The following is a 243,511-nucleotide window of genomic DNA, read 5'->3' on the forward strand; positions in this document are numbered from 1 at the left end:
TACTCTTACAATAATAACTCTCTCTTTCTCTTCTTTACTTAATAACTCTTTTACTTTACACATTAACTCTTCTCTTCTCTTTACACACCAATTTTATACTCTTACACATTCACTCTTTCTTTTACACAATTACACTTTATACTCTTTTACATTATTCTCTTCTTCTTTACACATTAACTTTATACTTTCTTTATATTACACTTTACTTTATACTCTTTACACTCTTACTCTTATTACTCTCTTTCTTACTTACACCTTTATATTCTCATCTCTTTATCTTCTTTACATTAATTACTTTATACTTTTCTCTTATAACACTTACATTAATTCTTAACACCACTTTCTTTTACATTAATTCCACTTTATACTCTTATTACAATCTACTTTATACTCTTTTACACATTAACTTTATTCTTATTACATTAATACTTTCTCTTCTTTAACTTATTTACTTTTACACACAACTTTATACTCTTTACACACCACTTTATACTCTTTATAACATAACTTTTCTTTCTTTTACATTAATCTTTATATACTTTTATTATCACTCTTTATATTCTTTTTACATTAACTTTTATATTTCTTACACATTAACTTTATACTCTCTTTACATTAATAACTCTTTATACTCTCTTTTACACAACACTTTATACTCTCTTACACACTTCTATACTAACATTTACATACCTTTATACTATCTTTATTAATTTTACACAACTTCTTTCTCTTTACAATAACTACTTTCTCTCTTTACACACCCACTTTATACTCTTATACACACAACTTCTTCTTCTTTACACATAATAACTTTATACTTTTTTTATTAATTTCCTTTATACTCTTACACATAACTTATACTCTTTTACACATAACTTTATACTTTACATTAATAACTTTATACTTTTATTAATAACACTTTATACTTTCTTACACACTTCTATACTCTTATTATCACTCTTTATATCTCTTTACACACCACTCTTTATACTCTTATTACATAACTCTCTTTCTTCTCTTTACATTAATAACTTTATACTCTTATACATAATCACTTTATACTCTTTTTATAATAACTTTCTTATCTTTTTACACATCTTCTTTATACTTCTCTTACATTACACACAACTTATACTCTTACATTAATAACTTTATACTCTTTAACTCTTCTACACACTTTATACTCTTACATTATAATCTTTATTCTTTTTCTTATACTTTACACACCACTTTATACTCTTACACAACTCTTTCTTTCTCTTTACATTAATAACTTATACTCTTTACATAATCACTTTATACTCTTTACACACTTTCTTATACTCTTACACACCTTCTTTATACTCTTTACACACAACTTTATACTCTTTACACACCAACTTTATACTCTTTACACATAACTTCTTTCTACTTTTACACAACTCTTTATATTCTTTATTACACATAACTTTATACTCTTATAACTTAACTTCTAACTCTTTTCTCTTTACTCTTTTACACAACTTTATACTCTTTACATAATTAACTTTATACTCTTCTTACACACCTTTCTTATACTCTCTTTACATAACTCTTTATTCTCTTTTAACATAATCTTTATATACACTTTTATACACACCTCTTTTATTATTTTATAATAACTTTATACTTTTACACACACTTATCCTTTATACTTTACATTAATAACTTTATACTCTTTTTTACACACCACTTACTATTCTTTATTATTAACTTTATACTCTTTATATTCTTACACACTTTTTATATTAATTACTATACTTCTTACACATATACTTTATTACATTACACACTTTATACTCTTATTACACACCTTTCTTATATCTTTTACATTACACACTTCTCTTTATACTCTCTTTACACACCACTCTCTCTTCTCTTTACACAATAATTAACTTTATACTCTTTATTATTAATAACTTTATACTCTTTTCACACCACTTTATACTCTTTATTATTAACTCTTATACTCTTTTTACACTTTATCTTTACACCACTTATATACTTTTTATTACATAATTATCTATTCTTTTTACTTTCTCTTATAATTACTCTTTATACTCTTTTACACACCACTTTATACTCTCTTTACTTCTTTCTTCTTTACACTTTATACTTCTTATTAATAACTTTATACTTTTTTACACAACTTTCCTTTACACACAATCCTCACTTTATACAACTTTATACTTTACACTCACTTTATACTTTTACACACTTTTATACTTTACACACTCTTTATACTCTTACAACTCTCTTTAACTTTTATTAACTCTTATACTTTACACTTTATACTCTATACTCTTTACACACTTCTTCTCTTATACTCTTTACAACTCTCTTATCTTTTTTACACATTAACTTTCTTATCTTTACACACAACTTTATACTCTTTACACACAACTTTATATTCTTACATATTATTACTTCTTCTTTACATTAACTTTCTCTTATCTTTATAATAATAACTTTATACTCTTTTATACACAACTTTATATTCTTTACACATAACTTTATACTTTACACACCACTTTTATACTCTTACACACTTAACTTTATATACTCTTTTATTACATTCTTTATACTCTCTTTACACACTACTTTATACTTCTTACACACACTTTATACTTTATTCTCTTTTTTTATATAATAACTTTATACCTCTTTTTACATTACACAACTTTATACTCTTTTATACTCTCTCTTTTACACATTACTCTTTCTTTACATAACTTCTTCTTTACACACCTCTTTATACTCTTTACACATTCCTCTTTATAATTTTATACTTTATACTTCTTTATTAATAACTTATACTTTACACAGCACTTTATACTTTACACACCACTATATTTTCTTTTACACATTAACTTTATACTTTACATTACACACTTTCTTTTCTTTACATTACACAACTTTATACTTCTTACACATTAATAACTTTATATTATTTACATTACTTTTTATACTCTTTACATCACCTTTTATATTCTTTACATTAATAACTTCTTTCTCTTTACACACCACACTTATACTCTTACATCAATAACTCTTTCTTCTTCTTTTACAATTCACTTTATACTCTTACACTAATTCACTCTTCTTTCTTTCTTTAATATTAACTTTATACTTTACATTACACCACTTCTCTTCTTTACACAATAACTTTATACTTTTACATTAATTCATTTTATACTTTTACATTACTTCTATACTCTTTACACACCTCTTTTTTATACTCTTTACATTAACTTCTCTTCTTTCTCTTTACATTAATTCACTTTATACTTTACATTAATAACTCTTATCTTTTTTACACCACTTTATAATTTTACATAATAATTCACTCTCTTCTTTTACAATACATAACTTTATACTCTTACACATAATAACTTCTTTCTCTTTACACACCACTTTATACTCTTTACACACCACTTTATACTCTTTAAACACTTCTTTATACTCTTTACACACCTCTTTATACTCTTTACACACCTCTTTATACTCTTTACATTAATAACTTTATACTCTTTACATTAACAACTTCTTTCTCTTTACACACATAACTTTATACTCTTTTACATTACTTCTTTATACTTCTTATACACCTTCTTTATACTTCTTTTACACACATAACTTTATAATTTTTTACACATTACTCTTCACTTTATACTCTTTACACACCACTTTATATTCTTACTTACACACTCACTTAATTCTTTCTTTACATTAATTCACTTTATTCTTATTACTCTCTTTATACTCTTTACACACCACTTTATATTCTTTACACACCACTCACTTTATACTTTTACATTAATAATTCACCTCTTTATACTCCTTACATTAATTCACTCTCTCTTCTTTTTACATTAACTTTATACTCTTTATTACTACAACTTTATATTCTCTTTACACCTCCTTTATACTCTTTACACACCACTTTTATTCTTTACATTATTCTCTTTATACTCTTTACATCACCACTTTTATATAATTTTACACACAACTTTATACTCTTTACATAATAACTTTATACTCTTTTACTACACAACTTTATACTCTTTTACACACCTCTTTATAATTCTCTTTATAATAATAACTTTATACTCTTTATAATAATAACTTTATACTCTTTACACACCTCTTTATATTCTTTACACACCTCTTTATATTCTCTTTACACACAACTTTATACTCTTTATATTAATAACTCTTTATACTCTTTACACACCTCTTTATACTCTTTACACACCTCTTTATATTCTTATACACAACTTTATACTCTTTACACACCACTTTATACTCTTTACACACCACTTTATACTCTTTACACACCTCTTTATATTCTTTATACACAACTTTATACTCTTTATACACAACTTTATACTCTTTACACACCTCTTTATACTTTTATATAATAACTTTATACTCTTTATACACAACTTTATACTCTTTACACACCACTTTATACTCTTTACACACCACTTTATACTCTTTACACACCACTTTATACTCTTTACACACACCTTTATACTCTTTACACACAACTTTATACTCTTTACACACAACTTTATACTCTTTACACACCACTTTATACTCTTTACACACCTCTTTATACTCTTTATACAATAACTTTATACTCTTTACACACCTCTTTATATTCTTTACACACCTCTTTATATTCTTATACACAACTTTATACTCTTTATACACAACTTTATACTCTTTACACACCTCTTTATACTCTTTATACACAACTTTATACTCTTTATACACAACTTTATACTCTTTACACACCACTTTATACTCTTTACACACCACTTTATACTCTTTACACACCACTTTATATTCTTTACACACCACTTTATACTCTTTACACACCTCTTTATATTCTTTACACACCACTTTATACTCTTTAAACACTTCTTTATACTCTTTACATACCTCTTTATACTCTTTACACACCTCTTTATACTCTTTACACACCACTCTCTTCTCTTTACACACAACTTTATACTCTTTACACACCTCTTTATACTCTTTACACACCTCTTTATACTCTTTACACACCACTTTATACTCTTTACACACTACTTTATACTCTTTACACACCACTTTATACTCTTTACACATTCACTTCTCTCTTCTCTTTACACACAACTTTATACTCTTTACACACAACTTTATACTCTTTACACACCTCTTTATACTCTTTACACACCTCTTTATACTCTTTAGTGATAGTTAGTAATAATCTACAGTGATAGTCAGTAAAAATCTACAGTGTTAGTTAGTAATACTCTACAGTGATAGTTAGTAATAATCTACAGTGATAGTCAGTAATAATCTACAGTGATAGTTAGTAATAATCTACAGTGATAGTTAGTAATAATCTTCAGTGATAGTCAGTAATAATCTTCAGTGATAGTTAGGAATAATCTACAGTGATAGTCAGTAATAATCTACAGTGATAGTCAGTAATAATCTACAGTGATAGTTAGTAATAATCTACAGTGATAGTTAGTAATAATCTACAGTGATAGTCAGTAATAATCTACAGTGATAGTTAGTAATATACTACAGTGATAGTTAGTAATAATCTACAGTGATAGTTAGTAATAATCTACAGTGATAGTTAGTAATAATCTACAGTGATAGTCAGTAATAATCTACAGTGATAGTTAGTAATAATCTACAGTGATAGTCAGTAATAATCTACAGTGATAGTTAGTAATAATCTACAGTGATAGTCAGTAATAATCTACAGTGATAGTTAGTAATAATCTTCAGTGATAGTCAGTAATAATCTTCAGTGATAGTTAGTAATAATCTACAGTGATAGTGAGTAATAATCTACAGTGATAGTCAGTAATAATCTACAGTGATAGTTAGTAATAATCTACAGTGATAGTCAGTAATAATCTACAGTGATAGTCAGTAATAATCTACAGTGATAGTTAGTAATAATCTACAGTGATAGTTAGTAATAATCTTCAGTGATAGTTAGTAATAATCTTCAGTGATAGTTAGTAATAATCTACAGTGATAGTTAGTAATAATCTACAGTGATAGTCAGTAATAATCTACAGTGATAGTTAGTAATAATCTACAGTGATAGTTAATAATAATCTACAGTGATAGTTAGTAATAATCTACAGTGATAGTTAGTAATAATCTACAGTGATAGATAGTAATAATCTACAGTGATAGTTAGTAATAATCTACAGTGATAGTTAGTAATAATCTACAGTGATAGTTAGTAATAATCTACAGTGAGTAATAATCTACAGTGATAGTCAGTAATAATCTACAGTGATAGTCAGTAATAATCTACAGTGATAGTTAGTAATAATCTACAGTGATAGTTAGTAATAATCTACAGTGATAGTCAGTAATAATCTACAGTGATAGTTAGTAATAATCTACAGTGATAGTTAGTAATAATCTACAGTGATAGTTAGTAATAATCTACAGTGATAGTTAGTAATAATCTACAGTGATAGTTAGTAATAATCTACAGTGATAGTTAGTAATAATCTACAGTGATAGTTAGTAATAATCTACAGTGATAGTTAGTAATAATCTACAGTGATAGTCAGTAATAATCTACAGTGATAGTCAGTAATAATCTACAGTGATAGTTAGTAATAATCTACAGTGATAGTTAGTAATAATCTACAGTGATAGTTAGTAATAATCTACAGTGATAGTTAGTAATAATCTACAGTGATAGTGATAGTAGTAATAATCTACAGTGATAGTTAGTAATAATCTACAGTGATAGTCAGTAATAATCTACAGTGATAGTTAGTAATAATCTACAGTGATAGTACAGTGATAGTTAGTAATAATCTACAGTGATAGTCAGTAATAATCTACAGTGATAGTTAGTAATAATCTACAGTGATAGTTAGTAATAATCTACAGTGATATAGTAATAATCTACAGTGATAGTTAGTAATAATCTACAGTGATAGTTAGTAATAATCTACAGTGATATAGTAATAATCTACAGTGATAAGTAATAATCTACAGTGATAGTTAGTAATAATCTACAGTGATAGTCAGTAATAATCTACAGTGATAGTTAGTAATAATCTACAGTGATAGTCAGTAATAATCTACAGTGATAGTTAGTAATAATCTACAGTGATAGTTAGTAATAATCTACAGTGATAGTTAGTAATAATCTACAGTGATAGTTAGTAATAATCTACAGTGATAGTTAGTAATAATCTACAGTGATAGTTAGTAATAATCTACAGTGATAGTTAGTAATAATCTACAGTGATAGTCAGTAATAATCTACAGTGATAGTTAGTAATAATCTACAGTGATAGTTAGTAATAATCTACAGTGATAGTTAGTAATAATCTACAGTGATAGTTAGTAATAATCTACAGTGATAGTCAGTAATAATCTACAGTGATAGTTAGTAATAATCTACAGTGATAGTTAGTAATAATCTACAGTGATAGTTAGTAATAATCTACAGTGATAGTCAGTAATAATCTACAGTGATAGTTAGTAATAATCTACAGTGATAGTTAGTAATAATCTACAGTGATAGTTAGTAATAATCTACAGTGATAGTTAGTAATAATCTACAGTGATAGTTAGTAATAATCTACAGTGATAGTTAGTAATAATCTACAGTGATAGTTAGTAATAATCTACAGTGATAGTTAGTAATAATCTACAGTGATAGTTAGTAATAATCTACAGTGATAGTTAGTAATAATCTACAGTGATAGTTAGTAATAATCTACAGTGATAGTCAGTAATAATCTACAGTGATAGTTAGTAATAATCTACAGTGATAGTTAGTAATAATCTACAGTGATAGTTAGTAATAATCTACAGTGATAGTTAGTAATAATCTACAGTGATAGTTAGTAATAATCTACAGTGATAGTTAGTAATAATCTACAGTGATAGTTAGTAATAATCTACAGTGATAGTTAGTAATAATCTACAGTGATAGTTAGTAATAATCTACAGTGATAGTTAGTAATAATCTACAGTGATAGTTAGTAATAATCTACAGTGATAGTTAGTAATAATCTACAGTGATAGTTAGTAATAATCTACAGTGATAGTTAGTAATAATCTACAGTGATAGTTAGTAATAATCTACAGTGATAGTCAGTAATAATCTACAGTGATAGTTAGTAATAATCTACAGTGATAGTTAGTAATAATCTACAGTGATAGTTAGTAATAATCTACAGTGATAGTTAGTAATAATCTACAGTGATAGTTAGTAATAATCTACAGTGATAGTTAGTAATAATCTACAGTGATAGTCAGTAATAATCTACAGTGATAGTTAGTAATAATCTACAGTGATAGTTAGTAATAATCTACAGTGATAGTTAGTAATAATCTACAGTGATAGTTAGTAATAATCTACAGTGATAGTTAGTAATAGTCTACAGTGATAGTTAGTAATAATCTACAGTGATAGTTAGTAATAATCTACAGTGATAGTTAGTAATAATCTACAGTGATAGTTAGTAATAATCTACAGTGATAGTAGTAATAATCTACAGTGATAGTTAGTAATAATCTACAGTGATAGTTAGTAATAATCTACAGTGATAGTTAGTAATAATCTACAGTGATAGTTAGTACAATAATCTACAGTGATAGTTAGTAATAATCTACAGTGATAGTTAGTAATAATCTACAGTGATAGTTAGTAATAATCTACAGTGATAGTTAGTAATAATCTACAGTGATAGTTAGTAATAATCTACAGTGATAGTCAGTAATAATCTACAGTGATAGTTAGTAATAATCTACAGTGATAGTTAGTAATAATCTACAGTGATAGTTAGTAATAATCTACAGTGATAGTTAGTAATAATCTACAGTGATAGTTAGTAATAATCTACAGTGATAGTTAGTAATAATCTACAGTGATAGTTAGTAATAATCTACAGTGATAGTTAGTAATAATCTACAGTGATAGTTAGTAATAATCTACAGTGATAGTTAGTAATAATCTACAGTGATAGTCAGTAATAATCTACAGTGATAGTCAGTAATAATCTACAGTGATAGTTAGTAATAATCTACAGTGATAGTTAGTAATAATCTACAGTGATAGTTAGTAATAATCTACAGTGATAGTTAGTAATAATCTACAGTGATAGTTAGTAATAATCTACAGTGATAGTTAGTAATAATCTACAGTGATAGTTAGTAATAATCTACAGTGATAGTTAGTAATAATCTACAGTGATAGTTAGTAATAATCTACAGTGATAGTTAGTAATAATCTACAGTGATAGTTAGTAATAATCTACAGTGATAGTTAGTAATAATCTACAGTGATAGTTAGTAATAATCTACAGTGATAGTTAGTAATAATCTACAGTGATAGTTAGTAATAATCTACAGTGATAGTTAGTAATAATCTACAGTGATAGTTAGTAATAATCTACAGTGATAGTTAGTAATAATCTACAGTGATAGTTAGTAATAATCTACAGTGATAGTTAGTAATAATCTACAGTGATAGTCAGTAATAATCTACAGTGATAGTTAGTAATAATCTACAGTGATAGTTAGTAATAATCTACAGTGATAGTTAGTAATAATCTACAGTGATAGTTAGTAATAATCTACAGTGATAGTTAGTAATAATCTACAGTGATAGTTAGTAATAATCTACAGTGATAGTTAGTAATAATCTACAGTGATAGTTAGTAATAATCTACAGTGATAGTTAGTAATAATCTACAGTGATAGTTAGTAATAATCTACAGTGATAGTTAGTAATAATCTACAGTGATAGTTAGTAATAATCTACAGTGATAGTTAGTAATAATCTACAGTGATAGTTAGTAATAATCTACAGTGATAGTTAGTAATAATCTACAGTGATAGTTAGTAATAATCTACAGTGATAGTTAGTAATAATCTACAGTGATAGTTAGTAATAATCTACAGTGATAGTTAGTAATAATCTACAGTGATAGTTAGTAATAATCTACAGTGATAGTTAGTAATAATCTACAGTGATAGTTAGTAATAATCTACAGTGATAGTTAGTAATAATCTACAGTGATAGTTAGTAATAATCTACAGTGATAGTTAGTAATAATCTACAGTGATAGTTAGTAATAATCTACAGTGATAGTTAGTAATAATCTACAGTGATAGTTAGTAATAATCTACAGTGATAGTCAGTAATAATCTACAGTGATAGTTAGTAATAATCTACAGTGATAGTTAGTAATAATCTACAGTGATAGTTAGTAATAATCTACAGTGATAGTTAGTAATAATCTACAGTGATAGTTAGTAATAATCTACAGTGATAGTTAGTAATAATCTACAGTGATAGTTAGTAATAATCTACAGTGATAGTTAGTAATAATCTACAGTGATAGTTAGTAATAATCTACAGTGATAGTTAGTAATAATCTACAGTGATAGTCAGTAATAATCTACAGTGATAGTTAGTAATAATCTACAGTGATAGTTAGTAATAATCTACAGTGATAGTTAGTAATAATCTACAGTGATAGTTAGTAATAATCTACAGTGATAGTTAGTAATAATCTACAGTGATAGTCAGTAATAATCTACAGTGATAGTTAGTAATAATCTACAGTGATAGTTAGTAATAATCTACAGTGATAGTTAGTAATAATCTACAGTGATAGTTAGTAATAATCTACAGTGATAGTTAGTAATAATCTACAGTGATAGTTAGTAATAATCTACAGTGATAGTTAGTAATAATCTACAGTGATAGTTAGTAATAATCTACAGTGATAGTTAGTAATAATCTACAGTGATAGTTAGTAATAATCTACAGTGATAGTTAGTAATAATCTACAGTGATAGTCAGTAATAATCTACAGTGATAGTTAGTAATAATCTACAGTGATAGTCAGTAATAATCTACAGTGATAGTTAGTAATAATCTACAGTGATAGTTAGTAATAATCTACAGTGATAGTTAGTAATAATCTACAGTGATAGTTAGTAATAATCTACAGTGATAGTTAGTAATAATCTACAGTGATAGTTAGTAATAATCTACAGTGATAGTTAGTAATAATCTACAGTGATAGTTAGTAATAATCTACAGTGATAGTTAGTAATAATCTACAGTGATAGTTAGTAATAATCTACAGTGATAGTTAGTAATAATCTACAGTGATAGTTAGTAATAATCTACAGTGATAGTTAGTAATAATCTACAGTGATAGTTAGTAATAATCTACAGTGATAGTTAGTAATAATCTACAGTGATAGTTAGTAATAATCTACAGTGATAGTTAGTAATAATCTACAGTGATAGTTAGTAATAATCTACAGTGATAGTTAGTAATAATCTACAGTGATAGTTAGTAATAATCTACAGTGATAGTTAGTAATAATCTACAGTGATAGTTAGTAATAATCTACAGTGATAGTTAGTAATAATCTACAGTGATAGTTAGTAATAATCTACAGTGATAGTTAGTAATAATCTACAGTGATAGTTAGTAATAATCTACAGTGATAGTTAGTAATAATCTACAGTGATAGTTAGTAATAATCTACAGTGATAGTTAGTAATAATCTACAGTGATAGTTAGTAATAATCTACAGTGATAGTTAGTAATAATCTACAGTGATAGTTAGTAATAATCTACAGTGATAGTTAGTAATAATCTACAGTGATAGTTAGTAATAATCTACAGTGATAGTTAGTAATAATCTACAGTGATAGTTAGTAATAATCTACAGTGATAGTTAGTAATAATCTACAGTGATAGTTAGTAATAATCTACAGTGATAGTTAGTAATAATCTACAGTGATAGTTAGTAATAATCTACAGTGATAGTTAGTAATAATCTACAGTGATAGTTAGTAATAATCTACAGTGATAGTTAGTAATAATCTACAGTGATAGTTAGTAATAATCTACAGTGATAGTTAGTAATAATCTACAGTGATAGTCAGTAATAATCTACAGTGATAGTTAGTAATAATCTACAGTGATAGTTAGTAATAATCTACAGTGATAGTTAGTAATAATCTACAGTGATAGTTAGTAATAATCTACAGTGATAGTTAGTAATAATCTACAGTGATAGTTAGTAATAATCTACAGTGATAGTTAGTAATAATCTACAGTGATAGTTAGTAATAATCTACAGTGATAGTTAGTAATAATCTACAGTGATAGTTAGTAATAATCTACAGTGATAGTTAGTAATAATCTACAGTGATAGTTAGTAATAATCTACAGTGATAGTTAGTAATAATCTACAGTGATAGTTAGTAATAATCTACAGTGATAGTTAGTAATAATCTACAGTGATAGTTAGTAATAATCTACAGTGATAGTTAGTAATAATCTACAGTGATAGTTAGTAATAATCTACAGTGATAGTTAGTAATAATCTACAGTGATAGTTAGTAATAATCTACAGTGATAGTTAGTAATAATCTACAGTGATAGTTAGTAATAATCTACAGTGATAGTTAGTAATAATCTACAGTGATAGTTAGTAATAATCTACAGTGATAGTTAGTAATAATCTACAGTGATAGTTAGTAATAATCTACAGTGATAGTTAGTAATAATCTACAGTGATAGTTAGTAATAATCTACAGTGATAGTTAGTAATAATCTACAGTGATAGTTAGTAATAATCTACAGTGATAGTTAGTAATAATCTACAGTGATAGTTAGTAATAATCTACAGTGATAGTTAGTAATAATCTACAGTGATAGTTAGTAATAATCTACAGTGATAGTTAGTAATAATCTACAGTGATAGTTAGTAATAATCTACAGTGATAGTTAGTAATAATCTACAGTGATAGTTAGTAATAATCTACAGTGATAGTTAGTAATAATCTACAGTGATAGTTAGTAATAATCTACAGTGATAGTCAGTAATAATCTACAGTGATAGTTAGTAATAATCTACAGTGATAGTTAGTAATAATCTACAGTGATAGTTAGTAATAATCTACAGTGATAGTTAGTAATAATCTACAGTGATAGTTAGTAATAATCTACAGTGATAGTTAGTAATAATCTACAGTGATAGTTAGTAATAATCTACAGTGATAGTTAGTAATAATCTACAGTGATAGTTAGTAATAATCTACAGTGATAGTTAGTAATAATCTACAGTGATAGTTAGTAATAATCTACAGTGATAGTTAGTAATAATCTACAGTGATAGTTAGTAATAATCTACAGTGATAGTTAGTAATAATCTACAGTGATAGTTAGTAATAATCTACAGTGATAGTTAGTAATAATCTACAGTGATAGTTAGTAATAATCTACAGTGATAGTTAGTAATAATCTACAGTGATAGTCAGTAATAATCTACAGTGATAGTTAGTAATAATCTACAGTGATAGTTAGTAATAATCTACAGTGATAGTTAGTAATAATCTACAGTGATAGTTAGTAATAATCTACAGTGATAGTTAGTAATAATCTACAGTGATAGTTAGTAATAATCTACAGTGATAGTTAGTAATAATCTACAGTGATAGTTAGTAATAATCTACAGTGATAGTTAGTAATAATCTACAGTGATAGTTAGTAATAATCTACAGTGATAGTTAGTAATAATCTACAGTGATAGTTAGTAATAATCTACAGTGATAGTTAGTAATAATCTACAGTGATAGTTAGTAATAATCTACAGTGATAGTTAGTAATAATCTACAGTGATAGTTAGTAATAATCTACAGTGATAGTTAGTAATAATCTACAGTGATAGTTAGTAATAATCTACAGTGATAGTTAGTAATAATCTACAGTGATAGTTAGTAATAATCTACAGTGATAGTTAGTAATAATCTACAGTGATAGTTAGTAATAATCTACAGTGATAGTTAGTAATAATCTACAGTGATAGTCAGTAATAATCTACAGTGATAGTTAGTAATAATCTACAGTGATAGTTAGTAATAATCTACAGTGATAGTTAGTAATAATCTACAGTGATAGTTAGTAATAATCTACAGTGATAGTTAGTAATAATCTACAGTGATAGTTAGTAATAATCTACAGTGATAGTTAGTAATAATCTACAGTGATAGTTAGTAATAATCTACAGTGATAGTTAGTAATAATCTACAGTGATAGTTAGTAATAATCTACAGTGATAGTTAGTAATAATCTACAGTGATAGTTAGTAATAATCTACAGTGATAGTTAGTAATAATCTACAGTGATAGTTAGTAATAATCTACAGTGATAGTTAGTAATAATCTACAGTGATAGTTAGTAATAATCTACAGTGATAGTTAGTAATAATCTACAGTGATAGTTAGTAATAATCTACAGTGATAGTTAGTAATAATCTACAGTGATAGTTAGTAATAATCTACAGTGATAGTTAGTAATAATCTACAGTGATAGTTAGTAATAATCTACAGTGATAGTTAGTAATAATCTACAGTGATAGTTAGTAATAATCTACAGTGATAGTTAGTAATAATCTACAGTGATAGTTAGTAATAATCTACAGTGATAGTTAGTAATAATCTACAGTGATAGTTAGTAATAATCTACAGTGATAGTTAGTAATAATCTACAGTGATAGTCAGTAATAATCTACAGTGATAGTTAGTAATAATCTACAGTGATAGTTAGTAATAATCTACAGTGATAGTTAGTAATAATCTACAGTGATAGTTAGTAATAATCTACAGTGATAGTTAGTAATAATCTACAGTGATAGTTAGTAATAATCTACAGTGATAGTCAGTAATAATCTACAGTGATAGTTAGTAATAATCTACAGTGATAGTTAGTAATAATCTACAGTGATAGTTAGTAATAATCTACAGTGATAGTTAGTAATAATCTACAGTGATAGTTAGTAATAATCTACAGTGATAGTTAGTAATAATCTACAGTGATAGTTAGTAATAATCTACAGTGATAGTTAGTAATAATCTACAGTGATAGTTAGTAATAATCTACAGTGATAGTTAGTAATAATCTACAGTGATAGTCAGTAATAATCTACAGTGATAGTTAGTAATAATCTACAGTGATAGTTAGTAATAATCTACAGTGATAGTTAGTAATAATCTACAGTGATAGTTAGTAATAATCTACAGTGATAGTTAGTAATAATCTACAGTGATAGTTAGTAATAATCTACAGTGATAGTTAGTAATAATCTACAGTGATAGTTAGTAATAATCTACAGTGATAGTTAGTAATAATCTACAGTGATAGTTAGTAATAATCTACAGTGATAGTTAGTAATAATCTACAGTGATAGTTAGTAATAATCTACAGTGATAGTTAGTAATAATCTACAGTGATAGTTAGTAATAATCTACAGTGATAGTTAGTAATAATCTACAGTGATAGTTAGTAATAATCTACAGTGATAGTTAGTAATAATCTACAGTGATAGTTAGTAATAATCTACAGTGATAGTTAGTAATAATCTACAGTGATAGTTAGTAATAATCTACAGTGATAGTTAGTAATAATCTACAGTGATAGTTAGTAATAATCTACAGTGATAGTTAGTAATAATCTACAGTGATAGTTAGTAATAATCTACAGTGATAGTCAGTAATAATCTACAGTGATAGTTAGTAATAATCTACAGTGATAGTTAGTAATAATCTACAGTGATAGTTAGTAATAATCTACAGTGATAGTTAGTAATAATCTACAGTGATAGTTAGTAATAATCTACAGTGATAGTTAGTAATAATCTACAGTGATAGTTAGTAATAATCTACAGTGATAGTTAGTAATAATCTACAGTGATAGTTAGTAATAATCTACAGTGATAGTAGTAATAATCTACAGTGATAGTTAGTAATAATCTACAGTGATAGTTAGTAATAATCTACAGTGATAGTTAGTAATAATCTACAGTGATAGTTAGTAATAATCTACAGTGATAGTTAGTAATAATCTACAGTGATAGTTAGTAATAATCTACAGTGATAGTTAGTAATAATCTACAGTATAGTTAGTAATAATCTACAGTGATAGTTAGTAATAATCTACAGTGATAGTTAGTAATAATCTACAGTGATAGTTAGTAATAATCTACAGTGATAGTTAGTAATAATCTACAGTGATAGTTAGTAATAATCTACAGTGATAGTTAGTAATAATCTACAGTGATAGTTAGTAATAATCTACAGTGATAGTTAGTAATAATCTACAGTGATAGTGATAGTAATAATCTACAGTGATAGTTAGTAATAATCTACAGTGATAGTCAGTAATAATCTACAGTGATAGTTAGTAATAATCTACAGTGATAGTTAGTAATAATCTACAGTGATAGTTAGTAATAATCTACAGTGATAGTTAGTAATAATCTACAGTGATAGTTAGTAATAATCTACAGTGATAGTTAGTAATAATCTACAGTGATAGTTAGTAATAATCTACAGTGATAGTTAGTAATAATCTACAGTGATAGTTAGTAATAATCTACAGTGATAGTTAGTAATAATCTACAGTGATAGTTAGTAATAATCTACAGTGATAGTTAGTAATAATCTACAGTGATAGTTAGTAATAATCTACAGTGATAGTTAGTAATAAGTGATACAGTAATCTACAGTGATAGTAATAATCTACAGTGATAGTTAGTAATAATCTACAGTGATAGTTAGTAATAATCTACAGTGATAGTTAGTAATAATCTACAGTGATAGTTAGTAATAATCTACAGTGATAGTTAGTAATAATCTACAGTGATAGTTAGTAATAATCTACAGTGATAGTTAGTAATAATCTACAGTGATAGTTAGTAATAATCTACAGTGATAGTTAGTAATAATCTACAGTGATAGTTAGTAATAATCTACAGTGATAGTTAGTAATAATCTACAGTGATAGTTAGTAATAATCTACAGTGATAGTTAGTAATAATCTACAGTGATAGTTAGTAATAATCTACAGTGATAGTTAGTAATAATCTACAGTGATAGTTAGTAATAATCTACAGTGATAGTTAGTAATAATCTACAGTGATAGTTAGTAATAATCTACAGTGATAGTTAGTAATAATCTACAGTGATAGTTAGTAATAATCTACAGTGATAGTTAGTAATAATCTACAGTGATAGTTAGTAATAATCTACAGTGATAGTTAGTAATAATCTACAGTGATAGTTAGTAATAATCTACAGTGATAGTTAGTAATAATCTACAGTGATAGTTAGTAATAATCTACAGTGATAGTTAGTAATAATCTACAGTGATAGTTAGTAATAATCTACAGTGATAGTTAGTAATAATCTACAGTGATAGTTAGTAATAATCTACAGTGATAGTTAGTAATAATCTACAGTGATAGTTAGTAATAATCTACAGTGATAGTTAGTAATAATCTACAGTGATAGTTAGTAATAATCTACAGTGATAGTCAGTAATAATCTACAGTGATAGTTAGTAATAATCTACAGTGATAGTTAGTAATAATCTACAGTGATAGTTAGTAATAATCTACAGTGATAGTTAGTAATAATCTACAGTGATAGTTAGTAATAATCTACAGTGATAGTTAGTAATAATCTACAGTGATAGTTAGTAATAATCTACAGTGATAGTGATAGTAATAATCTACAGTGATAGTTAGTAATAATCTACACAGTGAGTAATAAGTAATAATCTACAGTGATAGTTAGTAATAATCTACAGTGATAGTTAGTAATAATCTACAGTGATAGTTAGTAATAATCTACAGTGATAGTTAGTAATAATCTACAGTGATAGTTAGTAATAATCTACAGTGATAGTTAGTAATAATCTACAGTGATAGTCAGTAATAATCTACAGTGATAGTAGTAGTAATAATCTACAGTGATAGTTAGTAATAATCTACAGTGATAGTTAGTAATAATCTACAGTGATAGTTAGTAATAATCTACAGTGATAGTTAGTAATAATCTACAGTGATAGTTAGTAATAATCAGTGATAGTTAGTAATAATCTAGTAAGTAATAATCTACAGTGATAGTTAGTAATAATCTACAGTGATAGTTAGTAATAATCTACAGTGATAGTTAGTAATAATCTACAGTGATAGTTAGTAATAATCTACAGTGATAGTTAGTAATAATCTACAGTGATAGTTAGTAATAATCTACAGTGATAGTCAGTAATAATCTACAGTGATAGTTAGTAATAATCTACAGTGATAGTTAGTAATAATCTACAGTGATAGTTAGTAATAATCTACAGTGATAGTTAGTAATAATCTACAGTGATAGTTAGTAATAATCTACAGTGATAGTTAGTAATAATCTACAGTGATAGTTAGTAATAATCTACAGTGATAGTTAGTAATAATCTACAGTGATAGTTAGTAATAATCTACAGTGATAGTTAGTAATAATCTACAGTGATAGTTAGTAATAATCTACAGTGATAGTTAGTAATAATCTACAGTGATAGTTAGTAATAATCTACAGTGATAGTTAGTAATAATCTACAGTGATAGTTAGTAATAATCTACAGTGATAGTTAGTAATAATCTACAGTGATAGTTAGTAATAATCTACAGTGATAGTTAGTAATAATCTACAGTGATAGTTAGTAATAATCTACAGTGATAGTTAGTAATAATCTACAGTGATAGTTAGTAATAATCTACAGTGATAGTTAGTAATAATCTACAGTGATAGTTAGTAATAATCTACAGTGATAGTTAGTAATAATCTACAGTGATAGTTAGTAATAATCTACAGTGATAGTTAGTAATAATCTACAGTGATAGTTAGTAATAATCTACAGTGATAGTTAGTAATAATCTACAGTGATAGTTAGTAATAATCTACAGTGATAGTTAGTAATAATCTACAGTGATAGTGATAGTCAGTAATAATCTACAGTGATAGTTAGTAATAATCTACAGTGATAGTTAGTAATAATCTACAGTGATAGTTAGTAATAATCTACAGTGATAGTTAGTAATAATCTACAGTGATAGTTAGTAATAATCTACAGTGATAGTTAGTAATAATCTACAGTGATAGTTAGTAATAATCTACAGTGATAGTTAGTAATAATCTACAGTGATAGTTAGTAATAATCTACAGTGATAGTTAGTAATAATCTACAGTGATAGTCAGTAATAATCTACAGTGATAGTTAGTAATAATCTACAGTGATAGTTAGTAATAATCTACAGTGATAGTTAGTAATAATCTACAGTGATAGTTAGTAATAATCTACAGTGATAGTTAGTAATAATCTACAGTGATAGTTAGTAATAATCTACAGTGATAGTTAGTAATAATCTACAGTGATAGTTAGTAATAATCTACAGTGATAGTTAGTAATAATCTACAGTGATAGTTAGTAATAATCTACAGTGATAGTTAGTAATAATCTACAGTGATAGTCAGTAATAATCTACAGTGATAGTTAGTAATAATCTACAGTGATAGTTAGTAATAATCTACAGTGATAGTTAGTAATAATCTACAGTGATAGTTAGTAATAATCTACAGTGATAGTTAGTAATAATCTACAGTGATAGTTAGTAATAATCTACAGTGATAGTTAGTAATAATCTACAGTGATAGTTAGTAATAATCTAGTGATATAATCTACAGTGATAGTTAGTAATAATCTACAGTGATAGTTAGTAATAATCTACAGTGATAGTTAGTAATAATCTACAGTGATAGTTAGTAATAATCTACAGTGATAGTTAGTAATAATCTACAGTGATAGTTAGTAATAATCTACAGTGATAGTTAGTAATAATCTACAGTGATAGTTAGTAATAATCTACAGTGATAGTTAGTAATAATCTACAGTGATAGTTAGTAATAATCTACAGTGATAGTTAGTAATAATCTACAGTGATAGTTAGTAATAATCTACAGTGATAGTTAGTAATAATCTACAGTGATAGTTAGTAATAATCTACAGTGATAGTTAGTAATAATCTACAGTGATAGTTAGTAATAATCTACAGTGATAGTTAGTAATAATCTACAGTGATAGTTAGTAATAATCTACAGTGATAGTTAGTAATAATCTACAGTGATAGTTAGTAATAATCTACAGTGATAGTTAGTAATAATCTACAGTGATAGTTAGTAATAATCTACAGTGATAGTTAGTAATAATCTACAGTGATAGTTAGTAATAATCTACAGTGATAGTCAGTAATAATCTACAGTGATAGTTAGTAATAATCTACAGTGATAGTTAGTAATAATCTACAGTGATAGTTAGTAATAATCTACAGTGATAGTTAGTAATAATCTACAGTGATAGTTAGTAATAATCTACAGTGATAGTTAGTAATAATCTACAGTGATAGTTAGTAATAATCTACAGTGATAGTTAGTAATAATCTACAGTGATAGTTAGTAATAATCTACAGTGATAGTTAGTAATAATCTACAGTGATAGTTAGTAATAATCTACAGTGATAGTCAGTAATAATCTACAGTGATAGTTAGTAATAATCTACAGTGATAGTTAGTAATAATCTACAGTGATAGTTAGTAATAATCTACAGTGATAGTACAGTGAGTAATAATCTACAGTGATAGTTAGTAATAATCTACAGTGATAGTTAGTAATAATCTACAGTGATAGTTAGTAATAATCTACAGTGATAGTTAGTAATAATCTACAGTGATAGTTAGTAATAATCTACAGTGATAGTCAGTAATAATCTACAGTGATAGTTAGTAATAATCTACAGTGATAGTTAGTAATAATCTACAGTGATAGTTAGTAATAATCTACAGTGATAGTTAGTAATAATCTACAGTGATAGTTAGTAATAATCTACAGTGATAGTTAGTAATAATCTACAGTGATAGTTAGTAATAATCTACAGTGATAGTTAGTAATAATCTACAGTGATAGTTAGTAATAATCTACAGTGATAGTTAGTAATAATCTACAGTGATAGTTAGTAATAATCTACAGTGATAGTTAGTAATAATCTACAGTGATAGTTAGTAATAATCTACAGTGATAGTTAGTAATAATCTACAGTGATAGTTAGTAATAATCTACAGTGATAGTTAGTAATAATCTACAGTGATAGTTAGTAATAATCTACAGTGATAGTTAGTAATAATCTACAGTGATAGTTAGTAATAATCTACAGTGATAGTTAGTAATAATCTACAGTGATAGTTAGTAATAATCTACAGTGATAGTTAGTAATAATCTACAGTGATAGTTAGTAATAATCTACAGTGATAGTTAGTAATAATCTACAGTGATAGTCAGTAATAATCTACAGTGATAGTTAGTAATAATCTACAGTGATAGTTAGTAATAATCTACAGTGATAGTTAGTAATAATCTACAGTGATAGTTAGTAATAATCTACAGTGATAGTTAGTAATAATCTACAGTGATAGTTAGTAATAATCTACAGTGATAGTTAGTAATAATCTACAGTGATAGTTAGTAATAATCTACAGTGATAGTTAGTAATAATCTACAGTGATAGTAATAATTAGTAATAATCTACAGTGATAGTTAGTAATAATCTACAGTGATAGTTAGTAATAATCTACAGTGATAGTTAGTAATAATCTACAGTGATAGTTAGTAATAATCTACAGTGATAGTTAGTAATAATCTACAGTGATAGTTAGTAATAATCTACAGTGATAGTTAGTAATAATCTACAGTGATAGTTAGTAATAATCTACAGTGATAGTTAGTAATAATCTACAGTGATAGTTAGTAATAATCTACAGTGATAGTTAGTAATAATCTACAGTGATAGTTAGTAATAATCTACAGTGATAGTTAGTAATAATCTACAGTGATAGTTAGTAATAATCTACAGTGATAGTCAGTAATAATCTACAGTGATAGTTAGTAATAATCTACAGTGATAGTTAGTAATAATCTACAGTGATAGTTAGTAATAATCTACAGTGATAGTTAGTAATAATCTACAGTGATAGTTAGTAATAATCTACAGTGATAGTTAGTAATAATCTACAGTGATAGTTAGTAATAATCTACAGTGATAGTTAGTAATAATCTACAGTGATAGTTAGTAATAATCTACAGTGATAGTTAGTAATAATCTACAGTGATAGTTAGTAATAATCTACAGTGATAGTTAGTAATAATCTACAGTGATAGTTAGTAATAATCTACAGTGATAGTAATAATCTACAGTGATATAATAATAACAGTGATAGTTAGTAATAATCTACAGTGATAGTTAGTAATAATCTACAGTGATAGTTAGTAATAATCTACAGTGATAGTCAGTAATAATCTACAGTGATAGTTAGTAATAATCTACAGTGATAGTTAGTAATAATCTACAGTGATAGTTAGTAATAATCTACAGTGATAGTTAGTAATAATCTACAGTGATAGTTAGTAATAATCTACAGTGATAGTTAGTAATAATCTACAGTGATAGTTAGTAATAATCTACAGTGATAGTTAGTAATAATCTACAGTGATATAGTAATAATCTACAGTGATAGTTAGTAATAATCTACAGTGATAGTTAGTAATAATCTACAGTGATAGTTAGTAATAATCTACAGTGATAGTTAGTAATAATCTACAGTGATAGTTAGTAATAATCTACAGTGATAGTTAGTAATAATCTACAGTGATAGTTAGTAATAATCTACAGTGATAGTTAGTAATAATCTACAGTGATAGTTAGTAATAATCTACAGTGATAGTTAGTAATAATCTACAGTGATAGTTAGTAATAATCTACAGTGATAGTTAGTAATAATCTACAGTGATAGTTAGTAATAATCTACAGTGATAGTTAGTAATAATCTACAGTGATAGTTAGTAATAATCTACAGTGATAGTTAGTAATAATCTACAGTGATAGTTAGTAATAATCTACAGTGATAGTTAGTAATAATCTACAGTGATAGTTAGTAATAATCTACAGTGATAGTTAGTAATAATCTACAGTGATAGTTAGTAATAATCTACAGTGATAGTTAGTAATAATCTACAGTGATAGTTAGTAATAATCTACAGTGATAGTTAGTAATAATCTACAGTGATAGTTAGTAATAATCTACAGTGATAGTTAGTAATAATCTACAGTGATAGTTAGTAATAATCTACAGTGATAGTTAGTAATAATCTACAGTGATAGTTAGTAATAATCTACAGTGATAGTTAGTAATAATCTACAGTGATAGTTAGTAATAATCTACAGTGATAGTTAGTAATAATCTACAGTGATAGTTAGTAATAATCTACAGTGATAGTTAGTAATAATCTACAGTGATAGTTAGTAATAATCTACAGTGATAGTTAGTAATAATCTACAGTGATAGTTAGTAATAATCTACAGTGATAGTTAGTAATAATCTACAGTGATAGTTAGTAATAATCTACAGTGATAGTTAGTAATAATCTACAGTGATAGTTAGTAATAATCTACAGTGATAGTTAGTAATAATCTACAGTGATAATCTACAGTGATAGTTAGTAATAATCTACAGTGATAGTTAGTAATAATCTACAGTGATAGTTAGTAATAATCTACAGTGATAGTTAGTAATAATCTACAGTGATAGTTAGTAATAATCTACAGTGATAGTAGTAATAATCTACAGTGATAGTTAGTAATAATCTACAGTGATAGTTAGTAATAATCTACAGTGATAGTTAGTAATAATCTACAGTGATAGTCAGTAATAATCTACAGTGATAGTTAGTAATAATCTACAGTGGTAGTTAGTAATAATCTACAGTGATAGTTAGTAATAATCTACAGTGATAGTTAGTAATAATCTACAGTGATAGTTAGTAATAATCTACAGTGATAGTTAGTAATAATCTACAGTGATAGTTAGTAATAATCTACAGTGATAGTTAGTAATAATCTACAGTGATAGTTAGTAATAATCTACAGTGGTAGTGAGTAATAATCTACAGTGATAGTTAGTAATAATCTACAGTGATAGTCAGTAATAATCTACAGTGAGTTAGTAATAATCTACAGTGATAGTAATAATCTTCAGTGATAGTTAGTAATAATCTACAGTGATAGTTAGTAATAATCTACAGTGATAGTTAGTAATAATCTACAGTGATAGTTAGTAATAATCTACAGTGATAGTTAGTAATAATCTACAGTGATAGTTAGTAATAATCTACAGTGATAGTTAGTAATAATCTACAGTGATAGTTAGTAATAATCTACAGTGATAGTTAGTAATAATCTACAGTGATAGTTAGTAATAATCTACAGTGATAGTTAGTAATAATCTACAGTGATAGTTAGTAATAATCTACAGTGATAGTTAGTAATAATCTACAGTGATAGTTAGTAATAATCTACAGTGATAGTTAGTAATAATCTACAGTGATAGTTAGTAATAATCTACAGTGATAGTTAGTAATAATCTACAGTGATAGTAGTAATAATCTACAGTGATAGTTAGTAATAATCTACAGTGATAGTTAGTAATAATCTACAGTGATAGTTAGTAATAATCTACAGTGATAGTTAGTAATAATCTACAGTGATAGTTAGTAATAATCTACAGTGATAGTTAGTAATAATCTACAGTGATAGTTAGTAATAATCTACAGTGATAGTTAGTAATAATCTACAGTGATAGTTAGTAATAATCTACAGTGATAGTTAGTAATAATCTACAGTGATAGTTAGTAATAATCTACAGTGATAGTTAGTAATAATCTACAGTGATAGTTAGTAATAATCTACAGTGATAGTTAGTAATAATCTACAGTGATAGTTAGTAATAATCTACAGTGATAGTTAGTAATAATCTACAGTGATAGTTAGTAATAATCTACAGTGATAGTTAGTAATAATCTACAGTGATAGTTAGTAATAATCTACAGTGATAGTTAGTAATAATCTACAGTGATAGTTAGTAATAAGTAATAATCTACAGTAATATCTACAGTGATAGTCAGTAATAATCTACAGTGATAGTTAGTAATAATCTACAGTGATAGTTAGTAATAATCTACAGTGATAGTTAGTAATAATCTACAGTGATAGTTAGTAATAATCTACAGTGATAGTTAGTAATAATCTACAGTGATAGTTAGTAATAATCTACAGTGATAGTTAGTAATAATCTACAGTGATAGTTAGTAATAATCTACAGTGATAGTTAGTAATAATCTACAGTGATAGTTAGTAATAATCTACAGTGATAGTCAGTAATAATCTACAGTGATAGTTAGTAATAATCTACAGTGATAGTTAGTAATAATCTACAGTGATAGTTAGTAATAATCTACAGTGATAGTTAGTAATAATCTACAGTGATAGTTAGTAATAATCTACAGTGATAGTTAGTAATAATCTACAGTGATAGTTAGTAATAATCTACAGTGATAGTTAGTAATAATCTACAGTGATAGTTAGTAATAATCTACAGTGATAGTTAGTAATAATCTACAGTGATAGTTAGTAATAATCTACAGTGATAGTTAGTAATAATCTACAGTGATAGTTAGTAATAATCTACAGTGATAGTTAGTAATAATCTACAGTGATAGTTAGTAATAATCTACAGTGATAGTTAGTAATAATCTACAGTGATAGTTAGTAATAATCTACAGTGATAGTTAGTAATAATCTACAGTGATAGTTAGTAATAATCTACAGTGATAGTTAGTAATAATCTACAGTGATAGTTAGTAATAATCTACAGTGATAGTTAGTAATAATCTACAGTGATAGTTAGTAATAATCTACAGTGATAGTTAGTAATAATCTACAGTGATAGTTAGTAATAATCTACAGTGATAGTTAGTAATAATCTACAGTGATAGTTAGTAATAATCTACAGTGATAGTTAGTAATAATCTACAGTGATAGTTAGTAATAATCTACAGTGATAGTTAGTAATAATCTACAGTGATAGTTAGTAATAATCTACAGTGATAGTTAGTAATAATCTACAGTGATAGTTAGTAATAATCTACAGTGATAGTTAGTAATAATCTACAGTGATAGTTAGTAATAATCTACAGTGATAGTTAGTAATAATCTACAGTGATAGTTAGTAATAATCTACAGTGATAGTTAGTAATAATCTACAGTGATAGTTAGTAATAATCTACAGTGATAGTTAGTAATAATCTACAGTGATAGTCAGTAATAATCTACAGTGATAGTCAGTAATAATCTACAGTGATAGTTAGTAATAATCTACAGTGATAGTTAGTAATAATCTACAGTGATAGTTAGTAATAATCTACAGTGATAGTTAGTAATAATCTACAGTGATAGTCAGTAATAATCTACAGTGATAGTTAGTAATAATCTACAGTGATAGTTAGTAATAATCTACAGTGATAGTTAGTAATAATCTACAGTGATAGTTAGTAATAATCTACAGTGATAGTTAGTAATAATCTACAGTGATAGTTAGTAATAATCTACAGTGATAGTTAGTAATAATCTACAGTGATAGTTAGTAATAATCTACAGTGATAGTTAGTAATAATCTACAGTGATAGTTAGTAATAATCTACAGTGATAGTTAGTAATAATCTACAGTGATAGTTAGTAATAATCTACAGTGATAGTTAGTAATAATCTACAGTGATAGTTAGTAATAATCTACAGTGATAGTTAGTAATAATCTACAGTGATAGTTAGTAATAATCTACAGTGATAGTTAGTAATAATCTACAGTGATAGTTAGTAATAATCTACAGTGATAGTTAGTAATAATCTACAGTGATAGTTAGTAATAATCTACAGTGATAGTTAGTAATAATCTACAGTGATAGATAGTAGTAATAATCTACAGTGATAGTTAGTAATAATCTACAGTGATAGTTAGTAATAATCTACAGTGATAGTTAGTAATAATCTACAGTGATAGTTAGTAATAATCTACAGTGATAGTTAGTAATAATCTACAGTGATAGTTAGTAATAATCTACAGTGATAGTTAGTAATAATCTACAGTGATAGTTAGTAATAATCTACAGTGATAGTTAGTAATAATCTACAGTGATAGTTAGTAATAATCTACAGTGATAGTCAGTAATAATCTACAGTGATAGTTAGTAATAATCTACAGTGATAGTTAGTAATAATCTACAGTGATAGTTAGTAATAATCTACAGTGATAGTTAGTAATAATCTACAGTGATATAGTAATAATCTACAGTGATAGTTAGTAATAATCTACAGTGATAGTTAGTAATAATCTACAGTGATAGTTAGACAGTGATAGTTAGTAATAATCTACAGTGATAGTTAGTAATAATCTACAGTGATAGTTAGTAATAATCTACAGTGATAGTTAGTAATAATCTACAGTGATAGTTAGTAATAATCTACAGTGATAGTTAGTAATAATCTACAGTGATAGTTAGTACAGTGATAGTTAGTAATAATCTACAGTGATAGTTAGTAATAATCTACAGTGATAGTTAGTAATAATCTACAGTGATAGTTAGTAATAATCTACAGTGATAGTTAGTAATAATCTACAGTGATAGTTAGTAATAATCTACAGTGATAGTTAGTAATAATCTACAGTGATAGTTAGTAATAATCTACAGTGATAAGTAATCTCTACAGTGATAGTTAGTAATAATCTACAGTGATAGTTAGTAATAATCTACAGTGATAGTTAGTAATAATCTACAGTGATAGTTAGTAATAATCTACAGTGATAGTTAGTAATAATCTACAGTGATAGTTAGTAATAATCTACAGTGATAGTTAGTAATAATCTACAGTGATAGTTAGTAATAATCTACAGTGATAGTTAGTAATAATCTACAGTGATAGTTAGTAATAATCTACAGTGATAGTTAGTAATAATCTACAGTGATAGTTAGTAATAATCTACAGTGATAGTCAGTAATACTCTACAGTGATAGTTAGTAATAATCTACAGTGATAGTTAGTAATAATCTACAGTGATAGTTAGTAATAATCTACAGTGATAGTTAGTAATAATCTACAGTGATAGTCAGTAATAATCTACAGTGATAGTTAGTAATAATCTACAGTGATAGTTAGTAATAATCTACAGTGATAGTTAGTAATAATCTACAGTGATAGTTAGTAATAATCTACAGTGATAGTACAGTGATAGTAATAATCTACAGTGATAGTTAGTAATAATCTACAGTGATAGTTAGTAATAATCTACAGTGATAGTTAGTAATAATCTACAGTGATAGTTAGTAATAATCTACAGTGATAGTTAGTAATAATCTACAGTGATAGTTAGTAATAATCTACAGTGATAGTTAGTAATAATCTACAGTGATAGTTAGTAATAATCTACAGTGATAGTTAGTAATAATCTACAGTGATAGTTAGTAATAATCTACAGTGATAGTTAGTAATAATCTACAGTGATAGTTAGTAATAATCTACAGTGATAGTTAGTAATAATCTTCAGTGATAGTTAGTAATAATCTACAGTGATAGTTAGTAATAATCTTCAGTGATAGTTAGTAATAATCTACAGTGATAGTTAGTAATAATCTACAGTGATAGTTAGTAATAATCTACAGTGATAGTTAGTAATAATCTTCAGTGATAGTTAGTAATAATCTACAGTGATAGTTAGTAATAATCTACAGTGATAGTTAGTAATAATCTACAGTGATAGTTAGTAATAATCTACAGTGATAGTTAGTAATAATCTACAGTGATAGTTAGTAATAATCTACAGTGATAGTTAGTAATAATCTTCAGTGATAGTTAGTAATAATCTACAGTGATAGTTAGTAATAATCTACAGTGATAGTTAGTAATAATCTACAGTGATAGTTAGTAATAATCTACAGTGATAGTTAGTAATAATCTACAGTGATAGTTAGTAATAATCTACAGTGATAGTTAGTAATAATCTACAGTGATAGTTAGTAATAATCTACAGTGATAGTTAGTAATAATCTACAGTGATAGTTAGTAATAATCTACAGTGATAGTTAGTAATAATCTACAGTGATAGTTAGTAATAATCTTCAGTGATAGTTAGTAATAATCTACAGTGATAGTTAGTAATAATCTACAGTGATAGTTAGTAATAATCTACAGTGATAGTTAGTAATAATCTACAGTGATAGTCAGTAATAATCTACAGTGATAGTTAGTAATAATCTACAGTGATAGTTAGTAATAATCTACAGTGATAGTTAGTAATAATCTACAGTGATAGTTAGTAATAATCTACAGTGATAGTTAGTAATAATCTACAGTGATAGTTAGTAATAATCTACAGTGATAGTTAGTAATAATCTTCAGTGATAGTTAGTAATAATCTACAGTGATAGTTAGTAATAATCTACAGTGATAGTTAGTAATAATCTACAGTGATAGTTAGTAATAATCTACAGTGATAGTTAGTAATAATCTACAGTGATAGTTAGTAATAATCTACAGTGATAGTTAGTAATAATCTACAGTGATAGTTAGTAATAATCTACAGTGATAGTCAGTAATAATCTACAGTGATAGTTAGTAATAATCTACAGTGATAGTTAGTAATAATCTACAGTGATAGTCAGTAATAATCTACAGTGATAGTTAGTAATAATCTACAGTGATAGTTAGTAATAATCTACAGTGATAGTTAGTAATAATCTACAGTGATAGTTAGTAATAATCTACAGTGATAGTTAGTAATAATCTACAGTGATAGTTAGTAATAATCTACAGTGATAGTTAGTAATAATCTACAGTGATAGTTAGTAATAATCTACAGTGATAGTTAGTAATAATCTACAGTGATAGTTAGTAATAATCTTCAGTGATAGTTAGTAATAATCTTCAGTGATAGTTAGTAATAATCTACAGTGATAGTTAGTAATAATCTACAGTGATAGTTAGTAATAATCTACAGTGATAGTTAGTAATAATCTACAGTGATAGTTAGTAATAATCTACAGTGATAGTCAGTAATAATCTTCAGTGATAGTTAGTAATAATCTACAGTGATAGTTAGTAATAATCTACAGTGATAGTTAGTAATAATCTACAGTGATAGTTAGTAATAATCTACAGTGATAGTTAGTAATAATCTTCAGTGATAGTTAGTAATAATCTACAGTGATAGTTAGTAATAATCTTCAGTGATAGTCAGTAATAATCTACAGTGATAGTTAGTAATAATCTTCAGTGATAGTTAGTAATAATCTACAGTGATAGTTAGTAATAATCTTCAGTGATAGTTAGTAATAATCTTCAGTGATAGTTAGTAATAATCTTCAGTGATAGTTAGTAATAATCTACAGTGATACTTAGTAATAATGTTCAGTGATAGTAAGTAATAATCTACAGTGATAGTTAGTAATAATCTTCAGTGATAGTTAGTAATAATCTACAGTGATAGTTAGTAATAATCTTCAGTGATAGTTAGTAATAATCTTCAGTGATAGTTAGTAATAATCTACAGTGATACTTAGTAATAATCTTCAGTGATAGTAAGTAATAATCTACAGTGATAGTTAGTAATAATCTTCAGTGATAGTTAGTAATAATCTTCAGTGATAGTCAGTAATAATCTTCAGTGATAGTTAGTAATAATCTTCAGTGATAGTTAGTAATAATCTACAGTGATAGTTAGTAATAATCTTCAGTGATAGTTAGTAATAATCTACAGTGATAGTTAGTAATAATCTTCAGTGATAGTTAGTAATAATCTACAGTGATAGTTAGTAATAATCTTCAGTGATAGTTAGTAATAATCTTCAGTGATAGTTAGTAATAATCTACAGTGATAGTCAGTAATAATCTACAGTGATAGTTAGTAATAATCTTCAGTGATAGTTAGTAATAATCTACAGTGATAGTTAGTAATAATCTACAGTGATAGTTAGTAATAATCTACAGTGATAGTCAGTAATAATCTACAGTGATAGTTAGTAATAATCTACAGTGATAGTTAGTAATAATCTACAGTGATAGTTAGTAATAATCTACAGTGATAGTTAGTAATAATCTTCAGTGATAGTTAGTAATAATCTTCAGTGATAGTTAGTAATAATCTTCAGTGATAGTTAGTAATAATCTACAGTGATAGTTAGTAATAATCTTCAGTGATAGTTAGTAATAATCTACAGTGATAGTTAGTAATAATCTACAGTGATAGTTAGTAATAATCTACAGTGATAGTTAGTAATAATCTACAGTGATAGTCAGTAATAATCTACAGTGATAGTTAGTAATAATCTACAGTGATAGATAGTAATAATCTACAGTGATAGTTAGTAATAATCTACAGTGATAGTTAGTAATAATCTTCAGTGATAGTTAGTAATAATCTTCAGTGATAGTTAGTAATAATCTACAGTGATAGTTAGTAATAATCTACAGTGATAGTTAGTAATAATCTACAGTGATAGTTAGTAATAATCTACAGTGGTAGTCAGTAATAATCTTCAGTGATAGTTAGTAATAATCTTCAGTGATAGTTAGTAATAATCTACAGTGATACTTAGTAATAATCTTCAGTGATAGTAAGTAATAATCTACAGTGATAGTTAGTAATAATCTTCAGTGATAGTTAGTAATAATCTTCAGTGATAGTCAGTAATAATCTTCAGTGATAGTTAGGAATAATCTATAGTGGTAGTTAGTAATAATCTACAGTGATAGTTAGTAATAATCTACAGTGATAGTTAGTAATAATCTTCAGTGATAGTTAGTAATAATCTACAGTGATAGTTAGTAATAATCTTCAGTGATAGTTAGTAATAATCTACAGTGATACTTAGTAATAATCTTCAGTGATAGTAAGTAATAATCTACAGTGATAGTTAGTAATAATCTACAGTGATAGTCAGTAATAATCTTCAGTGATAGTTAGTAATAATCTACAGTGATAGATAGTAATAATCTACAGTGATAGTTAGTAATAATCTACAGTGATAGTCAGTAATAATCTACAGTGATAGTTAGTAATAATCTACAGTGGTAGTTAGTAATAATTTACAGTGATAGTCATTAATAATCTACAGTGATAGTCAGTAATAATCTTCAGTGATAGTTAGTAATAATCTACAGTGATAGATAGTAATAATCTACAGTGATAGTTACTAATAATCTACAGTGATTGTCAGTAATAATCTACAGTGATAGTTAGTAATAATCTACAGTGATATTCAGTAATAATCTACAGTGATAGTTAGTAATAATCTACAGTGATATTCAGTAATAATCTTCAGTGATAGTTAGTAATAATCTTCAGGGATAGTTAGTAATAATCTTCAGTGATAGTTAGTAATAATCTTCAGTGATAGTTAGTAATAATCTACAGTGATAGTTAGTAATAATCTACAGTGATAGTTAGTAATAATCTACAGTGATAGTTAGTAATAATCTTCATGATAGTTAGTAATAATCTTCAGTGATAGGTTATTTACAAAAACTGTATTAACGAAGAATTTACACACCTCTACAGAAAAGCCTCTACACACCTAATATATCAGCAGAAACTGAAAACACAACATATGAAGGAAAAAAAATGTTTCAACTCAGATAACACTACTACACTGTTATGACAAAACTACACTGTTATAACAATACTACACTGTTATAACAATACTACACTGTTATAACAACACTACACTGTTATAACAATACTAATCTTTCAGAACTATACTACACTGTTATCACAATACTAACATTTTAGAACAATACTACACCGTTATAACAATACTACACTATTATAACAACACTACACCGTTATAACAATGCTAACCTTTCAGAACAATACTACATTGTTATCACAATACTAACATTTTAAAACAATACTACACCGTTATAACAACACTACACTGTTATAACAATACTACACCATTATAACAACACTATTCTGTTATAACAATACCACACTGTTATAAAAACACTACACTGTTATAACAATACTACACTGTTATAACAATCTTACACCGTTATAACAATACTAACCTTTCAGAACAATACTACACTGTTATCACAATACTAACATTTTAGAACAATACTACACTGTTATCACAATACTAACATTTTAGAACAATACTACACTGTTATAACAACACTACACCGTTATAACAATACTACACTGTTATAACAACACTACACCGTTATAACAATACTACACTGTTATAATAATACTAATCTTTCAGTACAATACTACACCGTTATAACAATACTATTATAACAACACAACACCGTTATAACAATACTTTACTGTTATAACAACACTACAACGTTATAGCAATACTAACCTTTTAGAACAATACTACAACGTTATAACAACACTACACCATTATAACAACACTACATTGTTTTAACAATACTTTACTGTTATAACAACACTACCCCGTTATAACAATACTTTACTATTATAACAACACTACACCGTTATAACAATACTTTATAGTTATAACAACACTACATTGTTATAATAATACTAACCTTTCAGTACAATACTACACCGTTATAACAACTCTACACCGTTATAACAATACTTTACTATTATAACAACACAACATCGTTATAACAATACTTTACTGTTATAACAATACTTTACTATTATAACAACACTACCCCGTTATAACAATACTACACTGTTATCACAATACTAACGTTTTAGAACAATACTACACCGTTATAACAACACTACACCGTTTAACAACACTAGATTGTTATAATAATACTAACCTTTCAGTACAATACTACCTCGTTATAACAACTCTACACCGTTATAACAATACTTTACTATTATAACAACACAACATCGTTATAACAATACTTTACTATTATAACAACACAACACCATTATAACAATACTTTACTGTTATAACAACACTACACCGTTATAACAATACTACACTATTATCACAATACTAACGTTTTAGAACAATACTACACCGTTATAACAACACTACACCGTTATAACAATACTACACTGTTATCACAATACTAACGTTTTAGAACAATACTACACCGTTATAACAACACTACACCATTATAACAACACTACATTGTTATAACAATACTAACCTTTCAGTACAATACTACACTGTTATAACAATACTAACTTTTGAGAACAATACTACACCGTTATAACAATACTTTACTGTTATAACAATACTACCCCGTTATAACAATACTTTACTATTATAACAACACCACACCGTTATAACAATACTACACTGTTATCACAATACTAACGTTTTAGAACAATACTACACCGTTATAACAACACTACATTGTTATAATAATACTAATCTTTCAGTACAATACTACACCGTTATAACAACTCTATACCGTTATAACAACTCTATACCGTTATAACAACTCTACACCGTTATAAAAATACTTTACTATTATAACAACACAACACCGTTATAACAATACTTTACTATTATAACAACACAACATCGTTATAACAATACTTTACTATTATAACAACACAACACCGTTACAACAATACTTTACTGTTATAACAACACTACATTGTTATAATAATACAAACCTTTCAGTACAATACTACACCGTTATAACAACTCTACACCGTTATAACAATACTTTACTATTATAACAACACAACATCGTTATAACAATACTTTACTGTTATAACAACACTACACCGTTATAACAGCACAACATTGTTATAATAATACTAACCTTTCAGTACAATACTACACCGTTATAACAACTCTACACCGTTATAACAATACTTTACTATTATAACAACACAACACCGTTATAACAATACTTTACTGTTATAACAACACTACACCGTTATAGCAATACTAACCTTTTAGAACAATACTACAACGTTATAACAACACTACACCGTTATAACAATACTACATTGTTATAATAATGCTAACCTTTCAGTACAATACTACACCGTTATAACAACTCTACACCGTTATAACAATACTACACTGTTATCACAATACTAACGTTTTAGAACAATACTACACCGTTATAACAACACTACACCGTTATAACAATACTACACTGTTATCACAATACTAACGTTTTAGAACAATACTACACCGTTATAACAACACTACACCGTTATAACAACACTACATTGTTATAATACTAACCTTTCAGTACAATACTACACCGTTATAACAATACTATACTGTTATAACAATACTAACTTTACAGAACAATACTACACTGTTATCACAAACACTGTACGGTTCTCCAGCTTTGAACAACACTAAAGTCAGTTTATAATAACATGACTTTTCGGGCGATAGTTTTCTTATTGCTTTCCCGGATGAGCTCCGGGTTTTAACGAAAGGCCTCGTCGGCAGCGACGTGCAGTTAAACAGGTGTGCGTCAGGATAAGTTTGTTTGTTTGTTTTTGAATTTCACACAAAGCTACTCGAGGGCTATCTGTGCTAGCCGTCCCTAATTTAGCAGTGTAAGACTAGATGGAAGGCAGCTAGTCATCACCACCCATCGCCAACTCCTGGGCTACTCTTTTACCAACGAATAGTGGCATTGACCGTCACATTATAACGCCCCCACGGCTGAAAGGGTGAGCATGTTTGGCGCGACGGGGATGCGAACCCGAGACCCTCAGATTACTAGCCATGCTGGGCCGCGTTAAGATAATATTACGATATTCTTGTATGGTAAATGTAGTGTAGAACAAGAGAAATGAATATAAAGTAAATAGTTTATCGTTTTAACTCGGACGTAATATTATAAAAACTTCTCTATGATATGTGAAGGGCCTGATATGACCAGATGATGAAGACGCTCTACTCGTAATTTGAGGATCTTGGATCCGTATCTCCGACACAACAAACATGCTCGCCTTTCAGACATGGAAGCGTGATAATGTGACGGTCAATGACACTATTCGTTAGTAAGAGAGTAGCCCGAGAGTTGGCGGTGGGTGGTGATGACTAGCTGACTTTCCTCTTGTCTTACATTGCTAAAGTAGAAACGGCTAGCGTAGATAGCCCTCGTGTAGCTTTGCGCGAATTTAAAGAACAAAAATGTTCCATTCACTCCAAAGATGCACGCTCTTTCAGCCATAGGGGCGATATAATGTGGCGGTCAGTCCTACTATTCTTTGGAAAAAGAGTAGCCCAGAAGTTGGCGGTGGCTGGTGATAACTAGCTTCTTTCCCTCTAGTCTTACACTGCTAAATAAGGGACAGCTGGCGCAGATAGCTCTCGTGTAGCTTTGCGCGAAATTTAAAAACAACTAAAAGATACGTGAGTGTAGTAATGAACTCTTTAAATTGTTGTTTACGTCACTATCATAATAAACAAGTTTTCAAAACAATAAATAAAATAAACTGTTGAACGAACTCATATTATGGCAAAATGTCTTTTTATAGTTCACCAAGTTATTTAAATATTTATTTACTATTTGTAAACGTTGAAAGGTATCGAAAACCATAATGTTTTAATTTAAATTTTACACTAAACTGAAAGTTTCCATCAGGTATATGTGTATACATGGACTTAGATTTGTAAATATTACAAATAAGTAGTCCTCATTCATTATCGTTAGAACAATCAATAAGCGGAAACAGCTGTTAGATAGCTGACTAACAACAAAACTGAAGCTGTAGGGGTCGCTCTTGTCGCTGACTGAACCTTCCAGTTGCTCGTGCGTAATTACTATTTACTATTTACAGTTGCAGTTTTTAATATTTAAATTTTCTTAAAATTTCTCTACCTTTGGTTCATTATCATGTCGTTTTTTAAAAGGTTAATCAGTTGCTGTATAGAAAATACAAAGCTATGCAATAAACTATATTCGAAACTAGAATTTCAGCGTAGTAAGCCTACAGACTTCATGACACATTTTGCTTATTCATCAGATTTGATTAATCGAATATTTAGGCTACAAGAGATACTCTCAAAGCTATTTTAAGTATTTCTAAAGCATATGAATTATATTTTATAATATTTATATCAAACGCTTTGTTCTTTGGTTTTGGTTTTCGAAGATGAGGTATCACATCCAAACGTCGCGGAAACGACTGTTAATCTGTATATTTAGTACCGAGTTAATATCTTTCTGGTATTTTTTGCACATGTCACTCGAACAACCAGTGACCCCTATTGAAAGGAAACAGCCGAGTAATATTGTCATTAAAGCTTTATTTCGGAAAGCCCGACATCGTCCAAGAATCTTTTGGAAACATTGAACAAAGTACCATTATTAAACGTTACGTAGTCGACCCCCGTTAACACTTATTGTCTTTGGATATGTAGTGGCTCATTAGTGAAAAGCTATTGTGGAAGGTTGGTATGCGGGGTGTAATTTCAGCCTTTAAACGAAAGGTGGCTGATTCAGAGAGATAAAAGTACGGCTGGTATCGATGCGATAAATTAATCTTTATCTGAGTCGAAGTAATACGGTAGTCTTTATGTTCTAAGCCTTCTTTACTTCTATCAACTCTCCTCCAAATCACGCGCCAACAGTAATATTAGACGTATAAAAACAATCAAAGATACCGTTATGATAAAGAGGAAAAACATCATCTATTTCAGGAAATCCTAATGACAAAGAGGGTTAGTTTTATCCGGAATATTTCTATATTTTCCAGAGAGAGATTAACTCACTTGACTTTTCCGGAAACAAAAAATCTGGTTTCCGCTTATCTTCATCCCCTTCCTTACCCCAGAACATTAACTAGTGTCAGATCAATTACCCGGATGTGATAACAACGTGTTTTAACGTCGTAACTACAAAGTAAATGCGTGCACAGAGTCGATTAGGACTAATTATACCTAGATTTCATGTAAACAGTAACACGGCCTATCCTCATAATATTTGAAGGCTTTAGAACTGTAGAATTCTGGGCTGGATTCTGGGTTTTTAGTATCCGAAATACATTATTGCTTTTAAACAATAGAAATTGTTACAATTGTAAAATACTGAATAGCAATGTACAATAATCCATTTCTACTGAACAGATGTTTCACAATATACAATAATTCATTCCTACTGAAGAGATGTTTCACAATATACAATAATTCATTCCTACTGAAGAGATGTTTCACAATATACAATAATTCATTCCTACTGAACAGATGCTTCACAATATACAATAATTCATTCCTTCTGAACAGATGTTTCACAATATACAATAATTCATTCCTACTGAACAGATGTTTCACAATATACAATAATTCATTCCTACTGAACAGATGTTTCACAATATACAATAATTCATTCCTTCTGAACAGATGTTTCACAATATACAATAATTCATTCCTACAGAACAGGTGTTTCACAATATACAATAATCCATTTCTACAGAACAAATGTTTCACAATGTACAATAATCTATTCCTATGAACAGATGTTTCACAATATACAATAATTCCTTCCTACAGAACAGATGTTTCACAATATACAATAATTCATTCCTACTGAACAGATGTTTCACAATATACAATAATTCCTTCCTACAGAACAGATGTTTCACAATATACAATAATTCATTCCTACTGAACAGATGTTTCACAATATACAATAATTCATTCCTACTGAACAGATGCTTCACAATATACAATAATTCATTCCTTCTGAACAGATGTTTCACAATATACAATAATTCATTCCTACAGAACAGGTGTTTCACAATATACAATAATCCATTTCTACAGAACAAATGTTTCACAATGTACAATAATCTATTCCTATGAACAGATGTTTCACAATATACAATAATTCCTTCCTACAGAACAGATGTTTCACAATATACAATAATTCATTCCTACTGAACAGATGTTTCACAATATACAATAATTCATTCCTACTGAACAGATGCTTCACAATATACAATAATTCATTCCTTCTGAACAGATGTTTCACAATATACAATAATTCATTCCTACAGAACAGGTGTTTCACAATATACAATAATCCATTTCTACAGAACAAATGTTTCACAATGTACAATAATCTATTCCTATGAACAGATGTTTCACAATATACAATAATTCCTTCCTACAGAACAGATGTTTCACAATATACAATAATTCATTCCTACTGAACAGATGTTTCACAATATACAATAATTCCTTCCTACAGAACAGATGTTTCACAATATACAATAATTCATTCCTACTGAACAGATGTTTCACAATATACAATAATTCATTCCTACAGAACAGGTGTTTCACAATATACAATATACCATTAACCGATTTTTTAAAATAAATTATATTTTTCTCTATATATCTTATAGTTACGCATGTGGCTTTTTATTGATACTTGTGTTACAAACCTTGTAACTACGTAACTAACCATGTCTTTGAATGTATATATAAATCACTGTAAGAACCGTTGAAATGTTAAAATAATTATACAAGCACACCTAGATCAACAGTACTATCAACAACAAAGAAACAACAATAAATCCCACTGCTGCGAAAATAACCAACATTTTGAAAAAAAAAAACTTATAACAAAACACAACATTCCGGTAAACACCAAATTTATTCAAAAACCAGGTACAAAACTAAAGTCTATAATATGTAAAAACTACACTGACAAACACAACAGAAATATAATTTATAAAATACAATGCAACAACTGCCACGACTTCTCGGTTGGATAAACAAGCAGAAAAATAGAAACTAGATTCAAAGAACAGAATAAAAAAAAACGTCTTCACATGTGTTTGAACACTGCAAATCAAATAAACACAAAATAACCATAGAAAACACTCAGATATTAATTAAGTAGGGAAACAAATATAAACAAACACAAAATCAAAGAAGCCCAACTTATATAGCAACTAAAACCAAAATTAAACCAATATAAAGGAACATCTTTTATATCTATACTAATATATAACCTGACCTATAACTACTACGCCCCCTACAATCGCGTACCCGTTTACACTTTCGTCTCTAGGTCATGTGTCTGGGAATGGTCAGTTGGAAACTCTCTCTTTGTCAAATTGAAGATGACCTAAGAAGGTCTAAACGTTGTTTTTTCTTTATTAATAAAAGTGTTAATACCCGTACCAGCCGTCTGAGATATATATCTAAGTCATTTTAAAACATTGCGTTTTATGATGGAAGTTACGCTGTAGGGCCACTGTAAGTATGTATGGTCATCAGGTAGCTTCCATCATGTTCTAAACCTGTCATGTTTCAAGCATACCCCTTCTTCCCTGTGACTTTCCGTAATCCAGCTAATATAAGAGAAAGAAAGACTTCGATTGCCCATTTCGACAGCTTAACATCACAAAACGTCCTGGTCTACGCGTTCGGCGGTTTGTTTACTGTCTCATTGAAGAAGTCGCAAATACTCGTTTTAATTCCTGGCTGCTTGGGGCATTTAACGGTTGAATTAATGTGTTCTGAAAACAGGTTGTGTCACTCTTAAGGATTGATATCTTTATTAACTGTGTTCAGGGGAGTAGATTTTTTACACCCGATGGGAGGGAGATGATTTTTATAACCACTTATGTGGACTGGTCAACTTGCAACTTGGTAATTTCTGATTACGTGAATCTGAAAGCTATAAACATCCAGTCACAGAGAAATCTTGTTTTCACGATACTTCAAAATTTCCATGTAGGTTTGTATAAGTGAGGTGTTGTGAACAGTTTTCAAAATGTTAATAGAATAAAGACAAATGTGTCACAAATTACCTGCCACATAAATTTATTCCTGCACACTGCACATTATAAAAGATGGCCATTATACTTGACAAGGTTAATAATAACTTTCATTGCATGAATTACGTTTTCAAATATTAATAAAATTAGTAATTACCCTTGATAAGTTTATATCTACTGAAAAACTGTTCATGTTGTTTGATAAAAATAATTAAAATGTCTTTGCGAACTCTTGAAAATTACACATCAATACAATGTAGCACATAATTATTCATACTTTTCATTGAAGTAAGATTCATTTAGTCCTCTAGTCTACATGTTCCCAAACGTAGACCTCCTTTGTGATGATCTGTTTATGAATTCTTTCATAAGCTCTTCTATATTTATCTTGTCGACCTCATCTTTGTGAGTGTGACAAACTGCCACGTGGTTGAGGCGGCACTGAGACATAGTTGACCTTAACCACGTCTTCAACCGTCTTAATGCAGAAAAGCTGCGTTCACATTCGCAGCTGGATACTGGACATACAAGCAAAATTTTCATGAGAAGAAACACTTCACTAAACATCTGCTGGCTTGTTTCATGCATTTTACACTAAGCATCCTTCGCACCTTTCAGAGATACTGCTTTTGTTGTTCCTTTGAACATGAGCAACTGAAACTCGAGCCGTTGTGCAGAGATTTCTGGATAGAAGTTTATAACCGAGTTGTCAATCTTGCCAGATCTGATCATGTTCTCAAATGTCAGATATTGCCTCAAGTCATTGTTGTCTGCATTGAATCTAGTGATCAGATGTTCTATGACTGTGTCCACAAATTCAAAATATTGGCTTCTGTAGTAATCTCTAGCTGTTGCAAAATGGTGTGCTGAGCCATCACCTGTGATCCTTCTGGGGGGGGTCTGCGAATGCGTGGTAGTTCAATAGGCACCAGATCTTGGGAAGTTACATTTTTCTCAGCTTCATCAAATATCTTGTTGTAGTTTTCCTCTGTTCGCAGTACTCACAATTTCTCAACTGTCATTGCAGATACTTCAATCATGCCAGATACTGTCGCTGATTTTGCTTGGAATGCACGGTTTAGTTCCTCTAATGCAGCTAATGGATGCTGAGCCATCAACAATTCTAAAACTGTCTTTCCTTTGTCAAATCTGTCCAGCAGACCTCGTGCTTTCACTGCTACATCTGATTTTTCATTTAATAATTCAGGCAAAGAATCAACAATGCCACTGTAGTAATCATTAGCACGTGTAATTGCAGATAGGCGGCACAACCAGCGTGTTGGACACAGTGGGCGGATGTATTTAACTGGACCATTATGGCTGTCTGAAGATACAATATTTTCAAAGATCGTCTTGTGTTTTCCTAACCTCTGAAGCAAGACACCAAGTTCATGTACACACTGGATAGAATCTCAAACACATTCACAAGCTTCAACTGCATGTTGCATTATTAAATTAGCCTTGTGTGCTCCGCAGTGAAAAAACAAAGCTGATGGTTACTTATCTTTTATTTTTGCCTGGCATCTACTGTACGCACCACTCTCGTTCTCGGCTCCATCATAAGTTTGTGCTCTTAATCCTGACAGTGGTAAATTGAGTCTAGTCAGTACATCAAGTATAGTCGAGGATATAGTTTTACCAGTTGTATTGGAAACAATGTACAAACTAAGAAATGTGGTTTTCTTTGACAAGTAGGCCGTCAACTCAGGATCGTCCTCTTCCAGGAGCTTTATTAACTGCAGGAAGTTCCCCTCCGTATCAGTATGTCCACGTAATGCTAAACCTTGACGCAGTAAGAAAGGTAAACTTCTGAATATTTTGGCCTAACTTCTTTTGCATTTTTCCTGCTGCTTCTTTTTTCCATCATGTAGCTGGACAGTCACTGGAGTTACATCAAGTGAACCTTCTGGAGATATAGCGAATCTGTGCTGAGAGGAGGATTGGTGTTCGTTGAATTTCTGTTTTGCCTTTTTCCAGTTGCAAAAACCGGTGGATATGAAGGTATACTCCACTGGCCTCTCCAATTTCCTTGTAAAAAGGCCTCTATTTTCCACCTTGACACAATGAAAACATATGACTTTTTGAGTCTGGTTGTCGAAGTGCAGCCATGGGAACTCATCAAACCACTTGTCCTGGAAGTTGATATTTTGAGATTTTGCTTTCTGTCGTGGTATTAGTTGTGCGTCTGAATGATATAGCTGTCCACATTGTATCTGTAAAGTGTCAGATTTTTCATTACTGCACAAACTTGTTTCACAACTATCTGGTGATTCATGATGTGCAATAGTTGCACAAGCATTGTCAGACTCGTCCTCTGATGAACATGGTATTTCCTCTGTATAACAAGTTTCTATTCCTTTGCTTGAGGTTGTTGGATTATCTACATTGTCACTTGTAGTACTAGTAACTGGCTTGTAGAATTGTCTAATATCGGAAAGTTTCAGACGCTTGCTTGTCATAATTGGCATCTGTTTCTCAGATGACTCAACAGGCTAAAATACAGTCTTTATTGAAAACTCTAACGTACAACGAACGAAGGTAGAACAGAATGGAAGTACTAGTGAAGAAGTACTGGGTAGGTTAAATCATAATCTCGTTCTCCAAAGGTGAACGAAAAAATAACCAGGGGCGGTCAGAAACTATTGTTTCTCTTCACCCCGCACGAGGCAAGAATAAATTAGCCAACTGATCACCAAGATAATTAAGTGAATTGGAGTGGCTTGTTGGTTGTAAATCAAGAGCAGTGGTCACTAATGACCTTGAAGTTGACTGATTTGTGTATCTGAGTGACGAGCGTCAGGAAACAGCTGAGAAACAGGCCGGCGAGCCGGAGAGAAAACGAAGAACCAAGAGGAAAGGTTCAGCACAACATTTACAAGCGTCCGAAGAATTACGTGGTGTGATTTCAGTCAAAGTGAAGTGACTCTAATTAACTGGACTTTAAACACATAAAATTTAGGAACTAATGTGATGGACCTCTTTTCAGGGCTGGGATCCTATGAAACGGAAATTTAGCTGTGGGGGGGAAACGGGGAATGCCCCGTGATTACCGAACCGACTGACCACCTGGACAATGCTGGGACAATAATGTGTGCTAGTTACAACACAAGTAATTGCAAGTTTCTCGAAAAATACTTAAACAATCACAAATATATTATATTACTGTTAAAGCTCATCAAACACGTTGTGATATAATGTCTATAAGCACGTTTATTAAATAAAAACACCTAAACAAAAACTATCAATACAATTCAAGTAGAGGCTTCAGGCCGTTGAAATCGCTCCTTTTGTGTTCTAATTATACAAGAAAATACAATATTTTTACTATCTATAATAAGAGAATATATTGTTCTTTACCATAAAGCACCAGAACTTTATTAGAAGGAGGTGATAATCTGAAATTTCATGGATTAATGAGGGACACAAACAGAGGTCTAATGAGTCCTGTTGTAAAATCGAGGCTCAGACTAAAGGGAGCGGAGGGGAGTGATGTAGGGCGCGTCTGGATCCGAGCGGCCCGAACCTGTCGTTAACTGTACACTAAACGTACACTATGGTCAGTGGATTCGGCAGCTAAGGAGAGTAAGGCGTTCGATAATAAAACCGGTTAGACATGCATAAGAACAAATGGTGTAGGAAAACCGCACAATATACACATAAGATTGATGCAGCTACAAATGGCCTGCCAGATCTAGATCACAGGAGTTTACACTTGGGAGTAATATTTTCAAATTTCATGCTCTGTTCAATCTGTTGTGATGAAAATTTTACTTAATCTTACACTACGTACAAGACGTAGGTAGATTCTGTGATAGTGCTTGCAAGCCTTGCATGTATACTTAGGTCTACTGACTGATACTTACGAACTATCGCTTAGATCGAAAAGCTTAGAAGCACGCCTATATTAAAGATGAGCATTTCAGCTACTGAAAAAGCCTACATCTAGGCCTAATTATGTAATTCGATTGGTAAGAACACGAGAATCACAAGAACACACAATTTGTAGGCCTGTGATGCAATAGTAGTTTAAAAATGGTTTTAAAAGATCTGATGCATTTTATATGAACCATAATATTAAAAAAAACAGAACGTAGTGTTTACTTAATTGATACTAACTTGTAGTTAAAGATAACTACTCGGCATGTTAAAACAGGACGTAGTGTTTAATTAATTGATACTAACTTGTAGTTAAAGATAACTACTCGGCATGTTAAAACAGAACGTAGTGTTTAATTAATTGATACTAACTAGTAGTTAAAGATAACCCCTGGCATGTTAAAACAGAACGTAGTGTTTAATTAATTGACGCTAACTTGTTATTATATATTTAAATTATATTGTATGGATGAAAGTTTTGTTATTTAAAAATATTCCGTATCTTTCATCTGTTTGAATGTTTGTTCTGCTCTCGTGGTTACTACGCTGGATTAGCAATCTACGGGTCCCAAGTTTGAATCCGTTACCGAACATGCTTCTACCGTCAGTTATGGAAGCGTTGTGATTTGACGTCAATCCCACTTTTCGTTGGTGAAGGAGTATCTGAAGAGTGGGCGGATGGTGATAACTAGTACTTGTCTTACCTCTTCCAAATCACTTTTAAATTAGGGACGACAAGTGTAGGTAGCCCTAAAGTAGGCTTACGGAAAATAGAAATAAGATATTTTTATTCTTAAATTCAAAGCCACACAATGAGCTATTTCTGCTCTGCCCACCAATGTTGTTCATACCCAGAATTTCGAGTTATAAACCTTCTGATTTATCATTGTGTCGTTGGTGGGCTTTGAGTTTTTCACTTTCCTGAGGATTAGGCAAATACATTGTCAACAGACAACTGAGAATAGCTCATATATCTTTCTTAATGCATAACAGCTAGTTAATCCCAGAGCTAATTAATTATATTTAGCCCTTGCGAAGTAATATGTAAAAGAAATACTATCAAACCTAAAAGAAGACAAAAAACCAGACACAAAACTGAGGTCTGTACTACGTAAAAACTACACTGACAAACACCACACCAACATTATTTATAAAATACAATGTGATAACTGCCACGACTTCTATATTGGAGAAACAAGTGGATAAATGTAAACCAGATTCAAAGAACACAAAAAACACCTTCACTTGTTGTTGAAGACTGCAAATCAAATAAACACAACATAAACATAGAACCACCCAGATAATAAGTAGAGAAACAAATATTAACAAACGCAAAATCAAAGAAGCCCTACTTATACAGCAACTAAATCCAAAATTAAACCAATATAATAAAACACCTTTACACCTATACTAATTAATAATCTAACATCTAACTGCAACGCCCCCTACAATCCGGTACCCGTTTATACTCTCATCTCTATGACATGTGTCCGTCAAGGGTCACATTCAAACTCTCTCTTTCTTAACCTGAAGATGACCTAGGAAGGTCTCTGTTTATCAGTAAAAGTGTTACTACCCATACCATCCGTGATGACCTAGGAAGGTCTCTGTTTATCAGTAAAAGTGTTACTACCCATACCATCCGTTCTGAGATACATTTTTATTTCAAGTGGGTTTCTCGTCATGACGAGAAACATTCCCTGTTATCGAGAATATTGTAGATTAAAAATGGTGCATACAGGATTTTGTTTATCTGACAGTTTTGTAATTAACTCTAACCACAAGTTGTCTGCGTTTACCACACTTTTCGTTTCATCAAAATAAAACTCCCAGAACGTTTAGAAACTGTAAACGAATCTCGTTAGTGTCATCTGTTTTTCGTAGAAACAAGCGCCATCTTGAGGAGTGAATATGGTGAAATAGATTTAAATATATGAAGTCTCCTGTTGTTATGTGGCTTCTGAGGAAACCTTATTTATGTTTAGATATCTCTCTCTATAATAGCATAGAACTGTATGGAAAACGTAGTGTTTTCATAGGTCTTTCAAATAACTTGTACTCCTATAATAAACCATGTTTTTCCACAATGTTGCTATATGCTCTCACACCATATTAACGAAACTTGACAACGTTAAATGCAGGATGGAATTGTTTAAAGATTGAAGACAGGTTTTGAAAGACAGACATTTTAATATGTGTGTTTCTCAGGTTAGAGAATAAAGGTACTGTAATTGATAGACAGGTTTTGAAAGACAGACATTTTTAATATGTGTGTTTCTCAGGTTAGAGAATAAAGGTACTGTAATTGAAGACAGGTTTTGAAAGGCAGACATTTTTAATATGTGTGTCTCTCAGGTTAGAGAATAAAGGTACTGTAATTGATAGACAGGTTTTGAAAAGCAGACATTTTTAATATGTGTGTTTCTCAGGTTAGAGAATAAAGGTACTGTAATTGAAGACAGGTTTTGAAAGGCAGACATTTTTAATATGTGTGTTTCTCAGGTTAGAGAATAAAGGTACTGTAATTGAAGACAGGTTTTGAAAGGCAGACATTTTTAATATGTGTGTTTCTCAGGCTAAAGAATAAAGGTACTGTAATTGAAGACAGGTTTTGAAAGACAGACAGACATTTTAATATGTGTGTTTCTCAGGTTAGAGAATAAAGGTACTGTAATTGAAAACAGGTTTTGAAAGGCAGACATTTTTAATATGTGTGTTTCTCAGGTTAGAGAATAAAGGTACTGTAATTGAAGACAGGTTTTGAAAGGCAGACATTTTTAATATGTGTGTTTCTCAGGTTAGAGAATAAAGGTACTGTAATTGAAGACAGGTTTTGAAAGACAGACATTTTAAATGTGTGTGTTTCTCAGGTTAGAGAATAAAGGTACTGTAATTGAAGACAGGTTTTGAAAGGCAGACATTTTTAATATGTGTGTTTCTCAGGTTAGAGAATAAAGGTACTGTAATTGATAGACAGGTTTTGAAAGGCAGACATTTTTAATATGTGTGTTTCTCAGGCTAGAGAATAAAGATACTGTAATTGAAGACAGGTTTTTAAAGGCAGACATTTTTAATATGTGTGTTTCTCAGGCTAGAGAATAAAGGTACTGTAATTGAAGACAGGTTTTGAAAGGCAGACATTTTTAATATGTGTGTTTCTCAGGCTAGAGAATAAAGGTACTGTAATTGAAGACAGGTTTTGAAAGACAGACATTTTTAATATGTGTGTTTCTCAGGTTAGAGAATAAAGGTACTGTAATTGAAGACAGGTTTTGAAAGGCAGACATTTTTAATATGTGTGTTTCTCAGGTTAGAGAATAAAGGTACTGTAATTGAAGACAGGTTTTGAAAGACAGACATTTTTAATATGTGTGTTTCTCAGGTTAGAGAATAAAGGTACTGTAATTGAAGCTTTCAACGAAAATATTGTTAGGCTAATGGTCACTCTTCAACTGCGAAAATTTTATTGGGTTAAGTGTCATTCTTGGATTGTCCAAAGAAGGCTTAAGTGTTTATAACATTAGAGCTCGAGGATCCATCCCGGACGGAAACAGCGCAGACAGCTTGTTGTGCAACTTTGTGCTAAAGCGTTGTTACATTATAAGAAATATTTTTATAAATATCCTAGGCTTATGGATCTCCTTTAAAACTGTTACTAAGATAACGCTGTTGTTATTGTTGAAATTAACGACTGAAAATTTAATTATTGAAACAAATGAAATATTAGACTTAATTAATAGAAATAGCTGGTGGTTGAAACAACAAAAAAAAACAATTTAATTAAAGTCGTTGTTAGTTTACAATAATTACGAACAGGAACAAGAAATTTACAAACAACAATTTAACTGCAGAACGCTGTAGTCTAATTACACTGTGCAACACTAAAAAAGGTACAAGATATCTGTGGCCATTTTTATATGCAAAATGACATGAGAAATCCATTTCTGGCCTTCTTTTTGTTGAATTAGGCATGGTTTTTTGCAGAATTGTCACTGTATACCCTTTTTGTCATTATTATTAAATAAAATTCTCTACCGCATTGTAAAATGGTTTTCAACCCAGGGCTAGAGACCAATCTTAGTAACACCTACAATGTGATATGATAAATAGCACAGTACAGTTTAAAATCGTATTTTCTGGTTTATTATTGTGTGCTTATATTTAATTGAGTTTATCACTTAATACTTTATACGTCAAAGCTTGTGTTTAATGGGTTTTTTTTCAGATCTTATTTGTTTTCAACAATGAGTGCAAGACAGTGCAAAAATGATCCAAACAGATTCTGTTACATATGTGGGGAATTAACTTTTGCTAAAGAAAAGCGCAGCATTACACGTCATATCAAGAAAATGTACAAGGCGTACTTCGTTTGTGACTTAGGAGACCAGGACAAGTCATGGGCTCCTCATGTGTGTTGCCTTACATGTGTGAAGACATTGAGTGCCTGGTATGCAGGAAAAAATGTTCACATGAAGTTTGGTGTGCCAATGATTTGGCGTGAGCAGAAAGATCACTCTAATGATTGCTATTTCTGTCAGCAAGACTTTACAGGCTGTACTACAGCAAAGAAAAAGAAACACATTGTTTACCCAAATTTGCAATCAGCAATGCGCCCAGTAGAGCACTCAGAGAATTTACCTGCGCCCAAACCTCCAGATCAAGAAATGCAGAGTTCCAGCAGTGCAGCTGAACATTCCAGTGGTGAATATGTGGAGCCCAATCATCCAGAAAGCGAGAATAAACCTCATTTTCTCAAGTGGCTCTAAATGGCTTGTGCAGGGTTCTCTATTTAACCAAAGACAAAAGTGAGTTTCTGGCATCAAGGCTTCAAGAACGTACTCTTCTTGAGAAAGGAGTGAGATAACACTGTATAGGAAACGTACAGAGGATCTGCTTGGATTATTCACCATGAAGGATGACGTATGCTTTTGTAATGACATCACTGAAATTTTTGAGCAACTGGAAATACCATATGATAACACCAACTGGCGACTTTGCATAGATGCATCCAAGGACAGCATCAAAGCTGTTCTGCTACACAATGGTAACACTCTGCCTTCTGTTCCCATAGCTTATAGCACAACCATGAAAGAATCATATGAAAATCTGAAAGCAATTCTAACAAGCATACAGTATGATGACCATAACTGGCATATTTGTGCAGATTTCAAGGTTGTGGTCACGGTTACTGGCCTTCAGCTTGGCTATACTAAATTTTGCTGCTTCCTGTGCTTATGGAGCTCCAGAGCAAGAACTGAACATTATGTACGCAAGGATTGGCCGATCCGAGATGAAATTGAGCAAGAAAAACACAATATCATGCACAAACCACTTGTGAAAAGTGATAGAATTCTTTTACCACCTTTGCATATTAAACTTGGTTTGTTTAAGCAATTTGTGAAAGCCTTGGACAAGGAATCCTCCACATTTGCATATCTTGCAGAGAAGTTCCCTTCCCTGAGTCAAGCTAAAATTAAAGAAGGTATCTTCATAGGTCCCTAAATTCGAAAAATAGTACTTGATGAAACCTTCATCACACATCTCAAGAGAAAAGAGAAGCTTGCCTTTGAGTCATTCAAGAAAGTTTGTGATAACTTCCTGGGGAACCATCGTTCAGAAGACTATGTGCAAGTTGTGAATGATCTGCTGAGTCATTATCATGATATTAGATGTAACATGTCTCTAAAAGATCATGTGCTTCACTCTCATTTGGATTTTTTTGCGGAAAATCTTGGTGATGTGAGTGATGAACATGGCGAGAGATTCCATCAGGATATTTCAGTGATTTAAAGGAAGATGGAACCCTGGCATGTTGGCAGACTACTGCTGGGGTATAGAAAAAGAAGATCACACTCCACACAAGAAGAACAAAAGTTGTTTAAACTGACAGGTGTGTGTTTTTAATTCATAACCAATAAATGTTTTGTTATACCAACTAAATTTTTGTTTTGTTTTTTGTAACTTTCAGTATTTGCAATGTTATGTTCAATACGCGATATTTTGCAGATGGTTCATGGTACAGGAAAACGGTGCCTAATCTGGAGGAATAAAGGTCAGATTCAGAATCAGGACAAATTTTTGACCCAGAAACAAGTCTTACTTAACTTGTACTTTTTTTGAAATTTGTTGCACAGTGTTATCATATAGTCTATGCTTTATATTATTTATTAATAAGAATTGAAATATGTGACATGTTTAATTGACAATTGTGTTTCTTTTTGTTAAGTTCAAAGCTGCTCAATGGACTTTCTTTACTGAATTCACCACAAGAATCGAAAGCTGTGTTTTGCATTATAAGCCTACAGAGTTTCCTCTGACTACTGATGGTGAGGATGGGTGAGCTTTACTTCATAAAAAATTTGTCGGACTCATTTTACGAAGGTGTACAAACTGTTATTTGTTTGTTAACAGGTAATGTTACCTGTTTCACTCGTGTTCCTTATTTAACCATCTAACCTGTATCTATTGTTCCTTATTTAACCACCCAACCTATATCTCTTGTTTCTGTACCAAAGATCTGCAATATTCTTGGTATGAGTGGTACTAAAGATCTGGAATATTCTTGGTATGAGTGGTCCTAAATATCTTGAATATCCTTGGTATGAGTGGTACTAAAGATCTGGAATATTCTTGGCATGAGTGGTACTAAAGATCTGGAATATTCTTGGTAGGAGTGGTACTAAAGATCTGGAATATTCTTGGTATGAGTGGTACTAAAGATCTTGAATATCCTTGGTATGAGTGGTACTAAAGATCTGGAATATTCTTGAAATGAGTGGTATTAAAGATCTGGAATATTCTTGGCATGAGTGGTATTAAAGATCTGGAATATTTTTGGCATGAGTGGTACTAAAGATCTGGAATATTCTTGGCATGAATGGTATTAAAGATCTGAAATATTCTTGGCATGAGTGGTACTAAATATCTTGAATATTCTTGGCATGAGTGGTACTAAAGATCTGGAATATTCTTGGTATGAGTGGTACTAAAGATCTGGAATATTCTTGGTATGAGTGGTACTAAAGATCTGGAATATTCTTGGCATGAGTGGTACTAAAGATCTTCAATATTCTTGGTATGAGTGGTACTAAAGATGTGGAATATTCTTGGTATGAGTGGTACTAAATATCTTGAATATTCTTGGTATGAGTGGTACAAAAGTTCTTGAATATTTTTGGTATGAGTGGTACTTAATATCTGGAATATTCTTGGTATGAGTGGTACTAAAGATCTGGAATGTTCTTGGCATGAGTGGTACTAAAGATCTTGAATATTCTTGGTATGAGTGGTACTAAATATTTGGAATATTCTTGGTATGAGTGGTACTAAAGATGTGGAATATTCTGGGTATGAGTGGTACTAAAGATCTGGAATATTCTTGGTATGAGTGGTACTAAATATCTTGAATATTCTTGGTATGAGTGGTACTAAAGATCCGGAATATTCTTTGCATGAGTGGTATTAAAGATCTGAAATAGTCTTGGTATGAGTGGTACTAAAGATCTTGAATATTCTTGGCTTGAGTGGTACTAAAGATCTGGAATATTCTTGGTAGGAGTGGTACTAAAGATCTGGAATATTCTTGGTATGAGTGATATTAAATATCTTGAATATCCTTGGTATGAGTGGTACTAAATATCTTGAATATCCTTTGTATGAGTGGTACTAAAGATCTGGAATATTTTTGGCATGAGTGGTACTAAAGATTTGGAATATTCTTGGTATGAGTGGTACTAAAGATCTGGAATATTCTTGGTAGGAGTGGTACTAAAGATTTGGAATATTCTTGGTATGAGTGGTACTAAATATCTGGAATATTCTTGGTATGAGTGGTACTAAAGATCTGGAATATTCTTGGTATGAGTGGTACTAAAGATCTTGAATATTCTTGGTATGAGTGGTACTAAAGATCTGGAATATTCTTGGCATGAGTGGTACTAAAGATATTGAATATTCTTGGTATGAGTGGTACTAAAGATTTGGAATATTCTTGGCATGAGTGGTACTAAAGATATTGAATATTCTTGGCATGAGTGGTACTAAATATCTTGAATATTCTTTGTATGAGTGGTACTAAAGATCTGGAATATTTTTGGCATGAGTGGTACTAAAGATCTGGAATATTCTTGGTAGGAGTGGTACTAAAGATTTGGAATATTCTTGGTACGAGTGGTACTAAATATCTGGAATATTCTTGGTATGAGTGGTACTAAAGATCTTGAATATTCTTGGTATGAGTGGTACTAAAGATCTTGAATATTCTTGGTATGAGTGGTACTAAATATCTGGAATATTTTCTTCAGAAGATCAAAATGGAATCATCTTCATAGGAGTTCTTTTGTGAGAAAACAAAGTATTTGACAAATCAGGTTGGAAAGCAGCAAACCCGCCTTTTGTAACGATATGTGATCAAACGTCAAGAAAAAACACACTAAACTAGACTTTGAAATATCAATACTTCTCCAGTTGTCTTTGCTTCACGTGGAGCACAGTCTCGGATTGCTTTCGGAAAACGCTGGTCGTTACAAGTTTTCTCAGATATTCTAGTAGCACGTTTGTTGAGGATTTTTATATATCCGTGAAAACATAAAACGCTCGTTGAACAGTCTTTCGAACAAGTACTGAAACATTTTTTGTGAAGCCTGAAACCTTTGTATATTGTTCTTTTTATGTTCACATTGTTTGAAGGAGAAACTAGAGTTACTAAACCAGAAACAGAATCAAAAGATTTGGTTCTATTACCTTACACGCTAAGGAAACACAAGAACTTTCTCTAAAGTTCTACACTATTTATTAACTAAGATACAAAAAAATACGTGACGTTAAACACAAAGAAGAAGTTTCATTAGAAGAACAATCCTAGTTCAGAACAGGTCTTGAAGCATGTGCATTTTAAAAACACAACACGTTGTAATATGTTTTAAGTGTGAAACCGGCAATATGTTTGCATAATGAGTTAATGAAATACCAGTAACAAGGTATTTTGTGTGGACGTTAAGGGTTACCATAGTTAGCACGTGCAACAGGGTTTCCACCTGACGGTCATCTAGTTAATTATTCATCATCAATAATAAATGTATGAAATATTGTCTGTCGTATTTCAGTTTACAGTCCCAATAGTATAGCCATTTCAATATGGTTAAAGACACAAAACCACCGTTACAAGAGGTCAAACACCAGGTCATGCAGACTGTTTAGAATAACCAGTGGTTCCAATATTGTTATTTACTGTCTGGAATAATTGCGGAAACCAGTACTATTATATACTCTTCAAAAAAAAAAGAAACGCAAAAGGCAAAATATGAGACAAATTGTTAACAAGTTTATTCCGGGTAGTTCTGTATGACATGTGTGAAACATTGCACATTCACTGCTGAACATCCAAAGTCTGCAAAGGCGAAGTCCACGCTCACTGGTTGAAGTTTAACGTCACTCAACGTCAATAACGAGTATGCCCACCGTGAGCATCAATAACTGCTTGGCACCTCCTGCCCATGGAAACGATGAGATGACGAATCACACACTGTGGAATGGCTGTCCACTCAGCCTGCAAAGTGCTGCAAGCTGAGGTAGAGTCTGCGGTTGAGGTTGTCGCCGTCGCAGACGTCGGTCCAACTCGTCCCAAAGATGTTCGATGGGGTTTAAATCTGGTGATCTGAAGGGCCAGGGAAGAACGTTGATGTTGTGGTGTCTCAAGAAGACAGTGGTGAGTCGGGCTGTGTGAGGACGGACGTTGTCATGTTGAAAATCGTCGTTGACGTTCACCATGATTGGTTGCACATGGGGCCTAAGAATCTCGTTGACGGTTGCATACGGTCTAATCGGAAATCCTACGCAGCCCTGGTATGGTTGAGGCAGTAGACGTCGCAGTGGTGGTCCTATCCTGAAGGTGACGTAACCGGATGTTGCGATCTTGTGCGGGCGTGGTCACACGAGGTCTGCCAGATCGTGGACGGTCACGAGTTGATCCATGTTGTTGGTGACGATTCCATAGCCTTGTGATGGTGCTTGGGTGGACATACACAGCTCTGGCAACATCTGATCGAGATTCGCCTGCTTCCAAGCGACCAATGGCGTTGTTGCGTTGTGCTTCAGTCAGTCTTGGCGTAACTGTATTGCGTGTTGGTGGCTTAACACTGAGCTATGGAAACCGAGAAAAAAATAAGGTAGCCAATCAAACAAATCACATAGAACTAAAACTAATTCACAAAATTATACTTTAAAATAAACATAACGTATAATAACTGTATTTATAATTGTGTACAGTTATTAGTGTTAGCGTATCACACGATTGAAACAAAGAATCTCACAAAAACGAAGTGCAGACGCCACACTTAAGAGAAAAGTAAGTAAAAGGTTTTTATAGTGACCTATGAAACGAATTGCAGTTAGATTATTGCAAAGTAAAGTAAATGTAAAGTTGTGATGAAGACAAACTTATCTGAGTATGCAGAAACGTCTGAATTCCTGTTCATAAATTTATAAACATATGGTTTCAAATGAGCTGCGCATGCCTGTCAGTAATCCAGACTCTTCGGCCTTTGTAACGATATGAAATTTTGTGGTGTTTATTGGGAAAATTGCGAAAAGAATTCTAGAAAATTCCAAGCGTGTTATTTATACAAATACATGTCTGAAATAATCACTGGTTTGCAATAGTCTCTGTCTCAAATATTGTTATGTACTCTCTAAGAAACACAATCGCCACTTGTTACATGTCAAAGGCCAAGTTTAAAATCAAATTAAAATTCAAAATTTAGTATCATATATCAGTTAATGTTTTGATATGAAATTGAATATTAAAAACCTCTAAATTTCGATTTTTACGTTTTATGTGGTATGTTTGGGATGTCCAAATACAACGTTTATTGTTTCTTGGTTAAACGAAACAAACAAATTCATATATATGTAGAAACGGCTGGTTTGGGTTGAGAAAATATTATGTAGAGGAAGGAAACAACGTTTCGACGGTCATCGTCAGGTTCACAATGAAAGAAAGAGGTAACTGACCGATAGCTGACCATATTTAATTTGCTTTATTATACATAATGCCTCAAATTCTTTCCAACCACTGGTTGGTTCACACAGTGTGTAATGATATTTGAAATATGAAATATTTCCAACCAGTTGTTAAAACCACATGGTCAAACCTCGGATTTTAGCCTTGTAAATCCATAACTTTTGCACGGAGCCCCCGGAAAACGTGAGAAATGTGTTTATTTATTTGTTGTGCAGCATAATGTTGCACCATGGGTAATCTACGCAGTGCCAACCTTTAATATCGAAATATGATTCTTATCCACGTGACTCTTCAAACTTTTCACTGAACCAATGGGAGGCGGGCATTAAAAAAAAATAAAACAGCTTTGTTGGAAGGACTGCTCCTGAACCATCATAATTACATGGCTTTACTGGAAGGACTGCTCCTGAAACATCATAATTACATGGTTTTACTGGAAGGACTGCTCCTGAAACATCATAATTACATGATTTTACTGGAAGGACTGCTCCTGAAACATCATAATTACATGGCTTTACTGGAAGGACTGCTTATGAAACATCATAATAACATGGTTTAACTGGAAGGACTGCTTATGAAACATCATAATTACATGGTTTTACTGGAAGGACTGCTCCTGAAACATCATAATTACATGGTTTTACTGGAAGGACTGCTCCTGAACCATCATAATTACATGGCTTTACTGAAAGGACTCCTTATGAAACATCATAATTACATGGTTTTACTGGAAGGACTGCTCCTGAAACATCATAATTACATGGTTTAACTGGAAGGACTGCTTATGAAACATCATAATTACATGGTTTAACTGGAAGAACTGCTCCTGAAACATCATAATTACATGGTTTTACTGGAAGGACTGCTTATGAAACATCATAATTACATGGTTTTACTGGAAGGACTGCTTATGAAACATCATAATTACATGGTTTAACTGGAAGGACTGCTTATGAAACATCATAATTACATGGTTTAACTGGAAGAACTGCTCCTGAAACATCATAATAACATGGTTAAACTGGAAGGACTGCTTATGAAACATCATAATTACATGGTTTTACTGGAAGGACTGCTAATGAAACACCATAATTACATGGTTTACTGTTAGGGCTATTTTTGAATCAAAGCTACTTACAATTTACCATATAGTTACTGCGTACTGTATTTCTGCATGCTTAAATTGACAAAACAATTGAAAATGGCCTGGAATCGCCAGGTGATTAGGACACTCTACTAGTAGTCTGATGGTCGCTGGTTCGCATGCCCGTCAAACCAAACATGCTCGCCCTTTCAGCCATCGGAGCGTTATATTGTAACAGTCAATCTCACTATTCGTTGGTAAGAGAGCAGTTGGCGGTGGGTGGTGATGACTAGCTGTCTTCCCTCTTGTCTTACACTACTAAATTAGGGACGGCTAGCACAGATAGTCCTCGTGTAGCCTTGCGCGAAACTAAAAACTGTTAAACAGGTTTGCATAAACATCACTTTTTTAACAGTTTTATTTATTTCAATCCATTTGAAAGAGAGAAGTGTCAGATCCACAAGAGTTTCAGTTTTGTGTTTTTGATTAAACAAGTAACTGGACTTAATGAATAATTATAATCCATACTTTATTTATTGGGTAATTTTATAGCTACCACAAACCCTTTCTATTACATTAACCTTTTTGATTTTAATTTACATAGCAATTAGAAATCGCTTGGCAGACACTTTCAAAGTAACTTTATCAGTATATTACTCGCTGCAATATTTCCCGCGTTAAGTGTGTCACAATGACATCCGGGTGAGCGGAGTCACGTGCGGTAGTTTACGAACTCTAGCCTTTGGCGCTTGTTTCTTACTGGTGTTCGTTTTAGGATAAAAACAGGGATTAGTTTATACTTTTAGAGATGAGGATTACGTGAGAAACGTGCAGAAAGAGTTAATGTCATGACATCTTGGCCTTCGATAAATAATCTCGTGTATTTATTCGGAATTCTAATCGACTTTGTCAAACAAAGAGCTTTTCCATGTTAAGAGAGAGATGTATTTGAAGAAATGTTTTAAGAGTTAGATTTAAAAGCACACTGAAATGTGATTCGTTCTGCTCCGTGCTTCAGATTCCGTAAGGTGGCAGCACCTATGATTTATATAGTCTGTGGATCAAAACTACTTACGTTGTTTATTTCAGATAAACAGCAGATCGAATTAACTACACACATGTTGTGTTTTTAATTTTCAACATTGGTTTCCACTTTTCTTCATGACGGTTTACCTTATAAGGTAAGACTTGTCATACTCTACTAGGATACCAAACTAACATAATCGGACTTGTGGACCTCCAATACCTACACTTTCTTGTGGTTAGATTTGCAGTTGTTTCTTTTAAAATCAAACACACAACTACAAAATGGTGGCCCGGCATGGCCAAGCGTGTTACGGCGTGCGACTCGTTATCTGAGGGTCGCGGGTTCGCATCCCCTTCGTGCCAAACATGCTCGCCCTTTCAGCCGTGGGGGCGTTATAAAGTAACGGTCAATCCCACTATTCGTTGGTAAAAAAGTAGCCCAAGAGTTGGCGGTTGGTGATGATGACTAGCTGCCTTCCCTCTAATCTTACACTGCTAAATTAGGGACGGCTAGCGCAGATAGCCCTCGTTCAGCTTTGTGCGAAATTCCAAAAACAAAACAAACAAAACGGACTATCTGTGACCTACAACCACGAGAATCGAAATCCAGTTTTTAGCGTTGTCAGAACGTCAACGTAACGTTGCGCCACTAGAGCACGCGTTGTAAATAGAAATACAATGAGAAAACCCACTTTCACCGTTCAGACATGGAACACTCTTACTTATGTTTCTATCAATGATGGCAGTTTGGACGACTGAAATATAACCAGAGGGGTGGTCGAAACTTATTGATTCATTTAATAATAAGTGGCACCTAAAGTTTCAGAGTTTTGGTTGATCGGAGTTTTGATATTGGTCGAACTACCGGGGTTACCTTCAGATATCCGAAGAAGCTAAAAGAAGATATGCAGTTGTAGTAGTTTACACTGTAATAACTAATACATTTCACAATACAGTTGTAGTAGTTTACACTGTAATAACTAACACATTTCACAATACAGTTGTAGGAGTATAGACTGCAATAACTAATACATTTCACAATACAGTTGTAGTAGTTTACACTGTAATAACTAATACATTTCATAATACAGTTGTAGTAGTTTACACTGTAATAACTAATACATTTCACAATACAGTTGTAGTAGTTTACACTGTAATAACTAACACATTTCACAATACAGTTGTAGTAGTTTACACTGTAATAACTAACACATTTCACAATACAGTTGTAGTAGTTTACACTGTAATAACTAACACATTTCACAATACAGTTGTAGTAGTTTACACTGTAATAACTAATACATTTCACAATACAGTTGTAGTAGTTTACACTGTAATAACTAACACATTTCACAATACAGTTGTAGTAGTTTACACTGTAATAACTAACACATTTCACAATACAGTTGTAGTAGTTTACACTGTATAACTAATACATTTCACAATACAGTTGTAGTAGTTTACACTGTAATAACTAACACATTTCACAATACAGTTGTAGTAGTTTACAGTGTAATAACTAATACATTTCACAATACAGTTGTAGTAGTTTACACTGTAATAACTAATACATTTCACAATACAGTTGTAGTACTTTACACTGTAATAACTAATACATTTCACAATACAGTTGTAGTACTTTACACTGTAATAACTAACACATTTCACAATACAGTTGTAGTAGTTTACACTGTATAACTAATACATTTCACAATACAGTTGTAGTAGTTTACACTGTAATAACTAACACATTTCACAATACAGTTGTAGTAGTTTACACTGTAATAACTAACACATTTCACAATACAGTTGTAGTACTTTACACTGTAATAACTAATACATTTCACAATACAGTTGTAGTAGTTTACACTGTAATAACTAATACATTTCACAATACAGTTGTAGTAGTTTACACTGTAATAACTAACACATTTCACAATACAGTTGTAGTAGTTTACACTGTAATAACTAACACATTTCACAATACAGTTGTAGTAGTTTACACTGTAATAACTAACACATTTCATAATACAGTTGTAGTAGTTTACACTGTAATAACTAATACATTTCACAATACAGTTGTAGTAGTTTACACTGTAATAACTAACACATTTCACAATACAGTTGTAGTAGTTTACACTGTAATAACTAACACATTTCACAATACAGTTGTAGTACTTTACACTGTAATAACTAATACATTTCACAATACAGTTGTAGTAGTTTACACTGTAATAACTAACACATTTCACAATACAGTTGTAGTAGTTTACACTGTAATAACTAACACATTTCATAATACAGTTGTAGTAGTTTACACTGTAATAACTAATACATTTCATAATACAGTTGTAGTAGTTTACACTGTAATAACTAATACATTTCACAATACAGTTGTAGTAGTTTACACTGTAATAACTAACACATTTCACAATACAGTTGTAGTAGTTTACACTGTAATAACTAATACATTTCACAATACAGTTGTAGTAGTTTACACTGTAATAACTAACACATTTCACAATACAGTTGTAGTAGTTTACACTGTATAACTAATACATTTCACAATACAGTTGTAGTAGTTTACACTGTAATAACTAACACATTTCACAATACAGTTGTAGTAGTTTACAGTGTAATAACTAATACATTTCACAATACAGTTGTAGTAGTTTACACTGTAATAACTAATACATTTCACAATACAGTTGTAGTACTTTACACTGTAATAACTAATACATTTCACAATACAGTTGTAGTAGTTTACACTGTAATAACTAACACATTTCACAATACAGTTGTAGTAGTTTACACTGTATAACTAATACATTTCACAATACAGTTGTAGTAGTTTACACTGTAATAACTAACACATTTCACAATACAGTTGTAGTAGTTTACACTGTAATAACTAACACATTTCACAATACAGTTGTAGTACTTTACACTGTAATAACTAATACATTTCACAATACAGTTGTAGTAGTTTACACTGTAATAACTAATACATTTCACAATACAGTTGTAGTAGTTTACACTGTAATAACTAACACATTTCACAATACAGTTGTAGTAGTTTACACTGTAATAACTAACACATTTCACAATACAGTTGTAGTAGTTTACACTGTAATAACTAACACATTTCATAATACAGTTGTAGTAGTTTACACTGTAATAACTAATACATTTCACAATACAGTTGTAGTAGTTTACACTGTAATAACTAACACATTTCACAATACAGTTGTAGTAGTTTACACTGTAATAACTAACACATTTCACAATACAGTTGTAGTACTTTACACTGTAATAACTAATACATTTCACAATACAGTTGTAGTAGTTTACACTGTAATAACTAACACATTTCACAATACAGTTGTAGTAGTTTACACTGTAATAACTAACACATTTCATAATACAGTTGTAGTAGTTTACACTGTAATAACTAATACATTTCATAATACAGTTGTAGTAGTTTACACTGTAATAACTAATACATTTCACAATACAGTTGTAGTAGTTTACACTGTAATAACTAACACATTTCACAATACAGTTGTAGTAGTTTACATTGTAATAACTAATACATTTCACAATACAGTTGTAGTAGTTTACACTGTAATAACTAACACATTTCACAATACAGTTGTAGTAGTTTACACTGTAATTTACAGAGACGTACGATACTGGTTTGTCTTATAATTTGACATGTGAATTATTTATCAATATTTACAGAGACGTACGATACTGGTTTGTCTTAAAATTTGACATGTGAATTATTTATCAATATTTAGAGAGACGTACGATACTGGTTTGTCTTAAAATTTGACATGTGAATTATTTATCAATATTTAGAGAGACGTACGATACTGGTTTGTCTCAAAATTTGACATGTGAATTATTTATCAATATTTAGAGAGACGTACGATACTGGTTTGTCTCAAAATTTGACATGTGAATTATTTATCAATATTTAGAGAGACGTACGATACTGGTTTGTCTCAAAATTTGACATGTGAATTATTTATCAATATTTAGAGAGACGTACGATACTGGTTTGTCTCAAAATTTGACATGTGAATTATTTATCAATATTTACAGAGACGTACGATACTGGTTTGTCTCAAAATTTGACATGTGAATTATTTATCAATATTTAGAGAGACGTACGATACTGGTTTGTCTCAAAATTTGACATGTGAATTATTTATCAATATTTAGAGAGACGTACGATACTGGTTTGTCTCAAAATTTGACATGTGAATTATTTATCAATATTTACAGAGACGTACGATACTGGTTTGTCTTAAACTTTGACATGTGAATTATTTATCAATATTTACAGAGACGTACGATACTGGTTTGTCTTAAACTTTGACATGTGAATTATTTATCAATATTTACAGAGTCGTACGATACTGGTTTGTCTTAAACTTTGACATGTGAATTATTTATCAATATTTAGAAAGACGTACGATACTGGTTTGTCTCAAAATTTGACATGTGAATTATTTATCAATATTTACAGAGACGTACGATACTGGTTTGTCTTAAACTTTGACGTGTGAATTATTTATCAATATTTACATAGACGTACGACACTGGTTTGTCTTCAAATTTGACGTGTGAATTATTTATCCACTAAATCAATTTTACTGAACTTGTTTGATAGTTCTGATTACCACAGAACAGTAGAAAGTAGAACACCTTTTAACCATCACTCGTGCACTGTCGTAGGAGTTGGTTTGTCCATTACTGCGTTTCACAGCCGAGACTCAGTGTTGTAACTAACAAATTAGATTTGCAGTTCAGACACTGTATTGTGATGTAATTAGATAATTAGATATACAGCTGACACAATGGGTCGTGGTGCGATTAGCTAATTAGATATACAGCCTACACAATGTGTTGTGATGCGATTAGATAATTAGATATACAGCTGACACAATGTGTCGTGGTGCGATTAGCTAATTAGATATACAGCCTACACAATGTGTCGTGGTGCGATTAGATAATTAGATATACAGCTGACACAATGTGTCGTGGTGCGATTAACTAATTAGATATACAGCTGACACAATGTATTGTGATGCGATTAGCTTACTAGATATACAGCTGACACACTGTATTGTGATGCGATTAGCTAATTAGATATTCTGCTGACACAATTTGTTGTGATGTAATTAACGTATTAGATATACAGCTGACAAAATGATTTGTGATGCGATTAGATAATTAGATATACAACTGACACAATGTGTCGTGATGCGATTAGATAATTAGATATACACCTGACACAATGTGTCGTGATGCGATTAACTAATTAGATATTCTGCTGACACAATTTGTTGTGATGTAATTAACGTATTAGATATACAGCTGACACAGTATTTGTGATGTGATTAAATATTTAACTTTACAACCAAGATAATGTGTTGGGATGTGAAGACCGTCACCAGGGGTGCTTCGATAGTCCGTATCTTAAATTGATGTTCTAAACATCAGGGCGTATCTGGATCGAAATACCAGGGTTGATCATCTATCCATTATACGTTATGTCGCGTTTCGAAAGCTGGTTACCGAACAGTATTATCTGGTGCCTTTACGTCATAATACATTTGCTTTTGTTCTCCAAAATACTATACGACTCTCTCTCGAGCACGTGGAGCTGGTAGATGTGCGCAGGCGCTCCAATAACTTGCACAATCGTCTTACATTCTTCCTTGATAGGTGAGTTTCAGTTGCTGTGAGGGAAGCGAGATTGGACGTTCCATCCATGTCGTAGTTTGGTGAATGAATTAAACACTTTAAATAATAGGTTGAATTCCGCAACGGAATGACGTACAGAAACGTATCCCGGGAAGCACAACGTTTCTGGCTACTTCTTACAGGTAAAGTGTTCCAGTCTTTTCGCTAAGTCTTCCTGCATTTAAAAATTGTGATTAAAAAATCCTTAATCTCGAATAAACTAGCTTATCTCACTTATCACCGGCACACTTAGCAAATAGCTTATCTAAAGATGTTTGTATACAGTCATATGATGTGATAAGGTTACAGTATAGACTCATTCTGAGGTGACTTCAATATGATAGTTCTTCACTATGCTAGAGTACAGTGTCCTAAAAACATTGGATATTTTTGGCTGTTTACTATGTTAATGTAAAGTGTCATAGAAACATTGGATGTTTTTGGCTTTTAACATCTTAATGTACATGGTCAAAGAAAGATTGGATATTTTTGGCTATTGATTATGTCAGTGTACACTGTCATAGAAACGTCAGGTATATTTGGCTATTTATTATGTCAGTGTTCTAAAAACATTGGTTATATTTTAGCACAATGGTTTTAGCACAATGGTTTGGTAGATTACGTTCCTCTGTAATGTTTGTAACAATACACTGTTCACGTTAACATTTCTTTCTGTTTTAACCAACTTTTTAGTTCAAAAGTATTGTAAGAATTCTTGTATGAAAATAGTAACACTCGAGAAATTATGTTCATCCTTTCATTTCTAATAAAAATAAGATAAATTCTCATCAAATATTTGTTACACGTGTGTTTAAAGTGGAATTATAAGTAACATGTGAGTTTATAGAAGTGTTGAGAATTTTGTGCTGAGTTGTAAACAACACTTTTTATTGAAGTGTTGAGTGTTATGTATTGTAAATAACTCATGCATTTATTGTTTGGTGTGACAGGGATTTCGAATTGAGTGCTTTGACCACCTGGCCATTAGCCGATTGTGTACATTCGTGCATTACAACAAACAAGTAAAATCTGATATATTGCCTTCACACTGATCAAATACAGATATCTTTGGTTTGAATTAAACCTCTGATCTCACCTTTGAGAATGGCATAAAACAGTAAGCACCTGTGCAATGCTAGTTAGACAAAAAAATAACTTCTTTATACTTTTATGGAATAACATTTGAAGTCGTGCTTTGTGACTTATTATAATGTAATTCGTGGTTGACTCAGTATCACAGCTCGTGTTGTTAAGGTTTTTATATTGTTTGTTTTATGTATCAGATTGATTCTATCACAAACTGTGATATATATCTTCACTGGACTCATATTTGTTTCGAGATCTTTGTAAAGCTGCTAAGATATGCGATCAGGTTTAACAACAAAACGTAGTACTCTGTTGTTTCGTTCTGACGTTTCATTCTCTAGCTCATTACTCCGTTTGAAACGTCAGTTAATCTTGTATAATTGAGTGACCTTAGTAGCCGCAGCGAAAAACGAAACATTTAAATAAATGATTAATGAAGAAGTCGCTGATTGTTAAGATATTTTCATCTTTGTAGTTAGAATATCGAGCTATTTTGCACCAGAGTTAATCCGATGTATCCCTCCACTACTCAATCGCTTGCACTTATCCCTAAACAACTGACAAACTAGTGCAGCATCGCGTTTGTAACTCTATTTCAAGCCCGTTACTCAAACATTCCTTCTTTCCATGCTTGGGCCCGGCATGGCCAAGCGTGTTAAGGCGTGCGACTCGTAATCCGAGGGTCGCGGGTTCGCATTCCCGTCGCGCCAAACATGCTCGCCATTTCAACCGTGGGGGCGTTATAATGTGACGATCAATCCCACTATTCGTTGGTAAAAGAGTAGCCCAAGAGTTGGCGGTGGGTGGTGATGACTAGCTGCCTTCCCTCTAGTCTTACACTGTTAAATTAGGGACGGCTAGCACAGATAGCCCTCGAGTAGCTTTGTGCGAAATTCCAAGACAAACAAACAAACAAACTTTCCATGCTGTTCTGGGCAAAAGAGTTATTTTAAAAATCATGTTTAGTCTTTCACAAAGATTCTCAATTCTCAATACAATATCCAGACAGAACAATAACCGGTCTGTCATGCCATCTGGAGTAAGAGGAACAGATGGGGATATTCGTTTCGCGATGCTAAGGGTAAAATGTCTTGGATCGTTGTAATACGAACTACTGCGAATGTACTTGTAAAGAATGTCTTCAAGATCCAAAGTTACAGACTAGAAAGCGATCAGATACGACTTTAATTCTAATCACAAACGATGCCAACCAGCGGTCCTTTGGGTATCCTCAAACGACTCGACGGGTGGCTTCCTGGAAACAAAAGTATTTGGGTTCCGGGGTTTACGAAGTTAAAACCTAGACATATTGTATCATCCATTAAACACATTTGGCCCAAAAGTGATGATGATTCTGTAACTAAGATATTACATTGTCATGCAATAAATCCGTTCACCATTGTTGTTGTTATTTGGATTGGTAACCCATGGTAACCCTATAAACTGTATTTGAATTATTGTAGTTTAAATAGTCTTGGTCAAATTAACGTAATTAAGCTCACGTTCAATTCTAGTGATAAAATCACACAGAGCTGAGTTAAGCTCTGATTAACAGAATTGGTAGAATATGCTGGTGATGATATAACTGATAGATTATCCACGTGATAAGCTAAGATTACTGATAGAACTTATAGATTATTCAGATGATAAATTAAGGTAAGTGATAGGTTACTATAGTGATAGTGGTAATATATCACTATAGTGTGGTTGTGGCTCGCTAGCTTGTACATTGCCACTGTCTTTACTATAATTACTGTGTGTCTCTTGTTGTGGTCGTGGCTCGCTAGATGGTACATTGCCACAGTCTTTACTATAATTACTGTGTGACTCTTGTTGTGGTTGTGGCACGCTAGATGGTACATAGCCACAGTCTTTACAATAATTACCGTGTGACTCTTGTTGTGATTGTGGTTCACTAGATGGTACATTGCTAAAACCTTTACTATAATTACTGTGTGGCAATTGTTGTGGTTGTGACTCACTTGATGGTACATTGCCACAGTCTTTACCATAATAACTGTGTAACTCTTGTTGTGCTTGTGGCTCGCAAGATGGTACATTGCCACTGTCTTTACTATAATTACTGTGTGACTCTTGTTGTGGTTGTGGCTCGCTAGATGGTACATTGCCACAGTCTTTACTATAATTACTGTGTGATTCTTGTTGTGGTTGTGGCTCGCTAGATGGTACATTGCCACAGTCTTTACAATTACTTTGTGACTCTTGTTGTGGTTGTGGCTCTCTAGCGAGTCACAGCCACAACAAGAGTCACACAGTAATTATAGTAAAGACAGTGGCAATGTTTAATTCACTTTTGATGATTTTCTGATTACTTTAGTTCTTGGAGGAGCCTTCTGTTTGATGTCAAGAAGAGGTCCTAAATTTTTAGAAGAACCTGGAGGACTCTTACAATTCTGGAATAGTTCCGGTGCTGTCGTCCGATGCTCAGCAGAGGGAAGACCCCAGCCCACTGTTCACTGGGAGACTAGTAGTGGGTCCTCCATCAAAGAAAGTAAGTTGATTCAGACAAGGTCTGATGGAACTCTTCATTTCCTTGCGTTTCCTGCGGAAGACTACCAACCTGACGTCCATTCTGGTTCTTTTAGATGTGTAGCTACCAATCCATCTGGATCGATTAAAAGCACGGACGTCCGAGTGAGAGCAGGTGGGGCGAATTATATGTTAGTTGTTAATGTAAGATATAAGTGTCTTTGGTTAGCTTAAGTTATCTTATAGTTTTATACATAGTCATAGACTTAAAAGCATTTAAGTAAACTCGGAACAAACCCCACTCCCAAAACTTAGATAGCCTAGTTTGCGTGGAAATTTAAACAATGATTTCCTTAAGATTAAATTAGACAAGAAACTTTATCCGTATAATGATGCTGAAAGTTCACTATCATCATGTCTCCACCCTGAACAAAAACATCTGCATGAAAGCTTTCTAATAAAACTTGGAATTCACATCCGGAAATACATTACCATGTTGGTTATCAAAGTAAAAACACCAGTTATCTAATTCAAAATAACGAATGTTTTCTATCAGTAAATTTTAAGTCAATGATATTGGGACACTTTACCGCACCTGTGTAAATGTTTCACCATATCTCTCACCATACTAAACTATGATCTGTATTCATGTTTCATCATATCTCTCACCATCCTAAACCATGGCATGTATCCATGTTTCATCATATCTCTCACCATACTAAACTATGATCTGTATTCATGTTTCATCATATCTCTCACCATACTAAACTATGATCTGTATTCATGTTTCACCATATCTCTCACCATACTAAACTATGATCTGTATTAATGTTTCATCACATCTCTCACCATACTAAACTATGATCTGTATCCATGTTTCATCATATCTCTCACCATACTAAACTATGATCTGTATTCATGTTTCACCATATCTCTCACCATACTAAACTATGATCTGTATCCATGTTTCATCATATCTCTCACCATACTAAACTATGATCTGTATTCATGTTTCACCATATCTCTCACCATACTAAACTATGATCTGTATTAATGTTTCATCACATCTCTCACCATACTAAACTATGATCTGTATTCATGTTTCACCATATCTCTCACCATACTAAACTATGATCTGTATCCATGTTTCACCATATCTCTCACCATACTAAACTATGATCTGTATCCATGTTTCACCATATCTCTCACCATACTAAACTATGATCTGTATTAATGTTTCACCATATCTCTCACCATACTAAACTATGATCTGTGTAAATGTTTCACCATATCTCTCACCATACTAAACTATGATCTGTATTCATGTTTCATCACATCTCTCACCATACTAAACCATGATCTGTATTCATGTTTCACCATACTAAACTATGATCTGTATCCATGTTTCACCATACTAAACTATGATCTGTATCCATGTTTCACCATATCTCTCACCATACTAAACTATGATCTGTATTCATGTTTCACCATATCTCTCACCATACTAAACTATGATCTGTATTAATGTTTCATCATATCTCTCACCATACTAAACTATGATCTGTATTAATGTTTCACCATATCTCTCACCATACTAAACTATGATCTGTGTAAATGTTTCACCATATCTCTCACCATACTAAACTATGATCTGTATTAATGTTTCACCATATCTCTCACCATACTAAACTATGATCTGTGTAAATGTTTCACCATATCTCTCACCATACTAAACTATGATCTGTATTCATGTTTCATCACATCTCTCACCATACTAAACTATGATCTGTATTCATGTTTCACCATACTAAACTATGATCTGTATCCATGTTTCACCATATCTCTCACCATACTAAACTATGATCTGTATCCATGTTTCATCATATCTCTCACCATACTAAACTATGATCTGTATTAATGTTTCACCATATCTCTCACCATACTAAACTATGATCTGTGTAAATGTTTCACCATATCTCTCACCATACTAAACTATGATCTGTATTCATGTTTCATCACATCTCTCACCATACTAAACCATGATCTGTATCCATGTTTCACCATACTAAACTATGATCTGTATCCATGTTTTACCATATCTCTCACCATACTAAACTATGATCTGTATCCATGTTTCACCATATCTCTCCCCATACTAAACTATGATCTGTATCCATGTTTAATCATATCTCTCACCATACTAAACTATGATCTGTATTCATGTTTCATCATATCTCTCACCATACTAAACTATGATCTGTATTCATGTTTCACCATATCTCTCACCATACTAAACTATGATCTGTATCCATGTTTCATCATATCTCTCACCATACTAAACTATGATCTGTATTCATGTTTCATCACATCTCTCACCATACTAAACTATGATCTGTATTCATGTTTCATCACATCTCTCACCATACTAAACTATGATCTGTATTCATGTTTCATCACATCTCTCACCATACTAAACTATGATCTGTATTCATGTTTCACCATATCTCTCACCATACTAAACTATGATCTGTATTAATGTTTCACCATATCTCTCACCATACTAAACTGTTGCTAGAACTGTATCTTTTGACTTTCTATTTCATGCTGTACTTGTGTTTACAATATCGTTTACCAGTCACACCTACTCACTTACACACATCATGTATTTATCATAACCTTCAGTTACACCTACTCACTTACACACATTATGTATTTATCATAACCTTACACGTACTCACTTACACACATCATGTTATCATAACCTAGTTCACCTACTCACTTACACATCATGTATTTATCATAACCTTCAGTTACACCTACTTACTTACACACATCATAACCTTCAGTTACACCTACTCACTTTACACACATCATGTATTTATCATAACCTTCAGTTGTATTTATCATAACCTTCAGTTACACCTACTCACACACATCATGTATTTATCATAACCTTCAGTTACACCTACATGTATTTATCATAACCTTCAGTTACACCTACATCATGTATTTTACACACAGTATGTATTTATCATAACCTTCAGTTACACCTACTCACTTACACACATCATGTATTTATCATAACCTTCAGTTACACCTACTAACCTTCAGTTACACCTACATCATGTATTTATCATAACCTTCAGTTACACCTACTCACATCATGTATTTATCATGTATTTATCATAACCTTCAGTTATCATAACCTTCAGTTACACCTACTCACTTAGACACATCATGTATCTATCATAACCTTCAGTTACACCTACTCACTTACACACATCATGTATTTATCATAATCTTCAGTTACACCTACTCACTTACACACATCATGTATTTATCATAACCTTCAGTTACACCTACTCACTTACACACATCATGTATTTATCATAACCTTCAGTTACACCTTCTCACTTACACATCATGTATTTATCATAACCTTCAGTTACACCTACTCACTTACACACATCATGTATTTATCATAACCTTCAGTTACACCTACTCACTTACACACATCATGTATTTATCATAACCTTCAGTTTTATACACACAGTATGTATTTAAGCTACACCCTTCATGTATTTATCATAACCTTCAGTTACTCACTTACATACATCATGTATTTTTACCTTCATAACCTTCAGTTACACATCATGTATTTATTTTACTTCAGTTACACACATCATGTATTTATCATAACCTTCAGTTACACCTACTCACTTACACACATCATGTATTTATCATAACCTTCAGTTACACCTACTCACTTACACACATCATGTATTTATCATAACCTTCAGTTACACCTACTCACTTACACACAGTATGTATTTATCATAACCTTCAGCTACACCTACTCACTTACACACATCATGTATTTATCATAACCTTCAGTTACACCTACTCACTTACATACATCATGTATTTATCATAACCTTCAGTTACACCAACTCACTTACACACATCATGTATTTATTTTAACCTTCAGTTACACCAACTCACTTACACACATCATGTGTTTATCATAACCTTCAGTTACACCTACTCACTTACACACATCATGTATTTATTTTAACCTTTCTACTATCTGTTTACTGATACTTCACACTTGTAGATCAGTCTGTTATGTTTACTCGTGATAAAGTGTTCTTTGACAGACCTATGCATTTCAATACAAAGTCAGTTGAATTTAACAGTATTGCGTTTCACTAAAGCCATCACTTAAACCAAGAGTCTTGCCCATGATAAGAAACTGTAATAAGAAATGATACCAGACATTTTGTTACCGATGTAAAGGACTTTATTGTATCGGTGTCGTTTTCATTAGTTTTTAACCGTTTGTTTATAGAGTTGCCTTTAATGTGTTTATATTTATTTCAGTCTTTTAATTTAATTTCGAGGATGGAACAGCCGAGATGAGTCAATACATCTCTTTCAATCAGTTGTGTGGGTCAATACATCTCGTGTTGTTTCAATCAGTTGTATGGGTCAATACATCTCGTGTTGTTTCAATCAGTTGTATGGGTCAATACATCTCTTTCAATCAGTTGTATGAGTCAATACATCTCTTTCAATCAGTTGTATGGGTCAATACATCTCTTTCAATCAGTTGTGTGGGTCAATACATCTCATGTAGTTTCAATCAGTTGAGTGGGTCAATACATCTCATGTTGTTTCAATCAGTTGTGTGGGTCAATACACCTCATGTCGTTTCAATCAGTTGTATGGGTCAATACATCTCATGTTGTTTCAATCAGTTGTGTGGGTCAATACACCTTATGTCGTTTCAATCAGTTGTATGGGTCAATACATCTCATGTAGTTTCAATCAGTTGAGTGGGTCAATACATCTCATGTTGTTTCAATCAGTTGTATGGGTCAATACATCTCATGTTGTTTCAATCAGTTGAGTGGGTCAATACATCTCATGTTGTTTCAATCAGTTGTTGGGTCAATACACCTCATGTCGTTTCAATCAGTTGTATGGGTCAATACATCTCATGTTGTTTCAATCAGTTGTATGGGTCAATACATCTCATGTCGTTTCAATCACTTGTATGGGTCAATACATCTCATGTTGTTTCAATCAGTTGTATGGGTCAATACATCTCATGTCGTTTCAATCAGTTGTATGGGTCAATACATCTCATGTTGTTTCAATCAGTTGTATGGGTCAATACATCTCATGTCGTTTCAATCACTTGTATGGGTCAATACATCTCATGTTGTTTCAATCAGTTGTATGGGTCAATACATCTCATGTTGTTTCAATTCGTTGTGTGGGTCAATACATCTCATGTTGTTTCAATCAGTTGTATGGGTCAATACATCTCATGTTGTTTCAATCCGTTGCATGGGTCAATACATCTCATGTTGTTTCAAACCGTTGTATGGGTCAATACATCTCATGTTGTTTCAAACTGTTGTATGGGTCAATACATCTCATGTTGTTTCAATCCGTTGTATGGGTCAATACATGTCATGGTGTTTCAAACTGTTGTATGGGTCAATACATCTCATGTTGTTTCAAACCGTTGAATGGGTCAATACATCTCATGTTGTTTCAAACTGTTGTATGGGTCAATACATGTCATGGTGTTTCAAACTGTTGTATGGGTCAATACATGTCATGGTGTTTCAAACTGTTGTATGGGTCATGTTGTTTCAAACTGTTGTATGGGTCAATACATCTCATGTTGTTTCAAACTGTTGTATGGGTCAATACATCTCATGTTGTTTCAAACTGTTGTATGGGTCAATACATCTCATGTTGTTTCAAACTGTTGTATGGGTCAATACATCTCATGTTGTTTCAAACTGTTGCATGGGTCAATACATCTCATGTTGTTTCAAACCGTTGTGTTATGTTGTACTTTTAACTCAACTGCAACTCCGTCCACAATGTTTTGTTTTTTCCTTGATACATAATTTAATAACAGTTACAGTGAACAAAAATTGTTTTTAAAAGTTTTGCTTCCTTAAAAGTTTTTGCTGATTGTGACAGGTACCTGGTGGGTATGCACAAATATAGTTTTGGTTTTGCTTCATCACCTAGAAACTCTGTGAAATAGACAGTTAACTGTTTATCAGCAATAACGTATTTAATTGCGTTTATGTTTCAAATACGCTATTATGTTCAACATAATTAAAAGTGTTTTTCTCCTGATTTTCGTTTGTATTCAATGTCCCGTGCATCAGGTTGCAGTGTCTAACAGTAGTCAGCAAGCATTGACGAATTCCAGTTGTCCTGATATCGTTTTTCCATTGTAGCAAAACTGAAGGTTTCAATGAAACGGTACGTGATGGGCAAATTTGTTTATGATTTTCGTGATCAGCAGCCAAAAAATCAATAAAGAACACCCAACAGTGTTCAAGAAGCAAAAACTTTGTTGTGCAGATTATATGCAATTAGTATGATGTTCTTCCGCTAGGTGTTGGTGTTTATTTATTTCTGACCGTTCGACAATGGTTTATCAGATCAGGCATGTTTTAAGTAATAGAAACGTTGTTTAGGTATGGCAATAATTTTGTTTCTTTTGTCAATAACCTTAGACTTTGTGACAGAAACAGAATGCTGATTAATGTCACGTGACACAGCGACAAACAGAAACAATGGTAACAACGGATCCCTGATTAATGTCACGTGACACGAGGCACACCAAATATGGTGGTAGCAAGAGATCCTTCAATACGTTCACGTTACACAAGGGAATGTAAACACACATTTCAAAAGTAAGAACAAAACTTGTAATAGGGGAAGAAATCTACACGTAAAGCACGTATTTTCTGAGGGAAGATTGTTTGATTGATTGATTGATTGATTGAGTGTTTTATGGCACAAAGCAGCGAGGCTATCTGCGCCAGACATTCGGTAAAAATGTAAAAAATAAATAAATAAATAAATGTAGTAATAGACATAAATGGAAATGAAGGTAAAACAAAAAAGTATGAAACCAATGTTGACACCTAGTCTACAATGTTAAGATAGAAGGCACAGTATAAGAAGTTGTAAGGTATTTACTCTAGCAAAAAGGTAATGATCATAACACGCCAGGAAGACTATCAGGTAAGTTCAAGAACCACCCTCAGTCACCTGAAGTTGGTCTTTCCAGTCCTGGTTCCGGGTTATGTGTCATAGCAACCAGTATCAAAATATAAAAGAATAAATGTTTTAAAAGACACTCCGCAAAATCATAATAATGAGTAGCCAAATGTCCAGTAAAAAGATAAAAATCAAGTAATTCTGAGGGAAGAGGGTTATGAGATGGGTGGGTTAAACAAGAGTTAAGATATTAGTAGTTATTACGTGGAACACGTGCTTTATAATGAAACAGTTTTTGATGACGAAGGTGTTGCTTTAAAATGTCTTTTAATAACATTATTATAATGATAAAACATCAAGAATTAACTGGGAGATTGAGGTTTCTGATACAAGTGTTGATACAATAATATACACTATCAACAAGAGATGTCACCTTTCTCCGGTCTTCCCTTAAATTATTGTTTGTATTTGAATTTTGCGGAAATCTACACGAGAGCTATCTGCACTAGCTGTTTCTAATTTAGCAGTGAACGACTAGAGGGAAGGCAGCTAGTCATCACCAACCACCGCCAACTCTTGGGCTACTCTTTTACTAACGAATAGTGGGATTGACAGTCACATTATAACGCCACCACGACTGAAATGGCGAGCATGTTTGTGCGACACTCAGATTACGAGTCGAACGTCTTAACCCATCTGGCCATGCCGGGCCGATCACTGGTCTTACAATTCTTTCCTTCTTTCAGAGTCTAAATGATATCTAGAATAAATTATTAGTAGTTATCGACGGTTTCTAATGGAATCCAAATTACACACTGCGTGTGTCTTTCATCCAGACATTCTGGAGTGAATCAAAAAGATACAAATGTAAAAAATATATAGGAGGCATTGAGGAAAAATAGAGAAACACATAGAAGCCAGTGAGAAAATATACAGTACGTCTAGATACATAGATAATCCGGGAAAAATAGAATAACACGTAAACGTACCTTCAAATTCATGTGCACCTCAAGAGTCCAGTATAATTCCGTAAGTTATTCTTAAGTTCAATGCATCCATTAAGGATATATTCCCTATACACTCAGATGTTTAGTGAATTGTGTGTGTGTGTTTTCTAATAGCAAAGCCACATTGGGTAGTCTGCTGAGCCCACTGAGAGGAATCGAACCGCTGATTTTAGCGTTGTAAATCTGAAGACATACTGCTGTACTAGCGAAGAGTTTAATGAATTTCAAAATGATTGTTTGGTTGAAGTTAAGGACAAAGTAACACCATAGGTTATAACCGTGCTCTGCCCACCACAGGTATCGAAACCTGGATTCTAGCGTGTTATGTCTCAGACATTCCGCTGTACCAATGTGGAAGGGGATTTCGAAATGTATATATATATATATTTCTTACCGCTGTTCGCTGATGTAGATTTATTTAGTATCAGGCCTTATAACTGTACAATTTAACAAACGACAAACTGAATGAAATGGTATGTTTCATATCTCTAGTTAGCCTCTTAAAATTAATTTGTAACACGCGCGTTTTATAAGCAAAGAAACAATTCACCCTCTAGCAAATCTGTTCTCCCGAGAAATTTATGGAAAGTTTTTATTTCACTGTTTGTTATAACTGAATCGAAACTTCTCCCATTTGTTGTGTTTAGAGTGTCTCACAAGCAAGTTTTACTTGGTTATTAGAACCTCACCCACGGACTGTAGTGTAGGATCTTTGGAATATATTTCATTTTCAGCAAGTAATTGACACGTTGTAGATCAACGTATTTCATGTTAAATATTTTTCTTGTTATCTGTGTTTTTTGTTTGGCTTATGTTGCATTTGGGAAGAACTGAAACCGAAAGAAATACAACCAATTATATTACTCAAGCCGGAGGACCAAGATACCTTTAACGTAAGAAAGCTGGGAATGGGGAGGAAGATGGAATCTCTTAAACAGTAATCTTATTTTTAAAACTCTGAACGTTCTGTGTCAGTTGTTATGTTTTGTTCAATATTCATAAGGAATGTCACCCAGCTTTCGAATAATAACAAATTTCTATTTAGAATTTTGTCCTCTTTTCAAAGGACTTCTAAATTTACTTGCTCATAAAATAACCATATTTCTCGACACTTCAAAGAGCAATAGGCAACGTTTTCTTTTTAAGTCTTGTTTGGAAGAAATAACAAACGACTCACTTTGTGGTAGAGCGTGTATCATTATGTGCAATGTGCGACGTCGTGAAAGATAAATCAGCTTAGCTTTTGTGTTTTTCCAAACTTGGAAGTATATTTTCCAAGAAGATAAACCTTTTCTCCTTCTTGTGCTCCCAAAGATAAAAATAAAAAAAATTATTCGATTCAATGATTAATGATTTGCGTCGAACGAACGTGACTGTGTCAATAAAACGATCATACCCGAGGGTTGTATTAGGTTTCCTCACTTCAACTGGGTTTGATTTATTTTTGCTAGAAGAATGTAGGAACCACCCAGTCTGAAGAGCAGGTACACACCCTAAGCAGACCGATCGATTGAAGTTTGTTATGAGTAAATATGTATCATATTTCCTCTGAACCTGACCAAACAAATTAACTCATGTTCAATTTGAGCCTGACCAACCAAATGATTTCATGTTCTGTTTAAACCTGACCAAACAAATTAACTCATGTTCAATTTGAGCCTGACCAACCAAATGATTTCATGTTCTGTTTAAACCTGACCAAACAAATTAACTCATGTTCAATTTGAGCCTGACCAACCAAATGATTTCATGTTTTGTTTAAACCTGACCAAACAAATTAACTCATGTTCAATTTGAGCCTGACCAACCAAATGATTTCATGTTCTGTTTAAACCTGACCAAACAAATTAACTCATGTTCAATTTGAGCCTGACCAATCAAATGATTTCATGTTCTGTTTAAACCTAACCAAACAAATTATCTCTGGTTCCATTTGAGCTTGACCAAAAAACGATCCCATGTTCTGTTTGTTTCTTTTTTGTATAGTAAAGCCACATCGGACTATCTGCTGAGCCCACCTAGGAGAATCGAACCCCTGATTCTAGACTTGTAAATCTGTAAACTTACCGCTGTACTGGCGTGGGGCCTCATGTTCTATTTAAACCTGACCAAACAAATTAACTCATGTTCTATTTAAACCTGACCAAACAAATTAACTCATTTTCTATCTCAACCCAACTATCCAAATTATCTCATATTCAATTTGCACTTGATCAACCAATTGATCTCAAGTTGTATTTAAACCTGACCAATCAAATAATCTCATGTTCTATTTGAACCTGACCAATCAAATGATGTTATGTCCTATTTAGACCTAACCAAACTAATAAACTCATATTATAATTAAACCTGACCAAACAAATTATTTCAAGTTCTATTTTGACATAACCAAACGATATCATGTTCCAAGCTTCCAGATTAACTTGTAAGTAGACTTTAGTTGTTTTATTACACGTAAAGATCAGAAAGTAATTGTACTAGACGCAGTAAACTCTCAAACTAATATAACATATAAATAAACATATATATATATATAAATAAAGAGATTTTAAGAAAGGTGTTACTGTGTTTACTGTAACTATACATATTCTTTCTACAATATACTCAGTGAAACGTAAGAGACTCCAATTCGTTCAATCCTCAAGTTGATATAAAGTTAAAATAAATAGATCAGAGAAAGAATAAACCGATTAAAACGAAATATTTCTAACAGTTTGTTTGACAATAGAAGTCATGTTGATCTGGAATAGCCACGTCATTTAAAAAATATTCAACTTTTGGCTCAACATTCAACATATCAAATAAACAACTACCATGAGTTGAAGAAAATGATGGCATAGAGAAGTGTCCCAGATTTACATTTTGAGTTGGATATAACACTAATCAGAGACAAGTGTCCTAGACTTACATCTTCAGTTGGATGTAACAATAATCATAGACAAATGTCCTAGACTTACATCTTCAGTTGGATGTAACAGTAATCATAGACACGTGTTCCAGACTTACATTTTCAGTTGGATGTAACAATAAACATAGAGAAGAGTCCAAGACCTACATCATGAGTTGAAAGCAATGATGATCGTAGACAAGTGTCGGAGACTTACAAAATTAGTTGGATGTAGCAATAATTATAGACAACTGTCCCAGACTTAATATTTGATTTCAATGAAACAGTAATCATAGACAAGTGTCCCTGACTTACGTATCGAGTTGGATGTAACAATAAACACAGACAAGAGTCCCAGATTTACGTTTTGAGTTGGATGTAACAACAATCATAGACAAGTGTCCCAGACTTACATCATGAGTTGGAAGCAACGATAATCAAAGACAAGTGTCCCAGATTTGTATTTTGAGTTGGATGTAACAATAATCATCGACAAGTGTCCCAGATTTACATTTTGAGTTGGGGCAATGATGATAATAGACAAGTATCCAAGACTTCCATTTTGAGTTGGATTTAACAATAAACATAGACAGTGTCCCAGACCTACGTTTTGAGTTGGATGTAACAATAATCATAGAGAAATGTCCTAGACTTCCATTTTCAGTTGGATTTAACAATAAACATAGACAGTGTCCCAGACCTACGTTTTGAGTTGGATGTAACAATAATCATAGAGAAATGTCCTAGACTTCCATTTTCAGTTGGATGTAATAATAATGATAGACATGTGTCCCAGACTTACATCTTGAGTTGGATGTAACAATAATCATAGCCCCCCGCTGGTACAGCGGTATGTCTCCGGATTTACAACGCTAAAATCAGGGGTTCGATTCCCCTCGGTGGGCTGAGCAGATAGCCACTTGTGGCTTTGCTATAAGAAAACACACACAAACAATAATCATAGACAAGCGTCCCAGACGTACATTTTTAGTTAGATGTAACAATAAAGAGACAAGTATCACAGACCTACATCATGAGCTGAAAGCTATGATGATCATAAGCAAATGTCATAGACTTACAATTTGAGTTGGATGTAACAGCATTCATAGAAAAGTGGCTCAGACCAATGTTTTGAGTTTGATGTAACAATAACCATAGACAAATGTCCTAGACTTCCATTTTCAGTTGGATGTAACAATAATGACAGACATGTGTCCCAGAGTTACATTTCCGTTTGTATGAAACAATAATGATAAACAAGTGCCCCAGACGTACAATTTAAGTTGGATGTAGCAATAATCACAGACAAATGTCCCAAACCTGCATCATGAGTTGGAGGCGACCATGATCATAGACAAGTGTCCCAGACTTATATTTTGAGTTAGATATAACAATAAACATAGACAAGTGTCCCAGATTTACGTTTTGACTTAAATATAACAATAAACATTGACAAGTGTTCCAGATTTACGTTTTAAGTTAGATATAACAATAAACATTGACAAGTGTTCCAGACCTACATCATGGGTTGAAAGCAATTTTCATCATAGACAAATGTCCCAGACTTAAACTATGAGTTCGATGTATCAATACTCATAGACAAGTGTCCCAAAACTACATCATTAGTTGTAGGCAATGATGATCATAGACAAGTGTTACAGACATACACTATTTAAGTTGGGTAAAACAATAATTAGAGAAAGGTGTCCTTGACTTACATTTTGAGTTGATGTAACAATAAACATAGACAAGTGTCCGTGACTTACATTTTGAGTTAGATATAACAATAAACATAGACAAGTGTCCCAGATTTACGTTTTGACTTAGATATAACAATAAACATTGACAAGTGTTCCAGATTTACGTTTTAAGTTAGATACAACAATAAACATTGACAAGTGTTCCAGACCTACATCATGGGTTGAAAGCAATTTTCATCATAGACAAATGTCCCAGACTTAAACTATGAGTTCGATGTATCAATACTCATAGACAAGTGTCCCAAAACTACATCATTAGTTGTAGGCAATGATGATCATAGACAAGTGTTACAGACATACACTATTTAAGTTGGGTAAAACAATAATTAGAGAAAGGTGTCCTTGACTTACATTTTGAGTTGATGTAACAATAAACATAGACAAGTGTCCGTGACTTACATTTTGAGTTAGATATAACAATAAACATAGACAAGTGTCCCAGATTTACGTTTAGAGTTGGATGTAACAATAAACATAGACAAGTGTCCCAGATTTACGTTTTGACTTAGATATAACAATAAACATTGACAAGTGTTCCAGATTTACGTTTTAAGTTAGATATAACAATAAACATTGACAAGTGTTCCAGACCTACATCATGGGTTGAAAGCAATTTTCATCATAGACAAATGTCCCAGACTTAAACTATGAGTTCGATGTATCAATACTCATAGACAAGTGTCCCAAAACTACATCATTAGTTGTAGGCAATGATGATCATAGACAAGTGTTACAGACATACACTATTTAAGTTGGGTAAAACAATAATTAGAGAAAGGTGTCCTTGACTTACATTTTGAGTTGATGTAACAATAAACATAGACGAGTGTCCCAGACTTACATTTTGAGTTAGATATAACAATAAACATAGACAAGTGTCCCAGATTTACGTTTAGAGTTGGATGTAACAATAAACATAGACAAGTGTCCCAGATTTACGTTTTGACTTAGATATAACAATAAACATTGACAAGTGTTCCAGATTTACGTTTTAAGTTAGATATAACAATAAACATTGACAAGTGTTCCAGACCTACATCATGGGTTGAAAGCAATTTTCATCATAGACAAATGTCCCAGACTTAAACTATGAGTTCGATGTATCAATACTCATAGACAAGTGTCCCAAAACTACATCATTAGTTGTAGGCAATGATGATCATAGACAAGTGTTACAGACATACACTATTTAAGTTGGGTAAAACAATAATTAGAGAAAGGTGTCCTTGACTTACATTTTGAGTTGATGTAACAATAAACATAGACGAGTGTCCCAGACTTACATTTTGAGTTGGATGTGACAGTAAATATAGACAAATGTCCCAGACCTACGTTTTGAGTTGGATGTAACAATAATCATTGACAAGTGTCCCAGTTTTAAATTATGTGTTGGATGTAATAATACTCATAAACAAGTGTCCCAGAACTACATAATTAATTATAGTCAATGATGATCATAGACAAGTGTCTCAGACTTACACTGTGAGTTGGATGTAACAATAAACATAGACACGTGTCCCTGATCTATACGTGTTTCTGACTTATAGATGCGGCAATGATGAACAATTATACCTTGTTAATTAAAAATAATCGTATAATAATAAACGGCTAACTAACTGCACGTATAAGTTTGAACAGCAAACTGCAGTTTAGACACGTACCACTCCTTACAGGCAGGTTGGTAATATGGAAGTTGTCCTAATGACATTATTTTTGTTACGTGTCATTGATTTTGGTTTTGTTAAATCACAAACATGTATCTATTTTCCTTCAAATAAATATAATGTTCTATTAAGTAAAAATATTAAAACTCAATGTATTACTAAACGCTCAAAAGGTGAACTCCACATGACGGATGTGGTGTGTTTAAAATATAATATAAATTTACCATCTTTTACCCAAAAGGTCTTTAAGGGACCGTATAAGGAGTGTTGTGTGTAAATAATGAAGGTTATGCTATTGTATTATGAGAAAAATAAGTTACAATAATCACAATCATGTGGGTCTCACGAAAATAATTGTCAGAACAACAAACAGGTTATATAGTTTGTATTCCTAACAATAATACACTCGCTATGAATTCTGGGACGGAATGAGACGCGTAGTTTGCAATATGGTTGACATATTGTAGTTGGAACACTGTTATATAGCTTTATATATGCTGAGAGTCGAGGAAATCTCAGGTTCCATACCATAAAACTGTTATTTTAAATTTTTCTTTCGGCGACCAAGTATAAAAAATAGATAATTTGATTGATTCCTCCAAGATCGATATAAGTAGATTGATAAAAGATTAGCCCTAACTGTCATGTGATAAAACAGTATACCAATGAAGAACCATGTGTGCCTTTCATGTCTTGTCGCACGAGTTCCTTCGTTCAGCACTTTCTGAGAATGAATTAAAGTTATCTTCTGTTTCTACAGATAAAGTCTTATTTAACCCCCGAGTGGAATCATTAAAAGACCCAGACACAAGTAACAATAGGCCTATTGTCCTTGGTCACGTTCATGTTGCTTTAAAAAAAATCACAAACGTTTTTTTGCCCTAAAGCAGACGCTCCAAGTCTCCTCAAATAACAACTAATCCGAGTATACATCTTTCTGTTTAGAGTAAGTTCTACAAATGCACGCAGTTTTCTATACCTTTAAAAGATTGAACTATCTTTCTTAAAAGTGATTTCAAACAGTTTCAACAACACAATTTCAAAGGTCATTCACGTGAAAGAAGTCTGTGTTCATCCCACTCAACGGAGATAATGACATTCATTGTTTATCAATCTAACATGTGATAAAGTTGTCAAGTTCAATACGTCTCTCTTTACTGTATCGGCATCTTCTTTGTTATTTATAATTAATGATGTCTACGACTTTCACACTGTTTACATAACTAGCACCTCTGTTGTCCACGATTTTTACGCCATTTAAAATAACTAGCATCCCTGTTGTCCACTGTTTTCATAACAAGCACCAATGGCATTAACACACTTTCTGTCCATTTATTGATCTGGTAAAGGACAGCGGACACGTCTGGCCATCCGCAGGTATTGAATTTAATGTAAGATAAACACAAGATATGTAAGAAAACACGCCGTCGGCTCCTGACAAACAGATATATTTATATATTTATCTATAAATAAAGAATTCCACTTTCACTCTCCCTTTCCAGAGTTATTCCATCAACAGAGTTTTGAATACCAATCAATCTTTATTGTTGTTATTCAGTTGTTTGTTTCAAAGAAGTTATTAATTTTATTTACGAGACAGATCCTCACGTACAAAGATTACATATTTTGGAAGTAAAAGGCACAGAAAAAATAGCATAATTTACAAAGCCACGAACAAACTGCAGAACAAAATATCTGAAGTAAATAAACATGGTTTAAAACCAGAATATATTTCAAGTGAAATTATCAAACAGAAGTAACACCTCCTAAAGTTGAAATTCTGTTTTAATAAAATGAAAATAACATAAAACACTGACACTATAACATAAAATACTGATATTATAGCATAAAACACTGATACTATAACATGAAACACTGATACTACAACATAAAACACTGATACTATAACATACAACATTCATACTCTAACATAAATCACTGATATTATAACACGAAACACCGATACTATAACATGAAACACTGATACTATAACATGAAACATTGATACTATAACATCAAACACTGATACTATAACATGAAACACTGATACTATAACATAAATCACAAATATTATAACATAAACCACTGATACTATAACATAGAACACTGATACTATAACATAAAACACTGATACTATAACATAAACCACTGATACCATAACATAGAACACTGATACTATAACATAAAACACTGATACCATAACATGAAACACTGATACCATAACATGAAACACTGATACCATAACATGAAACACTGATATTATAACATAAACCACTGATACTATAACATAGGACACTGATACTATAACATAAAACACTGATACTATAACATGAAACACTGATATTATCACATGAAACACTGATATTATAACATAAACCACTGATACTATAACATGAAACACTGATATCATAACATGAGACACTGATATTATAACATAAACCACTGATACTATAACATAGAACACTGATACTACAACATAGAACACTGATACTATAACATAAACCACTGATACTATAACATGCAACATTGATACTATAACATAGAACACTGATACTATAACATGAAACACTGATATTATAACATAAACCACTGATACTATAACATGAAACACTGATATCATAACATGAGACACTGATATTATAACATAAACCACTGATACTATAACATAGAACACTGATACTACAACATAGAACACTGATACTATAACATAAACCACTGATACTATAACATGCAACATTGATACTATAACATAGAACACTGATACTATAACATAGAACACTGATATCATAGCATAAAACACTGATATTATAACATAAATCACTAATATTATAACATAAACCACTAATACTATAACATAGAACACTGATACTATAACATGAAACACTGATATTATAACAAACCACTGATACTATAACATACGACATTGATACTATAACATAAACCACTGATACTATAACATGAAGCACTGATACTATAACATAAACCACTGATACTATAACATGAAACATTGATACTATAACATAAAACACTGATACCATAACATGAAACACTGATACTATAACATGAAACATTGATACTATAACATAAAACACTGATATTATAACATAGAACACTGATATTATAACATAGAACACTGATACTATAACATAGAACACTGATATTACATAAAACACTGATACTCTAATATAGAACACTGATTCTCTTACATAGAACACTGATACTCTAACATAAAATACTGATACTTCAATATATAACACTAACATTAGAACGCTAATACTCTGACATAAATACGGATACTCTAACATAAAACACTGATCTCTAACATGGAAGACTGATACTGTACCAGAGACATTGATAGTGTAACATGAAACACTAATACTCTAAGATAAAACACAGATTATCTAATATAAAACACTGATACTTTAACATTAAAATAAATTGGATATTTGTCTTTCTGTTCTTGTCCACTAGCTTGTTTGGATTCTGTTAATTAACGTCCAGAGATGATTGTCCTTATTCTGTTTATTACTGTCCACTGGTAGTAAAAACAACATCAGTAAATACTCAATACTCGTTTGGATTCTGTTAATTAACGTCCAGAGATGATTGTCCTTAATCTGTTTATTACTGTCCACTGATAGTAAAAACAACATCAGTAAATACTCAATACTCGTTTGGATTCTGTTAATTAACGTCCAGGAATGATTGTCCTTAATCTGTTTATTTCTGTCCACTGGTAGTAAAAACAACATCAGTAAATACTCAATTTTAAATATCCAGTTCTTATTAGAAATATTCTACTTTTAATCTGGTTTTAAAACGTTTGTCCTTTTGGCGAGTCCCTAGGTCGAACAACGAGAAGTCTAAATACTTACAATGCTAAAATCCATAGCTCGTTTATCCGCGGTGGACACACCTGATAGTCCAAAGTGGTTTTACGCATATAAACAATTCTTATAAGATCGTTGGTATGTACTGGTGATAAAATATATTTGTAGTTCTCACTGCTCAGAAAATGTTTGTCCTTTATATGTCCGTTAGTGTCCACTGAAATAATAAAATAAAAGAAAGATTCCTTTGATTCATATGTAGGGTTTAGTGGTGATGAATAAAAATTATTTATTTAGAATCTCTTCGTTACTAATCATTTGTAATAAAAATGATGTCTTTAATTTGTTTGTTATCGCCATCTGGTGGGTCGTACAAACATTGTGATACGTAATGAATAAATGTATCTAGCCTGTTTGTTTGTTTTTGAATTTCGCGCAAAGCTACTCAAGGTCTATCTGCGCTAGCCGCCCCTAATTTAGCAGCGTAAGACTAGAGGGAAGGCAGCTAGTCATCATCACCCACCGCCAACTCTTTGGCTACTTTTTTGCCACCGAATAGTGGGATTGACCGTCACTTTATAACGCCCCCACGGTTGATATGGCGACCCTGTTTCGTGTGACGGGATTCGAACCTGCGACTCTCGGATTACAAGTCGAGTGTCTTATCCACCTGGCCATGCCGAGCCGATGTCTCTAGCTGTAGCCTTGTACGAATATCCGAAAGAAACAAAAACTATAGACATTTTCAACCCTTACAATGTATTTCATATCATTTTATATTAAAAATGTTCCAGTGTTATTTCTAACCATAAGAATACATAATATTAGTTTGTAGGTTTGCACGTGCGGTAACGTCACTAGGCGGTTAGTAAAACATTTACTTATTTATACTACTCGGGGAACGATATTAAAGTTTGTTTGTTTTGAATTTCGCACAAAGCTACATGAGGGCTATCTGCGCTAGCCGTTCCTAATTTAGCAGTGTAAGACTAGAAGGAAAGCAGGTAGTCTTCACCACCCGCCGTCAACTCTTGGGCTACTTTTACCAATTGACCGCACATTATAACGCACCTACGGCTTAAAGGGCGAGCATGTTTGGTGCGACCGGAATTCGAACCCGCAACCGTCGGATTACGAGTCGAACGCCTTAACATACTTGGCCATGCCGGGCACGATGTTATAGAAGGGTTTCTGAAGTTATTTTGTAGATTAGTAAACAAATTTCTGTTTTGATTAATTTAAAATTGCATTAGCATAATTCTGAATTGTGATTGGTCCCTTGTTTCAGAGTAAAGATAGACAAGTAGGAATCTAGCCCCGGATTTCAGTGTAGGAAATCCGCAAACTTAGTGTTTATTCAATGGTGGGGCTAATTACAAGCAGAAAACTATCGAATAAGGGATTATATAATCCGAGCATATTTATTGTACTTAGAAAAGCAGGTAAGTTTAGCAGGGACAGGGACAATTATCTGTCGTAAGAATATGCCCGAAGGAAAAATAAAATAATTTTTCGAAAACTTATTTCAAAACAGAACGAACGGTGTTTTGTTGGGACATTCTGGGCTGGTTAAGTTTCACCATTTGACTTGTTCAATGAAAAAACAAAATAACCACTTTTACGATACCGCTTTCTTCAGAAACCTAGCTTTCTGGTAAAAAAGATTAATTTGAAAAGAAAATGAGTGAAACCGATAACTGTTGGCGTAGTAGCCCAGTCAGAGTCTTTGTAGATGAAAGCATTTCTCTAGGCCTAGTCCGTTCATCAGTGCCAGAATCTTCATTCGCTGAGAAAGATCCATCACCCTTATCTGACGTCAGTAGAGCTACGCTGAACTTACTACACGTGATGTACGTTAGTTCTGTTAAGGCTTAAGTGATCGTTAAGTGTCACGTGACTCCAGTCGTTTTTCCATCCGACACCTGAGGCTGGTTGAGAAAGGAGAACCCAACCTATTACACCTCATCTGCCAAAGGCGTAATCTCAGTAGAGGTTCTGAGGCTTAAAAACCCACATTTATGATGTCAAAAAAAATATTTATCCGATTTCACTGTTATCAAAATAAATAATCCACAAACAGTTTTGATACTTTGGATCTTAAATTACTGAAAGTTAAATTAACTAAATGTTTAGTTACAACAAAATTCACTTTACAGGCGTGGGTAGTAATAGTAATGTACTAATAACACATGAATAACACTGAAACTACAGTGACATAACACATAACTGAAACTGGAGTTTTGTTTTGTTTTTATTCATCGCGACTGTGCCTGGATCGAATCGGGGGGAGGTGGTCATTAGGTGAACATTAGGTATCATTAGGTAAACATTAGATGGTCATTAGGTGGACACTAGGTGATCATTAGGTAAACATTAGATGATCATTAGGTGAACATTAGGTGGTCATTAGGTAAACATCAGATGGCCAATAGGTGAACATTAGGTGGTCATTAGGTGAACATTGTTCAAGTAATTTAGGGCAGAACCAAGGCGAGAAATTGAAATAACCAGGTGGTTATGCAGCTTGATTCGCAATATGAGGTTCGCTGGTTCGAATTCACGTCTCACCAAACATGATGGTCCTTTTAAATATGGTGTCGTTATAATCAGTCGTAATATTCGTTGATAAAAGAGTAGTCCAAGAGATGGAGGTGGGTGATGATAACTAGCTGCACTCTTAAATTAGGAACGGCTGGTGTAGCTTTGCGCAATATTAAAAACAAAGAAACAAACAGACAGTACCGAATCACAATCAATCACATCAGGTTAATAGGAACTGGATCAGAACGCTTACTACTGATAGACAGAAATAAATGTTGACTTGCCTTTGTGTTTCCCGATAGAAATATGCTTAACATGACAAGAAAAAGACCTTGTGGCAAGAATGTGACACAATATCAGTATAAGTCCATTGTATAAGATGTGTCACCGTTATCTGACACAATATCAGTATAAGTCCATTGTATAAGATGTGTCACCATTATCTGACACAATATCAGTATAAGTCCATTGCATAAGATGTGTCACCATTATCTGACACAATATCAATATAAGTCCATTGTATAAGATGTGTCACCATTATCTGCACATTATCAGTATAAGTCCATTGTATAAGATGTGTCACCATTATCTGACACAATATCAGTATAAGTCCATTGTATAAGATGTGTCACCATTATCTGACACAATATCAGTATGAGTCCATTGTATAAGATGTGTCACCATTATCTGACACAATATCAGTATAAGTCCATTGTATAAGATGTGTCACCATTATCTGCACATTATCAGTATAAGTCCATTGTATAAGATGTGTCACCATTATCTGACACAATATCAGTATAAGTCCATTGTATAAGATGTGTCACCATTATCTGACACAATATCAGTATGAGTCCATTGTATAAGATGTGTCAACATATCTGACACAATATCAGCATAAGTGCATTGTATAAGATGTGTCACCATTATCTGCACAATATCAGCATAAGTCCATTGTATAAGATGTGTCACCATTATCTGCACAATATCAGTATAAGTCCATTGTATAAGATGTGTCACCATTATCTGCACAATATCAGTATAAGTCCATTGTATAAGATGTGTCACCATTATCTGACACAATATCAGTATAAGTCCATTGTATAAGATGTGTCACCATTATCTGACACAATATCAGTATGAGTCCATTGTATAAGATGTGTCACCATTATCTGACACAATATCAGTATAAGTCCATTGTATAAGATGTGTCACCATTATCTGACACAATATCAGTATAAGTCCATTGTATAAGATGTGTCACCATTATCTGCACAATATCAGTATAAGTCCATTGTATAAGATGTGTCACCATTATCTGCACAATATCAGTATAAGTCCATTGTATAAGATGTGTCACCATTATCTGACACAATATCAGCACAAGTCCATTGTAAAAGATGTGTCACCATTATTTGGCACAATATCAGTATAAGTCCATTGTAAAAGATGTGTCACCATTATCTGACACAATATCAGTATAAGTCCATTGTATAAGATATGTCAACATATCTGACACAATATCAGCATAAGTGCATTGTATAAGATGTGTCACCATTATCTGCACAATATCAGTATAAGTCCATTGTATAAGATGTGTCACCATTATCTGCACAATATCAGCATAAGTCCATTGTATAAGATGTGTCACCATTATCTGCACAATATCAGTATAAGTCCATTGTATGAGATGTGTCACCATTATCTGACACAATATCAGTATAAGTCCATTGTATAAGATGTGTCACCATTATCTGATACAATATCAGCATAAGTCCATTGTATAAGATGTGTCACCATTATCTGACACAATATCAGTATAAGTCCATTGTAAAAGATGTGTCACCATTATCTGCGCGATATCAGTATAAGTCCATTGTATAAGATGTGTCACCATTATCTGACACAATATCAGTATAAGTCCATTGTATAAGATGTGTTACCATTATCTGCACAATATCAGTATAAGTCCATTGTAAAAGATGTGTCACCATTATCTGCGCGATATCAGTATAAGTCTATTGTATCAGATGTGTCACCATTATCTGACACAATATCAGTATAAGTCCATTGTATAAGATGTGTCACCATTATCTGCGCGATATCAGTATAAGTCCATTGTATCAGATGTGTCACCATTATCTGACACAATATCAGTATAAGTCCATTGTATACATTGTGTCACCATTATCTGACACAATATCAGTATAAGTCCATTGTATGAAATGTGTCACTATTATCCTTGCTTCCGAAAAATCGATTCCAGCCAGGGGAACAGTTAAACCTGTGATTACATGGTATTTGATGAACATGTATGGTTGATACTAGTAATATAAGTGTCTTCTACTGACAACAGTTGAACCTGTCATTATATGGTATTTGATGAACACGTATGGTTGATACTAGTAATGTAAGTGTCTTCTACTGACAACAGTTAAACCTGTCATTATATGGTATTTGATGAACACGTATGGTTGATACTAGTAATGTAAGTGTCTTCTACTGACAACAGTTAAACCTGTCATTATATGGTATTTGATGAACACGTATGGTTGATACTAGTAATGTAAGTGTCTTCTACTGACAACAGTTAAACCTGTCATTATATGGTATTTGATGAACACGTATGGTTGATACTAGTAATGTAAGTGTCTTCTACTGACAACAGTTAAACCTGTCATTATATGGTATTTGATGAACACGTATGGTTGATACTAGTAATGTAAGTGTCTTCTACAGACAACAGTTAAACCTGTCATTATATGGTATTTGTTGAACATGTATGGTTTATAACAGTAATTTATTTCGCTTCGTTACTAAATAGAGAAGTTGGTAAAGCAAGCTAAATATGAAATTCAAACTATCAATCAGTTACCACTTGTCACCTGAGACATACCACATTTCACCACCAAAGTGAAAGAACTGGTGCCTTTTGCAGTGTGTTGAACCCTTTGTGTGATTGATTTGTAAGTTTCATGTTAGATTACACAGTTTAACCATTATTCATATTGAATTATCTAAATATACCTGCTTTAATACAAGTTATGTGAATAGTAATGGGAGGAAGTTTTTAATCAAAAAATAAATCAAACATAATCAACTTTAACATCAGTTATGTAAACACTACAGTGAAGTAATACATTGAAACAAAATAACAAATCATTCATGAAAACTTTAACAAAAGTTATGTAAATACCACAGTGCACGAATAAATTGAACCAAAATAAGAAATCAAAGAACTATATCTTTATTGTTTTATTAACACCTGTAGTGTGTTGGTGACGTAATTACATAGAACTATGGGGACATTAAGACCTCTACTGTATGGGTGTTGTAAATACACAGAACTATCTGGGTAATAATATCTGTACCGTGTGGGTGATGTAAATACCTAAAATTATCTGGGTATTAACACCTGTACTGTATGGGTAATGTAAATACCTAAAATTATCTGGGTATTAACACCTGTACTGTGTGGGAAATGTAAATACCTAAAATTATCTGGATATTAACACCTGTACTGTGTTAATTTTCCAAATCTATTCATCACGTGCGTTTTATCACATTTACGTTTGTTATACATGATACTTTATTGTGAACCTTTATACACACTGAATATTTATATTATCAAATACTGTATCATTTTTATATGATAATAAAACATCTCAAGAATTGAATATCTGTCAATTGTCACCTGACCCAGTTTAATTTGAATTGTAAAGTTTTATTATGTTTCCAGCCTCTTTGTTTGTTAAGAACGTACGACTTATTTCATGTTATTATTATATAAAAATATAGATGAAGAAAAAGAATGTTTTACTATTCTACGTTTGTACGAATAATAAGATGTTTGTCCAGCAACAGTGTGTTTTATTCATCATTTTTGTAACGGAAGTTTTTCTTCCAAGTGTAGATCGATGCACTGTTCCGTGTGTGGATATTTTTAAAGCACCTCTAACATTGTCTGAACCTTGAAAAGAAAAACCCCAGTACCGGAATATGATACGACAGGCCCTTCCTTCCCTCCCCTTTAAACATGAAGCATATTGTAGCACATAGTTCCTAGCTTGTCTGATTTTTATTCTTTTTTTTTGGTATTGTTTGAAAGAGCATTCTACTTTCTTCGTTGATTGGATATCGATTTTCTAAGACAACTCTCTTATGACATGGAAAGAGTCATACACGAGCATCTACGTAGTTTTTGTTGTGGTTCGGTTTGTAGATAATAGTGAACTAGCCATAAGTGAAACAGATGGATGGATATATCGTGCATTTTGAATGGCAGAGAAAAACACAAAAACGTAACGGAAAACAGCACACGAGATGTTTATATCTTCTCCAGTGTTCAGAGTGAGGAACGTTTTGTATATATAACAAAGTAAGATATTCATATCCTACGTTGTTAATCACGAACTTCTATGTGAAACATACACTGTGTTACGATAATAGCGAATGACTTGCGTTTGAAACAAAGGTAAAAATAATCGAATCATAAGGTTACTATTTTTATCAATTATTGAAAATGCATTTTTAAACAGTATTAGGAAATCCTCAAAACAATTCCCTATGACACAGTATTATCAAATCCTCAAAACAATTCCCTATGACACAGTATTATCAAATCCTCAAAACAATTCCCTATGACACAGTATTAGGAAATCCTCAAAACAATTCCCTATGACACAGTATTATCAAATCCTCAAAACAATTCCCTATGACACAGTATTAGGAAATCCTCAAAACAATTCCCTATGACACAGTATTATCAAATCCTCAAAACAATTCCCTATGACACAGTATTATCAAATCCTCAAAACAATTCCCTATGACACAGTATTAGGAAATCCTCAAAACAATTCCCTATGACACAGTATTATCAAATCCTCAAAACAATTCCCTATGACACAGTATTAGGAAATCCTCAAAACAATTCCCTATGACACAGTATTATCAAATCCTCAAAACAATTCCCTATGACACAGTATTATCAAATCCTCAAAACAATTCCCTATGACACAGTATTATCAAATCCTCAAAACAATTCCCTATGACACAGTATTAGGAAATCCTCAAAACAATTCTCTATGACACAGTATTATCAAATCCTCAAAACAATTCCCTATGACACAGTATTATCAAATCCTCAAAACAATTCCCTATGACACAGTATTATCAAATCCTCAAAACAATTCCCTATGACACAGTATTAGGAAATCCTCAAAACAATTCCCTATGACACAGTATTATCAAATCCTCAAACAATTCCCTATGACACAGTATTATCAAATCCTCAAAACAATTCCCTATGACACAGTATTATCAAATCCTCAAAACAATTCCCTATGACACAGTATTATCAAATCCTCAAAACAATTCCCTATGACACAGTATTAGGAAATCCTCAAAACAATTCCCTATGACACAGTATTATCAAATCCTCAAAACAATTCCCTATGACACAGTATTAGGAAATCCTCAAAACAATTCCCTATGACACAGTATTATCAAATCCTCAAAACAATTCCCTATGACACAGTATTATCAAATCCTCAAAACAATTCCCTATGACACAGTATTAGGAAATCCTCAAAACAATTCCCTATGACACAGTATTATCAAATCCTCAAAACAATTCCCTATGACACAGTATTAGGAAATCCTCAAAACAATTCTCTATGACACAGTATTATCAAATCCTCAAAACAATTCCCTATGACACAGTATTATCAAATCCTCAAAACAATTCCCTATGACACAGTATTATCAAATCCTCAAAACAATTCCCTATGACACAGTATTAGGAAATCCTCAAAACAATTCCCTATGACACAGTATTATCAAATCCTCAAAACAATTCCCTATGACACAGTATTATCAAATCCTCAAAACAATTCCCTATGACACAGTATTATCAAATCCTCAAAACAATTCCCTATGACACAGTATTAGGAAATCCTCAAGAAAAGACCCTTTGAGTCAATGCTAACAAATGCTATATTCTTACATGTCAACACGTTGCTACTTGCAAAGGGAAAATTTATCGCAATTTTGTCTCATTCTTTCTCTTTTGGTAAGGTTTCAGTTTCTGTTTCATGAAGGTGCTGATATATAGTCATATATATGTGTTTCACATTAGCAATGACATGATATTTTTATGTGTTGTTACGTTTTCTAACGTAGACTTAATATATATTTTTATAATAAAGATAGCCCTGACAAACAAACAACAATTATGTCTTAACAGAAATTGATATTATATTCCATCAATAGAGGGCGAGAGATGAGTTAGTACTCTTAGAAAGAATGGAATTGATATTACAATCATTTATTTGATGGATGATGTAAACAGTGATAATATAATAATTTATTTCAAATATGTTACAATTACCATAGTTACCTATAATTTGTCACATAGGTACTAGTTACCACGCTTAACTCTCACTTTTGACATGACAACCAGTTATTTACCACCGTAGTTAACTCTTACCTGTCACGCGGCTACCAGTAACTTACTGTTGTTAACTCTCATCTGTCACATGACTACTAGTGTCTCACCACAGTGATTATCTCTCACTTGTCACATGACCACCAGTAACTTACCACAATGGTTAACTCTCATTTGTCACATGAGAACTATTGGCTTACCATCTTTATTGACTCTAACTCGTCACACGACTACCAGTAAGTTACCACAATGATTAACTCTAACTCGTCACTTGACTGCAAGTAACTTACCACAATGATTAACTATAACTCGTTGCATGACTACCAGTGACTTATCACAATGGTTAACTCTAACTCGTTACATGACTACAAGTAACTTACCACAATGATTAACTATAACTCGTCACATGACTACAAGTAACTTACCACAATGATTAATTATAACTCTTCACATGACTACCAGTGATTTACCAAAATGGTTGAAAAAACAGAAATTGAAAAGCACTAAAACAGAATATGTTACATAAACATTGTTTTGTTGAAATACTTGTTATACGTGTTAAATTTAATAACGATAAATACGTGTTATTTGTATCTACTGTACAGGTAATTTTATTCTAAATATGGTTAAGTCTAAAATGTTTAGTTATATGAGAACTGAGCAGCGGTCTGTTTTAATATAAACACTCTTACAGTAAAACAGGAGTTTCAAACACTTTATTCCTACAACATCCGGGTAACTTGAACAAAAGTCGTACGCAGAAATAGAACATGGACAGAAGTAGCATGCTTTAAATCTGGATCGGTGGCAGAAGTCCAGAAAGCGTCATGCGTGTGTGTTTTCTTATAGTAAATCTACAGCAGGCTATCTGCTGAGTCCATCGAAGGGAATCAAACCCCTGATTTTAGCTTGGTAAATCAGTAGACTTACCGCTGTACCAGCAGGGTACAACTAAACTATGAAGAAGTTGTTTATGTAACTGTTTTGTGTTATTTTAAGTTATAAAAAAGTATTGTTCTAAACTGTATAAGTGCATAACTTAGCGTGGAAAATATGTTTGTATCATAACTGTAGCACAAAACTGTGTAGAGTGATATCTGCGCATGTCCGTTCCTAGTTTTATAATAAATAGATTCGTCTTTAGGCAGGTAGTCAATAAATACATTACCCAATCCCATGTCGTGTGTTACACTGACACGTTGTGCACAGACAGAGAAACAGAAGAAGTGTTGTAGATGAAAACTGGTTAATTCAGAGAAGAATTCCGGTGTGACATTGATAAATATATCAGAACCAAAATCAGTCTAACTATGAGCATAAACATTACTTTCATTTTTCATATTTGTAGAGGTTATAATGCTTTGTTTCATCAGTTGGGTTCCCTCACTGTTAACGATATTTTCGGCCATAATCCCAATAATAGTTCACGAGATTTAACCAGTTTACGAGATTTAGATTATTAGTAAATCTGTATACTAACAAACAATACAAGGTACCTGACATAATAGAAATATAATATTCTATAGTTTAAAGTGATTAAAAATACGTTAAAAATAATAACAAATACTGTTCATGGAAACAACATTAAACGAACCAAAGAGTATAATACACAAACACTATCAGACAAAGACATATAGCTAAGTGGATGAGTGCATGATTCCACTTTTTATTTCTTTTTTCAGTTGTGTTTAAGCCTTATGACGCCGTCGTATATGACCAGCACGTTATGCTTGGAAACGCAGCAAAACTCGAATGTCACGTGCCTACCCACGTGCTAGACTACATACGGGTGACTTCGTGGATCAAAAATGATGGGCGACGCATATCACCTTCAAACACAGATGGTAAGTTGAAGAAATTGTAAGTACATATCAAAACGTCAAATTGTATCTGCTTCCAATAGCTGGTCTGGTAACAAGGGTTAATTCTTTACGTCTTATAATTGCAATGTTTGCTTATTGTCAGCACTGATTTGTCGTACGAATTTTCTAAGTTCAACAACATAGAAACCATTATGGCCAATTATATGTTCCACCAAATTAAAATAGTCATCAAACCCTCCACAACACGATGGTTCTAGATAACAGTGGATTACCTCTGGATTGACAGTTTTAAGGACTTTTTCACATGTAACAGAGAAAACATAAAATATTGTTTAAAACTAAAGAATACATTGATACGTTATTTTACAGATGTTTGTATATTTCCATGGGAACAAAGCCAGTGTGTTTTCAGCGAACTGTATTAAAATAGTTCCATCAAAAAGAGTAAAGTTCAAGAAGCTGTTATGTCAATCTGCAACATGTCATGTGGTACTGCTATGTCAATCTTCAACATGTCATGTGGTACTGCTATGTCAATCTGCAACATGTCATGTGGTGCTGTTATGTCAATCTTCAACATGTCATGTGGTGCTGTTATGTCAATCTTCAACATGTCATGTGGCGCTGTTATGTCAATCTTCAATATGTCATGTGGCGCTGTTATGTCAATCTGCAACATGCCATGTGGTACTGCTATGTCAATCTGCAACATGTCATGTGGTACTGCTATGTCAATCTTCAACATGTCATGTGGTGCTGTTATGTCAACCTATGGATGTCATGTGGTACTGCTATGCCAATCTTCAACATGTCATGTGGTACTGCTATGTCAATCTGCAACATGTCATGTGGTGCTGTTATGTCAATCTTCAACATGTCATGTGGTGCTGTTATGTCAATCTTTAATATGTCATGTGGCGCTGTTATGTCAATCTGCAACATGTCATGTGGTACTGCTATGTCAATCTGCAACATGTCATGTGGTACTGCTATGTCAATCTTCAACATGTCATGTGGTGCTGTTATGTCAATCTATGGGATGTCATGTGGTACTGCTATGTCAATCTTCAACATGTCATGTGGTGCTGTTATATCAATCTATGGGATGTCATGTGGTGCTGCTATGTCAATCTGCAACATGTCATGTGGTGCTGTTATGTCAATCTGTGGGATGTCATGTGGTACTGCTATGTCAATCTTCAACATGTCATGTGGTGCTGTTATGTCAATCTGCAACATGTCATGTGGTGCTGTTATGACAATCTACGGGATGTCATGTGGTGGTGTTATGTCAGTCTACATGATGTCATGTGGTGCTGTTATGACAATCTACGGGATGTCATGTGGTGCTGTTATGTCAATCTGTGGGATGTCATGTGGTACTGCTATGTCAATCTTCAACATGTCATGTGGTGCTGTTATGTCAATCTGCAACATGCCATGTGGTGCTGTTATGTCAATATGCAACATGTCATGTGGTGCTGCTATGTCAATCTGCGGCATGTCTTATAGTGCTGTTATGTCAATGTAATAGATGTCATGTGGTGCTTCTATGTCAATCTATGGGATGTCATCTGATGCTGTTATGTCAGTCTACGGGATGTCATGTGGTGCTGTTGTGTCAATGTAATGGATGTCATGTGGTGCTGTTATGTCAATCTACGGGATGTCATGTGGTGCTGTTATGTCAATCTACGTGATGTCATGTGGTGCTGTTTGACAATCTACGGGATGTCATGTGATGCTGTTATGTCAGTCTACGTGATGTCATGTGGTGCTTTTATGACAATCTATGGGATATCATGTGGTGCTGTTGTGTCAATGTAATGGATGTCATGATTTTTTATACATTTCTTCGAGAAAATGAAGAAATCTTTACTACGAATAAATCTAAATAATCTAAGTTATCCGTACCAGGCTGGAACGTTAGGTTTAGAAATAAGTTTTCTAAAAAAACCCACATTCTCTCTTCAGTTATCCGTGAAGCATACATTAAGTCATTAGTTTTCCGTGAAATATACATTAAGTTATCAGTTCTCCGTGAAACATACATTAACTCATTAGTTCTCCGTGAAACATACATTAAGTTATCAGTTCTCCGTGAAACATACATTAACTCATTAGTTCTCCGTGAAACATACATTAACTCATTAGTTCTCCGTGAAACATACATTAAGTCACCAGTTCTCCGTGAAACATACATTAACTCATTAGTTCTCCGTGAAACATACATTAAGTCACCAGTTCTCCGTGAAACATACATTCAACCATCAGTTATTCCTGAGAGCTACTTTCAATCATCAGTACTTCCTGACAACTACTTTCAATCATCAGTTCTTCCTGAGAACTACATTCAATCATCAGTACTTCCTGACAGCTACATTCAATCATCAGTACTTCCTGACAGCTACTTTCAATCATCAGTTCTTCCTGACAGCTACTTTCAATCATCAGTTCTTCATGAAAACTACATTCAATCATCAGTTCTTCCTGACAGCTACTTTCAATCATCAGTTCTTCCTGACAGCTACTTTCAATCATCAGTACTTCCTGACAACTACTTTCAATCATCAGTTCTTCCTGAGAACTACATTCAATCATCAATACTTCCTGACAGCTACATTCAATTATCAGTACTTCCTGACAGCTACTTTCAATCATCAGTTTCTTCTGACAACTACATTCAATCATCAGTTCTTCCTGACAACTACATTCAATCATCAGTTCTTTCTGATAACTACATTCAATCATCAGTTTCTTCTGACAACTACATTCAATCATCAGTTCTTCCTGACAACTACATTCAATCATCAGTTCTTCCTGACAACTACTTTCAATCATCAGTTCTTCCTGAGAACTACATTCAATCATCAGTTCTTCCTGAGAACTACATTCAATCATCAATACTTCCTGACAGCTACATTCAATCATCAGTACTTCTTGACAGCTACTTTTAATCATCAGTTCTTCCTGACAGCTACTTTCTATCATCAGTTTCTTCTGACAACTACATTCAATCATCAGTTCTTCCTGACAACTACATTCAATCATCAGTTCTTTCTGATAACTACATTCAATCGTCAGTTTCTTCTGACAACTACATTCAATCATCAGTTCCTCCTGACAACTACATTCAATCATCAGTTCCTCCTGACAACTACATTCAATCATCAGTTCTTCCTGACAACTACATTCAATCATCAGTACTTCCTGAGAACTACATTCAATCATCAGTTCTTCCTGACAGCTACTTTCAATCATCAGTTCTTCCTGACAGCTATTTTCAATCATCAATTCCCTCCGCTGCCCTAGCGGTATGTCTGAGGACGTAAAACGCTTCAAATCGAGTTTCGATACCAGTTGTGGGAATATCTCTGATAGATCACTGTGTAGCATTGTGCTTAACTTCCAACCAATAAACAAACTTCTTATCTTATTTGTTCATACATTTACACAGAATAATTACGGAGTGTATTTTTAATACAAAATATTTTAATTTATTTACTGAAACTGTAAGATAAGCATAAAATTTATTTTAATAAGATTGTTATTTATCTACTGAAATGTTTTTTTTTGTTTTTTTTTTATCCTGTTCACAATTTTCTCATTAATGATAGTTTTTTTGTTTTTGAAATATATAGGAGACAAGTATCTGATATTACCGAGAGAGGGCCTGTTGATACGTAATGTCACGAGCCGAGATTCCGATGATTCTTACCTGTGTGAGATTTTCAATCGTCTGACGGGAGAAACCAAGCTGAGCACAAAAGCGGGAAAATTATTTGTAACAGGTTTGTTAGACTTACTGTTCCTTCCTAATGCATCGCCATTACTAATTCTTTTGTCAAATTTCTCACGGCACTTAAATTTGTTGCAGTTACAAGTACATGACGTTTTTTTTAAATGAAAATTTAATATAATAAGCCTGAATTAGCAGAGATCTGTGTTAAGCCTCGCCATATTAACAGAATACTGATACGTGTTACTGATACCGTGCAGCAATTAGTTAAACTTTACAGAGCCGACTTGAGGAATGAAACCAAGTTTACAGAATTACACTAATTACACTCGAGGTAAAAACAACTGTTTTATTCAGAACCGAAGTTTTGGTTTCTGTCTTACTCGAAAGCTACAGTGTCATAAACCCGATAACACACGCACACAGTAATTAAAAACTGACTTAATAAATAGTAACGTCTGGCGTTATCGCACGCGCGTTAAAGTGAATTAGAATAACTAATGAAAAAAACAAACAAAACTTAAGCTATCTAACTTAGTATCAACCAAGAATTATTTAAGATTTATAACACTACAAACTTTGAATTTACGATCAAGGAAAGTATTACGTACAACGGTGTGTAATTCGAAAGTGACCGACAATAATAGAATCTTTATAATCGAGATTCATGGAGTGTTCCTTAAAACGTTATGAGCAGGACTACCGGTTTCACCAAGATGTATAACATTACACTGGTTACATGTACAGGTCGATCGGTTTCACCAATGTATTTATTATCACACTACTGGATGACCTGATTTACCGATTTTAATCGCACCAAGCAAATGTAATCGATGACCGGTTTCACCGATGTATTCATCATTACACTGGGTACATGTACTGTACAACAGGTTTCACCACAAGAAAACAAACGTTATATTTACGAATAGGATGAAGAAACTTGGTAAATGCATGTCAGTAGGATGATCCAGTTTTATAAACTCTACTAACCCTAATCCAAAACTCTACCACTGAACGTGATTATTTATGTAAACTAAACGGACTTTCAAGAATAAGCAGCGCCCCCTTGCGATCAGAACGGTAAGCACTTCAATAATGGAAGAATTTTGAGGAGAGAAAATTTTACATCTAAACATCATAGTGACACTAGTTCTTGCTGGAAACATTTAACATCCAATAACCAGAGTTAATGCAATATTTTTTCGATATTTAGAAATATCGATTATTTCAAGGACAATTAAATTATTAAAAATTGTTGTAAATTTTGTTCGCCGGACATAATGCGTTATCTGCCATACGATTTGACGCCGTTTGTTTGTTTTTCGACATACAATCTGAATTAATTATGTATCTTAATTTTCTATAGATCCACACGACTCCATGCCACCGACTATATCTAGCTTCAGGTCCAGTGTGCATGGTTCTCAAGGTGACATGGTTACGTTACCGTGTGTAGCTCAAGGGAAACCTCCACCCCAGTACCACTGGTACAGGGAACACCATGGATTACGATCTTTCATTCGATCTGGTTACCTGGTTCTTCAAACAGGTATTATAGTGATACAACAGGCGCGTGTAGAAGATAGTGGAACCTATGTATGTGTTGCAAATAACAGTTTGGGAGCCGTGGAAAGCACGACAGAACTGTTCATAACCGGTGAATAAGTTTTATATACAGAACTACATAGATTAAGTATGAATTAAAATGTTTTTTGGTATCCAGTAAATTTTACACTTCACTAAATATAAGTTAGTAAGTTTCAGAAACGATAATAAGTTTTAATATTGTCGTGCGTTGTAAGGAGCAAAAAATAGCAAATAAAAAGTAGAGGACATAACCAGTGATTACGAAAAAACCCACTTGCAGAGAAAAATATGTATGTAAAACGGTTGGTATGAGAAGAGAAAACTATGCAGAGGAGCGAACTATGTATTGACCTTCTTCGGTCATCGTCAGGTTCACAAAGAAAGAAAGACGTAATTGACCGATAGCTGACTACACGTTTGAAGGGGGCTGTGTAATTGAGTCTTGGAATGTGAAGGACGTGTTTAGATGTTTGATTATATTTATTAATATAGGTATAAAGGTGTTTTTTTGTATTGGTTTATTTTTGGCTTGAGTTGTTGTATAAGTAAGGCTTCTTTAATTTTGTGTTTCTTTATGTTTGTTTCTTTATTTAGTATTTGAGTGTTTTCTATGGTTATGTTGTGTTTATTTGACTTGCAGTGTTTCAAAACGTTGGAAGGTATTTTGTGTGTGCTCTTTGAATCTGGTTTCCATTTTTCCACTTGTTTCTCCAATATAGCACTCGTGGCAGTTATCACATTGTATTTTATTTATAATGTTGGTGTGGTGTTTGTCAGTGTAGTTTTTACAGAGCATAGACCTTAGTTTTGTGCCTGGTTTTTTAATAAATTTGATATTAACTGGAATGTCATATTTTGTTACTAGTTTTTGCCAAATGTTAGTTATTTTTCTGCTGATGTCGGGAATATATGGTATGCAGCAGTATATGGTTTTGTGATTTTTTGATTCGTGATATATATTTACTTTTGTTGGTTGATTTTGCTTTCTGTCTAGATGTGTGCGTATAGTGTTTTATATGGTTTGTGGAGGAAACTTATTGATGTTGATGAAGTATTGTCTTATTTTGTCTACTTCATCGTTAATTTTATCTGGTGAGCATAGTTTTATGGCTGTGTTTATTTGGTTTCTTAGTATGTTGAGTTTTTGTTTTGTTTCATGTGCTAAGTCCCAAGGAATGTATAGTCCAGTATGGGTGATTTTTCGGTGGACTTCTGTTTTGAATTGTGTGACGGTTTTTGTAATTTTGAGGTTAAGAAATGATATTTGATTGCTTTCTTCCTGTTCACATGTGAAGTTAATGTTGGGATGTATAGAGTTAATGTGATTGAAAAAATTCAGTATGTGTTCTGTAGATGTGAATCCCGCAATTGTGTCGTCTACTTATCTGTACCAGTATAATGGTGGATGTAATGCTGTGTTAATTGCTTGTGTTTCAACTTGTGTCATAAAAGTATTGGCTAGAACTGGTGATACTGGGTTGCCCATGCTTAGGCCATTTGTTTGTATATAGTTGTGGTTGTTGAACATGATGTTTGTCTTTATCGTGGTGAATTCTATGACGGTTGCTAATTGGTTGCTGGGTATGTCTATAGTTGGGTCAGGGTCTCGGATATAGAGTTCTAAGGCTATCTTGCAGGCTTCAGTGGTTGGAACTTCTGTAAAGAGGGATATAACATCGAAACTGGCCATTAAGGCTTTATGATTAAGTTGATTAAGATTAGACTTGAAATTAAAAGAGTCTTTGATGAATGAGCTGGCTGATGTTACATATTTGGAGAATGCCCATGCTATGTATTTACCAAGATTGTAATTAAACGATTCATATGTGGACATTATTGGTCGTAATGGACAATCTGGTTTATGAGGTTTGGGGATGCCGTATATTTGCGGTGTGCGTGAGTCGGTTTTACGTAGGTAGGAATAAAGTGTTTGTGAAATTGTGTTGGCTTTTTTCATTTGTAGTAGTAATTTGTTTAGTTGCGTCTCGTGTGTCTTTGTTGGATTTGTGTGTGTTGGTTTAAATTTGTTCGTGTCTGATAGAATGTTCTTCATTTTTTTGATGTATTCATTCGTGTTCATTATGACTACAGCGTTACCTTTATACTCTATACATCCCAACATCAACTTCACATGTGAACAGGAAGGAAGTAATCAAATATCATTTCTTAACCTCAAAATTACAAGAACCGACACAGAATTTAAAACAGAAATCCACCGAAAAATAACCCATACTGGAATATACATTCCTTGGGACTCGGCACATTAAACAAAACAAAAACTCAACATACTAAGAAACCAAATAAACACAGCCATAAAACTATGCTCACCAGATAAAATTAACGATGAAGTAGACAAAATAAGACAATACTTCATCAACATCAATAAGTTTCCTCCACAAACCGTAGAAAACATTATACGTACACACCTAGACAGAAAGCAAAATCAACCAACAAAAGGAAATATATCTCGCGATTTAAAAAATCACGAAACCATATACTGCTGTATACCATATATTCCTGACATCAGCAGAAAAATAACCAACATTTGGCAAAAACTAGTAACAAAATATGACATTCCAGTTAATACCAAATTTATTCAAAAACCAGGCACAAAACAGGTCTATACTATGTAAAAACTACACTGACAAACACCACACCAACATTATTTATAAAATACAATGTGATAACTGCCGCGACTTCTATATTGGAGAAACAAGTAGAAAAATGGAAACCAGATTCAAAGAACATAAAAAGTCACCTTCACACGTTTTCGAACACTGCAAGTCAAATAAACACAACATAACCATAGAAAACACTCAAATACTAAATAAAGAAACAAACATAAACAAACGCAAAATTAAAGAAGCCTTACTTATACAACAACTTAAACCCAAAATAAACCAATATAAAGGAACGCCTTTATACCTATATTAATATAATAAAATAAATAAAATTATTGAAACATCTAATACCGCCCTCTACATTTCGACACACAGTTACACAACCCCTTTCAAACATGTGGTCAGCTTCCGGGCAGTTACCTTTTTCTTTGTGAACCTGACGATGACCGAAGAAGGTCAAAACGTTGTTCGTTCTTCTATGTAAAAAATATTTTCTCAACCCAAACGAGCCGTTTTTGCATATAAATAATGTATCGTGTTTTATGTTGGGTGAATAAGGGTTAAATAATGTATCGTGTTTTATGTTGGGAGAATAAGGGTTAAATAATGTATCGTGTTTTATGTTGGGAGAATAAGGGTTAAATAATGTATCGTGTTTTATGTTGGGAGAATAAAGGTTAAATAATGTATCGTGTTTTATGTTGGGTGAATAAAGGTTAAATAATGTATCGTGTTTTATGTTGGGAGAATAAAGGTTAATTAATGTATCGTGTTTTATGTTGGGAGAATAAAGGTTAAATAATGTATCGTGTTTTATGTTGGGAGAATAAAGGTTAAGTAACATATCGTTTTATTCCAAGTTGTTAATAATAAAATGTAATTAAAATATCCTGTTTCATGTTCACAAACAGCACGTCACAATATTAACTTTTCTTTGTGAAGAAGAAACAAGAGTCACATAAAAATCCTCTAATTATGTTTTCATAAGTACTGATCTGGGAGTAAAATACAGATAAAACTCACTGGGTAAATTTACTTGTCAGAGAAAAGTGTGAAATAATGTGTAATTTGAGTGAACGTGGTTTAAAGTACCAATAATGAGGCAATCATAACTTGTGTGTTAAATACATGAATAGGTAATAGCTCCTGAGATTCTATTGTTGATAGTTGGAATATAAGTATATCAGTAGTCGTGATGTTATTTGATGGTTTGTTTTTGAATTTCGCGCAAAGGCTACACGAGGGCTATCTGCGCTGTCATTTGATTTTATATATATTTATATATTCCTTTGTTTTTCTTTATCTTCTTGGCCCGGCATGGCCAGGTGGTTAAGGTACTCGACTCATAATTCGCAGGTCGCGAGTTTGAATCCCCGTCACACCAAATATGCTCACCCTTTCACCTGTGGGGGTGTTATAATGTAACAGTCAATCCCACTATTGGTTGGTAAAAGAGTAGCCCAAGAGTTAGCGGTGGGTGGTGATGACTAACTGCCTTTGTTTTAGTCTTACACTGCTAAATTAGGGACAGCTAGCGCAGATAACCCTCGTCTAGCTTTGCGCGAAATTCAAAATAAATAAATAAATAAACCTTTATCATCTTGGTACTGTACACATACAGCGCTATCTAGTGTCGAGTGCCTAGGTTATATCGTCTAGAGAGTATAAAATATGAATTATATTATTAAAGAATAGTATTGTTGTAATATTAAACTTAACAGAAATATTATACTTTTACATTTTCTAAACATTGTAAATATTTTGTGGTAAATTTCTACATATTAACTTGGATTATTTGTTTTATTAGTACTTTAACTATTTAGTTTAAAAAGCTCTTGTTAGATGTTGTGGTTGTAACTAGTTTTTAAGATTCCAAAACACATGAAATTTGTTATTGTTTCTATTCTCTTAAAATAAAAACCAGAAACACGACTTCAGTGAATTCGTGTAAGAGGGTATTTCATCTAAAATTTATGCCCGGCTTGGCCAGGTGGGTTAAGGCGTTCGACTCGTAATCCGATGGTCGCGGGTTCAAATCTCCGTCGCACCAAACATGCTCGCCTTTTCAGCAGTGGGATTGTTATAATGTGACGTTTTAAAAGAATAGCCCAATAGTTGGCGGTGGGTGGTGATGACTAGCTGCCTTCCCTGTATTTTTACACTGCTAAATTAGGGACGGCTAGCGCAGATAGCCCTCGTGTAGCTTTGCGCGAAATTAAAAAAAAAATTAAAACCTAAGGTTTAAACCTGGCGTTTCTTCAAGTTCGATTTCATACATTGAAAACTTACTACAAGAAATATTCCGTGTTATCCGCCTACTAGTTGTTTTCAATCTTCCTGTCTTTTGCATGGAAATCAATAGTAGACAGGAAATATTTCCAGTAACTATCGATCAAACAAAGTGTCCAGCAATAGCACTTATAGTCACGCGACTTACACATAAAGTTTCTTAAAGAAAAGCGAAATGTTGCTGTCGTTCAAAGCGAACATATTATATGACAGAGAGATACCTAATGAAGATAAGTTTGGACAGCTTTTGTAGAAAACATTCAGGCCAAATTTGATATTCCTGTTCTGCAGAACACAAATATGATTTGGAAAAATAATTGGATTAAGATCGATTGATTTAGTTTTTGTAAGTCCTGTAGAAAAACATGTTCGAAGCTCGGCTCGTTCCAATGTATTCACGATTATGTGTTTTACAGTTAAATATTCAAAATGTAATTTTTTACAATGCTTTTAGTGGATCGTATCTTATATTTGCGTGTTTCGTGATTATTCTGTCGAGCCTACATGTCTAGTGTTTTACAGTTTTACGTTCCATGGATACCCGGTTAATTATTACCAAATGTTGTTTTACAATCTAGATTTGTAAGTAACTGACTAATAATGAAATGTCTCTTTACAGACTAAATATGTACTTGGTTAATTATAAATAAATCAGATTTAACAATTTATATATGTACTTGATTAATTATAATTTACATTATTTGATTACAATTAAATGTTATTTTACAATCAAGAGATTTACTTACTTTATTATAATATAATTATTATAAATTAACTGGGATATATGTTCCCTGGAGGGAAGTATATGTAAATTCGTGATTAATGAAAGGTTATCTTAGCACATGAACAGTTGCTTCCCTTAACTTGTTCAGTGCCGAAATAACTCGTCCAAGCCGATCGGAAACACAGTGCCACGGACGAGTAATTCGTTCTCAATAATACCTAACTTCAACGCTAGATGTCAGCATCATACATGCATTTGACCTACTTTCAAGCTGTTTCACTTTCGATTCAAAATGGCGTCACGAAAAAAGTTACCAGACGAAGAAGCATTAGAGTTGTATTGTAGCAGCTGAAATACTTGGCAGTCAACAGGTTAAATGCGGTTGTAACGAAAATAAAGATAAAAAATGCCCATAAAATCAGTAAAACACAAAATATGAAACCGAAAATGTACGTGTATCTTCAAATAGATACAACAAATTTCCATGCCAAATTTTTTGAACATCTATCAACAGAGGGCAAAACAGTAGTAAGTAAAGCTCACAAAAATATCAAAACTGAACTTTTGAATGTACCATTGCACGGATTTAATGAACTTCCATACCAGTTTTGGTGAAGATTCGTCTATACCATGCAAAATGGTTACATACACATACAACAGACAGTACTAGTATGTTTATATACATCTACCTGCATGTATATTTATTATATTTTATTACAAATCTAGATGTGTCCTTTATAATTATATTTAAAGGGTGTTTTCCATAATTACATATTGCATCAGACCGGTTAAAGTTAAACGTAAGGACACTGTCTAAATCTAACTGACTTTATCTTTCCAGCTCCGTTACTTTAGAAGTTAACCCAGATTTTAAGATGGCAAACATTGGAGAAACAGTTGAATTCACGTGTATTGTAAATGGACACCCAATCCAGTCAGTGACTTGGTTACGAAACTGCCGCCCTCTGTTGTACAATAGTCGCATCACGCATCTTGGGACCAATGTTTTAAGAATCGCACCAGTTGAGAGAGGAGACCGTGGAATGTACCAGTGTGTAGTGGCTAATGAGAAGCAAGTGGTTCAAAGTGCAGCAGAATTAGTATTACAAGGCAAGTGGAAACAACTTGCTTTCCTTCAATTTATCAGAAAACCTTAACATCACGAGCCATTTTGTCTGAATAACAGATATTAATTTTAATAACATTTCAAATAATAAACAGAGTAGAATATAGTGTTAACATGTCACTCGTAATAAGAAAATGTATTATAAAAATTATGAGTGAGCAAGAAAGAAAAATGTAATAATGTGCTATATGTATGTAAAAAATGTAATAATGTGCTATATGTATGTAAAAAATGTAATAATGTGCTATATGTATGTAAAAAATGTAATAATGTGCTATATGTATGTAAAAATGTAATAATGTGCTATATGTATGTAAGAAATGTAATAATGTGCTATATGTATGTAAGAAATGTAATAATGTGCTATATGTATGTAAGAAATGTAATAATGTGCTATATGTATGTAAGAACGGGTGGTATGGGTTGAAAAAAATTTTTACGTAGAGGAGCGAACAACGTTTCGACCTACTTCGTATGATCTAACAAAGTCGAACCATTGTTATGTACTGTAAAACTAAAGAACAACACTGGTACTACACCAACCCAGACAGAGAAACAACGTTGATTGTTTTGTAAACCAATCAAAAACAACACTGGTTCTACACCAACACAGACAGAGAACCTATATTGACTGTTTCATAGACAAACTACAAAACAACACTGGTTCTACACCAACCTGGAAAAAGAAAAAATGTTGATTGTTTTATAGACCAATTAAAAACAACAATGGTACTACACCAACCCAGACAGAGAACCTATATTGACTGTTTTATAGACAAACTACAAAACAACACTGGTTCTACACCAACCTGGAAAAAGAAAAAATGTTGATTGTTTTATAGACCAATTAAAAACAACAATGGTACTACACCAACCCAGACAGAGAACCTATATTGACTGTTTTATAGACAAACTACAAAACAACACTGGTTCTACACCAACCCAGACAGAGAACCAACGTTGATTGTTTTGTAAACCAATCAAAAACAACAATGGTTCTACACCAACCCAGACAGAGAAACAATGTAGATTGTTTTATAGACCAATTAAAGAACAGCACTAGTTCTACACCAACCCAGACAGAGAACCTATAGTGACTGTTATATAGACCAATTAAACAATAACATTGGTTTTATACCAACCGAAAGTGGGGTGAAAACTGGTAAAAGATTAACTTGTTTGTGTTTATAAAGTGTTAGAACCTGGTAGAAAATTAATTTCCATGTGTTTATAAAGTGGTAGAAACTGGTAGAGGATTAATTTCCATGTGTTTATAAAGTGTTAGAACCTGGTAGAGAATTAACTTCCATGTATTTATAAAGTGTTAGAACCTGGTAGAGGATTAACTTCCATGTGTTTATAAAGTGGTAAAAACTGATAGAGGATTAATTTCCATGTGTTTATAATGTGGTAGAAACTGGTAGAGGATTAATTTCCATGTGTTTATAAAGTGGTAGAAATTGGTAGAGGATTAACTTCCATGTGTTTATAAAGTGTTAGAACCTGGTAGAGAATTAACTTCCATGTATTTATAAAGTGTTAGAACCTGGTAGAAAATTAATTTCCATGTGTTTATAAAGTGGTAGAAACTGGTAGAGGATTAATTTCCATGTGTTTATAAAGTGGTAGAAACTGGTAGAGGATTAATTTCCATGTGTTTATAATGTGGTAAAAACTGGTAGAGGATTAATTTCCATGTGTTTATAAAGTGGTAGAAACTGGTAGAGGATTAACTTCCATGTGTTTATAAAGTGTTAGAACCTGGTAGAGAATTAACTTCCATGTATTTATAAAGTGTTAGAACCTGGTAGAAAATTAATTTCCATGTGTTTATAAAGTGGTAGAAACTGGTAAAGGATTAATTTCCATGTGTTTATAAAGTGGTAGAAACTGGTAGAGGATTAATTTCCATGCGTTTATAAAGTGGTAAAAACTGGTAGAGGATTAACTTCCATGTGTTTATAAAGTGTTAGAACCTGGTAGAGGATTAATTTCCATGTGTTTATATTGTGGTAAAAACTGGTAGAGGATTAATTCCCATGTGTTTATAAAGTGGTAGAAACTGATACAGGATTAATTTCCATGTGTTTATAAAGTGGTAGAAACTGGTAGAAGATTAATTTCCATGTGTTTAGAATGTGGTAAACACTGGTAGAGGATTAACTTCCATGTGTTTATAAAGTGTTAGAACCTGGTAGAGGATTAATTTCCATGTGTTTATATTGTGGTAAAAACTGGTAGAGGATTAATTTCCATGTGTTTATAATGTGGTAAAAACTGGTAGAGGATTAATTTCCATGTGTTTATAAAGTGGTAGAAACTGGTAGAGGATTAATTTCCATGTGTTTATAATGTGGTAAAAACTGGTAGAGGATTAATTTCCATGTGTTTATAAAGTGGTAGAAACTGGTAGAGGATTAATTTCCATGTGTTTATAATGTGGTAAAAACTGGTAGAGGATTAATTTCCATGTGTTTATAAAGTGGTAGAAACTGGTAGAGGATTAACTTCCATGTGTTTATAAAGTGTTAGAACCTGGTAGAGAATTAACTTCCATGTATTTATAAAGTGTTAGAACCTGGTAGAAAATTAATTTCCATGTGTTTATAAAGTGGTAGAAAAAGGTAGAGGATTAATTTCCATGTGTTTATAATGTGGTAAAAACTGGTAGAGGATTAATTTCCATGCGTTTATAAAGTGGTAAAAACTGGTAGAGGATTAACTTCCATGTGTTTATAAAGTGTTAGAACCTGGTAGAGGATTAACTTCCATGTGTTTATAAAGTGGTAAAAACTGATAGAGGATTAATTTCCATGTGTTTATAAAGTGTTAGAACCTGGTAGAGGATTAACTTCCATGTGTTTATAAAGTGTTAGAACCTGGTAGAGGATTAACTTCCATGTGTTTATAAAGTGGTAAAAACTGATAGAGGATTAATTTCCATGTGTTTATAAAGTGGTAGAAACTGGTAGAGGATTAATTTCCATGTGTTTATAAAGTGGTAGAAACTGGTAGAGGATTAATTTCCATGTGTTTATAATGTGGTAAACACTGGTAGAGGATTAACTTCCATGTGTTTATAAAGTGTTAGAACCTGGTAGAGGATTAATTTCCATGTGTTTATATTGTGGTAAAAACTGGTAGAGGATTAATTCCCATGTGTTTATAAAGTGGTAGAAACTGATACAGGATTAATTTCCATGTGTTTATAAAGTGGTAGAAACTGGTAGAGGATTAATTTCCATGTGTTTATAAAGTGGTAGAAACTGGTAGAAGATTAATTTCCATGTGTTTAGAATGTGGTAAACACTGGTAGAGGATTAACTTCCATGTGTTTATAAAGTGTTAGAACCTGGTAGAGGATTAATTTCCATGTGTTTATATTGTGGTAAAAACTGGTAGAGGATTAATTTCCATGTGTTTATATTGTGGTAAAAACTGGTAGAGGATTAATTCCCATGTGTTTATATTGTGGTAAAAACTGGTAGAGGATTAATTTCCATGTGTTTATAAAGTGGTAGAAACTGGTAGAGGATTAATTTCCATGTGTTTATAAAGTGGTAAACACTGGTAGAGGATTAACTTCCATGTGTTTATAAAGTAGTAGAAACTGGTAGAGGATTAATTTCCATGTGTTTATAAAGTGTTAGAACCTGGTAGAGGATTAACTTCCATGTGTTTATAAAGTGTTAGAACCTGGTAGAGGATTAACTTCCATGTGTTTATAAAGTGTTAGAACCTGGTAGAGGATTAACTTCCATGTGTTTATAAAGTGTTAGAACCTGGTAGAGGATTAATTTCCATTTGTTTATAATGTGGTAAAAACTGGTAGTGGATTAACTTCCATGTGTTTATAAAGTGGTAGAAACTGGTAGAGGATTAACTTCCATGTGTTTATAAAGTGGTAAAAACTGATAGAGGATTAATTTCCATGTGTTTATAAAGTGTTAGAACCTGGTAGAGGATTAATTTCCATGTGTTTATAATGTGGTAAAAACTGGTAGTGGATTAACTTCCATGTGTTTATAAAGTGGTAGAAACTGGTAGAGGATTAACTTCCATGTGTTTATAAAGTGGTAAAACTGATAGAGGATTAATTTCCATGTGTTTATAAAGTGTTAGAACCTGGTAGAGGATTAATTTCCATGTGTTTATAATGTGGTAAAAACTGGTAGTGGATTAACTTCCATGTGTTTATAAAGTGGTAGAAACTGGTAGAGGATTAACTTCCATGTGTTTATAAAGTGGTAAAACTGGTACAGGATTAACTTCCATGTGTTTATAAAGTGTTAGAACCTGGTAGAGGATTAATTTCCATGTGTTTATAATGTGGTAAAAACTGGTAGTGGATTAACTTCCATGTGTTTATAAAGTGGTAGAAACTGGTAGAGGATTAACTTCCATGTGTTTATAAAGTGGTAAAAACTGATAGAGGATTAATTTCCATGTGTTTATAAAGTGTTAGAACCTGGTAGAGGATTAATTTCCATGTGTTTATAATGTGGTAAAAACTGGTAGTGGATTAACTTCCATGTGTTTATAAAGTGGTAGAAACTGGTAGAGGATTAACTTCCATGTGTTTATTAAGTGTTAGAACCTAGTAGAGAATTAACTTCCATGTGTTTATAAAGTGTTAGAACCTGGTAGAGGATTAATTTCCATGTGTTTATAAAGTGTTAGAAACTGGTAGAGGATTAACTTCCATGTGTTTATAAAGTGGTAGAAACTGGTGGAGGATTAATTTCCATGTGTTTATAATGTGGTAAAAACTGGTAGTGGATTAACTTCCATGTGTTTATAAAGTGGTAGAAACTGGTAGAGAATTAACTTCCATGTGTTTATAATGTGGTAAAAACTGGTAGTGGATTAACTTCCATGTGTTTATAAAGTGGTAGAAACTGGTAGTGGATTAACTTCCATGTGTTTATAAAGTGTTAGAACCTGGTGGAGGATTAATTTCCATGTGTTTATAATGTGGTAAAAACTGGTAGTGGATTAACTTCCATGTGTTTATAAAGTGGTAGAAACTGGTAGAGGATTAACTTCCATGTGTTTATAAAGTGGTAGAAACTGGTAGAGAATTAACTTCCATGTGTTTATAAAGTGTTAGAACCTGGTAGAGAATTAACTTCCATGTGTTTATAAAGTGGTAGAAACTAGAAAAGATTTAACTTCCATGTGTTTATAAAGTGATAAAAACTTCGATAAATGTTGTTCAGTGTCGACTCTTTACAACGTCATCATTGAAGTTACGACCAATTGACTACACTCAAATTACTTTTCGTACTACGAGAAACTCCACGACTAAACAGTGGGTTTCACTAGGTAGTCACCACTCTCTCCACGACTAAACAGTGGGTTTCACTAGGTAGTCACCACTCTCTCCACGACTAAACAGTGGGTTTCACTTGGTAGTCACCACTCTCTCCACGACTAAACAGTGGGTTTCACTAGGTAGTCACCACTCTCTCCACGACTAAACAGTGGGTTTCACTAGGTAGTCACCACTCTCTCCACGACTAAACAGTGGGTTTCACTAGGTAGTCACCACTCTCTGCAATCGTGCAGACGTTTTTATGGAAGATTTTGAAGAAAACGCTTTCTCTTCAACACGAAGTTTCTACAGATGTTATGCTAACGAAACCTCCGTTATCTGAACCACTTCCGTATGAATATGTACCAGCCAGCTTCCTAAACCACTTCAGTATGAAAATGTAGCAGCCAGCTTCCTAAACCACTTCAGTATGAAAATGTACCAGCCTGCTTCCTGGTGCATAAACCACTTCAGTATCAAAATGTACCAGCCAGCTTCCTGGTATATAAACCACTTCAGTATGAAAATGTACCAGCCAGCTTCCTGGTATATAAACCACTTCAGTATGAAAATGTACCAGCCAGCTTCCTGGTGCATAAACCACTTCAGTATGAAAATGTACCAGCCAGCTTCCTGGTGCATAAACCACTTCAGTATGAAAATGTACCAGCCAGCTTCCTGGTGCATAAACCACTTCAGTATGAAAATGTACCAGCCAGCTTCCTGGTGCATAAACCACTTCAGTATGAAAATGTACCAGCCAGCTTCCTGGTATATAAACCACTTCAGTATGAAAATGTACCAGCCAGCTTCCTGGTATATAAACCACTTCAGTATGAAAATGTACCAGCCAGCTTCCTGGTATATAAACCACTTCAGTATGAAAATGTACCAGCCAGCTTCCTGGTATATAAACCACTTCAGTATGAAAATGTACCAGCCAGCTTCCTGGTATATAAACCACTTCAGTATGAAAATGTACCAGCCAGCTTCCTGGTATATAAACCACTTCAGTATGAAAATGTACCAGCCAGCTTCCTGGTATATAAACCATTTCAGTATGAAAATGTACCAGCCAGCTTCCTAAACCACTTCAGTATGAAAATGTACCAGCCAGCTTCCTAAACCACTTCAGTATGAAAATGTACCAGCCAGCTTCCTAAACCACTTCAGTATGAAAATAAAGCAGCACAACCTCCTACCATTTCTTGACATGTTCACCAGCAGATAACTGAGGCTTGAAAGATGTTTTTTAACCTAACTTCCAGCCAAGTGTAGGATTTGACACACTGACCTGAAGACGTTGTCTTCTTATTACTTATGTTGCTGTCTATTCAACTATACTTTTTCGTGAATGCTCTGCCTAAATAATCTGGAAGACAATTTGTAAAAACCATTTCTGAAGAGAAATCTCAGCTGGCGAAGTGGTGAACGAAACAAGAATTTCTGAAGTCGGGTAGTTTAGTGTTGTTTTCTACGTCGAAATTTACAAAACAAGACGGTAACGCCCCCCTGATCTTACACTATAATCCTGTCCGAACCTACACTATAAACCTATCATAAGCATTGCACTCTTGACCTACACTACAACCCTATCTGATGCACTGCCCTCCAAACCAACACTTCAAACTTATCTGAAGTATTGCCCTATAAACCTATAGTACCAACCTAACTAAGGAAACGTTCTCTTTCACAAAGTAAATATATTGGCTACTAAAATAAAATTACAAAATGAACTGTGATAAAGCTGGACGTACTCTCTTCCTGGTATAATAAACACGCCTTTCACGCTGACAAGATTGTATAACAGTTAATCCGTGTCACTGTTAAACTGTTTATCGTTTATTATACAGAAGCTGCCCCGTGAGAATTCTAGAGTTTTTAATAGTTCAGTAGTCACACGGGTCAGCTACTGTTTACCTTTTTATTGAACAGTAACTGACAGTAACTGCACAAACCTACACAAAAGGCTATCTGTGCTATACGCCTCGTTTCTCGCAGACATACTGGGGGACTTCACAGATGGACACGTGTTTTCGAATTATTGCAATTGAGATATTATTATTTAAACAGTAGTACTGGTGATAGAAGATTCTCCTAAACTTTTATGTGTTTTACGACTGGTAATGTTTCTTTACTACTCGTTTCTACGCAGATCTGTTTGTATTCATGAAATTCCGTTATGTAAATTATTGGGTTCATCTGAAGAAACATTTCAAACGGATTGTTATTAAATGTAATATCCTGAAAGATATACTCAGTTAACAACTAACAGAGGTATAGTTTTAAAATAATATAAATCACTTTACGTTGTTTCTATTTTTACTTTTAATTTCGTAGAACACTTCAGGGTAATATTTTAATGAAGCAATAGTTATTAAAATACCAAAATGAATTATTATTTCCTTTGTAAAGCTATTGTGATTTATTCAGATTTGTAAATCAGTGAATTTGAATCTCTGACTTTGTGTTTTGTTTCCTAGAACAAGCCCCAACTTTTCTTTTTACCTTCAACAAAAAGTACGTACATCCGGGCTCTTCACTTTCTTTGAAATGCTCTGCATCTGGCAATCCGTTACCACAAATAACGTGGACACGAGATGGCGCTGCTTTACCAGAAGCTTATCACATTCGAGTCGGAGATTATGTTAGTGGTACCAACACAGTAAACAGCTACATTAACATTACCACAGTAAGTATAGAAGATGGCGCTACTTACGCCTGTATCGCGACAAATGGCGCTGGTCAAGTTTATCACTCTAATCGTGTGGACGTGTATGGTCCACCGTTTGTCAGACCGTTGTCCAATCACACTGTCCTTGGAGGAAAGCCAGCTGTTTTCCATTGTCCAGTAAGCGGTTACCCTCTGAAAGAAATAATATGGAAGAAAGGTGAGGAATTATTGTTTGCTATCTGAATTCGACCCTTGTTGAGTGAACGAGTGGGGATGGAGGTAGAAAGCGAAAACGTGCCCCCCAAGAACCAATGTATATATAATGAAAAATTGTGAAAGATTAACAACTGAAGAGATATTAAAAATCATAAGAGAATTTAAAACAGAAATATGTGTATATTTATTACATTAATAACACGTTTCATAAATAATGCAAGTTATTTATATAATGTATTTAAAAAACAAACAAATATTAAATGTTCTAAACTACGGTTTAAGTGATGAAACTTGGCTCTAAGATAAAATATATCTTATCGATACTTTAAATTCTATGCGCTTTTTTTCCGATCTTTTCAAAGCATATTTAGTATTTTCTTTGTGTTATTTTAGGGTAAATAAAAAAAAATATGACATCTTTATTTCAGCAAACAAACGTCTTCCATTTAACCATCGACAAAAGACCTTTCCTAATGGTACCTTGATTCTTCAAGACATCCAGAAATCAGTAGATGGCGGTTTGTACAGCTGTGAAGCTATTGGTGAGAAAGGAGAAACAGCTCGAAGTAGCATGGTGATATACGTAGCAAGTAAGAAACATGTGTAGCACATGTTACGAAGGATGTTCTAAATATATGTAGCCTTTTGGAAATTTCAATTAAAAAAAACAAACTTTATATACCATATTTTATTTAGAAGTTATTTTAGACAACTATAGGTATACCTTCCTCAGTTCACTCTTGATCAGTGTTTGTAAGATGTCATATAACGTAATAGGAACAGCACAAATAGCGCGTGGTATAGCTTTGTGCTTAACAATAATAAAAACAAAAAAAAACACAAGTAAAGCCTTTTTCTCCACCCATTAACACGAATTTCTGAAAGTTCAATATCCAACTTTATCTGTTCTTTATTTTCATTATCAACTTTATCTCTTCTAGAATACATACTAAACTGTAATATCAACAAGAAACGTTAAGCATCTAGGCTTGACAACTTAATAACTTCTAAACTGTTAGTACTCTTGTTAATATCATGGTTCATCAGGCTGCTGGACATACGTTAGTACTCTTGTTAATATCATGGTTCATCAGGCTGCTCAATATACGTCAGTACTCTTGCTAATATCGTGGTTCATCAGGCTGCTTGACATACGTCAGTACTCTTGCTAATATCATGGTTCATGAGGCTGCTTGACATACGTCAGTACTCTTGCCAATATCATGGTTCATTAGGCTGCTTGACATACGTCAGTACTCTTGTTAATATCATGGTTCATCAGGCTGCTCAATATACGTCAGTACTCTTGCTAATATCGTGGTTCATCAGGCTGCTTGACATACGTCAGTACTCTAGCTAATATCATGGTTCATCAGGCTGCTTGACATACGTCAGTACTCTTGCTAATATCATGGTTCATCAGGCTGCTTGACATACGTCAAAACTCTTCTTAATATCAATGTCCATCAGGCTGCTTGACATACGACAGTACTCTTGTTAATATCATGGTTGATCAGGCTGCTTGACATACGTCAGTACTCTTGTTAATATCATGGTTCATCAGGCTGCTTGACATACGTCAGTACTCTTGTTAATATCATGGTTCATCAGGCTGCTTGACATACGACAGTACTCTTGCTAATATCATGGTTCATCAGGCTGCTTGACATATGACAGTACTCTTGTTAATATAATGGTTCATCAGGCTGCTTGACATACGACAGTACTCTTGTTAATATCATGGTTCATCAGGCTGCTTGACATACGTCAGTACTCTTGTTAATATCATGGTTCATCAGGCTGCTTGACATACGTTAATACTCTTGTTAATATCATGGTTCATCAGGCTGCTTGACATACGTCAGTACTCTTGCCAATATCATGGTTGATCAGGCTGCTTGACATACGTCAGTACTCTTGTTAATATCATGGTTCATCAGGCTGCTTGACATACGTCAGTACTCTTGTTAATATCATGGTTCATCAGGCTGCTTGACATACGTCAGTGGTCCATACGTTAAGTTTTACTTTTTTTGGTAGATGCAAATCGCATCTAAACATGCTTCTAACACAATCACGTTAAATTAATGAAGTTACTGCAAAGAAACAAGTGTTAAAATAGGCCTATGTAAATTACGTTCAGATTCATTATGTTCTGATTCTAATCACTTAGTCCAACAATCGTATTCGTTAGTTTAAAAAGATGTTTTATTCCCCAGGTATTTCAAAGCTAAAAATCCAGTTTCAGTACTCGTGGTTGGTACGATAGAGTTATCGGTTTGTGTAGCCTTGTGCTCAACGTCAAACAAGCAGTAACTGATTGTGTTTCTTCTACACAGCGCCACCAGTAGTTGAGCCCTTCAACTTCAACCCTGATCTAACGACTGGTCAGCGTGTAACGGTTGTATGTGTTGTATCAGACGGTGACCTTCCCATTACAATAAGGTGGTTAAAGGATGGAATAAGTCTGCCATCCAGCCTCCACGCGTCCATCAATATGGCCAACAATTATACATCTCTACTGTCCTTCCCAGTCGTCCGTCGTGAACACAGCGGAAACTACACCTGTGTAGCCTCTAATCCAGCGGCTTCGAATAATTTTACAGCCACGATGGACGTTAAAGGTAACGTGAATTTATGTTGTATAATTTTTGAAACTACGTATTTAAATTGCCCATTGAATTTATAGGTGTTACGTGTACTATGGACAAAGTATTTAATCATTCATATGACAGTATAAAAAATTGGTCTTTATATAACCTTCTAAAGTCCAGTTGGAGGAGTCTCTTGTTTTAACAACTTACACTACCAGTATGATGTTATGGTGTTGTTTGAACAGATACCAGTATGATGTTATTGTGTTGTTTGAACAGACACCAGTATGGTGATGTAATTGTGTTGTTTGAACAGACACCAGTATGATGTTATTGTGTTGTTTGCACAGACACCTGTATGATGATGTAATTGTGTTGTTTGAACAGACACCAGTGTGATGTTATTGTGTTGTTTGAACAGATACCAGAATGATGTTATTGTGTTGTTTGAACAGACACCAGTATGATGTTATTGTGTTGTTTTAACAGACACCAGTATGATGATGTAATTGTGTTGTTTGAACAGACACCAGTGTGATGTTATTGTGTTGTTTGAACAGATACCAGTATGATGATGTAATTGTGTTGTTTGAACAGACACCAGTATGATGATGTAATTGTGTTGTTTGAACAGACACCAGTATGATGATGTAATTGTGTTGTTTGAACAGACACCAGTATGGTGATGTTATTGTGTTGTTTGAACAGATACCAGTATGATGATGTAATTGTGTTGTTTTAACAGACACCAGTATGGTGATGTTATTGTGTTGTTTGAACAGATACCAGTATGATGATGTAATTGTGTTGTTTTAACAGACACCAGTATGATGTTATTGTGTTGTTATAACAGACACCAGTATGATGTTATTGTGTTGTTATAACAGACACCAGTATGATGTTATTGTGTTGTTTGCACAGACACCAGTATCACGATGTTATTGTGTTGTTTTAACAGACACCAGTATGATGTTATTGTGTTGTTTGCACAGACACCAGTATGGTGATGTTATTGTGTTGTTTGAACAGACACCAGTATGATGTTATTCTGTTGTTTGAACAGACACCAGTGTGATGTTATTGTGTTGTTTGAACAGACACCAGTATGATGATGTTATTGTGTTGTTTGAACAGACATCAGTATGATGATGTTATTGTGTTGTTTGAACAGACATCAGTATGATGTTATTGTGTTGTTTGAACAGACACCAGTATGGTGATGTTATTGTGTTGTTTGAACAGATACCAGTATGGTGATGTTATTGTGTTGTTTTAACAGACACCAGTATGATGATGTTATTGTGTTGTTTTAACAGACACCAGTATGATGATGTAATTGTGTTGTTTGAACAGACACCAGTATGGTGATGTTATTGTGTTGTTTGAACAGACACCTGTATGATGATGTAATTGTGTTGTTTGAACAGACACTAGTGTGATGTTATTGTGTTGTTTGAATAGACATCAGTATGATGTTATTGTGTTGTTTGAACAGACACCAGTATGATGATGTAATTGTGTTGTTTGAACAGACACCAGTGTGATGTTATTGTGTTGTTTGAATAGACATCAGTATGATGTTATTGTGTTGTTTTAACAGACACCAGTATGATGATGTAATTGTGTTGTTTGAACAGACACCAGTGTGATGTTATTGTGTTGTTTGAATAGACATCAGTATGATGTTATGGTGTTGTTTGAACAGACACCAGTATGATGATGTTATTGTGTTGTTTGAACAGACACCAGTAAGATGATGTTATTGTGTTGTTTGAACAGACACCAGTAAGATGATGTTATTGTGTTGTTTGAACAGACACCAGTATGATGATGTTATTGTGTTGTTTGAACAGACACCAGTATGATGATGTAATTTTGTTGTTTGAACAGACATCAGTATGATGATGTAATTGTGTTGTTTGAACAGACACCAGTGTGATGTTATTGTGTTGTTATAACAGACACCAGTATGACGATATTATTGTGTTGTTTGAACAGACACCAGTATGACGATGTTATTGTGTTGTTTTAACAGACACCAGTATGATGATGTTATTGTGTTGTTTTAACAGACACCAGTATGATGATGTAATTGTGTTGTTTGAACAGACACCAGTATGGTGATGTTATTGTGTTGTTTGAACAGACACCTGTATGATGATGTAATTGTGTTGTTTGAACAGACACTAGTGTGATGTTATTGTGTTGTTTGAATAGACATCAGTATGATGTTATTGTGTTGTTTGAACAGACACCAGTATGATGATGTAATTGTGTTGTTTGAACAGACACCAGTGTGATGTTATTGTGTTGTTTGAATAGACATCAGTATGATGTTATTGTGTTGTTTTAACAGACACCAGTATGATGATGTAATTGTGTTGTTTGAACAGACACCAGTGTGATGTTATTGTGTTGTTTGAATAGACATCAGAATGATGTTATGGTGTTGTTTGAACAGACACCAGTATGATGATGTTATTGTGTTGTTTGAACAGACACCAGTAAGATGATGTTATTGTGTTGTTTGAACAGACACCAGTAAGATGATGTTATTGTGTTGTTTGAACAGACACCAGTATGATGATGTTATTGTGTTGTTTGAACAGACACCAGTATGATGATGTAATTTTGTTGTTTGAACAGACATCAGTATGATGTTATTGTGTTGTTTGAACAGACACCAGTATGACGATGTTATTGTGTTGTTTTAACAGACACCAGTATGATGATGTTAGTGTGTTGTTTGAACAGACACCAGTATAATGATGTTATTGTGTTGTTTGAACAGACACCAGTATGATGATGTTATTGTGTTGTTTGAACAGACACCAGTATAATGATGTTATTGTGTTGTTTGAACAGACACCAGTATGATGATGTTATTGTGTTGTTTGAACAGACACCAGTATAATGATGTTATTGTGTTGTTTGAACAGACACCAGTATGATGATGTAATTTTGTTGTTTGAACAGACATCAGTATGATGTTATTGTGTTGTTTGAACAGACACCAGTATGATGATGTAATTGTGTTGTTTTAACAGACACCAGTATGATGATGTTATTGTGTTGTTTTAACAGACACCAGTATGATGATGTTATTGTGTTGTTTTAACAGACACCAGTATGATGATGTTATTGTGTTGTTTGAACAGACACCAGTATGATGATGTTATTGTGTTGTATGAACAGACACCAGTATGATGATGTAATTTTGTTGTTTGAACAGACACGAGTATGATGTTATTGTGTTGTTTGAACAGACGCCAGTATGATGATGTAATTGTGTTGTTTTAACAGACACCAGTATGATGATGTTATTGTGTTGTTTTAACAGATACCAGTATGGTGATGTTATTGTGTTGTTTTAACAGACACCAGTGTGATGTTATTGTGTTGTTTGAACAGACATCAGTATGATGATGTTATTGTGTTGTTTGAACAGACATCAGTATGATGATGTTATTGTGTTGTTTGAACAGACATCAGTATGATGATGTTATTGTGTTGTTTGAACAGACATCAGTATGATGATGTTATTGTGTTGTTTGAACAGACACCAGTATGATGATGTTATTGTGTTGTTTGAAGAGACACCAGTATGATGATGTAATTGTGTTGTTTTAACAGACACCAGTATGACGATATTATTGTGTTGTTTGAACAGACACCAGTATGATGATGTTATTGTGTTGTTTGAACAGACACCAGTATGATGATGTTATTGTGTTGTTTGAACAGACACCAGTGTGATGTTATTGTGTTGTTTGAACAGACACCAGTATGGTGATGTTATTGTGTTGTTTGAACAGACACCAGTATGGTGATGTTATTGTGTTGTTTGAACAGACACCAGTATGGTGATGTTATTGTGTTGTTTGAACAGACACCAGTATGATGATGTAATTGTGTTGTTTGAACAGACACCAGTATGACGATGTAATTGTGTTGTTTGAACAGACACCAGTATGACGATGTTATTGTGTTATTTGAACAGACACCAGTATGATGTTATTGTGTTGTTTTAACAGACACCAGTGTGATGTTATTGTGTTGTTTGAACAGACACCAGTATGATGTTATTGTGTTGTTTGAACAGACACCAGTATGATGATGTCATTGTGTTGTTTGAACAGACACCAGTGTGATGTTATTGTGTTGTTTTAACAGACACCAGTATGATGATGTAATTGTGTTGTTTGAACAGACACCAGTGTGATGTTATTGTGTTGTTTGAATAGACATCAGTATGATGTTATTGTGTTGTTTGAATAGACATCAGTATGATGTTATTGTGTTGTTTGAACAGACACCAGTATGATGATGTAATTGTGTTGTTTTAACAGACACCTGTATGATGATGTAATTGTGTTGTTTGAACAGACATCAGTATGATGTTATTGTGTTGTTTGAACAGACACCAGTATGATGATGTAATTGTGTTGTTTTAACAGACACCAGTATGATGATGTTATTGTGTTATTTGAACAGACACCAGTGTGATGATGTAATTGTGTTGTTTTAACAGATACCAGTATGGTGATGTAATTGTGTTGTTTTAACAGACACCAGTATGATGATGTAATTGTGTTGTTTTAACAGACACCAGTATGATGATGTAATTGTGTTGTTTGAACAGACACCAGTATGGTGATGTTATTGTGTTGTTTGAACAGATACCTGTATGATGATGTAATTGTGTTGTTTGAACAGACACGAGTATGATGTTATTGTGTTGTTTGAACAGACACCAGTGTGATGTTGTGTTGTTTGAATAGACATCAGTATGATGTTATTGTGTTGTTTTAACAGACACCAGTATGATGATGTAATTGTGTTGTTTGAACAGACACCAGTGTGATGTTGTGTTGTTTGAATAGACATCAGTATGATGTTATTGTGTTGTTTTAACAGACACCAGTATGATGATGTAATTGTGTTGTTTGAACAGACACCAGTGTGATATTATTGTGTTGTTTGAATAGACATCAGTATGATGTTATTGTGTTGTTTTAACAGACACCAGTATGATGATGTAATTGTGTTGTTTGAACAGACACCAGTGTGATGTTATTGTGTTGTTTGAATAGACATCAGTATGATGATGTTATTGTGTTGTTTGAACAGACACCAGTATGATGATGTTATTGTGTTGTTTGAACATACACAAGTATGATGTTATTGTGTTGATTTAACAGACACCAGTATGGTGATGTTATGGTGTTGTTTGAACAGACACCAGTATGATGATGTTATTGTGTTGTTTGAACAGACACCAGTATGATGATGTTATTGTGTTGTTTGAACATACACCAGTATGATGATGTTATTGTGTTGTTTGAACAGACATCAGTATGATGTTATTGTGTTGTTTGAACAGACACCAGTATGACGATGTTATTGTGTTGTTTTAACAGACACCAGTATGATGATGTTATTGTGTTGTTTGAACAGACACTAGTATAATGATGTTATTGTGTTGTTTGAACAGACACCAGTATGATGATGTTATTGTGTTGTTTGAACAGACACCAGTATAATGATGTTATTGTGTTGTATGAACAGACACCAGTATAATGATGTTATTGTGTTGTTTGAACAGACACCAGTATAATGATGTTATTGTGTTGTTTGAACAGACACCAGTATGATGATGTAATTTTGTTGTTTGAACAGACATCAGTATGATGTTATTGTGTTGTTTGAACAGACACCAGTATGATGATGTTATTGTGTTGTTTGAACAGACACCAGTATGATGATGTAATTGTGTTGTTTTAACAGACACCAGTATGATGATGTTATTGTGTTGTTTGAACAGACACCAGTATGATGATGTAATTTTGTTCTTTGAACAGACACGAGTATATGATGTTATTGTGTTGTTTGAACAGACACCAGTATGATGATGTAATTGTGTTGTTTTAACAGATACCAGTATAATGATGTTATTGTGTTGTTTGAACAGACACCAGTATGATGATGTTATTGTGTTGTTTTAACAGACACCAGTATGATGATGTAATTTTGTTGTTTGAACAGACATCAGTATGATGTTATTGTGTTGTTTGAACAGACACCAGTATGATGATGTAATTGTGTTGTTTTAACAGACACCAGTATGATGATGTTATTGTGTTGTTTGAACAGACACCAGTATAATGATGTTATTGTGTTGTTTTAATAGACACCAGTATGATGATGTTATTGAGTTGCTTTAACAGACACCAGTATGATGATGTTATTGTGTTGTTTTAACAGACACCAGTATGATGATGTTATTGTGTTGTTTGAACAGACACCAGTATAATGATGTTATTGTGTTGTTTGAACAGACACCAGTATGATGATGTTATTGTGTTGTTTGAACAGACACCAGTATGATGATGTAATTTTGTTCTTTGAACAGACACGAGTATGATGTTATTGTGTTGTTTGAACAGACACCAGTATGATGATGGAATTGTGTTGTTTTAACAGATACCAGTATAATGATGTTATTGTGTTGTTTGAACAGACACCAGTATGATGATGTTATTGTGTTGTTTTAACAGACACCAGTATGATGATGTAATTTTGTTGTTTGAACAGACATCAGTATGATGTTATTGTGTTGTTTGAACAGACACCAGTATGATGATGTAATTGTGTTGTTTTAACAGACACCAGTATGATGATGTTATTGTGTTGTTTGAACAGACACCAGTATGATGATGTAATTGTGTTGTTTGAACAGACACCAGTATGGTGATGTTATTGTGTTGTTTGAACAGATACCTGTATGATGATGTAATTGTGTTGTTTGAACAGACACGAGTATGATGTTATTGTGTTGTTTGAACAGACACCAGTGTGATGTTGTGTTGTTTGAATAGACATCAGTATGATGTTATTGTGTTGTTTTAACAGACACCAGTATGATGATGTAATTGTGTTGTTTGAACAGACACCAGTGTGATGTTGTGTTGTTTGAATAGACATCAGTATGATGTTATTGTGTTGTTTTAACAGACACCAGTATGATGATGTAATTGTGTTGTTTGAACAGACACCAGTGTGATGTTATTGTGTTGTTTGAATAGACATCAGTATGATGTTATTGTGTTGTTTTAACAGACACCAGTATGATGATGTAATTGTGTTGTTTGAACAGACACCAGTGTGATGTTATTGTGTTGTTTGAATAGACATCAGTATGATGATGTTATTGTGTTGTTTGAACAGACACCAGTATGATGATGTTATTGTGTTGTTTGAACATACACCAGTATGATGTTATTGTGTTGATTTAACAGACACCAGTATGGTGATGTTATGGTGTTGTTTGAACAGACACCAGTATGATGATGTTATTGTGTTGTTTGAACAGACACCAGTATGATGATGTTATTGTGTTGTTTGAACATACACCAGTATGATGATGTTATTGTGTTGTTTGAACAGACATCAGTATGATGTTATTGTGTTGTTTGAACAGATACAAGTATGACGATGTTATTGTGTTGTTTTAACAGACACCGGTATGATGATGTTATTGTGTTGTTTGAACAGACACTAGTATAATGATGTTATTGTGTTGTTTGAACAGACACCAGTATGATGATGTTATTGTGTTGTTTGAACAGACACCAGTATAATGATGTTATTGTGTTGTATGAACAGACACCAGTATAATGATGTTATTGTGTTGTTTGAACAGACACCAGTATAATGATGTTATTGTGTTGTTTGAACAGACACCAGTATGATGATGTAATTTTGTTGTTTGAACAGACATCAGTATGATGTTATTGTGTTGTTTGAACAGACACCAGTATGATGATGTTATTGTGTTGTTTGAACAGACACCAGTATGATGATGTAATTGTGTTGTTTTAACAGACACCAGTATGATGATGTTATTGTGTTGTTTGAACAGACACCAGTATGATGATGTAATTTTGTTCTTTGAACAGACACGAGTATGATGTTATTGTGTTGTTTGAACAGACACCAGTATGATGATGTAATTGTGTTGTTTTAACAGATACCAGTATAATGATGTTATTGTGTTGTTTGAACAGACACCAGTATGATGATGTTATTGTGTTGTTTTAACAGACACCAGTATGATGATGTAATTTTGTTGTTTGAACAGACATCAGTATGATGTTATTGTGTTGTTTGAACAGACACCAGTATGATGATGTAATTGTGTTGTTTTAACAGACACCAGTATGATGATGTTATTGTGTTGTTTGAACAGACACCAGTATAATGATGTTATTGTGTTGTTTTAATAGACACCAGTATGATGATGTTATTGAGTTGCTTTAACAGACACCAGTATGATGATGTTATTGTGTTGTTTTAACAGACACCAGTATGATGATGTTATTGTGTTGTTTTAACAGACACCAGTGTGATGTTATTGTGTTGTTTGAACAGACACCAGTATGATGATGTTATTGTGTTGTTTGAACAGACACCAGTATGATGATGTAATTTTGTTCTTTGAACAGACACGAGTATGATGTTATTGTGTTGTTTGAACAGACACCAGTATGATGATGGAATTGTGTTGTTTTAACAGATACCAGTATAATGATGTTATTGTGTTGTTTGAACAGACACCAGTATGATGATGTTATTGTGTTGTTTTAACAGACACCAGTATGATGATGTAATTTTGTTGTTTGAACAGACATCAGTATGATGTTATTGTGTTGTTTGAACAGACACCAGTATGATGATGTAATTGTGTTGTTTTAACAGACACCAGTATGATGATGTTATTGTGTTGTTTGAACAGACACCAGTATGATGATGTTATTGTGTTGTTTGAACAGACACCAGTATAATGATGTTATTGTGTTGTTTTAATAGACACCAGTATGATGATGTTATTGTGTTGTTTTAACAGACACCAGTATGATGATGTTATTGTGTTGTTTTAACAGACACCGGTATGATGATGTTATTGTGTTGTTTTAACAGACACCAGTATGGTGATGTTATTGTGTTGTTTGAACAGACACCAGTATGGTGATGTTATTGTGTTGTTTGAACAGACACCAGTATGGTGATGTTATTGTGTTGTTTGAACAGACACCAGTGTGATGTTATTGTGTTGTTTGAACAGACACCAGTATGATGATGTAATTGTGTTGTTTGAACAGACACCAGTATGACGATGTTATTGTGTTATTTGAACAGACACCAGTATGATGTTATTCTGTTGTTTTAACAGACACCAGTATGATGATGTCATTGTGTTGTTTGAACAGACACCAGTGTGATGTTATTGTGTTGTTTTAACAGACACCAGTATGATGATGTAATTGTGTTGTTTGAACAGACACCAGTGTGATGTTATTGTGTTGTTTGAATAGACATCAGTATGATGTTATTGTGTTGTTTGAATAGACATCAGTATGATGTTATTGTGTTGTTTGAACAGACACCAGTATGATGATGTAATTGTGTTGTTTTAACAGACACCTGTATGATGATGTAATTGTGTTGTTTGAACAGACATCAGTATGATGTTATTGTGTTGTTTGAACAGACACCAGTATGATGATGTAATTGTGTTGTTTTAACAGACACCAGTATGATGATGTTATTGTGTTATTTGAACAGACACCAGTGTGATGATGTAATTGTGTTGTTTTAACAGGTACCAGTATGGTGATGTAATTGTGTTGTTTTAACAGACACCAGTATGATGATGTAATTGTGTTGTTTTAACAGACACCAGTATGATGATGTAATTGTGTTGTTTGAACAGACACCAGTTTGGTGATGTTATTGTGTTGTTTGAACAGACACGAGTATGATGTTATTGTGTTGTTTGAACAGACACCAGTGTGATGTTGTGTTGTTTGAATAGACATCAGTATGATGTTATTGTGTTGTTTTAACAGACACCAGTATGATGATGTAATTGTGTTGTTTGAACAGACACCAGTGTGATGTTGTGTTGTTTGAATAGACATCAGTATGATGTTATTGTGTTGTTTTAACAGACACCAGTATGATGATGTAATTGTGTTGTTTGAACAGACACCAGTGTGATGTTGTGTTGTTTGAATAGACATCAGTATGATGTTATTGTGTTGTTTTAACAGACACCAGTATGATGATGTAATTGTGTTGTTTGAACAGACACCAGTGTGATGTTATTGTGTTGTTTGAATAGACATCAGTATGATGTTATTGTGTTGTTTTAACAGACACCAGTATGATGATGTAATTGTGTTGTTTGAACAGACACCAGTGTGATGTTATTGTGTTGTTTGAATAGACATCAGTATGATGATGTTATTGTGTTGTTTGAACAGACACCAGTATGATGATGTTATTGTGTTGTTTGAACATACACCAGTATGATGTTATTGTGTTGATTTAACAGACACCAGTATGGTGATGTTATGGTGTTGTTTGAACAGACACCAGTATGATGATGTTATTGTGTTGTTTGAACAGACACCAGTATGATGATGTTATTGTGTTGTTTGAACATACACCAGTATGATGATGTTATTGTGTTGTTTGAACAGACATCAGTATGATGTTATTGTGTTGTTTGAACAGACACCAGTATGACGATGTTATTGTGTTGTTTTAACAGACACCAGTATGATGATGTTATTGTGTTGTTTGAACAGACACTAGTATAATGATGTTATTGTGTTGTTTGAACAGACACCAGTATGATGATGTTATTGTGTTGTTTGAACAGACACCAGTATAATGATGTTATTGTGTTGTATGAACAGACACCAGTATAATGATGTTATTGTGTTGTTTGAACAGACACCAGTGTGATGTTGTGTTGTTTGAATAGACATCAGTATGATGTTATTGGGTTGTTTTAACAGACACCAGTATGATGATGTAATTGTGTTGTTTGAACAGACACCAGTGTGATGTTATTGTGTTGTTTGAATAGACATCAGTATGATGTTATTGTGTTGTTTTAACAGACACCAGTATGATGATGTAATTGTGTTGTTTTAACAGACACCAGTATGATGATGTTATTGTGTTGTTTGAACAGACACCAGTATGATGATGTAATTTTGTTCTTTGAACAGACACGAGTATGATGTTATTGTGTTGTTTGAACAGACACCAGTATGATGATGTAATTGTGTTGTTTTAACAGATACCAGTATAATGATGTTATTGTGTTGTTTGAACAGACACCAGTATGATGATGTTATTGTGTTGTTTTAACAGACACCAGTATGATGATGTAATTTTGTTGTTTGAACAGACATCAGTATGATGTTATTGTGTTGTTTGAACAGACACCAGTATGATGATGTAATTGTGTTGTTTTAACAGACACCAGTATGATGATGTTATTGTGTTGTTTGAACAGACACCAGTATGATGATGTTATTGTGTTGTTTGAACAGACACCAGTATAATGATGTTATTGTGTTGTTTTAATAGACACCAGTATGATGATGTTATTGAGTTGCTTTAACAGACACCAGTATGATGATGTTATTGTGTTGTTTTAACAGACACCAGTATGATGATGTTATTGTGTTGTTTGAACAGACACCAGTATGATGATGTTATTGTGTTGTTTGAACAGACACCAGTATGATGATGTAATTTTGTTCTTTGAACAGACACGAGTATGATGTTATTGTGTTGTTTGAACAGACACCAGTATGATGATGGAATTGTGTTGTTTTAACAGATACCAGTATAATGATGTTATTGTGTTGTTTGAACAGACACCAGTATGATGATGTTATTGTGTTGTTTTAACAGACACCAGTATGATGATGTAATTTTGTTGTTTGAACAGACATCAGTATGATGTTATTGTGTTGTTTGAACAGACACCAGTATGATGATGTAATTGTGTTGTTTTAACAGACACCAGTATGATGATGTTATTGTGTTGTTTGAACAGACACCAGTATGATGATGTTATTGTGTTGTTTGAACAGACACCAGTATAATGATGTTATTGTGTTGTTTTAATAGACACCAGTATGATGATGTTATTGTGTTGTTTTAACAGACACCAGTATGATGATGTTATTGTGTTGTTTTAACAGACACCGGTATGATGATGTTATTGTGTTGTTTTAACAGACACCATTATGATGATGTTATTGTGTCGTTTGAACAGACACCAGTATAATGATGTTATTGTGTCGTTTGAACAGACACCAGTATGATGATGTTATTGTGTTGTTTGAACAGACACCAGTGTGATGTTATTGTGTTGTTTGAATAGACATCAGTATGATGTTATTGTGTTGTTTGAACAGACTCCAGCATGATGATGTAATTGTGTTGTTTTAACAGACATCAGTATGATGTTATTGTGTTGTTTGAACAGACACCAGTATGATGATGTAATTGTGTTGTTTTAACAGACACCAGTATGATGATGTTATTGTGTTGTTTGAACAGACACCAGTATAATGATGTTATTGTGTTGTTTGAACAGACACCAGTATAATGATGTTATTGTGTCGTTTGAACAGACACCAGTATGATGATGTTATTGTGTTGTTTTAACAGACACCAGTGTGATGTTATTGTGTTGTTTGAACAGACACCAGTATGATGATGTTATTGTGGTGTTTGAAGAGACACCAGTATAATGATGTTATTGTGTTGTTTGAACAGACACCAGTATGATGATGTTATTGTGTTGTTTGAACAGACACCAGTATGATGATGTTATTGTGTTGTTTGAACAGACACCAGTATAATGATGTTATTGTGTTGTTTGAACAGACACCAGTATGATGATGTTATTGTGTTGTTTGAACAGACACCAATATGATGATGTTATTGTGTTGTTTGAACAGACACCAGTATGATGATGTTATTGTGTTGTTTGAACAGACACCAGTATGATGATATTATTGTGTTGTTTGAACAGACACCAGTATAATGATGTTATTGTGTTGTTTGAACAGACACCAGTATGATGATGTTATTGTGTTGTTTGAACAGACACCAGTATGATGATGTTATTGTGTTGTTTGAACAGACACCAGTATGATGATGTAATTGTGTTGTTTTAACAGACACCAGTATGATGATGTAATTGTGTTGTTTGAACAGACACCAGTATGATGATGTAATTGTGTTGTTTTAACAGACACCAGTATGATGATGTTATTGTGTTGTTTTAACAGAGACCAGTATGATGATGTAATTGTGTTGTTTTAACAGATACCAGTATGATGTTATTGTGTTGTTTGAACATCAGTATTTTACTTTCTGTAAACAAAACTCTAGTAGTGTTTACTTAGAGAAAAGTAAATTATGTTTTATTCATAGTAAGTGTGTAAGACTTTTTGTCTGGCATTTTGATGTTGTTATTGTATTTACTGTTAGTCAGAATAAACATCACTCATTCATCAAATGTTGGTGAATACATTTAGATAGTGATATTGTTTATGTTATCTTCCAATAGTTCCTCCGTCTTGGAAAACTAAACCTCATAGTGAAGACTCAGTTGTTAATAAGAAAGTTATTTTACACTGTCAGGCGGACGGTTCACCTCCTCCTGTGATACGTTGGAAAAAATCGACAGGTATGAACTTCTCATGTGGTTCACATTTCTGATCATTAGCTGGACTGCTGGCTAACCAGGCTGAAATTTGACACTTAGTGGGCAGAGCACACACAGCCTTTTGGGTAGCTTTATGCATAGAAACATCCTAACTTCTGACTAACCCTTTTTAAGATCGAGGGTAATAAAGCTGATACTGTAAAGGTTTTCTCCTGAGCCTAATGTGGAACAGGAGATTCATATCACAGATTAACTGAGACGGTCGACAAGAGATGGGGTTATTCATCATACTGGAACATTATTGTGGACAGACTCCAACAGCAAAAAGAGAAGTATTACTGTTGTTACATTTCCATCTAGGACTGAGCATGAGGGATGATTTATAACATGACAAATATATACATATAGTACTTCCTTCTATCTGTATTTATTTATATAGTTCTGTGTGTGATAAGAAAGAGGCGCTTCTATATATGTTTGCTCTTAGTTATAGAGTTTGAAGATTTTTGACATTCAAAGCGTGAGATGAAGAGGTTTGTTTGTTTTTAATGACAAACTACATATGTTATATTCAGTATATATTACATATTACATTCACTGTACATCTGAAAGTACGACTAAAATGTTATCACAATCGAGACAGTTTTGAAACTAGAAATTGTACAATGTTAACTAGATTCGTGGTTATATAAAGATAATATGAACTTTAGAATAAAACAATATTTATTTTTCACATAATTATATTACATATATTATACATTTAATTATATCTAATTCATTCGATACTTACTATATATATAATATATTATACATTTAATTATATCTAATTCATTCGATACTTACTATATATATAATATATTATACATTTAATTATATCTAATTCATTCGATACTTACTATATACATAATATATTATACATTTAATTATATCTAATTCATTCGATACTTACTATATATATATATATATATATTCGTGGTGTGACGTAATACATTGTTTTTTACTATTGTTTTGTAAGCTATATATTTACTATCAAAACGTTCTGTTCACGAGCTGATATGGATCAATAGACATAACAGTTTATTTCTGATATACAACTGAGAATGCAATACGTTGTTTTACCGACTTTGATGTAAGTTATCATTGCTACCAATTATATATATAGATATATATGATTTTTAATAAGGTGTAAGTTAATAACATAATACTTAATGAGGTGTATATATAGTAATATGATACTAATAAGGTCTGTATAAAATAACATGATACTTAATGAGGTGTATACATAATAACATGATACTTAATGAGGTCTACATATAATAACATGATACTTAATGTGTAGATTAATAACACGATACTTAATGAGTTATATACACAATAACATAATACTTAATGAGGTGTATATATAGTAATATGATACTAATAAGCTTTGTATAAAATAACATGATACTTAATGAGGTGTATATATAGTAATATGATACTAATAAGGTCTGTATAAAATAACATGATACTTAATGAGGTGTATACATAATAACATGATACTTAATGAGGTCTACATATAATAACATGATACTTAATGAAGTCTACATATAATAACATGATACTTAATCAGGTGTAGATTAATTACATCATACTTAGTGAGGTGTATACGTAATAACATGATACTTAATGAAGTCTACATATAAAAACATGATACTTAATGAAGTCTACATATAATAACATGATACTTAATGAAGTCTACATATAATAACATGATACTTAATGAGTTATATACATAATAACATGATACTTAATGAGTTATATACATAATAACATGATACTTAATGAGGTCTACATATAATAACATGATACTTAATGAGGTGTAGATTAATTACATCATACTTAGTGAGGTGTATACATAATAACATGATACTTAATGAAGTCTACATATAATAACATGATACTTAATGAAGTGTAGATTAATTACATCATACTTAGTGAGGTGTATACATAATAACATGATACTTAATGAAGTGTAGATTAATTACATCATACTTAGTGAGGTGTATACATAATAACATGATACTTAATGAAGTCTACATATAATAACATGATACTTAATGAAGTCTACATATAATAACATGATACTTAATGAAGTGTAGATTAATTACATCATACTTAGTGAGGTGTATACATAATAACATGATACTTAATGAAGTGTAGATTAATTACATCATACTTAGTGAGGTGTATACATAATAACATGATACTTAATGAAGTCTACATATAATAACATGATACTTAATGAAGTCTACATATAATAACATGATACTTAATGAAGTGTAGATTAATTACATCATACTTAGTGAGGTGTATACGTAATAACATGATACTTGATGAGGTGTAGATTAATAACATGATACTTAATAAAGTGTATGCTTAGTAACATAATACGTAATAAAGTGAATACATAATAATATGACACTTAATGAGGTGTATACATAATAACATGATATGTAATAAAATGTATACATAATGAGATGTATACATAACACTGATGTATTTTATAACATAAACTTATTGGGAATTTTAACTAAAATGGTCAAACAATGAACTATAAAATTATAATTATTTTATACATACGTTTATTAGTTCTGAAAATGTTATTGATAATAAAATAACCTGTGACTTCAGCAATGAACGAAGATGAGACATAATAAACAGAAATCAAACTTACACAGTAAACAGGAATAAGACATACACAGTGAACAGAAATCAGACTTACACAGTAAACAGGAATAAGACATACACAGTGAACAGAAATCAGACTTACACAGTAAACAGAAATCACTTACACAGTGAGAAAAATCAGACTTACACAGTGAACAGAAATCAGACTTACACAGTGAACAGAAATCAGACATACACAGTGAACAGAAATCAGACTTACACAGTGAACAGGAATAAGACATACCCAGTGAACAGAAATCAGACTTACACAGTAAACAGGAATAAGACATACCCAGTAAACAGAAATCACTTACACAGTATGCAGAAATCAGATATACCCAGTAAACAGAAATCACTTACACAGTGAACAGAAATCAGACTTACACAGTAAGCAGAAATCAGATATACCCGGTAAACAGAAATCACTTACACAGTGAACAAAATCAGACTTACACAGTAAACAGAAATCACTTACACAGTGAGAAAAATCAGACTTACACAGTAAACAAAAATCAGACTTACACAGTAAACAAAAATCAGACTTACACAGTAAACAAAGATCAAACTTACACAGTAAACTGAAAAAGACTTAACACAGAATAAAACGAGTATTATTTATAAATGGTTTTAATAAGGACTGAAGAAATAAGTAAAAGACCCACTTTAGTAATTATCTATTGAGAAATTCATAAAACAGAAATGGAAGAGTTATACGTGGTTTTATCATTTTATCGTGATGTTACTGCGTATTTGTGTGAGTTTTGTTTCCTTCTATTCACCATCAGATGGCGACATAAATGAAGAAATCCTAAAATAAATCAGTGGAACCCGAGAGTTGCTGAAAAACGTCATATTTAAAATACTTTAACTGATAATTTATATTTGAATAAATAAATATAAGTTTCTATGATATTACATCACCATGAAACTGGTGTATTCTCTAAGACATGTTTCTCTACTAACCTGTAGAGATTTCCAGTAAAACAAGTATTATAATTATAAATTGGTTTTATTTTATTTTATTAGAATTTCATCCATTTTTAAAATACATGTTCATATTTTATTTCCAAGGAGTTTTGTACTCCTGTCAGAGTATTTAAAATAATTATAAAATTTAACAACTAAACATTACAAACTATAGGTGTCCCTGATGCAGACTTCAGAGTGGTTATCAGCAACGCGAATGTCCAGATTTTAGAAAACGGGTCGCTACTAATTCGAGAAGCAGATGTTGACGATGGTGGTCACTACATGTGTCAAGCGACCAATGGTGTAAATCCAGATTTAAGTATGGTTGTTGAACTGAACATTCATGGTAAGTACGTCTGTTGAACTGAACATTCATGGTAAATAGGTCTGTTGAACTGAACATTCATGGTAAGTACTTCTGTTGAACTCAACATTCATGGTAAGAACGTCTGTTGAACTCAACATTCATGGTAAGTAGGTCTGTTGAACTGAACATTCATGGTAAGTAGGTCTGTTGAACTGAACATTCATGGTAAGTACGTCTGTTGAACTCAACATTCATGGTAAGAACGTCTGTTGAACTGAACATTCATGGTAAGTAGGTCTGTTGAACTCAACATTCATGGTAAGAACGTCTGTTGAACTGAACATTCATGGTAAGTAGGTCTGTTGAACTCAACATTCATGGTAAGAACGTCTGTTGAACTGAACATTCATGGTAAGTACGTCTGTTGAACTCAACATTCATGGTAAGTAGGTCTGTTGAACTGAACATTCATGGTAAGTAGGTCTGTTGAACTCAACATTCATGGTAAGTAGGTCTGTTGAACTCAACATTCATGGTAAGAACGTCTGTTGAACTGAACATTCATGGTAAGTAGGTCTGTTGAACTCAACATTCATGGTAATACGTCTATTGAACTCAACATTCATGGTAAGTAGGTCTATTGAACTCAACATTCATGGTAAGTAGGTCTGTTGAACTGAACATTCATGGTAAGAACGTCTGTTGAACTGAACATTAATGGTAACTACCGTTGTCGAACAAAATTCGTGTTAAGTTTCTTTCATAAAACCTAAGTGATTTAAACATATATATATATATATATATAAAACATAATGTCATAGGTTTGTTATTAGAGATACTTTGAAAAGACAATTAAAAGCCAGCTGTATAGACAGATCTAAGTAATAACACCACAGTGTTATTCCTCTAAAACACCAAACACCCGAGTATTAACACAGTAGTGTTATTACAAAGAGTCTATGTTACAAACCGCCTGCTGTGTAATGTTTAAGAAGTAACTTTACAAACGTATACATATCAAAACCCGATGTTTTCAGTTTCACACGATGTTTATCTTCCAATTTCTAACACTGGGTTTATCTAATTACCTCATCATACTGTTTAAGATAGTTTAAAAGATCGTTTTTAAACAAATCTCTAGTGGCAGTTCAGACGGACCAAAGGTTTGAGACTCACAGTGTCAGAAGAGGCGAGAATGTCGTTCTTCAGTGTCGTGCTAAGGGGATAAACCTATTACTGTAACGTGGACCAATGAAATGATTCCTTTAATACCACGTGAGAACCCAAGGTAAGATGTCATGGAAATTAGTTTTATCTCATATAACATATAAACATGTTTTCAATTTTACATTTATTTTACTTTATTTTTATTTAGGCTTGTTTTTGGTTATAACGAATTAATATACGTAATTGGATTTTTCTATAAGTAAGAAAGTTAAAGTTTGCGGTAAACCCTACAATCTTATGTATTGAATGATTGTAAGTATAAACAACAGTAATAGTATTTTATCTATTGTATCACTATAAGTATAAACAACAGTAATAGTATTTCATGTATTGTATCACTGTAAAGTATAAACAACAGTAATAGTATTTTTATGTATTGTATCACTGTAAGTATAAACAACAGTAACAGTATTTTATGTATTGTACCACTGTAAGTATAAACAACAGTAATAGTATTCTATGTATTGTACCACTGTAAGTATAAACAACAGTAATAGTATTTTATGTATTGTATCACTGTAAGTATAAACATCAGTAATAGTATTTTATGTATTGTATCACTGTAAGTATAAACAACAGTAACACTATTTTATGTATTGTATCACTGTAATTATAAACAACAGTAATAGTATTTTATGTTGTTGTATCACTGTAAGTATAAACATCAGTAACAGTATTTTATGTATTGTACCACTGTAAAGTATAAACAACAGTAATAGTATTTTTTATGTATTGTATCACTGTAAATTATAAACAACAGTAATAGTATTTTATGTATTGTATCATTGTGAGTATAAACAACAGTAACACTATTTTATGTATTGTATGATTGTAAGTATAAACAACAGTAACACTATTTTATGTATTGTATCACTGTAAGTATAAACAACAGTAATAGTATTTTTATGTATTGTATCACTGTAAAGTATAAAACAACAGTAATAGTATTTTATGTATTGTATTACTGTAAGTATAAACAACAGTAATAGTATTTTATGTATTGTATCACTGTAAAGTATAAACAACAGTAATAGTATTTTATGTATTGTATCACTGTAAGTATAAACAACAGTAATAATTATTTTATGTATTGTATGAGTTGTGAAAGTATAAACAACAGTAATAGTATTTTATGTATTGTATCACTGTAAAGTATAAACAACAGTAATAGTATTTTTATGTATTGTATCACTGTAAGTATAAACAACAGTAATAGTATTTTATGTATTGTACCACTGTAAGTATAAACAACAGTAATAGTATTTTATGTATTGATACCACTGTAAGGTATAAATAACAGTAATAGTATTTTTATGTATTGTACCACTGTAAATTATAAATAACAGTAATAGTATTTTATGTATTGTATCACTGTAAGTATAAACAACATTAATAGTATTTTATGTATTGTATCACTGTAAGTATAAAACAACAGTAATAGTATTTTATGTATTGTATCACTGTAAGAATTATAAACAACAGTAACACTATTTTATGTATTGTATCACTGTAAGTATAAACAACAGTAATAGTATTTTATGTATTGTATCACTGTAAGTATAAACAACAGTAATAGTATTTTATGTATTGTATCACTGTAAGTATAAACAACAGTAATAGTATTTTATGTATTGTACCACTGTAAGTATAAATAACAGTAATAGTATTTTATGTATTGTACCACTGTAAGTATAAACAACAGTAATAGTATTTTATGTATTGTATCACTGTAAGTATAAACAACAGTAACACTATTTTATGTATTGTATCACTGTAAGTATAAACAACAGTAATAGTATTTTTATGTATTGTATCATTGTAAGTATAAATAACAGTAATAGTATTTTATGTATTGTATCACTATAAGTATAAACAACAGTAATAGTATTTTATGTATTGTATCACTGTAAGTATAAACAACAGTAACACTATTTTATGTATTGTATCACTGTAAGTATAAACAACAGTAATAGTATTTCATGTATTGTATCACTGTAAGTATAAAACAACAGTAATAGTATTTTATGTATTGTATCACTGTAAAGTATAAACAACAGTAACACTATTTTATGTATTGTATCACTGTAAGAATTATAAACAACAGTAACACTATTTTATGTATTGTATCATTGTAAGTATAAAATAACAGTAATAGTATTTTATGTATTGTATCACTGTAAGTATAAACAACAGTAATAGTATTTTATGTATTGTATCACTGTAAAAGTATAAACAACAGTAATAGTATTTTTATGTGTTGTATCACTGTAATTATAAACAACAGTAATAGTATTTTATGTATTGTATCACTGTAAATTATAAACAACAGTAATAAGTATTTTTTTATGTATTGTATCACTGTAAGTATAAACAACAGTAACACTATTTTATGTATTGTATGATTGTAAGTATAAACAACAGTAACAGTTTTTTATGTATTGTATCACTGTAAGTTATAAACAACAGTAATAGTATTTTATGTATTGTATCACTGTAAAATTATAAACAACAGTAATAGTATTTTATGTATTGTATGATTGTAATTATAAACAACAGTAACACTATTTTTATGTATTGTATCACTGTAAGGGTATAAACAACAGTAATAGTATTTTATGTATTGTATCATTGTGAAATTATAAACAACAGTAATAGTATTTTATGTATTGTATCACTGTAAGTATAAACAACAGTAATAGTATTTTATGTATTGTATCACTGTAAAAGTATAAACAACAGTAATAGTATTTTATGTATTGTATCACTGTAAGTATAAACAACAGTAATAGTATTTTTATGTATTGTATCACTGTAAGTATAAACAACAGTAATAGTATTTTTATGTATTGTATCACTGTAAATTATAAACAACAGTAACACTATTTTATGTATTGTATGATTGTAAGTATAAACAACAGTAACAGTATTTTATGTATTGTATCACTGTAAGTATAAACAACAGTAATAGTATTTTATATGTATTGTATATCACTGTAAAGTATAAACAACAGTAATAGTATTTTATGTATTGTATGATTGTAAAGTATAAACAACAGTAATAGTATTTTATGTATTGTATCACTGTAAGTATAAACAACAGTAATAGTATTTTATGTATTGTATCACTGTGAAGTATAAACAACAGTAATAGTATTTTATGTATTGTACCACTGTAAGTATAAAACAACATTAATAGTATTTTTATGTATTGTATCACTGTAAGTATAAACAACAGTAACACTATTTTATGTATTGTATCACTGTAAGTATATAAACAACAGTAATAGTATTTTATGTATTGTATCACTGTAAGTATAAACAATAGGTAACACTATTTTTATGTATTGTATCACTGTAAGGTATAAACAACAGTAATAGTATTTCATGTATTGTATCACTGTAAGTATAAACAACAGTAATAGTATTTTATGTGTTGTATCACTGTAAGTATAAACAACAGTAACACTATTTTGTCTTGTATCACTGTAATTATAAACAACAGTAACACTATTTTATGTATTGTATCACTGTAAGTATAAACATCAGTAATAGTATTTTATGTATTGTATCACTGTAAGTATAAACAACAGTAATAGTATTTTTATGTATTGTATCACTGTAAGTATAAACAACAGTAATAGTATTATATCTACAAAATCATGGAAAAAAGAATCATCTGCTTCGCTAGAAATTTGTTAGGTTTTTTCTTTGCTTTAGGTCTAAACACAACTAGTCTCTGATGAAGAAAGACAATATGTATTATGTATTGTCACTTAATTCAATGTTGAAAGACTTGTGCGACCAGTCTTCTAATTATGTTCAAATAGTCAGAAGTTGATAATAGAGAGGTACAGGAGGTCATTCACCCATCAGAAGAGGTTTTCAAGTTAAAAGAGGTGATAGAGAGATTTGAAAAGTTAGGATTTGAAACAGAAAAGTAGATTTGTGTTTCTGTTACAACAAGAGGACAGAAGGTTATGGTGGAAGTGAGGAGGAAATAGAATATATTGAAATGGTTAAGACAGCAGTATTGTAAAGAAATAAGGTCAGTGTTACAACAAGAGGACAGAAGGTTATGGTAGAAGTGAGGAGGAAATAGAATATATTGAAATGGTTAAGACAGTAGTATTGTAAAGAAATAAGGTCAGTGTTACAACGAGACGACAGAAGGTTATGGTAGAAGTGAAAAGGAAATAGAATGTATTGAAATGGTTAAGACAGTAGTATTGTAAAGAAATAAGGTCAGTGTTACAACGAGAGGACAGAAGGTTATGGTAGAAGTGAGGAGGAAATAGAATATATTGAAATGGTTAAGACAGTAGTATTGTAAAGAAATAAGGTCAGTGTTACAACAAGAGGACAGAAGGTTATGGTAGAAGTGAGGAGGAAATAGAATATATTGAAATAGTTAAGACAGCAGTATTGTAAAGAAATAAGGTCAGTGTTACAACAAGAGGACAGAAGGTTATGGTAGAAGTGAGGAGGAAATAGAATATATTGAAATGGTTAAGACAGTAGTATTGTAAAGAAATAAGGTCAGTGTTACAACAAGAGGACAGAAGGTTATGGTAGAAGTGAGGAGGAAATAGAATATATTGAAATGGTTAAGACAGTAGTATTGTAAAGAAATAAGGTCAGTGTTACAACGAGACGACAGAAGGTTATGGTAGAAGTGAGGAGGAAATAGAATATATTGAAATGGTTAAGACAGTAGTATTGTAAAAAAGAAATAAGGTCAGTGTTACAACAAGAAAACAGAAGGTTATGGTAGAAGTGAGGAGGAAATAGAATATATTGAAATGGTTAAGACAGTAGTATTGTAAAAGAAATAAGGTCAGTGTTACAACGAGAGGACAGAAGGTTATGGTAGAAGTGAGGAGGAAATAGAATATATTGAAATGGTTAAGACAGCAGTATTGTAAAGAAATAAGGTCAGTGTTACAACAAGAGGACAGAAGGTTATGGTAGAAGTGAGGAGGAAATAGAATATATTGAAATGGTTAAGACAGTAGTATTGTAAAGAAATAAGGTCAGTGTTACAACAAGAGGACAGAAGGTTATGGTAGAAGTGAGGAGGAAATAGAATATATTGAAATGGTTAAGACAGTAGTATTGTAAAAGAAATAAGGTCAGTGTTACAACAGAGAGGACAGAAGGTTATAGTAGAAGTGAGGAGGAAATAGAATATATTGAAATGGTTAAAACAGTAGTATTGTAAAAAAATAAGGTCAGTGTTACAACAAAGAGGACAGAAGGTTATAGGTAGAAGTGAGGAGGAAATAGAATATATTGAAATGGTTAAGACAGTAGTATTGTAAAGAAATAAGGTCAGTGTTACAACAAGACGACAGAAGGTTATAGTAGAAGTGAGGAGGAAATAGAATATATTGAAATGGTTAAGACAGTAGTATTGTAAAGAAATAAGGTCAGTGTTACAACGAGACGACAGAAGGTTATGGTAGAAGTGAGGAGGAAATAGAATATATTGAAATGGTTAAGACAGTAGTATTGTAAAGAAATAAGGTCAGTGTTACAACAAGAGACGACAGAAGGTTATGGTAGAAGTGAGGAGGAAATAGAATATATTGAAATGGTTAAGACAGTAGTATTGTAAAGAAATAAGGTCAGTGTTACAACAAGACGACAGAAGGTTATGGTAGAAGTGAGGAGGAAATAGAATATATTGAAATGGTTAAGACAGTAGTATTGTAAAAAGAAATAAGGTCAGTGTTACAACAGAGACGACAGAAGGTTATGGTAGAAGTGAGGAGGAAATAGAATATATTGAAATGGTTAAGACAGTAGTATTGTAAAGAAATAAGGTCAGTGTTACAACGAGACGACAGAAGGTTATGGTAGAAGTGAGGAGGAAATAGAATATATTGAAATGGTTAAGACAGTAGTATTGTAAAGAAATAAGGTCAGTGTTACAACGAGACGACAGAAGGTTATGGTAGAAGTGAGGAGGAAATAGAATATATTGAAATGGTTAAGACAGTAGTATTGTAAAGAAATAAGGTCAGTGTTACAACAAGAGGACAGAAGGTTATGGTAGAAGTGAGGAGGAAATAGAATATATTGAAATGGTTAAGACAGTAGTATTGTAAAGAAATAAGGTCAGTGTTACAACAAGACGACAGAAGGTTATGGTAGAAGTGAGGAGGAAATAGAATATATTGAAATGGTTAAGACAGCAGTATTGTAAAGAAATAAGGTCAGTGTTACAACGAGACGACAGAAGGTTATGGTAGAAGTGAGGAGGAAATAGAATATATTGAAATGGTTAAGACAGTAGTATTGTAAAGAAATAAGGTCAGTGTTACAACAAGAGGACAGAAGGTTATGGTAGAAGTGAGGAGGAAATAGAATATATTGAAATGGTTAAGACAGCAGTATTGTAAAGAAATAAGGTCAGTGTTACAACAAGACGACAGAAGGTTATGGTAGAAGTGAGGAGGAAATAGAATATATTGAAATGGTTAAGACAGCAGTATTGTAAAAGAAATAAGGTCAGTGTTACAACGAGATGACAGAAGGTTATGGTAGAAGTGAGGAGGAAATAGAATATATTGAAATGGTTAAGACAGTAGTATTGTAAAGAAATAAGGTCAGTGTTACAACAAGAGGACAGAAGGTTATGGTAGAAGTGAGGAGGAAATAGAATATATTGAAATGGTTAAGACAGTAGTATTGTAAAGAAATAAGGTCAGTGTTACAACAAGAGGACAGAAGGTTATGGTAGAAGTGAGGAGGAAATAGAATATATTGAAATGGTTAAGACAGTAGTATTGTAAAGAAATAAGGTCAGTGTTACAACAAGAGAGGACAGAAGGTTATGGTAGAAGTGAGGAGGAAATAGAATATATTGAAATGGTTAAGACAGTAGTATTGTAAAGAAATAAGGTCAGTGTTACAACAAGACGACAGAAGGTTATGGTAGAAGTGAGGGAGGAAATAGAATATATTGAAATAGTTAAGACAGTAGTATTGTAAAGAAATAAGGTCAGTGTTACAACAAGAGGACAGAAGGTTATGGTAGAAGTGAGGAGGAAATAGAATATATTGAAATGGTTAAGACAGTAGTATTGTAAAAAGAAATAAGGTCAGTGTTACAACAAGACGACAGAAGGTTATGGTAGAAGTGAGGAGGAAATAGAATATATTGAAATGGTTAAGACAGTAGTATTGTAAAGAAATAAGGTCAGTGTTACAACAAGACGACAGAAGGTTATGGTAGAAGTGAGGAGGAAATAGAATATATTGAAATGGTTAAGACAGTAGTATTGTAAAAGAAATAAGGTCAGTGTTACAACAGAAAGGACAGAAGGTTATGGTAGAAGTGAGGAGGAAATAGAATATATTGAAATGGTTAAGACAATAGTATTGTAAAGAAATAAGGTCAGTGTTACATCAAGAGGACAGAAGGTTATGGTAGAACTGAGGAGGAAATAGAATATATTGAAATGGTTAAGACAGTAGTATTGTAAAGAAATAAGGTCAGTGTTACAACAGAGAGGACAGAAGGTTATGGTAGAAGTGAGGAGGAAATAGAATATATTGAAATGGTTAAGACAGTAGTATTGTAAAAGAAATAAGGTCAGTGTTACAACAAGAGGACAGAAGGTTATGGTAGAAGTGAGGAGGAAATAGAATATATTGAAATGGTTAAGACAGTAGTATTGTAAAGAAATAAGGTCAGTGTTACAACAAGACGACAGAAGGTTATAGTAGAGAAATAGTATATGAGAACGGTTAAGAAGCAGTATCAGGAAAAGAAGAAGGAGGAGAATAGAAATATATTGAAATGGTTAAGACAGTAGTATTGTAAAGAAATAAGGTCAGTGTTACAACAAGAGGACAGAAGGTTATGGTAGAAGTGAGGAGGAAATAGAATATATTGAAATGGTTAAGACAGTAGTATTGTAAAGAAATAAGGTCAGTGTTACAACAAGACGACAGAAGGTTATGGTAGAAGTGAGGAGGAAATAGAATATATTGAAATGGTTAAGACAGTAGTATTGTAAAGAAATAAGGTCAGTGTTACAACAAGACGACAGAAGGTTATGGTAGAAGTGAGGAGGAAATAGAATATATTGAAATGGTTAAGACAGTAGTATTGTAAAGAAATAAGGTCAGTGTTACAACAGAGAGGACAGAAGGTTATGGTAGAAGTGAGGAGGAAATAGAATATATTGAAATGGTTAAGACAGTAGTATTGTAAAGAAATAAGGTCAGTGTTACAACAAGAGGACAGAAGGTTATGGTAGAAGTGAGGAGGAAATAGAATATATTGAAATGGTTAAGACAGTAGTATTGTAAAGAAATAAGGTCAGTGTTACAACAAGAGGACAGAAGGTTATGGTAGAAGTGAGGAGGAAATAGAATATATTGAAATGGTTAAGACAGTAGTATTGTAAAGAAATAAGGTCAGTGTTACAACAAGAGGACAGAAGGTTATGGTAGAAGTGAGGAGGAAATAGAATATATTGAAATAGTTAAGACAGTAGTATTGTAAAGAAATAAGGTCAGTGTTACAACAAGAGGACAGAAGGTTATGGTAGAAGTGAGGAGGAAATAGAATATATTGAAATGGTTAAGACAGTAGTATTGTAAAGAAATAAGGTCAGTGTTACAACAAGACGACAGAAGGTTATGGTAGAAGTGAGGAGGAAATAGAATATATTGAAATGGTTAAGACAGTAGTATTGTAAAGAAATAAGGTCAGTGTTACAACAAGACGACAGAAGGTTATGGTAGAAGTGAGGAGGAAATAGAATATATTGAAATGGTTAAGACAGTAGTATTGTAAAGAAATAAGGTCAGTGTTACAACAGAGACGACAGAAGGTTATGGTAGAAGTGAGGAGGAAATAGAATATATTGAAATGGTTAAGACAGTAGTATTGTAAAAGAAATAAGGTCAGTGTTACAACAAGAAGGACAGAAGGTTATGGTAGAAGTGAGGAGGAAATAGAATATATTGAAATGGTTAAGACAGTAGTATTGTAAAGAAATAAGGTCAGTGTTACAACAAGAGGACAGAAGGTTATGGTAGAAGTGAGGAGGAAATAGAATATATTGAAATGGTTAAGACAGTAGTATTGTAAAGAAATAAGGTCAGTGTTACAACAAGAGGACAGAAGGTTATGGTAGAAGTGAGGAGGAAATAGAATATATTGAAATGGTTAAGACAGTAGTATTGTAAAGAAATAAGGTCAGTGTTACAACAAGACGACAGAAGGTTATGGTAGAAGTGAGGAGGAAATAGAATATATTGAAATGGTTAAGACAGTAGTATTGTAAAGAAATAAGGTCAGTGTTACAACAAGAGGACAGAAGGTTATGGTAGAAGTGAGGAGGAAATAGAATATATTGAAATGGTTAAGACAGTAGTATTGTAAAGAAATAAGGTCAGTGTTACAACAAGACGACAGAAGGTTATGGTAGAAGTGAGGAGGAAATAGAATATATTGAAATGGTTAAGACAGTAGTATTGTAAAGAAATAAGGTCAGTGTTACAACAAGAGGACAGAAGGTTATGGTAGAAGTGAGGAGGAAATAGAATATATTGAAATGGTTAAGACAGTAGTATTGTAGGTTATGGTAGAAATAAGGTCATATGTTACAGAAGAGGACAGAAGGTTATGGTAGAAGTGAGGAGGAAATAGAATATATTGAAATGGTTAAGACAGTAGTATTGTAAAGAAATAAGGTCAGTGTTACAACAAGAGGACAGAAGGTTATGGTAGAAGTGAGGAGGAAATAGAATATATTGAAATGGTTAAGACAGTAGTATTGTAAAGAAATAAGGTCAGTGTTACAACAAGAGGACAGAAGGTTATGGTAGAAGTGAGGAGGAAATAGAATATATTGAAATGGTTAAGACAGTAGTATTGTAAAAGAAATAAGGTCAGTGTTACAACAAGAGGACAGAAGGTTATGGTAGAAGTGAGGAGGAAATAGAATATATTGAAATGGTTAAGACAGTGGTATTGTAAAGAAATAAGGTCAGTGTTACAACAAGAGGACAGAAGGTTATGGTAGAAGTGAGGAGGAAATAGAATATATTGAAATGGTTAAAACAGCAGTATTGTAAAGAAATAAGGTCAGTGTTACAACAAGAGGACAGAAGGTTATGGTAGAAGTGAGGAGGAAATAGAATATATTGAAATGGTTAAGACAGTAGTATTGTAAAGAAATAAGGTCAGTGTTACAACAAGAGGACAGAAGGTTATGGTAGAAGTGAGGAGGAAATAGAATATATTGAAATGGTTAAGACAGTAGTATTGTAAAGAAATAAGGTCAGTGTTACAACAAGAGGACAGAAGGTTATGGTAGAAGTGAGGAGGAAATAGAATATATTGAAATGGTTAAGACAGTAGTATTGTAAAGAAATAAGGTCAGTGTTACAACAAGAGGACAGAAGGTTATGGTAGAAGTGAGGAGGAAATAGAATATATTGAAATGGTTAAGACAGTAGTATTGTAAAGAAATAAGGTCAGTGTTACAACAAAGACGACAGAAGGTTATGGTAGAAGTGAGGAGGAAATAGAATATATTGAAATGGTTAAGACAGTAGTATTGTAAAGAAATAAGGTCAGTGTTACAACAAGAGGACAGAAGGTTATGGTAGAAGTGAGGAGGAAATAGAATATATTGAAATGGTTAAGACAGTAGTATTGTAAAGAAATAAGGTCAGTGTTACAACAAGAGGACAGAAGGTTATGGTAGAAGTGAGGAGGAAATAGAATATATTGAAATGGTTAAGACAGTAGTATTGTAAAGAAATAAGGTCAGTGTTACAACAAGAGGACAGAAGGTTATGGTAGAAGTGAGGAGGAAATAGAATATATTGAAATGGTTAAGACAGTAGTATTGTAAAGAAATAAGGTCAGTGTTACAACAAGAGGACAGAAGGTTATGGTAGAAGTGAGGAGGAAATAGAATATATTGAAATGGTTAAGACAGTAGTATTGTAAAGAAATAAGGTCAGTGTTACAACAAGACGACAGAAGGTTATGGTAGAAGTGAGGAGGAAATAGAATATATTGAAATGGTTAAGACAGTAGTATTGTAAAGAAATAAGGTCAGTGTTACAACAAGAGGACAGAAGGTTATGGTAGAAGTGAGGAGGAAATAGAATATATTGAAATGGTTAAGACAGTAGTATTGTAAAGAAATAAGGTCAGTGTTACAACAAGAGGACAGAAGGTTATGGTAGAAGTGAGGAGGAAATAGAATATATTGAAATGGTTAAGACAGTAGTATTGTAAAGAAATAAGGTCAGTGTTACAACAAGAGGACAGAAGGTTATGGTAGAAGTGAGGAGGAAATAGAATATATTGAAATGGTTAAGACAGTAGTATTGTAAAGAAATAAGGTCAGTGTTACAACAAGAGGACAGAAGGTTATGGTAGAAGTGAGGAGGAAATAGAATATATTGAAATGGTTAAGACAGTAGTATTGTAAAGAAATAAGGTCAGTGTTACAACAAGAGGACAGAAGGTTATGGTAGAAGTGAGGAGGAAATAGAATATATTGAAATGGTTAAGACAGTAGTATTGTAAAGAAATAAGGTCAGTGTTACAACAAGACGACAGAAGGTTATGGTAGAAGTGAGGAGGAAATAGAATATATTGAAATGGTTAAGACAGTAGTATTGTAAAGAAATAAGGTCAGTGTTACAACAAGAGGACAGAAGGTTATGGTAGAAGTGAGGAGGAAATAGAATATATTGAAATGGTTAAGACAGTAGTATTGTAAAGAAATAAGGTCAGTGTTACAACAAGAGGACAGAAGGTTATGGTAGAAGTGAGGAGGAAATAGAATATATTGAAATGGTTAAGACAGTAGTATTGTAAAGAAATAAGGTCAGTGTTACAACAAGAGGACAGAAGGTTATGGTAGAAGTGAGGAGGAAATAGAATATATTGAAATGGTTAAGACAGTAGTATTGTAAAGAAATAAGGTCAGTGTTACAACAAGAGGACAGAAGGTTATGGTAGAAGTGAGGAGGAAATAGAATATATTGAAATGGTTAAGACAGTAGTATTGTAAAGAAATAAGGTCAGTGTTACAACAAGACGACAGAAGGTTATGGTAGAAGTGAGGAGGAAATAGAATATATTGAAATGGTTAAGACAGTAGTATTGTAAAAGAAATAAGGTCAGTGTTACAACAAGAGAGGACAGAAGGTTATGGTAGAAGTGAGGAGGAAATAGAATATATTGAAATGGTTAAGACAGTAGTATTGTAAAGAAATAAGGTCAGTGTTACAACAAGAGGACAGAAGGTTATGGTAGAAGTGAGGAGGAAATAGAATATATTGAAATGGTTAAGACAGTAGTATTGTAAAGAAATAAGGTCAGTGTTACAACAAGAGGACAGAAGGTTATGGTAGAAGTGAGGAGGAAATAGAATATATTGAAATGGTTAAGACAGTAGTATTGTAAAGAAATAAGGTCAGTGTTACAACAAGAGGACAGAAGGTTATGGTAGAAGTGAGGAGGAAATAGAATATATTGAAATGGTTAAGACAGTAGTATTGTAAAGAAATAAGGTCAGTGTTACAACGAGAGGACAGAAGGTTATGGTAGAAGTGAGGAGGAAATAGAATATATTGAAATGGTTAAGACAGTAGTATTGTAAAGAAATAAGGTCAGTGTTACAACAAGAGGACAGAAGGTTATGGTAGAAGTGAGGAGGAAATAGAATATATTGAAATGGTTAAGACAGTAGTATTGTAAAGAAATAAGGTCAGTGTTACAACAAGAGGACAGAAGGTTATGGTAGAAGTGAGGAGGAAATAGAATATATTGAAATGGTTAAGACAGTAGTATTGTAAAGAAATAAGGTCAGTGTTACAACAAGAGGACAGAAGGTTATGGTAGAAGTGAGGAGGAAATAGAATATATTGAAATGGTTAAGACAGTAGTATTGTAGAAGTGAAGAAATAGAAAATAAGGTCAGTGTTACAACAAAGAGGACAGAAGGTTATGGTAGAAGTGAGGAGGAAATAGAATATATTGAAATGGTTAAGACAGTAGTATTGTAAAGAAATAAGGTCAGTGTTACAACAAGAGGACAGAAGGTTATGGTAGAAGTGAGGAGGAAATAGAATATATTGAAATGGTTAAGACAGTAGTATTGTAAAGAAATAAGGTCAGTGTTACAACAAGAGGACAGAAGGTTATGGTAGAAGTGAGGAGGAAATAGAATATATTGAAATGGTTAAGACAGTAGTATTGTAAAAGAAATAAGGTCAGTGTTACAACAAGAGGACAGAAGGTTATGGTAGAAGTGAGGAGGAAATAGAATATATTGAAATGGTTAAGACAGTAGTATTGTAAAGAAATAAGGTCAGTGTTACAACAAGAGGACAGAAGGTTATGGTAGAAGTGAGGAGGAAATAGAATATATTGAAATGGTTAAGACAGTAGTATTGTAAAGAAATAAGGTCAGTGTTACAACAAGAGGACAGAAGGTTATGGTAGAAGTGAGGAGGAAATAGAATATATTGAAATGGTTAAGACAGTAGTATTGTAAAGAAATAAGGTCAGTGTTACAACAAGAGGACAGAAGGTTATGGTAGAAGTGAGGAGGAAATAGAATATATTGAAATGGTTAAGACAGTAGTATTGTAAAGAAATAAGGTCAGTGTTACAACAAGAGGACAGAAGGTTATGGTAGAAGTGAGGAGGAAATAGAATATATTGAAATGGTTAAGACAGTAGTATTTTAAAAGAAATAAGGTCAGTGTTACAACAAGAGGACAGAAGGTTATGGTAGAAGTGAGGAGGAAATAGAATATATTGAAATGGTTAAGACAGTAGTATTGTAAAGAAATAAGGTCAGTGTTACAACAAGACGACAGAAGGTTATGGTAGAAGTGAGGAGGAAATAGAATATATTGAAATGGTTAAGACAGTAGTATTGTAAAGAAATAAGGTCAGTGTTACAACAAGAGGACAGAAGGTTATGGTAGAAGTGAGGAGGAAATAGAATATATTGAAATGGTTAAGACAGTAGTATTGTAAAGAAATAAGGTCAGTGTTACAACAAGACGACAGAAAGGTTATGGTAGAAGTGAGGAGGAAATAGAATATATTGAAATGGTTAAGACAGTAGTATTGTAAAGAAATAAGGTCAGTGTTACAACAAGAGGACAGAAGGTTATGGTAGAAGTGAGGAGAAATAGAATATATTGAAATGGTTAAGACAGTAGTATTGTAAAGAAATAAGGTCAGTGTTACAACAAGAGGACAGAAGGTTATGGTAGAAGTGAGGAGGAAATAGAATATATTGAAATGGTTAAGACAGTAGTATTGTAAAGAAATAAGGTCAGTGTTACAACAAGAGGACAGAAGGTTATGGTAGAAGTGAGGAGGAAATAGAATATATTGAAATGGTTAAGACAGTAGTATTGTAAAGAAATAAGGTCAGTGTTACAACAAGAGGACAGAAGGTTATGGTAGAAGTGAGGAGGAAATAGAATATATTGAAATGGTTAAGACAGTAGTATTGTAAAGAAATAAGGTCAGTGTTACAACAAGAGGACAGAAGGTTATGGTAGAAGTGAGGAGGAAATAGAATATATTGAAATGGTTAAGACAGTAGTATTGTAAAGAAATAAGGTCAGTGTTACAACAAGAGGACAGAAGGTTATGGTAGAAGTGAGGAGGAAATAGAATATATTGAAATGGTTAAGACAGTAGTATTGTAAAGAAATAAGGTCAGTGTTACAACAAGACGACAGAAGGTTATGGTAGAAGTGAGGAGGAAATAGAATATATTGAAATGGTTAAGACAGTAGTATTGTAAAGAAATAAGGTCAGTGTTACAACAAGAGGACAGAAGGTTATGGTAGAAGTGAGGAGGAAATAGAATATATTGAAATGGTTAAGACAGTAGTATTGTAGAAATAAGGTCAGTGTTACAACAAGAGGACAGAAGGTTATGGTAGAAGTGAGGAGGAAATAGAATATATTGAAATGGTTAAGACAGTAGTATTGTAAAGAAATAAGGTCAGTGTTACAACAAGAGGACAGAAGGTTATGGTAGAAGTGAGGAGGAAATAGAATATATTGAAATGGTTAAGACAGTAGTATTGTAAAGAAATAAGGTCAGTGTTACAACAAGAGGACAGAAGGTTATGGTAGAAGTGAGGAGGAAATAGAATATATTGAAATGGTTAAGACAGTAGTATTGTAAAGAAATAAGGTCAGTGTTACAACAAGAGGACAGAAGGTTATGGTAGAAGTGAGGAGGAAATAGAATATATTGAAATGGTTAAGACAGTAGTATTGTAAAGAAATAAGGTCAGTGTTACAACAAGAGGACAGAAGGTTATGGTAGAAGTGAGGAGGAAATAGAATATATTGAAATGGTTAAGACAGTAGTATTGTAAAGAAATAAGGTCAGTGTTACAACAAGACGACAGAAGGTTATGGTAGAAGTGAGGAGGAAATAGAATATATTGAAATGGTTAAGACAGTAGTATTGTAAAGAAATAAGGTCAGTGTTACAACAAGAGGACAGAAGGTTATGGTAGAAGTGAGGAGGAAATAGAATATATTGAAATGGTTAAGACAGTAGTATTGTAAAGAAATAAGGTCAGTGTTACAACAAGAGGACAGAAGGTTATGGTAGAAGTGAGGAGGAAATAGAATATATTGAAATGGTTAAGACAGCAGTATTGTAAAGAAATAAGGTCAGTGTTACAACAGAAGGTTATGGTAGAAGTGAGGAGGAAATAGAATATATTGAAATGGTTAAGACAGTAGTATTGTAAAGAAATAAGGTCAGTGTTACAACAAGAAGGACAGAAGGTTATGGTAGAAGTGAGGAGGAAATAGAATATATTGAAATGGTTAAGACAGTAGTATTGTACAAAAGAAATAAGGTCAGTGTTACAACAAGAGGACAGAAGGTTATGGTAGAAGTGAGGAGGAAATAGAATATATTGAAATGGTTAAGACAGTAGTATTGTAAAGAAATAAGGTCAGTGTTACAACAAGAGGACAGAAGGTTATGGTAGAAGTGAGGAGGAAATAGAATATATTGAAATGGTTAAGACACAGTATTGTAAAAGAAATAAGGTCAGTGTTACAACAAGAGGACAGAAGGTTATGGTAGAAGTGAGGAGGAAATAGAATATATTGAAATGGTTAAGACAGTAGTATTGTAAAGAAATAAGGTCAGTGTTACAACAAGACGACAGAAGGTTATGGTAGAAGTGAGGAGGAAATAGAATATATTGAAATGGTTAAGACAGTAGTATTGTAAAGAAATAAGGTCAGTGTTACAACAAGAGGACAGAAGGTTATGGTAGAAGTGAGGAGGAAATAGAATATATTGAAATGGTTAAGACAGTAGTATTGTAAAGAAATAAGGTCAGTGTTACAACAAGAGGACAGAAGGTTATGGTAGAAGTGAGGAGGAAATAGAATATATTGAAATGGTTAAGACAGTAGTATTGTAAAGAAATAAGGTCAGTGTTACAACAAGAGGACAGAAGGTTATGGTAGAAGTGAGGAGGAAATAGAATATATTGAAATGGTTAAGACAGTAGTATTGTAAAGAAATAAGGTCAGTGTTACAACAAGAGGACAGAAGGTTATGGTAGAAGTGAGGAGGAAATAGAATATATTGAAATGGTTAAGACAGTAGTATTGTAAAGAAATAAGGTCAGTGTTACAACAAGAGGACAGAAGGTTATGGTAGAAGTGAGGAGGAAATAGAATATATTGAAATGGTTAAGACAGTAGTATTGTAAAGAAATAAGGTCAGTGTTACAACGAGAGGACAGAAGGTTATGGTAGAAGTGAGGAGGAAATAGAATATATTGAAATGGTTAAGACAGTAGTATTGTAAAAGAAATAAGGTCAGTGTTACAACAAGACGACAGAAGGTTATGGTAGAAGTGAGGAGGAAATAGAATATATTGAAATGGTTAAGACAGTAGTATTGTAAAGAAATAAGGTCAGTGTTACAACAAGAGGACAGAAGGTTATGGTAGAAGTGAGGAGGAAATAGAATATATTGAAATGGTTAAGACAGTAGTATTGTAAAGAAATAAGGTCAGTGTTACAACAAGAGGACAGAAGGTTATGGTAGAAGTGAGGAGGAAATAGAATATATTGAAATGGTTAAGACAGTAGTATTGTAAAGAAATAAGGTCAGTGTTACAACAAGAGGACAGAAGGTTATGGTAGAAGTGAGGAGGAAATAGAATATATTGAAATGGTTAACACAGTAGTATTTTAAAAGAAATAAGGTCAGTGTTACAACAAGAGGACAGAAGGTTATGGTAGAAGTGAGGAGGAAATAGAATATATTGAAATGGTTAAGACAGTAGTATTGTAAAGAAATAAGGTCAGTGTTACAACAAGAGGACAGAAGGTTATGGTAGAAGTGAGGAGGAAATAGAATATATTGAAATGGTTAAGACAGTAGTATTGTAAAGAAATAAGGTCAGTGTTACAACAAGAGGACAGAAGGTTATGGTAGAAGTGAGGAGGAAATAGAATATATTGAAATGGTTAAGACAGTAGTATTGTAAAGAAATAAGGTCAGTGTTACAACAAGAGGACAGAAGGTTATGGTAGAAGTGAGGAGGAAATAGAATATATGAATATTGAAATGGTTAAGACAGTAGTATTGTAAAGAAATAAGGTCAGTGTTACAACAAGAGGACAGAAGGTTATGGTAGAAGTGAGGAGGAAATAGAATATATTGAAATGGTTAAGACAGTAGTATTGTAAAGAAATAAGGTCAGTGTTACAACAAGAGGACAGAAGGTTATGGTAGAAGTGAGGAGGAAATAGAATATATTGAAATGGTTAAGACAGTAGTATTGTAAAGAAATAAGGTCAGTGTTACAACAAGACGACAGAAGGTTATGGTAGAAGTGAGGAGGAAATAGAATATATTGAAATGGTTAAGACAGTAGTATTGTAAAGAAATAAGGTCAGTGTTACAACAAAGAGGACAGAAGGTTATGGTAGAAGTGAGGAGGAAATAGAATATATTGAAATGGTTAAGACAGTAGTATTGTAAAGAAATAAGGTCAGTGTTACAACAAGACGACAGAAGGTTATGGTAGAAGTGAGGAGGAAATAGAATATATTGAAATGGTTAAGACAGTAGTATTGTAAAGAAATAAGGTCAGTGTTACAACAAGAGGACAGAAGGTTATGGTAGAAGTGAGGAGGAAATAGAATATATTGAAATGGTTAAGACAGTAGTATTGTAAAGAAATAAGGTCAGTGTTACAACAAGAGGACAGAAGGTTATGGTAGAAGTGAGGAGGAAATAGAATATATTGAAATGGTTAAGACAGTAGTATTGTAAAGAAATAAGGTCAGTGTTACAACAAGACGACAGAAGGTTATGGTAGAAGTGAGGAGGAAATAGAATATATTGAAATGGTTAAGACAGTAGTATTGTAAAGAAATAAGGTCAGTGTTACAACAAGACGACAGAAGGTTATGGTAGAAGTGAGGAGGAAATAGAATATATTGAAATGGTTAAGACAGTAGTATTGTAAAGAAATAAGGTCAGTGTTACAACAAGAGGACAGAAGGTTATGGTAGAAGTGAGGAGGAAATAGAATATATTGAAATGGTTAAGACAGTAGTATTGTAAAGAAATAAGGTCAGTGTTACAACAAGAGGACAGAAGGTTATGGTAGAAGTGAGGAGGAAATAGAATATATTGAAATGGTTAAGACAGTAGTATTGTAAAGAAATAAGGTCAGTGTTACAACAAGAGGACAGAAGGTTATGGTAGAAGTGAGGAGGAAATAGAATATATTGAAATGGTTAAGACAGTAGTATTGTAAAGAAATAAGGTCAGTGTTACAACAAGACGACAGAAGGTTATGGTAGAAGTGAGGAGGAAATAGAATATATTGAAATGGTTAAGACAGTAGTATTGTAAAGAAATAAGGTCAGTGTTACAACAAGACGACAGAAGGTTATGGTAGAAGTGAGGAGGAAATAGAATATATTGAAATGGTTAAGACAGTAGTATTGTAAAGAAATAAGGTCAGTGTTACAACAAGAGGACAGAAGGTTATGGTAGAAGTGAGGAGGAAATAGAATATATTGAAATGGTTAAGACAGTAGTATTGTAAAGAAATAAGGTCAGTGTTACAACAAGAGGACAGAAGGTTATGGTAGAAGTGAGGAGGAAATAGAATATATTGAAATGGTTAAGACAGTAGTATTGTAAAGAAATAAGGTCAGTGTTACAACAAGAGGACAGAAGGTTATGGTAGAAGTGAGGAGGAAATAGAATATATTGAAATGGTTAAGACAGTAGTATTGTAAAGAAATAAGGTCAGTGTTACAACAAGACGACAGAAGGTTATGGTAGAAGTGAGGAGGAAATAGAATATATTGAAATGGTTAAGACAGTAGTATTGTAAAGAAATAAGGTCAGTGTTACAACAAGAGGACAGAAGGTTATGGTAGAAGTGAGGAGGAAATAGAATATATTGAAATGGTTAAGACAGTAGTATTGTAAAGAAATAAGGTCAGTGTTACAACAAGAGGACAGAAGGTTATGGTAGAAGTGAGGAGGAAATAGAATATATTGAAATGGTTAAGACAGTAGTATTGTAAAGAAATAAGGTCAGTGTTACAACAAGACGACAGAAGGTTATGGTAGAAGTGAGGAGGAAATAGAATATATTGAAATGGTTAAGACAGTAGTATTGTAAAGAAATAAGGTCAGTGTTACAACAAGAGGACAGAAGGTTATGGTAGAAGTGAGGAGGAAATAGAATATATTGAAATGGTTAAGACAGTAGTATTGTAAAGAAATAAGGTCAGTGTTACAACAAGAGGACAGAAGGTTATGGTAGAAGTGAGGAGGAAATAGAATATATTGAAATGGTTAAGACAGTAGTATTGTAAAGAAATAAGGTCAGTGTTACAACAAGAGGACAGAAGGTTATGGTAGAAGTGAGGAGGAAATAGAATATATTGAAATGGTTAAGACAGTAGTATTGTAAAGAAATAAGGTCAGTGTTACAACAAGAGGACAGAAGGTTATGGTAGAAGTGAGGAGGAAATAGAATATATTGAAATGGTTAAGACAGTAGTAGTAAAGAAATAAGGTCAGTGTTACAACAAGAGGACAGAAGGTTATGGTAGAAGTGAGGAGGAAATAGAATATATTGAAATGGTTAAGACAGTAGTATTGTAAAAGAAAAGGTCAGTGTTACAACAGAGGACAGAAGGTTATGGTAGAAGTGAGGAGGAAATAGAATATATTGAAATGGTTAAGACAGTAGTATTGTAAAGAAATAAGGTCAGTGTTACAACAAGAGGACAGAAGGTTATGGTAGAAGTGAGGAGGAAATAGAATATATTGAAATGGTTAAGACAGTAGTATTGTAAAGAAATAAGGTCAGTGTTACAACAAGAGGACAGAAGGTTATGGTAGAAGTGAGGAGGAAATAGAATATATTGAAATGGTTAAGACAGTAGTATTGTAAAGAAATAAGGTCAGTGTTACAACAAGAGGACAGAAGGTTATGGTAGAAGTGAGGAGGAAATAGAATATATTGAAATGGTTAAGACAGTAGTATTGTAAAGAAATAAGGTCAGTGTTACAACAAGACGACAGAAGGTTATGGTAGAAGTGAGGAGGAAATAGAATATATTGAAATGGTTAAGACAGTAGTATTGTAAAGAAATAAGGTCAGTGTTACAACAAGAGGACAGAAGGTTATGGTAGAAGTGAGGAGGAAATAGAATATATTGAAATGGTTAAGACAGTAGTATTGTAAAGAAATAAGGTCAGTGTTACAACAAGAGGACAGAAGGTTATGGTAGAAGTGAGGAGGAAATAGAATATATTGAAATGGTTAAGACAGTAGTATTGTAAAGAAATAAGGTCAGTGTTACAACAAGACGACAGAAGGTTATGGTAGAAGTGAGGAGGAAATAGAATATATTGAAATGGTTAAGACAGTAGTATTGTAAAGAAATAAGGTCAGTGTTACAACAAGAGGACAGAAGGTTATGGTAGAAGTGAGGAGGAAATAGAATATATTGAAATGGTTAAGACAGTAGTATTGTAAAGAAATAAGGTCAGTGTTACAACAAGAGGACAGAAGGTTATGGTAGAAGTGAGGAGGAAATAGAATATATTGAAATGGTTAAGACAGTAGTATTGTAAAGAAATAAGGTCAGTGTTACAACAAGAGGACAGAAGGTTATGGTAGAAGTGAGGAGGAAATAGAATATATTGAAATGGTTAAGACAGTAGTATTGTAAAGAAATAAGGTCAGTGTTACAACAAGAGGACAGAAGGTTATGGTAGAAGTGAGGAGGAAATAGAATATATTGAAATGGTTAAGACAGTAGTATTGTAAAGAAATAAGGTCAGTGTTACAACAAGAGGACAGAAGGTTATGGTAGAAGTGAGGAGGAAATAGAATATATTGAAATGGTTAAGACAGTAGTATTGTAAAGAAATAAGGTCAGTGTTACAACAAGAGGACAGAAGGTTATGGTAGAAGTGAGGAGGAAATAGAATATATTGAAATGGTTAAGACAGTAGTATTGTAAAGAAATAAGGTCAGTGTTACAACAAGAGGACAGAAGGTTATGGTAGAAGTGAGGAGGAAATAGAATATATTGAAATGGTTAAGACAGTAGTATTGTAAAGAAATAAGGTCAGTGTTACAACAAGAGGACAGAAGGTTATGGTAGAAGTGAGGAGGAAATAGAATATATTGAAATGGTTAAGACAGTAGTATTGTAAAGAAATAAGGTCAGTGTTACAACAAGAGGACAGAAGGTTATGGTAGAAGTGAGGAGGAAATAGAATATATTGAAATGGTTAAGACAGTAGTATTGTAAAGAAATAAGGTCAGTGTTACAACAAGACGACAGAAGGTTATGGTAGAAGTGAGGAGGAAATAGAATATATTGAAATGGTTAAGACAGTAGTATTGTAAAGAAATAAGGTCAGTGTTACAACAAGGATGGACAGAAGGTTATGGTAGAAGTGAGGAGGAAATAGAATATATTGAAATGGTTAAGACAGTAGTATTGTAAAAAAATAAGGTCAGTGTTACAACGAGACGACAGAAGGTTATGGTAGAAGTGAGGAGGAAATAGAATATATTGAAATGGTTAAGACAGTAGTATTGTAAAGAAATAAGGTCAGTGTTACAACAAGACGACAGAAGGTTATGGTAGAAGTGAGGAGGAAATAGAATATATTGAAATGGTTAAGACAGTAGTATTGTAAAGAAATAAGGTCAGTGTTACAACAAGAGGACAGAAGGTTATGGTAGAAGTGAGGAGGAAATAGAATATATTGAAATGGTTAAGACAGTAGTATTGTAAAGAAATAAGGTCAGTGTTACAACAAGACGACAGAAGGTTATGGTAGAAGTGAGGAGGAAATAGAATATATTGAAATGGTTAAGACAGTAGTATTGTAAAGAAATAAGGTCAGTGTTACAACAACAGAAGGTTATGGTAGAAGAGACGACAGAAGGTTATGGTAGAAGTGAGGAGGAAATAGAATATATTGAAATGGTTAAGACAGTAGTATTGTAAAGAAATAAGGTCAGTGTTACAACAAGAGGACAGAAGGTTATGGTAGAAGTGAGGAGGAAATAGAATATATTGAAATGGTTAAGACAGTAGTATTGTAAAGAAATAAGGTCAGTGTTACAACAAGACGACAGAAGGTTATGGTAGAAGTGAGGAGGAAATAGAATATATTGAAATGGTTAAGACAGTAGTATTGTAAAGAAATAAGGTCAGTGTTACAACAAGAGGACAGAAGGTTATGGTAGAAGTGAGGAGGAAATAGAATATATTGAAATGGTTAAGACAGTAGTATTGTAAAGAAATAAGGTCAGTGTTACAACAAGACGACAGAAGGTTATGGTAGAAGTGAGGAGGAAATAGAATATATTGAAATGGTTAAGACAGTAGTATTGTAAAGAAATAAGGTCAGTGTTACAACAAGAGGACAGAAGGTTATGGTAGAAGTGAGGAGGAAATAGAATATATTGAAATGGTTAAGACAGTAGTATTGTAATGGTAGAAATAAGGTCAGTGTTACAACAAGAGGACAGAAGGTTATGGTAGAAGTGAGGAGGAAATAGAATATATTGAAATGGTTAAGACAGTAGTATTGTAAAGAAATAAGGTCAGTGTTACAACAAGAGGACAGAAGGTTATGGTAGAAGTGAGGAGGAAATAGAATATATTGAAATGGTTAAGACAGTAGTATTGTAAAGAAATAAGGTCAGTGTTACAACAAGAGGACAGAAGGTTATGGTAGAAGTGAGGAGGAAATAGAATATATTGAAATGGTTAAGACAGTAGTATTGTAAAGAAATAAGGTCAGTGTTACAACGAGACGACAGAAGGTTATGGTAGAAGTGAGGAGGAAATAGAATATATTGAAATGGTTAAGACAGTAGTATTGTAAAGAAATAAGGTCAGTGTTACAACAAGAGGACAGAAGGTTATGGTAGAAGTGAGGAGGAAATAGAATATATTGAAATGGTTAAGACAGTAGTATTGTAAAGAAATAAGGTCAGTGTTACAACAAGAGGACAGAAGGTTATGGTAGAAGTGAGGAGGAAATAGAATATATTGAAATGGTTAAGACAGTAGTATTGTAAAGAAATAAGGTCAGTGTTACAACAAGAGGACAGAAGGTTATGGTAGAAGTGAGGAGGAAATAGAATATATTGAAATGGTTAAGACAGTAGTATTGTAAAGAAATAAGGTCAGTGTTACAACAAGAGGACAGAAGGTTATGGTAGAAGTGAGGAGGAAATAGAATATATTGAAATGGTTAAGACAGTAGTATTGTAAAAGAAATAAGGTCAGTGTTACAACAAGAGGACAGAAGGTTATGGTAGAAGTGAGGAGGAAATAGAATATATTGAAATGGTTAAGACAGTAGTATTGTAAAGAAATAAGGTCAGTGTTACAACAAGAGGACAGAAGGTTATGGTAGAAGTGAGGAGGAAATAGAATATATTGAAATGGTTAAGACAGTAGTATTGTAAAGAAATAAGGTCAGTGTTACAACAAGAGGACAGAAGGTTATGGTAGAAGTGAGGAGGAAATAGAATATATTGAAATGGTTAAGACAGTAGTATTGTAAAGAAATAAGGTCAGTGTTACAACAAGACGACAGAAGGTTATGGTAGAAGTGAGGAGGAAATAGAATATATTGAAATGGTTAAGACAGTAGTATTGTAAAGAAATAAGGTCAGTGTTACAACAAGAGGACAGAAGGTTATGGTAGAAGTGAGGAGGAAATAGAATATATTGAAATGGTTAAGACAGTAGTATTGTAAAGAAATAAGGTCAGTGTTACAACAAGAGGACAGAAGGTTATGGTAGAAGTGAGGAGGAAATAGAATATATTGAAATGGTTAAGACAGTAGTATTGTAAAGAAATAAGGTCAGTGTTACAACAAGAGGACAGAAGGTTATGGTAGAAGTGAGGAGGAAATAGAATATATTGAAATGGTTAAGACAGTAGTATTGTAAAGAAATAAGGTCAGTGTTACAACAAGAGGACAGAAGGTTATGGTAGAAGTGAGGAGGAAATAGAATATATTGAAATGGTTAAGACAGTAGTATTGTAAAGAAATAAGGTCAGTGTTACAACAAGAGGACAGAAGGTTATGGTAGAAGTGAGGAGGAAATAGAATATATTGAAATGGTTAAGACAGTAGTATTGTAAAGAAATAAGGTCAGTGTTACAACAAGAGGACAGAAGGTTATGGTAGAAGTGAGGAGGAAATAGAATATATTGAAATGGTTAAGACAGTAGTATTGTAAAGAAATAAGGTCAGTGTTACAACAAGAGGACAGAAGGTTATGGTAGAAGTGAGGAGGAAATAGAATATATTGAAATGGTTAAGACAGTAGTATTGTAAAGAAATAAGGTCAGTGTTACAACAAGAGGACAGAAGGTTATGGTAGAAGTGAGGAGGAAATAGAATATATTGAAATGGTTAAGACAGTAGTATTGTAAAGAAATAAGGTCAGTGTTACAACAAGAGAGACAGAAGGTTATGGTAGAAGTGAGGAGGAAATAGAATATATTGAAATGGTTAAGACAGTAGTATTGTAAAGAAATAAGGTCAGTGTTACAACAAGAGGACAGAAGGTTATGGTAGAAGTGAGGAGGAAATAGAATATATTGAAATGGTTAAGACAGTAGTATTGTAAAGAAATAAGGTCAGTGTTACAACAAGAGGACAGAAGGTTATGGTAGAAGTGAGGAGGAAATAGAATATATTGAAATGGTTAAGACAGTAGTATTGTAAAGAAATAAGGTCAGTGTTACAACAAGAGGACAGAAGGTTATGGTAGAAGTGAGGAGGAAATAGAATATATTGAAATGGTTAAGACAGTAGTATTGTAAAGAAATAAGGTCAGTGTTACAACAAGAGGACAGAAGGTTATGGTAGAAGTGAGGAGGAAATAGAATATATTGAAATGGTTAAGACAGTAGTATTGTAAAGAAATAAGGTCAGTGTTACAACAAGAGGACAGAAGGTTATGGTAGAAGTGAGGAGGAAATAGAATATATTGAAATGGTTAAGACAGTAGTATTGTAAAGAAATAAGGTCAGTGTTACAACAAGACGACAGAAGGTTATGGTAGAAGTGAGGAGGAAATAGAATATATTGAAATGGTTAAGACAGTAGTATTGTAAAGAAATAAGGTCAGTGTTACAACAAGAGGACAGAAGGTTATGGTAGAAGTGAGGAGGAAATAGAATATATTGAAATGGTTAAGACAGTAGTATTGTAAAGAAATAAGGTCAGTGTTACAACAAGACGACAGAAGGTTATGGTAGAAGTGAGGAGGAAATAGAATATATTGAAATGGTTAAGACAGTAGTATTGTAAAGAAATAAGGTCAGTGTTACAACAAGAGGACAGAAGGTTATGGTAGAAGTGAGGAGGAAATAGAATATATTGAAATGGTTAAGACAGTAGTATTGTAAAGAAATAAGGTCAGTGTTACAACAAGAGGACAGAAGGTTATGGTAGAAGTGAGGAGGAAATAGAATATATTGAAATGGTTAAGACAGTAGTATTGTAAAAGAAATAAGGTCAGTGTTACAACAAGAGGACAGAAGGTTATGGTAGAAGTGAGGAGGAAATAGAATATATTGAAATGGTTAAGACAGTAGTATTGTAAAGAAATAAGGTCAGTGTTACAACAAGAGGACAGAAGGTTATGGTAGAAGTGAGGAGGAAATAGAATATATTGAAATGGTTAAGACAGTAGTATTGTAAAGAAATAAGGTCAGTGTTACAACAAGAGGACAGAAGGTTATGGTAGAAGTGAGGAGGAAATAGAATATATTGAAATGGTTAAGACAGTAGTATTGTAAAGAAATAAGGTCAGTGTTACAACAAGAGGACAGAAGGTTATGGTAGAAGTGAGGAGGAAATAGAATATATTGAAATGGTTAAGACAGTAGTATTGTAAAGAAATAAGGTCAGTGTTACAACAAGAGGACAGAAGGTTATGGTAGAAGTGAGGAGGAAATAGAATATATTGAAATGGTTAAGACAGTAGTATTGTAAAGAAATAAGGTCAGTGTTACAACAAGAGGACAGAAGGTTATGGTAGAAGTGAGGAGGAAATAGAATATATTGAAATGGTTAAGACAGTAGTATTGTAAAGAAATAAGGTCAGTGTTACAACAAGAGGACAGAAGGTTATGGTAGAAGTGAGGAGGAAATAGAATATATTGAAATGGTTAAGACAGTAGTATTGTAAAGAAATAAGGTCAGTGTTACAACAAGAGGACAGAAGGTTATGGTAGAAGTGAGGAGGAAATAGAATATATTGAAATGGTTAAGACAGTAGTATTGTAAAGAAATAAGGTCAGTGTTACAACAAGAGGACAGAAGGTTATGGTAGAAGTGAGGAGGAAATAGAATATATTGAAATGGTTAAGACAGTAGTATTGTAAAAAATAAGGTCAGTGTTACAACAAGACGACAGAAGGTTATGGTAGAAGTGAGGAGGAAATAGAATATATTGAAATGGTTAAGACAGTAGTATTGTAAAGAAATAAGGTCAGTGTTACAACAAGAGGACAGAAGGTTATGGTAGAAGTGAGGAGGAAATAGAATATATTGAAATGGTTAAGACAGTAGTATTGTAAAGAAATAAGGTCAGTGTTACAACAAGAGGACAGAAGGTTATGGTAGAAGTGAGGAGGAAATAGAATATATTGAAATGGTTAAGACAGTAGTATTGTAAAGAAATAAGGTCAGTGTTACAACAAGACGACAGAAGGTTATGGTAGAAGTGAGGAGGAAATAGAATATATTGAAATGGTTAAGACAGTATGTAAAAAATAAGGTCAGTGTTACAAGAAGAGGACAGAAGGTTATGGTAGAAGTGAGGAGGAAATAGAATATATTGAAATGGTTAAGACAGTAGTATTGTAAAGAAATAAGGTCAGTGTTACAACAAGAGGACAGAAGGTTATGGTAGAAGTGAGGAGGAAATAGAATATATTGAAATGGTTAAGACAGTAGTATTGTAAAAGAAATAAGGTCAGTGTTACAACAAGAGGACAGAAGGTTATGGTAGAAGTGAGGAGGAAATAGAATATATTGAAATGGTTAAGACAGTAGTATTGTAAAGAAATAAGGTCAGTGTTACAACGAGACGACAGAAGGTTATGGTAGAAGTGAGGAGGAAATAGAATATATTGAAATGGTTAAGACAGTAGTATTGTAAAAGAAATATGGTCAGTGTTACAACGAGACGACAGAAGGTTATGGTAGAAGTGAGGAGGAAATAGAATATATTGAAATGGTTAAGACAGTAGTATTGTAAAGAAATAAGGTCAGTGTTACAACAAGAAGACAGAAGGTTATGGTAGAAGTGAGGAGGAAATAGAATATATTGAAATGGTTAAGACAGTAGTATTGTAAAGAAATAAGGTCAGTGTTACAACAAGACGACAAACAGAAGGTTATGGTAGAAGTGAGGAGGAAATAGAATATATTGAAATGGTTAAGACAGTAGTATTGTAAAAGAAATAAGGTCAGTGTTACAACAAGAGGACAGAAGGTTATGGTAGAAGTGAGGAGGAAATAGAATATATTGAAATGGTTAAGACAGTATGTAAAGAAATAAGGTCAGTGTTACAACAAGAGGACAGAAGGTTATGGTAGAAGTGAGGAGGAAATAGAATATATTGAAATGGTTAAGACAGTAGTATTGTAAAGAAATAAGGTCAGTGTTACAACAAGAGGACAGAAGGTTATGGTAGAAGTGAGGAGGAAATAGAATATATTGAAATGGTTAAGACAGTAGTATTGTAAAGAAATAAGGTCAGTGTTACAACAAGAGGACAGAAGGTTATGGTAGAAGTGAGGAGGAAATAGAATATATTGAAATGGTTAAGACAGTAGTATTGTAAAGAAATAAGGTCAGTGTTACAACAAGAGGACAGAAGGTTATGGTAGAAGTGAGGAGGAAATAGAATATATTGAAATGGTTAAGACAGTAGTATTGTAAAAGAAATAAGGTCAGTGTTACAACAAGACGACAGAAGGTTATGGTAGAAGTGAGGAGGAAATAGAATATATTGAAATGGTTAAGACAGTAGTATTGTAAAGAAATAAGGTCAGTGTTACAACAAGAGGACAGAAGGTTATGGTAGAAGTGAGGAGGAAATAGAATATATTGAAATGGTTAAGACAGTAGTATTGTAAAGAAATAAGGTCAGTGTTACAACAAGACGACAGAAGGTTATGGTAGAAGTGAGGAGGAAATAGAATATATTGAAATGGTTAAGACAGTAGTATTGTAAAGAAATAAGGTCAGTGTTACAACAAGAGGACAGAAGGTTATGGTAGAAGTGAGGAGGAAATAGAATATATTGAAATGGTTAAGACAGCAGTATTGTAAAGAAATAAGGTCAGTGTTACAACAAGACGACAGAAGGTTATGGTAGAAGTGAGGAGGAAATAGAATATATTGAAATGGTTAAGACAGTAGTATTGTAAAGAAATAAGGTCAGTGTTACAACAGAGAGGACAGAAGGTTATGGTAGAAGTGAGGAGGAAATAGAATATATTGAAATGGTTAAGACAGTAGTATTGTAAAGAAATAAGGTCAGTGTTACAACAAGAGGACAGAAGGTTATGGTAGAAGTGAGGAGGAAATAGAATATATTGAAATGGTTAAGACAGTAGTATTGTAAAAGAAATAAGGTCAGTGTTACAACAAGAGGACAGAAGGTTATGGTAGAAGTGAGGAGGAAATAGAATATATTGAAATGGTTAAGACAGTAGTATTGTAAAAAAAATAAGGTCAGTGTTACAACAAGAGGACAGAAGGTTATGGTAGAAGTGAGGAGGAAATAGAATATATTGAAATGGTTAAGACAATAGTATTGTAAAGAAATAAGGTCAGTGTTACAACAAGAGGACAGAAGGTTATGGTAGAAGTGAGGAGGAAATAGAATATATTGAAATGGTTAAGACAGTAGTATTGTAAAGAAATAAGGTCAGTGTTACAACAAGAGGACAGAAGGTTATGGTAGAAGTGAGGAGGAAATAGAATATATTGAAATGGTTAAGACAGTATGTAAAGAAATAAGGTCAGTGTTACAACAAGAGGACAGAAGGTTATGGTAGAAGTGAGGAGGAAATAGAATATATTGAAATGGTTAAGATAGTAGTATTGTAAAGAAATAAGGTCAGTGTTACAACAAGACGACAGAAGGTTATGGTAGAAGTGAGGAGGAAATAGAATATATTGAAATGGTTAAGACAGTAGTATTGTAAAGAAATAAGGTCAGTGTTACAACAAGACGACAGAAGGTTATGGTAGAAGTGAGGAGGAAATAGAATATATTGAAATGGTTAAGACAGTAGTATTGTAAAGAAATAAGGTCAGTGTTACAACGAGACGACAGAAGGTTATGGTAGAAGTGAGGAGGAAATAGAATATATTGAAATGGTTAAGACAGTAGTATTGTAAAAGAAATAAGGTCAGTGTTACAACGAAAAGACAGAAGGTTATGGTAGAAGTGAGGAGGAAATAGAATATATTGAAATGGTTAAGACAGTAGTATTGTAAAAGAAATAAGGTCAGTGTTACAACAAGAGGACAGAAGGTTATGGTAGAAGTGAGGAGGAAATAGAATATATTGAAATGGTTAAAACAGCAGTATTGTAAAGAAATAAGGTCAGTGTTACAACAAGACGACAGAAGGTTATGGTAGAAGTGAGGAGGAAATAGAATATATTGAAATGGTTAAGACAGTAGTATTATAAAGAAATAAGGTCAGTGTTACAACGAGAGGACAGAAGGTTATGGTAGAAGTGAGGAGGAAATAGAATATATTGAAATGGTTAAGACAGTAGTATTGTAAAGAAATAAGGTCAGTGTTACAACAAGACGACAGAAGGTTATGGTAGAAGTGAGGAGGAAATAGAATATATTGAAATGGTTAAGACAGTAGTATTGTCAGTGTTACAACAAGAGGACAGAAGGTTATGGTAGAAGTGAGGAGGAAATAGAATATATTGAAATGGTTAAGACAATAGTATTGTAAAGAAATAAGGTCAGTGTTACAACAAGAGGACAGAAGGTTATGGTAGAAGTGAGGAGGAAATAGAATATATTGAAATGGTTAAGACAGTAGTATTGTAAAGAAATAAGGTCAGTGTTACAACGAGAGGACAGAAGGTTATGGTAGCAGTGAGGAGGAAATAGAATATATTGAAATGGTTAAGACAGTATGTAAAGAAATAAGGTCAGTGTTACAACAAGAGGACAGAAGGTTATGGTAGAAGTGAGGAGGAAATAGAATATATTGAAATGGTTAAGATAGTAGTATTGTAAAGAAATAAGGTCAGTGTTACAACAAGACGACAGAAGGTTATGGTAAAAGTAAGGAGGAAATAGAATATATTGGGAATGGTTAAGACAGCAGTATTGTAAAAGAAATAAGGTCAGTGTTACAACGAGACGACAGAAGGTTATGGTAGAAGTGAGGAGGAAATAGAATATATTGAAATGGTTAAGACAGTAGTATTGTAAAAGAAATAAGGTCAGTGTTACAACGAGACGACAGAAGGTTATGGTAGAAGTGAGGAGGAAATAGAATATATTGAAATGGTTAAGACAGTAGTATTGTAAAGAAATAAGGTCAGTGTTACAACGAGACGACAGAAGGTTATGGTAGAAGTGAGGAGGAAATAGAATATATTGAAATGGTTAAGACAGCAGTATTGTAAAGAAATAAGGTCAGTGTTACAACGAGACGACAGAAGGTTATGGTAGAAGTGAGGAGGAAATAGAATATATTGAAATGGTTAAGACAGTAGTATTGTAAAAGAAATAAGGTCAGTGTTACAACGAAAGGACAGAAGGTTATGGTAGAAGTGAGGAGGAAATAGAATATATTGAAATTGTTAAGACAGTAGTATTGTAAAAGAAATAAGGTCAGTGTTACAACGAGAAAACAGAAGGTTATGGTAGAAGTGAGGAGGAAATAGAATATATTGAAATGGTTAAGACAGTAGTATTGTAAAAGAAATAAGGTCAGTGTTACAACAAGAGGACAGAAGGTTATGGTAGAAGTGAGGAGGAAATAGAATATATTGAAATGGTTAAGACAGTAGTATTGTAAAGAAATAAGGTCAGTGTTACAACAAGACGACAGAAGGTTATGGTAGAAGTGAGGAGGAAATAGAATATATTGAAATGGTTAAAACAGTAGTATTGTAAAGAAATAAGGTCAGTGTTACAACAAGAGGACAGAAGGTTATGGTAGAAGTGAGGAGGAAATAGAATATATTGAAATGGTTAAGACAGCAGTATTGTAAAGAAATAAGGTCAGTGTTACAACAAGACGACAGAAGGTTATAGTAGAAGTGAGGAGGAAATAGAATATATTGAAATGGTTAAGACAGTAGTATTGTAAAGAAATAAGGTCAGTGTTACAACAAGACGACAGAAGGTTATGGTAGAAGTGAGGAGGAAATAGAATATATTGAAATGGTTAAGACAGTAGTATTGTAAAGAAATAAGGTCAGTGTTACAACAGAGACGACAGAAGGTTATGGTAGAAGTGAGGAGGAAATAGAATATATTGAAATGGTTAAGACAGTATGTAAAGAAATAAGGTCAGTGTTACAACAAGAGGACAGAAGGTTATGGTAGAAGTGAGGAGGAAATAGAATATATTGAAATGGTTAAGACAGCAGTATTGTAAAGAAATAAGGTCAGTGTTACAACGAGACGACAGAAGGTTATGGTAGAAGTGAGGAGGAAATAGAATATATTGAAATGGTTAAGACAGCAGTATTGTAAAGAAATAAGGTCAGTGTTACAACGAGACGACAGAAGGTTATGGTAGAAGTGAGGAGGAAATAGAATATATTGAAATGGTTAAGACAGTAGTATTGTAAAAGAAATAAGGTCAGTGTTACAACATGAAAGGACAGAAGGTTATGGTAGAAGTGAGGAGGAAATAGAATATATTGAAATTGTTAAGACAACAGTATTGTAAAAGAAATAAGGTCAGTGTTACAACGAGAAAACAGAAGGTTATGGTAGAAGTGAGGAGGAAATAGAATATATTGAAATGGTTAAGACAGTAGTATTGTAAAAGAAATAAGGTCAGTGTTACAACAAGACGACAGAAGGTTATGGTAGAAGTGAGGAGGAAATAGAATATATTGAAATGGTTAAGACAGTAGTATTGTAAAAGAAATAAGGTCAGTGTTACAACAAGAGGACAGAAGGTTATGGTAGAAGTGAGGAGGAAATAGAATATATTGAAATGGTTAAGACAGCAGTATTGTAAAAGAAATAAGGTCAGTGTTACAACAAGACGACAGAAGGTTATGGTAGAAGTGAGGAGGAAATAGAATATATTGAAATGGTTAAGACAGTAGTATTGTAAAGAAATAAGGTCAGTGTTACAACAAGAGAACAGAAGGTTATGGTAGAAGTGAGGAGGAAATAGAATATATTGAAATGGTTAAGACAGTAGTATTGTAAAGAAATAAGGTCAGTGTTACAACAAGAGGACAGAAGGTTATGGTAGAAGTGAGGAGGAAATAGAATATATTGAAATGGTTAAAACAGCAGTATTGTAAAGAAATAAGGTCAGTGTTACAACAAGACGACAGAAGGTTATGGTAGAAGTGAGGAGGAAATAGAATATATTGAAATGGTTAAGACAGTAGTATTGTAAAGAAATAAGGTCAGTGTTACAACGAGAGGACAGAAGGTTATGGTAGAAGTGAGGAGGAAATAGAATATATTGAAATGGTTAAGACAGTAGTATTGTAAAGAAATAAGGTCAGTGTTACAACAAGACGACAGAAGGTTATGGTAGAAGTAAGGAGGAAATAGAATATATTGAAATGGTTAAGACAGCAGTATTGTAAAGAAATAAGGTCAGTGTTACAACAAGAAGACAGAAGGTTATGGTAGAAGTGAGGAGGAAATAGAATATATTGAAATGGTTAAGACAGTAGTATTGTAAAGAAATAAGGTCAGTGTTACAACAAGACGACAGAAGGTTATGGTAGAAGTGAGGAGGAAATAGAATATATTGAAATGGTTAAGACAGTAGTATTGTAAAGAAATAAGGTCAGTGTTAGAACGAAAGGACAGAAGGTTATGATAGAAGTAAGGAGAAAATAGAATATATTGAAATGGTTAAGACAGTAGTATTGTAAAGAAATAAGGTCAGTGTTACAACGAGAGGACAGAAGGTTATGATAGAAGTAAGGAGAAAATAGAATATATTGAAATGGTTAAGACAGTAGTATTGTAAAGAAATAAGGTCAGTGTTACAACGAGAGGACAGAAGGTTATGGTAGCAGTGAGGAGGAAATAGAATATATTGAAATGGTTAAGACAGTATGTAAAAAATAAGGTCAGTGTTACAACAAGAGGACAGAAGGTTATGGTAGAAGTGAGGAGGAAATAGAATATATTGAAATGGTTAAGACAGTAGTATTGTAAAAGAAATAAGGTCAGTGTTACAACAAGACGACAGAAGGTTATGGTAGAAGTGAGGAGGAAATAGAATATATTGAAATGGTTAAGACAGCAGTATTGTAAAGAAATAAGGTCAGTGTTACAACAAGACGACAGAAGGTTATGGTAGAAGTGAGGAGGAAATAGAATATATTGAAATGGTTAAGACAGCAGTATTGTAAAGAAATAAGGTCAGTGTTACAATGAGACGACAGAAGGTTATGGTAGAAGTGAGGAGGAAATAGAATATATTGAAATGGTTAAGACAGTAGTATTGTAAAAGAAATAAGGTCAGTGTTACAACGAAAGGACAGAAGGTTATGGTAGAAGTGAGGAGGAAATAGAATATATTGAAATGGTTAAGACAGTAGTATTGTAAAAGAAATAAGGTCAGTGTTACAACGAGAAAACAGAAGGTTATGGTAGAAGTGAGGAGGAAATAGAATATATTGAAATGGTTAAGACAGTAGTATTGTAAAAGAAATAAGGTCAGTGTTACAACAAGAGGACAGAAGGTTATGGTAGAAGTGAGGAGGAAATAGAATATATTGAAATGGTTAAGACAGCAGTATTGTAAAAGAAATAAGGTAAGTGTTACAACAAGACGACAGAAGGTTATGGTAGAAGTGAGGAGGAAATAGAATATATTGAAATGGTTAAAACAGTAGTATTGTAAAATAAATAAGGTCAGTGTTACAACGAGACGACAGAAGGGTATGGTAGAAGTGAGGAGGAAATAGAATATATTGAAATGGTTAAGACAGTATGTAAAGAAATAAGGTCAGTGTTACAACAAGAGGACAGAAGGTTATGGTAGAAGTGAGGAGGAAATAGAATATATTGAAATGGTTAAGATAGTAGTATTGTAAAGAAATAAGGTCAGTGTTACAACAAGACGACAGAAGGTTATGGTAGAAGTAAGTGGGAAATAGAATATATTGGGAATGGTTAAGACAGCAGTATTGTAAAGAAATAAGGTCAGTGTTACAACGAGACGACAGAAGGTTATGGTAGAAGTGAGGAGGAAATAGAATATATTGAAATGGTTAAGACAGCAGTATTGTAAAGAAATAAGGTCAGTGTTACAATGAGACGACAGAAGGGTATGGTAGAAGTGAGGAGGAAATAGAATATATTCAAATGGTTAAGACAGTAGTATTGTAAAAGAAATAAGGTCAGTGTTACAACAAGAGGACAGAAGGTTATGGTAGAAGTGAGGAGGAAATAGAATATATTGAAATGGTTAAGACAGCAGTATTGTAAAGAAATAAGGTCAGTGTTACAACAAGACGACAGAAGGTTATGGTAGAAGTGAGGAGGAAATAGAATATATTGAAATGGTTAAAACAGTAGTATTGTAAAGAAATAAGGTCAGTGTTACAACAAGAGGACAGAAGGTTATGGTAGAAGTGAGGAGGAAATAGAATATATTGAAATGGTTAAGACAGTAGTATTGTAAAGAAATAAGGTCAGTGTTACAACAAGAGACGACAGAAGGTTATGGTAGAAGTGAGGAGGAAATAGAATATATTGAAATGGTTAAGACAGTAGTATTGTAAAGAAATAAGGTCACTGTTACAACAAGAGAACAGAAGGTTATGGTAGAAGTGAGGAGGAAATAAAATATATTGAAATGGTTAAGACAGTAGTATTGTAAAGAAATAAGGTCAGTGTTACAACAAGACGACAGAAGGTTATGGTAGAAGTGAGGAGGAAATAGAATATATTGAAATGGTTAAGACAGTAGTATTGTAAAGAAATAAGGTCAGTGTTACAACAGAGACGACAGAAGGTTATGGTAGAAGTGAGGAGGAAATAGAATATATTGAAATGGTTAAGACAGTAGTATTGTAAAGAAATAAGGTCAGTGTTACAACGAGAGGACAGAAGGTTATGGTAGAAGTGAGGAGGAAATAGAATATATTGAAATGGTTAAGACAGTAGTATTGTAAAGAAATAAGGTCAGTGTTACAACAAGACGACAGAAGGTTATGGTAGAAGTAAGGAGGAAATAGAATATATTGAAATGGTTAAGACAGCAGTATTGTCAGTGTTACAACAAGAGGACAGAAGGTTATGGTAGAAGTGAGGAGGAAATAGAATATATTGAAATGGTTAAGACAATAGTATTGTAAAGAAATAAGGTCAGTGTTACAACAAGAGGACAGAAGGTTATGGTAGAAGTGAGGAGGAAATAGAATATATTGAAATGGTTAAGACAGTAGTATTGTAAAGAAATAAGGTCAGTGTTACAACGAGAGGACAGAAGGTTATGGTAGCAGTGAGGAGGAAATAGAATATATTGAAATGGTTAAGACAGTATGTAAAGAAATAAGGTCAGTGTTACAACAAGAGGACAGAAGGTTATGGTAGAAGTGAGGAGGAAATAGAATATATTGAAATGGTTAAGATAGTAGTATTGTAAAGAAATAAGGTCAGTGTTACAACAAGACGACAGAAGGTTATGGTAAAAGTAAGGAGGAAATAGAATATATTGGGAATGGTTAAGACAGCAGTATTGTAAAGAAATAAGGTCAGTGTTACAACGAGACGACAGAAGGTTATGGTAGAAGTGAGGAGGAAATAGAATATATTGAAATAGTTAAGAAACAGTATTGTAAAAAATAAGGTCAGTGTTACAAGGAGACGACAGAAGGGTATGGTAGAAGTGAGGAGGAAATAGAATATATTCAAATGGTTAAGACAGCAGTATTGTAAAGAAATAAGGTCAGTGTTACAACGAGACGACAGAAGGTTATGGTAGAAGTGAGGAGGAAATAGAATATATTGAAATGGTTAAGACAGTAGTATTGTAAAGAAATAAGGTCAGTGTTACAACAAGAGGACAGAAGGTTATATGGTAGAAGTGAGGAGAAATAGAATATATTGAAATGGTTAAGACAGCAGTATTGTAAAGAAATAAGGTCAGTGTTACAACAAGAGGACAGAAGGTTATGGTAGAAGTGAGGAGGAAATAGAATATATTGAAATGGTTAAGACAGTAGTATTGTAAAGAAATAAGGTCACTGTTACAACAAGAGAACAGAAGGTTATGGTAGAAGTGAGGAGGAAATAAAATATATTGAAATGGTTAAGACAGTAGTATTGTAAAGAGATAAGGTAAGTGTTACAACAAGAGGACAGAAGGTTATGGTAGAAGTGAGGACGAAATAGAATATATTGAAATAGTTAAAACAGCAGTATTGTAAAGAAATAAGGTCAGTGTTACAACAAGACGACAGAAGGTTATGGTAGAAGTGAGGAGGAAATAGAATATATTGAAATGGTTAAGACAGTAGTATTGTAAAGAAATAAGGTCAGTGTTACAACAAGACGACAGAAGGTTATGGTAGAAGTAAGGAGGAAATAGAATATATTGAAATGGTTAAGACAGCAGTATTGTCAGTGTTACAACAAGAGGACAGAAGGTTATGGTAGAAGTGAGGAGGAAATAGAATATATTGAAATGGTTAAGACAGCAGTATTGTAAAGAAATAAGGTCAGTGTTACAAGGAGACGACAGAAGGGTATGGTAGAAGTGAGGAGGAAATAGAATATATTCAAATGGTTAAGACAGCAGTATTGTAAAGAAATAAGGTCAGTGTTACAACGAGACAACAGAAGGGTATGGTAGAAGTGAGGAGGAAATAGAATATATTCAAATGGTTAAGACAGCAGTATTGTAAAGAAATAAGGTCAGTGTTACAATGAGACGACAGAAGGGTGTGGTAGAAGTGAGGAGGAAATAGAATATATTCAAATGGTTAAGACAGCAGTATTGTAAAGAAATAAAGTCAATGTTACAACGAGACGACAGAAGGGTATGGTAGAAGTGAGGAGGAAATAGAATATATTGAAATGGTTAAGACAGTAGTATTGTAAAGAAATAAGGTCAGTGTTACAACGAGACGACAGAAGGTTATGGTAGAAGTGAGGAGGAAATAGAATATATTGAAATGGTTAAGACAGCAGTATTGTAAAGAAATAAGGTCAGTGTTACAACAAGACGACAGAAGGTTATGGTAGAAGTAAGGAGGAAATAGAATATATTGAAATGGTTAAGACAGCAGTATTGTAAAGAAATAAGGTCAGTGTTACAACGAGACGACAGAAGGTTAATGTAGAAGTGAGAAGGAAATGGAATATATTGAAATGGTTAAGACAGCAGTATTGTAAAGAAATAAGGTCAGTGTTACAACAAGACGACAGAAGGTTATGGTAGAAGTAAGGAGGAAATAGAATATATTGAAATGGTTAAGACAGCAGTGTTGTAAAGAAATAAGGTCAGTGTTACAACAAGACGACAGAAGGTTATGGTAGAAGTAAGGAGGAAATAGTATATATTGAAATGGTTAAGACAGCAGTATTGTAAAGAAATAAGGTCAGTGTTACAACAGAGACGACAGAAGGTTATGGTAGAAGTGAGAAGGAAATAGAATATATTGAAATGGTTAAGACAGCAGTATTGTAAAGAAATAAGGTCAGTGTTACAACGAGAGAACAGAAGGTTATGGTAGAAGTTAGGAGGAAATAGAATATATTGAAATTGTTAAGACAGTAATATTGTAAAGAAATAAGGTCAGTGTTAAAACGAGATGACAGAAGGTTATGATAGAAGTGAGGAGGAAATAGAATATATTGAAATGGTTAAGACAGCAGTATTGTAAAGAAATAAGGTCAGTGTTACAACGAGAGGACAGAAGGTTATGGTAGAAGTGAGGAGGAAATAGAATATATGGAAATGTATAAGACAGCAGTATTGTAAAGAAATAAGGTCAGTGTTACTACGAGAGGACAGAAGGTTATGGTAGAAATGAGGAGGAAATAGAATATATTGAAATGATTAAGACAGTAGTATTTCAAAGAAATAAGGTCAGTGTTACAACGAGATGACAGAAGTTTATGGTAGAATTGAGGAGAAAATAGAATATATTGAAATTGTTAAGACAGTAGTATTGTAAAGAAATAAGGTCAGTGTTACACGCAGTCAAAGATTCTTATCGTGGGATGATGGCACGTAACAATTCTGTCATTGAGATGTATCAAATGGTCTAACAAGAATGAGATGCCGACAGCTGTAAGCCTGGTGAAATGGAAGCGACCTGTATGGAGGAATACAAACATGTGTTATCAGGCGAAAAAGAAGCAGATGTGCATGGATACATTACCAAGTGCACAAACACCTAGTATCGTATGGTGCAAAGCAATTAGAAAATAGAAAGGGCTCTCACCCAAAATTTGCACCTTATAATATCGTAACAATACAGATAAGAAAAGGATGGCACATAATATCGTTTATTTACCAGTTGACAAAAAAGTACCTCACTTAATGTGGTTTATTTATCAGTTGACAGAAAGAACCTCACTTAATGTGGTTTATTTACCAGTTGACAAAAAAGTACCTCTCTTAATGTCGTTTATTTACCAGTTGACGGAAAAGTACCTCACTTAATGTGGTTTATTTACCAGTTGACAAAAAAGTACCTCTCTTAATGTGGTTTATTTACCAGTTGACGGAAAAGTACCTCTCTTAATGTGGTTTATTTACCAGTTGACGGAAAAGTACCTCACTTAATGTGGTTTATTTACCAGTTGACGGAAAAGTACCTCACTTAATGTGGTTTATTTACCAGTTGACAAAAAAGTACCTCTCTTAATGTGGTTTATTTACCAGTTGACGGAAAAGTACCTCTCTTAATGTGGTTTATTTACCAGTTGACAGAAAAGTACCTCACTTAATGTGGTTTATTTACCAGTTGACAGAAAAGTACCTCTCTTAATGTGGTTTATTTACCAGCTGACGGAAAAGTACCTCTCTTAATGTGGTTTATTTACCAGTTGACGGAAAAGTACCTCTCTTAATGTCGTTTATTTACCAGTTGACGGAAAAGTACCTCACTTAATGTGGTTTATTTACCAGTTGACAAAAAAGTACCTCTCTTAATGTGGTTTATTTACCAGTTGACGGAAAAGTACCTCTCTTAATGTGGTTTATTTACCAGTTGACGGAAAAGTACCTCACTTAATGTGGTTTATTTACCAGTTGACGGAAAAGTACCTCACTTAATGTGGTTTATTTACCAGTTGACAAAAAAGTACCTCTCTTAATGTGGTTTATTTACCAGTTGACAGAAAAGTACCTCTCTTAATGTCGTTTATTTACCAGTTGACAGAAAAGAACCTCTCTTAATGTGGTTTATTTACCAGTTGACAGAAAAGAACCTCTCTTAATGTGGTTTATTTACCAGTTGACAGAAAAGTACCTCACTTAATGTGGTTTATTTACCAGTTGACAGAAAAGTACCTCACTTAATGTGGTTTATTTACCAGTTGATATAAAAGTACCTCTCTTAATGTGGTTTATTTACCAGTTGACAGAAAAGTACCTCACTTAATGTGGTTTATTTACCAGTTGACAGAAAAGTACCTCACTTAATGTGGTTTATTTACCAGTTGACAGAAAAGTACCTCACTTAATGTGGTTTATTTACCAGTTGACAGAAAAGTACCTCACTTAATGTGGTTTATTTACCAGTTGACAGAAAAGAACCTCACTTAATGTCGTTTCGTTGCAGGTTCACAGTAAATAAAATGTTTTATTTCAGGTATACAATAGAAAACAAGCGCTTGCCCGACTTCATCTCTTCCACTCTTCAAATCACCTCAGCTGACAGACGAGACTCAGGCTCGTTCGTATGTCTCGTTGAAAACCCATATGGCAGTGATGAAACAAGGTTTCGGCTCATAGTGCAAGGTAAACTTCGTATGAAGTATGATCGTCAAGTCCAGAATACACTTCTCATTTTGTAAACTATAAAAGGTTTTTCCTGGTTAAAACTGTGGGCAGGATGTGATAAACTATTTGTTTCTACTTAATTGCTGGAAAGTGTGGAACAGCAATAAGTATCAAAACTCTAATCATAATAGAGGTCACCACCGGAGTTAAATATGATATGTGCTTTTCATATCGTTGCTTAAAAGCGATCTCTTCATATAGATCTAATTATAGATTCTATCGCTCTTTAAATTACGATTAATCTTACACTAAAACTGAAATCTCAACTTTAGGAATCATATGTTTACTTGACATGTAAATATAAAACCACAGATTGCAACAATTAAACATTTCAGTTATAAGAATTGATTAGATATAAACTCCAGTAAGTTGAAGAACTAGTGCAAAGAATTGGTTAGATATAATATTCAGTAAGTTGAACAACTAGTACATAGAACTGGTAAGATATAATCTCCAGTAAGTTGAAGAACTACTGCATAGAATTGGTTAGATATAATCTCCTGTATGTTGAACAACTATTTCATAGGACTGGTTAGATATAATATTCAGTAAGTTGAAGAACTTGTACATAGATCTGGTTAGATATAATATTCAGTAAGTTGAAGAACTTGTACATACATCTGGTTAGATATAATATTCAGTAAGAACTACCACATAGAACTGGTAAGATATAATCTCCAGTAAGTTGAAGAACTAGCACATAGAACTGGTTAGATATAATATTCAGTAAGTTGAAGAACTAGTGCAAAGAATTAGTTAGATATAATCTCCAGTAAGTTGAAGAACTAGAACAATAAAGTGGTTAGATATAATATTCAGTAAGTTGAAGAACTAGAACAATAAAGTGGTTAGATATAATATTCAGTAAGTTGAAGAACTATTGCAACGAATTGGTTACATATTGGTTACAACTTACATTTCCAGTAAGTTGAAGAACTAGTATATAGATCTGGTTAGATATAATACTCAGTAAGTTGAAGAAATAGTACATAGAATTGGTTATATATAATATTCAAAGGGTTGAAGAACTAGTACATAGCACTGGTTAGATATAATCTCCAGTAAGTTGAAGAACTAGAACATAGAACTGGTAAGATATAATCTTTAAAAACTTGAAGAACTAGTACATAGAACTTGTTAGATATAATATTCAGTAAGTTGAAGAACTAGTACACAGAATTGGTTTAATATAATCTCCATTAAGTTGAAGAACTAGTACATAGAACTTGTTAGATATAATATTCAGTAAGTTGAAGAACTAGTACATAGAACTGGTTACATATAATCTCCAGTAAGTTCATGAACTAGTGCAAAGAATTGGTTATATATACTCTCCAGTAAGTTTAAGAAGTAGTGCAAAGAATTGATTAGATTTTATCTCCAAAAAGTTGAAGAACTAGCACATAGAATTCGTTAGATATAATCTCCAGTAAGTTGAAGAACTAGCACATAGAATTCGTTAGATATAATCTCCAGTAAGTTGAAGAACTAGTACATAGAATTGATTAGATATAACCTTGAGTAAGTTGAAGAACTAGTACATAGAATTGATTAGATATAACCTTGAGTAAGTTGAAGAACTAGTACACAGAACTGGTAAGATATAATATTCAGTAAGTTGAAGAACTGGTACATAGAATTGTTTAGATATAATATCCAATAAGTTGAAGAACTAGTACATAGAACTGGTTAGATATAATCTCCAGTAAGATGAAGAACTAGTACATAGAACTGGTTAGATATAATCTCTAGTAAGATGAAGAACTAGTACATAGAACTGGTAAGATATAATCTCCAGAAAGTTGAAGAACTAGTACATACAACTGTTTAGATATAATATTCAGCAAGTTGAAGAACTTTTGCAAAGAATTGGTTATATATAATCTCAAGTTGAAGAACTAGTACATAGAACTGGTTAGATACAATCTCCACTAAGTTGAAGAACTAGTACATAGAACTGGTTAGATATAATCTCCAGTAAGTTGAAGAACTAGTACATAGAACTGGTTAGATATAATCTCCAGTAAGTTGAAGAACTAGAACATAGAACTGCTAAGATATAATCTCCAGTAAGTTGAAGAACTAGTACATAGAACTGCTTAAGATATAATATTCAGTAAGTTGAAGAACTAGTGCAAAGAATTGGTTATATATAATCATTAAAAAGTTGAAGAACTAGTACATAGAACTGGTTAGATATAATATTCAGTAAGTTGAAGAACTAGTACATAGAATTCGTTACATATAATTTCCAGTACTTTGAAGAACTAGTACATAGAACTGGTTAGAAATAATCTCCAGTAAGTTCAAGAACTAGTGCAAAGAGTTGGTTAGATATAATATTCACTAAGTTGAAGAACTAGTGGAAAGAATTGATTATACATAATCTCTAGTAAGTTGAAGAACTAGTACAATAAAGTGGTTAGATATAATATTCAGTAAGTTAAAGAAATAGTACAAAAAATTGGTTAGATATAATCTCCAGTAAGTTGAAGAACTACTACATAGAACTGGTTAGATATAATATTCAGTAAGTTGAAGAACTAGTACATAGAACTGGTTAGATATAATATTCAGTAAGTTGAAGTACTAGTACATGGAACTGGTTAGATATAATCTTCAGTAAGTTGAAGAACTAGTACATAGAACTGGTTAGATATAATCTCCAGTAAATTGAAGAACTAGAACATAGAACTGGTAAGATATAATCTCCAGTAAGTTGAAGAACTGGTACATAGAACTGCTTAAGATATAATATTCAGTAAGTTGAAGAACTAGTGCAAAGAATTGGTTATATATAATCTTTAAAAAGTTGAAGAACTAGTACATAGAACTGGTTAGATATAATCTCCAGTAAGTTGAAGAATTAGTACACAGAACTGGTTAGATATAATCTCCAGTAAGTTGAAGAACTAGTACATAGAACTGGTTAGATATAATATTCAGTAAGTTGAAGAACTTGTACATAGAATTGATTAGATATAATTTCCAGTAAGTTAAAGAACTAGTACATAGAACTGGTTAGATATAATATTCAGTAAGTTCAAGAACTAGTACATAGAATTGGTTACATATAATCTCCAGTAAGTGAAGAATTAGTACATAGAACTGGTTAGATATAATCTCCAGTAAGTTGAAGAACTAGTACATAGAACTGGTTAGATATAATCTCTAGTAAGTTGAAGAACTAGTACACAGAACTGGTTAGATATAATCTCCAGTAAGTTGAAGAACTAGTGCATAGAATTGGTTAGATATAATCTCCAGTAAGTGAAGAATTAGTACATAGAACTGGTTAGATATAATCTCCAGTAAGTTGAAGAACTAGTGCAAAGAATTGGTTATACATAATCTCCCAAAAGTTGAAGAACTAGTACATAGAACTGGTTAGATATAATCTCCAGTAAGTTGAAGAACTAGTGGAAAGAATTGGTTATACATAATCTCCAGTAAGTTGAAGAACAAGTACAATAAAGTGGTTAGATATAATATTCAGTAATTTGAAGAGCTAGTACATAGAACTGGTTAGATATAATCTCCAGTAAGATGAAGAACTAGTACATAGAACTGGTTAGATATAATCTCCAGTAAGATGAAGAACTAGTACATAGAACTGGTAAGATATAATCTCCAGAAAGTTGAAGAACTAGTACATAGAACAGTTTAGATATAATATTCAGCAAGTTGAAGAACTTTTGCAAAGAATTGGTTATATATAATCTCCAGAAAGTTGAAGAACTAGTACATAGAACAGTTTAGATATAATATTCAGCAAGTTGAAGAACTTTTGCAAAGAATTGGTTATATATAATCTCAAGTTGAAGAACTAGTGGAAAGAATTGGTTATACATAATCTCCAGTAAGTTGAAGAACAAGTACAATAAAGTGGTTAGTTATAATATTCAGTAATTTGAAGAGCTAGTACATAGAACTGGTTAGATATAATCTCCAGTAAGATGAAGAACTAGTACATAGAACTGGTTAGATACAATCTCCACTAAGTTGAAGAACTAGTACATAGAACTGGTTAGAAATAATCTCCAGTAAGTTGAAGAACTAGTACACACAACTGGTTAGATATAATCTCCAGTAAGTTGAAGAACTAGTGGAAAGAATTGGTTATACATAATCTCCCGAAAGTTGAAGAACTAGTACATAGAATTGGTTAGATATAATCTCCAGTAAGTGAAGAATTAGTACATAGAACTGGTTAGATATAATCTCCAGTAAGTTGAAGAACTAGTACATAGAACTGGTTAGATATAATATTCAGTAAGTTGAAGAACTTGTACATAGAATTGATTAGATATAATCTCCAGTAAGTTAAAGAACTAGTACATAGAACTGGTTAGATATAATCTCCAATAAGTTGAAGAACTAGTACATAGAACTGGTTAGATATAATCTCCAGTAAGTTGAAGAACTAGTGCAAAGAATTGGTTATACATAATCTCCCAAAAGTTGAAGAACTAGTACATAGAACTGGTTAGATATAATCTCCAGTAAGTTGAAGAACTAGTGGAAAGAATTGGTTATACATAATCTCCAGTAAGTTGAAGAACAAGTACAATAAAGTGGTTAGATATAATATTCAGTAATTTGAAGAGCTAGTGCATAGAACTGGTTAGATATAATCTCCAGTAAGATGAAGAACTAGTACATAGAACTGGTTAGATATAATCTCCAGTAAGATGAAGAACTAGTACATAGAACTGGTAAGATATAATCTCCAGAAAGTTGAAGAACTAGTACATAGAACTGTTTAGATATAATATTCAGCAAGTTGAAGAACTTTTGCAAAGAATTGGTTATATATAATCTCAAGTTGAAGAACTAGTACATAGAACTGGTTAGATACAATCTCCACTAAGTTGAAGAACTAGTACATAGAACTGGTTAGAAATAATCTCCAGTAAGTTGAAGAACTAGTACACACAACTGGTAAGATATAATCTCCAGTAAGTTGAAGAACTAGTGGAAAGAATTGGTTATACATAATCTCCCGAAAGTTGAAGAACTAGTACATAGAATTGGTTAGATATAATCTTTAAAAAGTTGAAGAACTAGTACATAGAACTGGTAAGATATAATATTCAGTAAGTTGAAGAACTAGTACATAGAATTGGTTACATATAATCTCGAGTAAGTTGAAGAACTAGTACATAGAATTGGTTAGATATAATCTCCAGCAAGATGAAGAACTAGTACATAGAACTGGTTAGATATAATCTCCAGTAAGTGAAGAATTAGTACACAGAACTGGTTAGATATAATCTCCAGTAAGTTGAAGAATTAGTACATAGAACTGGTTAGATATAATCTCCAGTAAGATGAAGAACTACTGCATAGAATTGGTTAGATATAATCTCCTGTATGTTGAACAACTATTTCATAGGACTGGTTAGATATAATATTCAGTAAGTTGAAGAACTTGTACATAGATCTGGTTAGATATAATATTCAGTAAGTTGAAGAACTTGTACATACATCTGGTTAGATATAATATTCAGTAAGAACTACCACATAGAACTGGTAAGATATAATCTCCAGTAAGTTGAAGAACTAGCACATAGAACTGGTTAGATATAATATTCAGTAAGTTGAAGAACTAGTGCAAAGAATTAGTTAGATATAATCTCCAGTAAGTTGAAGAACTAGAACAATAAAGTGGTTAGATATAATATTCAGTAAGTTGAAGAACTAGAACAATAAAGTGGTTAGATATAATATTCAGTAAGTTGAAGAACTATTGCAACGAATTGGTTACATATTGGTTACAACTTACATTTCCAGTAAGTTGAAGAACTAGTATATAGATCTGGTTAGATATAATACTCAGTAAGTTGAAGAAATAGAACATAGAATTGGTTATATATAATATTCAAAGGGTTGAAGAACTAGTACATAGCACTGGTTAGATATAATCTCCAGTAAGTTGAAGAACTAGAACATAGAACTGGTAAGATATAATCTTTAAAAACTTGAAGAACTAGTACATAGAACTTGTTAGATATAATATTCAGTAAGTTGAAGAACTAGTACACAGAATTGGTTTAATATAATCTCCATTAAGTTGAAGAACTAGTACATAGAACTTGTTAGATATAATATTCAGTAAGTTGAAGAACTAGTACATAGAACTGGTTACATATAATCTCCAGTAAGTTCATGAACTAGTGCAAAGAATTGGTTATATATACTCCAGTAAGTTTAAGAAGTAGTGCAAAGAATTGATTAGATTTTATCTCCAAAAAAGTTGAAGAACTAGTACATAGAATTCGTTAGATATAATCTCCAGTAAGTTGAAGAACTAGTACATAGAATTCGTTAGATATAATCTCCAGTAAGTTGAAGAACTAGTACATAGAATTGATTAGATATAACCTTGAGTAAGTTGAAGAACTAGTACATAGAATTGATTAGATATAACCTTGAGTAAGTTGAAGAACTAGTACACAGAACTGGTAAGATATAATATTCAGTAAGTTGAAGAACTGGTACATAGAATTGTTTAGATATAATATCCAATAAGTTGAAGAACTAGTACATAGAACTGGTTAGATATAATCTCCAGTAAGATGAAGAACTAGTACATAGAACTGGTTAGATATAATCTCTAGTAAGATGAAGAACTAGTACATAGAACTGGTAAGATATAATCTCCAGAAAGTTGAAGAACTAGTACATACAACTGTTTAGATATAATATTCAGCAAGTTGAAGAACTTTTGCAAAGAATTGGTTATATATAATCTCAAGTTGAAGAACTAGTACATAGAACTGGTTAGATACAATCTCCACTAAGTTGAAGAACTAGTACATAGAACTGGTTAGATATAATCTCCAGTAAGTTGAAGAACTAGTACATAGAACTGGTTAGATATAATCTCCAGTAAGTTGAAGAACTAGAACATAGAACTGCTAAGATATAATCTCCAGTAAGTTGAAGAACTAGTACATAGAACTGCTTAAGATATAATATTCAGTAAGTTGAAGAACTAGTGCAAAGAATTGGTTATATATAATCATTAAAAGTTGAAGAACTAGTACATAGAACTGGTTAGATATAATATTCAGTAAGTTGAAGAACTAGTACATAGAATTCGTTACATATAATTTCCAGTACTTTGAAGAACTAGTACATAGAACTGGTTAGAAATAATCTCCAGTAAGTTCAAGAACTAGTGCAAAGAGTTGGTTAGATATAATATTCACTAAGTTGAAGAACTAGTGGAAAGAATTGATTATACATAATCTCTAGTAAGTTGAAGAACTAGTACAATAAAGTGGTTAGATATAATATTCAGTAAGTTAAAGAAATAGTACAAAAAATTGGTTAGATATAATCTCCAGTAAGTTGAAGAACTACTACATAGAACTGGTTAGATATAATATTCAGTAAGTTGAAGAACTAGTACATAGAACTGGTTAGATATAATATTCAGTAAGTTGAAGTACTAGTACATGGAACTGGTTAGATATAATCTTCAGTAAGTTGAAGAACTAGTACATAGAACTGGTTAGATATAATCTCCAGTAAATTGAAGAACTAGAACATAGAACTGGTAAGATATAATCTCCAGTAAGTTGAAGAACTGGTACATAGAACTGCTTAAGATATAATATTCAGTAAGTTGAAGAACTAGTGCAAAAGAATTGGTTATATATAATCTTTAAAAGTTGAAGAACTAGTACATAGAACTGGTTAGATATAATCTCCAGTAAGTTGAAGAATTAGTACACAGAACTGGTTAGATATAATCTCCAGTAAGTTGAAGAACTAGTACATAGAACTGGTTAGATATAATATTCAGTAAGTTGAAGAACTTGTACATAGAATTGATTAGATATAATTTCCAGTAAGTTAAAGAACTAGTACATAGAACTGGTTAGATATAATATTCAGTAAGTTCAAGAACTAGTACATAGAATTGGTTACATATAATCTCCAGTAAGTGAAGAATTAGTACATAGAACTGGTTAGATATAATCTCCAGTAAGTTGAAGAACTAGTACATAGAACTGGTTAGATATAATCTCTAGTAAGTTGAAGAACTAGTACACAGAACTGGTTAGATATAATCTCCAGTAAGTTGAAGAACTAGTGCATAGAATTGGTTAGATATAATCTCCAGTAAGTGAAGAATTAGTACATAGAACTGGTTAGATATAATCTCCAGTAAGTTGAAGAACTAGTGCAAAGAATTGGTTATACATAATCTCCCAAAAGTTGAAGAACTAGTACATAGAACTGGTTAGATATAATCTCCAGTAAGTTGAAGAACTAGTGGAAAGAATTGGTTATACATAATCTCCAGTAAGTTGAAGAACAAGTACAATAAAGTGGTTAGATATAATATTCAGTAATTTGAAGAGCTAGTACATAGAACTGGTTAGATATAATCTCCAGTAAGATGAAGAACTAGTACATAGAACTGGTTAGATATAATCTCCAGTAAGATGAAGAACTAGTACATAGAACTGGTAAGATATAATCTCCAGAAAGTTGAAGAACTAGTACATAGAACAGTTTAGATATAATATTCAGCAAGTTGAAGAACTTTTGCAAAGAATTGGTTATATATAATCTCAAGTTGAAGAACTAGTGGAAAGAATTGGTTATACATAATCTCCAGTAAGTTGAAGAACAAGTACAATAAAGTGGTTAGTTATAATATTCAGTAATTTGAAGAGCTAGTACATAGAACTGGTTAGATATAATCTCCAGTAAGATGAAGAACTAGTACATAGAACTGGTTAGATACAATCTCCACTAAGTTGAAGAACTAGTACATAGAACTGGTTAGAAATAATCTCCAGTAAGTTGAAGAACTAGTACACACAACTGGTTAGATATAATCTCCAGTAAGTTGAAGAACTAGTGGAAAGAATTGGTTATACATAATCTCCCGAAAGTTGAAGAACTAGTACATAGAATTGGTTAGATATAATCTCCAGTAAGTGAAGAATTAGTACATAGAACTGGTTAGATATAATCTCCAGTAAGTTGAAGAACTAGTACATAGAACTGGTTAGATATAATATTCAGTAAGTTGAAGAACTTGTACATAGAATTGATTAGATATAATCTCCAGTAAGTTAAAGAACTAGTACATAGAACTGGTTAGATATAATCTCCAATAAGTTGAAGAACTAGTACATAGAACTGGTTAGATATAATCTCCAGTAAGTTGAAGAACTAGTGCAAAGAATTGGTTATACATAATCTCCCAAAAGTTGAAGAACTAGTACATAGAACTGGTTAGATATAATCTCCAGTAAGTTGAAGAACTAGTGGAAAGAATTGGTTATACATAATCTCCAGTAAGTTGAAGAACAAGTACAATAAAGTGGTTAGATATAATATTCAGTAATTTGAAGAGCTAGTGCATAGAACTGGTTAGATATAATCTCCAGTAAGATGAAGAACTAGTACATAGAACTGGTTAGATATAATCTCCAGTAAGATGAAGAACTAGTACATAGAACTGGTAAGATATAATCTCCAGAAAGTTGAAGAACTAGTACATAGAACTGTTTAGATATAATATTCAGCAAGTTGAAGAACTTTTGCAAAGAATTGGTTATATATAATCTCAAGTTGAAGAACTAGTACATAGAACTGGTTAGATACAATCTCCACTAAGTTGAAGAACTAGTACATAGAACTGGTTAGAAATAATCTCCAGTAAGTTGAAGAACTAGTACACACAACTGGTAAGATATAATCTCCAGTAAGTTGAAGAACTAGTGGAAAGAATTGGTTATACATAATCTCCCGAAAGTTGAAGAACTAGTACATAGAATTGGTTAGATATAATCTTTAAAAAGTTGAAGAACTAGTACATAGAACTGGTAAGATATAATATTCAGTAAGTTGAAGAACTAGTACATAGAATTGGTTACATATAATCTCGAGTAAGTTGAAGAACTAGTACATAGAATTGGTTAGATATAATCTCCAGCAAGATGAAGAACTAGTACATAGAACTGGTTAGATATAATCTCCAGTAAGTGAAGAATTAGTACACAGAACTGGTTAGATATAATCTCCAGTAAGTTGAAGAATTAGTACATAGAACTGGTTAGATATAATCTCCAGTAAGATGAAGAACAAGTACAATAAAGTGGTTAGATATAATATTCAGTAAGTTCAAGAACTAGTACAAAAAATTGGTTAGATATAATCTTTAAAAAGTTGAAGAACTAGTACATAGAACTGGTTAGATATAATATTCAGTAAGTTGAAGAACTAGTACATAGAACTGGTTAGATGTAATATTCAGTAAGTTGAAGAACTAGTACACAGAATTGGTTACATATAATCTCCAGTAATTTGAAGAACTAGTACATAGAACTTGTTAGATATAATCTCCAGCAAGATGAAGAACTAGTACATAGAACTGGTTAGATATAATCTCCAGTAAGTGAAGAATTAGTACACAGAACTGGTTAGATATAATCTCCAGTAAGTTGAAGAACTAGTACACACAACTGGTTAGATATAATCTCCAGTAAGTTCAAGAACTAGTACATAGAACTGGTTAGATATAATATTCAGTAAGTTGAAGAACTAGTATATAGAATTGGTTAGATATAATCTCCAGTAAGTTGAAGAACTAGCACACAGAACTGGTTAGATATAATATTCAGTAAGTTGAAGAACTTGTACATAGAACTGGTTAGATATAATATTCAGTAAGTTAAAGAACTAGTACATAGAACTGGTTAGATATAATCTCCAGTAAGTTGAAGAACTAGAACATAGAACTGGTAAGATATAATCTCCAGTAAGTTGAAGAACTAGTGCAAAGAATTGGTTATACATAATCTCCCAAAGTTGAAGAACTAGTACATAGAACTGGTTAGATATAATCTCCAGTAAGTTGAAGAACTAGTGGAAAGAATTGGTTATACATAATCTCCAGTAAGTTGAAGAACAAGTACAATAAAGTGGTTAGATATAATATTCAGTAATTTGAAGAGCTAGTACATAGAACTGGTTAGATATAATCTCCAGTAAGATGAAGAACTAGTACATAGAACTGGTTAGATATAATCTCCAGTAAGATGAAGAACTAGTACATAGAACTGGTAAGATATAATCTCCAGAAAGTTGAAGAACTAGTACATAGAACTGTTTAGATATAATATTCAGCAAGTTGAAGAACTTTTGCAAAGAATTGGTTATATATAATCTCAAGTTGAAGAACTAGTACATAGAACTGGTTAGATACAATCTCCACTAAGTTGAAGAACTAGTACATAGAACTGGTTAGATACAATCTCCACTAAATTGAAGAACTAGTACATAGAACTGGTTAGAAATAATCTCCAGTAAGTTGAAGAACTAGTACACACAACTGGTAAGATATAATCTCCAGTAAGTTGAAGAACTAGTGGAAAGAATTGGTTATACATAATCTCCCGAAAGTTGAAGAACTAGTACATAGAATTGGTTATACATAATCTCCGAAAGTTGAAGAACTGGTACATAGAATTGGTTAGATATAATCTTTAAAAAGTTGAAGAACTAGTACATAGAACTGGTTAGATATAATATTCAGTAAGTTGAAGAACTAGTACATAGAATTGTTTACATATAATCTCGAGTAAGTTGAAGAACTAGTACATAGAATTGGTTACATATAATCTCGAGTAAGTTGAAGAACTGGTACATAGAATTGGTTAGATATAATATTCACGTAGTTGAAGAACTAGTACGTAGAATTGGTTAGATATAATCTCCAGTAAGATGAAGAACAAGTACAATAAAGTGGTTAGATATAATATTGAGTAAGTTCAAGAACTACTACAAAAAATTGGTTAGATATAATCTTTAAAAAGTTGAAGAACTAGTACATAGAACTGGTTAGATATAATATTCAGTAAGTTGAAGAACTAGTACATAGAACTGTTTAGATGTAATATTCAGTAAGTTGAAGAACTAGTACACAGAATTGGTTACATATAATCTCCAGTAATTTGAAGAACTAGTACATAGAACTTGTTAGATATAATCTCCAGCAAGATGAAGAACTAGTACATAGAATTGGTTACATATAATCTCCAGTAAGTGAAGAATTAGTACATAGAACTGGTTAGATATAATCTCCAGTAAGTTGAAGAACTAGTACATAGAACTGGTTAGATATAATATTCAGTAAGTTGAAGAACTTGTACATAGAATTGATTAGATATAATCTCCAGTAAGTTAAAGAACTAGTACATAGAACTGGTTAGATATAATCTCCAATAAGTTGAAGAACTAGTACACAGAACTGGTTAGATATAATCTCCAGTAAGTTGAAGAACTAGTGCATAGAATTGGTTAGATATAATCTCCAGTAAGTGAAGAATTAGTACATAGAACTGGTTAGATATAATCTCCAGTAAGTTGAAGAACTAGTGCAAAGAATTCGTTATACATAATCTCCCAAAAGTTGAAGAACTAGTACATAGAACTGGTTAGATATAATCTCCAGTAAGTTGAAGAACTAGTGGAAAGAATTGGTTATACATAATCTCCCAAAAGTTGAAGAACTTGTACATAGAATTGATTAGATATAATCTCCAGTAAGTTAAAGAACTAGTACATAGAACTGGTTAGATATAATCTCCAATAAGTTGAAGAACTACTACATAGAACTGGTTAGATATAATATTCAGTAAGTTGAAGAACTAGTACATAGAACTGGTTAGATATAATATTCAGTAAGTTGAAGTACTAGTACATGGAACTGGTTAGATATAATCTTCAGTAAGTTGAAGAACTAGTACATAGAACTGGTTAGATATAATCTCCAGTAAATTGAAGAACTAGAACATAGAACTGGTAAGATATAATCTCCAGTAAGTTGAAGAACTGGTACATAGAACTGCTTAAGATATAATATTCAGTAAGTTGAAGAACTAGTGCAAAGAATTGGTTATATATAATCTTTAAAAAGTTGAAGAACTAGTACATAGAACTGGTTAGATATAATCTCCAGTAAGTTGAAGAATTAGTACACAGAACTGGTTAGATATAATCTCCAGTAAGTTGAAGAACTAGTACATAGAACTGGTTAGATATAATATTCAGTAAGTTGAAGAACTTGTACATAGAATTGATTAGATATAATTTCCAGTAAGTTAAAGAACTAGTACATAGAACTGGTTAGATATAATATTCAGTAAGTTCAAGAACTAGTACATAGAATTGGTTACATATAATCTCCAGTAAGTGAAGAATTAGTACATAGAACTGGTTAGATATAATCTCCAGTAAGTTGAAGAACTAGTACATAGAACTGGTTAGATATAATCTCTAGTAAGTTGAAGAACTAGTACACAGAACTGGTTAGATATAATCTCCAGTAAGTTGAAGAACTAGTGCATAGAATTGGTTAGATATAATCTCCAGTAAGTGAAGAATTAGTACATAGAACTGGTTAGATATAATCTCCAGTAAGTTGAAGAACTAGTGCAAAGAATTGGTTATACATAATCTCCCAAAAGTTGAAGAACTAGTACATAGAACTGGTTAAATATAATCTCCAGTAAGTTGAAGAACTAGTGGAAAGAATTGGTTATACATAATCTCCAGTAAGTTGAAGAACAAGTACAATAAAGTGGTTAGATATAATATTCAGTAATTTGAAGAGCTAGTACATAGAACTGGTTAGATATAATCTCCAGTAAGATGAAGAACTAGTACATAGAACTGGTTAGATATAATCTCCAGTAAGATGAAGAACTAGTACATAGAACTGGTAAGATATAATCTCCAGAAAGTTGAAGAACTAGTACATAGAACAGTTTAGATATAATATTCAGCAAGTTGAAGAACTTTGCAAAAGAATTGGTTATATATAATCTCAAGTTGAAGAACTAGTGGAAAGAATTGGTTATACATAATCTCCAGTAAGTTGAAGAACAAGTACAATAAAGTGGTTAGTTATAATATTCAGTAATTTGAAGAGCTAGTACATAGAACTGGTTAGATATAATCTCCAGTAAGATGAAGAACTAGTACATAGAACTGGTTAGATACAATCTCCACTAAGTTGAAGAACTAGTACATAGAACTGGTTAGAAATAATCTCCAGTAAGTTGAAGAACTAGTACACACAACTGGTTAGATATAATCTCCAGTAAGTTGAAGAACTAGTGGAAAGAATTGGTTATACATAATCTCCCGAAAGTTGAAGAACTAGTACATAGAATTGGTTAGATATAATCTCCAGTAAGTGAAGAATTAGTACATAGAACTGGTTAGATATAATCTCCAGTAAGTTGAAGAACTAGTACATAGAACTGGTTAGATATAATATTCAGTAAGTTGAAGAACTTGTACATAGAATTGATTAGATATAATCTCCAGTAAGTTAAAGAACTAGTACATAGAACTGGTTAGATATAATCTCCAATAAGTTGAAGAACTAGTACATAGAACTGGTTAGATATAATCTCCAGTAAGTTGAAGAACTAGTGCAAAGAATTGGTTATACATAATCTCCCAAAGTTGAAGAACTAGTACATAGAAGTGGTTAGATATAATCTCCAGTAAGTTGAAGAACTAGTGGAAAGAATTGGTTATACATAATCTCCAGTAAGTTGAAGAACAAGTACAATAAAGTGGTTAGATATAATATTCAGTAATTTGAAGAGCTAGTGCATAGAACTGGTTAGATATAATCTCCAGTAAGATGAAGAACTAGTACATAGAACTGGTTAGATATAATCTCCAGTAAGATGAAGAACTAGTACATAGAACTGGTAAGATATAATCTCCAGAAAGTTGAAGAACTAGTACATAGAACTGTTTAGATATAATATTCAGCAAGTTGAAGAACTTTGCAAAGAATTGGTTATATATAATCTCAAGTTGAAGAACTAGTACATAGAACTGGTTAGATACAATCTCCACTAAGTTGAAGAACTAGTACATAGAACTGGTTAGAAATAATCTCCAGTAAGTTGAAGAACTAGTACACACAACTGGTAAGATATAATCTCCAGTAAGTTGAAGAACTAGTGGAAAGAATTGGTTATACATAATCTCCCGAAAGTTGAAGAACTAGTACATAGAATTGGTTAGATATAATCTTTAAAAGTTGAAGAACTAGTACATAGAACTGGTAAGATATAATATTCAGTAAGTTGAAGAACTAGTACATAGAATTGGTTACATATAATCTCGAGTAAGTTGAAGAACTAGTACATAGAATTGGTTAGATATAATCTCCAGCAAGATGAAGAACTAGTACATAGAACTGGTTAGATATAATCTCCAGTAAGTGAAGAATTAGTACACAGAACTGGTTAGATATAATCTCCAGTAAGTTGAAGAATTAGTACATAGAACTGGTTAGATATAATCTCCAGTAAGATGAAGAACAAGTACAATAAAGTGGTTAGATATAATATTCAGTAAGTTCAAGAACTAGTACAAAAAAATTGGTTAGATATAATCTTTAAAAGTTGAAGAACTAGTACATAGAACTGGTTAGATATAATATTCAGTAAGTTGAAGAACTAGTACATAGAACTGGTTAGATGTAATATTCAGTAAGTTGAAGAACTAGTACACAGAATTGGTTACATATAATCTCCAGTAATTTGAAGAACTAGTACATAGAACTTGTTAGATATAATCTCCAGCAAGATGAAGAACTAGTACATAGAACTGGTTAGATATAATCTCCAGTAAGTGAAGAATTAGTACACAGAACTGGTTAGATATAATCTCCAGTAAGTTGAAGAACTAGTACACACAACTGGTTAGATATAATCTCCAGTAAGTTCAAGAACTAGTACATAGAACTGGTTAGATATAATATTCAGTAAGTTGAAGAACTAGTATATAGAATTGGTTAGATATAATCTCCAGTAAGTTGAAGAACTAGCACACAGAACTGGTTAGATATAATATTCAGTAAGTTGAAGAACTTGTACATAGAACTGGTTAGATATAATATTCAGTAAGTTAAAGAACTAGTACATAGAACTGGTTAGATATAATCTCCAGTAAGTTGAAGAACTAGAACATAGAACTGGTAAGATATAATCTCCAGTAAGTTGAAGAACTAGTGCAAAGAATTGGTTATACATAATCTCCCAAAAGTTGAAGAACTAGTACATAGAACTGGTTAGATATAATCTCCAGTAAGTTGAAGAACTAGTGGAAAGAATTGGTTATACATAATCTCCAGTAAGTTGAAGAACAAGTACAATAAAGTGGTTAGATATAATATTCAGTAATTTGAAGAGCTAGTACATAGAACTGGTTAGATATAATCTCCAGTAAGATGAAGAACTAGTACATAGAACTGGTTAGATATAATCTCCAGTAAGATGAAGAACTAGTACATAGAACTGGTAAGATATAATCTCCAGAAAGTTGAAGAACTAGTACATAGAACTGTTTAGATATAATATTCAGCAAGTTGAAGAACTTTTGCAAAGAATTGGTTATATATAATCTCAAGTTGAAGAACTAGTACATAGAACTGGTTAGATACAATCTCCACTAAGTTGAAGAACTAGTACATAGAACTGGTTAGATACAATCTCCACTAAATTGAAGAACTAGTACATAGAACTGGTTAGAAATAATCTCCAGTAAGTTGAAGAACTAGTACACACAACTGGTAAGATATAATCTCCAGTAAGTTGAAGAACTAGTGGAAAGAATTGGTTATACATAATCTCCCGAAAGTTGAAGAACTAGTACATAGAATTGGTTATACATAATCTCCCGAAAGTTGAAGAACTGGTACATAGAATTGGTTAGATATAATCTTTAAAAAGTTGAAGAACTAGTACATAGAACTGGTTAGATATAATATTCAGTAAGTTGAAGAACTAGTACATAGAATTGTTTACATATAATCTCGAGTAAGTTGAAGAACTAGTACATAGAATTGGTTACATATAATCTCGAGTAAGTTGAAGAACTGGTACATAGAATTGGTTAGATATAATATTCACGTAGTTGAAGAACTAGTACGTAGAATTGGTTAGATATAATCTCCAGTAAGATGAAGAACAAGTACAATAAAGTGGTTAGATATAATATTGAGTAAGTTCAAGAACTACTACAAAAAATTGGTTAGATATAATCTTTAAAAAGTTGAAGAACTAGTACATAGAACTGGTTAGATATAATATTCAGTAAGTTGAAGAACTAGTACATAGAACTGTTTAGATGTAATATTCAGTAAGTTGAAGAACTAGTACACAGAATTGGTTACATATAATCTCCAGTAATTTGAAGAACTAGTACATAGAACTTGTTAGATATAATCTCCAGCAAGATGAAGAACTAGTACATAGAATTGGTTACATATAATCTCCAGTAAGTGAAGAATTAGTACATAGAACTGGTTAGATATAATCTCCAGTAAGTTGAAGAACTAGTACATAGAACTGGTTAGATATAATATTCAGTAAGTTGAAGAACTTGTACATAGAATTGATTAGATATAATCTCCAGTAAGTTAAAGAACTAGTACATAGAACTGGTTAGATATAATCTCCAATAAGTTGAAGAACTAGTACACAGAACTGGTTAGATATAATCTCCAGTAAGTTCAAGAACTAGTGCATAGAATTGGTTAGATATAATCTCCAGTAAGTGAAGAATTAGTACATAGAACTGGTTAGATATAATCTCCAGTAAGTTGAAGAACTAGTGCAAAGAATTGGTTATACATAATCTCCCAAAAGTTGAAGAACTAGTACATAGAACTGGTTAGATATAATCTCCAGTAAGTTGAAGAACTAGTGGAAAGAATTGGTTATACATAATCTCCAGTAAGTTGAAGAACAAGTACAATAAAGTGGTTAGATATAATATTCAGTAATTTGAAGAGCTAGTACATAGAACTGGTTAGATATAATCTCCAGTAAGATGAAGAACTAGTACATAGAACTCGTTAGATATAATCTCCAGTAAGATGAAGAACTAGTACATAGAACTGGTAAGATATAATCTCCAGAAAGTTGAAGAACTAGTACATAGAACTGTTTAGATATAATATTCAGCAAGTTGAAGAACTTTTGCAAAGAATTGGTTATATATAATCTCAAGTTGAAGAACTAGTACATAGAACTGGTTAGATACAATCTCCACTAAGTTGAAGAACTAGTACATAGAACTGGTTAGAAATAATCTCCAGTAAGTTGAAGAACTAGTACACACAACTGGTAAGATATAATCTCCAGTAAGTTGAAGAACTAGTGGAAAGAATTGGTTATACATAATCTCCCGAAAGTTGAAGAACTAGTACATAGAATTGGTTAGATATAATCTTTAAAAAGTTGAAGAACTAGTACATAGAACTGGTAAGATATAATATTCAGTAAGTTCAAGAACTAGTACATAGAATTGGTTACATATAATCTCGAGTAAGTTGAAGAACTAGTACATAGAATTGGTTAGATATAATCTCCAGCAAGATGAAGAACTAGTACATAGAACTGGTTAGATATAATCTCCAGTAAGTGAAGAATTAGTACACAGAACTGGTTAGATATAATCTCCAGTAAGTTGAAGAATTAGTACATAGAACTGGTTAGATATAATCTCCAGTAAGATGAAGAACAAGTACAATAAAGTGGTTAGATATAATATTCAGTAAGTTCAAGAACTAGTACAAAAATTGGTTAGATATAATCTTTAAAAAGTTGAAGAACTAGTACATAGAACTGGTTAGATATAATATTCAGTAAGTTGAAGAACTAGTACACAGAATTGGTTACATATAATCTCCAGTAATTTGAAGAACTAGTACATAGAACTTGTTAGATATAATCTCCAGCAAGATGAAGAACTAGTACATAGAACTGGTTAGATATAATCTCCAGTAAGTGAAGAATTAGTACACAGAACTGGTTAGATATAATCTCCAGTAAGTTGAAGAACTAGTACACAGAACTGGTTAGATATAATCTCCAGTAAGTTGAAGAACTAGTACATAGAACTGGTTAGATATAATATTCAGTAAGTTGAAGAACTAGTACATAGAATTGGTTAGATATAATCTCCAGTAAGTTGAAGAACTAGTACACAGAACTGGTTAGATATAATATTCAGTAAGTTGAAGAACTAGTACATAGAACTGGTTAGATATAATCTCCAGTAAGTTGAAGAACTAGTGCAAAGAATTGGTTATACATAATCTCCCAAAAGTTGAAGAACTAGTACATAGAACTGGTTAGATATAATCTCCAGTAAGTTGAAGAACTAGTGGAAAGAATTGGTTATACATAATCTCCAGTAAGTTGAAGAACAAGTACAATAAAGTGGTTAGATATAATATTCAGTAATTTGAAGAGCTAGTACATAGAACTGGTTAGATATAATCTCCAGTAAGATGAAGAACTAGTACATAGAACTCGTTAGATATAATCTCCAGTAAGATGAATAACTAGTACATAGGACTGGTAAGATATAATCTCCAGAAAGTTGAAGAACTAGTACATAGAACTGTTTAGATATAATATTCAGCAAGTTGAAGAACTTTGCAAAGAATTGGTTATATATAATCTCAAGTTGAAGAACTAGTACATAGAACTGGTTAGATACAATCTCCACTAAGTTGAAGAACTAGTACATAGAACTGGTTAGAAATAATCTCCAGTAAGTTGAAGAACTTGTACACACAACTGGTAAGATATAATCTCCAGTAAGTTGAAGAACTAGTGGAAAGAATTGGTTATACATAATCTCCCGAAAGTTGAAGAACTAGTACATAGAATTGGTTAGATATAATCTTTAAAAAGTTGATGAACTAGTACATAGAACTGGTAAGATATAATATTCAGTAAGTTGAAGAACTAGTACATAGAATTGGTTACATATAATCTCGAGTAAGTTGAAGAACTAGTACATAGAATTGGTTAGATATAATCTCCAGCAAGATGAAGAACTAGTACATAGAACTGGTTAGATATAATCTCCAGTAAGTGAAGAATTAGTACACAGAACTGGTTAGATATAATCTCCAGTAAGTTGAAGAATTAGTACATAGAACTGGTTAGATATAATCTCCAGTAAGATGAAGAACAAGTACAATAAAGTGGTTAGATATAATATTCAGTAAGTTCAAGAACTAGTACAAAAAATTGGTTAGATATAATCTTTAAAAAGTTGAAGAACTAGTACATAGAACTGGTTAGATATAATATTCAGTAAGTTGAAGAACTAGTACACAGAATTGGTTACATATAATCTCCAGTAATTTGAAGAACTAGTACATAGAACTTGTTAGATATAATCTCCAGCAAGATGAAGAACTAGTACATAGAACTGGTTAGATATAATCTCCAGTAAGTGAAGAATTAGTACACAGAACTGGTTAGATATAATCTCCAGTAAGTTGAAGAACTAGTACACACAACTGGTTAGATATAATCTCCAGTAAGTTGAAGAACTAGTACATAGAACTGGTTAGATATAATATTCAGTAAGTTGAAGAACTAGTATATAGAATTGGTTAGATATAATCTCCAGTAAGTTGAAGAACTAGCACACAGAACTGGTTAGATATAATATTCAGTAAGTTGAAGAATTAGTACATAGAACTGGTTAGATATAATCTCCAGTAAGTTGAAGAACTAGTGCAAAGAATTGGTTATACATAATCTCCCAAAAGTTGAAGAACTAGTACATAGAACTGGTTAGATATAATCTCCAGTAAGTTGAAGAACTAGTGGAAAGAATTGGTTATACATAATCTCCAGTAAGTTGAAGAACAAGTACAATAAAGTGGTTAGATATAATATTCAGTAATTTGAAGAGCTAGTACATAGAACTGGTTAGATATAATCTCCAGTAAGATGAAGAACTAGTACATAGAACTCGTTAGATATAATCTCCAGTAAGATGAAGAACTAGTACATAGAACTGGTAAGATATAATCTCCAGAAAGTTGAAGAACTAGTACATAGAACTGTTTAGATATAATATTCAGCAAGTTGAAGAACTTTTGCAAAGAATTGGTTATATATAATCTCAAGTTGAAGAACTAGTACATAGAACTGGTTAGATACAATCTCCACTAAGTTGAAGAACTAGTACATAGAACTGGTTAGAAATAATCTCCAGTAAGTTGAAGAACTAGTACACACAACTGGTAAGATATAATCTCCAGTAAGTTGAAGAACTAGTGGAAAGAATTGGTTATACATAATCTCCCGAAAGTTGAAGAACTAGTACATAGAATTGGTTAGATATAATCTTTAAAAGTTGAAGAACTAGTACATAGAACTGGTAAGATATAATATTCAGTAAGTTGAAGAACTAGTACATAGAATTGGTTACATATAATCTCGAGTAAGTTGAAGAACTAGTACATAGAATTGGTTAGATATAATCTCCAGCAAGATGAAGAACTAGTACATAGAACTGGTTAGATATAATCTCCAGTAAGTGAAGAATTAGTACACAGAACTGGTTAGATATAATCTCCAGTAAGTTGAAGAATTAGTACATAGAACTGGTTAGATATAATCTCCAGTAAGATGAAGAACAAGTACAATAAAGTGGTTAGATATAATATTCAGTAAGTTCAAGAACTAGTACAAAAAATTGGTTAGATATAATCTTTAAAAAGTTGAAGAACTAGTACATAGAACTGGTTAGATATAATATTCAGTAAGTTGAAGAACTAGTACACAGAATTGGTTACATATAATCTCCAGTAATTTGAAGAACTAGTACATAGAACTTGTTAGATATAATCTCCAGCAAGATGAAGAACTAGTACATAGAACTGGTTAGATATAATCTCCAGTAAGTGAAGAATTAGTACACAGAACTGGTTAGATATAATCTCCAGTAAGTTGAAGAACTAGTACACACAACTGGTTAGATATAATCTCCAGTAAGTTGAAGAACTAGTACATAGAACTGGTTAGATATAATATTCAGTAAGTTGAAGAACTAGTATATAGAATTGGTTAGATATAATCTCCAGTAAGTTGAAGAACTAGCACACAGAACTGGTTAGATATAATATTCAGTAAGTTGAAGAACTTGTACATAGAACTGGTTAGATATAATATTCAGTAAGTTAAAGAACTAGTACATAGAACTGGTTAGATATAATCTCCAGTAAGTTGAAGAACTAGAACATAGAACTGGTAAGATAGAATCTCCAGTAAGTTGAAGAACTAGTGCAAAGAATTGGTTATACATAATCTCCCAAAAGTTGAAGAACTAGTACATAGAACTGGTTAGATATAATCTCCAGTAAGTTGAAGAACTAGTGGAAAGAATTGGTTATACATAATCTCCAGTAAGTTGAAGAACAAGTACAATAAAGTGGTTAGATATAATATTCAGTAATTTGAAGAGCTAGTACATAGAACTGGTTAGATATAATCTCCAGTAAGATGAAGAACTAGTACATAGAACTGGTTAGATATAATCTCCAGTAAGATGAAGAACTAGTATATAGAACTGGTAAGATATAATCTCCAGAAAGTTGAAGAACTAGTACATAGAACAGTTTAGATATAATATTCAGCAAGTTGAAGAACTTTTGCAAAGAATTGGTTATATATAATCTCAAGTTGAAGAACTAGTACATAGAACTGGTTAGATACAATCTCCACTAAGTTGAAGAACTAGTACATAGAACTGGTTAGAAATAATCTCCAGTAAGTTGAAGAACTAGTACACACAACTGGTTAGATATAATCTCCAGTAAGTTGAAGAACTAGTGGAAAGAATTGGTTATACATAATCTCCCGAAAGTTGTAGAACTAGTACATAGAATTGGTTAGATATAATCTCCAGTAAGTGAAGAATTAGTACATAGAACTGGTTAGATATAATCTCCAGTAAGTTGAAGAACTAGTACATAGAACTGGTTAGATATAATCTCCAGTAAGATGAAGAACTAGTACATAGAACTGGTAAGATATAATCTCCAGAAAGTTGAAGAACTAGTACATAGAACAGTTTAGATATAATATTCAGCAAGTTGAAGAACTTTTGCAAAGAATTGGTTATATATAATCTCAAGTTGAAGAACTAGTACATAGAACTGGTTAGATACAATCTCCACTAAGTTGAAGAACTAGTACATAGAACTGGTTAGAAATAATCTCCAATAAGTTGAAGAACTAGTACACACAACTGGTTAGATATAATCTCCAGTAAGTTGAAGAACTAGTGGAAAGAATTGGTTATACATAATCTCCCGAAAGTTGAAGAACTAGTACATAGAATTGGTTAGATATAATCTCCAGTAAGTGAAGAATTAGTACATAGAACTGGTTAGATATAATCTCCAGTAAGTTGAAGAACTAGTACATAGAACTGGTTAGATATAATATTCAGTAAGTTGAAGAACTTGTACATAGAATTGATTAGATATAATCTCCAGTAAGTTAAAGAACTAGTACATAGAACTGGTTAGATATAATCTCCAATAAGTTGAAGAACTAGTACACAGAACTGGTTAGATATAATCTCCAGTAAGTTGAAGAACTAGTGCATAGAATTGGTTAGATATAATCTCCAGTAAGTGAAGAATTAGTACATAGAACTGGTTAGATATAATCTCCAGTAAGTTGAAGAACTAGTGCAAAGAATTGGTTATACATAATCTCCCAAAAGTTGAAGAACTAGTACATAGAACTGGTTAGATATAATCTCCAGTAAGTTGAAGAACTAGTGGAAAGAATTGGTTATACATAATCTCCAGTAAGTTGAAGAACAAGTACAATAAAGTGGTTAGATATAATATTCAGTAATTTGAAGAGCTAGTACATAGAACTGGTTAGATATAATCTCCAGTAAGATGAAGAACTAGTACATAGAACTGGTTAGATATAATCTCCAGTAAGATGAAGAACTAGTACATAGAACTGGTAAGATATAATCTCCTGAAAGTTGAAGAACTAGTACATAGAACTGTTTAGATATAATATTCAGCAAGTTGTAGAACTTTTGCAAAGAATTGGTTATACATAATCTCCCGAAAGTTGAAGAACTAGTACATAGAATTGGTTAGATATAATCTTTAAAAAGTTGAAGAACTAGTACATAGAACTGGTTAGATATAATATTCAGTAAGTTGAAGAACTAGTACATAGAATTGGTTACATATAATCTCGAGTAAGTTGAAGAACTTGTACATAGAATTGGTTACATATAATCTCGAGTAAGTTGAAGAACTGGTACATAGAATTGGTTAGATATAATATTCACGTAGTTGAAGAACTAGTACGTAGAATTGGTTAGATATAATCTCCAGTAAGTGAAGAATTAGTACATAGAACTGGTTAGATATAATCTCAGTAAGATGAAGAACAAGTACAATAAAGTGGTTAGATATAATATTCAGTAAGTTCAAGAACTAGTACAAAAAATTGGTTAGATTTAATCTTTAAAAAGTTGAAGAACTAGTACATAGAACTGGTTAGATATAATATTCAGTAAGTTGAAGAACTAGTACATAGAACTGGTTAGATGTAATATTCAGTAAGTTGAAGAACTAGTACACAGAATTGGTTACATATAATCTCCAGTAATTTGAAGAACTAGTACATAGAACTTGTTAGATATAATCTCCAGCAAGATGAAGAACTAGTACATAGAACTGGTTAGATATAATCTCCAGTAAGTGAAGAATTAGTACACAGAACTGGTTAGATATAATCTCCAGTAAGTTGAAGAACTAGTACACACAACTGGTTAGATATAATCTCCAGTAAGTTGAAGAACTAGTACATAGAACTGGTTAGATATAATATTCAGTAAGTTGAAGAACTAGTATATAGAATTGGTTAGATATAATCTCCAGTAAGTTGAAGAACTAGCACACAGAACTGGTTAGATATAATATTCAGTAAGTTGAAGAACTTGTACATAGAACTGGTTACATATAATCTCGAGTAAGTTGAAGAACTAGTACATAGAATTGGTTACATATAATCTCGAGTAAGTTGAAGAACTGGTACATAGAATTGGTTAGATATAATATTCACGTAGTTGAAGAACTAGTACGTAGAATTGGTTAGATATAATCTCCAGTAAGTGAAGAATTAGTACATAGAACTGGTTAGATATAATCTCCAGTAAGATGAAGAACAAGTACAATAAAGTGGTTAGATATAATATTCAGTAAGTTCAAGAACTAGTACAAAAAATTGGTTAGATATAATCTTTAAAAAGTTGAAGAACTAGTACATAGAACTGGTTAGATATAATATTCAGTAAGTTGAAGAACTAGTACATAGAACTGGTTAGATGTAATATTCAGTAAGTTGAAGAACTAGTATATAGAATTGGTTAGATATAATCTCCAGTAAGTTGAAGAACTAGCACACAGAACTGGTTAGATATAATATTCAGTAACTTCAAGAACTTGTACATAGAACTGGTTACATATAATCTCGAGTAAGTTGAAGAACTAGTACATAGAATTGGTTACATATAATCTCGAGTAAGTTGAAGAACTGGTACATAGAATTGGTTAGATATAATATTCACGTAGTTGAAGAACTAGTACGTAGAATTGGTTAGATATAATCTCCAGTAAGTGAAGAATTAGTACATAGAACTGGTTAGATATAATCTCCAGTAAGATGAAGAACAAGTACAATAAAGTGGTTAGATATAATATTCAGTAAGTTCAAGAACTAGTACCAAAAATTGGTTAGATATAATCTTTAAAAAGTTGAAGAACTAGTACATAGAACTGGTTAGATATAATATTCAGTAAGTTGAAGAACTAGTACATGGAACTGGTTAGATGTAATATTCAGTAAGTTGAAGAACTAGTACACAGAATTGGTTACATATAATCTCCAGTAATTTGAAGAACTAGTACATAGAACTTGTTAGATATAATCTCCAGCAAGATGAAGAACTAGTACATAGAACTGGTTAGATATAATCTCCAGTAAGTGAAGAATTAGTACACAGAACTGTTTAAGATATAATATTCAGTAAGTTGAAGAACTAGTGCAAAGAATTGGTTATATATAATCTTTAAAAAGTTGAAGAACTAGTACATAGAACTGGTTAGATATAATCTCCAGTAAGTTGAAGAATTAGTACACAGAACTGGTTAGATATAATCTCCAGTAAGTTGAAGAACTAGCACACAGAACTGGTTAGATATAATATTCAGTAAGTTGAAGAACTTGTACATAGAATTGATTAGATATAATCTCCAGTAAGTTAAAGAACTAGTACATAGAACTGGTTAGATATAATCTCCAGTAAGTTGAAGAACTAGAACAGAGAACTGGTAAGATAGAATCTCCAGTAAGTTGAAGAACTAGTGCAAAGAATTGGTTATACATAATCTCCCAAAAGTTGAAGAACTAGTACATAGAACTGGTTAGATATAATCTCCAGTAAGTTGAAGAACTAGTGGAAAGAATTGGTTATACATAATCTCCAGTAAGTTGAAGAACAAGTACAATAAAGTGGTTAGATATAATATTCAGTAATTTGAAGAGCTAGTACATAGAACTGGTTAGATATAATCTCCAGTAAGATGAAGAACTAGTACATAGAACTGGTAAGATATAATATTCAGCAAGTTGAAGAACTTTTGCAAAGAATTGGTTATATATAATCTCAAGTTGAAGAACTAGTACATAGAACTGGTTAGATACAATCTGCACTAAGTTGAAGAACTAGTACATAGAACTGGTTAGATACAATCTCCACTAAGTTGAAGAACTAGTACATAGAACTGGTTAGAAATAATCTCCAGTAAGTTGAAGAACTAGTACACACAACTGGTAAGATATAATCTCCAGTAAGTTGAAGAACTAGTGGAAAGAATTGGTTATACATAATCTTCCGAAAGTTGAAGAACTAGTACATAGAATTGGTTATACATAATCTCCCGAAAGTTGAAGAACTAGTACATAGAATTGGTTAGATATAATCTTTAAAAAGTTGAAGAACTAGTACATAGAACTGGTTAGATATAATATTCAGTAAGTTGAAGAACTAGTACATAGAATTGGTTACATATAATCTCGAGTAAGTTGAAGAACTAGTACATAGAATTGGTTACATATAATCTCGAGTAAGTTGAAGAACTGGTACATAGAATTGGTTAGATATAATATTCACGTAGTTGAAGAACTAGTACGTAGAATTGGTTAGATATAATCTCCAGTAAGTGAAGAATTAGTACATAGAACTGGTTAGATATAATCTCCAGTAAGATGAAGAACAAGTACAATAAAGTGGTTCGATATAATATTGAGTAAGTTCAAGAACTAGTACAAAAAATTGGTTAGATATAATCTTTAAAAAGTTGAAGAACTAGTACATAGAACTGGTTAGATATAATATTCAGTAAGTTGAAGAACTAGTACATAGAACTGGTTAGATGTAATATTCAGTAAGTTGAAGAACTAGTACACAGAATTGGTTACATATAATCTCCAGTAATTTGAAGAACTAGTACATAGAACTTGTTAGATATAATCTCCAGCAAGATGAAGAACTAGTACATAGAACTGGTTAGATATAATCTCCAGTAAGTGAAGAATTAGTACACAGAACTGGTTAGATATAATCTCCAGTAAGTTGAAGAACTAGTACACACAACTGGTTAGATATAATCTCCAGTAAGTTGAAGAACTAGCACATAGAATTGGTTAGATATAATCTTTAAAAAGTTGAAGAACTAGTACATAGAACTGGTTAGATATAATATTCACTAAGTTGAAGAACTAGTATATAGAATTGGTTAGATATAATCTCCAGTAAGTTGAAGAACTAGCACACAGAACTGGTTAGATATAATATTCAGTAAGTTAAAGAACTAGTACATAGAACTGGTTAGATATAATCTCCAGTAAGTTGAAGAACTAGAACATAGAACTGGTATGATATAATCTCCAGTAAGTTGAAGAACTAGTACATAGAACTGCTTAAGATATAATATTCAGTAAGTTGAAGAACTAGTGCAAAGAATTGGTTAGATATAATCTTTATAAAGTTGAAGAACTAGTACATAGAACTGGTTAGATATAATATTCAGTAAGTTGAAGAACTAGTACATAGAATTGGTTAGATTTTATCTCCAAAAAGTTAAAGAACTAGTACATAGAACTTGTCAGGTATAATCTCTAGGAAGTTGAAGAACTAGTACATAGAACTGCTTAGATATAATATTCAGTAAGTTGAAGAACTAGTACATAGAAGTGGTTAGATATAATCTCCTGTAAGTTGAAGAACTGGTACATAGATTTGGTTAGATATAATATTTAATAAGTTCAAGAACTAGTACATAGAATTGATTAGATACAATCTCCAGTAAGTTAAAGAACTAGTACATAGAACTGGTTAGATATAATCTCTAGTAAGTTGAAGAACTAGTACATAGAACTAGTTCGATATAATATTTAGTAAGTTGAAGAACCAGTACATAGAACTGGTTAGATATAATATTCAGTAAGTTGAATAACTGGTACATAGAACTGGTTAGATATAATCTCCAGTAAGTTGAAAAACTAGTACATAGGACTGGTTAGATATAATATTCAGTAAGTTGAAGAACTGGTACATAGAATTGGTTAGATATAATATTTAATAAGTTCAAGAACTAGTACATAGAATTGATTAGATACAATCTCCAGTAAGTTAAAGAACTAGTACATAGAACTGGTTAGATATGATCTCTAGTAAGTTGAAGAACTAGTACATAGAACTAGTTAGATATAATATTTAGTAAGTTGAAGAACCAGTAAATAGAACTGGTTAGATATAATATTCAGTAAGTTGAATAACTGGTACATAGAACTGGTTAGATATAATCTCCAGTAAGTTGAAAAACTAGTACATAGAACTGGTTAGATATAATATTCAGTAAGTTGAAGAGCTTGTACATAGAACTGGTTAGATATAATTTTCAGTAAGAACCACCACATAGAACTGGTTAGATATAATCTTCAGTAAGTTGAAAAACTAGTAAAAATAACTTGTTAGATATAATCTTGATTAAGTTGATGAACTAGTACAAAGATATGATTACATATTCTCCGCTTGAAGGAGCTTAGGTACAAAATATAAAAATCTTCTTTGCTACTGCTGAGATATTTTCCGCTAAATGAAGCTGAACTGATATAAATATAGATACTCAGTTGCTTGTTTTGATATGGGCGGCAGACTCTGTTACATTAAAAATAAATCTAAGATGTTTTTTGATCTTATACCACGGAAAATTCTTGAAATATATTTTCTATAATGTTAGGTAAAATCATTGTATCTTCTTCTTTTGTGAACTTATTTGGAGTCTTTTAATATTTAGAATTATCAGAACTCCTGTAGATTAGTACTGGCTGTTAAGTGTATGTTAATTGTATTTCCATGTTTTTAACTTTATGCAGAACGGCCTGATGCGCCTTTAAGGTTTCAGGTAAAGAACACATACAGCCGATGTGTTACCTTGACGTGGGCGCCACCTTTTGACGGAAATAATCCTATTACTCGTTACTTATTGGAATATAAAGAGGCTTCAAGTAAGAAGTACCTTTAAACTGTTTGGTTATATATTTATTTCCTTAAGAACCATTCGTGTACATCACATGAAATGATTGCATTCTCTTTATGATTATTTTACAATGGAGAATATAATTAAAACATTACGCAGCAGAAAGCATACATAAATATTTTACATAATAATAATAATTTATTTTTAAGTATCTTCCGAGTCTCTTAACGTATTTCAGAAAGTATTTTAACTAATATAATACGTTTTAAACTAAAAATAAATAACTGTACAACAGCGATATTGCTTTCCCTGAAAGAGCTAAACCACAAGCTAATATCATCTTTTTTTTCGTTTTTAAATACATACACAATGTTTGAAGTGTGGAGGAAAAAAGAACGCGACTGTTTGTGAACTTCTTGAGGATCTATACTATACTTCTTGTTTTTCAAATGCATTATTTGTTTTTTATTACAAAAGTAATTAAATTTCAAAAATTAGAAACATTTTGAATTAGACGAGGTTAGATCAGGTAAGATAATTAAAAATAATAATAATAATACTTATTCATGAAATACACTAGCGACCAGCTCGTGCGTTACGTAATTTGATATTTTAATGCGAGTTGCACATTCGCCTAATGATTTAAATTTTGTATGGCGGAATTATTAGTTGCACCCGATTTAAAGATCAATGAAACAATAAAATTAAGCATAAATAAATGTGTGTTATTAAAAGTTATAGTATGGAAACTCTTATAGTTCCTTTGTGGAGCGAACTCGGTCACAATGACCGAGCCCGTAACGGGAGGTTTCTATTGAGATTTATCCCTGTGCTATTTTGTCTCATTTTTTCCTTGCTCTTACACGAAGTTTTAAGGAAAACATAAACAGTTTTTCTCCTTAGTTTCTTACTGCTATAAATAGTTATTGTATCGTCTGTTAATCCTTTCCCTTCTGAGATGCTTACAATCTACTAAAAGATAACAAGATGGTTTTGGACTTTCCAGGAAAGGAGTGTTTGGTAATCCCGCCCCTATCAAGAATTGTATACATATATATATATCACGTTATCTGCATAGATTCTTCATATCAATTAAAATAGTTACTCCGGATGTATCAAATGTTGTCCCTTATACAGAAATTCTTACCACTAGGGATTTTTATTTTAGAATTTAAGCACGAAATAAGCTATCTATTCTCTGCACACCACGAATATCGAAACTCGGATTCTAGTATTGTAAGTTTTCAGACATACTGCTGTGCCACTGGAGGATGAGAAGTTAATTAGTCACGCAAGCGTTTTATGCAGGCTAGCCTTGTTTTTCAGGATTACGTTAAAAACCCAAACAACAGTCTAGGATAAAAACTGTAGTTGAGAGAACTTACAGGAAATGAGAGTTTCAAGAGTGTTAAACATTCTAGTAGTTATGATTATTGCTTGAAAACCTAACATTTAACTACATATAAACATAAATAAGATGTTACCACTTCGATCCTTTGTTACTCAGAACTTGTATTTATTTATGAACCTCAGTGCAAGGTGAACCCATATTAGATTTGTATTCTCTGCACGCTTTTATTGGATGAATGTAGTAATTCGGTACTCGAGCACAATACTTACGTGCACCTAATCTCATACCATTCCTATCACTGCCACCTGGTGCCAGGAGTTTCAGTATAAAAGTGATTCGAATAAATTTCAAGGTTATTTTATGTGTAACGAAGGAAGGAAAGCTGATAGGTCACATAGAAGCCGAATATCTATCTTGTCTTCGAAACAAACACTTAGTTTATCTTTGTTTAAAATAGGCTACAAGTTTACAACAGTACCTTTTAGTTAAATATGTTTCTGTGGTAACTAGATACATACAACCAGAATAAAAGTGCACTTCCCGAATAAAATGAGGACGACTGAAAGTATTTTCTTTGCAAAATTTTATTTGGGAAGACGTAACTTTCCACACAAACAACATTTTTCTGTTGGCGAACAGCAATCTTCGCATGAATTATACAATTTACTTTAATAAGCACATATTTGATACAATATTTTAAATATTGGAAAAGATCGATGTGGAAATATTCGAGAAAGATTCTATTTTACTGACCAGTTATTTAACTACCTTTAAAGTGAAAGTTTTATGCCGTAACAGCGTAATATCACAACAATTATGAAGTTATAATACATGCATACATGTACGTCAGTGAATATCACTGTGTTTTGGAGTACACAGCGTAAATGAAGTAAAAGTCTTAAGTAACAACTCAGTAACTATTAGGATAAACAACCTAACCAACCGACTCACTGATGGAGTAAACAACCTAATAACAAATCATTTGTTGAATTGCTAGACGATAACAGATGAAACTTAAATATTTTACCTACTTTTCATATTAATCAACGTCTATTTATAGGAGAAAGTGAAGTAACTCAGCAATTCATAAAATAGCAAACTAGAAAAATGTCGCTTGTCTCTTAGTTCCTAATTGTCATTGTATATTACAGGTCTCTTAGTTCCCGTTTGTCATATCTTTACAGTGTCTAACAACCTTGTCAATAATGTCACATTTTGTGAAGTACAAACCATGTAACTTTTTAATAATACAACTTAGCACTGTTATATGTGAAGATAAGCCAGCACTTGGTGGAAGCACCATTGGTAACAATTATTGCTGTGAGTCTATTTGGATAGATGGCGTCTACCAGTTTTGTACAATGGGATGGTATAATTTTTGTCTATTCTTCCTGGCAGTATTGCTCCAGTTCTGAGGATCATTGATGAACTGCAGTCTTCATGTCTTTCCACAAATTTTCTATTTGATTCAAGTCAGGACTTTGATTGGACCACTCTAAGAGATTCACTTTGTTCCTTTGGAGTGGAGCTTTGGTCAGGACTTTGATTGGACCACTCTGAGAGATTCACTTTGTTCCTCTGGAGTGGAGCTTTGGTCAGGACTTTGATTGGATCACTCTAAGAGATTCACTTTGTTCCTCTGGAGTGGAGCTTTGGTCAGGACTTTGATTGGACCACTCTAAGAGATTCACTTTGTTCCTTTGGAGTGGAGCTTTGGTCAGGACTTTGATTGGACCACTCTAAGAGATTCACTTTGTTCCTCTGGAGTGGAGCTTTGGTCTTGTTCTTCAGGTCCTGCAGAAATGTGGATTTTGGACCCAGTTTTAGATTCTTGACTGACTCAAGCATGTCTTCCTCTGGGATTCACTTATTCCATCCATCTTTCACTCAACCCTGACAACCTTCCCAGTCTCTGGTGGTAAGAAGAATCTTCATAACATAATGCTGTCACCACCATGCTTGACAGTTGATGATGTTGACTGGCTGATGTGCAGTGGGGACGTAACACATTAAATTTTGGCAATAAAAAACTAACTTTGTGTCTCCTCTGACCACAAATCCTTCTACTACATGTCTAAAATGTAATTTAGGTGATTTGTTGTAAACTCCATATGACATATACCAGCTTTGTGTTTCTACCAGGGTATTTTCAATTCATGAACATTCACTCCCATTTCAAAACATTGCAAATCTCTCAATGTCACTGTTGGCTTCACAGTGACATACCTAATCAGTTTCCTGATTGTCTGGCTGCTAAGTTTGGAAGGATAGCCTCATCTGGATTGTATGAAGAACATTCCACTTCTTTATGATGGGCTTCACTTTACTCAAAGGGACAATCAGCAACTATGACAATTTTTTGTAACCTTTTCCTGATCTGTATTTCTCTATCATTGACTTGTTTGGAAAGATCCTTGGTTGTTATGATTGGTTTGTCGTGTCACTGTGTGAGTTGTGTCTTCAACAGATGCATTTGTTCTGAAATCAAGTTAAATCACTTTGATTAAACACAGACAACGACCATTACACTTATTTTGTGACATCTGAAACTAATCTCTTGCACCTGACCTGATTTAGGGTTGCCATAGTAAAGGGTTTGAATATTTATGTTATTTATAATATTTAAATTTTCTTTAAAAATCTAACCTACTTACCGAATATCAGCGTTTTTTTTCACCTTTCTAAGTTTGTAGTAGATTGTGGATTCTAACTATTATATTCCATTTAAAAATTTCATAATTGCAAGTTTAAACGGCAACAAAATGTAGAAACTGTCCACAGATAAATACTGTAACAAAGCACTTTATGTATCATCGGTTCTCGGTTTCTAATTTTACTTATGTATATAGTACCAAATGTAGTCGCTAGGGGAAGAAAAAACCACATTACCCTCTACCCAGCGGGAGGAATCGAACCCAAATTATGCGTTTCTCAGTCCGTAGACTTACTGCTGTTCTACCGGAAGAAAATTATCGGATAAAAAACCACAAGAATTATAATTATGTCTATCATAAGAGTTATATGATAAATAACTCCAGAGTTATATGAAGTACACCGTCAGTTATATAAAGTACCTTCAGAGTTGCGTTAAAAATATGTCAGAATTATAAAATCTCTAAAAATATATAAATTAGTAAAAAATGATTCGTAGTTTAAGTTAATATACAATTAAGATATGTTTTAGATACAACACAAATATAATCTAAATTAATATACAATTAAAATATGTTTTAGATACAACACAAGTGTAGTTTAAATTAATACACAATTAAGATATGTTTTAGACACAACACAAGCGTAGTGTAAATTAATATACAATTAAGATATGTTTTAGACACAACACAAGCGTAGTGTAAATTAATATACAATTAAGATATGTTTTAGACACAACACAAGCGTAGTGTAAATTAATATACAATTAAGATATGTTTTAGACACAACACAAGTGTAGTTTAAATTAATATACAATTAAGATATGTTTAGATACAACACAAGTGTAGATTAAATTAATATACAATTAAGATATGTTTTAGATAAACCACAAGTATAGTTTAAACTAATCTACAATCATAAATTCTAATAGATTGAAACCCTCTACTACAGTTAAATAGTAAAAGCTTCAACTAGAATTTATTCACAGAACTGGTAATAGAATAAAGTGACACCTGACGGTTCAAAATTTTTACAACTTTATTCATGTATCAGTTACTAGTTCTTAAAAGCGGACAAATGACGATATACCATTTACACAGTAAATTTTGTTTTAAAACGTTCGTAACACGATTATCTGTATATAGCTATCTCTAAACACCAGTGGGGACAGAAGACAGTCAGCACCAGCCACAGACAACTTCATACTTGTATCTAAAGACTACAGGAGACAGTTAATCAACACCGTCTACAGTTAATTTTATAGTTGTATCAAAAGACTACAGGAGACAGTTAATCAACACCGTCTACAGTTAATTTTATAGTTGTATCTAAAGACTACAGGGGACAGTTAATCAACACCGTCCATAGATAACTATATAGTTGTATCTAAAGACTACAGGAGACAGTTAATCAACACCATCCACAGTTAATTTTATAGTTGTATCTAAAGACTACAGGAGACAGTTAATCAACACCATCCACAGTTAATTTTATAGTTGTATCTAAAGACTACAGGAGACAGTTAATCAACACCATCCACAGTTAATTTTATAGATGTATCTAAAGACTACAGGAGACAGTTAATCAACACCATCCACAGTTAATTTTATAGATGTATCTAAAGACTACAGGAGACAGTTAATCAACACCATCCACAGTTAATTTTATAAATGTATCTAAAGACTACAGGAGACAGTTAATCAACACCATCCACAGTTAATTTTATAGTTGTATCTAGAGACCACAGCAGACAGTTAATCAACACCATCCACAGTTAATTTTATAGATGTATCTAAAGACTACAGGGAACAGTTAATCAACACCATCCACAGTTTATTTTATAGATGTATCTAAAGACTACAGGGGACAGTTAATCAACACCATCTACAAATAACTTTATAGCTGTAGCCTTTAGGTTAGAGAGAATTGGAGACAGTCAACAGAAACCACAGCTGACTTTCAGACTGATCCAGTGAGGATATTTGTTACGGCCTCGACATTTAAATACCGTTTTTGGAGACCAAGAGAAGCATTGTTTGTCACGGACAGAGCACAAAACTGCTAGGCTATTCCCAGCGTCGTATAAACCTAAGAATCCGCGTATTGTCACTATGTTTGGAGGCTAATATTGAAGTTTAACTTTTTGCTACACTCGAACGTTTGGCAGTCTTCAGGTTTAACGTGTTAAAAACTTTATTCTAGTTATAGCTTACAGTTGTAGCAACTGATTCGCGTTACATATCTATGTTACATGTCTATCATAAGAGTTATATGATAAATAACTCCAGAGTTATATGAAGTACACCGTCAGTTATATAAAGTACCTTCAGAGTTGCGTTAAAAATATGTCAGAATTATAAAATCTCTAAAAATATATAAATTAGTAAAAAATGATTCGTAGTTTAAGTTAATATACAATTAAGATATGTTTTAGATACAACACAAATATAATCTAAATTAATATACAATTAAAATATGTTTTAGATACAACACAAGTGTAGTTTAAATTAATACACAATTAAGATATGTTTTAGACACAACACAAGCGTAGTGTAAATTAATATACAATTAAGATATGTTTTAGACACAACACAAGTGTAGTGTAAATTAATATACAATTAAGATATGTTTTAGACACAACACAAGCGTAGTGTAAATTAATATACAATTAAGATATGTTTTAGACACAACACAAGTGTAGTTTAAATTAATATACAATTAAGATATGTTTAGATACAACACAAGTGTAGATTAAATTAATATACAATTAAGATATGTTTTAGATAAACCACAAGTATAGTTTAAACTAATCTACAATCATAAATTCTAATAGATTGAAACCCTCTACTACAGTTAAATAGTAAAAGCTTCAACTAGAATTTATTCACAGAACTGGTAATAGAATAAAGTGACACCTGACGGTTCAAAATTTTTACAACTTTATTCATGTATCAGTTACTAGTTCTTAAAAGCGGACAAATGACGATATACCATTTACACAGTAAATTTTGTTTTAAAACGTTCGTAACACGATTATCTGTATATAGCTATCTCTAAACACCAGTGGGGACAGAAGACAGTCAGCACCAGCCACAGACAACTTCATACTTGTATCTAAAGACTACAGGAGACAGTTAATCAACACCGTCTACAGTTAATTTTATAAATGTATCTAAAGACTACAGGAGACAGTTAATCAACACCATCCACAGTTAATTTTATAGTTGTATCTAGAGACCACAGCAGACAGTTAATCAACACCATCCACAGTTAATTTTATAGATGTATCTAAAGACTACAGGGAACAGTTAATCAACACCATCCACAGTTTATTTTATAGATGTATCTAAAGACTACAGGGGACAGTTAATCAACACCATCTAGAAATAACTTTATAGCTGTAGCCTTTAGGTTAGAGAGAATTGGAGACAGTCAACAGAAACCACAGCTGACTTTCAGACTGATCCAGTGAGGATATTTGTTACGGCCTCGACATTTAAATACCGTTTTTGGAGACCAAGAGAAGCATTGTTTGTCACGGACAGAGCACAAAACTGCTAGGCTATTCCCAGCGTCGTATAAACCTAAGAATCCGCGTATTGTCACTATGTTTGGAGGCTAATATTGAAGTTTAACTTCTTGCTACACTCGAACGTTTGGCAGTCTTCAGGTTTAACGTGTTAAAAACTTTATTCTAGTTATAGCTTACAGTTGTAGCAACTGATTCGCGTTACAAAGCCTACTCTTCGCGTTGTTACTTGTATAAACCTTTTTGTTTCCCTTCACAGAATCATGGGAAAAGTCGACGGACGTCGTATCTGTCGTTAATAGTTCCAACCAGTACACTGTCCAGGGTCTTTCTTCACTTACCATGTACAGCTTCCGATTACGTGCACAAAATACTCTTGGACCAGGCGACTTCAGTGAAATACTTAACATTACAACCGACAGTGAGCGTAAGTTGATCACTAAACTTATGAGATAGTAAATATCTTAAGATTTTGTTTAACATTGATTTATTATTCCTATGATCGTACAGTTTGTGTGTGAGTTTTTACTTGCATTAAATTGCTAATTCACATTCTAACCAATCACATTTGCTTTTCCTAAATATATATGTATTATGAAACTGACACAAGCGGTGACGTGGAGATATTATGCAGATTTATGATCACTAAGGTGCACTCTCGTAACCTAACGCAGTGAATATATAGTTGAAGTTGAATATATAGTAGAAAGTTGATTTTGGAATATTTTGTTATGTTTTTATGCAATTGGTTTATTCTTATTTCTCCTGATTCTATTAGTTCAAATAATTAATATTATTATTTATGTTTTATTGTTCCTTAATATTAGTATTAACACAGTTTTTGATAACTCTAACTTTTATTCCAGGTGTTGTTGCAGTTTAATAAATTGTTTGTTTATTAAACCCTAGTTGTAGGAACGGGTTATTTCAGATTGTTAGAACTGTCATTTAAGGTGAGCATTTGTTTACAATAAACTTTGTATGTACAAGGTCTAGGGTGAATGTGGTTTTTACTATAAACTCTGCATACAATAGGTCTAAGTTCAACGTGGTTTTACCGTACATATTGCATATACATCAAGGGTGAGCATGGTTTCACTGTAAAAACTTTAACAACGGCTTTGGTAAGAATTCTTTAATTCACAATATAAGAACTTTTGAACATTTCATGAAATCAGTAGACTGTTCTACAAAGTGCCCGTAAGCTACGTTAACAAATGTATTTACATGTAACACTAGAGTATAAACAAAGTGTTATCACTCAATTATTGTGAAAATATACAACAAAATATCTTCTCAGTGCCTAAAGATACTCGTTTTTATCTTTTTCACAATTAAATAATTAAGAACACAGAGAGGAATGTTCAACTCAATCATGTTACTTTATTTCTCAGCCACAGTAACATGTTTTACTGCATCATGTTACTTTATTTCTCAGCCACAGTAACATGTTTTACTGCATCATGTTACTTTATTTCTCAGCCACACTGACATGTTTTACTGCATCATGTTAATTTATTTCTCAGCCACACTGACATGTTTTACTGCATCATGTTACTTTATTTCTCAGCCATAGAGAGAAATGTTTTACTGCATCATGTTACTTTATTTCTCAGCCACAGTAACATGTTTTACTGCATCATGTTAATTTATTTCTCAGCCACACTGACATGTTTTACTGCATCATGTTACTTTATTTCTCAGCCACAGTAACATGTTTTACTGCATCATGTTAATTTATTTCTCAGCCACACTGACATGTTTTACTGCATCATGTTACTTTATTTCTCAGCCACAGTAACATGTTTTACTGCATCATGTTAATTTATTTCTCAGCCACACTGACATGTTTTACTGCATCATGTTACTTTATTTCTCAGCCACAGTAACATGTTTTACTGCATCATGTTACTTTATTTCTCAGCCACACTGACATGTTTTACTGCATCATGTTACTTTATTTCTCAGCCACAGTAACATGTTTTACTGCATCATGTTAATTTATTTCTCAGCCACATTGACATGTTTTACTGCATCATGTTACTTTATTTCTCAGCCACACTGACATGTTTTACTGCATCATGTTACTTTATTTCTCAGCCACAGTAACATGTTTTACTGCATCATGTTACTTTATTTCTCAGCCACAGTAACATGTTTTACTGCATCATGTTAATTTATTTCTCAGCCACAGTAACATGTTTTACTGCATCATGTTACTTTATTTCTCAGCCATAGAGAGAAATGTTTTACTCCAACATGTTATTTTTCTTTTTCAGCCCCAGAAGCGATTCCAGAGGAAGTGAGGTTTACGCCCACCAGTTCTCGAGCAATACGTGTTGAATGGAGAGTGAGTTTTATTCTTTATAGTTATTGTAAGAAGATATACTGTTGTGTATCTGTAAGAAGATATACTGTTGTGTATATTGTGTTGTTAAAAATGTAATATTTTGATCACTTTTTATGGCTAAACTTGTTAAAGTATTGATTGGAAACCTGGTGCCCTAATTTATTTTTACATGAATAACAACATTTTTTTTTTTTAAATTAGAAAGTTGAGTTGTTCTTGTTGGCGATTCAGACTTTATTTGTTAGTGAACTCTGACCTTTACTGACCGTGAGTCAACTTTTCTACTTTTGGAACCTACGAGTTTTTACACAAAATTTCAAAGATTGAGGTTGACAAAGATTTTACCCATATTTCGACATGAAATTTAAACTGTATTTTGTGTTTTCTTCATAACTTTAATTTTTTACATGAGAATTCCGCAAGTCACGACTTTAGAGTTAACTTCCAATTTAAGGTGTGCATTATTAATGTTATATTGAAATCCAAATATAACTTACAGGTGTGAGTCAAGGGTTAACATTTAGTTAAGTTAGAGGGGGTATTACCGCCCCAGCAAGAGGCGATCTGTATATTAAAGTATTCCGTGCACTATCACACTCAAATACTCTATATAAACACAAATTACTTGCCTTGGTGCAAGATTAAGGATTTTCAATCGATGGGATTGGTATAATGTGTCAGTCGTTGGTAAAAGAGTAGCCCATGAGTTGACGGTGGGTGGTGATAATTAGCCGCCTTTCCTCTTGTCTTACTATACTATATTTGGCATGGCTAGCGTAGATAGCCCTCTGTAACTTTACGTGAATTTCAAAAACAAACAAACAATGACAGATCGTTTAAGTCCAATATTACGATCAATGTTAGACCTGACATGGCCAGGTGGGTTAAAGCGTTCAACTCGTAATGTGATGGTCGCAGGTTCGAATCCCCGTCACACCAAACATGCTCGCCCTTTCAGCCGTTTGGGCGTTATAATGTGACGGTCAATCCCACTATTGGTTGGTAAAAGAGTAGCCCAATAGTTGGCGCTGGGTGGTGATGACTAGCTGCCTTCCCTCTAGTTTTACATTGCTAAATTAGGGACGGCTTGCGCAGATAGCCCTCGAGTAACTTTGCGCGAAACTGAAAAACAAACAAACAAAGATCAATGTTTTATATGTAAATCTAAATGTATTAGAGCTACCATACGATCCTCGGTATCAAAAACTAAGAAATAACTGAATATTAAATGTAGCCAGTCTTTCAGTGTTAAAGAGCATGCGCCCTTCATTAAGGAAGTATCAAGTTTACATTATGAAAGTTCAAAATAACAAACGTTAACTCACATTTGACGTATAACACCTTTTGTTACTGGCTTATAACAAAGCACTCTATAATGATTGACTAAGACCATCTACACATGGTAGCACTGGTGCTATCTAATCATTCATAAAACTTTGTCAGATTTAGTAGTACCATGATTTGAAAGTTGTTACATCACCACGTTTGGAAATACAGATATTTGAATTTCCCACAGTCCTTGTCAGTAAAACTGTTGTTTCTGTGCTACACGAATATAACATTACCCTGTAATAAATTATAACGTGTTCAGGTACATACAACCTAGGCTGCTCTCACTACACTTAAGGACCGTTGATCTTAGATTTTAAAAGAGATATTTATACAAGTTTTCACTTGGCAAGAGCTTCAGTGACGCAGGTAAACTTAGCATACATTGTACAGACGTTTTAAAATATATTTTATTAAATAAATATGATTTCATTTCAGACATATGACCATATAGTAATGGGTTTTATTCCTTTAAACAGTATGCTTTCACTTGCTATAATAAAAACACTCACCAGCGAATTATATAGCTTCCTCCTTACTTGTTATTGTTGTAACAGTTCACCACACCTTGTCTTGATATTGTTGTAACAGTTCACCACACCTTGTCTTGATATTGTTGTAACAATTCACCACACCTTGTTTTGTTATTGTTGTAACACTTCACCACACCTTGTTTTGTTATTGTTGTAACAGTTCACCACACCTTGTCTTGATATTGTTGTAACAATTCACCACACATTGTCTTGATATTGTTGTAACACTTCACCACACCTTGTTTTGTTATTGTTGTAACAGTTCACCACACCTTGTCTTGATATCATTGTAACACTTCACCACACCTTGTCTTGTTGTTGCTGTAACAGTTCACCACACCTTGTTATTGTTGTAACAGTTCACCACACCTTGTCTTGATATTGTTGTAACAATTCACCACACCTTGTCTTGATATTGTTGTAACAGTTCACCACACCTTGTTTTTTTATTGTTGTAACATTTCACCACACCTTGTTTTATTATTGTTGTAACAGTTCACCACACCTTGTCTTGATATTGTTGTAACAGTTCACCACACCTTGTCTTGATATTGTTGTAACAGTTCACCACACCTTGTTTTGTTATTGTTGTAACACTTCACCACACCTTGTTTTATTATTGTTGTAACAGTTCACCACACCTTGTCTTGATATTGTTGTAACAGTTCACCACACCTTGTTTTGTTATTGTTGTAACACTTCACCACACCTTGTTTTGTTATTGTTGTAACAGTTCACCACACCTTGTCTTGATATTGTTGTAACAATTCACCACACATTGTCTTGATATTGTTGTAACACTTCACTACACCTTATTTTGTTATTGTTGTAACAGTTCACCACACCTTGTCTTGATATCGTTGTAACACTTCACCACACCTTGTCTTGATATTGTTGTAACAGTTCACCACACCTTGTTTTGTTATTGTTGTAACAGTTCACCACACCTTGTCTTGATATCGTTGTAACACTTCACCACACCTTGTCTTGTTGTTGCTGTAACAGTTTCCCACACCTTGTTATTGTTGTAACAGTTCTTCACACCTTGTCTTGTTGTTGTTGTAAAAATTCACCACACCTTGTTTTCTTATTGTTGTAACACTTCACCACACCTTGTTTTGTTATTGTTGTAACACTTCACCACACCTTGTCTTGATATTGTTGTAACAGTTCACCACACCTTGTCTTGATATTGTTGTAACAGTTCACCACACCTTGTTTTGTTATTGTTGTAACAGTTCACCACACATTGTCTTGATATTGTTGTAACAGTTCACCACACCTTGTTTTGTTATTGTTGTAACAGTTCACCACACCTTGTCTTGATATCGTTGTAACACTTCACCACACCTTGTCTTGATATTGTTGTAACAGTTCACCACACCTTGTTATTGTTGTAACAGTTCACCACACCTTGTCTTGCTGTTGCTGTAACAGTTCACCACACCTTGTCTTGCTGTTGCTGTAACAGTTCACCACACCTTCTCTTGTTATTGTTGTAACAGTTCACCACACCTTCTCTTGTTATTGTTGTAACAGTTCACCACATCTTGTCTTGATATTGTTGTAACACTTCACCACACCTTGTCTTGTTGTTGCTGTAACAGTTCACCACACCTTGTTATTGTTGTAACAGTTCACCACACCTTGTCTTGATATTGTTGTAACAATTCACCACACATTGTCTTGATATTGTTGTAACAGTTCACCACACCTTGTTTTGTTATTGTTGTAACAGTTCACCACACCTTGTCTTGATATTGTTGTAACAATTCACCACACCTTGTTTTGTTATTGTTGTAACAGTTCACCACACCTTGTTTTGATATTGTTGTAACACTTCACCACACCTTGTTTTGTTATTGTTGTAACAGTTCACCACATCTTGTCTTGATATCGTTGTAACACTTCACCACACCTTGTCTTGTTGTTGCTGTAACAGTTCACCACACCTTGTCTTGCTGTTGCTGTAACAGTTCACCACACCTTCTCTTGTTATTGTTGTAACAGTTCACCACACCTTCTCTTGTTATTGTTGTAACAGTTCACCACACCTTCTCTTGTTATTGTTGTAACAGTTCACCACATCTTGTCTTGATATTGTTGTAACAGTTCTTCACACCTTGTCTTGTTATTGCTGTAACAGTTCACCACACCTTGTTATTGCTGTAACAGTTCTTCACACCTTGTCTTGTTATTGTTGTAACAATTCACCACACATTGTCTTGATATTGTTGTAACACTTCACCACACCTTGTTTTGTTATTGTTGTAACAGTTCACCACACCTTGTCTTGATATCATTGTAACACTTCACCACACCTTGTCTTGTTGTTGCTGTAACAGTTCACCACACCTTGTTATTGTTGTAACAGTTCACCACACCTTGTCTTGATATTGTTGTAACAATTCACCATACCTTGTCTTGATATTGTTGTAACGGTTCACCACACCTTGTTTTTTTATTGTTGTAACATTTCACCACACCTTGTTTTATTATTGTTGTAACAGTTCACCACACCTTGTCTTGATATTGTTGTAACAGTTCACCACACCTTGTCTTGATATTGTTGTAACAGTTCACCACACCTTGTTTTGTTATTGTTGTAACACTTCACCACACCTTGTTTTGTTATTGTTGTAACAGTTCACCACACCTTGTCTTGATATTGTTGTAACAATTCATCACACATTGTCTTGATATTGTTGTAACAATTCACCACACATTGTCTTGATATTGTTGTAACACTTCACTACACCTTATTTTGTTATTGTTGTAACAGTTCACCACACCTTGTCTTGATATCGTTGTAACACTTCACCACACCTTGTCTTGATATTGTTGTAACAGTTCACTACACCTTATTTTGTTATTGTTGTAACAGTTCACCACACCTTGTCTTGATATCGTTGTAACACTTCACCACACATTGTCTTGATATTGTTGTAACACTTCACTACACCTTATTTTGTTATTGTTGTAACAGTTCACCACACCTTGTCTTGATATCGTTGTAACACTTCACCACACCTTGTCTGTTGTTGCTGTAACAGTTTCCCACACCTTGTTATTGTTGTAACAGTTCTTCACACCTTGTCTTGTTATTGTTGTAAAAATTCACCACACCTTGTTTTCTTATTGTTGTAACACTTCACCACACCTTGTTTTGTTATTGTTGTAACACTTCACCACACCTTGTCTTGATATTGTTGTAACAGTTCACCACACCTTGTCTTGATATTGTTGTAACAGTTCACCACACCTTGTTTTGTTATTGTTGTAACAGTTCACCACACATTGTCTTGATATTGTTGTAACAGTTCACCACACCTTGTTTTGTTATTGTTGTAACACTTCACCACACCTTGTTATTGTTGTAACAGTTCACCACACCTTGTCTTGATATTGTTGTAACAATTCACCACACATTGTCTTGATATTGTTGTAACAGTTCACCACACCTTGTTTTGTTATTGTTGTAACAGTTCACCACACCTTGTCTTGATATTGTTGTAACAATTCACCACACCTTGTTCTGTTATTGTTGTAACAGTTCACCACACCTTGTTTTGATATTGTTGTAACACTTCACCACACCTTGTTTTGTTATTGTTGTAACAGTTCACCACACCTTGTCTTGATATCGTTGTAACACTTCACCACACCTTGTCTTGTTGTTGCTGTAGCAGCTCACCACACCTTGTTATTGTTGTAACAGTTTACCACACCTTGTTATTGTTGTAACAGTTCACCACACCTTGTCTTGTTGTTGCTGTAACAGTTCACCACACCTTGTTATTGTTGTAACAGTTCACCACACCTTCTCTTGTTATTGTTGTAACAGTTCACCACACCTTCTCTTGTTATTGTTGTAACAGTTCACCACATCTTGTCTTGATATTGTTGTAACAGTTCTTCACACCTTGTCTTGTTATTGCTGTAACAGTTCACCACACCTTGTTATTGTTGTAACAGTTCACCACACCTTCTCTTGTTATTGTTGTAACAGTTCACCACATCTTGTCTTGATATTGTTGTAACAGTTCTTCTCACCTTGTCTTGTTATTGCTGTAACAGTTCACCACACCTTGTTATTGCTGTAACAGTTCACCACACCTTGTTATTGTTGTAACAGTTCTTCACACCTTGTATTGTTATTGTTGTAAAATTCACCACACCTTCTCTTGTTATTGTTGTAACAGTTCACCACATCTTGTCTTGATATTGTTGTAACAGTTCTTCACACCTTGTCTTGATATTGTTGTAAACGTTCTTCACACCTTGTCTTGTTATTGTTGTAACAGTTCTTCACACCTTGTCTTGTTATTGCTGTAACAGTTCACCACACCTTGTTATTGCTGTAACAGTTCACCACACCTTGTTATTGTTGTAACAGTTCTTCACACCTTGTCTTGTTATTGTTGTAAAAATTCACCAAACCTTGATTTGTTATTGTCGTAACAGCTTACCATACCTTGTCTTGTTATTGGTGTAAGCTTACCATACCTTGTTTTGTTATTGTTGTAACAGTTCACCATACCTTGTTTTGTTATTGTTGTAAGTTTACCGTACTTTATCTTGTTGTAAGTTGTATCACATCTTACCTTCTTATTGTTGTAACAGTTCATTGTACCTTGTCATATTATTACTGTAACGTTATCATGTTATTTTTGTGATAACACATGAATCCTTGTCTAAAATTATCGTTATGATTTATCTTGATTATTACCATTCTATTGTTATGACTCTATATATTACAGTATATTAAGAGGACAGTGACCTTATTCATATATATGTGACTGTACCTACTTGACTGTTCATTTTTATCGTTTTGCAGAGAATTTTGCATAGATACTCCTAACGTTGCCTGAGTATGGCTGTAACCTTTTCTGTAAGGTTTTCGTACTTTTAGTTTAAGCCTTACCTATATATATATATCTTTACCTATTTACCATTTTAACCTAACTATAATATGGTTTAACCCTATATATGACTGTACTTTCCCTAATAAAATGTAGTATCTTTACCTACTTACCATTTTAACTAAAATATGGGTTAAGTCTTGTGAATATACTACATACTTGTCTATATACTTCCACAAGTTCACAGAAAGGTTTCTCTCAAGAGTAAATAAAACCAAACTTTATAGTAACAAATTCTTTTATTTCTTGTGTTTCATATGTCATAATAACTGAATATTAAATGTAGCCAGTCTTTCAGTGTTAAAGAGCATGCGCCCTTCATTAAGGAAGTATCAAGTTTACATTATGAAAGTTCAAAATAACAAACGTTAACTCACATTTGACGTATAACACCTTTTGTTACTGGCTTATAACAAAGCACTCTATAATGATTGACTAAGACCATCTACACATGGTAGCACTGGTGCTATCTAATCATTCATAAAACTTTGTCAGATTTAGTAGTACCATGATTTGAAAGTTGTTACATCACCACGTTTGGAAATACAGATATTTGAATTTCCCACAGTCCTTGTCAGTAAAACTGTTGTTTCTGTGCTACACGAATATAACATTACCCTGTAATAAATTATAACGTGTTCAGGTACATACAACCTAGGCTGCTCTCACTACACTTAAGGACCGTTGATCTTAGATTTTAAAAGAGATATTTATACAAGTTTTCACTTGGCAAGAGCTTCAGTGACGCAGGTAAACTTAGCATACATTGTACAGACGTTTTAAAATATATTTTATTAAATAAATATGATTTCATTTCAGACATATGACCATATAGTAATGGGTTTTATTCCTTTAAACAGTATGCTTTCACTTGCTATAATAAAAACACTCACCAGCGAATTATATAGCTTCCTCCTTACTTGTTATTGTTGTAACAGTTCACCACACCTTGTCTTGATATTGTTGTAACAGTTCACCACACCTTGTCTTGATATTGTTGTAACAATTCACCACACCTTGTTTTGTTATTGTTGTAACACTTCACCACACCTTGTTTTGTTATTGTTGTAACAGTTCACTACACCTTATTTTGTTATTGTTGTAACAGTTCACCACACCTTGTCTTGATATCGTTGTAACACTTCACCACACATTGTCTTGATATTGTTGTAACACTTCACTACACCTTATTTTGTTATTGTTGTAACAGTTCACCACACCTTGTCTTGTTGTTGCTGTAACAGTTTCCCACACCTTGTTATTGTTGTAACAGTTCTTCACACCTTGTCTTGTTGTTGTTGTAAAAATTCACCACACCTTGTTTTCTTATTGTTGTAACACTTCACCACACCTTGTTTTGTTATTGTTGTAACACTTCACCACACCTTGTCTTGATATTGTTGTAACAGTTCACCACACCTTGTCTTGATATTGTTGTAACAGTTCACCACACCTTGTTTTGTTATTGTTGTAACAGTTCACCACACATTGTCTTGATATTGTTGTAACAGTTCACCACACCTTGTTTTGTTATTGTTGTAACAGTTCACCACACCTTGTCTTGATATCGTTGTAACACTTCACCACACCTTGTCTTGATATTGTTGTAACAGTTCACCACACCTTGTTATTGTTGTAACAGTTCACCACACCTTGTCTTGCTGTTGCTGTAACAGTTCACCACACCTTGTCTTGCTGTTGCTGTAACAGTTCACCACACCTTCTCTTGTTATTGTTGTAACAGTTCACCACACCTTCTCTTGTTATTGTTGTAACAGTTCACCACATCTTGTCTTGATATTGTTGTAACACTTCACCACACCTTGTCTTGTTGTTGCTGTAACAGTTCACCACACCTTGTTATTGTTGTAACAGTTCACCACACCTTGTCTTGATATTGTTGTAACAATTCACCACACATTGTCTTGATATTGTTGTAACAGTTCACCACACCTTGTTTTGTTATTGTTGTAACAGTTCACCACACCTTGTCTTGATATTGTTGTAACAATTCACCACACCTTGTTTTGTTATTGTTGTAACAGTTCACCACACCTTGTTTTGATATTGTTGTAACACTTCACCACACCTTGTTTTGTTATTGTTGTAACAGTTCACCACATCTTGTCTTGATATCGTTGTAACACTTCACCACACCTTGTCTTGTTGTTGCTGTAACAGTTCACCACACCTTGTCTTGCTGTTGCTGTAACAGTTCACCACACCTTCTCTTGTTATTGTTGTAACAGTTCACCACACCTTCTCTTGTTATTGTTGTAACAGTTCACCACACCTTCTCTTGTTATTGTTGTAACAGTTCACCACATCTTGTCTTGATATTGTTGTAACAGTTCTTCACACCTTGTCTTGTTATTGCTGTAACAGTTCACCACACCTTGTTATTGCTGTAACAGTTCTTCACACCTTGTCTTGTTATTGTTGTAACAATTCACCACACATTGTCTTGATATTGTTGTAACACTTCACCACACCTTGTTTTGTTATTGTTGTAACAGTTCACCACACCTTGTCTTGATATCATTGTAACACTTCACCACACCTTGTCTTGTTGTTGCTGTAACAGTTCACCACACCTTGTTATTGTTGTAACAGTTCACCACACCTTGTCTTGATATTGTTGTAACAATTCACCATACCTTGTCTTGATATTGTTGTAACGGTTCACCACACCTTGTTTTTTTTATTGTTGTAACATTTCACCACACCTTGTTTTATTATTGTTGTAACAGTTCACCACACCTTGTCTTGATATTGTTGTAACAGTTCACCACACCTTGTCTTGATATTGTTGTAACAGTTCACCACACCTTGTTTTGTTATTGTTGTAACACTTCACCACACCTTGTTTTGTTATTGTTGTAACAGTTCACCACACCTTGTCTTGATATTGTTGTAACAATTCATCACACATTGTCTTGATATTGTTGTAACAATTCACCACACATTGTCTTGATATTGTTGTAACACTTCACTACACCTTATTTTGTTATTGTTGTAACAGTTCACCACACCTTGTCTTGATATCGTTGTAACACTTCACCACACCTTGTCTTGATATTGTTGTAACAGTTCACTACACCTTATTTTGTTATTGTTGTAACAGTTCACCACACCTTGTCTTGATATCGTTGTAACACTTCACCACACATTGTCTTGATATTGTTGTAACACTTCACTACACCTTATTTTGTTATTGTTGTAACAGTTCACCACACCTTGTCTTGATATCGTTGTAACACTTCACCACACCTTGTCTGTTGTTGCTGTAACAGTTTCCCACACCTTGTTATTGTTGTAACAGTTCTTCACACCTTGTCTTGTTATTGTTGTAAAAATTCACCACACCTTGTTTTCTTATTGTTGTAACACTTCACCACACCTTGTTTTGTTATTGTTGTAACACTTCACCACACCTTGTCTTGATATTGTTGTAACAGTTCACCACACCTTGTCTTGATATTGTTGTAACAGTTCACCACACCTTGTTTTGTTATTGTTGTAACAGTTCACCACACATTGTCTTGATATTGTTGTAACAGTTCACCACACCTTGTTTTGTTATTGTTGTAACACTTCACCACACCTTGTTATTGTTGTAACAGTTCACCACACCTTGTCTTGATATTGTTGTAACAATTCACCACACATTGTCTTGATATTGTTGTAACAGTTCACCACACCTTGTTTTGTTATTGTTGTAACAGTTCACCACACCTTGTCTTGATATTGTTGTAACAATTCACCACACCTTGTTCTGTTATTGTTGTAACAGTTCACCACACCTTGTTTTGATATTGTTGTAACACTTCACCACACCTTGTTTTGTTATTGTTGTAACAGTTCACCACACCTTGTCTTGATATCGTTGTAACACTTCACCACACCTTGTCTTGTTGTTGCTGTAGCAGCTCACCACACCTTGTTATTGTTGTAACAGTTTACCACACCTTGTTATTGTTGTAACAGTTCACCACACCTTGTCTTGCTGTTGCTGTAACAGTTCACCACACCTTGTTATTGTTGTAACAGTTCACCACACCTTCTCTTGTTATTGTTGTAACAGTTCACCACACCTTCTCTTGTTATTGTTGTAACAGTTCACCACATCTTGTCTTGATATTGTTGTAACAGTTCTTCACACCTTGTCTTGTTATTGCTGTAACAGTTCACCACACCTTGTTATTGTTGTAACAGTTCACCACACCTTCTCTTGTTATTGTTGTAACAGTTCACCACATCTTGTCTTGATATTGTTGTAACAGTTCTTCTCACCTTGTCTTGTTATTGCTGTAACAGTTCACCACACCTTGTTATTGCTGTAACAGTTCACCACACCTTGTTATTGTTGTAACAGTTCTTCACACCTTGTATTGTTATTGTTGTAAAAATTCACCACACCTTCTCTTGTTATTGTTGTAACAGTTCACCACATCTTGTCTTGATATTGTTGTAACAGTTCTTCACACCTTGTCTTGATATTGTTGTAAACGTTCTTCACACCTTGTCTTGTTATTGTTGTAACAGTTCTTCACACCTTGTCTTGTTATTGCTGTAACAGTTCACCACACCTTGTTATTGCTGTAACAGTTCACCACACCTTGTTATTGTTGTAACAGTTCTTCACACCTTGTCTTGTTATTGTTGTAAAAATTCACCAAACCTTGATTTGTTATTGTCGTAACAGCTTACCATACCTTGTCTTGTTATTGGTGTAAGCTTACCATACCTTGTTTTGTTATTGTTGTAACAGTTCACCATACCTTGTTTTGTTATTGTTGTAAGTTTACCGTACTTTATCTTGTTGTAAGTTGTATCACATCTTACCTTCTTATTGTTGTAACAGTTCATTGTACCTTGTCATATTATTACTGTAACGTTATCATGTTATTTTTGTGATAACACATGAATCCTTGTCTAAAATTATCGTTATGATTTATCTTGATTATTACCATTCTATTGTTATGACTCTATATATTACAGTATATTAAGAGGACAGTGACCTTATTCATATATATGTGACTGTACCTACTTGACTGTTCATTTTTATCGTTTTGCAGAGAATTTTGCATAGATACTCCTAACGTTGCCTGAGTATGGCTGTAACCTTTTCTGTAAGGTTTTCGTACTTTTAGTTTAAGCCTTACCTATATATATATATCTTTACCTATTTACCATTTTAACCTAACTATAATATGGTTTAACCCTATATATGACTGTACTTTCCCTAATAAAATGTAGTATCTTTACCTACTTACCATTTTAACTAAAATATGGGTTAAGTCTTGTGAATATACTACATACTTGTCTATATACTTCCACAAGTTCACAGAAAGGTTTCTCTCAAGAGTAAATAAAACCAAACTTTATAGTAACAAATTCTTTTATTTCTTGTGTTTCATATGTCATGCTGTTTTATATCATTCTCATGATTCATGGCCTGCGCACGTTTTACTGACGTTATAACAGTACCAACTGTTAAGTGTTTGCTTCCTTACTGACAGACAACACACTAGTTAAAACAATGATCCTCGAGGTGTCCTTTGGCTCTCTGTCGAAGAAATGATTGTACATTGATAAGGTTTTCATATATATGTATATGTTCATAATTTATGTAATTAATGCCTAGAATTCATTAATAGTAAGTTCATAAAGCATCTAATTAATTTTTATTTCTTTTAACGCTATTCAGGCACCCGATTCGAAAGATAGCCATCGTATAATGGGGTACTACGTGGGATACCGTCGAAGAGGTTACGAGAAAACTTTCTCTTACAAAACAGTTGTTGCTACCATGGAAACAGATTACCACTGTGACATCAATCAGCTTGATAGGTCCACTGTATATGAAGTCATAGTTCAAGCCTTTAACGACCAAGGTTCAGGCCCTGCTACAAATGTCAAGTCCGTGGAGACTTTGAAGCACGGTATGTCGTGTTACTTGTTCGTGTGTTGAGACTTTCAAAAATGTTCACTCAGTTAGAACAAACACACCATGATCACCTGCTGCGGTTAGTGCTAAGAATTATATTTACTTCACTAAACAACCTAAACCGTCGTTAACTGTTAGTGCGGTTATATTAACTTCACTAAACAACCTAAACCGTCGTTAACTGTTAGTGCGGTTATATTAACTTCACTAAACAACCTAAACCGTCGTTAACTGTTAGTGCGGTTATATTTACTTCACTAAACAACCTAAACCGTCGTTAACTGTTGACTTATATAACTATAACTAGTTGTCAAACATCGTTGAAATAATGTTCTACTAGCATAACATATATGTACAGTAACAAGGTATTAAGTAGTATGTATAATAACAAGTTATTAAGTAGTATGTACAGTAACAAGTTATTAAGTGGTATGTACAGTAACAAGTTATTAAGTAGTATGTAGAGTAACAAGGTATTAAGTGGTATGTACAGTAACAAGTTATTAAGTAGTATGTATAGTAACAAGTTATTAAGTAGTATGTATAGTGACAAGTTATTAAGTAGTATGTACAGTAACAAGTTATTAAGTAGTATGTATAGTAACAAGTTATTAAGTAGTATGTATAGTGACAAGTTATTAAGTTGTATGTACAGTAACAAGTTATTAAGTAGTATGTATAGTAACAAGTTATTAAGTAGTATGTATAGTGACAAGTTATTAAGTAGTATGTACAGTAACAAGTTATTAAGTAGTATGTATAGTGACAAGTTATTAAGTAGTATGTACAGTAACAAGTTATTAAGTAGTATGTATAGTAACAAGTTATTAAGTAGTATGTATAGTGACAAGTTATTAAGTAGTATGTACAGTAACAAGTTATGAAGTAGTATGTACAGTAACAAGTTATTAAGTAGTATGTACAGTAACAAGTTATTAAGTAGTATGTACAGTAACAAGTTATTAAGTAGTATGTACAGTAACAAGTTATTAAGTAGTATGTACAGTAACAAGTTATTAAGTAGTATGTACAGTAACAAGGTTATTAAGTGGTATGTACAGTAACAAGGTTATTAAGTGGTATGTAGAGTAACAAGGTATTAAGTAGTATGTACAGTAACAAGGTATTAAGTAGTATATTACAGTAACAAGTTATTAAGTAGTATGTACAGTAACAAGTTATTAAGTAGTATGTAGAGTAACAAGTTATTAAGTCGTATGTACAGTAACAAGTTATTAAGTAGTATGTACAGTAACAAGTTATTAAGTAGTATGTACAGTAACAAGGTATTAAGTAGTATGTACAGTAACAAGTTATTAAGTAGTATGTACAGTAACAAGGTATTAAGTAGTATGTACAGTAACAAGGTATTAAGTAGTATGTAGAGTAACAAGGTATTAAGTAGTATGTACAGTAACAAGGTATTAAGTAGTATGTACAGTAACAAGTTATTAAGTAGTATGTAGAGTAACAAGTTATTAAGTCGTATGTACAGTAACAAGGTATTAAGTAGTATGTATAATAACAAGGTATTAAGTAGTATGTACAGTAACAAGTTATTAAGTAGTATGTACAGTAACAAGTTATTAAGTAGTATGTACAGTAACAAGGTATTAAGTAGTATGTACAGTAACAAGGTATTAAGTAGTATGTACAGTAACAAGGTATTAAGTAGTATGTACAGTAACAAGTTATTAAGTAGTATGTACAGTAACAAGTTATTAAGTAGTATGTACAGTAACAAGGTATTAAGTAGTATGTACAGTAACAAGTTATTAAGTAGTATGTAGAGTAACAAGGTATTAAGTAGTATGTACAGTAACAAGGTATTAAGTAGTATGTACAGTAACAAGTTATTAAGTAGTATGTACAGTAACAAGTTATTAAGTATTATGTACAGTAACAAGTTATTAAGTAGTATGTACAGTAACAAGTTATTAAGTAGTATGTACAGTAACAAGGTATTAAGTAGTATGTATTGTAACAAGGTATTAAGTAGTATGTAGAGTAACAAGGTATTAAGTAGTATGTAGAGTAACAAGGTATTAAGTAGTATGTACAGTAACAAGTTATTAAGTAGTATGTATAGTAACAAGTTATTAAGTGGTATGTACAGTAACAAGGTATTAAGTAGTATGTACAGTAACAAGGTATTAAGTAGTATGTACAGTAACAAGTTATTAAGTAGTATGTACAGTAACAAGGTATTAAGTAGTATGTACAGTAACAAGTTATTAAGTAGTATGTACAGTAACAAGTTATTAAGTAGTATGTAGAGTAACAAGTTATTAAGTAGTATGTACAGTAACAAGTTATTAAGTAGTATGTATAGTAACAAGTTATTAAGTAGTATGTACAGTAACAAGTTATTAAGTAGTATGTACAGTAACAAGTTATTAAGTAGTATGTACAGTAACAAGGTATTAAGTAGTATGTACAGTAACAAGGTATTAAGTAGTATGTACAGTAACAAGGTATTAAGTAGTATGTACAGTAACAAGTTATTAAGTAGTATGTACAGTAACAAGGTATTAAGTAGTATGTACAGTAACAAGGTATTAAAGTAGTATGTAGAGGTAACAAGTTATTAAGTCGTATGTACAGTAACAAGGTATTAAGTAGTATGTACAGTAACAAGGTATTAAGTAGTATGTACAGTAACAAGTTATTAAGTAGTATGTACAGTAACAAGTTATTAAGTAGTATGTAGAGTAACAAGTTATTAAGTAGTATGTAGAGTAACAAGTTATTAAGTAGTATGTACAGTAACAAGGTATTAAGTAGTATGTACAGTAACAAGTTATTAAGTAGTATGTACAGTAACAAGTTATTAAGTAGTATGTACAGTAACAAGGTATTAAGTAGTATGTAGAGTAACAAGTTATTAAGTCGTATGTACAGTAACAAGGTATTAAGTAGTATGTACAGTAACAAGGTATTAAGTAGTATGTACAGTAACAAGTTATTAAGTAGTATGTACAGTAACAAGTTATTAAGTAGTATGTACAGTAACAAGTTATTAAGTAGTATGTACAGTAACAAGGTATTAAGTAGTATGTACAGTAACAAGTTATTAAGTAGTATGTACAGTAACAAGTTATTAAGTAGTATGTAGAGTAACAAGTTATTACGTAGTATGTACAGTAACAAGTTATTAAGTAGTATGTACAGTAACAAGGTATTAAGTAGTATGTACAGTAACAAGTTATTAAGTAGTATGTATAGTAACCAGTTATTAAGTAGTATGTATAGTGACAAGTTATTAAGTGGTATATACAGTAACAAGTTATGAAGTAGTATGTACAGTAACAAGTTATTAAGTAGTATGTACAGTAACAAGTTATTAAGTAGTATGTACAGTAACAAGGTATTAAGTAGTATGTACAGTAACAAGTTATGAAGTAGTATGTACAGTAACAAGGTATTAAGTAGTATGTATAGTAACCAGTTATTAAGTAGTATGTATAGTGACAAGTTATTAAGTAGTATGTATAGTGACAAGTTATTAAGTAGTATGTACAGTAACAAGTTATTAAGTAGTATGTACAGTAACAAGTTATTAAGTGGTATGTACAGTAACAAGTTATTAAGTAGTATGTACAGTAACAAGTTATTAAGTAGTATGTACAGTAACAAGGTATTAAGTAGTATGTACAGTAACAAGTTATTAAGTAGTATGTACAGTAACAAGGTATTAAGTAGTATGTACAGTAACAAGGTATTAAGTAGTATGTACAGTAACAAGTTATTAAGTAGTATGTACAGTAACAAGTTATTAAGTAGAATGTACAGTAACAAGTTATTAAGTAGTATGTACAGTAACAAGTTATTAAGTAGTATGTACAGTAACAAGTTATTAAGTAGTATGTACAGTAACAAGGTATTAAGTGAGTATGTACAGTAACAAGTTATTAAGTAGTATGTACAGTAACAAGTTATTAAGTAGTATGTACAGTAACAAGTTATTAAGTGGTATGTACAGTAACAAGGTATTAAGTAGTATGTACAGTAACAAGTTATTAAGTAGTATGTACAGTAACAAGGTATTAAGTAGTATGTACAGTAACAAGTTATTAAGTAGTATGTATAGTAACAAGTTATTAAGTAGTATGTATAGTAACCAGTTATTAAGTAGTATGTATAGTAACCAGTTATTAAGTAGTATGTATAGTAACAAGTTATTAAGTAGTATGTATAGTAACAAGTTATTAAGTAGTATGTATAGTAACAAGTTATTAAGTAGTATGTACAGTAACAAGTTATTAAGTAGTATGTATAGTAACAAGTTATTAAGTAGTATGTAGAGTAACAAGTTATTAAGTAGTATGTATAGTAACAAGTTATTAAGTAGTATGTATAGTAACCAGTTATTAAGTAGTATGTATAGTAACCAGTTATTAAGTAGTATGTATAGTAACAAGTTATTAAGTAGTATGTATAGTAACAAGTTATTAAGTAGTATGTATAGTAACAAGTTATTAAGTAGTATGTACAGTAACAAGTTATTAAGTAGTATGTATAGTAACAAGTTATTAAGTAGTATGTACAGTAACAAGTTATTAAGTAGTATGTACAGTAACAAGGTATTAAGTAGTATGTATAGTGACAAGTTATTAAGTAGTATGTATAGTGACAAGTTATTAAGTAGTATGTACAGTAACAAGGTATTAAGTAGTATGTACAGTAACAAGTTATTAAGTAGTATGTACAGTAACAAGTTATTAAGTCGTATGTACAGTATCAAGTTATTAAGTAGTATGTATAGTAACAAGTTATTAAGTCGTATGTACAGTAACAAGTTATTAAGTAGTATCTACAGTATCGAGTTATTCAGTAGTATGTACAGTATCGAGTTATTAAGTAGTATGTACAGTAACGAGTTATTAAGTAGTATGTACAGTAACAAGTTATTAAGTAGTATGTACAGTAACAAGGTATTAAGTAGTATGTACAGTAACAAGTTATTAAGTAGTATGTACAGTAACAAGTTATTAAGTAGTATGTACAGTAACAAGTTATTAAGTAGTATGTACAGTAACAAGTTATTAAGTAGTATGTACAGTAACAAGTTATTAAGTAGTATGTATAGTAACAAGTTATTAAGTAGTATGTATATTAACCAGTTATTAAGTAGTATCTACAGTATCGAGTTATTCAGTAGTATGTATAGTAACAAGTTATTAAGTAGTATGTACAGTAACAAGGTATTAAGTAGTATGTACAGTAACAAGTTATTAAGTAGTATGTATAGTAACAAGTTATTAAGTAGTATGTACAGTAACAAGTTATTAAGTAGTATGTACAGTAACAAGTTATTAAGTAGTATGTACAGTAACAAGTTATTAAGTAGTATGTACAGTAACAAGTTATTAAGTAGTATGTACAGTGACAAGTTATTAAGTAGTATGTACAGTAACAAGTTATTAAGTAGTATGTACAGTAACAAGGTATTAAGTAGTATGTATATTAACCAGTTATGAAGTAGTATGTACAGTAACAAGTTATTAAGTAGTATGTACAGTAACAAGTTATGAAGTAGTATGTACAGTAACGAGTTATTAAGTAGTATGTACAGTAACTATGTCTTAAGAATACAATATTATATGGTCCACTTATACCTGTAATTGTTATGAATACAATATTATATGATCCACTTGATACTTGTAACCGTTATGTATACAATATTTTATGATCCACTTGATACTTGTAATTGTTCTGAATACAATATTGTATGATCCACTTGATACTTTTAACCGTTATGTATACAATATTTTATGATCCACTTGATACCTGTAATTGTTCTGAATACAATATTATATGATCCACTTGATACTTGTAACCGTTATGAATACAATATTATATGATCCACTTGATACCTGTAATTGTTCTGAATACAATATTATATGATCCACTTGATACTTGTAACCGTTATTAATACAATATTATATGATGCACTTGATAATTGTAACCGTTATGAATACAATATTATATGATGCAGTTGATACCTGTAATTGTTCTGAATACAATATTATATGATCCACTTGATACTTGTAACCTTTATGAATACAATATTATATGATCCACTTCATACCTGTAATTGTTCTGAATACAATATTATGTGATCCACTTGATACCTGTAATCGTTATGAATACAATATTATATGATCCACCTGATACTTGTAAATGATTGTGAATACAGTCGTATATGATGCACTTGATACCTGTCGCTGTTCTGAATACACTTGTTCTGTTCAGACTATCGCGATCCAAGTGTTATTATTACTTACTTCAAAAACTCTAAGATGTTATCTATATGACACTCTACTGTTTTTCTCTAAATAAGATAACAGGTGATATAATGGCGTCTGTTCTTGTTCTGAATGAGAGAATAGGTTCTTAAGTGAACATTGTTTTCTTTGCATGTGGTTTGAAACATTCATATCATTGAATTTGTTAAGCCTCTTCCAATTCGTTCTTTCACATTAACCCACAGTGGAAGTTGTGAGTAGTAGGTTGATAAACTGTATGGATTTTTGTTTCATCTTTCATTCTAGACACACGTTTCTTTAGTGTATCCAATTCTTCAGTTTAAAGTGCTACCCTTTATTTTCAGACCCACCGGACCCTCCGACTCTTGAGTCGTTACGTCAACCACCACGTCTGTATATCTTAACTGGGAACCAAAGGAATCAGATAATTCAATTGAGTGTAAGAAGCTTATAGAACTTACAATCATTATACTCATGTGTTTTGATATATATATTGTCCGAAATCTTTCATCTCTAAAAATAGTTTCTACCTTCAGATTTCCATTTTGTTATAGACTACCTTCTGTATAGAAGCACAGAACACAACTGGGAAGAGATTCAGTCGCCTGGCAACAAGAAAAGTTATATCTTTCATGGGCTACGTTGTGGAACAAGATATCAGTTTTATATTGTTGCCCACAACAACGCAGGAAAGGGCACACCGAGTGACATAATATCCGCTAAAACCTACGGAACAGGTCAGAGAAATTCTTTATTTAGAAACCTTAGTTCAAAAGTTGTCGTACCGAAAATATTTATTTGTGTTGTACTGAAATAAGCTAGTTGTAGAATTCTAAGTGATATAAATATCTATATTATTGGACATTCTGAATTACTCATCATTACTTATCCAAATCTCTATGATATCAGAAGTAATTAGAACAATCTACTCTGATGTTGGTTCCGTCAAACAGAACACAAATGTAATTTCTAATATTACAGCGAATTCAGTTATAAAATAATGTAATTTTACTTTAAACGTGATGATCTGTTTACACTTCTTCATGTCTTATAATCTGTTTAGCCTACTTAATGTCTTATAATTTGTTTAGACTACTTAATGTCTTATAATCTATATAGAATACTTGCTGTTTTATGATTTGTTTATACTACTTGCTGCTCTATCATCTGTTTAGACTGATTATTGCCTCATGATATGTTTAGAATACTTATTGCCTTATGAGGACACTTCTGTTCTACAATTCCTTCTTTTTCTTATAATTAAAATTATAATGGTTCTTAAATTGCCATTGTCGGACACAACAAGAAAGAAATATGTAACTGTTGTCTTAAATTTTAGCACCACAAGCGCCAGAAAAACATTCTCTACTCTCAGTAAATACTACTTTTGTAGTTATCCATTTGACCGCTTGGTGGAGTGGTGGATGCCCAATTCTTCACTTCGTCATTCAATACAAGCAGAGCGATAGCCAGGAATGGGTTCTGTTTTCTAACAACATCCTACGGACCAAAGTCTATTTCCATCACCGACCTACTCCCAGCCACGTGGTACACTCTTCTGATGACAGCAACGAATGAGGCAGGAAGTACAGAAGCTGAATACCTTTGGGCAACTTTAACCAGTACAGGAGGTGAGGGATAAACAAGTAGTTCTTTAACCAGTACAGGAGGTGACGGATAAACAAGTAGTTCTTTAACCAGTACAGGAGGTGACGGATAAACAAGTAGTTCTTTAACCAGTACAGGAGGTGAGGGATAAACAAGTAGTTCTTTAACCAGTACAGGAGGTGAGGGATAAACAAGTAGTTCTTTAACAAATACAGGGGGTGAGTTATAAACAAGTAGTTCTTTAACCAGTACAGGAGGTGAGGGATAAACAAGTAGTTCTTTAACCAGTACAGGAGGTGAAGGATGAACAAGTATTTCTTTAACCAGTACAGAAGGTGAGGGATAAACAAGTAGTTCTTTAACCAGTACAGGAGGTGAGGGATAAACAAGTAGTTTTTTAACCAGTACAGGAGGTGAAGGATGAACAAGTAGTTCTTTAATCAGTACAGAAGGTGAGGCATAAACAAGTAGTTCTTTAACCAGTACAAGAGGTGAGGGATAAACAAGTAGTTCTTTAACCAGTACAGGAGGTGAGGGATAAACAAGTAGTTCTTTAACCAGTACAGAAGGTGAGGGATAAACAAGTAGTTCTTTAACCAGTACAGAAGGTGAGGGATAAACAAGTAGTTCTTTAACCAGTACAGGAGGTGAGGGATAAACAAGTAGTTCTTTAACCAGTACAGGAGGTGAGGGAAAAACAAGTAGTTCTTCAACCAGAACAGGAGGTGAAGGATGAACAAGTATTTCTTTAACCAGTACAGAAGGTGAGGGATAAACAAGTAGTTCTTTAACCAGTACAAGAGGTGAGGGATAAACAAGTAGTTCTTTAACCAGTACAGGAGGTGAGGGATAAACAAGTAGTTCTTCAACCAGTACAGGAGGTGAAGGATGAACAAGTAGTTCTTTAACCAGTACAGGAGGTGAAGGATAAACAAGTAGTTCTTCAACCAGTACAGGAGGTGAAGGATGAACAAGTAGTTCTTTAATCAGTGCAGACGGTGAGGGATGAACAAGTAGTTCTTTAACCAGTACAGGAGGTGAGGGATAAACAAGTAGTTCTTTAACCAGTACAGGAGGTGAGGGATAAATAAGTAGTTCTTCAACCAGTACAGGAGGTGAAGGATGAACAATAAGTTCTTTAACCAGAACAGGAGGTGAGGATAAATAAGTAGTTCTTCAACCAGTACAGGAGGTGAAATATGAACAATAAGTTCTTTAACCAGTACAGGAGGTGAGGGATAAACAAGTAGTTCTTTAACCAGTACGGGAGGTGAGGATAAATAAGTAGTTCTTCAACCAGTACAGGAGGTGAAGGATGAACAATAAGTTCTTTAACCAGTACAGGAGGTGAGGGATAAATAAGTAGCTCTTCAACCAGTACAGGAGGTGAAGTATGAACAATAAGTTCTTTAACAGTACAGGAGGTGAGGATAAACAAGTAGTTCTTTAACCAGTACAGGAGGTGAGGATAAACAAGTAGTTCTTTAACCAGTACAGTAGGTGAGGGATAAACAAGTAGTTCTTTAACCAGTACAGGAGGTGAGGGATAAACAAGTAGTTCTTTAACCAGCACAGAAGGTGAGGGATAAACAAGTAGTTATTTAACCAGTACAGGAGGTGAGGGATAAACAAGTAGTTTTTTAACCAGTACAGGAGGTGAGGGATAAACAAGTAGTTCTTCAACCAGTACAGGAGGTGAGGGATGAACAAGTATTTCTTTAAGCAGTACAGAAGGTGAGGGATAAACAAGTAGTTCTTTAACCAGTACAGGAGGTGAGGGATAAACAAGTAGTTCTTTAACCAGTACAGGAGGTGAGGGATAAACAAGTAGTTCTTTAACCAGCACAGAAGGTGAGGGATAAACAAGTAGTTATTTAACCAGTACAGGAGGTGAGGATAAACAAGTAGTTTTTAACCAGTACAGGAGGTGAGGATAAACAAGTAGTTCTTCAACCAGTACAGGAGGTGAGGGATGAACAAGTATTTCTTTAAGCAGTACAGAAGGTGAGGGATAAACAAGTAGTTCTTTAACCAGTACAGGAGGTGAGGGATAAACAAGTAGTTCTTTAACCAGTACAGGAGGTGTAGGATGAACAAGTATTTCTTTAACCAGTACAGAAGGTGAGGGATGAACAAGTATTTCTTTAACCAGTACAGAAGGTGAGGGATAAACAAGTAATTCTTTAACCAGTACAGGAGGTGAGGGATAAACAAGCAGTTCTTCAACCAGTACAGGAGGTGAAGGATGAACAAGTAGTTCTTTAATCAGTACAGAGGGTGAGGGATGAACAAGTAGTTCTTTAACCAGTACAGGAGGTGAGGGATAAACAAGTAGTTCTTCAACCAGTACAGGAGGTGAAGGATGAACAATAAGTTCTTTAACCAGTACAGGAGATGAGGATAAACAAGTAGTTCTTTAACCAGCACAGAAGGTGAGGGATAAACAAGTAGTTCTTTAACCAGTACAGGAGGTGAGGGATAAACAAGTAGTTCTTCAACCGTACAGGAGGTGAAGGATGAACAAGTATTTCTTTAACCAGTACAGGAGGTGAGGGATAAACAAGTAGTTCTTTAACCAGTACAGGAGGTGAGGGATAAACAAGTAGTTTTTTAATCAGTACAGGAGGTGAAGGATGAACAAGTAGTTCTTCAACCAGTACAGGAGGTGAAGGATGAACAATAAGTTCTTTAACCAGTACAGGAGGTGAGGGATAAACAAGTAGTTCTTTAACCAGCACAGAAGGTGAGGGATAAACAAGTAGTTCTTTAACCAGTACAGGAGGTGAGGATAAACAAGTAGTTCTTCAACCGGTACAGGAGGTGAAGGATGAACAAGTATTTCTTTAACCAGTACAGGAGGTGAAGTATGAACAATAAGTTCTTTAACCAGTACAGGAGATGAGGGATAAACAAGTAGTTCTTTAACCAGTACAGGAGGTGAGGGATAAACAAGTAGTTCTTTAACCAGTACAGGAGGTGAGGGATAAACAAGTAGTTCTTTAACCAGTACAGGAGGTGAGGGATAAACAAGTAGTTCTTTAACCAGTACGGGAGGTGAGGATAAATAAGTAGTTCTTCAACCAGTACAGGAGGTGAAGGATGAACAATAAGTTCTTTAACCAGTACAGGAGGTGAGGGATAAATAAGTAGTTTTTCAACCAGTACAGGAGGTGAAGTATGAACAATAAGTTCTTTAACCAGTACAGGAGGTGTAGGATGAACAAGTATTTCTTTAACCAGTACAGAAGGTGAGGATAAACAAGTAATTCTTTAACCAGTACAGGAGGTGAGGGATAAACAAGTAGTTCTTCAACCAGTACAGGAGGTGAAGGATGAACAAGTAGTTCTTTAATCAGTACAGGAGGTGAGGGATAAACAAGTAGTTCTTTAACTAGTGCAGACGGTGAAGGATGAACAATAAGTTCTTTAACCAGTACAGGAGGTGAGGGATAAACAAGTAGTTCTTTAACCAGCACAGAAGGTGAGGGATAAACAAGTAGTTCTTTAACCAGTACAGGAGGTGAGGGATAAACAAGTAGTTCTTCAACCGTACAGGAGGTGAAGGATGAACAAGTATTTCTTTAACCAGTACAGGAGGTGAGGGATAAACAAGTAGTTCTTTAATCAGTTACAGGAGGTGAGGATAAACAAGTAGTTATTTAATCAGTACAGGAGGTGAGGGATAAACAAGTAGTTCTTCAACCAGTACAGGAGGTGAAGGATAAACAAGTAGTTCTTCAACCAGTACAGGAGGTGAAGGATAAACAAGTAGTTCTTGAACCAGTACAGGAGGTGAGGGATAAACAAGTAGTTCTTTAATTGGTGCAGGAAGTTACCGACAGTGTATCAGTAACTTATGATCAAAGGAAGCTTCCTACAGATTGTACTAAAGATATTTGTTGGTGTTGGTGGTCCATCTCATTACCTTACCAAAGATAATGTTTTTATTGATGGTCCATCCCACTACCTCACTAAAGATAATCTTTTTATTGATGGTCCATCCCACTACCTCACTAAAGATAATCTTTTTTTATTGATAGTCCATCTCACTACCTCACTAAAGATAATCTTTTTATTGATGGTCCATCTCACTTTACTTTAAAAAATAGTATTTGTTATTGAAGGTTCATCTTACGTCTTTACTAAAGATAATCTTTGTTATTTATGGTCCATTTTACGACTTTACTAAACATAATCTTTACTATTGATTGTCCATCTGACTACCTTATTACAGATAATCTTTTTTTTTTATGATCCATCTTACAACTTTACTAAAGATAATATTTGTTATTGATGGTACTTCTCATTACTTTACTAGTTATAGTATTTGTTATTGATGGTACTTCTCATTACTTTACTAGTTATAGTATTTGTTAGTGATCGTCCTTCTCATTACTTTACTAGTTATAGTATTTGTTATTGATGGTACTTCTCATTACATTACTAGTTATAATATTTGTTATTGATGGTACTTCTCATTACTTTACTAGTTATAGTATTTGTTATTGATGGTACTTCTCATTACTTTACTAGTTATAGTATTTGTTATTGATGGTACTTCTCATTACTTTACTAGTTATAGTATTTGTTATTGATGGTACTTCTCATTACTTTACTAGTTATAGTATTTGTTATTGATGGTACTTCTCATTACTTTACTAGTTATTGATGGTTCCTTCTCATTACTAATTATAGTATTTGTTATTTATGGTACTTCTCATTACTTTACTAGTTATAGTATTTGTTATTGATGGTCCTTCTCATTACTTTACTAGTTATAGTATTTGTTATTGATGGTCCTTCTCATTGCTTTACTAGTTATAGTATTTGTTATTGATGGTCCTTCTCATTACTTTTATTAGTATTTGTTATTGATGGTACTTCTCATTACTTTACTAGTTATAGTATTTGTTATTGATGGTCCTTCTCATTACTTTACTAGTTATAGTATTTGTTATTGATGGTACTTCTCATTACTTTACTAGTTATAGTATTTGTTATTTATGGTACTTCTCATTACTTTACTAGTTATAGTATTTGTTATTGATGGTACTTCTCATTACTTTACTAGTTATAGTATTTGTTATTGATGGTACTTCTCATTACTTTACTAGTTATAGTATTTGTTATTGATGGTACTTCTCATTAC

The 243,511-nt window shown here is 32.5% G+C and overlaps 1 pseudogene across 1 annotated transcript; it reads left to right on the forward strand.

Annotated features, from left to right (window-relative positions):
- The first annotated feature begins 63,311 nt into the window (after positions 1-63,311).
- LOC143245839 (cell adhesion molecule Dscam1-like) lies at positions 63,312-238,396 on the forward strand (annotated as a pseudogene). The gene is made up of 20 exons (XR_013025696.1): positions 63,312-63,479; positions 66,761-67,087; positions 95,770-95,931; positions 99,552-99,701; positions 101,016-101,306; positions 107,726-107,980; positions 115,794-116,201; positions 116,629-116,790; positions 118,540-118,824; positions 132,242-132,361; positions 136,188-136,361; positions 137,464-137,610; positions 178,212-178,360; positions 207,766-207,897; positions 215,661-215,828; positions 217,681-217,751; positions 230,246-230,480; positions 237,099-237,193; positions 237,309-237,491; positions 238,094-238,396. The product of XR_013025696.1 is annotated as a cell adhesion molecule Dscam1-like (transcript).
- Positions 238,397-243,511: the final 5,115 nt, after the last annotated feature.

Source organism: Tachypleus tridentatus, chromosome 3 (genome assembly GCF_004210375.1).
Source record: "Tachypleus tridentatus isolate NWPU-2018 chromosome 3, ASM421037v1, whole genome shotgun sequence".
Classification (NCBI taxonomy): domain Eukaryota; kingdom Metazoa; phylum Arthropoda; class Merostomata; order Xiphosura; family Limulidae; genus Tachypleus; species Tachypleus tridentatus.